The sequence below is a fragment of the Carcharodon carcharias genome (assembly GCF_017639515.1).
Source record: "Carcharodon carcharias isolate sCarCar2 chromosome 36 unlocalized genomic scaffold, sCarCar2.pri SUPER_36_unloc_2, whole genome shotgun sequence".
Lineage (NCBI taxonomy): Eukaryota > Metazoa > Chordata > Chondrichthyes > Lamniformes > Lamnidae > Carcharodon > Carcharodon carcharias.
In genome coordinates, this window is record NW_024470737.1 from 1,787,380 (window position 1) to 2,075,737 (window position 288,358).

Genomic DNA, 288,358 nt, shown 5'->3' on the forward strand with positions numbered 1-288,358 from the left:
AATTTGTACGTGAATCTGGCCGCCTGGCGAGACTGAGTGTATTGTCTGTGCTGTATAAAGCAGACACACCAAGCTTGCTCTGCTGGCTGCCGATGCAATCTTCTCATGCCAGTTTTGACTCCTGTCTCGTTGCAGATTTAGGAATGTGATTTTTGACATCGTGCAGAGGGAGGAAGCGGGAACCTTTGACGTGAAGGCCAGGTTCATGGGTGTGGACATGGAGAAGTTCCAGCTCCAGTACCAGGTGAGATCCGTACCCACCGCGTTCAGCGGGTGTTTCACAAGGTGGGAGGCCAGGCGAGAGTACCTTAGCAAAGGTTTGCACCTTCAGGGGAGAGAACTTTGGGGGGAGTCGACCTGAGGGTCTGCGTTGTGACAGGGGAACTTGCTGCTCTGAAAACTGCTGGAATCCACTTAATGCTAGACTCTGTCTGCACCGTGCTCCAGCACTCAGCGAGTTTGACGTCTGGCACGTCTCATTGCCTGCCCTCGCCTGCTGTCAGGCAGGAAGCTGCGCTGTGCGATTCCGGGCAATGTAGCCCCACGAGCTTGATCCATCATTCAGTGAGACCAGGGCTGACCTGTGGCCCCTAACTCCATCCACCCACCTTTGCCCCTTATCCCTTAATACCTTTGGATAACAAAAACCTATCAATCTTGGATTTAAAATTAACTGGTCACGCACCACTTGGTGTTTGTGGAAGAGAGTTCCAAACTTCTCCCACCCCCCTCATGTGTGCAAATGTTTCCTAATTTCACTCCTGACAGATCCGGCTGGAATTTTTTGACTTCCTGTCCTCCTAGTCCTAGACTCCTTGACCAGCAGAAATAGTTTCTCTCTCTCCCCCGACACCCTATCAGTCCCCACTAATATCCTGGAAACTTTGATCAAATCTCACCTCCTTAACCTCCTAACTTCTAGTTTGTGTAATCGCTCCTTGTGGTCGAACTCTTCAAGTCCAGGATGATTCCTGAAAATCTCAACTGCGCTTCCCACAAAGGCCAATATATCCTTCCTTAGGTACGGTGCCCAGAGTTCTCCAGGTGTGGCCAGCTTTTCGGCTGGCTGTTTGACTGGGGATAGCATCACAGTTGAACCTCCTCTCGTTACAATGTCCAAACGCATTTGCAGCTCCCACCAGAAATCACTGGATGGATGGTTGGTCAGGGGCTGGAACACGAGCTGACCTTTGCCTTTGTCTTTGACTCCCTGGTCCAGGGCTGCCCCGGTGCTGCTAATGGCCACCAGCCACCTCGGGGCGAGTCCGAGACCGATTCTGGGACCTTCCGGCCCTGGTTCACAGCGGCTGGTGCACGGACCCATCGCGCCATCAAGCGGGAGGCTGTCAGATCCTCGGTCGCGGTTCGCTACAACTGAGGGTCTCGCTCGGCCATTTCAGAGGGCATGGAAAAGAGTCAGCCCACGTGGCTGTGGGGTCTGGAGTCACGTCTAGGCCAGACCGGGTAAGGAGGGCAGATTTCCCTCCCTCGAGGGACATTAGGGAAGGAAAAAGGACTTGGTGTACTTTGACTTTTTTGCAGTGCGACCTCTGTGGCTTCCCTTTCCCGATTCCCATCGCTGCACCATTGGCGGCCGTGCCTTCAGCCGCCTGGGGGCCCTGAGCTCCGGCATTCTCGATTCCCTCCCTCAACCCCTCCGCCTCGCGCGCTGCTCCTTAAAACCGACCTCTTTGACCGAGCTTCAGGTCACCTGTCCTAATTTCTCCCCCCCCCCAGTGCTGAATTTTGTTTGCTAACTCGCTCCCATGAAGAGCCTCGGGACGTCTCACTGTGTTTAAACCCCACCCTGTGTGTAAAATGCAAGTAACGTCGATCTGGGATTTCTCTCCTCTTCGGCCCTGGCAGGATCTACTCCAGTTGCAGTACGAAGGAGTGGCTGTGATGAAAATGTTCGACAAAGCCAAGGTCAACGTCAATCTCCTGATCTTCCTGCTCAACAAAAAGTTCTTCAAGAAATGACAGAGGAAGGATCCCTCTCTCTCTCTCTCTCTCTCTCTCTCTCTCGCTCTGTGTCCCTCCCCCATGGCCGTAGTGGAATGCTGCTTTCTCCTTGCAAGTATGAAACTTGTGCTTCTGCTGTGCAGACACAATCAGCCACCGACACTGAGGTAGTAGAGTAGAGTACCTGCGGCACGTGTGCCAGTGCATTTATTTATATACGTTTTATGCTGCGAATCAACCCTGAGACTGGATTACTTAGGAATCTAACTCCTCGCTGACACTTAATTTCCCTTAAATTTCCCCCTAATCGGACTCTTTTACAGAAGATTGTGTGTTGGATCTGGTCATTCAGTGCCCACTGCCCTTGCAGGTGCACGGCGTGAAATTACCCAGGGACATCTCCGTGAGGCCCCGGGTCTCGGGTTGGCAAGGGCTCCGACAGAGGGCGCCTGCGCAGGACCAGGGACTCCCTGTCCCCACCACCCCAGGGGAGGGCCTCCCAGTCTGCACTCCGGGGCTTCTCCTGGGGTCTTGTCTAAACTGGGCTTGTGGGGGTGGGTGGGTTTGCAGAGTGAAAGGTGGCTCCCAGACCCCCTGAGCTACGGTAATCCAGCCCAGGCAGCTCTGTTCCATTTGCACTAGTTTCTCGTTTGCTGGGTTTTAAACTGTTTGCGGACAAATCCTAGCCAGAACGCCCCCCGGAGCTGTTGATAGCGGCGGCCTGTGGTCAACGCAGGGCTTAGAACTTTAGCTGTCGTCTTGATACTCCATGGTACCTGCCTCTGTGTGGCCAGAATTCGGAGAGTTTCCTCTCCCCACCCCCCACCCCTCCACCCAGCCCACTGCTGCTCTCCTGGAAACACTACAGCGCGATCTTCCTTTGCCACGTGTAATCAAACCTCAGTGAGCCTGGGTGTGACACCCCAGGGCAGCTGTCCCCAGACTCTCTCACCAGCAGTCCTCAGTTTTAAATGAGAGTTTTATTTTTAAAGAGTAAATTGCATCGATTTTCTTTTTTTTTTCTCCCCCCCCCCACCCCCCCATCTATCTCTGTTTAACCAATCGCCTTCCAGAGGACTTTGTGCCGAGCAAAGTTTTCTTGAAGTCGGTGTAGGCTCAACACCTTGCGCCGGCAGGTCGTTCCCCACAGAACCCAGTTTATTATGTAAGGGCCCTTGTATCGAGCCTCTCTATTTCACAGGGAGCTCCCTGGATCTCTTTAACGAGCAGGGCAAGAGATTATTGTGGCACCCCCCCCACACCCCCTGTAAACTTCTACACCTGCTGCCTGACACTGGAGGTCCCACAGACACTGGGGAAAGCTCAGTGCTGAGGAGCAGAAAGTTGCAGCAGTGATTGAGTTAATGCCAGCGATTAAAATATCCCAAAATTTTAAGTAAGTGCTGTTTGCAGGATCTCAGAACAGATGCAGAGCTTACAGTCTAGGCCAGTGATATCAAATTTCAAGTGAGATAAACACTATACTTAATGGTTTAGTTTTTAAGCACCAAGCTCACAAAGTGGGGGGTGGGGGGCAGGGTCTTTATTCCGATTGGTTGGGTTCTGATGAACGTCGCTGCTCTGCTGGGCCTGAAACGTTCTAGCGTCTTTCTCTAGCAGATGCTGTCCGACCCGTTCCTGAGTTTTTCCCCCTTTTGTTGTTGGTGCCAGTGAAAGGCGGAGAGGGCTCCTGGTGTCGGGCGGACTGTCAGGAACGAACTCATCTCTGCTGTCACTCGCCAAACACAGCGTCCAGCCGAGAGCCAGGGCAGGCAGATTGTCAGAGCCACCCGCTCGGGGCAATCTAATAATAACAGGCAACCATCTCCCCCCTGGCTCGGCTGGGTATAGGCACCAGCCGACTGAGTGAGACCAGGGGACCCGATTCCAGAGTGAACCTGCGGAGCTTAGACAGGGAAGCAAGGGAGCATTGTCCTGAGATGCGGAGTGGGAGATAAAGAGCCAGGGACTCGCATTTATATCATCAGTCAGGAAGAGCAATCTCGGGTCTTTAAACAGTGCCCACCGTTGGGCACTGCCCTTGTGTAGGTGACTGGTAGTGATGCGTCCCTACAGGCAGATAACTTGCGGCCAATCACTGCATGAGAAACAAATTTCAGAGACAAAGAAATGATTTTTTTTTTTAAAAACGGTACAGAAATCAAAACGGTTTCAGTGTGACTGAATTCTCTGTCATCTAGACACTTGCTGGAAACACTGAACTCCTGTAAATATTTATCTGTGATCCTCATCTTATCTCCTTTTCTGTTTCTGCCCGTTGCCCTATGTGCTGCCGTCTAATTTCCACACGCAGGCACTGAGAGGCTGCAGAGTGCACTTGGATTGCAAGCTTCGCTTCGGAGCATTCAGACGAGCTACCTGAATGGCTGTCAGTCAACCAGAGGCTCCCAAGCAATGTTGGCAGCCTGCTGATTGGGTGGTGAGTGAGGTTGTGGGGGGGTGGGTGGGGTGGGTGGAGTGCGAATTGGTTAGTGCATACCTGGGATGTGAGATGCAGTCCAAAGCACATCATCAGGATGAGAATCTCCCTTGTTGCTGCTGTGAAGGTTCACACTGAGCCTCTTAACCAGTGGGACCGGAGTTTTGGTGCGGAATTATCCATCTGTTAACACCAGTTTCAACACATTCAATCTCACTCTGAGAAGCCAAGAGGACAGCAGGTGTGAAAAACAGAAACAATCTGTCTCCACAGTATTTCTTGAAACAAGGACACAAGTATTCTGTATCTGACCCTGTGCTGTACCTGGCCTGGGAGTGTTTGATGGGGACAGAGTAGAGGGAGCTTTACTCTGTATCTAACACTGTGCTGTACCTGACCTGGGAGTGTTTGATAGTGTAGTTGTGGATGTAGACTGTAGAGAGGAGGGAGATTTCCTCTCTGGTTGTGTGTGGAAATAGCTGATCTGGGTTCTTCACGCGCGCTTTGCAGCTGAGGCAGGTGGGCAAGAGTTGAGGCCCCTGCCGGAGATTGCTGTCCACCGCTGCTTTCTGGAGAGGGCACATCTGGTGTGATCTGACTCTCAGCTACATCGAACTGCACCCAGGATATCAGGGTGGGAAAGCAGCTCCATAAGTACACCCGAGAGATGGGGGAGGAGGCGAGTAACTGCAAGGGGAGAGGTGGGGTGTGTGCAAGGCGGAGTCCTGCTGGAGGAGAATATTCTGAAGTCCGTGTTTTTGCCTCCGTTGGGGTGGGGGTGTGGAAATAAGGAAACGTGTGTCTTCTGTCAATCATCATTGCTTTCTGCTTAGAGAATCGAAAGATCAGTTGCCATGGTGACTGGGTAGCATACTGAAGACTGTACAGCAGCCCTGGTGCCCCAATGGCCTCTCTCCCTGTCAATTGTTTACATCCCATAAACCCAATTGCAGAAGAGAGGAGTTGAGCCTCAATTCCTTACAGGGAAAGTGCACTGCCTCAGAACAAAATGCAGAGGGAATCGGCTGCAAAACAGACCAGCAGAGGCCATGGGACGGTGGGGCGGGGGGGGGGGGGGGGGGGGGGGAGGGTGGGTACAGCCGGCAGAATGTGGTGCTCCGTAGCGTCCAGCGAGAGCTGTGATGTACATTCTATCAATGCCCTGTTTGTGTTCACCGTCTGCGTGCAGCTGTGAATCCTACCCACCTGGGTAAGTACATCAGTGCCTGTGGCCTGGATCCCCCCCACCCCCCAGAGAAGGGGGGAAGGAGTGTCGGAGGATAGGACAAACAGCAGTGTTGATATACTGGCGCTTGAGGGCTATGTTCTCTGGAGCCAGTCGATGCAGCCTTGGCAAATTCCATGGGTCTTGCCCGGTTTCTCTCCTTTCCCCTCGGGCACTTGGGTCAAAATCAAGCCCCGACGGAGTCAGTGCAGGTCTGCGCTCTGCTTGCTTTAACACGGGTCAGTCACTCAGGAGCAAGAGGTCGCGTGGACAGCTCGGGCACAGCCCATCTTCTCATCTCTTGGATGCTGTCAGCTGTGACTTCACTGATGGGGTGATCAGCAGGCTGCCAAACGCGTGGCGTCTAGGTCCATAGGTGAAGGTCTTGGAGGTGGGAGCGAGGGGTTTACCGGTTCCCTGGAATGGGACCCTGGCCTAAACCCGGTGGATCAGCAGCTTGTGATCAAAGAGCGCTCTGCAGCCTGAGGGGGCCTCGTTTCCAACAGTGCATCATGCCAAAAACAAATCGAATCTTGACTTCATTTTTTTTCATTTGCTTTCTAAATAAAGTATTTAAATTGTTTCCTGAATTGTCTCTCGTATCTGACACTCGCAGTGAGGCGCTCCTTGGTCTGGCTGTTTGTAATAACTTCCTGGGGCCCTTGGTGCACACAAGGGCAGGAAGCTGGTGCCAGAGGGCAGGGAGCTGGGTGAGCAGCGGCTGCCCCGAGTGATACATCAACACTGCTTCGGCTCCGCTGAGGAACTCTTGTGCTGGCTGCAGGCCAACCTTTTGCAATCTACTGTTTGTCTTTGTTGGTGCTCAATCCTGTCCCCTGAAGTAAATTTTCCGAAAGCTTTCCTTACAATTCCATCTGCTTCAAAACAAGGAAGGACGTAGAGAAGGTGTTTCCGCTTGTTGGGGGTCCAACATTAGGGACCATAGATAGTCACGAATGAAGAACGCAGAAATACCTTTCACCAGAAATTGTTGAGAATGTGGAACTCCTCAGATGTTCAAGCAGCCAGTACTTCCGTGTGTGGCAAGAAACATTCGCGCCACACAAGTGTCAGGCAATGACCATCTCCAACAAGACAGAACCTATCCATCTCCCCTTGATATTCAATGGCATTACTATCACTGAATCCCCCACTATCAACATCCTGGGGATTATCATTGACCAGAAACTGAACTGAACCAGCCATATAAATACACTGGCTACAAGAGCAGGTCAGAGGCCGGGAATTCTTCAACAAGTAAATCACCTCCTGACTCCCCAAAGCCTGTCCACCATCTACAAGGCACAAGTCAGGAGTGGGATGGAATACTCCCCACTTGCTTGGATGGGTGCAGCTCCCACAACACTCAAGAAGCTCAACACCATCCAGGACAAAGCAGCCCCGCTTGATTGGCACCACATCCACAAACATTCACTCCCTCCACCACTGACGTACAGTAGCAGCAGTGTGTGTACCATCTACAAGATGCACTGCAGCAACTCACCAAGGCTCCTTAGACAGCACCTTCCAACCCTCAACCGCTACCATCTAGAAGGACAAGGGCAGCAGACACATGGGGAACGCCACCACCTGGAAGTTCCCCTCCGAGCCACTCACCATCCTGACTTGGAAACATATCGGCCGTTCCTTCACTGTCGCCAGGTCCAAATCCTGGAACTCCCTCCCTAACAGCACGGTGGGTGTACCTACACCACAGTGGTTCAAGAAGGCAGCTCACCCCCACCTTCTCAAGGGGGCAATTAGGGATGGGCGATCAATGCTGGGCCCGACCAGTGGTGCTCACACCTCAGGATGGATGGGATTGTGATGAGCTGTGATGCCTGTCCGCAGCTGAATAGCTTGACGTTTTCTCATACCCACAAAGTCTCGATGCCGTCAGGCGAGGAGTTTTGGGAGGGTGGGGTGGGGGGAATAAAACCGCAGCAGCGTTCTTACAAACCCGAGCTCCTGTCAGTGGGTTCCGATCGTGCCTGCGCAGGAGGAGATTTTGTTTTAGTTGCACCTTGGGCCTTTTTTTTTTCCCCTCGTGTGCACAGCCGCACCCTTGGCCAGAGGAATATTGCAGAGCATCGCGACCAAGAATCACTCTTCATTCTTCAGTCAATTTGGCCATTTGGCTGCCTGTCCCTAACTGCCCAAGAAGGAGATGGACTTTCTTAACTAATCACTTGCACATCAGACGCGAAAGAGAGTCAACCCTCGTCATGTGGAACAAGAGTTACCTGTTGGCCCAGACAGGATAGCGGTGTCAGGTTCCCTTCTCGAAAGAGGGACATGGATCGAAGAGAATCGGGAAAAGGACCAGAGGGGGGAGATGAGGAGAATTTTTTTTTTTACACCGAGTTGTGATCCGGAGGGGCAGTGGAAGCAGATTCAATAGGAACTTTCAAAAGGGGGGGTGGAATCGGAGAAATACTTGAAGGGGAATAATTTGCAGGGCTATGGGGAGAAAGGGCGGTGGGGGGACGAATTGGAAAGCTCTTTCAAAGAGCCGGCACGGGCACGATGGGCTTAATGGCCTGCGACGTGAGTTTGTAAAACGTGGTGAGAGTTGAACACCTCCAGGAAAATGCTCAGCAGCTGGGAAGAGGACGGGCGAGCTATATTTTCAGCTCTGGGCCCCCACTTTGTCCTGACCGAACGGCTCAGCGGGTCGCTCGCTCATCTCTGAGTCAGGAAGCTGTGGGTCCGAGTCACCACTCCAGAAACGCGAGCCTACGAGGCAGGCTCAGAGAGTGCAGCACTGCCGGAGGTGTCATCTCTCCGACGGAGATGTTAAACCGAGGGCCCCCCACCCCGGTCTGCCCTCTCAGTTGAACATAACGATCCCACCACCACCGTTGGAAAAAGAGCCGGGGGGGAGTTCTCTCTGCTGTCCTTGAGCCATTACGTATCCCTCAACACTTGCTATCCTGCTGTTTGTGGGAGCTTGCTGTGCACAAATCGGCTGCTGCATTTCCTACATCACAACAGTGACCACACTTCAATAAAGGCACTTCACTGCTTGTGAAGTGTTTTGGGACACATCCTGAGATCATGAAAGGCACAATAGAAATGTTGGTGGGGGGCGGGGGGGGGTGGTGGGGGGGCGGTGGTTTCTGGCCTGCATTGCATTAGCAGGACTTTTTCTATTATCTCCCACCCCACATTAAATATTGAATTTCTTTGACAAAATCTATCCATCTCATTTTTGTAATTACGTCGGGTAAGGGGATTAAGGGTTACGGAAGCAAGGCAGGTGGATGGAAGTTAAGATGCAGATCGGCCGCGGTCTGACAGAACAGGCTCGAGGGGCCGAATGGCCTACTTGTGTTTCACCGTCTTCCAAGAGACAAGGAACGTCCCCGGGGTCTGTCAATAAAGAAAACCAGGCGAGGGGAAGCAAATTCACAGCAGGCCTAACAACCTGTTTAATTGCACCATACCTGAGGGCCACAATCCTAAACAGAAACAGAAATAGCTGGAAAAACTCAGCAGGTCTGGCAGCATCGGCGGAGAAGAGCAAAGTTGACTTTCGAGTCCTCATGACCCTTCAACAGAACTAAGAAATTTATACTATTTCTACTTCTGTTGAAGGGTCGTGAGGACTCGAAACATCAACTTTGCTCTTCTCCGCCGATGCTGCCAGACCTGCTGAGTTTTTCCAGCTATTTCTGTTTCTGTTTTTAATCCTAAACTGGGTGTGTCAATCGAACTGACAATAGGAATGACCAGGGGCACTGAATCAAAAGGGCTGCATCTTACTCAAGTGTTTTTAAGTTTGTGTTAACCAAACAGAGCAATGGGTTGGCCCCACACACACACACACACACACAATGGGGAAACCCACCTTTCCTTGTTCCTGGGAGGTTTTGTGCTTAAGGCAGTGAGTACAAGCCTCCTCAACTTGAGAATGTCAGCCTAAGAATAATAAAATTGCCTCAGCGACCAGACCACATAATGGATGCAAAGCACAGTCGACGCTTTTATCCATGCTCCCACAGTCAACAGTTTTATCCATGTTCCCATCCCATCTCTAACAGGAGCCCTCAAGGGTCTCTGAGTTACCATCTCCCTGCCTTAACTCCTCAGAAACTTCAACCCACATCCTCATTGGTGGACACTCCCATTGCTTCCCCCCTTCGTCTCTAAGATGATCTCCTTCCTGTGTTGGCTGGCATGCACCTCCTCCTCCTCTCACACTTTTTGCCTCGACGAGGTTCGGGTTGGAGAAGGTGGGCTTTGCTCGCCTTGCAGCAAAGGAGATTGAGGGGAGATTTGATAAGAGGTGTACAAGGTTAGAACAGGTGAACAAAAGATAAGATTTTTTTAAAAAAAACTTCCCATTGGCTGATGGTATGAGGGGTGGGGGTGGGGGGGGAAAGATTTAAGGTTTTGGGCTTTGCAGCAGGTGGGATGTGAGGAGGAACTTTTTTACCCAGGGAGTGAGAATGACCTGGGACACTCTGCCCACGAGGGGGGGAATGGGGGTGGAAGCAGAGACAACGAATGATTTCAAAAGGAAATTAGATGGGCACTTGCGGGAAATGGGAAATAAACTCACAGGCTGACGGGCATAGAGCGGGGGGATGGGACTGACTGGATTGCTGTACAGAGAGCCAGCATGGGCTGAATGGCTTCTTCCTGCGCAGCATTGACCCCATCACGTTGCGCTGCTACCCTCTCAGCTAGCCTGCCATGCTGTGTCTCTCCGCCCGCTTTCAAAAAGAGCAAAGCCCTTCTGTCCGCCAATGTCTGCGGTTCCCTGTCCCGCCCTCTCCTCCACCCACTGTTTTCCCCCCTTTCGCAGGGTCTTCGTTCTGCCCCGTTCCTCGGGGTGAACTGCACAGGCATCGCTGGCCGTGTTGAGCACCCGTGCAGTGGGTGAGCTGCGAGTTCCAAGTGTCGCCCTGCGTCCGAGCTTTCGAGAAGATACCAGGTCAAAATTGTAGAACAGTAAAGGTCAAAAGAAGGCCATTCAGCCCTCTGAGTCTGCACTGGCTCTTTCAAAGAACAATCCAGCTAGTTCCGCTCTCTCCACATTCCGGCCAGTATTTATCCGATTCCCCCCACCTTTTGAAAGTTCCTATTGAATCTGCTTCCACCGCCCTTTCAGGCAGCGCCTTCCAGATCACAACAACTCGCTGTGTAAATAGAAACAAATTCTCCTCATCTCCCCCTCTGGTTCCCTTCCCGATTCTCTTCAATCTGTGTCCCCTCTGGTTACTGACCCTCCTGCCCAGTGGAAACAGTTTCTCCTTATTTACTCTGTCCAAACCCCCTTCCTGATTTTGAACGCCTCGATTCAATCTCCCCCTTAACTTTCTCCGCTCTAAGGAGAACAATCCCAGCCTCTCCACGTCCCAGGTAACATTCAAAAAATCCCTCTGCACCCGCTCGAAGACTTTGACGTCCTTCCCAAAGTGTGGCGTCGAGAATCGGAGTTGGATTTCACCTTAAGCACCTGCTGGAGGGAATTGTTAAGCGATCTGAGATCTTTCTAGAGTATTGTTGCCAAGAGGAATTTATTTACGTGAGGGGGTGTGCGGGGCAGTGTGCGGTCGGGACGAGGGTTACCAGGACTCTCGCAAGGAGCCTGAACGGGTGGGTTTGTTAGTGATGCCCCGAATATGTCCTTATCTCTGCCTCTGGCTCCTTTGCCAATCACGGACCGAGGGTCCTCATGGAGTCCAGTTGGAAGGTCCGGGGTGGCAAACAGCGAATAGATTGTGGCCGGACATGTTGGCTCACCCAGGGGCTGCACGGAGAGGAATCCATCACCAAAACCCCGTGAGAATATCGGGGGGGGGGCGGTGGGGGAAGAAAAATATCCCACTTCAGGTGGAAACCCAACTCAGGAAGATTTAAAAAGAGAAGATCACTCGGATTGCATTGCCATGGCAACGGTCGCTCCGAGCAATCATCAACTTGCTTTGTCTTTGCTGCTCTGCTGGTGGAGTCAGTGCCAGGATTGAGGCATCTGGGTGGTTCGGGGAGGGGGGGGGGTGGTTCTCCAGCCTCTGAAGGAACTGGCTCCTCTTCTCAACAAGAGGCTCAGGGCAGCCAGGGATGGTGGGGCAGCTAAAGTCTTGCTGGGGTTGGTCAGGAGACCGGTGAGCCTCTCTGCTGACTGCTCTCACCGCTCGAGGGGAGGCAAGCCTACTGGACAACTCAGCAAAGGTAAGTGAGACATCGGGGCTGGACGTGGGCAAACCAAGACGAGCCATTTCATGTTTACCTCCTTACCTCACTTCATTGGAATGAGGACCAGTAAAACTACAGGAGGAAGGGGCCACTGTTGTAAACCTGGCAGAGCATTACCCTGCATCAGACCTGCCCTGGGAGTGTTTGATGGGGACAGTGTAGAGGGAGCTTTACTCTGTATCTAACCCCGTGCTGTACCTGTCCTGGGAGTGTTTGATGGGGACAGTGTAGAGGGAGCTTTACTCTGTATCTAACCCCATGCTGTACCTGTCCTGGGAGTGCTTGATGGGGACAGTGTAGAGGGAGTTTTACCCTGTATCTAACCCCGTGCTGTACCTGTCCTGGGAGTGTTTGATGGGGACAGTGTAGAGGGAGTTTTACTCTGTATCTAACCTTGTGCTGTACCTGTCCTGGGAGTGTTTGTTGGGGACAGTGTAGAGGGAGATTTACTCTGTATCTAACCCCGTGCTGTACCTGTCCTGGGAGTGTTTGATGGGGACAGTGTAGAGGGAGATTTACTCTGTATCTAACCCCGTGCTGTACCTGACCTGGGAGTGTTTGATGGGGACAGTGTAGAGGGAGTTTTACTCTGTATCTAACCTTGTGCTGTACCTGTCCTGGGAGTGTTTTTTGGGGACAGTGTAGAGGGAGATTTACTCTGTATCTAACCCCGTGCTGTACCTGTCCTGGGAGTGTTTGATGGGGACAGTGTAGAGGGAGATTTACTCTGTATCTAACCCCGTGCTGTACCTGACCTGGGAGTGTTTGATGGGGACAGTGTAGAGGGAGTTTTACTCTGTATCTAACCTTGTGCTGTACCTGTCCTGGGAGTGTTTGATGGGGACAGTGTAGAGGGAGATTTACTCTGTATCTAACCCCGTGCTGTACCTGTCCTGGGAGTGTTTGATGGGGACAGTGTAGAGGGAGCTTTACTCTGTATCTAACCCCGTGCTGTACCTGTCCTGGAGTGTTTGGTAGGACAGCATATATATTGTGTTGTGTGGCACAACCACCATGCCAAAAATGGGATAGATTTTGAACAGATCTCGCAATTTAAGACTGGGTATCCATGAGGTGCTGTGGGCCATCAGCAGCAGCAGAATTGTACTTGAACACAATCTGTAACCTCATGGCCCAGCATATCCCCCACTCTACCATTACCATCAAACCAGGGGATCAACCCTGGTTCAATGACGAGTGCATGCCAGGAGCAGCACCCGGCTTACCTAAATATTAAGTGTCAACCTGGTTAAGCTACAACACAGGACAACTTGTGTGACAAACAGCATAAGCAGCAAGTGATAGGCAGAGCTAAGTGATCCCACAACCAACAGATCAGATCTAAGCTCTGCAGTCCTGCCACATCCAGTTGTGAATGGTGGTGGACAATTAAACAACTCACAGGAGGAGGCTCCACAAATATCCCCATCCTCAATGATGGAGGAGCCCAGCACATCAGTGCAAAATATAAGGCTGAAGCATTTGCTACAATCTTCAGCCAGAAGTGTCGAGTGGATGATCCATCTCAGCCTCCTCCGGAGGTCCCCAGCATCACGGGTACCAGTCTCCGGCCAATTTAATTCACTCCACATGATATCAAGAAATGGCTGAAGGCACTGGATACTGCAAAGGCTATGGGCTCTGACAAGGTTCCAGCAATAGTACTGAAGACTTGTGCTCCAGAACTTGCTGCATCCCTAGCCAAGCTGTTCCAGTACAGCTACAACACTGGCATCTACCCAGCTATATGGAAAATTACCCAAGTATGTCCTGTATACACAAAGCAGGACAAATCCAACCCGGCCAATTACCCACCCCATTAGTCTACTTTTGATCATCAGTAAAGTGATGGAAGGGGTCATCAACAGAGCTATCAAGTGGCACTTGCTTAGCATTAACCTGTTCACTGACACTCAGTTTGGGTTCCATTAGTTTTTGACATCATTACAGCCTTGGTTCAAACATGGACAAAAGAGCTGAACTCCCGAGGTGAGGTGAGAGTGACTGCCCTTGACGTCAAGGCAGCATTTGACCGAGTGTGGCATCAAGGAGCCCCAGCAAAACTGGAGTCACTGGGCATCGGGGAAAACTCTCTGCTGGTTGGAGTCATACTGAGCACAAAGGAAGATGGTTGTGGTTGTTGGAGGTCAATAATCTCAGCTCCAGGACATCACTGCAGGAGTTCCTCAGGGTAGTGTTCTAGGCCCAACCATCTTCAGCTGCTTCATCAATGACCTTCCTTCCATCATAAGGTCAGAAGTGGGGATGTTCGCTGATGATTGCGCAATGTTCAGCACCATTCGCGACTCCTCAGATACCGAAGCAGTCCATGTCCAAATGCAGCAAGACCTGGACAATATCCAGGCTTGGGCTGACAAGTGGCAAGTAACATTCACACCACACAAGTGCCAGCCAATGACCATCTCCAGTGAGAGAGAATCTAACCATTGCCCCTTGATGTTCAATGGCATTACCATCGCTGAATCCCCCAATATCAACATCCTGGGGGTTACCATTGACCAGAAACTGAACTGGACCAGCCATATAAATACTCTGGCTACACGAGCAGGTCAGAGGCTGGGAATTTTACAGAGTGTAACTCACCTCCTGACTCCCCAAAGCCTGTCCACCATCTACAAGGCACAAGTCAGGAGTGTGAAGGAATAATCTCCAAATGCCTGGACGAATGCAGCTCCCACAACACTCAAGAAGCTCGACACCATCCAGGACAAAGCAGCCGCGCTTGATTGGCACCCCATCCACAAACATTCACTCCCTCCACCACCGACGCACAGCAGCAGTGTGTGTACCATCTACAAGATGCACTGCAGCAACTCACTAAGGCTCCTTAGACAGCACCTTCCAAACCCACGACCACTACCATCTAAAAGGACAAGGGCAGCAGACACATGGGGAACACCACCACCTGGAAGTTCCCCTCCAAGTCACTCACCATCCTGACTTGGGAAATATATCGGCCGATCCTTCACTGTCGCTGGGTCAAAATCCTGGAACTTCCTCCCTAACAGCACTGTGGGTGTACCTACCCCACAGGGACTGCAGCGGCTCGAGAAGGCAGCTCACCACCACTTTCTCAAGGGGCAATTAGGGATGGGCAATAAATGCTGGCCTGGCCAGTGAAGCCCACAACCCATGAAAGAATAGGTAAAAATGAACACCTAACTGGTTTAGTGATGTTGATCGAGGGATAAAATGTGCCCCAGATCACCGCAGAGAATTGACCCCTCCAACCCCCACCGCTCCTCTTCATGTAGTGTCTGTGAGATGTTTTCCATGCACCTGAGAGGGCAGATAGGGCCTATGTCCAGCATTTAAACTGACATAAGGCACCTTCGACAGTGTAGTACACCCTCAATACTCGCACAGGGCATGTCGGCCTGGATAATGGGGTCAAATCTCGCGAGTGAGGACTCAAATCCACAACCTTCTCACTCCAAGACGAGAGAGTGTTACTGTTGAGGTACCTCGTCATCAACCTCCTTCATCTTAATGAGTCTCAGAAAGTAAGCAAAGAACAAAATGGTATTACATTTTAAAAACCAGTGTGTATGGACATGATAGTCAGACGCTGCCTCAAGAGAGATTTTAAGGTGCGAGAAGGAGCAATGAAGAGCCACTGGGCATCACCACAAACTTGAAATTATCTGCTTCAATTAGCAAAGTGTTTGTTTTATGAGAGTGCATTTAAACAAAGGCTCAGTATACCAGGAGGTTGTGAAAGATCCCAGGGCCAGTCTTGGAAGAACTGGGGCAATGGTGGGATTTCTCTCCGAAATCCTGGCCAAATATTTAACATGAGTCACATCACCATATGTCTGTTTCGATCCCAAACTAATCCCACAGCCCCGCTCTCTCCTCATAGCCCTGTATCAATCCCAGACTAATCCCACTGTCCCACTCTCGCCCCATAGCCCTGTATCAATCCTTGACTAATCCCACTGCCCGGTTCTCGCCCCATAGCCCTGTATCAATCCTAGACTAATCCCACTGCCCCGCTCTCGCCCCACAGCCCTGTATCAATACCAGACTAATCCCACTGCCCCGCTCTCTCCCCATAGCCCTGTATCAATCCCCAAACTAATCCCAATGCCCCGCTCTCTCCCCATAGCCCTGTATCAATCCCAAACTAATCTCACTGCCTCGCTCTCTCCCCATAGTCCTGTATCAATCCCACGGCCCCACTCTCTCCCATAAGACCTTAAGACATAGGAGCAGAAATTAGGCCATTCGGCCCATCGAGTCTGCTCCACCATTCAATCATGACTGATAAGTTTCTCAACCCCATTCTCCCGCCTTCTCCCCGTAACCTTTGATCCCCTTACCAATCAAGAACCTATCTATCTCGGTCTTAAATACACTCAATGACCTGGCCTCCACAGCCTTCTGTGGCAATGAATTCCATAGATTCACCGCTCTCTGGCTAAAGAAGTTTCTCCTCATCTCTGTTCTAAAAGGTCTTCCCTTTACTCTGAGGCTGTGCCCTCGGGTCCCAGTCTCTCCTACTAATGGAAACATCTTCCCCAAGTCCACTCTATCCAGGCCTTTCAGTATTCTGTAAGTTTCAATTAGATCCCCCCTCATCCTTCTAAACTCCATCGAGTATAGACCCAGAGTCCTCAAACGTTCCTCATATGTTAAGCCTTTCATTCCTGGGATCATTCTCGTGAACCTCCTCTGGACTCTCTACAGGGCCAGCACATCCTTCCTGAGATACGGGGCCCAAAATTGCTCACAATATTCTAAATGTGGTCTGACCAGAGCCTTATAAAGCCTTAGCAGCACATCCCTGCTTTTATATTCTAGTCCTCTCCAAATAAATGCAAACATTGCATTTGCCTTCCTAACTACTGACTCAACCTGCAAGTTAACGTTAAGAGAATCCTGGACTAGGACTCCCAAGTCCCTTTGCACTCCAGATTTCTGAATTCTCTCCTCATTTAGAAAATAGTCCATGCCTCTATTCTTCCTACCAAAGTGCATGATGACCTCACACTTCCCCATGTTGTATTCCATCTGCCACTTCTTTGCCCATTCTCCTAACCTGTCCAAATCCTTCTGCAGCCTTCCCGCCTCCTCAATACTACCTGTCCCTCCACCTGTCTTTGTATCATCTGCAAACTTAGTCAGGATGCCCTCAGTTCCTTCATCTAGATCATTAATGTATAAAGTGAAAAGTTGTGGTCCCAACACTGACCCTTGCGGAACTCCACTGGTCACCAGCCGCCATCCTGAGAAGGACCCCCCTTATCCCCACTCTCTGCCTCCTGCCAGACAGCCAATCTTCTATCCATGCTAGTACCTCTAACACCATGGGCTCTTATCTTACTGAGCAGCCTCCTGTGCGGCACCTTGTCAAAGGCCTTCTGGAAGTCCAAGTAGATAACATCCATTGGCTCTCCTTTGTCTAACCTACTCGTTACCTCCTCAAAGAATTCTTACAGATTTGTCAGACATGACCTCCCCTTGACGAAACCATGCTGACTTTGCCCGATTTTACCATGCACTTCCAAGTATTCTGAAATCTCATCCTTAATAATGGACTCTAAAATCTTACCAACGACCAAGGTCAGGCTAATCGGCCTGTAATTTCCAGTCTTTTGCCTCGCTCCCTTCTTAAACAGGGGGGTTACATTAGCGATTTTCCAGTCCTCTGGGACCCTCCCTGACTCCAGTGATTCCTGAAAGATCACCACTAACACCTCCACTATCTCTTCAGCTATCTCCTTCAGAACTTTGGAGTGTAATCCATCTGGTCCAGGTGATTTATCCACCTTCAGACCTTTCAGTTTTTCTAGCACCTTCTCCTTGGTAAAAGCCACCATACTCACTTCTGCCCCCCAACTCTCTTGAACTTTGGGGATGTCACTCATGTCTTCCACCGTGAAGACTGACGCAAAGTACCTATTCAGTTCCTCCGCCATTTCTTTGTTCCCCACTACTACTTCTCCAGCGTCATTTTCCAGCAGCCCAATGTCCACTTTTGCCTCTCTCTTACCCTTTATATATCTAAAAAAACCCTTGCAATCTTCTTTTATATTACTGGCTAGTTTACCCTCATATTTAATCTTCTCCCTCCTTATTTCTTTTTTAGTTGTCCTCTGTTGGTCTTTGTAGGCTTCCCAATCCCCTGGTTTCCCACTGCTCTTTGCCGCATTGTATGCTTTCTCTTTAGCTTTTATGCTGTTCCTGACTTCCCTTGTCAGCCATGGTTGCCTCGTCCTCCCTTTAGTATGCTTCTTCTTCCTAGGGATGAATTTTTGCTGTGTCTCCCAAATTACTCCCAGAAACTCCTGCCATTGCTGTTCCACTGTCTTTCCTGCTAGGCTCATCTCCCAGTCAATTCTGGCCAGCTCCTCCCTCATGCCTCTGTAGTTGCCTTTACTCAACTGTAATATCGTTACATCTGATTCCAGCTTTTTCCTCTCAAATTGCACGGTAAATTCTATCATATTATGGTCACTTCCTCCTAAGGGTTCCCTCACCTTAAGCTCCCTTATCAAATCTGCCTCATTTCACGTCACTAAATCTAGAATTGCCTGTTCCCCAGTGGACTCCACCACAAGCTGCTCCAAAAAGCCATCTCGTAAACATTCCACAAATTCCTTTTCCTGGGATCCACTACCAACCTGATTTTCCCAGTCTACCTGCATATTGAAATCCCCCATGATCACTGTAACCTTGCCTTTCTTACACGCCTTTTCCATCTCCTGGTGTATCTTGTGCCCTACATCCTGACTACTGTTCGGAGGCCTGTACCTAACTCCCATTATGGTTTTTTTACCTTTGCGGTTCCTCAACTCTACCCACACAGATTCTGCATCATCTGACCCTACATCATTTCTTGCTATCGATTTAATTTCATTTCTTACTAACAAAGCAACCCCATGCCCTCTGCCAACCTGCCTATCTTTTCGATAGGATGTATATCCTTGGATATTTAGCTCCCAGTCCTGATCCCCTTGCAGCCATGTCTCCATGATGCCCACCACATCATACCTGCCAATTTCAATCTGCGCCACAAGCTCATTTACCTTATTTCGTATACTGCGTGCACTCAGATACAACACCTTCAGTCCTGTGTTTCCCAACCCCTTTCTCATTGTCGTCTCTTTATCTGATGTGCTTGAAGTTAGATTCCCAGCCCTTTCCAAACACTCTGTCCTATTTTGTGTTCTGGAGACTTTAATAGACTCTCCTGGGCTCTCCTTTCTTTTCAGTTTTTTCATAATTTTCCATGAAGTTGAATCCAACCCCACCCCCCACACACTAACCTGCTGCTTTGTTTCCCATTAGTCATACTTCTTGGAGTTTTACCCTCCTCACCCCCCCCAACTTTCTAGTTTAAGTCCTGTTGACCACCCTATTTACCCTTTTCACTAGAACATTGGTCCCAGATCGGTTCAGGTGGAGACCATCCCAACGGTGCAGATCCCTCCTGATCCAATACTGATGCCAGTGCCCCACGAAATGGAACCCCTCTTTCCCGCACCACTCCTTTAGCCACGTGTTTACTTCCCTTATTCTCACGTCCCTATGCCAATTTGCACGTGGCTCGGGTAGTAATCCGGAGATTATAACCCTTGAGGATCTGTTCTTTAATTTAGTTCCTAGTTCCTGATAATCCCCAAACAGGTCCTCCTTCCTAGTCTTACCTATATTATTTGTCCCAACGTGGACCACAACAACTGGATCCTCGCACTCCCTCTCCAATATCCTTTCAAGCCGGTGAGAGATGTCCCTCACCCTGGCACCCGGCAGGCAACATACCCTGCGGGACTCTCGATCCTGATTACAAAGGAAGCTATCAATTCCCCTAATTATAGAATCCCCTACAACTACCACTTGTCTTTTTGCTCCCCCCTCTTGAATGGCCTCCTTTGCCACGGTGCCGTGGTCAGCTGGCTCATCCTCCCTACAGCCCTCTTCCTCATCCACACAGGGAGCAAGTACCTCGTACCTGTTGGACAAGGTCAAGAGCTGAGGCTCCTCTGTTCCTGAACACAGGATCCCTCTACCTGCCTCACTTGCAGTCACCCTGCTGACCATGACCACTGACCAGACTTGAGGTACTTAATCTACCGGGTGTGACCGCCTCCTGAAACAAAGCGTCCAGGTAACTCTCCCCCTCCCGGATGTACCGCAGCGTCCGGAGCTCGGACTCCAGCTCATCAATTCTGAGCCGGAGTTTCTCCAGCAACCAACACTTGGTGCAGATGTGATCACTGCGGCTCGCAATGGGATCTGCCATCTCCCACATCCTACAGCTACAGCACATCACCTGCCCAGCCATCTCGACTTAGATAATTAGTTTATTAATTAGCTTTGCGGTGTTTTTTTTCCAATTTTGGTGCAGATTTCCTACCAACCAATCAGGTCACAGCTTTCCTGTGATGTCGCTTTTTCAGTTTTGGCTTCAGTTACTCTGTGTCCTGAGGTCACCGCTCCAGTGCTCCTCCCTCCGAATCTGCTACCTGAGACAAGGTCGCAAATCCTCGAGGTAAGCTAGATTTATACTCACCACTCCGGTTCTCCTCCCTCTGAGTCTGCTCCCAGGATTTACTCACCAATCAGCTGCTTTTTCTTTAAAATCCACTTTCAGAAGAGTGTCCCTCACAGGTCTGGTTCGCTCCTGAAGGCACTGCCTCTTCCTCTCATTTTTTTAGGTTTGAGGAGGAGGGTGGGATGGAAACGCTACAGCAATGTAATGTTTGGGGCTATTCCGTTCTTTGACAGCGGGTCCTCCTTGATTCCCTCCTGACTCGTGGTGGCTGCGATGACTTCTCCCAGAATGCTTCAGTCACTTCTCACTAGCGCCCTCTGTTGGATGCCCTTCCTCCTGTTGAGTGCAAGAGTCCTTCTCCTCGGTTCCCTCCTGAGTCGCGTTGGCTGCGATGACTTCTCCCAGAATGCTTCAGTCACTTCTCACCAGTGCCCTCTGTTGGACAGCTCTCCCCATTGCCCTGTATCAATCCGAAACTAATTTCAGTGCCCCGCTCTCCATCCATAGACCTGTATCAATCCCAAACTAATCTCAGTGCCCCGCTCTCCATCCATAGCCCTGTATCAATCCCAAACTAATCTCAGTGCCCCGCTCTCCACCCATAGCCCTGGATCAGTCACAAACTAATCCCACTGCCCCACTCTCTCCCCATATCCCTGTACCAATCCCAAACTAATCCCACTGCCCCGCTCTCTCCCGATAGCCCTGTACCAATCCCAAACTAATCCCAATGCCCCACTCTCTCCCCATCGCCCTGTATCAATTCCAAACTAATCCCACTGCCCCAATCTCTCCACGTAGTCCTGTATCAATCCCTAACTAATCCCACTGCCCCGTTCTCCCCCCATAGCCCTGTATCAAACTCAAACAAATCCCACTGCCCCACTGTCTCCTCATAGCCCAGTATCAATACCAGACTAATCCCACTACCTCGCTCTATCCCCAAAGCCCCGTATCAAGTCCAGACTAATCCCACTTCCCAGCTCTCTCCCCATAGCCCTGTATCAATCCCAGACTAATCCCACTGCCCCACTCACTCCCCATAGCCCTGCATCAATCCCAGGCTAATCCCACTGCCCCGCTTTCTCCCCATAGCCCAGTATCAATCCAAAATTAATCCCATTGCCCTGCGCTCTCCGAATAAACCTGTGTCAACCCCCAAACTCATCATACTGAGCAGCTCTGTAACCAATGCCCTGTATCAAACTGAAACTACTCCCAATTACACCTCGCTCACCCCACAGACCTGTATCAATCCCAAACTAATCCCACAGCCACGCTCTCTCCCCATAGCCCTGTATCAATCCCAAACTAATCCCACTGCCCCGCTCTCTCCCCATAGCCCTGTATCAATCCCAAACTAATCCCACTGCCCTGCTCTCTCCCCATAGCTCTGTATCAATCCCCAAACTAATCCCACTGCCCCGTTCTCTCACCATAGCCCTGTATCAATCCCAAACTAACCCACTGCCCTGCTCACATGCCATTGCCTTGTATCAAATCCAGAGTAATCCTACTGCCCTGCTCTCTCCCCATAGCCCAGTATCAAGCCCAGACTAATCCCACTGCCCCGCTCTCTCCCCATAGCCCTGGATAAATCCCAAACGAATCCCACTGCCTGGCTCTCAGCCCATAGCCCTGTGTCAAACACAAAGTAATCCCAGTGCCCCGCATTCTCCCCATAGCCCTGTATCAATCCCAAACTAATCTCACTGCACCGCTCTCCACCCAGAGCCCTGTGTCAATCCCAGACTAATCCCACTGTCCCGCTCTCTCCCCATAGCCCTGTATCAATCCCAAACTAATCCCACTGCCCCGCTCTCTCCCCCATTGTACTGTGTCAATCCCAAAGTAATCCCACAGCCCAGCTCTCTCCCTATAGCCCTGTCTGAGCCCCCAACCAATCCCACTGCCGCACGCTTTCTCCATAGCCCTGTTTCAAATTCAAATTAATCCCACTGCCCCATTCTCTGTGCAAAGCCCTGTGTCAATCCCAAACTAATCCCAATGCCCTGATCTCTTTCCATAGCCTTGTATCAATCTGAGACTCATCCCACTGCCCCACTCTCTCCCCATAGCCCTTTATCAAACCCCAAACTAATCCCACTGCACCGATCTCTCCCCATAGTCCTGTATCAATCCCAAACGATTCCCACTGCCATGCTCTCTCCCCATAGCCCTATCTGATCCCCAAACTAATCCTACTGCCCCACGCTTTCCCCATAGCCCTGTTTCAAACTCAAACTAATCCCACTGCCCCAGTCTCCACCCATAGCCCTTTATCAATCCCCAATCTATTCCCACTGCCCTGCTCTCTCCCCATAGCCCTGCATCAATCCCAGGCTAATCCCACTGCCCCACTCTCTCCCCATAGCCCTGTATCAATCCCAAACTAATCCCACTGCAGCGCTCTCTCCCCATAGCCCTGTGTCAATCCGAAACTAATCGCACTGCCCTGATCTCTTTCCATAGCCCTGTATCAATCCGAGACTCATCCCACTGCCCCACTCTCTCCCTGTAGCCCTGTATCAATCCGCAAACTAATCCCACTGTCCCAATCTCTCCCCATTGCCCTGTATCAATCCCACACTAATCTCAAAGCCCTCTCTCCACATAGCACTGTATCAATCCCAAACTAAACCCGCACTCCCTCTGTCCCCTCTTAGCACTGCATCAATCCCAAACAAATCCCACTGCCCCAATCTCCCCCCATAGCCCTGTATCAATCCCAGCCGAATCCCACTGCCCCGCTCTCTCCACATAACACTGTCTCAATCCCAAACTAATCCCACTGCCCTGCTCTCTCCACATAGCTCTGTATCAATCTCAAACTAAACCCACTGTCCCTCTGTCCCCTCATAGCCCTGTATCATTCCCAGACAAATCACACTGCCCCGCTCTCTTCCCATAGCCCTGTATCATTCCCAGCCGAATCCCACTGCCCCGCTCTCTCCCCATAGCTCTGTATCAATCCCAAACTAATCCTACTGCCCCGCTCTCTCCACATAGCACTGTATCAATCCCAAACTAATCCCATTGCCCCACTCACTCCCCATAGCCCTGAATAAATCACAAATGAATCCCACTGCCCCATTCTCTGCCAATAGCCCTACATCAAACCCAATCTAATCCCAATGCCATGCTCTCTCCCCATAACCCTGTATCAATCCCACACTAATCCCACTGCCCTGCTCTCTCCACATAGCACTATATCAATCCCAAACTAATCCCACAATCTCTCTCTCCCCCCATAGCCCTGGATCGATCCCAGACTAATCCCAATGCCGTGCTATCTCCCCATAGCCATGTATCAAACTCAAACTAATGCAATTGCCCCGCTCTCTCCTCATAGGCCTGTATCAATCCCCAAAGTAATCCCACTGCCCTGCTCTCCACCCACAACCCTGTATCAAACTCAAACTAATCCCACTGCCCCGCTCACTCCCCATAGCCTTGTATCAATCCCAAACGAATCCCATTGCCCCGCTCTCTCCCAAGAGCACTGTATCAATCCCAGCTAATCCCACTGCCCCGCTCTCTGCCCATAGCCCTGTATCAATCCCAAACTAAACCCACACTCCCTCTGTCCCCCCATAGCCCTGTATCAATCCCCGAAAAATCCCACTGCCCCACTCTCTCCCCATCGCCCTGTATCCCACACTAATCCCACTGCCCTGCTCTGTCCACATAGCACTGTATCAATCGCAAACTAAACCCACCGTCCCCCAGTCCCCCCGTAGGCCTGTATCAATCCCAGACGAATCCCACTGCCCTGCTCTCTCCACATAGCACTATATCAATCCCAAACTAATCCCACTGTCTCTCTATCCCGCCATAGCCCTGGATCGATCCCAGACTAATCCCAATGCTGCGTTATCTCCCCGTAGCCATGTATCAAACTCAAACTCATCCCAGTGCACGCTCTCTCCCCATAGCCCTGTATCAATCCTCAAAGTAATCCCACTGCCCCGTTCTCTCCCCATTGCCCTCTATCAATCCCAAACTATTCCCACTGCCCCGCTCTCTCCCCATAGCCCTGTATCTATCCCACAGTAATCCCACTGCCCCGCTCTCTCCCCATAGCCCTGTATCTATCCCACACTAATCCCATTGCTCCGCTCTCTCCCCATAGCCCTGTATCAATCTCAAACTAACCGCACTGCCCCGCTCTCTCCCCATAGCCCTGTATCAATCCCCAAAGTAATTTCACTGCCTCCTTCTCTCCCCATAACCCTGAATAAATCCCAAATGAATCCCACTGCCCTGCTCTCTGCCCATAGCCCCGTCTGATCCCCAAACTAATCCCAGTGCCCCACGCTTTCCCCATAGCCCTGTTTCAAACTCCAACTAATCCCACCTCCCCACTTTCTCCCCATAGTCCTGTATCAATCCAAAATTAATCGCATTGCCCCGTGCTCTCCGCATAGCCCTGTGTCAATCCCAAACTAATCCCACTGCCCCAATCTCTCCCCATAGCCCTGTATCAATCCCAAACTAAACCCACACTCCCTCTGTCCCCCCATAGCCCTGTATCAATCCCCGAAAAATCCCACTGCCCCACTCTCTCCCCATCGCCCTGTATCCCACACTAATCCTACTGCCCTGCTCTCTCCACATAGCCCTGTATCAATCCCACACTAATCCCACTGCCCTGCTCTGTCCACATAGCACTGTATCAATCGCAAACTAAACCCACCGTCCCCCAGTCCCCCCGTAGGCCTGTATCAATCCCAGACGAATCCCACTGCCCTGCTCTCTCCACATAGCACTATATCAATCCCAAACTAATCCCACTGTCTCTCTATCCCGCCATAGCCCTGGATCGATCCCAGACTAATCCCAATGCTGCGTTATCTCCCCGTAGCCATGTATCAAACTCAAACTCATCCCAGTGCACGCTCTCTCCCCATAGCTCTGTATCAATCCTCAAAGTAATCCCACTGCCCCGTTCTCTCCCCAGAGCCCTGTATCAATCGCAAGCTAATCTCAGTGCCCTGCTCTCCATCCAAAGCCCTGTATCAAACTCATACTAATCCCACTCCCCAGCTCTCCCTCCACAGCCCTGTATCAATCCCAGACAAATCTCACTACCCCGCGCTCTCCCCATAGCCCTGTATCAATCCCAGGCTAATCCCACTGTCCCCCTCTCTCCCCATTGCCCTCTATCAATCCCAAACTATTCCCACTGCCCCGGTCTCTCACCATAGCCCTGTATCAATCCCCAAACTAATCTCACTGCCCCACTCTCTCCCCCATAGCCCTGTCTGAACCCCCAACCATACCCACTGCCACACGCTTTCTCCATAGCCCTGTTTCAAATTCAAATTAATCCCACTGTCCCACTCTCTGCACATAGCTCTGTGTCAATCCCAAACTAATCCCACTGCCCCACTCTCTCCCCATAGCCGTTTATCAGTCCCCAAAGTAATCCCACTGCCCCGCTCTCCCCAAATTGCCCTGTGTCAATCTCAAACTATTCCCACTGCCCGCTCTCCCCATAGCCTTGCATCAATCCCAGGCTAATCCCACTGCCCCGCTCTCTCCCCATAGTCCTGTATCAATCCCCAAACTAATCCCACTGCCCCGCACTCACCCCATAGCCTGTATCAATCCCACACTAGTCGCACTGCCCCGCTCTCTCCCCATACCCCTGCATAAATCCCCAAACGAATCCCACTGCCCTGCTCTCTCCCCATAGCCCTGTTTCAAAGTCAAATTAATCCCACTGCACCCCTCGCACCACATAGCCCTGTATCAATCTCAAATTATTCCCACTGCCCCGCTCTCTACTCATAGCCCTGTTTCAAACTCAAACTAATCCCACTGACACGCTCTCTCCCATAGCCCTAAATCAATCCCCAAACTAATCCCACTGCCCTGCTCTCTCCACATAGCACTATATCAATCCCAAACTAATCCCACAATCTCTCTCTCCCCCCATAGCCCTGGATCGATCCCAGACTAATCCCAATGCCGCGCTATCTCCCCATAGCCATGTATCAAACTCAAACTAATCCCATTGCCCCGCTCTCTCCCCATAGGCCTGTATCAATCCCCAAAGTAATCCCACTGTCCCGCTCTCCACCCACAGCCCTGTATCAAACTCAAACTAATCCCACTGCCCCACTCTCTCCCCATAGCCCTGTATCAATCCCACACTAATCCCACTGCCCCACTCTCTCCCCATAGCCCAGTATCAATCCCCAAACTAATCCCACTTCCCTGCTCTCCACCCACAGCCCTGTATCAAACTCAAACTAATCCCACTGCCCTGTTCTCTCCCCATAGCCCTGTATCAATCCCAAACGAATCCCATTGCTCTGCTCTCTCCCAAGAGCCCTGTATCAATCCCAAACTAATCCCACTGCCACGCTTTCTCCCCATAGTCCTGTCTGATCCCCAAACTAATCCCACTGCCCCGTTCTCTCACCATAGCCCTGTATCAATCCCAAACTAACCCACTGCCCTGCTCACATGCCATTGCCTTGTATCAAATCCAGAGTAATCCTACTGCCCTGCTCTCTCCCCATAGCCCAGTATCAAGCCCAGACTAATCCCACTGCCCCGCTCTCTCCCCATAGCCCTGGATAAATCCCAAACGAATCCCACTGCCTGGCTCTCAGCCCATAGCCCTGTGTCAAACACAAAGTAATCCCAGTGCCCCGCATTCTCCCCATAGCCCTGTATCAATCCCAAACTAATCTCACTGCACCGCTCTCCACCCAGAGCCCTGTGTCAATCCCAGACTAATCCCACTGTCCCGCTCTCTCCCCATAGCCCTGTATCAATCCCAAACTAATCCCACTGCCCCGCTCTCTCCCCCATTGTACTGTGTCAATCCCAAAGTAATCCCACAGCCCAGCTCTCTCCCTATAGCCCTGTCTGAGCCCCCAACCAATCCCACTGCCGCACGCTTTCTCCATAGCCCTGTTTCAAATTCAAATTAATCCCACTGCCCCATTCTCTGTGCAAAGCCCTGTGTCAATCCCAAACTAATCCCAATGCCCTGATCTCTTTCCATAGCCTTGTATCAATCTGAGACTCATCCCACTGCCCCACTCTCTCCCCATAGCCCTTTATCAAACCCCAAACTAATCCCACTGCACCGATCTCTCCCCATAGTCCTGTATCAATCCCAAACGATTCCCACTGCCATGCTCTCTCCCCATAGCCCTATCTGATCCCCAAACTAATCCTACTGCCCCACGCTTTCCCCATAGCCCTGTTTCAAACTCAAACTAATCCCACTGCCCCAGTCTCCACCCATAGCCCTTTATCAATCCCCAATCTATTCCCACTGCCCTGCTCTCTCCCCATAGCCCTGCATCAATCCCAGGCTAATCCCACTGCCCCACTCTCTCCCCATAGCCCTGTATCAATCCCAAACTAATCCCACTGCAGCGCTCTCTCCCCATAGCCCTGTGTCAATCCGAAACTAATCGCACTGCCCTGATCTCTTTCCATAGCCCTGTATCAATCCGAGACTCATCCCACTGCCCCACTCTCTCCCTGTAGCCCTGTATCAATCCGCAAACTAATCCCACTGTCCCAATCTCTCCCCATTGCCCTGTATCAATCCCACACTAATCTCAAAGCCCTCTCTCCACATAGCACTGTATCAATCCCAAACTAAACCCGCACTCCCTCTGTCCCCTCTTAGCACTGCATCAATCCCAAACAAATCCCACTGCCCCAATCTCCCCCCATAGCCCTGTATCAATCCCAGCCGAATCCCACTGCCCCGCTCTCTCCACATAACACTGTCTCAATCCCAAACTAATCCCACTGCCCTGCTCTCTCCACATAGCTCTGTATCAATCTCAAACTAAACCCACTGTCCCTCTGTCCCCTCATAGCCCTGTATCATTCCCAGACAAATCACACTGCCCCGCTCTCTTCCCATAGCCCTGTATCATTCCCAGCCGAATCCCACTGCCCCGCTCTCTCCCCATAGCTCTGTATCAATCCCAAACTAATCCTACTGCCCCGCTCTCTCCACATAGCACTGTATCAATCCCAAACTAATCCCATTGCCCCACTCACTCCCCATAGCCCTGAATAAATCACAAATGAATCCCACTGCCCCATTCTCTGCCAATAGCCCTACATCAAACCCAATCTAATCCCAATGCCATGCTCTCTCCCCATAACCCTGTATCAATCCCACACTAATCCCACTGCCCTGCTCTCTCCACATAGCACTATATCAATCCCAAACTAATCCCACAATCTCTCTCTCCCCCCATAGCCCTGGATCGATCCCAGACTAATCCCAATGCCGTGCTATCTCCCCATAGCCATGTATCAAACTCAAACTAATGCAATTGCCCCGCTCTCTCCTCATAGGCCTGTATCAATCCCCAAAGTAATCCCACTGCCCTGCTCTCCACCCACAACCCTGTATCAAACTCAAACTAATCCCACTGCCCCGCTCACTCCCCATAGCCCTGTATCAATCCCAAACGAATCCCATTGCCCCGCTCTCTCCCAAGAGCACTGTATCAATCCCAGCTAATCCCACTGCCCCGCTCTCTGCCCATAGCCCTGTATCAATCCCAAACTAATCCCACTGCCACGCTCTCTCCCCATAGTCCTGTCTGATCCCCAAACTAATCTCACTGCCCCAAGCTTTCCCCATAGCCCTGTTTCAAATTCAAACTAATCCCATTGCCCCACTCTCTCCCCATAGCCCTGTATCAATCCCCAAACTAATCCCACGGCCCCGCTCTCCCCCCATAGCCCTGTATCATTCACAAACTACTCCCACTGCCTCGTTGTCTCCCCATAGCCCTTGGATAAATCCCAAATGAATCTCACTGCCCCGTTCTCTGCCCATAGCCCTGTATCAATCCCAAACTAATTCCACTGACACGCTCTCTCCCCATAGCCCTGTCTGATCCCCAAACTAGTTCCACTGCCCCACGCTTTCTCCATAACCCTGTTTCAAATTCAAATTAATTCCACTGCTCCAATCTATCCCCATAGTCCTGTATCAATGCAAAATTAATCCCATTGCCCCAGATCTCCGCATTGCCCTGTGTCAATCCCAATCTAATCCCACTGCCCTGATCTCTTTCCATGGCCATGTATCAATCTGAGACTCATCCCACTGCCCCGCTCTCTCGCCATAGCCCTGCAACAATCCCAGGCAAATCCCACTGCCCCACACTCTCCCCACAGTCATGTATCAAACCAAAATTAATCCCACTGCCCTGCTCTCTCCCCATAGCCGTGTGTGAATCCCAAATTAATCCCACTGCGCTGCTCTGTCCCATAACCCTGTATCAATCCCAAACTAAACCCACTCTCCCTCTGTCCCCCCGTAGGCCTGTATCCATCCCAGACTAATCGCAATGCCCCGCCCTCTTTCCATAGCCGTGTATCAATCCTTGACTCATCCCACTGCCCCGATCTCTCCCCATAGCCCTGTATCAATCCCACACTAATCCCACTGCCCTGCTCTCTCCACATAGCACTGTATCAATCCCAAAATAATCACACTGTTTCTCTCTCCCCCCATAACCCTAGATCAATCCCAGACTAATCTGAATGCCGCGCTCAATCCCCATGGCCCTGTATCAAACTCAAACTAATCCCATTGCCCGGCTCTCTCCCCAGAGCTGTATATCAGTCCCAAACTAATCCCACTGCCCCGCTTTCTCCCCTTTGTCCTGTGTCAATCTCCAAACCAATCCCACTGCCCCACTCTATCCCCATAGCCCTGTATCAATCCCACCATAATCCCACTGCCCCACTCTCTCCCCATAGCCCTGTATCTATCCTAGACTAATCCCACTGCCCCGCTCGCTCCCCATAGCCCTGTATCAATCCCACCATAATCACACTCCTCCACTCTCTCCCCATAGCCCTGTATCAATCCTAGACTAATCCCACTGCCCCGCTCGCTCCCCATAGCCCTGTATCAATCCCCAAATTAATCCCACTGGCCCATTCTCTCACCATAGCTCTGTATCATTTGCAAACTAATCCCATTGCCCCTCTCTCTCCCCATAGCCCTGAATAAATCCCAAATGAATCCCACGTCCTTGCTCTCTCCCCATAGCCCTGTATAAATCCCAGGCTAATCCCACTGCCCGACTCTCTCCCCATAGCCCTGCATCAATCCCAGGCTAATCCCACTGCCCCAAACTCTCCCCATAGCCCTGTGTCAATCCCAAACTAATCCCACTGCCCTGATCTCTTTACATAGCCCTGTATCAATCCGAGACTCATCCCACTGCCCCACTCTCTCCCCGTAGCCCTGTATCAATCCCCAAACTAATCCCACTGCCCAAATCTCTCCCCATGCCCTGTATCAGTCCCAAACTAATCCCACTGCCCTGCTCTTTCCACATAGCACTGTATCAATCCCAAACTAATCCCACTGCCCTGCTCTCTCCACATAGCACTGTATCAATCCCAAACTAAACCCACTGTCCCTCTGTCTCCCCATAGCCCTGTATCAATCCCAAACTAATCCCACTGCCCTGCTCTCTCCACAGAGCACTGTATCAATCCCAAACTAAACCCACACTCCCTCTGTCTCACCATAGCCCTGTATCAATCCCGAAAGTAATCTCACTGCCTCCTTCTCTCCACAGAGCCCTGTATGAATCCCAAATTAATCCCACTGGCCCATTTTCTCACCATGGCTCTGTATCATTTGCAAACTACTCCCATTGTCCCACTCTCTCCCCATAGCCCTGTATCTATCCCACAGTAATCCCACTGCCCCGCTCTCTCCCCATAGCCCTGTATCTATCCCACAGTAATCCCACTGCCCCGCTCTCTCCCCATAGCCCTGTATCTATCCCACACTAATCCCATTGCTCCGCTCTCTCCCCATAGCCCTGTATCAATCTCAAACTAACCGCACTGCCCCGCTCTCTCCCCATAGCCCTGTATCAATCCCCAAAGTAATTTCACTGCCTCCTTCTCTCCCCATAACCCTGAATAAATCCCAAATGAATCCCACTGCCCTGCTCTCTGCCCATAGCCCCGTCTGATCCCCAAACTAATCCCAGTGCCCCACGCTTTCCCCATAGCCCTGTTTCAAACTCCAACTAATCCCACCTCCCCACTTTCTCCCCATAGTCCTGTATCAATCCAAAATTAATCGCATTGCCCCGTGCTCTCCGCATAGCCCTGTGTCAATCCCAAACTAATCCCACTGCCCCAATCTCTCCCCATAGCCCTGTATCAATCCCAAACTAAACCCACACTCCCTCTGTCCCCCCATAGCCCTGTATCAATCCCCGAAAAATCCCACTGCCCCACTCTCTCCCCATCGCCCTGTATCCCACACTAATCCCACTGCCCTGCTCTGTCCACATAGCACTGTATCAATCGCAAACTAAACCCACCGTCCCCCAGTCCCCCCGTAGGCCTGTATCAATCCCAGACGAATCCCACTGCCCTGCTCTCTCCACATAGCACTATATCAATCCCAAACTAATCCCACTGTCTCTCTATCCCGCCATAGCCCTGGATCGATCCCAGACTAATCCCAATGCTGCGTTATCTCCCCGTAGCCATGTATCAAACTCAAACTCATCCCAGTGCACGCTCTCTCCCCATAGCCCTGTATCAATCCTCAAAGTAATCCCACTGCCCCGTTCTCTCCCCATTGCCCTCTATCAATCCCAAACTATTCCCACTGCCCCGCTCTCTCCCCATAGCCCTGTATCTATCCCACAGTAATCCCACTGCCCCGCTCTCTCCCCATAGCCCTGTATCTATCCCACACTAATCCCATTGCTCCGCTCTCTCCCCATAGCCCTGTATCAATCTCAAACTAACCGCACTGCCCCGCTCTCTCCCCATAGCCCTGTATCAATCCCCAAAGTAATTTCACTGCCTCCTTCTCTCCCCATAACCCTGAATAAATCCCAAATGAATCCCACTGCCCTGCTCTCTGCCCATAGCCCCGTCTGATCCCCAAACTAATCCCAGTGCCCCACGCTTTCCCCATAGCCCTGTTTCAAACTCCAACTAATCCCACCTCCCCACTTTCTCCCCATAGTCCTGTATCAATCCAAAATTAATCGCATTGCCCCGTGCTCTCCGCATAGCCCTGTGTCAATCCCAAACTAATCCCACTGCCCCAATCTCTCCCCATAGCCCTGTATCAATCCCAAACTAAACCCACACTCCCTCTGTCCCCCCATAGCCCTGTATCAATCCCCGAAAAATCCCACTGCCCCACTCTCTCCCCATCGCCCTGTATCCCACACTAATCCTACTGCCCTGCTCTCTCCACATAGCCCTGTATCAATCCCACACTAATCCCACTGCCCTGCTCTGTCCACATAGCACTGTATCAATCGCAAACTAAACCCACCGTCCCCCAGTCCCCCCGTAGGCCTGTATCAATCCCAGACGAATCCCACTGCCCTGCTCTCTCCACATAGCACTATATCAATCCCAAACTAATCCCACTGTCTCTCTATCCCGCCATAGCCCTGGATCGATCCCAGACTAATCCCAATGCTGCGTTATCTCCCCGTAGCCATGTATCAAACTCAAACTCATCCCAGTGCACGCTCTCTCCCCATAGCTCTGTATCAATCCTCAAAGTAATCCCACTGCCCCGTTCTCTCCCCAGAGCCCTGTATCAATCGCAAGCTAATCTCAGTGCCCTGCTCTCCATCCAAAGCCCTGTATCAAACTCATACTAATCCCACTCCCCAGCTCTCCCTCCACAGCCCTGTATCAATCCCAGACAAATCTCACTACCCCGCGCTCTCCCCATAGCCCTGTATCAATCCCAGGCTAATCCCACTGTCCCCCTCTCTCCCCATTGCCCTCTATCAATCCCAAACTATTCCCACTGCCCCGGTCTCTCACCATAGCCCTGTATCAATCCCCAAACTAATCTCACTGCCCCACTCTCTCCCCCATAGCCCTGTCTGAACCCCCAACCATACCCACTGCCACACGCTTTCTCCATAGCCCTGTTTCAAATTCAAATTAATCCCACTGTCCCACTCTCTGCACATAGCTCTGTGTCAATCCCAAACTAATCCCACTGCCCCACTCTCTCCCCATAGCCGTTTATCAGTCCCCAAAGTAATCCCACTGCCCCGCTCTCCCCAAATTGCCCTGTGTCAATCTCAAACTATTCCCACTGCCCGCTCTCCCCATAGCCTTGCATCAATCCCAGGCTAATCCCACTGCCCCGCTCTCTCCCCATAGTCCTGTATCAATCCCCAAACTAATCCCACTGCCCCGCACTCACCCCATAGCCTGTATCAATCCCACACTAGTCGCACTGCCCCGCTCTCTCCCCATACCCCTGCATAAATCCCCAAACGAATCCCACTGCCCTGCTCTCTCCCCATAGCCCTGTTTCAAAGTCAAATTAATCCCACTGCACCCCTCGCACCACATAGCCCTGTATCAATCTCAAATTATTCCCACTGCCCCGCTCTCTACTCATAGCCCTGTTTCAAACTCAAACTAATCCCACTGACACGCTCTCTCCCATAGCCCTAAATCAATCCCCAAACTAATCCCACTGCCCTGCTCTCTCCACATAGCACTATATCAATCCCAAACTAATCCCACAATCTCTCTCTCCCCCCATAGCCCTGGATCGATCCCAGACTAATCCCAATGCCGCGCTATCTCCCCATAGCCATGTATCAAACTCAAACTAATCCCATTGCCCCGCTCTCTCCCCATAGGCCTGTATCAATCCCCAAAGTAATCCCACTGTCCCGCTCTCCACCCACAGCCCTGTATCAAACTCAAACTAATCCCACTGCCCCACTCTCTCCCCATAGCCCTGTATCAATCCCACACTAATCCCACTGCCCCACTCTCTCCCCATAGCCCAGTATCAATCCCCAAACTAATCCCACTTCCCTGCTCTCCACCCACAGCCCTGTATCAAACTCAAACTAATCCCACTGCCCTGTTCTCTCCCCATAGCCCTGTATCAATCCCAAACGAATCCCATTGCTCTGCTCTCTCCCAAGAGCCCTGTATCAATCCCAAACTAATCCCACTGCCACGCTTTCTCCCCATAGTCCTGTCTGATCCCCAAACTAATCCCACTGCCCCACTCTCTCCCCATAGTCCTTTATCAATCCCCAAACTATTCCCACTGCCCCGCTCCCTCCCCATAGCTCTGTATCATTCACAAACTACTCCCACTGCCTCGCTGTCTCCCCATAGCCCTTGTATAAATCCCAAATGAATCTCACTGCCCCGTTCTCTGCCCATAGCCCAATATCAATCCCAAACTAATTCCACTGCCACGCTCTCTCCCCATAGCCCTGTCAGATCCCCAAACTAATTCCACTGCCCCACGCTTTCTCCATAACCCTGTTTCAAATTCAAATTAATCCCACTGCCCCACTCTCTCCCCATAGTCCTGTATCAATGCAAAATTAATCCCATTGCTCCAGATCTCCGCATTGCCCTGTGTCAATCCCAATCTAATCCCACTGCCCTGATCTCTTTCCATGGCCATGTATCAATCTGAGACTCATCCCACTGCCCCGCTCTCGCCATAGCCCTGCAACAATCCCAGGCTAATCCCACTGCCCCACACTCTCCCCATAGTCATGTATCAAACCAAAATTAATCCCACTGCCCTGCTCTCTCCCAATAGCTGTGTGTGAATCCCAAATTAATCCCACTGCGCTGCTCTGTCCCATAACCCTGTTTCAATCCCAAACTAAACCCACTGCCCCGCTCTCTCCCCATAGCCCTGTATCAGTCCCACCCTAATCTCACTGCTCTGTTCTCTCCCCACAGCCCTGTATCAAACCCCAAACTAATCCCACTGCCCCGTTCTCTACACAGAGCTCTGTATGAATCCCAAATTAATCCCACTGCCCTGCTCTCTCCAAATCGTACTTTTTCAATCCCAAACTAAACCCACTGTCCCTCAGTCCCCCAGTAGCCCTGTATCAATCCCAGACGAATCCCACTGCCCTGCTCTCTCCACATAGCACTGTATCAATTCCAAACTAATCCCACTGTCTCTCTCTCCCCCCATAGCCCTGGATCGATCCCAGACTAATCCCAATGCCGCGCTCTCTCCCCACAGTCATGTATCAAACTTAAACTAATCCCATTGCTCAGCTCTATCCTCATTGCCCTGTACAATCCCCAAAGTAATCCCACTGCCCCGTTCTCTCTCCAGAGCCCTGTATCAAACACAAACCAATCCCACTGCCCTGATCTCCACCCAAAGACCTGTATCAAACTCAAACTAATCCCACTGCCCCGTTCTCTCCCATAGCACTGTATCAATCCCACACTAATCCCACTGCCCTGCTCTCTTCACATAGCACTGTATCAATCCCACACTAATCCCACTGCCCTGCTCTCTTCACATAGCACTGTATCAAACCCATACTAATCCCACAGTCTCTCTCTCTCCCCCCATAGCCCCGGATCGATCCCAGACTAATCCCAATGCCGTGCCATCTCCCTATAGCACTGTATCAAACCCAAACTAATCCCACTGTCCCGCGCTCTCCCCAGAGCCCTGTATCAAACTCAAACTAATCCCCCTGCCCAGCACTCTCTCCCCATAGCCCTGTATCAATCCCAGACAAATCTCACTACCCCGCTCTCTCCCCATAGCCCTGTATCAATCCCAAACTAATCCCACTGCCCCACTCTCTCCCCATAGCCCTGTATCAATCCCAAACGAATCCCACTGCCCCACTCTCTCCCCATAGCCCTGTATCAATCCCAAACTGTTCCCACTGTCTCACTCTCTCCCCATAGTCCTGTATCAATCCCAAACTGTTCCCACTGTCCGACTCTCTCCCCATAGCCCTGTGTCAATCCCACACTAATCCCGCTGCCCTAATCTTTTTTCATCACCCCGTATCAATCTGAGACTCATCCCACTGCCCCACTCTCTCCCCATAGTCATGTATCAATCCAAAATTAATAACAACTGCCCCACGCTGTGCGCATGACCCTGTATCAATCTCAAACTAATCCCACTGCCCCGCACTCTCCCAATAGCTCTGTGTCAATCCCCAAACTAATCCCACTGACTCGCTCTCTCCCTACTGCCCTGTAACAATCCCACACTAATCTCACTGCCCTGCTCTCTCCACATAGCATTGTTTCAATCCCAAACTAAACCCACACTCCCTCTATCCCCCCATAGCCCTGTATCATTCCCAGATGAATCACACTGCCCCGCTCTCTCCCCACAGCCCTGTAACAATCCCACCGTAATCCCACTGCCCCGTTCACTCCCCATAGCCCTGTATCAATCCCAAACTAATCCCACTGCCCCGCTCACTCCCCATAGCCCTGTGTCAATCCCCAAACTAATCCCATTGCCCCGCTCTCTCCCCATAGCCCTGTATCAATCCCCAAACTAATCCCACTGCCTCACGCTTTCCCCATATCCCTGTTTCAAACTCAAACTAATCCCACTGCCTAACTCTCTCCCCATAGCCCTGTGTCAATCCCCAAACTAATCCCATTGCCCCGCTCTCTCCCCATAGCCCTGCATCAATCCCAGGCTAATCCCACTGCCCCAAACTCTCCCCATAGCCTTGTGTCAATCCCAAACTAATCCCACTGCCCTGATCTCTTTACATAGCCCTGTATCAATCCGAGACTCATCCCACTGCCCCACTCTCTCCCCGTAGCCCTGTATCAATCCCCAAACTAATCCCACTGCCCAAATCTCTCCCCATGCCCTGTATCAGTCCCAAACTAATCCCACTGCCCTGCTCTTTCCACATAGCACTGTATCAATCCCAAACTAATCCCACTGCCCTGCTCTCTCCACATAGCACTGTATCAATCCCAAACTAAACCCACTGTCCCTCTGTCTCCCCATAGCCCTGTATCAATCCCAAACTAATCCCACTGCCCTGCTCTCTCCACAGAGCACTGTATCAATCCCAAACTAAACCCACACTCCCTCTGTCTCACCATAGCCCTGTATCAATCCCGAAAGTAATCTCACTGCCTCCTTCTCTCCACAGAGCCCTGTATGAATCCCAAATTAATCCCACTGGCCCATTTTCTCACCATGGCTCTGTATCATTTGCAAACTACTCCCATTGTCCCACTCTCTCCCCATAGCCCTGTATCTATCCCACAGTAATCCCACTGCCCCGCTCTCTCCCCATAGCCCTGTATCTATCCCACAGTAATCCCACTGCCCCGCTCTCTCCCCATAGCCCTGTATCTATCCCACACTAATCCCATTGCTCCGCTCTCTCCCCATAGCCCTGTATCAATCTCAAACTAACCGCACTGCCCCGCTCTCTCCCCATAGCCCTGTATCAATCCCCAAAGTAATTTCACTGCCTCCTTCTCTCCCCATAACCCTGAATAAATCCCAAATGAATCCCACTGCCCTGCTCTCTGCCCATAGCCCCGTCTGATCCCCAAACTAATCCCAGTGCCCCACGCTTTCCCCATAGCCCTGTTTCAAACTCCAACTAATCCCACCTCCCCACTTTCTCCCCATAGTCCTGTATCAATCCAAAATTAATCGCATTGCCCCGTGCTCTCCGCATAGCCCTGTGTCAATCCCAAACTAATCCCACTGCCCCAATCTCTCCCCATAGCCCTGTATCAATCCCAAACTAAACCCACACTCCCTCTGTCCCCCCATAGCCCTGTATCAATCCCCGAAAAATCCCACTGCCCCACTCTCTCCCCATCGCCCTGTATCCCACACTAATCCTACTGCCCTGCTCTCTCCACATAGCCCTGTATCAATCCCACACTAATCCCACTGCCCTGCTCTGTCCACATAGCACTGTATCAATCGCAAACTAAACCCACCGTCCCCCAGTCCCCCCGTAGGCCTGTATCAATCCCAGACGAATCCCACTGCCCTGCTCTCTCCACATAGCACTATATCAATCCCAAACTAATCCCACTGTCTCTCTATCCCGCCATAGCCCTGGATCGATCCCAGACTAATCCCAATGCTGCGTTATCTCCCCGTAGCCATGTATCAAACTCAAACTCATCCCAGTGCACGCTCTCTCCCCATAGCTCTGTATCAATCCTCAAAGTAATCCCACTGCCCCGTTCTCTCCCCAGAGCCCTGTATCAATCGCAAGCTAATCTCAGTGCCCTGCTCTCCATCCAAAGCCCTGTATCAAACTCATACTAATCCCACTCCCCAGCTCTCCCTCCACAGCCCTGTATCAATCCCAGACAAATCTCACTACCCCGCGCTCTCCCCATAGCCCTGTATCAATCCCAGGCTAATCCCACTGTCCCCCTCTCTCCCCATTGCCCTCTATCAATCCCAAACTATTCCCACTGCCCCGGTCTCTCACCATAGCCCTGTATCAATCCCCAAACTAATCTCACTGCCCCACTCTCTCCCCCATAGCCCTGTCTGAACCCCCAACCATACCCACTGCCACACGCTTTCTCCATAGCCCTGTTTCAAATTCAAATTAATCCCACTGTCCCACTCTCTGCACATAGCTCTGTGTCAATCCCAAACTAATCCCACTGCCCCACTCTCTCCCCATAGCCGTTTATCAGTCCCCAAAGTAATCCCACTGCCCCGCTCTCCCCAAATTGCCCTGTGTCAATCTCAAACTATTCCCACTGCCCGCTCTCCCCATAGCCTTGCATCAATCCCAGGCTAATCCCACTGCCCCGCTCTCTCCCCATAGTCCTGTATCAATCCCCAAACTAATCCCACTGCCCCGCACTCACCCCATAGCCTGTATCAATCCCACACTAGTCGCACTGCCCCGCTCTCTCCCCATACCCCTGCATAAATCCCCAAACGAATCCCACTGCCCTGCTCTCTCCCCATAGCCCTGTTTCAAAGTCAAATTAATCCCACTGCACCCCTCGCACCACATAGCCCTGTATCAATCTCAAATTATTCCCACTGCCCCGCTCTCTACTCATAGCCCTGTTTCAAACTCAAACTAATCCCACTGACACGCTCTCTCCCATAGCCCTAAATCAATCCCCAAACTAATCCCACTGCCCTGCTCTCTCCACATAGCACTATATCAATCCCAAACTAATCCCACAATCTCTCTCTCCCCCCATAGCCCTGGATCGATCCCAGACTAATCCCAATGCCGCGCTATCTCCCCATAGCCATGTATCAAACTCAAACTAATCCCATTGCCCCGCTCTCTCCCCATAGGCCTGTATCAATCCCCAAAGTAATCCCACTGTCCCGCTCTCCACCCACAGCCCTGTATCAAACTCAAACTAATCCCACTGCCCCACTCTCTCCCCATAGCCCTGTATCAATCCCACACTAATCCCACTGCCCCACTCTCTCCCCATAGCCCAGTATCAATCCCCAAACTAATCCCACTTCCCTGCTCTCCACCCACAGCCCTGTATCAAACTCAAACTAATCCCACTGCCCTGTTCTCTCCCCATAGCCCTGTATCAATCCCAAACGAATCCCATTGCTCTGCTCTCTCCCAAGAGCCCTGTATCAATCCCAAACTAATCCCACTGCCCCACTCTCTCCCCATAGTCCTTTATCAATCCCCAAACTATTCCCACTGCCCCGCTCCCTCCCCATAGCTCTGTATCATTCACAAACTACTCCCACTGCCTCGCTGTCTCCCCATAGCCCTTGTATAAATCCCAAATGAATCTCACTGCCCCGTTCTCTGCCCATAGCCCAATATCAATCCCAAACTAATTCCACTGCCACGCTCTCTCCCCATAGCCCTGTCAGATCCCCAAACTAATTCCACTGCCCCACGCTTTCTCCATAACCCTGTTTCAAATTCAAATTAATCCCACTGCCCCACTCTCTCCCCATAGTCCTGTATCAATGCAAAATTAATCCCATTGCCCCAGATCTCCGCATTGCCCTGTGTCAATCCCAATCTAATCCCACTGCCCTGATCTCTTTCCATGGCCATGTATCAATCTGAGACTCATCCCACTGCCCCGCTCTCGCCATAGCCCTGCAACAATCCCAGGCTAATCCCACTGCCCCACACTCTCCCCATAGTCATGTATCAAACCAAAATTAATCCCACTGCCCTGCTCTCTCCCAATAGCTGTGTGTGAATCCCAAATTAATCCCACTGCGCTGCTCTGTCCCATAACCCTGTTTCAATCCCAAACTAAACCCACCGCCCCGCTCTCTCCCCATAGCCCTGTATCAGTCCCACCCTAATCTCACTGCTCTGTTCTCTCCCCACAGCCCTGTATCAAACCCCAAACTAATCCCACTGCCCCGTTCTCTACACAGAGCTCTGTATGAATCCCAAATTAATCCCACTGCCCTGCTCTCTCCAAATCGTACTTTTTCAATCCCAAACTAAACCCACTGTCCCTCAGTCCCCCAGTAGCCCTGTATCAATCCCAGACGAATCCCACTGCCCTGCTCTCTCCACATAGCACTGTATCAATTCCAAACTAATCCCACTGTCTCTCTCTCCCCCCATAGCCCTGTATCAATCCCACACTAATCCCACTGCCCTGCTCTCTTCACATAGCACTGTATCAAACCCATACTAATCCCACAGTCTCTCTCTCTCCCCCCATAGCCCCGGATCGATCCCAGACTAATCCCAATGCCGTGCCATCTCCCTATAGCACTGTATCAAACCCAAACTAATCCCACTGTCCCGCGCTCTCCCCAGAGCCCTGTATCAAACTCAAACTAATCCCCCTGCCCAGCACTCTCTCCCCATAGCCCTGTATCAATCCCAGACAAATCTCACTACCCCGCTCTCTCCCCATAGCCCTGTATCAATCCCAAACTAATCCCACTGCCCCACTCTCTCCCCATAGCCCTGTATCAATCCCAAACGAATCCCACTGCCCCACTCTCTCCCCATAGCCCTGTATCAATCCCAAACTGTTCCCACTGTCTCACTCTCTCCCCATAGTCCTGTATCAATCCCAAACTGTTCCCACTGTCCGACTCTCTCCCCATAGCCCTGTGTCAATCCCACACTAATCCCGCTGCCCTAATCTTTTTTCATCACCCCGTATCAATCTGAGACTCATCCCACTGCCCCACTCTCTCCCCATAGTCATGTATCAATCCAAAATTAATAACAACTGCCCCACGCTGTGCGCATGACCCTGTATCAATCTCAAACTAATCCCACTGCCCCGCACTCTCCCAATAGCTCTGTGTCAATCCCCAAACTAATCCCACTGACTCGCTCTCTCCCTACTGCCCTGTAACAATCCCACACTAATCTCACTGCCCTGCTCTCTCCACATAGCATTGTTTCAATCCCAAACTAAACCCACACTCCCTCTATCCCCCCATAGCCCTGTATCATTCCCAGATGAATCACACTGCCCCGCTCTCTCCCCACAGCCCTGTAACAATCCCACCGTAATCCCACTGCCCCGTTCACTCCCCATAGCCCTGTATCAATCCCAAACTAATCCCACTGCCCCGCTCACTCCCCATAGCCCTGTGTCAATCCCCAAACTAATCCCATTGCCCCGCTCTCTCCCCATAGCCCTGTATCAATCCCCAAACTAATCCCACTGCCTCACGCTTTCCCCATATCCCTGTTTCAAACTCAAACTAATCCCACTGCCTAACTCTCTCCCCATAGCCCTGTGTCAATCCCCAAACTAATCCCATTGCCCCGTTCTCTCCCCATAGCCCTGCATCAATCCCAGGCTAATCCCACTGCCCCAAACTCTCCCCATAGCCTTGTGTCAATCCCAAACTAATCCCACTGCCCTGATCTCTTTACATAGCCCTGTATCAATCCGAGACTCATCCCACTGCCCCACTCTCTCCCCGTAGCCCTGTATCAATCCCCAAACTAATCCCACTGCCCAAATCTCTCCCCATGCCCTGTATCAGTCCCAAACTAATCCCACTGCCCTGCTCTTTCCACATAGCACTGTATCAATCCCAAACTAATCCCACTGCCCTGCTCTCTCCACATAGCACTGTATCAATCCCAAACTAAACCCACTGTCCCTCTGTCTCCCCATAGCCCTGTATCAATCCCAAACTAATCCCACTGCCCTGCTCTCTCCACAGAGCACTGTATCAATCCCAAACTAAACCCACACTCCCTCTGTCTCACCATAGCCCTGTATCAATCCCGAAAGTAATCTCACTGCCTCCTTCTCTCCACAGAGCCCTGTATGAATCCCAAATTAATCCCACTGGCCCATTTTCTCACCATGGCTCTGTATCATTTGCAAACTACTCCCATTGTCCCACTCTCTCCCCATAGCCCTGTATCTATCCCACAGTAATCCCACTGCCCCGCTCTCTCCCCATAGCCCTGTATCTATCCCACAGTAATCCCACTGCCCCGCTCTCTCCCCATAGCCCTGTATCTATCCCACACTAATCCCATTGCTCCGCTCTCTCCCCATAGCCCTGTATCAATCTCAAACTAACCGCACTGCCCCGCTCTCTCCCCATAGCCCTGTATCAATCCCCAAAGTAATTTCACTGCCTCCTTCTCTCCCCATAACCCTGAATAAATCCCAAATGAATCCCACTGCCCTGCTCTCTGCCCATAGCCCCGTCTGATCCCCAAACTAATCCCAGTGCCCCACGCTTTCCCCATAGCCCTGTTTCAAACTCCAACTAATCCCACCTCCCCACTTTCTCCCCATAGTCCTGTATCAATCCAAAATTAATCGCATTGCCCCGTGCTCTCCGCATAGCCCTGTGTCAATCCCAAACTAATCCCACTGCCCCAATCTCTCCCCATAGCCCTGTATCAATCCCAAACTAAACCCACACTCCCTCTGTCCCCCCATAGCCCTGTATCAATCCCCGAAAAATCCCACTGCCCCACTCTCTCCCCATCGCCCTGTATCCCACACTAATCCTACTGCCCTGCTCTCTCCACATAGCCCTGTATCAATCCCACACTAATCCCACTGCCCTGCTCTGTCCACATAGCACTGTATCAATCGCAAACTAAACCCACCGTCCCCCAGTCCCCCCGTAGGCCTGTATCAATCCCAGACGAATCCCACTGCCCTGCTCTCTCCACATAGCACTATATCAATCCCAAACTAATCCCACTGTCTCTCTATCCCGCCATAGCCCTGGATCGATCCCAGACTAATCCCAATGCTGCGTTATCTCCCCGTAGCCATGTATCAAACTCAAACTCATCCCAGTGCACGCTCTCTCCCCATAGCTCTGTATCAATCCTCAAAGTAATCCCACTGCCCCGTTCTCTCCCCAGAGCCCTGTATCAATCGCAAGCTAATCTCAGTGCCCTGCTCTCCATCCAAAGCCCTGTATCAAACTCATACTAATCCCACTCCCCAGCTCTCCCTCCACAGCCCTGTATCAATCCCAGACAAATCTCACTACCCCGCGCTCTCCCCATAGCCCTGTATCAATCCCAGGCTAATCCCACTGTCCCCCTCTCTCCCCATTGCCCTCTATCAATCCCAAACTATTCCCACTGCCCCGGTCTCTCACCATAGCCCTGTATCAATCCCCAAACTAATCTCACTGCCCCACTCTCTCCCCCATAGCCCTGTCTGAACCCCCAACCATACCCACTGCCACACGCTTTCTCCATAGCCCTGTTTCAAATTCAAATTAATCCCACTGTCCCACTCTCTGCACATAGCTCTGTGTCAATCCCAAACTAATCCCACTGCCCCACTCTCTCCCCATAGCCGTTTATCAGTCCCCAAAGTAATCCCACTGCCCCGCTCTCCCCAAATTGCCCTGTGTCAATCTCAAACTATTCCCACTGCCCGCTCTCCCCATAGCCTTGCATCAATCCCAGGCTAATCCCACTGCCCCGCTCTCTCCCCATAGTCCTGTATCAATCCCCAAACTAATCCCACTGCCCCGCACTCACCCCATAGCCTGTATCAATCCCACACTAGTCGCACTGCCCCGCTCTCTCCCCATACCCCTGCATAAATCCCCAAACGAATCCCACTGCCCTGCTCTCTCCCCATAGCCCTGTTTCAAAGTCAAATTAATCCCACTGCACCCCTCGCACCACATAGCCCTGTATCAATCTCAAATTATTCCCACTGCCCCGCTCTCTACTCATAGCCCTGTTTCAAACTCAAACTAATCCCACTGACACGCTCTCTCCCATAGCCCTAAATCAATCCCCAAACTAATCCCACTGCCCTGCTCTCTCCACATAGCACTATATCAATCCCAAACTAATCCCACAATCTCTCTCTCCCCCCATAGCCCTGGATCGATCCCAGACTAATCCCAATGCCGCGCTATCTCCCCATAGCCATGTATCAAACTCAAACTAATCCCATTGCCCCGCTCTCTCCCCATAGGCCTGTATCAATCCCCAAAGTAATCCCACTGTCCCGCTCTCCACCCACAGCCCTGTATCAAACTCAAACTAATCCCACTGCCCCACTCTCTCCCCATAGCCCTGTATCAATCCCACACTAATCCCACTGCCCCACTCTCTCCCCATAGCCCAGTATCAATCCCCAAACTAATCCCACTTCCCTGCTCTCCACCCACAGCCCTGTATCAAACTCAAACTAATCCCACTGCCCTGTTCTCTCCCCATAGCCCTGTATCAATCCCAAACGAATCCCATTGCTCTGCTCTCTCCCAAGAGCCCTGTATCAATCCCAAACTAATCCCACTGCCCCACTCTCTCCCCATAGTCCTTTATCAATCCCCAAACTATTCCCACTGCCCCGCTCCCTCCCCATAGCTCTGTATCATTCACAAACTACTCCCACTGCCTCGCTGTCTCCCCATAGCCCTTGTATAAATCCCAAATGAATCTCACTGCCCCGTTCTCTGCCCATAGCCCAATATCAATCCCAAACTAATTCCACTGCCACGCTCTCTCCCCATAGCCCTGTCAGATCCCCAAACTAATTCCACTGCCCCACGCTTTCTCCATAACCCTGTTTCAAATTCAAATTAATCCCACTGCCCCACTCTCTCCCCATAGTCCTGTATCAATGCAAAATTAATCCCATTGCCCCAGATCTCCGCATTGCCCTGTGTCAATCCCAATCTAATCCCACTGCCCTGATCTCTTTCCATGGCCATGTATCAATCTGAGACTCATCCCACTGCCCCGCTCTCGCCATAGCCCTGCAACAATCCCAGGCTAATCCCACTGCCCCACACTCTCCCCATAGTCATGTATCAAACCAAAATTAATCCCACTGCCCTGCTCTCTCCCAATAGCTGTGTGTGAATCCCAAATTAATCCCACTGCGCTGCTCTGTCCCATAACCCTGTTTCAATCCCAAACTAAACCCACCGCCCCGCTCTCTCCCCATAGCCCTGTATCAGTCCCACCCTAATCTCACTGCTCTGTTCTCTCCCCACAGCCCTGTATCAAACCCCAAACTAATCCCACTGCCCCGTTCTCTACACAGAGCTCTGTATGAATCCCAAATTAATCCCACTGCCCTGCTCTCTCCAAATCGTACTTTTTCAATCCCAAACTAAACCCACTGTCCCTCAGTCCCCCAGTAGCCCTGTATCAATCCCAGACGAATCCCACTGCCCTGCTCTCTCCACATAGCACTGTATCAATACCAAACTAATCCCACTGTCTCTCTCTCCCCCCATAGCCCTGGATCGATCCCAGACTAATCCCAATGCCGCGCTCTCTCCCCACAGTCATGTATCAAACTTAAACTAATCCCATTGCTCAGCTCTATCCTCATTGCCCTGTACAATCCCCAAAGTAATCCCACTGCCCCGTTCTCTCTCCAGAGCCCTGTATCAAACACAAACCAATCCCACTGCCCTGATCTCCACCCAAAGACCTGTATCAAACTCAAACTAATCCCACTGCCCCGTTCTCTCCCATAGCACTGTATCAATCCCACACTAATCCCACTGCCCTGCTCTCTTCACATAGCACTGTATCAATCCCACACTAATCCCACTGCCCTGCTCTCTTCACATAGCACTGTATCAAACCCATACTAATCCCACAGTCTCTCTCTCCCCCCATAGCCCCGGATCGATCCCAGACTAATCCCAATGCCGTGCCATCTCCCTATAGCACTGTATCAAACCCAAACTAATCCCACTGTCCCGCGCTCTCCCCAGAGCCCTGTATCAAACTCAAACTAATCCCCCTGCCCAGCACTCTCTCCCCATAGCCCTGTATCAATCCCAGACAAATCTCACTACCCCGCTCTCTCCCCATAGCCCTGTATCAATCCCAAACTAATCCCACTGCCCCACTCTCTCCCCATAGCCCTGTATCAATCCCAAACGAATCCCACTGCCCCACTCTCTCCCCATAGCCCTGTATCAATCCCAAACTGTTCCCACTGTCTCACTCTCTCCCCATAGTCCTGTATCAATCCCAAACTGTTCCCACTGTCCGACTCTCTCCCCATAGCCCTGTGTCAATCCCACACTAATCCTGCTGCCCTAATCTTTTTTCATCACCCCGTATCAATCTGAGACTCATCCCACTGCCCCACTCTCTCCCCATAGTCATGTATCAATCCAAAATTAATAACAACTGCCCCACGCTGTGCGCATGACCCTGTATCAATCTCAAACTAATCCCACTGCTCCGCACTCTCCCAATAGCTCTGTGTCAATCCCCAAACTAATCCCACTGACTCGCTCTCTCCCTACTGCCCTGTAACAATCCCACACTAATCTCACTGCCCTGCTCTCTCCACATAGCATTGTTTCAATCCCAAACTAAACCCACACTCCCTCTATCCCCCCATAGCCCTGTATCATTCCCAGATGAATCACACTGCCCCGCTCTCTCCCCACAGCCCTGTAACAATCCTACCGTAATCCCACTGCCCCGTTCACTCCCCATAGCCCTGTGTCAATCCCCAAACTAATCCCATTGCCCCGCTCTCTCCCCATAGCCCTGTATCAATCCCCAAACTAATCCCACTGCCTCACGCTTTCCCCATAGCCCTGTTTCAAACTCAAACTAATCCCACTGCCTAACTCTCTCCCCATAGCCCTGTGTCAATCCCCAAACTAATCCCATTGCCCCGCTCTCTCCCCATAGCCCTGTATCAATCCCCAAACTAATCCCACTGCCTCACGCTTTCCCCATAGCCCTGTTTCAAACTCAAACTAATCCCACTGCCCAACTCTCTCCCCATAGCCCTGTGTCAATCCTCAAACTAAATCCTACTGCCTCGCTCTCTCCCCAGAGCCCTGCATCAATCCCAGGCTAATCCTACTGCCCCGCTCTCTCCACATTGCCCTGTATCAATCCCAAACTAATCCCACTGCCCTGCTTTCTCCCCATAGCCCTGTATCAATCCCAAACTAATCCCACTGCCCCGCTCACTCCCCATAGCCCTGTGTCAATCCCCAAACTAATCCCATTGCCCCGCTCTCTCCCCATAGCCCTGTATCAATCCCCAAACTAATCCCACTGCCCCGTTCTCTCCCCATTGCCCTGTAATAATCCCAAACTAAACCCACACTCCCTCTGTCCACCCATAGCCCTGTATCAATTCCAGACGAATCCCACTGCCCCGCTCTCCCCATCGCCCTGTATCCCACACTAATCCCACTGCCCTGCTCTCTCCCCATCGCCCTGTGTCCCACACTAATCCCACTGCCCCACTCTCTCCCCATAGACCTGTATCAATCCCCAAACTAATCCCACTGCCCCGCTCTCTCCCCATAGCCCTGTATCAACCCCCAAACTAATCCCACTGCCCCGCTCTCTCCCCATAGCCCTGTATCAATCCAAAACTAATCCCACTGCCCCGCTCTCTCCCCATAGCCCTGTATCAATCCCCACACTAATCCCACTGCCCCGCTCTCTCCCCATCGCCCTGTATCTCACACTAATCCCACTGCCCCGCTCTCTCCCCATAGCCCTGTATCAATCCCAGGCTAGTCACACGGCCCTACTCTCTCCCCATAGCCCTGTATCAATCCCAGGCTAGTCACACAGCCCTACTCTCTCCCCATAGCCCTGTATCAATCGCACACTAATCGCACGGCCCTAATCTCTTTCCATCGCCCTGTATCAATCTGAGACTCATCCCACTGCCCCACTCTCTCCCCATAGCCTTGCATCAAACCCAGGTTAATCCACTGCCCCGATTTCTACCCCTAGTCATGTATCAATCCAAAATTAATAACAATTGCCCCACGCTCTCCGCATAACCCTGTATCAATCCCAAACTAATCTCACTGCCCCGCGCTCTCCCAATAGCCCTGTGTCAATCACCAAACTAATCCCACTGCCCCGCACTCTCCCAATAGCCCTGTGTCAATACCCAAACTAATCCTACTGCCCCGCTCTCTCCCCATTGCCCTGTAACAATCCCAAACTAATCTCACTGCCCGGCTCTCTCCCCATAGCCCTGTATCAATCCCACACTTATCCCACTGCCCTAATCTCTTTCCATCGCCCTGTATCAATCTGAGACTCATCCCACTGCACCACTCTCTCTCCATAGCCTTGCATCAATCCCAGGTTAATCCACTGCCCCGCTCTCTCCCCCTAGTCATGTATCAATCCAAAATTAATAACAATTGCCCCATGCTCTCCGCATAACCCTGTATCAATCCCAAACTAATCCCACTGCCCCGCTCTCTCCCCATTGCCCTGTAACAATCCCAAACTAATCTCAGTGCCCTGCTCTCTACACATAGCCCTGTATCAATCCCAAACTAAACCCACGCTCCCACTATCCCCCCATAGCCCTGTATCATTCCCAGACTAATCCCACTGCCCCGCTCTCTCCCCATAGCCCTGTATCAATCCCACCGTAATCCCACTGCCCCGTTCACTCCCCATAGCCCTGTATCAATCCCCAAACTAATCCCACTGCCCTGCTCTCTCCCCATAGCCCTGTATCAATCCCCAAACTAATCCCACTGCCCCAATCTCTCCCCATTGCCCTGTATCAATCCCAAAGTAAACCCATACTCCCTCTGTCCACCCATAGCCCTGTATCAATTCCACTGCCTCGCTCTCTCCCCATAGCTGTGTATCATTCGCAAACTACTTACACTGCCTCGCTCTCTCCCCATAGCCCTGTATCTATCCCAAATGAATCCCACTGCCCCGATCTCTGCCCATAGCCCTGTATCAATCCCAAACTAATCCCACTGCCATGCTTTCTCTCCATAGCGCTGTTTGATATCCAAACTAATCCCACTGCCCCACGCTTTCCCCATAGCCCTGTTTCAAATTCAAACTAATCCCATTGCCCACTCTCTCCCCATAGCCCTTTATCAATCCCCAAACCAATGCCACTGCCCCGCTCTCCCCACATAGCCCTGTGTCAATCTCGAACTATTCCCACTGCCTCGCTCTCTCCCCATAGCCTTGTGTCAATCCCAGGCTAATCTCACTGTCACACTCTCTCCCACTAGCCCTGCATCAATCCCAGGCAAATCTCACTGCCCCGCTCTCTCCCCATAGTCCTGTATCAATCCAAAATTAATCCCATTGCCCCACGCTCTCGACACAGCCCTGTGTCAATCCCAAAATAATACCACTGCACCGCTCCCTCCCCATAGCCCTGTGTCAATCCCAAACTAATCCCACTGCCCTGATTTCTTTCCATAGCCCTGTATCAATCCGAGACTCATCCCACTGCCCCACTCTCTCCCCATAGCCCTTTATCAATCCCCAAACTATTCCCACTGCTCCGCACTCTCCCAATAGCCCTGTATCAATTGCAAACTAATCTCACTGCCCTGCTCTCCACCCATAGCCCTGTATCAAACTGCAACTAATTCCACTGCCCAACTCTGTCTCCATATCCCTGCATCAATCACAGACAAATCCCACTGCCCCATTCTCTCCCCATAGCCCTGTATCAATCCCAGACGAATCCCACTGCCCCATTCTCTCCCCATAGCCCTGTATCAATCCCAGACTAATCCCACTGCCACGCTCTTTCCCCATAGCCCTGTATCAAACCCAGACTAATCCCACTGCCCCACTCTCTCCCCATAGCCCTGTATCAATCCCAAACTAATCCCACCTCCCTGCTCTCTCCACATAGCATTGTTTCAATCCCAAACTAAACCCACACTCCCGCTATCCCCCCATAGCCCTGTATCATTCCCAGATGAATCACACTGCCCCGCTCTCTCCCCACAGCCCTGTAACAATCCCACCGTAATCCCACTGCCCCGTTCACTCCCCATAGCCCTGTTTCAATCGCAAACTAATCCCACTGCCTCGCTCTCTCCCCATAGCCCTGTATCAATCCCAAACCATTCCCATTGCCACGCTCTCTCCCCATAGCCCTGTATCAATCCCCAAACTAATCCCACTGCCTCACGCTTTCCCCATAGCCCTGTTTCAAACTCAAACTAATCCCACTGCCCAACTCTCTCCCCATAGCCCTGTGTCAATCCCCAAACTAATCCCACTACCCCGCTCTCTCCCCAGAGCCCTGCATCAATCCCAGGCTAATCCCACTGCCCCGCTCTCTCCACATTGCCCTGTATCAATCCCAAACTAATCCCACTGCCCTTCTCTCTCCCCATAGCCCTGTTTCAAACTCAAACTAATCCCACTGCCCAACTCTCTCCCCATAGCCCTGTGTCAATCCCCAAACTAATCCCATTGCCCCGCTCTCTCCCCATAGCCCTGTATCAATCCCCAAACTAATCCCACTGCCTCACGCTTTCCCCATAGCCCTGTTTCAAACTCAAACTAATCCCACTGCCCAACTCTCTCCCCATAGCCCTGTGTCAATCCCCAAACTAATCCCACTGCCTCGCTCTCTCCCCAGAGCCCTGCATCAATCCCAGGCTAATCCCACTGCCCCACTCTCTCCACATTGCCCTGTATCAATCCCAAACTAATCCCACTGCCCTGCTCTCTCCCCATAGCCCTGTATCAATCCCAAACTAATCCCACTGCCCCGCTCACTCCCCATAGCCCTGTGTCAATCCCCAAACTAATCCCATTGCCCCGCTCTCTCCCCATAGCCCTGTATCAATCCCCAAACTAATCCCACTGCCCCGTTCTCTCCCCATTGCCCTGTAATAATCCCAAACTAAACCCACACTCCCTCTGTCCACCCATAGCCCTGTATCAATTCCAGACGAATCCCACTGCCCCGCTCTCCCCATCGCCCTGTATCCCACACTAATCCCACTGCCCCGCTCTCTCCCCATAGCCCTGTATCAATCCCAAACTAATCCCACCTCCCTGCTCTCTCCACATAGCACTGTATCAATCCCAAACTAAACCCACTGTCCCTCTGTCCCCCCTGTAGGCCTGTATCCATCCCAGACCAATGGCAATGTCCCGCTCTCTTTCCATAGCCGTGTATCAATCCCAGACAAATCCAACTGCCCCGATCTCTCCCCATAGCCCTGTATCAATCGCACACTAATCCCACTGCCCTGCTCTCTCCACATCGTACTGTATCAATCCCAATTTAAATCCCCTGTCCCTCTCTCCCCCCATAGCCCTGTATCAATCCCAGACGAATCCCACTGCCTCACTCTCTCCCCATAGCCCTGTATCAATCCCAGACTAATCCCACTGCCACGCTCTTTCCCCATAGCCCTGTATCAATCCCAAACTAATCCCACTGCCCCACTCTCTCCCCATAGCCCTGTATCAATCCCAAACTAATCCCACTGCCACGCTCTTTCCCCATAGCCCTGTCTGATACCCAAACTAATCCCACTGCCCCACGCCTTCCCCATAGCCCTGGTTCAAATTCAAATTAATCCCACTGCCCCACTTTCGCCCCATAGCCCTGTATCAATACCAGGCTAATCCCACTGCCCCACTCTCTCCCCATAGTCATGTATCAATCCAAAATTAATCCCATTGCCTCAAGCTCTCCGCATAGCCCCGTGTCAATCCCAAACTAATCCCACTGCCCTAATCCCTTTCCATCGCCCTATATCAATCTGAGACTCATCCCACTGCCCCACTCTCTCCCCATAGCCTTGCATCAATCTCAGGCTAATCCCATTGCCCCGCTCTCTCCCCATAGTCACGTATCAATCCAAAATTAATCCCATTGCCCCACGCTCTCCGCATAACGCTGTGTCAATCCCCAAACTAATCCCACTGCCGCGACCTCTCCCCATTCCCGGTATCAATCCAACAGTAATCTCACTGCCCTGCTCTCTCCACATAGCACTGTATCGATCCCAAACTAAACCGACACTCCCTCTGTACCCCCATAGCCCTGTATCATTCCCAGACGAATCCCACTGCCCTGCTCTCTCCCCAAAACCCTGTGCCGATCACCAAACTAATCCCACCGCCCCATCTCTCCCCTTTGCCCTGTGTCAATCTCCAAGCTAATCCCACTGACCCGCTCTCTCCCCATAGCCCTGTATAAATACCAGACTAATCCCACTGCCCCGCTCTCTCCCCATAGCACTGTATCAATCCCAAAATAATCGCACTGCCCTGCTCTCTCCCCATAAACCTGCTTCAATCCCCAAACTAATCCCACTGCCCCACTCTCTCCCCATAGCCCTGTATCAATCCCGGGCTAATTCCACTGCCCCGCTCTCTCCCCATAGCCCTGTATCAATCCCAAAATAATCCCACTGCCCTGCTTTCTCCCCATAACCCTGCGTCAATCCCCAAACTAATCCCACTGCCCCAATCTCTCCCCATAGCCCTGTATCAATCGCAAACTAATCCCACTGCCCCGCGCTCTCCCAATTGCCCTGTGTCAATCCTCAACTAATCCCACTGCCCCGATCTCTCCCCATTGCCCTGTATCAATCCCATTCTTATCTCACTGCCCTGATCTCTCCACATAGCACTGTATCAATCCCAAACTAAACCCACACTCCCTCTATCCCCCCATACCCCTGTATCATTCCCAAACTAATCCCACTGCCCTGCTCTCTCCCCATAGCCCTGTATCAATCCCACCCTAATCACACTGCTCCGCTATCTCCCCATAGCCCTGTATCAATCCCAAACTAACCGCACTGCCCGGCTCTCTCCCCACAGCTCTGTATCAATCCCCAAAGTAATCTCACTGCACCCTTCTCTCCCCAGAGCCCTATATCATCCAAGACTAATCCCACTGCCCCACTCTCTCCCCATAGCCCTGTATCAATCCCAAACTACTCCCACTGCCCCGCTCTCTCCCCATTGCCCTGTATCTATCCCACACTAATCCTACTGCCCCGCTCTCTCCCCATAACCCTGTCTGATCCCCAAACTAATCCCGCTGCTCCGCTCTCTCCCCATAGTCCTGCATCAATCCCAGGCTAATCCCACTGCTCCACTCTCTCCCCTTAGTCCTGTATCAATCCAAAATTAATCCCATTGCCCGCGCTCTCCACAAAGCCCTGTATCAATCCCCAAACTAATCCCACTGCCCCAATCTCTCCTCATAGCCCTGTATCAATCCCAAACTAATCCCATTGCCACGCACTCTCCCCATAGCCCTGTATCAATCCCCAAACTAATCCCACTGTCCCACTCTATCCCCATTGCCCTGTATCAATCCCACTCTATTCCCACTGCCCTGCTCTCTCCACATAGCACTGTATCAATCCCAAACTAATCCCACAGTCTCTCTCTCCCCCCGTAGCCCTGGATCGATCCCAGACTAATCTCAATGCCGCGCTATCTCCCCATAGCTCTGTATCAATACCCAAAGTAATCCCACTGCCCCGTTCTCTCCCCAGAGCCCTGTCTCAATCGCAAACTAATCTCAGTGCCCTGCTCTCCAGCCAAAGCCCTGTATCAAACTCAAACTAATACCACTGCCCAGCAATCTCTCCATAGCCCTGTATCAATCCCAGACAAATCTCACTACCCCACTCTCTCCCCATAGCCCTGTATCAAACTCAAACTAATCCCACTGCCCTGCTCTCTCCCCATAGCCCTGTATCAATCCCAAACGAATCCCACTGCCCCACTCTCTCCCCATAGCCCTGTATCAATCCCAAACTAATCCCACTGCCCCGACCTCTCCCCATTGCCCTGTATCAATCCCACACTAACCTCACTGGCCTGCTCTCTCCACATAGCACTGTATCAATCCCAAACTAAACCAACACTCCCTCTATCCACCCATAGCTCTGTATCATTCCCAGACTAATCCCAGTGCCCTGCTCTCACCCCATAGCCCTGTATCAATCCCACCCTAATCACACTGCTCCGCTATCTCCCCATAGCCCTGTATCAATCCCAAACTAACCGCACTGCCCGGCTCTCTCCCCACAGCTCTATATCAATCCCCAAAGTAATCTCAGTGCCCCCTTCTCTCCCCAGAGCCCTGGATCATCCAAAACTAATCCCACTGCTCCACTCTCTCCCCATAGCCCTGTATCCATCCCAAACTACTCCCACGGCCCCGTTCTCTCCCCATAGCCCTGTATCTATCCCACACTAATCCGATTGCCACTCTCTCTCCACATAGCCCTGAATAAATCCCAAATGAATCCCACTGCCCCGCTCTCTGCCCATAGCCCTGTATCAACCCAAACTAATCCTATTGCCCCGCTCTCTCCCCATAACCCTGTCTGATCCCCAAACTAATCCTACTGCCCCGCTCTCTCCCCATAGCCCTGTATTAATCCCAAATGAATCCCACTGCCCCACTCTCCCCATAGCCCTGTGTCAATCCCTGGCTAATCCCACTGCCCCTCTCTCTCCCCATAGCCCTGTATCAATTCCAGGCTAATCCCACTGCCCCTCTCTCTCCCCATAGCCCTGTATCACACTCAAACTAATACCACTGCCCAGCAATCTCTCCATAGCCCTGTATCAATCCCAGACAAATCTCACTACCCCACTCTCTCCCCATAGCCCTGTATCAAACTCAAACTAATCCCACTGCCCTGCTCTCTCCCCATAGCCCTGTATCAATCCCAAATGAATCCCACTGCCCCACTCTCTCCCCATAGCCCTGTATCAATCCCAAACTAATCCCACTGCCCCGACCTCTCCCCATTGCCCTGTATCAATCCCACACTAACCTCACTGGCCTGCTCTCTCCACATAGCACTGTATCAATCCCAAACTAAACCAACACTCCCTCTATCCACCCATAGCTCTGTATCATTCCCAGACTAATCCCAGTGCCCTGCTCTCACCCCATAGCCCTGTATCAATCCCACCCTAATCACACTGCTCCGCTATCTCCCCATAGCCCTGTATCAATCCCAAACTAACCGCACTGCCCGGCTCTCTCCCCACAGCTCTATATCAATCCCCAAAGTAATCTCAGTGCCCCCTTCTCTCCCCAGAGCCCTGGATCATCCAAAACTAATCCCACTGCTCCACTCTCTCCCCATAGCCCTGTATCCATCCCAAACTACTCCCACGGCCCCGTTCTCTCCCCATAGCCCTGTATCTATCCCACACTAATCCGATTGCCACTCTCTCTCCACATAGCCCTGAATAAATCCCAAATGAATCCCACTGCCCCGCTCTCTGCCCATAGCCCTGTATCAACCCAAACTAATCCTATTGCCCCGCTCTCTCCCCATAACCCTGTCTGATCCCCAAACTAATCCTACTGCCCCGCTCTCTCCCCATAGCCCTGTATTAATCCCAAATGAATCCCACTGCCCCACTCTCCCCATAGCCCTGTGTCAATCCCTGGCTAATCCCACTGCCCCTCTCTCTCCCCATAGCCCTGTATCAATTCCAGGCTAATCCCACTGCCCCTCTCTCTCCCCATAGCCCTGTATCACACTCAAACTAATCCCACTGCCCCGCTCTCTCCCCATTGCCCTGTATCTATCCCACACTAATCGTACTGCACCGTTCTCTCCCCATAACCCTGTCTGATACCCAAACTAATCCCACTGCTCCGCTCTCTCCCCATAGTCCTGGATCAATCCCAGGCTAATCCCACTGCTCCACTCTCTCCCCTTAGTCCTGTATCAATCCAAAATTAATCCCATTGCCCCGCGCTCTCCGCAAAGCCCTGTATCAATCCACAAACTAATCCCACTGCCCCAATCTTTCCTCATAGCCCTGTATCAATCCCCAAACTAATCCCACTGTCTCACTCTATCCCCATTGCCCTGTATCAATCCCACTCTATTCCCACTGCCCTGCTCTCTCCACATAGCACTGTATCAATCCCAAACTAATCCCACAGTCTCTCTCTCCCCCCGTAGCCCTGGATCGATCCCAGACTAATCTCAATGCTGCGCTACTCCCCATTGCCCTGTATCAATACCCAAGTAATCCCACTGCCCCGTTCTCTCCCCAGAGCCCTGTCTCAATCGCAAACTAATCTCAGTGCCTTGCTCTCCAGCCAAAGCCCTGTATCAAACTCAAACTAATACCACTGCCCAGCAATCTCTCCATAGCCCTGTATCAATCCCAGACAAATCTCACTACCCCACTCTCTCCCCATAGCCCTGTATCAAACTCAAACTAATCCCACTGCCCTGCTCTCTCCCCATAGCCCTGTATCAATCCCAAATGAATCCCACTGCCCCACTCTCTCCCCATAGCCCTGTATCAATCCCAGGATAATCCCATTGCCCTGTTCTCTCCCCAAAGCCCTGTCTCAATCGCAAACTAATCTCAGTGCCCTGCTCTCTACCCAAAGCCCTGCATCAAACTTAAACTAATACCACTGCCCTGCAATCTCTCCATAGCCCAGTATCAATCCCAGACAAATCTCACTACCCCACTCTCTCCCCAAGCCCTGTATCAAACTCAAACTAATCCCACTGTCCCACTCTCTCCCCATAGCCCTGTGTCAATCCAAAACTAATCCCACTGCCCTGCTCTCTCCCCACAGCCCTGTATCAATCCCAAACGAATCCCACTGCCCCACTCTCTCCCCATAGCCCTGTATCAATCCCAGGATAATCCCACTGCCCCGCTCTCTCCCCATAGCCCTGTATCAATCGCAAACTAATCCCACTGCCCCGCACTCTCCCAATAGACCTGTGTCAATCCCCAAACTAATCCCAATGCCCCGATCTCTCCCCATTGCCCTGTATCAATCCCACACTAACCTCACTGGCCTGCTCGCTCCCCATAGCCCTGCATCAATCCCAAACGAATCCCACTGCCCCACTCTCTCCCCATAGCCCTGAATCAATCCCAAACTACTCCATCAGCCCCGCTCTCTCCCCAGAGCCCTGTATCAATCGCAAACTAATCTCAGTGCACAGCACTCTCTCCATAGCCCTGTATCAATTCCAGACAAATCTCACTACCCCACTCTCTCCCCATAGCCCTGTATCACACTCAAACTAATCCCACTGCCCCGCTCTCTCCCCATAGCCCTGTATCAATCCCAAACTAATCCCACTGCCCCGCACTCTCCCAATAGCCCTGTGTCAATCCCCAACAATCCCACTGCCCCGATCTCTCCCCAGTGCCCTGTATCAATCCCATTCTAATCTCACTGCCCTGCTCTCTCCACATAGCACTGTATCAATCCCAAACTAAACCCACAATCCCTCTATCCCCCCACAGCCCTGTATCATTCCCAGACTAATCCTACTGCCCCGATCCCTCCCCATAGCCCTTTGTCAATCCCCAAACTAATCCCACTGCCCCCATCTCTCCGCTTTGCCCTGTGCCAATCTCCAAGCTAATCCCACTGACCCGCACTCTCCCCATAGCCCTGTATCAATCCCACCCTAATCCCACTGCCCCATTCACTCCCCGTAGCCCTGTATCAATCCCAAACTAATCCCAAAGCCTAGCTCTCTCCCCATAGCCCTGTATCAATCCCAGACTAATCCCACTGCCCTGCTCTCTCCCCATAGCCTTGTATCGATCCCACCGTACTCCCAGTGCCCCATTCACTCCCCATAGCCTTGTATAAATCCCAGACTAATCCCACTGCCCTGCTCTCTCCCCATAGCCCTGTATCAATCCCACCCTAATAACACTGCTCCGCTCTCTCCCCATAGCCCTGTATCAATCCCACCCTAATCACACTGCTCCGCTCTCTCCCCATAGCCCTGTATCAATCCCAAACTAATCCCACTGCCCCACTCTTTCCCCATAGCCTTGTATGAATCCCAGGCTAATCCCACTGCCTCACTCTCTCCCCATAGCCCTGTATCAATCCCAAACTAATCCTACTGCCCCGCACTCTCCCAATAGCCCTGTGTCAATCCACAAACTAATCCCACTGCCCCACTCTCTCCCCATTGCCCTGTATCAATCCCACACTAATCTCACTGCCCTGCTCTTTCCACAGAGCACTGTATCAATGCCAAACTAAACCCACACTCCCTCTATCCCCCAACAGCCCTGTATCATTCCCAGACTAATCCCACTGCCCGCTCTCTCCCCATAGCCCTGTGTCAATCCCAAACTAACCGCACTGCCCCGCTCTCTCCCCACAGCTCTGAATCAATCCCCAAAGTAATCTAAATGCCCCCTTTCTCTCCCCAGAGCCTTGTATGAATCCCAAATTAATCCCACTGGCCCATTCTCTGACCATAGCTCTGTATCATTCGCAAACTACTTACACTGCCCCACTCTCTCCCATAGCCCTGTATCTATCCCAAACTAAACCCACTGACACGCTCTCTCCCCATAGCCCTGTCTGATCCCCAAACTAATCCACGCTTTCCCCATAGACCTGTTTCAAACTCAAACTAATCCCAATACCCCACTCTCTCCCTAGAGCCCTTTAACAATCCCCAAACTATTCCCACTGCCCTGCTCATTCCCCATAGTCCTGTATCAATCCAAAATTAATCCCATTGCCCTGCGCTCTGCGCATGTCCAGTCTCAATCTGAGACAGATCCCACTGCCTCACTCTCTCCCCGTAGCCCTGTATCAATCCCCAAACTAATCCCACTGACCCAATCTCTTCCCATAGCCCTGTATCAATCCTAAAATAATCCCACTGCCCCGCTATCTGCCCATAACCCTGTGTCAATCCCCAAACTAATCCCACTGCCCCACTCTCTCCCCATAGCCCTGTATGAATCCCAGGCTAATCCCACTGCCCTGCTCTCTCCCCATAGCCCTGTACCAATCCCAAACTAATCCCACTGCCCCGCTCACTCCCCATAGCCCTGTGTCAATCCCCAAACTAATCCCATTGCCCCGCTCTCTCCCCATAGCCCTGTATCAATCCCCAAACTAATCCCACTGCCCCGTTCTCTCCCCATTGCCCTGTAATAATCCCAAACTAAACCCAGACTCCCTCTGTCCACCCATAGCCCTGTATCAATTCCAGACAAATCCCACTGCCCCGCTCTCCCCATCGCCCTGTATCCCACACTAATCCCACTGCCCCGCTCTCTCCCCATCGCCCTGTGTCCCACACTAATCCCACTGCCCCGCTCTCTCCCCATAGACCTGTATCAATCCCCAAACTAATCCCACTGCCCCGCTCTCTCCCCATAGCCCTGTATCAATCCCCAAACTAATCCCACTGCCCCGCTCTCTCCCCTTAGCCCTGTATCAATCCAAAACTAATCCCACTGCCCCGCTCTCTCCCCATAGCCCTGTATCAATCCCCAAACTAATCCCACTGCCCCGCTCTCTCCTCATAGCCCTGTATCAATCCAAAACTAATCCCACTGCCCCGCTCTCTCCCCATAGCCCTGTATCAATCCCCAAACTAATCCCACTGCCTCACGCTTTCCCCATAGCCCTGTTTCAAACTCAAACTAATCCCACTGCCCAACTCTCTCCCCATAGCCCTGTGTCAATCCCCAAACTAATCCCACTGCCTCGCTCACTCCCCAGAGCCCTTTAACAATCCCCAAACTATTCCCACTGCCCTGCTCATTCCCCATAGACCTGTATCAATCCAAAATTAATACCATTACCCCGCGCTCTACGCATATCCCTGTATCAATCCGAGACACATCCCACTGCCGCAATCTCTCCCCATAGCCCTGTATCAATCCCAAACTAATCCCACTGCCCCACTCTCTCCCAGTAGCCCTGTATCACTCCCCAAACTAATCCCACTGCCCCAATCTCTCGCCATAGCCCTGTATCAATCCCCAAACTAATCCCATTGCTCCGCACTCTCTCCATAGCCTTGTATCAATCCCCAAACTAATCCCACTGTCCCACTCTATCCACATAGCCCTGTTTCAATCCCACTCTATTCCCACTGCCCTGCTCTCTCCACATAGCAGTGTATTAATCCCAAACTAATCCCACAGTCTCTCTCTCCCCCCATAGCCCTGGATCGATCCCAGACTAATCCCAATGCTGCGCCATCTCCCCATAGCACTGTATCAATCCCAAACTAATCCCACTGCCCCACTCTCTCCCCATAGCCCTGTATCAATTCCAGGCTAATCCCACTGCCCCGCTCTCTCCCCATAGCCCTGTATCAATCCCACATCAATCTCACTGCCCTGCTCTCTCCACATAGCACTGTATCAATCCCACCGTAATCCCACTGCCCCTTTCACTCCCCATAGCCCTGTATCAATCCCAAATTAATTCCACTGCCTCGCTCTCTCCCCATAGCTCTGCATCAATGCCAGACTAATCCCACTGCCCTGCTCTCTCCCCTTAGCCCTGTATCAATCCCAAACTAATCCCACTGCCACGCTCTCTCCCCATAGCCCTGTCTGATCCCCAAACTAATCCCACTGACCCATGCTTTCCCCATAGCCCTGTTTCAAACAAAAACTAATCCCACTGCCCCACTCTCTCCCTAGAGCCCCTTATCAATCCCCAAGCTATTTCCACTGCCCTGCTCATTCCCCATAGTCCTGTATCAATCCAAAATTAATCCCATTGCCCTGCGCTCTGCGCATGTCCAGTCTCAATCTGAGACAGATCCCACTGCCTCACTCTCTCCCCGTAGCCCTGTATCAATCCCCAAACTAATCCCACTGACCCAATCTCTTCCCATAGCCCTGTATCAAACTCAAACGAATCCCACTGCCCAACGAATCCCACTGCCCCACTCTCTCCCCATAGCCCTGTATCAATCCCAGGCTAATCCCACTGCCCCTCTCACTCCCCATAGCCCTGTATCAATCCTAAAATAATCCCACTGCCCCGCTATCTGCCCATAACCATGTGTCAATCCCCAAACTAATCCCACTGCCCCACTCTCTCCCCATAGCCCTGTATGAATCCCAGGCTAATCCCACTGCTTCGCTCTCTCCCCATTGCCCTGTACCAATCCCAAACTAATCCCACTGCCCCGATCTCTCCCCCTTGCCCTGTATCAATCCCACACTAATCTCACTGCCCTGCTCTCTCCACATAGCACTGTATCAATCCCAAACTAAACCCACACTCCCTCTATCCCCCCACAGCCCTGTAACATTCCCAGACTAATCCCACTGCCCTGCTCTCTCCCCATAGACCTGTATCAATCCCAAACTAACCACACTGCCCCGCTCTCTCCCCATAGCCCTGTATCAATCCCCAAACTAATCCCACTGCCCCAATCTCTCCCCATTGCCCTGTATCAATCCCAAACTAATCCCATTGCTCCGCACTCTCCCCATAGCCCTGTATCAATCCCCAAACTAATCCCACTGTCCCACTCTATCCACATAGCCCTGTATCAATCCCACTCTATTCCCACTGCCCTGCTCTCTCCACATAGCAGTGTATCAATCCCAAACTAATCCCACAGTCTCTCTCTCCCCCCATAGCCCTAGATCGATCCCAGACTAATCCCAATGCCGCGCCATCTCCCCATAGCACTGTGTCAATCCCAAACTAATCCCACTGCCCCCCTCTCTCCCCGTAGCCCTGTATCAATCCCAGGCTAATCCCACTGCCCCGCTCTCTCCCCAGAGCCGTGTATCAATCCCAAACTAATCCCACTACCCCGCACTCTCCCAATAGCCCGGTTTCAATCCCACACCAATCTCACTGCCCTGCTATCTCCACGTAGCACTGTATCAATCCCATACTAAACCCACACTCCCTCTATCCCCCCATAGCCCTGTATCACTCCCAGACTAATCCCACTGCCCCGCTCTCTCCCCATAGCCCTGTGTCAATCTCCAAGCTAATCCCACTGACCCCATCTCTCCTCATAGCCCTGTATCAATCCCACTGCCCTGTTCACTCCCCATAGCCCTGTATCAATCCCAAACTAATCCCACTGCCTGCTCTCTCCCCATAGCCCTGTATCAATCCCAAACTAATCCCACTGCTTCGCTCTCTCCCCATAGCCCTGCATCAATGCCAAACTAATCCCACTGCCCTGCTCATTCCCCATAGCCCTGTATCAATCCCACCCTAATCACACTGCTCCGCTCTCTCCCCGTAGCCCTGTATCAATCCCAACCTAACCGCACTGCCCTGCTCTCTCTCCACAGCTCTGAATCAATCCCCAAAGTAATCTAAATGCCCCTCTTCTCACCCCAGAGCCTTGTATGAATCCCAAATTAATCCCACTGGCCCATTCTCTCACCATAGCTCTGTATCATTCGCAAACTACTTAAACTGCCCCGCTCTCTCCCCATAGACCTGTATCTATCCCAAAGGAATCCGTCTGCCCCACTCTCTGCCCATAGCCCTGTATCAATCCCAAACTAATCCCACTGCCACGCTCTCTCCCCATAGCCCTGTCTGATCCCCAAACTAATCCCACTGACCCACGCTTTCCCCATAGCCCTGTTTCAAACTCAAACTAATCCCACTGCCCCACTCTCTCCCTAGAGCCCCTTATCAATCCCTAAACTATTCCCACTGCCCTGCTGATTCCCCATAGTCCTGTATCAATCCAAAATTAATCCCATTGCCCCGCGCTCTGCGCATATCCCTGTCTCAATCTGAGACACATCCCACTGCCGCAATCTCTCCCCATAGCCCTGTATCAGTCCCCAAACTAATCCCACTGTCCCACTCTCTCCCCAGAGGCCTGTATCAATCCCAGGCTAATCCCACTGCCCCACTCTCTCCCCAGAGGCTTGTATCAATCCCAGGCTAATCCCACTGCCCCTCTCTCTCCCCATAGCCCTGTATCACACTCAAACTAATCCCACTGCCCCGCTCTCTCCCCATAGCCCTGTATCAATTCCAAAATAATCCCACTGCCCCGCACTCTCCCCATAGCCCTGTGTCAATCCCCAAACTAATCCCACCACCCCACACTCTCCCCATAGCCCTGTATCAATCCCCAAACTAATCCCACTGCCCCGCTCTCTCCCCATAGCCCTGTATCAATCCCCAAACTAATCCCACTGCCCCACTCTCTGCCCATAGCCCTGTATCAATCCCAGGCTAATCCCACTGCCCCGCTCTCTTCCCATAGCCCTGTATCAATCCCAAACTAATCCCACTGCCCCGCACTCTCCCAATAGCCCTGTGTCAATCCCCAAAGTAATCCCACTGCCCCGATCTCTCCCCATTGCCCTGTATCAATCCCACACTAATCTCACTGCCCAGCTCTCTCCACATAGCAATGTATCAATCCCAAACTAAACCCATACTCCCTCTATCCCCCCATAGCCCTGTATCATTCCCAGACTAATCCCACTGCCCTGCTCTCTCCCCATAACCCTGTGTCAATTTCCAAGCTAATCCCACTGACCTGCTCTCTCCCGATAGCCCTGTATCAATCCCACCCTAATCACACTGCTCCGCTCTCTCCCCATAGCCCTGTATCAATCCCAAACTAACCGCACTGCCCCGCTCTCACCCCACAGCTCTGAATCAATCCCCAAAGTAATCTAAATGCCCCCCTTCTCTCCCCAGAGCCTTGTATGAATCCCAAATTAATCCCACTGGCCCATTCTCTCACCATAGCTCTGTATCATTCGCAAACTACTTACACTGCCCCGCTAAATCCCCATAGCCCTGTATCTATCCCAAATGAATCCCTCTGCCCCACTCTGTGCCCATAGCCCTGTATCAATCCCAAACTAATCCCACTGCCACGCTCTCTCCCCATAGCCCTGTCTGATCCCCAAACTAATCCCACTGACCCACGCTTTCCCCATAGCCCTGTTTCAAACTCAAACTAATCCCACTGCCCCACTGTCTCCCCAGAGCCCTTTAACAATCCCCAAACTATTCCCAATGCCATGCACATTCCCCATAGTCCTGTATCAATCCAAAATTAATCCCATTGCCCCGCGCTCTGCGCATTTCCCTGTATCAATCCGAGACACCTCCCACTGCCCCACTCTCTCCCCGTAGCCCTGTATCAATCCCAAACTAATCCCATTGCTCAGCACTCTCCCCATAGCCTCGTATCAATCCCCAAACTAATCCCACTGTCCCACTCTATCCACATAGCCCTGTATCAATCCTACTCTATTCCCACTGCCCTGCTCTCTCCACATAGCAGTGTATCAATCCAAAAATAATCCCACAGTCTCTCTCTCCCCCCTAAACCCTGGATCGATCCCAGACTAATCCCAATGCAGCGCCATCTCCCCATAACCCTGTATCAATCCCAAACTAATCCCAATGCCTCGCAATTTCCCAATAGACCTGTTTCAATTCCCAAACTAATCCCACTGCTCCGATCTCTCCCCATTGCCCTGTATCAATCCCACACCAATCTCACTGCCCTGCTCTCTCCACATAGCACTGTATCAATCCCAAACTAATCCTACTGCCGCACTCTCTCCCCGTAGCACTATATCAATCCCAGGCTAATCCCACTGCCCCGCACTCTCCCCATAGTCCAGTTTCAATCCCAAACTAATCCCACTGCCCTGTACTCTCCCAATAGACCTGTTTCAATCCCCAAACTAATCCCACTGCTCCGATCTCTCCCCATTGCCCTGTATCAATCCCACACCAACCTCACTGCGCTGCTCTCTCCACATAGCACTGTATAAATCCCAAACTAATCCCACTGCCTCATTCTCTCCCCGTAGCCCTGTATCAATCCCAGGCTAATCCCAATGCCCCGCTCTCTCCCCATAGCCCTGTATCAATCCCAAACTAATCCCACTGCCCCGCACTCTCCCAATAGCCCGGTTTCAATCCCCAAACTAATCACACTGCTCCGCTCTCTCCCCATAGCCCTGTATCAATCCCAAACTAACCGAACTGACCCGCTCTCTCCCCACAGCTCTGAATCAATCCCCAAAGTAATCTAAATGCCCCCCTTCTCTCCCCAGAGACTTGTATGAATCCCAAATTAATCCACTGGCTCATTCTCTGACCATAGCTCTGTATCATTCGCAAACTACTTACACTGCCCTGCTCTCTCCCTATAGCCCTGTATGATCCCCAAACTAATCCCACTGACCCACGCTTTCCCCATAGCCCTGTTTCAAACTCAAACTAATCCCACTGCCCCACACTCTCCCTAGAGCGCTTTATCAATCCCCAAACTATTCCCACTGCCCTGCTCATTCCCCACAGTCCTGTGTCAATCCAAAATTAATCCCATTGCCACGCGCTCTGCGCAAATCCCTGTATCAATCCGATAAACATCCCACTGCCCCACTCTCTCCCCGTAGCCCTGTATCAACCTCCAAGCTAATCCTACTGACCCCATCTCTCCCCATAGCACTGTATCAATCCCACCGTAATCCCACTGCCCCTTTCACTCCCCATAGCCCTGTATCAATCCCAAACTAATCCCACTGCCTCGCTCTCTCCCCATAGCTCTGCATTAATGCCAGACTAATCCCACTGCCCTGCTCTCTCCCCTTAGCCCTGTATCAATCCCAAACTAACCGCACTGCCCCGCTCTCTCCCCACAGCTCTGAATCAATCCCCAAAGTAAACTATATGCCCCCCTTCTCTCCCCAGAGCCTTGTATGAATCCCAAATTAACCCCACTGGACCATTCTCTCACCATAGCTCTGTATCATTCGCAAACTACTTACACTGCCCCGCTCTCTCCCCATAGCCCTGTATCTATCACAAAGGAATCCCTCTGCCCCACACTCTGCCCATAGCCCTGTATCAATCCCAAACTAATCCCACTGCCACGCTCTCTCCCCATAGCCCTGTCTGATCCCCAAACTAATCCCACTGACCCACGCTTTCCCCATAGACCTGTTTCAAACTCAAACTAATCCCACTGCCCCACTCTCTCCCTAGAGCCCCTTATCAATCCCCAAACTATTTCCACTGCCCTGCTCATTCCCCAAAGTCCTGTATCAATCCAAAATTAATCCCATTGCCCTGCGCTCTGCGCATATCCCTGTCTCAATCTGAGACAGATCCCACTGCCTCACTCTCTCCCCGTAGCCCTGTATCAATCCCCAAACTAATCCCACTGACCCAATCTCTTCCCATAGCCCTGTATCAAACTCAAACGAATCCCACTGCCCCACTCTCTCCCCATAGCCCTGTATCAATCCTAAAATAATCCCACTGCCCCGCTATCTCCCCATAACCCTGTGTCAATCCCCAAACTAATCCCACTGCCCCACTCTCCCCCCATAGCCCTGTACGAATCCCAGGCTAATCCCACTACTTCGCTCTCTCCCCATTGCCCTGTACCAATCCCAAACTAATCCCACTACCCCGCACTCTCCCAATAGCACTGTGTCAATCCCCAAACTAATCCCACTGCCCCGATCTCTCCCCATTGCCCTGTATCAATCCCACACTAATCTCACTGCCCTGCTCTCTCCACATAGCACTGTATCAATCCCAAACTAAACCCACACTCCCTCTATCCCACCACAGCCTTGTAACATTCCCAGACTAATCCCACTGCACTGCTCTCTCCCCATAGACCTGTATCAATCCCAAACTAACCGCACTGCCCCGCTCTCTCCCCACAGCTCTGAATCCTAAATGACCCATTCTCTCCCCAGAGCCTTGTATGAATCCCAAATTAATCCCACTGGCCCATTCTCTCACCATAGCTCTGTATCATTCGCAAACTGCTTACACTGCCCCGCTCTCTCTCCATAGCCCTGAATCTATCCCAAAGGAATCCCTCTGCCCCACTCTCTGCCCCAGGCCCTGTATCAATACCAAACTAATCCCACTGCCACGCTCTCTCCCCATAGCCCTGTCTGAACCCCAAACTAATCCCACTGACCCACGCTATCCCCATAGCCCTGTTTCAAACTCAAACTAATCCCACTGCCCCACTCTCTCCCTAGAGCCCTTTATCAATCCCCAAGCTATTCCCACTGCCCTGTTCATTCTCCACAGTCCTGTGTCAATCCAAAATTAATCCCATTGCCACGCGCTCTGCGCAAATCCCTGTATCAATCCGATAAACATCCCACTGCCCTACTCTCTCCCCGTAGCCCTGTATCAATCTCCAAGCTAATCCTACTGACCCCATCTCTCCCCATAGCACTGTATCAATCCCACCGTAATCCCACTGCCCCTTTCACTCCCCATAGCCCTGTATCAATCCCAAACTAATCCCACTGCCTCGCTCTCTCCCCATAGCTCTGCATTAATGCCAGACTAATCCCACTGCCCTGCTCTCTCCCCTTAGCCCTGTATCAATCCCAAACTAACCGCACTGCCCCGCTCTCTCCCCACAGCTCTGAATCAATCCCCAAAGTAATCTATATGCCCTCCTTCTCTCCCCAGAGCCTTGTATGAATCCCAAATTAACCCCACTGGACCATTCTCTCACCATAGCTCTGTATCATTCGCAAACTACTTACACTGCCCCGCTCTCTCCCCATAGCCCTGTATCTATCACAAAGGAATCCCTCTGCCCCACTCTCTGTCCCAAGCCCTGTATCAATACCAAACTAATCCCACTGCCACGCTCTCTCCCCATAGCCCTGTCTGAACCCCAAACTAATCCCACTGACCCACGCTATCCCCATAGCCCTGTTTCAAACTCAAACTAATCCCACTGCCCCACTCTCTCCCTAGAGCCCTTTATCAATCCCCAAACTATTCCCACAGCCCTGCTCATTCCCCATAGTCCTGTATCAATCCAAAATTAATCCCATTGCCCCGCGCACTGCGCATATCCCTGTATCAATCCGAGACACATCTCACTGCCCCACTCTCTCCCCGTAGCCCTGTATCAATCCCCAAACTAATCCCACTGCCCCAATCTCTCCCCATTGCCCTGTATCAATCCCAAACTAATCCCATTGCTCCGCACTCTCCCCATAGCCTTGTATCAATCCCCAAACTAATCCCACTGTCCCATTCTATCCACATAGCCCTGTTTCAATCCCACTCTAATCCCACTGCCCTGCTCTCTCCACATAACAGTGTATCAATCCCAAACTAATCCCACAGTTTCTCTCTCCCCCCATAGCCCTGGATCGATCCCAGACTAATACCAATACCGCGCCATCTCCCCATAGCAATGTATCAATCCCAAACTCATCCCACTGCCTCATTCTCTCCCCGTAGCCCTGTATCAATCCCAGGCTAATCCCACTGCCACGCTCTCTCCCCATAGCCCTGTAAAAATCCCAAACTAATCCCACTGCCCCACACTCTCCCAATAGCCCGGTTTCAATCCCACACCAATCTCACTGCCGTGCTATCTCCACATAGCACTGTATCAATCCCATACTAAAACCACACTCCCTCTATCCCCCCATAGCCCTGTATCATTCCCAGACTAATCCCACTGCCCCGCTCTCTCCCCATAGCCCTGTGTCAATCACCAAGCTAATCCCACTGACCCCATCTCTCCTCATAGCCCTGTATCAATCCCACTGCCCCATTCACTCCCCATAGCCCTGTATCAATCCCAAACTAATCCCACTGCTTCGCTCTCACCCCATAGCCCTGCATCAATGCCAAACTAATCCCACTGCCCTGCTCATTCCCCATAGCCCTGTATCAATCCCACCCTAATCACACTGCTCCGCTCTCACCCCATAGCCCTGTATCAATCCCAAACTAACCGCACTGCCCCGCTCTCTCCCCACAGCTCTGAATCAATCCCCAAAGTAATCTAAATGCCCCCCTTCTCTCCCTAGAGCCTTGTATGAATCCCAAATTAATCCACTGGCCCATTCTCTCACCATAGCTCTGTATCATTCGCAAACTACTTACACTGCCACGCTCTCTCCCCATAGCCCTGTCTGATCCCCAAACTATCCCACTGACCCACGCTTTCCCCATAGCCCTGTTTCAAACTCAAACTAATCCCACAGCCCCACTCTCTCCCTAGAGCCCTTTATCAATCCCCAAACTATTCCCACTGCCCTGCTCATTCCCCATAGTCCTGTATCAATCCAAAACGAATCCCATTGCCCCGCGCTCTGCGCATATCCCTGTATGAATCCGAGACACATCCCACGGCCCCACTCTCTCCCCATAGCAGTGTATCAATCCCAAACTAATCCCACAGTCTCTCTCTCCCCCCATAGCCCTGGATCGATCCCAGACTTATCCCAATGCTGCGCCATCTCCCCATAGCCCTGTATCAATCCCAAACTAATCCCACTGTCCCGCACTCTTCCAATAGACCTGTTTCAATCCCCAAACTAATCCCACTGCTCCGATCTCTCCCCATTGACCTGTATCAATCCCACACCAATATCACTGCCCTGCCCTCTCCACATAGCACTGTATCAATCCCAAACTAAACCCACACTCCCTCTATCCCCCCATAGCTCTGTATCATTCCCAGTCTAATCACACTGCCCCGCTCTCTACCTATAGCCCTGTGTCGATCTCCAAGCTAATCCCACTGACCCGCTCTCTCCCCATAACCCTGTACCAATCCCACCGTAATCCCACTGCCCCGTTCACGCCCCACAGCCCTGTATCAATCCCAAACTAATCCCACTGCCTCGCTCTCTCCCCATAACCCTGCATCAATCCCAGACTAATCCCACTGCCCTGCTCTCTCCCCACAGCCCTGTATCAATCCCAAACTAACCGCAGTGCCCCGCGCTCTAACCACAGCTCTGAATCAAGCCGCAAAGTAATCTAAATGCCCCCCTTCTCTCCCCAGAGCCTTGTATGAATCCCAAATTAATCCCACTGGACCATTCTCTCACCATAGCTCTGTATCATTCGCAAACTACTTGCACTGCCCCGCTCTCTCCCTATAGCCCTGTATCTATCCCAAAGGAATCCCTCTGCCCCACTCTCTGCCCATAGCCCTGTATCAATCTCAAACTAATCCCACTGCCACGCTCTCTCCCCATAGCCCTGTCTGATCCCCAAACTAATCCCACGGCCCCACTCTCTCCCCATAGCCCTTAATCAATCCCCAAACTATTCCCACTGCCCTGCTCATGCCCAATAGCCCTGTATCAATCCCAAAATAATCCCACTGTCCTGCTATCTCCCCATAGCCGTGTATCAATCCCAGGCTAATCATACTGCCCTGCTCTCTCCCCATAGCCCTGTATCAATCCCAAACTAATCCCACTGCCCCGCACTTTCCCATTAGCCCTGTGTCAATCCCCAAACTAATCCCACTGGCCCGATCTCTCCCCATTGCCCTGTATCAATCCCACACTAATCTCACTGCGCTGCTCTCTCCACATAGCACTGTATCAATCCTAAACTAAACCCATACTCCCTCTATCCCCCCATAGCCCTGTATCATTCCCAGACTGATCCTACTGCCCCGATCTCTCCCCATAGCCCTGTATCAATCCCAAACTAATCACACTGCCTCGCTCTCTCCCCATAGCCCTGCATCAATGCCAGACTAATCCCACTGCCCTGCTCTCTCCCCATAGCCCTGTATCAATCCCACCCTAATCACACTGCTCCGCTCTCTCCCCATAGCCCTGTATCAATCCCAAACTAACCGCACTGCCCCGCTCTCTCCCCATAGCCCTGTATCTATCCCAAAGGAATCCCTCTGCCCCACTCTCTGCCTATAGCCCTGTATCAATCCCAAACTAATCCCACTGCCACGCTCTCTCCCCATAGCCCTGTCTGATCCCCAAACTATCCCACTGACCCACGCTTTCCCCATAGCCCTGTTTCAAACTCAAACTAATCCCACTGCCCCACTCTCTCCCGAGAGCCCTTTATCAATCCCCAAACTATTCCCACTGCCCTGCTCATTCCCCATAGTCCTGTACCAATCCAAAATGAATCCCATTGCCCCGCGCTCTGCGCATATCCCTGTATGAATCCGAGACACATCCCACGGCCCCACTCTCTCCCCATAGCCCGGTTTCAATCCCCAAACTAAACCCACTGCTCCGATCTCTCCCCATTGCCCTGTATCAATCCCACACCAATATCACCGCCCTGCCCTCTCCACATAGCACTGTATCAATCCCAAACTAAACCCACACTCCCTCTATCCCCCCATAGCCCTGTATCATTCCCAGTCTAATCACACTGCCCCGCTCTCTCCCTATGGCCCTGTGTCGATCTCCAAGCTAATCCCACTGACCCGCTCTCTCCCCATAGCCCTATATCAATCCCACTGCCCCGTTCACTCCCCACAGCCCTGTATCAATCCCAAACTAATCACACTGCCTCGCTCTCTCCCCATAGCCCTGGATCAATGCCAGACTAATCCCACTGCCCTGCTCTCGCCCCATAGCCCTGTATCAATCCCACCCTAATCACACTGCTCCGCTCTCTACCCATAGCCCTGTATCAATCCCAAACTAACCGCACTGCCCCGCTCTCTCCCCACAGCTCTGAATCAATCCCCAAAGTAATCTATATGCCCTCCTTCTCTCCCCAGAGCCTTGTATGAATCCCAAATTAACCCCATTGGACCATTCTCTCACCATAGCTCTGTATCATTCGCAAACTACTTACACTGCCCCGCTCTCTCCCCATAGCCCTGTATCTATCACAAAGGAATCCCTCTGCCCCACTCTCTGTCCCAAGCCCTGTATCAATACCAAACTAATCCCACAGCCACGCTCTCTCCCCATAGCCCTGTCTGAACCCCAAACTAATCCCACTGACCCACGCTATCCCCATAGCCCTGTTTCAAACTCAAACTAATCCCACTGCCCCACTCTCTCCCTAGAGCCCTTTATCAATCCCCAAACTATTCCCACTGCCCTGCTCATTCCCCATAGTCCTGTATCAATCCAAAATTAATCCCATTGCCCCGCGCACTGCGCATATCCCTGTATCAATCCGAGACACATCTCACTGCCCCACTCTCTCCCCGTAGCCCTGTATCAATCCCCAAACTAATCCCACTGCCCCAATCTCTCCCCATTGCCCTGTATCAATCCCAAACTAATCCCATTGCTCCGCACTCTCCCCATAGCCTTGTATCAATCCCCAAACTAATCCCACTGTCCCATTCTATCCACATAGCCCTGTTTCAATCCCACTCTAATCCCACTGCCCTGCTCTCTCCACATAACAGTGTATCAATCCCAAACTAATCCCACAGTTTCTCTCTCCCCCCATAGCCCTGGACCGATCCCAGACTAATACCAATACCGCGCCATCTCCCCATAGCAATGTATCAATCCCAAACTAATCCCACTGCCTCATTCTCTCCCCGTAGCCCTGTATCAATCCCAGGCTAATCCCACTGCCACGCTCTCTCCCCATAGCCCTGTAAAAATCCCAAACTAATCCCACTGCCCCACACTCTCCCAATAGCCCGGTTTCAATCCCACACCAATCTCACTGCCCTGCTATCTCCACATAGCACTGTATCAATCCCATACTAAAACCACACTCCCTCTATCCCCCCATAGCCCTGTATCATTCCCAGACTAATCCCACTGCCCCGCTCTCTCCCCATAGCCCTGTGTCAATCACCAAGCTAATCCCACTGACCCCATCTCTCCTTATAGCCCTGTATCAATCCCACTGCCCCATTCACCCCCCATAGCCCTGTATCAATCCCAAACTAATCCCACTGCTTCGCTCTCACCCCATAGCCCTGCATCAATGCCAAACTAATCCCACTGCCCTGCTCATTCCCCATAGCCCTGTATCAATCCCACCCTAATCACACTGCTCCGCTCTCTCCCCATAGCCCTGTATCAATCCCAAACTAACCGCACTGCCCTGCTCTCTCCCCACAGCTCTGAATCAATCCCCAAAGTAATCTAAATGCCCCCCTTCTCTCCCTAGAGCCTTGTATGAATCCCAAATTAATCCACCGGCCCATTCTCTCACCATAGCTCTGTATCATTCGCAAACTACTTACACTGCCACGCTCTCTCCCCATAGCCCTGTCTGATCCCCAAACTATCCCACTGACCCACGCTTTCCCCATAGCCCTGTTTCAAACTCAAACTAATCCCACAGCCCCACTCTCTCCCTAGAGCCCTTTATCAATCCCCAAACTATTCCCACTGCCCTGCTCATTCCCCATAGTCCTGTATCAATCCAAAATGAATCCCATTGCCCCGCGCTCTGCGCATATCCCTGTATGAATCCGAGACACATCCCACGGCCCCACTCTCTCCCCATAGCAGTGCATCAATCCCAAACTAATCCCACAGTTTCTCTCTCCCCCCATAGCCCTGGATCGATCCCAGACTTATCCCAATGCTGCGCCATCTCCCCATAGCACTGTATCAATCCCAAACTTATCCCACTGCCCCACTCTCTCTCCGTAGCCCTATATCAATACCAGGCTAATCCCACTGCCCCGCTCCCTCCCCATAGCCCTGTATCAATCCCAAACTAATCCCACTGTCCCGCACTCTCCCAATAGACCTGTTTCAATCCCCAAACTAATCCCACTGCTCCGATCTCTCCCCATTGACCTGTATCAATCCCACACCAATATCACTGCCCTGCCCTCTCCACATAGCACTGTATCAATCCCAAACTAAACCCACACTCCCTCTATCCCCCCATAGCCCTGTATCATTCCCAGTCTAATCACACTGCCCCGCTCTCTACCTATAGCCCTGTGTCGATCTCCAAGCTAATCCCACTGACCCGCTCTCTCCCCATAACCCTGTACCAATCCCACCGTAATCCCACTGCCCCGTTCACGCCCCATAGCCCTGCATCAATCCCAGACTAATCCCACTGCCCTGCTCTCTCCCCACAGCCCTGTATCAATCCCAAACTAACCACAGTGCCCCGCGCTCTCCCCACAGCTCTGAATCAAGCCGCAAAGTAATCTAAATGCCCCCCTTCTCTCCCCAGAGCCTTGTATGAATCCCAAATTAATCCCACTGGACCATTCTCTCACCATAGCTCTGTATCATTCGCAAACTACTTGCACTGCCCCGCTCTCTCCCTATAGCCCTGTATCTATCCCAAAGGAATCCCTCTGCCCCACTCTCTGCCCATAGCCCTGTCTGATCCCCAAACTAATCCCACGGCCCCACTCTCTCCCCATAGCCCTTAATCAATCCCCAAACTATTCCCACTGCCCTGCTCATGCCCCATAGCCCTGTATCAATCCCAAAATAATCCCACTGTCCTGCTATCTCCCCATAGCCGTGTATCAATCCCAGGCTAATCCCACTGCCCCGCACTCTCCCATTAGCCCTGTGTCAATCCCCAAACTAACCCCACTGGCCTGATCTCTCCCCATTGCCCTGTATCAATCCCGCACTAATCTCACTGCCCTGCTCTCTCCACATAGCACTGTATCAATCCTAAACTAAACCCATACTCCCTCTATCCCCCCATAGCCCTGTATCATTCCCAGACTGATCCTACTGCCCCGCTCTCGCCCCATAGCCCTGTGTCAATCTCCAAGCTAATCCCACTGACCCCATCACTCCCCATAGCCCTGTATCAATCCCAAACTAATCACACTGCCTCGCTCTCTCCCCATAGCCCTGCATCAATGCCAGACTAATCCCAATGCCCTGCTCTCTCCCCATAGCCCTGTATCAATCCCAAAATAATCCCACTGCCCTGCTATCTCCCCATAGCCGTGTATCAATCCCAGGCTAATCCCACTGCCCTGCTCTCTCCCCATAGTCCTGTATCAATCCCAAACTAATCCCACTGCCCCGCACTTTCCCATTAGCCCTGTGTCAATCCCCAAACTAATCCCACTGGCCCGATCTCTCCCCATTGCCCTGTATCAATCCCGCACTAATCTCACTGCCCTGCTCTCTCCACATAGCACTGTATCAATCCTAAACTAAACCCATACTCCCTCTATCCCCCCATAGCCCTGTATCATTCCCAGACTGATCCTACTGCCCCGATCTCTCCCCATAGCCCTGTATCAATCCCAAACTAATCACACTGCCTCGCTCTCTCCCCATAGCCCTGCATCAATGCCAGACTAATCCCAATGCCCTGCTCTCTCCCCATAGCCCTGTATCAATCCCACCCTAATCACACTGCTCCGCTCTCTCCCCATAGCCCTGTATAAATCCCAAACTAACCGCACGGCCCCGCTCTCTCCCCACAGCTCTGAATCAATCTCCAAAGTAATCTAAATGCCCCCCTTCTCTCCCCAGAGCCTTGTATGAATCCCAAATTAATCCACTGGCCCATTCTCTCACCATAGCTCTGTATCATTCGCAAACTACTTACACTGCTCCGCTCTCTCCCCATAGCCCTGTATCTATCCCAAAGGAATCCCTCTGCCCCACTCTCTGCCCATAGCCCTGTATCAATCCCAAACTAATCCCACTGCCACGCTCTCTCCCCATAGCCCTTTCTGATCCCCATACTAATCCCACGGCCCCACTCTCTCCCCATAGCCCTTAATCAATCCCCAAACTATTCCCACTGCCCTGCTCATGCCCCATAGTCCTGTATCAATCCAAAATTAATCCCATTGCCCCGCGCTCTGCGCAAAACCCTGTATCAATCCGAGACACATCCCACTGCCCCACTCTCTCCCCGTAGCCCTGTATCAATCCCCAAGCTAATCCCACTGCCCCAATCTCTCCCCATAGCCCTGTATCAATCCCAGGCTAATCCCACTGCCCCTCTCTCTCCCCATAGCCCTGTATCAATCCCAAAATAATCCCACTGCCCTGCTATCTCCCCATAGCCGTGTATCAATCCCCGGCTAATCCCACTGCCCTGCTCTCTCCCCATAGCCCTGTATGAATCCCAAACTAATCCCACTGCCCCGCACTCTCCCATTAGCCCTGTGTCAATCCCCAAACTAATCCCACTGGCCCGATCTCTCCCCATTGCCCTGTATCAATCCCGCACTAATCTTACTGCCCTGCTCTCTCCACATAGCACTGTATCAATCCTAAACTAAACCCACACTCCCTCTATCCCCCCATAGCCCTGTATCATTCCCAGACTAATCCTACTGCCCCGCTCTCGCCCCATAGCCCTGTGTCAATCTCCAAGCTAATCCCACTGACCCCATCTCTCCCCAGAGCCCTGTATCAATCCCACTGCCCCGTTCACTCCCCATAGCCCTGTATCAATCCCAAACTAATCACACTGCCTCGCTCTCTCCCCATAGCCCTGCATCAATGCCAGACTAATCCCACTGCCCTGCTCTCTCCCCATAGCCCTGTATCAATCCCACCCTAATCACACTGCTCCGCTCTCTCCCCATAGCCCTGTATCAATCCCAAACTAACCGCACTGCCCCGCTCTCACCCCACAGCTCTGAATCAATCCCCAAAGTAATCTAAATGCCCCCCTTCTCTCCCCAGAGCCTTGTATGAATCCCAAATTAATCCACTGGCCCATTCTCTCACCATAGCTCTGTATCATTCGCAAACTACTTACAGTGCCCCGCTCTCTCCCCATAGCCCTGTATCTATCCCAAAGGAATCCCTCTGCCCCACTCTCTGCCCATAGCCCTGTATCAATCCCAAACTAATCCCACTGCCACGCTCTCTCCCCATAGCCCTGTCTGATCCCCAAACTATCCCACTGACCCACGCTTTCCCCATAGCCCTGTTTCAAACTCAAACTAATCCCACTGCCCCACTCTCTCCCGAGAGCCCTTTGTCAATCCCCAAACTATTCCCACTGCCCTGCTCATTCCCCATAGTCCTGTACCAATCCAAAATGAATCCCATTGCCCCGCGCTCTGCGCATATCCCTGTATGAATCCGAGACACATCCCACGGCCCCACTCTCTCCCCATAGCCCGGTTTCAATCCCCAAACTAAACCCACTGCTCCGATCTCTCCCCATTGCCCTGTATCAATCCCACACCAATATCACTGCCCTGCCCTCTCCACATAGCACTGTATCAATCCCAAACTAAACCCACACTCCCTCTATCCCCCCATAGCCCTGTATCATTCCCAGTCTAATCACACTGCCCCGCTCTCTCCCTATGGCCCTGTGTCGATCTCCAAGCTAATCCCACTGACCCGCTCTCTCCCCATAGCCCTATATCAATCCCACTGCCCCGTTCACTCCCCACAGCCCTGTATCAATCCCAAACTAATCACACTGCCTCGCTCTCTCCCCATAGCCCTGGATCAATGCCAGACTAATCCCACTGCTCTGCTCTCGCCCCATAGCCCTGTATCAATCCCACCCTAATCACACTGCTCCGCTCTCTACCCATAGCCCTGTATCAATCCCAAACTAACCGCACTGCCCCGCTCTCTCCCCACAGCTCTGAATCAATCCCCAAAGTAATCTAAATGCCCCCCTTCTCCCCCCAGAGCCTTGTATGAATCCCAAATTAATCCCACTGGCCAATTCTCTCACCATAGCTCTGTATCATTCGCAAACTACTTACACTGCCCCGCTCTCTCCCCATAGCCCTGTATCTATCCCAAAGGAATCCCTCTGCCCCACACTCTGCCCATAGCCCTGTATCAATCCCAAACTAATCCTACTGCCATGCTCTCTCCCCATAGCCCTGTCTGATCCCCAAACTATCCCACTGACCCACTCTTTCCCCATAGCCCTGTTTCAAACTCAAACTAATCCCACAGCCCCACTCTCTCTCTAGAGCCCTTTATCAATCCCCAAACTATTCCCACTGCCCTGCTCATTCCCCATAGTCCTGTATCAATCCAAAATGAATCCCATTGCCCTGCGCTCTGCGCATATCCCTGTATGAATCCGAGACACATCCCATGGCCCCACTCTCTCCCCATAGCCCTGTATCAATCCCAAACTAATCCCATTGCTCCGCACTCTCCCCATAGCCTTGTATCAATCCCCAAACTAATCCCACTGGCCCGATCTCTCCCCATTGCCCTGTATCAATCCCGCACTAATCTCACTGCCCTGCTCTCTCCACATAGCACTGTACCAATCCTAAACTAAACCCATACTCCCTCTATCCCCCCATAGCCCTGTATCATTCCCAGACTGATCCTACTGCCCCGATCTCTCCCCATAGCCCTGTATCAATCCCAAACTAATCACACTGCCTCGCTCTCTCCCCATAGCCCTGCATCAATGCCAGACTAATCCCAATGCCCTGCTCTCTCCCCATAGCCCTGTATCAATCCCAAAATAATCCCACTGCCCTGCTATCTCCCCATAGCCGTGTATCAATCCCAGGCTAATCCCACTGCCCTGCTCTCTCCCCATAGTCCTGTATCAATCCCAAACTAATCCCACTGCCCCGCACTTTCCCATTAGCCCTGTGTCAATCCCCAAACTAATCCCACTGGCCCGATCTCTCCCCATTGCCCTGTATCAATCCCGCACTAATCTCACTGCCCTGCTCTCTCCACATAGCACTGTATCAATCCTAAACTAAACCCATACTCCCTCTATCCCCCCATAGCCCTGTATCATTCCCAGACTGATCCTACTGCCCCGATCTCTCCCCATAGCCCTGTATCAATCCCAAACTAATCACACTGCCTCGCTCTCTCCCCATAGCCCTGCATCAATGCCAGACTAATCCCAATGCCCTGCTCTCTCCCCATAGCCCTGTATCAATCCCACCCTAATCACACTGCTCCGCTCTCTCCCCATAGCCCTGTATAAATCCCAAACTAACCGCACGGCCCCGCTCTCTCCCCACAGCTCTGAATCAATCTCCAAAGTAATCTAAATGCCCCCCTTCTCTCCCCAGAGCCTTGTATGAATCCCAAATTAATCCACTGGCCCATTCTCTCACCATAGCTCTGTATCATTCGCAAACTACTTACACTGCTCCGCTCTCTCCCCATAGCCCTGTATCTATCCCAAAGGAATCCCTCTGCCCCACTCTCTGCCCATAGCCCTGTATCAATCCCAAACTAATCCCACTGCCACGCTCTCTCCCCATAGCCCTTTCTGATCCCCATACTAATCCCACGGCCCCACTCTCTCCCCATAGCCCTTAATCAATCCCCAAACTATTCCCACTGCCCTGCTCATGCCCCATAGTCCTGTATCAATCCAAAATTAATCCCATTGCCCCGCGCTCTGCGCAAAACCCTGTATCAATCCGAGACACATCCCACTGCCCCACTCTCTCCCCGTAGCCCTGTATCAATCCCCAAGCTAATCCCACTGCCCCAATCTCTCCCCATAGCCCTGTATCAATCCCAGGCTAATCCCACTGCCCCTCTCTCTCCCCATAGCCCTGTATCAATCCCAAAATAATCCCACTGCCCTGCTATCTCCCCATAGCCGTGTATCAATCCCCGGCTAATCCCACTGCCCTGCTCTCTCCCCATAGCCCTGTATGAATCCCAAACTAATCCCACTGCCCCGCACTCTCCCATTAGCCCTGTGTCAATCCCCAAACTAATCCCACTGGCCCGATCTCTCCCCATTGCCCTGTATCAATCCCGCACTAATCTTACTGCCCTGCTCTCTCCACATAGCACTGTATCAATCCTAAACTAAACCCACACTCCCTCTATCCCCCAATAGCCCTGTATCATTCCCAGACTAATCCTACTGCCCCGCTCTCGCCCCATAGCCCTGTCAATCTCCAAGCTAATCCCACTGACCCCATCTCTCCCCAGAGCCCTGTATCAATCCCACTGCCCCGTTCACTCCCCATAGCCCTGTATCAATCCCAAACTAATCACACTGCCTCGCTCTCTCCCCATAGCCCTGCATCAATGCCAGACTAATCCCACTGCCCTGCTCTCTCCCCATAGCCCTGTATCAATCCCACCCTAATCACACTGCTCCGCTCTCTCCCCATAGCCCTGTATCAATCCCAAACTAACCGCACTGCCCCGCTCTCACCCCACAGCTCTGAATCAATCCCCAAAGTAATCTAAATGCCCCCCTTCTCTCCCCAGAGCCTTGTATGAATCCCAAATTAATCCACTGGCCCATTCTCTCACCATAGCTCTGTATCATTCGCAAACTACTTACAGTGCCCCGCTCTCTCCCCATAGCCCTGTATCTATCCCAAAGGAATCCCTCTGCCCCACTCTCTGCCCATAGCCCTGTATCAATCCCAAACTAATCCCACTGCCACGCTCTCTCCCCATAGCCCTGTCTGATCCCCAAACTATCCCACTGACCCACGCTTTCCCCATAGCCCTGTTTCAAACTCAAACTAATCCCACTGCCCCACTCTCTCCCGAGAGCCCTTTGTCAATCCCCAAACTATTCCCACTGCCCTGCTCATTCCCCATAGTCCTGTACCAATCCAAAATGAATCCCATTGCCCCGCGCTCTGCGCATATCCCTGTATGAATCCGAGACACATCCCACGGCCCCACTCTCTCCCCATAGCCCGGTTTCAATCCCCAAACTAAACCCACTGCTCCGATCTCTCCCCATTGCCCTGTATCAATCCCACACCAATATCACTGCCCTGCCCTCTCCACATAGCACTGTATCAATCCCAAACTAAACCCACACTCCCTCTATCCCCCCATAGCCCTGTATCATTCCCAGTCTAATCACACTGCCCCGCTCTCTCCCTATGGCCCTGTGTCGATCTCCAAGCTAATCCCACTGACCCGCTCTCTCCCCATAGCCCTATATCAATCCCACTGCCCCGTTCACTCCCCACAGCCCTGTATCAATCCCAAACTAATCACACTGCCTCGCTCTCTCCCCATAGCCCTGGATCAATGCCAGACTAATCCCACTGCTCTGCTCTCGCCCCATAGCCCTGTATCAATCCCACCCTAATCACACTGCTCCGCTCTCTACCCATAGCCCTGTATCAATCCCAAACTAACCGCACTGCCCCGCTCTCTCCCCACAGCTCTGAATCAATCCCCAAAGTAATCTAAATGCCCCCCTTCTCCCCCCAGAGCCTTGTATGAATCCCAAATTAATCCCACTGGCCAATTCTCTCACCATAGCTCTGTATCATTCGCAAACTACTTACACTGCCCCGCTCTCTCCCCATAGCCCTGTATCTATCCCAAAGGAATCCCACTGCCCCACACTCTGCCCATAGCCCTGTATCAATCCCAAACTAATCCTACTGCCATGCTCTCTCCCCATAGCCCTGTCTGATCCCCAAACTATCCCACTGACCCACTCTTTCCCCATAGCCCTGTTTCAAACTCAAACTAATCCCACAGCCCCACTCTCTCTCTAGAGCCCTTTATCAATCCCCAAACTATTCCCACTGCCCTGCTCATTCCCCATAGTCCTGTATCAATCCAAAATGAATCCCATTGCCCTGCGCTCTGCGCATATCCCTGTATGAATCCGAGACACATCCCATGGCCCCACTCTCTCCCCATAGCCCTGTATCAATCCCAAACTAATCCCATTGCTCCGCACTCTCCCCATAGCCTTGTATCAATCCCCAAACTAATCCCACTGGCCCGATCTCTCCCCATTGCCCTGTATCAATCCCGCACTAATCTCACTGCTCTGCTCTCTCCACATAGCACTGTACCAATCCTAAACTAAACCCATACTCCCTCTATCCCCCCATAGCCCTGTATCATTCCCAGACTGATCCTACTGCCCCGATCTCTCCCCATAGCCCTGTATCAATCCCAAACTAATCACACTGCCTCGCTCTCTCCCCATAGCCCTGCATCAATGCCAGACTAATCCCAATGCCCTGCTCTCTCCCCATAGCCCTGTATCAATCCCACCCTAATCACACTGCTCCGCTCTCTCCCCATAGCCCTGTATAAATCCCAAACTAACCGCACGGCCCCGCTCTCTCCCCACAGCTCTGAATCAATCCCCAAAGTAATCTAAATGCCCCCCTTCTCTCCCCAGAGCCTTGTATGAATCCCAAATTAATCCACTGGCCCATTCTCTCACAATAGCTCTGTATCATTCGCAAACTACTTACACTGCTCCGCTCTCTCCCCATAGCCCTGTATCTATCCCAAAGGAATCCCTCTGCCCCACTCTCTGCCCATAGCCCTGTATCAATCCCAAACTAATCCCACTGCCACGCTCTCTCCCCATAGCCCTTTCTGATCCCCATACTAATCCCACGGCCCCACTCTCTCCCCATAGCCCTTAATCAATCCCCAAACTATTCCCACTGCCCTGCTCATGCCCCATAGTCCTGTATCAATCCAAAATTAATCCCATTGCCCCGCGCTCTGCGCAAAACCCTGTATCAATCCGAGACACATCCCACTGCCCCACTCTCTCCCCGTAGCCCTGTATCAATCCCCAAGCTAATCCCACTGCCCCAATCTCTCCCCATAGCCCTGTATCAATCCCAGGCTAATCCCACTGCCCCTCTCTCTCCCCATAGCCCTGTATCAATCCCAAAATAATCCCACTGCCCTGCTATCTCCCCATAGCCGTGTATCAATCCCCGGCTAATCCCACTGCCCTGCTCTCTCCCCATAGCCCTGTATGAATCCCAAACTAATCCCACTGCCCCGCACTCTCCCATTAGCCCTGTGTCAATCCCCAAACTAATCCCACTGGCCCGATCTCTCCCCATTGCCCTGTATCAATCCCGCACTAATCTTACTGCCCTGCTCTCTCCACATAGCACTGTATCAATCCTAAACTAAACCCACACTCCCTCTATCCCCCCATAGCCCTGTATCATTCCCAGACTAATCCTACTGCCCCGCTCTCGCCCCATAGCCCTGTGTCAATCTCCAAGCTAATCCCACTGACCCCATCTCTCCCCAGAGCCCTGTATCAATCCCACTGCCCCGTTCACTCCCCATAGCCCTGTATCAATCCCAAACTAATCACACTGCCTCGCTCTCTCCCCATAGCCCTGCATCAATGCCAGACTAATCCCACTGCCCTGCTCTCTCCCCATAGCCCTGTATCAATCCCACCCTAATCACACTGCTCCGCTCTCTCCCCATAGCCCTGTATCAATCCCAAACTAACCGCACTGCCCCGCTCTCACCCCACAGCTCTGAATCAATCCCCAAAGTAATCTAAATGCCCCCCTTCTCTCCCCAGAGCCTTGTATGAATCCCAAATTAATCCACTGGCCCATTTTCTCACCATAGCTCTGTATCATTCGCAAACTACTTACAGTGCCCCGCTCTCTCCCCATAGCCCTGTATCTATCCCAAAGGAATCCCTCTGCCCCACTCTCTGCCCATAGCCCTGTATCAATCCCAAACTAATCCCACTGCCACGCTCTCTCCCCATAGCCCTGTCTGATCCCCAAACTATCCCACTGACCCACGCTTTCCCCATAGCCCTGTTTCAAACTCAAACTAATCCCACTGCCCCACTCTCTCCCGAGAGCCCTTTGTCAATCCCCAAACTATTCCCACTGCCCTGCTCATTCCCCATAGTCCTGTACCAATCCAAAATGAATCCCATTGCCCCGCGCTCTGCGCATATCCCTGTATGAATCCGAGACACATCCCACGGCCCCACTCTCTCCCCATAGCCCGGTTTCAATCCCCAAACTAAACCCACTGCTCCGATCTCTCCCCATTGCCCTGTATCAATCCCACACCAATATCACTGCCCTGCCCTCTCCACATAGCACTGTATCAATCCCAAACTAAACCCACACTCCCTCTATCCCCCCATAGCCCTGTATCATTCCCAGTCTAATCACACTGCCCCGCTCTCTCCCTATGGCCCTGTGTCGATCTCCAAGCTAATCCCACTGACCCGCTCTCTCCCCATAGCCCTATATCAATCCCACTGCCCCGTTCACTCCACACAGCCCTTTATCAATCCCAAACTAATCACACTGCCTCGCTCTCTCCCCATAGCCCTGGATCAATGCCAGACTAATCCCACTGCTCTGCTCTCGCCCCATAGCCCTGTATCAATCCCACCCTAATCACACTGCTCCGCTCTCTACCCATAGCCCTGTGTCAATCCCAAACTAACCGCACTGCCCCGCTCTCTCCCCACAGCTCTGAATCAATCCCCAAAGTAATCTAAATGCCCCCCTTCTCCCCCCAGAGCCTTGTATGAATCCCAAATTAATCCCACTGGCCAATTCTCTCACCATAGCTCTGTATCATTTGCAAACTACTTACACTGCCCCGCTCTCTCCCCATAGCCCTGTATCTATCCCAAAGGAATCCCTCTGCCCCACACTCTGCCCATAGCCCTGTATCAATCCCAAACTAATCCTACTGCCACGCTCTCTCCCCATAGCCCTGTCTGATCCCCAAACTATCCCACTGACCCACTCTTTCCCCATAGCCCTGTTTCAAACTCAAACTAATCCCACAGCCCCACTCTCTCTCTAGAGCCCTTTATCAATCCCCAAACTATTCCCACTGCCCTGCTCATTCCCCATAGTCCTGTATCAATCCAAAATGAATCCCATTGCCCCGCGCTCTGCGCATATCCCTGTATGAATCCAAGACACATCCCACGGCCCCACTCTCTCCCCATAGCCCTGTATCAATCCCAAACTAATCCCATTGCTCTGCACTCTCCCCATAGCCTTGTATCAATCCCCAAACTAATCCCACTGGCCCGATCTCTCCCCATTGCCCTGTATCAATCCCGCACTAATCTCACTGCCCTGCTCTCTCCACATAGCACTGTATCAATCCTAAACTAAACCCATACTCCCTCTATCCCCCCATAGCCCTGTATCATTCCCAGACTGATCCTACTGCCCCGATCTCTCCCCATAGCCCTGTATCAATCCCAAACTAATCACACTGCCTCGCTCTCTCCCCATAGCCCTGCATCAATGCCAGACTAATCCCAATGCCCTGCTCTCTCCCCATAGCCCTGTATCAATCCCACCCTAATCACACTGCTCCGCTCTCTCCCCATAGCCCTGTATAAATCCCAAACTAACCGCACGGCCCCGCTCTCTCCCCACAGCTCTGAATCAATCCCCAAAGTAATCTAAATGCCCCCCTTCTCTCCCCAGAGCCTTGTATGAATCCCAAATTAATCCACTGGCCCATTCTCTCACCATAGCTCTGTATCATTCGCAAACTACTTACACTGCTCCGCTCTCTCCCCATAGCCCTGTATCTATCCCAAAGGAATTCCTCTGCCCCACTCTCTGCCCATAGCCCTGTATCAATCCCAAACTAATCCCACTGCCACGCTCTCTCCCCATAGCCCTTTCTGATCCCCATACTAATCCCACGGCCCCACTCTCTCCCCATAGCCCTTAATCAATCCCCAAACTATTCCCACTGCCCTGCTCATGCCCCATAGTCCTGGATCAATCCAAAATTAATCCCATTGCCCCGCGCTCTGCGCAAAACCCTGTATCAATCCGAGACACATCCCACTGCCCCACTCTCTCCCCGTAGCCCTGTATCAATCCCCAAGCTAATCCCACTGCCCCAATCTCTCCCCATAGCCCTGTATCAATCCCAGGCTAATCCCACTGCCCCTCTCTCTCCCCATAGCCCTGTATCAATCCCAAAATTATCCCACTGCCCTGCTATCTCCCCATAGCCGTGTATCAATCCCCGGCTAATCCCACTGCCCTGCTCTCTCCCCATAGCCCTGTATGAATCCCAAACTAATCCCACTGCCCCGCACTCTCCCATTAGCCCTGTGTCAATCCCCAAACTAATCCCACTGGCCCGATCTCTCCCCATTGCCCTGTATCAATCCCGCACTAATCTTACTGCCCTGCTCTCTCCACATAGCACTGTATCAATCCTAAACTAAACCCACACTCCCTCTATCCCCCCATAGCCCTGTATCATTCCCAGACTAATCCTACTGCCCCGCTCTCGCCCCATAGCCCTGTGTCAATCTCCAAGCTAATCCCACTGACCCCATCTCTCCCCAGAGCCCTGTATCAATCCCACTGCCCCGTTCACTCCCCCTAGCCCTGTATCAATCCCAAACTAATCACACTGCCTCGCTCTCTCCCCATAGCCCTGCATCAATGCCAGACTAATCCCACTGCCCTGCTCTCTCCCCATAGCCCTGTATCAATCCCACCCTAATCACACTGCTCCGCTCTCTCCCCATAGCCCTGTATCAATCCCAAACTAACCGCACTGCCTTGCTCTCACCCCACAGCTCTGAATCAATCCCCAAAGTAATCTAAATGCCCCCCTTCTCTCCCCAGAGCCTTGTATGAATCCCAAATTAATCCACTGGCCCATTCTCTCACCATAGCTCTGTATCATTCGCAAACTACTTACAGTGCCCCGCTCTCTCCCCATAGCCCTGTATCTATCCCAAAGGAATCCCTCTGCCCCACTCTCTGCCCATAGCCCTGTATCATTCCCAAACTAATCCCACAGTCTCTCTCTTCCCCCATAGCCCTGGATCGATCCCAGACTAATCCCAATGCTGCGCCATCTCCCCATAGCACTGTATCAATCCCAAACTAATCCCACTGCCCCACTCTCTCTCCGTAGCCCTATATCAATACTAGGCTAATCCCACTGCCCCGCTCTCCCCATAGCCCTGTATCAATCCCAAACTAATCCCACTGCCCCGCACTCTCCCAATAGACCTGTTTCAATCCCCAAACTAATCCCACTGCTCCGATCTCTCCTCATTGCCCTGTATCAATCCCACACCAATATCACTGCCCTGCCCTCTCCACATAGCACTGTATCAATCCCAAACTAAACCCACACTCCCTCTATCCCCTCATAGCCCTGTATCATTCCCAGTCTAATCACACTGCCCCGCTCTCTCCCTATGGCCCTGTGTCGATCTCCAAGCTAATCCCACTGACCCGCTCTCTCCCTGTATCAATCCCACCGTAATCCCACTGCCCCGTTCACGCACCATAGCCCTGTATCAATCCCAAACTACTCCCACTGCCTCGCTCTCTCCCCATAGCCCTGCATCAATCCCAGACTAATCCCACTGCCCTGCTCTCTCCCCATAGCCCTGTAACAATCCCACACTAATCTCACTGCTCCGCTCTCTCCCCACAGCCCTGTATCAATCCCAAACTAACCGCAGTGCCCCGCACTCTCCCCACAGCTCTGAATCAAGCCGCAAAGTAATCTAAATGCCCCCCTTCTCTCCCCAGAGCCTTGTATGAATCCCAAATTAATCCCACTGGACCATTCTCTCACCATAGCTCTGTATCATTCACAAACTACTTGCACGGCCCCGCTCTCTCCCCATAGCCCTGTATCTATCCCAAAGGAATCCCTCTGCCCCACTCTCTGCCCATAGCTCTGTATCAATCCCAAACTAATCCCACTGCCACGCTCTCTCCCCATAGCCCTGTCTGATCCCCAAACTAATCCCACGGCCCCACTCTCTCCCCATAGCCCTTAATCAATCCCCAAACTATTCCCACTGCCCTGCTCATGCCCCATAGTCCTGTATCAATCCAAAATTAATCCCATTGCCCCGCGCTCTGCGCAAAACCCTGTATCAATCCGGGACACATCCCACTGCCCCACTCTCTCCCCGTAGTCCTGTATCAATCCCCAAGCTAATCCCACTGCCCCAATCTCTCCCCATAGCCCTGTATCAAACTCAAACTAATCCCACTGCCCCGCTCTCTCCCCATAGCCCTGTATCAATCCCAGGCTAATCCCACTGCCCCTCTCTCTCCCCGTAGCCCTGTATCAATCCCAAAATAATCCCACTGCCCTGCTATCTCCCCATAGCCGTGTATCAATCCCAGGCTAATCCCACTGCCCTGCTCTCTGCCCATAGCCCTGTATCAATCCCAAACTAATCCCACTGGCCTGCACTCTCCCATTAGCCCTGTGTTAATCCCCAAACTAATCCCACTGGCCCGATCTCTCCCCATTGCCCTGTATCAATCCCGCACTAATCTCACTGCCCTGCTCTCTCCATATAGCACTGTATCAATCCTAAACTAAACCCACACTCCCTCTATCCCCCCATAGCCCTGTATCATTCCCAGACTAATCCTACTGCCCCGCTCTCGCCCCATAGCCCTGTGTCAATCTCCAAGCTAATCCCACTGACCCCATCTCTCCCCATAGCCCTGTATCAATCCCACTGCCCCATTCACTCCCCATAGCCCTGCATCAATGCCAGACTAATCCCAATGCCCTGCTCTCTCCCCATAGCCCTGTATCAATCCCACCCTAATCACACTGCTCCACTCTCTCCCCATAGCCCTGTATAAATCCCAAACTAACTGCACTGCCCCGCTCTCTCCCCACACCTCTGAATCAATCCCCAAAGTAGTCTAAATGCCCCCCTTCTCTCCCCAGAGCCTTGTATGAATCCCAAATTAATCCACTGGCCCATTCTCTCACCATTGCTCTGTATCATTCGCAAACTACTTACACTGCCCCGCGCTCTCCCCATAGCCCTGTATCCATCCCAAACGAATCCCTCTGCCCCACTCTCTGCCCATAGCCCTGTATCAATCCCAAACTAATCCCACTGCCATGCTCTCTCCCCATAGCCCTGTCTGATCCCCAAACTATCCCACTGACCCACGCTTTCCGCATAGCCCTGTTTCAAACTCAAACTAATCCCACTGCCCCATACTCTCCCTAGAGCCCTTTATCAATCCCCAAACTATTCCCACTGCCCTGCTCATTCCCCATAGTCCTGTATCAATCCAAAATGAATCCCATTGCCCCGCGCTCTGCGCATATCCCTGTATCATTCCGAGACACATCCCACTGCCCCACTCTCTCCCCGTCGCCCTGTATCTATCCCCAAACTAATCCCACTGCCCCAATCTCTCCCCATAGCCCTGTATCAATCCCAAACTAATCCCATTGTTCCGCACTCTCCCCATAGCCTTGTATCAATCCCCAAACTAATCCCACTGTCCCACTCTATCCACATAGCCCTGTATCAATCCCACTCTATTCCCACTGCCCTGCTCTCTCCACATAGCAGTGTATCAATCCCCAACTAATCCCACAGTCTCTCTCTCCCCCCACAGCCCTGGATCGATCCCAGACTAATCCCAATGCCGCGCCATCTCCCCATAGCACTGTATCAATCCAAACTAATCCCACTGCCCCATTCTCTCCCCGTAGCCCTGTATCAATACCAGGCTAATCCCACTGCCCCGCTCTCTCCCCATAGCCCTGTATCAATCCCAAACTAATCCCACTGCCCCGCACTCTCACAATAGCCCGGTTTCAATCCCCAAACTAATCCCACTGCTCCGATCTCTCCCCATTGCCCTGTATCAATCCCACACCAATCTGACTGCCCTGCTCTCTCCACATAGCACTGTATCAATCCCTAACTAAAACCACACTCCCTCTATGCCCCATAGCCCTGTATCATTCCCAGACTAATCCCACTGCCCCGTTCACTCCCCATAGCCCTGGATCAATCCCAAACTAATCCCACTGGCTCGCTCTCTCCCCATAGCCCTGCATCAATGCCAGACTAATCCCACTGCCCTGCTCTCTCCCCATAACCCTGTATCAATCCCACCCTAATCACACTGCTCCGGTCTCTCCCCATCGCCCTGTATCAATCCCAAACTAACCGCACTACCCCGCTCTCTCCCCACAGCTCTGAATCAATCCCCAAAGTAATCTAAATGCCCCCCTTCTCTCCCCAGAGCCTTGTATGAATCCCAAATTAATCCCACTGGCCCATTCTCTCACCATAGCTCTGTAGCATTCGCAAACTACTTACACTGCCCCACTCTCTCCCCAAAGCCCTGTATCTATCCCAAACGAATCCCTCTGCCCCACTCTCTGCCCATAGCCCTGTATCAATCCCAAACTAATCCCACTGCCACGCTCTCTCCCCATAGCCCTGTCTGATCCCCAAACTAATCCCACTGACCCACGCCTTCCCCATAGCCCTGCTTCAAACTCAAACTAATCCCACAGACCTGCTTTCTCCCCATAGCCCTGTTTCAAACTCAAACTAATCCCACTGCCCCACTCTCTCCCTAGAGCCCCTTATTAATCCCCAAACTATTCCCAGTGCCCTGCTCATTCCCCATAATCCTGTATCAATCCAAAATTAATCCCATTGCCCCGCGCTCTGCGCATATCCCTGTCTCAATCCGAGACACATCCCACTGCCCCACTCTCTCCCCGTAGCCGTGTATCAATCCCCAAACTAATCCCACTGCCCCAATCTTTCCCCATAGCCCTGTATCAAACACAAACTAATCCCACTGCCCCACTCTCTCCCCATAGCCCTGTGTCAATCCCTGGCCAATCCTACTGCTCCTCTCTCTCCCCATAGCCCTGTATCAATTCCAGGTTAATCCCACTGCCCCTCTCTCTCCCCATAGCCCTGTATCAATCCCAAACGAATCCCACTGCCCCACTCTCTCCCCATAGCCCTGTATCAATCCCAGCCTAATCCCACTGCCCCTCTCTCTCCCCATAGCCCTGTATCAATCCCAAAATAATCCCACTGCCCCGCTCTCTCCCCATAGCCCTGTGTCAACCCCCAAACTAATCCCACTGCCCCACTCTCTCCCCATAGCCCTGTATCAATCTCCAAACTAATCCCACTGCCCCGCTCTCTCCCCATAGCCCTGTATCAATCCCCAAACTAATCCCACTGCCCCACTCTCTCCCCATAGCCCTGCATCAATCCCAAAATAATCCCACTGCCCCGCTCTCTTCCCATAGCCCTGTATCAATCCCAAACTAATCCCACTGCCCCGCACTGTCCCAATAGCCCTGTGTCAATCCCCAAAGTAATCCCACTGCCCCGATCTCTCCCCATTGCCCTGTATCAATCCCACACTAATCTCACTGCCCTGCTCTCTCCACATAGCACTGTATCCATTCCAAACTAAACCCACACTCCATCTATCCCCCCATAGCCCTGTATCATTCCCAGACTAATCCTACTGCCCCGCTCTCTCCCCACAGCCCTGTATCAATCTCCAAAGTAATCTCACTACCCGTTCTCTCCCCAGAGCCCTGTACGAATCCCAAATTAATACCACTGGCCCGCTCTCTCCCCATAGCTCTGTATCATCCGCAAACTACTCCCACTGCCTCCCTCAGTCCCTATAGCCCTGTATCTGTCCCACACTAATCCCATTGCCCTCTCTCTCCCCATAGTCCTGGATAAATCCCAAATGAATCCCACTGCCATGCTCTCTGCCCATAGCCCTGTATCAATCCCAAATGAATCCCACTGCCACGCTCTCTCCCCAAAGCCCTGTCTGATACCCAAACTAATCCCATTGCCCTACGCTTTCCCCATTGCCCTGTTTCAAATTCAAACTAATCCCACTGCCACACTCTCTCCCCATAGCCCTTTATCAATCCCCAAACCAATCCCACTGCCCCGCTCTCCCCACATAGCCCTGTGTCAATCTCAAACTATTGCCACTGCCCCACTCTCTCCCCATAGCCCTGCATCAATCCCAGGCCATTCCCACTGCCCCGCTCTCTCCCCATAGCCCTTTATCAACCCCCAAACTAATCCCACTGCCCCGCTCTTTCCCCATAGCCCTGCGTCAATCGCAGGCTAATCCCACTGCCCCGCTCTCTCCCCATAGCCCGGTATCAATCCCCAAACTAATCCCACTGCCCCACTCTCTCCCCATAGTCATGTTTCAATCCGAAATTAATCCCATTGCCCCACACTCTCGACATAGCCCTGTGTCAATCCCAAACTAATCCTACTTTCCTGGTCTCTTTTCATTGCCCTGTATCAATTTTAGACTCATCCCACTGACCTGCTCTCTCCCCATAGCCCTTTAACAATTCCCAAACTAATCCCACTGCCCTGCACTCTCCCCATAGTCCTGTATCAATCCCACACTAATCCCACTGTTCTGCTCTCTCCACATAGCACTGTATCAATCCCAAACTAAACCCACTGTCCCCCCCATAGCCCTGTGTCGATCCCCAAACTAATCCCACTGCCCTGATCTCTCCCCTTTGCTCTGTGTCCATCCCAAACTAATCCCACTGCCACGCTCTCTCCCCATAGCCCTGTCTGATCCCCAAACTAATCCTACTGCCCCACGCTTTCCCCATAGCCCTGTTTCAAACTCAAACTAATCCCACTGCCCCACTCTCTCCCCATAGCCCTGTGTGAATCCCCAAACTAATCCCACTGCCCCCATCTCTCCCCTTTGCCCTGTGTCAATCTCCAAGCTAATCCCACTGACCCGCTCTCTCCCCATAGCCCTGTATCAATCCCACCGTAATCCCACTGCCCCGTTCACTCCCCATAGCCCTGTGTCAATCCCAAACTAATCCCACTGCCTCGCTCTCTCCCCATAGCCCTGTATCAATCCCAGACTAATCCTACTGCCCTGCTCTCTCCCCATAGCCCTGTATCCATCCCACCCTAATCACACTGCTCCGCTCTCCCCCCATAACCCTGTATCAATCCCCAAACTAACCGCACTGCCCCGCTGTCTCCCCACAGCTCTGAATCAATCCCCAAAGTAACCTAAATGCCCCCCTTCTCTCCCCAGAGCCTTGTAAGAATCCCAAATTAATCCCACTGCCCCATTCTCTCCCCACAGTCCTGTATCAATCCCCAAAGTTATCTCACTGCCCCGCTCTCTCCCCACAGCCCTGTATCAATCTCCAAACTAATCTCACTGCCCCCTTTTCTCCCCAGAGCCATGTATGAATTCCAAATTAATCCCACCGCCCATTCTCTCACCATAGCTCTGTATCATTCGCAAACTACTCCAACTGCCTCGCTCTCTCACCATAGCCCTGTATCTATCCCACACTAATCCCATTGCCCCTCTCTCTCCCCATAGCCCTGAATAAATCCCAAATGAATCCCACTGCCCCGCTCTCTGCCCATAGCCCTGTATCATTCCCAAACTAATCCCACTGACACACACTCTCCCCATAACCCTGTCTGATCCCCAAACTAATCCCACTGCTCCACTCTCTCGCCATAGTCCTATATCAATCCAAAACTAATCCCATTGCCCCGCGCTCTCCGCAAAGCCCTGTATCAATCCGAGACACATCCCACTGCCCCGCACTCTCCCCATAGCCCAGTATCAATCCCGAAACTAATCCCACTGCCCTGCTCTCCCCATAACCTTGTATCAATCCCAAATGAATCCCACTGCCCCACGCTCTCCCCATAGCCCTGTATCAATCCCAAACTGTTCCCACTGCCCCACTCTCATCCCATAGCCCTGTATCAATCCCAGGCTAATCCCACTGCCCCGCTCTCTTGCCATAGCCCTGTATCAATCCCAGGCTAATCCCACTGCCCCGCACTCTCTCAATAGCCCTGTGTCAATCCCCAAACTAATCCCACTGCCCCGCTCTCTCCCCATTTCACTGTATCAATCCCACACTAATCTCACTGCCCTGCTCTCTCCACATAGCACTGTATCAATCCCAAACTAAACCCACACTCCCTCTGTCCCCCATAGCCCTGTGTCATTCCCAGACTAATCCCACTGCCCCGCTCTCTCCCCATAGCCCTGTGTCAATCCCCAAACTAATCCCACTGCCCCGATCTCTCCCCTTTGCCCTGTCTGATCCCCAAACTAATCCCACTGCCCCACGCTTTCCCCAGAGCCCTGTATGAATCCCAAATTAATACCACTGGCCCACTCTCTCCCCATAGTCCTGTATCATCCGCAAGCTACTCCCACTGCCTCGCTCACTCCCTATAGCCCTGTATCTGTCCCACACTAATCCCATTGCCCTCTCTCTCCCCATAGTCCTGGATAAATCCCAAATAAATCCCACTGCCACGCTCTCTGCCCATAGCCCTGTATCAATCCCAAATGAATCCCACTGCCACACTCTCTCCCCAAAGCCCTGTCTGATACCCAAACTAATCCCATTGCCCCACGCTTTCGCCATAGCCCTGTTTCAAATTCAAACTAATCCCACTGCCCCACTCTCTCCCCATAGCCCTTTATCAAACCCAAACCAATCCCACTGCCTCGCTCTCCCCACATAGCCCTGTGTCAATCTCAAACTATTCCCACTGCCCCACTCTCTCCCTATAGCCCTGTATCAATCCCGAAACCAATCCCACTGCCCCGCTCTCCCCACATAGCCCTGTGTCAATCTCAAACTATTCCCACTGCCCCACTCTCTCCCCATAGCCCTGTATCAATCCCAGGCCATTCCCACTGCCCCGCTCTCTCCCCATAGCCCTGCATCAATCGCAGGCTAATCCCACTGCCCCGCTCTCTCCCCATAGCCCGGTATCAATCCCCAAACTAACCCCACTGCCCCACTCTCTCCCCATAGTCATGTTTCAATCCGAAATTAATCCCATTGCCCCACACTCTCGACATAGCCCTGTGTCAATCCCAAACTAATCCTACTGTCCTGATCTCTTTCCATAGCCCTGTATCAACCTTAGACTCATCCCACTGCCCTGCACTCTCCCCATAGCCCTGTATCAATCCCACACTAATCCCACTGCTCTGCTCTCTCCACATCGCACTGTATCAATCCCAAACTAAACCCACTGTCCCTCTGTCCCCCCATAGCCCTGTATCAATCCCAGACGAATCACATTGCCCCGCTTTCTCCCCATAGCGCTGTATCAATCCCAGACTAATCGCACTGCCCCGCTCTCTCCCCATAGCCCTTTATATCAATTGCAAACTAATCTCACTGCCCTGCTCTCCACCCATAGCCCTGTATCAAACTGAAACTAATCCCACTGCCCAGCTCTCTCTCCATATCCCTGTATCAATCCCAGACAAATCTCATTGCCCCACTCTCTCCCCATAGCCATATATCAGTCCCAAACTAATCCCACTGCCCTGCTCTCCCCACATAGCCCTGTATCAATCCCAAACTAATCCCACTGCCCTGCTCTCTCCACATAGCACTCTATCAATCCCAAACTAAACCCACTGTCCCTCTGTCCCCCCGTAGGCCTGTATGAATCCTACACTAATCTCACAGCCCTGCTCTCTCCACAGAGCACTGTATCAATCCCAAACTAAACCCACTGTCCCTCTGTCCCCCCATAGCCCTGTATCAATCCCAGATGAATCACATTGCCCTGCTCTCTCTCCATATCCCTGTATCAATCCCAGACAAATCCCACTGCCCCGCTCTCTCCCCATAGCTGTATATCAGTCCTAAACTAATCTCACTGCCCTACTCTCCCCACATAGCACTGTATCAATCCCAAACTAAACCCACTGTCCCTCTGTCCCCCGTAGGCCTGTATCCATCCCAGACTAATCGCAATGTCCCGCTCTCTTTCCATAGCCGTGTATCAATCCCACAATAATCCTACTGCCCTGCTCTCACCCCACAGCCCTGTATCAATCCACAAAGTAATCTCACTGTCCCGTCCTCTCCCCAGAGCCCTGTATGAATCCCAAATTAATCCCACTGGCCCATTCTCTCCTCAAAGCTCTGTATCATTTGCAAACTACTCCCATTGCCCCGCTCTCTCCCCATAGCCCTGGATAAATCCCAAATGAATCTCAATGCCCCTCTCTCTGCCCATAGCGCTGTATCAATCCCTAACTAATCCCACTGCCCCACACTTTCCCCATAGACCTGGTTCAAGTTCAAATTAATCCCACTGCCCTCTCTCTCCCCTTAGCCCTGTATCAATTCCAGGCTAATCCCACTGCCCCACTCTCTCCCCATAGTCATGCATCAATCCAAAATTAATCCCATTGCCTCAAGCTCTCCGCATAGCCCCGTGTCAATCCCAAACTAATCCCACTGCCCTTATATCTTTCCATCTCCCTGTATCAAGCTGAGACACATCCCACTGCCCCACTCTCTGCACATAGCCTTGCATCAATCCCAGGCTAATCCCACTGCCCTGCTCTCTCCCCATAGCGCTGTATCAATCCCACACTAATCACACTGCTCCGCTCTCTCCCCATAGCGCTGTATCAATCCCAGATTAATCATACTGATCCGCTCTCTCCCCATAGCCCTGTATCAATCCCCAAACTAATCCCACTGCCCCGCTCTCTCCCCATAGCACTGTATCAATCCCAGACTAATCACACTGATCCGCTCTCTCCCCATAGCCCTGTATCAATCCCACACTAATCACACTGCTCCGCTCTCTCCCCATAGCCCTGTTTCAATCCCAAACTAACCGCACTGCCCCACTCTCTCCCCACAGCTCTGTATCAATCCCCAAAATAATCTCACTGCCCCCTTCTCTCCCCAGAGCCATGTATGAATCCCAACTTAATCCCACTGGCCAATTCTCTCACCATAGCTCTGTATCATTCGCAAACTACTTACACTGCCCCGCTCTCTCCCCATAGCCCTGTATCTATCCCAAAGGAATCCCACTGCCCTGCTCTCTCCCTATAGCCCTGTATCAATCCCCAAACTAATCCCACTGCCCTGCTCTTTCCCCATAGCCCTGGATAAATCCCAAATGAATCTCACTGCACCGCTCTCTGCCCATAGCCCTGTATCAATCCCAAACTAATCCCACTGCCACGCTCTCTCCCCATAGGCCTGTCTGATACCCAAACTAATTCCACTGCCCCACGCTTTCCCCATAGCCCTGCATCAATCCCAGGCTAATCGCACTGCCCCGATCTGTCCCCATTGCCCTGTATCAATCCCACACTAATCTCATTGCCCTGCTCTCTCCACATAGCACTATATCAATCCCAAACTATTCCCACACTCCCTTTGTCCCCCCATAGCCCTGTATCAATTCCACACTAATCACACTGCCCCGCTCTCTCCCAATAGCCCTGTGTCAATCCCCAAACTATTCCCACTGCCCCACTCTCTCCCCATAGTCCTGTATCAATCCCAGACTAATCCCACTGCCCTGCTCTCTCCCCAAAGCCCTGTATCAATTCCACCGTAATCCCACTGCCCTGCTCTCTCCCTATAGCCTTGTATCAATCCCAGACAAATCTCATTGCACCGCTCTCTCCCCAAAGCCATATATCAGTCCCAAACTAATCCCACTGCACTGCTCTCTCCCCAAAGCCCTGTATCAACCCACCGTAATCCCACAGCCCCGTTCACTCCCCATAGTACTGTGTCAATCCCAAACTAATCCCACTGACCCGCTGTCTCCCCATAGCCCTGTATCAATCCCAGACTAATCCCATTGCCCTGCTCGCTCCCCATAGCCCTGTATCAATCCCAGACTAATCCCATTGCCCTGCTCTCTCCCCATAGCCCTGTATCAATCCCACCCTAATCACACTGATCCGCTCTCTCCCCATAGCCCTGTTTTAACCACAAACTAACCGCACTGCCCCGCTCTCTCCCCACAGCTCTGTATCAATCCCCAAAATAATTTCACTGCCCCCTTCTCTCCCCAGAGCCATGTATGAATCCCAAATTAATCCCACTGGCCAATTCTCTCATCATAGCTCTGTATCATTCGCAAACTACTTACACTGCCCTGCTCTCTCCCCATAGCCCTGTATCTATCCCAAAGGAATCACACTGCCCCCTCTCTGCCCATAGCCCTGTATCAATCCCAAACTAATCCCACTGCCACGCTCTCTCCCCATAGCCCTGTCTGATCCCCAAACTAATCCCACTGCCCCACGCTTTCACCATAGCCCTTTATCAATCCCCAATCTATTCCCACTGCCCCACTCTCTCCCCTTTGTCCTGTATCAATCCCAGACTAATCCCACTGCCCTGCTCTCTCCCCAAAGCCCTGTATCAATTCCACCGTAATCCCACTGCCCTGCTCTCTCCCTATAGCCTTGTATCAATCCCAGACAAATCTCATTGCACCGCTCTCTCCCCAAAGCCATATATCAGTCCCAAACTAATCCCACTGCCCCGCTCTCTCCCCATAGCCTTGTATCAATCCCACACTAATCCCACTGCACTGCTCTCTCCACATAGCACTGTATCAATCCCAAACTAAACCCACTGTCCCTCTGTCCCTCCGTAGGCCTGTATCCATCCCAGACTAATCGCAATGTCCCGCTCTCTTTCCATAGCCCTGTATCAATCCCACCCTAAACACACTGCTCCGTTCTCTCCCCACAGCCCTGTATCAATCCCACCGTATTCCTACTGCCCCGCTCATTCCCCATAGCCCTGTATCAATCCCACCCTAATCACACTGCTCCACTCTCACCCATAGCCCTATATCAAAGCAAAATTAATCCCATTGCCCCGCACTCTCCCCATAGCTGTGTCAATCCCAAACTAATCCCACTGCCCCACTCTCTCCCCACAGCCCTGTATCCATCCCAGACTAATCGCACTGCCCCGCTCTTTCCAAAGCCCTGTATCAATGCCCAAACTAATCACACTGCCCCCCTCTATCCCCACAGGCCTATATCCATCCCAGACTAATCCCACTGCCCAGCTCTCTTCCCATAGCCACGTATCAAACTCAAACTAATCCCATTGCCCTGCTTTCTCCCCATACCCCTGTATCAATCCCCAAACTAATCCCACTGCCCCATTCTCTCTCCAGAGCCCTGTATCAATTGCGAACTAATCTCACTGCCCCGCTCTCTCCCCATAGCCCTGTATCAAACCCACCGTAATCCCACTGCCCCGCTCACTCCCCATAGCCCTGTATCAATCCCAGACTAATCACACTTCTACGCTCTCTCCCTATAGCCCTGCATCAATCCCAAACTAACCGCACTGCCCTGCTCTCTCCCCACAGCCCTGTATCAATCCCCAAAGTAATCGCACTGCCCCGCTCGCTCCCAATAGCCCTGTATCAATCCCCAAACTATTCCCACTGCCCCGCTCTCTCCCCATAGCCCTGTATCAATCCCAAACTAATCCCACTGCTTCGATCTCTCCCCGTAGCCCTGTATCAATCCCACCCTAATCACACTGCTCCACTCTCACCCATAGCCCTGTATCAAAGCAAAATTAATCCCATTGCCCCGCGCTCTCCCCATAGCTGTGTCAATCCCAAACTAATCCCACTGCCCCACTCTCTCCCCACAGCCCTGTATCCATCCCAGACTAATTGCATTGCACAGCTCTCTTCCCATAGTCCTGTATCAATCCCCAAACTAATCACACTGCCCCCCTCTATCCCCACAGGCCTGTATCCATCCCAGACTAATCCCACTGCACAGCTCTCTTCCCATAGCCCTGTATCATTCCCAGACTAATCCCACTGCTCCGCTCCCTCCCCATAGCCATGTATCAAACTCAAACTAATCCCATTGCCCCGTTCTCTCCCAATAGCCCTGTATCAATCCCCAAACTAATCCCACTGCCCCGTTCTCTCCCAATAGCCCTGTATCAATCCCCAAACTAATCCCATTGCCCCGCTCTCTCCCCATAGCCCTGTACCAATCCCCAACTAATCCCACTGCCCCACTCTCTCCCCACAGCCCTGTGCCAAACCCCAAAGTAATCCCACTGCCCTGCTCTCCACCCATAGCCCTGTATCAATCCCCAAACTATTCCCACTGCCCCGCTCTCTCCCCATAGCCCTGTATCAATCCCAGACAAATCCCATTGCCCCGCTCTTTCCCCATAGCCCTGGATAAATCCCAAATGAATCTCACTGCACCGCTCTCTGCCCATAGCCCTGTATCAATCCCAAACTAATCCCACTGCCACGCTCTCTCCCCATAGCGCTGTATCAATCCCAGACTAATCACACTGATCCGCTCTCTCCCCATAGCCCTGTATCAATCCCCAAACTAATCCCACTGCCCCGCTCTCTCCCCATAGCGCTGTATCAATCCCAGACTAATCACACTGATCCGCTCTCTCCCCATAGCCCTGTATCAATCCCACACTAATCACACTGCTCCGCTCTCTCCCCATAGCCCTGTTTCAATCCCAAACTAACCGCACTGCCCCACTCTCACCCCACAGCTCTGTATCAATCCCCAAAATAATCTCACTGCCCCCTTCTCTCCCCAGAGCCATGTATGAATCCCAAATTAATCCCACTGGCCAATTCTCTCACCATAGCTCTGTATCATTCGCAAACTACTTACACTGCCCCGCTCTCTCCCCATAGCCCTGTATCTATCCCAAAGGAATCCCACTGCCCTGCTCTCTCCCTATAGCCCTGTATCAATCCCCAAACTAATCCCACTGCCCTGCTCTCTCCCTATAGCCTTGTATCAATCCCAGACTAATCACAATTTCCTGCTCTCTTTCCATAGCCGTGTATCAATCCCTGACTCATCCCACTACCCGATCTCTCCCCATAGCCCTGTATCAATCCAACACTAATCCCACTGCCCTGCTCTCTCCACATAGTACTGTATCAATCCCAATTTAAACCCCCTTTCCATCTCTCTCCCCACAGCCCTGTATCAATCTCCAAAGTAATCTCACTGCCCCGTTCTCTACCCAGAGCCCTGTATCAATCCCAGACAAATCCCATTGCCCCGCTCTTTCCCCATAGCCCTGGATAAATCCCAAATGAATCTCACTGCACCACTCTCTGCCCATAGCCTTGTATCAATCCCAAACTAATCCCACTGCCACGCTCTCTCCCCATAGGCCTGTCTGATACCCAAACTAATTCCACTGCCCCACGCTTTCCCCATAGCCCTGTGCCAATCTCAAACTATTCCCACTGCCCCGCTCTTTCCCCATAGCCCTGCATCAATCCCAGGCTAATCGCACTGCCCCGATCTGTCCCCATTGCCCTGTATCAATCCCACACTAATCTCATTGCCCTGCTCTCTCCACATAGCACTATATCAATCCCAAACTAAACCCACACTCCCTTTGTCCCCCCCATAGCCCTGTATCAATTCCACACTAATCACACTGCCCCGCTCTCTCCCAATAGCCCTGTGTCAATCCCTAAACTATTCCCACTGCCCCACTCTCTCCCCATAGTCCTGTATCAATCCCAGACTAATCCCACTGCCCTGCTCTCTCCCCAAAGCCTTGTATCAATCCCAGACAAATCTCATTGCACCGCTCTCTCCCCAAAGCCATATATCAGTCCCAAACTAATCCCACTGCACTGCTCTCTCCCCAAAGCCTTGTATCAACCCACTGTAATCCCACAGCCCCGTTCACTCCCCATAGTACTGTGTCAATCCCAAACTAATCCCACTGACCCGCTGTCTCCCCATAGCCCTGTATCAATCCCAGACTAATCCCATTGCCCTGCTCTCTCCCCATAGCCCTGTATCAATCCCACCCTAATCACACTGATCCGCTCTCTCCCCATAGCCCTGTTTTAACCACAAACTAACCGCACTGCCCCGCTCTCTCCCCACAGCTCTGTATCAATCCCCAAAATAATTTCACTGCCCCCTTCTCTCCCCAGAGCCATGTATGAATCCCAAATTAATCCCACTGGCCAATTCTCTCATCATAGCTCTGTATCATTCGCAAACTACTTACACTGCCCTGCTCTCTCCCCATAGCCCTGTATCTATCCCAAAGGAATCACACTGCCCCCTCTCTGCCCATAGCCCTGTATCAATCCCAAACTAATCCCACTGCCACGCTCTCTCCCCATAGCCCTGTCTGATCCCCAAACTAATCCCACTGCCCCACGCTTTCACCATAGCCCTTCATCAATCCCCAATCTATTCCCACTGCCTCACTCTCTTCCCTTTGTCCTGTATCAATCCCAGACTAATCCCACTGCCCCGCTCTCTCCCCATAGCCTTGTATCAATCCCACACTAATCCCACTGCACTGCTCTCTCCACATAGCACTGTATCAATCCCAAACTAAACCCACTGTCCCTCTGTCCCTCAGTAGGCCTGTATCCATCCCAGACTAACCGCAATGTCCCGCTCTCTTTCCATAGCCCTGTATCAATCCCACCCTAAACACACTGCTCCGTTCTCTCCCCACAGCCCTGTATCAATCCCACCGTATTCCTACTGCCCCGCTCATTCCCCATAGCCCTGTATCAATCCCAGACTAATCCCACTGCCCCGCTCTCTCCCCAAAGCCCTGTATCAATCCCAAACTAACCACACTTCCCCGTTCTCTCCCCACAGCCCTGTTTCAATCCCCAAAGTAATCCCACTGCCCCGTTCTCTCTCCAGAGCCCTGTATCAATTGCAAACTAATCCCACTGCCCCGCTCTCTCCCCATAGCCCTGTATCAAACCCACCGTAATCCCACTGCCCCGCTCACTCCCCATAGCCCTGTATCAATCCCAGACTAATCACACTTCTACGCTCTCTCCCTATAGCCCTGCATCAATCCCAAACTAACCGCACTGCCCTGCTCTCTCCCCACAGCCCTGTATCAATCCCCAAAGTAATCTCACAGCCCCCCTCTCTCCCAATAGCCCTGTATCAATGCCCAAACTATTCCCAATGCCCCGTGCTCTCCCCATAGCCCTGTATCAATCCCAGGCTAATCCCACTGTCCCACTCTCTCCCCATAGCCCTGTATCAAAGCAAAATTAATCACATTGCCCCGCGCTCTCCCCATAGCTGTGTCAATCCCAAACTAATCCACTGCCCCACTCTCTCCCCATAGCCCTGTATCCACCCCAGACTAATCGCACTGCCCCGCTCTTTCCATAGCCCTGTATCAATCCCCAAACTAATCCCACTGCCCCGCTCTCTCCCCATAGCCCTGTATCAATCCCAAACTAATCCCACTGCCCCGCTCTCTCCCCATAGCCCTGTATCAATCCCAAACTAATCACACTGCCTCCCTTTATCCCCACAGGCCTGTATCCATCCCAGACTAATCCCACTGCTCCGCTCTCTCCCCATAGCCCTGTATCAATCCCAAACTAATCCCACCGCCCCGCTCCCTCCTCATATCCCTGGATAAATCCCAAATGAATCCCACTGCCCCGCTCTCTCCCCATGGTCCTGTATCAATCCCAGACTAATCCCACTGTCCTGCACTCTCCCCATTGCCCTGTATCAATCCCACATTAATCCCACTGCCCTGCTCTCTCCACATAGCACTGTATCGATCCCAAACTAATCCCATTGTCCGATTGTCCCCCCATAGCCCTGGATCGATCCCAGACTAATCCCAATAACGTACTATCTCCCCATAGCCATGTATCAAACTCAAACTAATCCCATTGCCCCGCTCTCTCCCCACAGCCCTGTATCAATCCCCAAACTAATCCCACTGCCCCGTTCTCTCCCAATAGCCCTGTATCAATCCCCAACTAATCCCATTGCCCCGCTCTCTCCCCATAGCCCTGTATCAATCCCCAAACTAATCCCACTGCCCCACTCTCTCCACACAGCCCTGTGTCAAACCCCAAAGTAATCCCACTGCCCTGCTCTCCACCCATAGCCCTGTATCAAACTCAAACTAATCCCACTGCCCTACTCTCTCCCCATAGCCCACTATCAATCCCCAAACTAATCCCACAGCCCAGCTCTCCCCACATAGCACTGTGTCAATCCCAGGCTAATCCCACTGTCCCGCTCTCTCCCCATAGCCCTTTATCAATCCCAGGTTAGTCCCACTGCCCCACTCTCTCCCCATAGCCCTCTATCAATCCCAAACTAATCCCACTGCCCCACTCTGTCTCCATAGCCCTGTATCAATCCCCAAACTAATCCCACCGCCCCGTTCTCTCCCAATAGCCCTGTATCAATCCCCAAACTAATCCCACTGCCCCGGCGCTCTGCCCATAGCCCTGTATCAATCCCAGACTAGTCCCACTGCCCTACTCTCTCCCCATAGCCCTGTATCAATCCCAAACTAATCCCACTGCCGCAGTCTCACCCCATAGCCCTGTATCAATCACCAAACTAATCCCACTGTCCCAATCTCTCCCCATATCCCTGTATCAATCCCAGGCTGGTCCCACAGCCCTACTCTCTCCCCATAGCCCTGTATCAATCATCAAACTAATCCCACTGTCCCACTCTCTCCCCATAGCCCTGTATCAATCCCAGGCTGGTCCCACAGCCCCGCTCTCTCCCCATAGCACTGTATCAATCCCCAAACTAATCCCACTGCCCCACTCTCTCCCCATAGCCCTGTATCAATGCAAGATTTATCCCATTGCCCCGCGCTCTCCGCATATCTGTGTCAATCCCAAACTAATACTGCCCCACTCTCTCCCCACAGCCCTGTCTACATCGCAGACTAATCGCACTGCCCCGCTCTCTTTCCATAGCCCTGTATGAATCCCAGACTAATCCCACTGCCCCGATCTCTCCCCATAGCTCTGTATCAATCCAACACTAATCGAATTGCCCCTCTCTCTCACAATAGCCGTGTATCAATCCCTGTCTCATCCCACTGCCCCGATCTCTCCCCATCGCCCTGTATCAATCCCACTGCCCTGCTCTCTCCACATAGCACTGTATCAATCCCAATTTAAACCCCCTGTCCCTCTGTCCGCCCATAGCCCTGTATCAATCCCAGACGAATCCCACTGACCCTTTCTCTCTCCATAGCCCTTTATCAATCCCAGACTAATACAACTGGCCCGATCTCTCCCCATAGCCCTGTATCAATCCCACACTAATCCCACTGCCCTACTCTTTCCACAAAGCACTGTATCAATCCTAAACTAATCCCACTGACCCTCTCTCCCCCCATAGCCCTGTATCAATCCCAGACTAATGCCACTGCTCCGCTCTCTCCTCATATCAATCCCAAACTAATCTCACTGTACCGCTCTGCACCCATAGCCCTGTATCAAACTCAAACTAATCCCACTGCCCCGCTCTCTCTCCACAGTCCTGTATCAATCCCCAAAGTTATCCCACTGCCCCGTTCTCTCCCCAGTGCCCTGTATCAATTGCAAACGAATCTCACTGCTCTGCTCTCCACCCATAGCCCTGTATCAAACTCATACTAATCCCACTGCCCCGCTCTCTCCCCATAGCCCTGTATCAATCCCAAATTATTCCCACAGCCCCGTGCTCTCCCCATTGCCCTGTATCAATACCAGGCTAATCCCACTGTCCCACTCTCTCCCCATAGCCCTATATCAATGCAAAATTTATCCCATTGCCCCGCGCTCTCCGCATAGCTCTGTGTCAATCCCAAACTAATCATACTGCCCCACTCTCTCCCCACAGCCCTGTATACGTCCCAGACTAATCGCACTGCCCCGGTCTCTTTCCATAGCCCTGTATGAATCCCCGACTCATCCCACTGCCCCAATCTCTCCCCATAGGCCTGTATCAATCCCACACTAATCGCACTGCCCCGCTCTCTCACAATAGCCGTGTATCAATCCCAGACTCATCCCACTGCTCCGCTCTCTCCTCATATCAATCCCAAACTAATCTCACTGTACCGCTCTGCACCCATAGCCCTGAATCAAACTCAAACTAATCCCACTGCCCCACTCTCTCTCCACAGTCCTGTATCAATCTCCAAAGTTATCCCACTGCCCCGTTCTCTCCCCAGAGCCCTGTGTCAATCGCAAACGAATCTCACTGCCCTGCTCTCCACCCATTTCCCTGTATCAAACTGAAACTAATCCCACTGCCCCGCTCTCTCCCCATAGCCCTGTATCAATCCCAAACTATTCCCACTGCTCCACTCTCCCCACATAGTCCTCTACCAATCCCAAACTAATCACACTGCCCCGCTCTCTCCCCTTAGCCCTGTATCAATCCCAAACTAATCACACTGCCCCCCTCTATCTCCACAGCCCTGTATCCATCCCAGACTAATCCCACTGCCCAGCTCTCTTCCCATAGCCCTGTATCAATCCCAAACTACTGCCACTGCCCCGCTCTCTCCCACAAGACCCAGCCATATGAGGGTGCACATCTCGTAGTTCTCGATTCTGAGATTTATGAAGGATTCATGGAGGCTGAACATGCACAGTTTATGTCTGGATTGGGATAGTTTTCGTGGAATCAGCACCTCACCCAGAAATATTTAATGTGCTGCTATTTTGAAATTGTTTTGCCCGCATTTTGAACCGCAGCTGTGGAAGTGGAAAATAACTTATTCAAAAGAATCGTCAGTATTTTGACTAGCGAAATGGAATCGTTGTTATTGGTTGTGAACCTTAATACATCGTTAGTTAGCTGTCAGCAAATTCCGGGCCCCACGCTTTTGGAAGGATGTCAAGGCCTTGGAGAGGGTGCGGAGGGAGATTGACCCCGAATGGGACCAGGGATGAGGGACTTCAGTTCATGTGGAGAGACTGGAGAAGCTGGGATTGTTCTCCTTAGAGCGGAGAAGGTTAAGGGGGAGATTGAATCGAGACGTTCAAAATCAGGAAGGGGGTTCGGACAGAGTAAATAAGGAGAAACTGTTCCCACTGGGCAGGAGGGTCGGTAACCGGAGGGGACACAGATTGAAGAGAATCGGGAAGGGAACCAGAGGGGGAGATGAGGAGAATTTGTTTTTATTTACACAGCGAGTTGTTGTGATCTGGAAGGCGCTGCCTGAAAGGGCGGTGGAAGCAGATTCAATAGGAACTTTCAAAAGGGGGGAATTGGATAAGTATTTGAAGGGGAAACATTTGCAGGGATATGGGGGGAAAGAGCAGAGGGGTGGAAGGCGTGTGGGACTAATTGGATAGATCTTTCAAAGAGCCAGCACAGGCACGATGGGCTGAATGTTCTCCTCCTGTGCTGCAGGAATCTATAATTCCAGGTCCTAGAACAGAGTTTGAGGCCAGTCCCTTCCTTTTGTGCAGGGTTCGGGGAAGAGGGACTGAAAATAACATAAAATATTCCAGAATTCTGATTCCTGTACCAATCTACCCTCCAGAGTGATCTCAGACCTGTGTGGGATCACAGATTCCAATCTTAGACCGGGTTTCAACTCATTGCACACGGAGGGCCCCTGGTTCCAGGCGAGATTTTACAATCACAGAATTGTTACAGTGCAAAAGGAGGCCATTCGTCCCATCATGTCTGCTCTAGCTCTCTGTAGGGGGCAACTCACCTAGTGCCCCTCCCCCGCCTTCTCCCCGTAACCCTGCACATTCTCCCTTTTCCGATAATTCTCCAATTCCCTATCGAGAGCCTCGATTGAACCTGCCTCCCCCACGCTCTCGGGCAGCGCATTCCAGACCCCAACCACTCGCTGCGTGAAAAAGTTTCTCCTCGTGTCTCCATCGCTTCTATCACCAATCCCCTTAAAGCTGGGTCCCTCTGCTTCTCGATCCTTCCCCCCGATGGGAACAGTTTCTCCCCGTCGACTCGGTCCTAGACCCCTCATAATTTTGAACACCTCCATCAAATCTCCTCTCAGCCTTCTCTTCTCCAAGGAAAACAGTCCCAACTTCTCCCATCTGTCCACGTAACTGAAGTTCCTCGTCCCTGGGAACCGTTCTCGTGAATCTTTTCTGCACTCTCTCCAATGCCTTCACATCCTTCCTGAAGTGCGATGCCCAGGAGTGGTGGGGCCATACCCCAGCTGGGGCTGAATCAGTGTTCTGTACAAGTTTAACAGGAGCTCCTCTCTTTTGTACTTTACATGGACGGACAGGGGGAAGTGACAACATAGGAACAGGAGGAATAAAAACAGAAAACGCTGGAAAAGCTCAGCGGGTCTGGCAGCCTCTGTGGAGAGAGAAACAGAGTTAACGTTTCGAGTCCGTACGACTCTTCTTATTCAGAGCTAAAGAGAAGTAGAGATGTGAGGATCTATCAATCTCCGATCTAAAATGACGAAGTGAGCCGGTGTCTGCAACTTTCCTCGTGAGACAGTCCTTCACTTCTAGCACCCTTTGTGCGTTAGAAGCGTCTCATCACTTCTCTCTCTCTCTCTCTCTTGAGGGCCCTGGCACTGAGTTTGGTTGGAAGCAACGATTTCTGTCAGTGAGCATCCACACTTGGTAAATACCCTGGGGAACCGCAGGCAGTTTGGTGTGGTCAGCCCTCGCCAATTTGCCTCTGGGCTCTCCGGCATGGGTTATTGAGATTCCACTCTCACGAGAGAGAAGAAAAGAGCAAGGCATGTGCAATTTGGACTCCATAGATAGAGGCATCGAGTACAAAAGCAGGGAGGTTATGCTGAATCTTTATAAAGCTCTGGTTAGGCCCCGAGCAGGGTGCAGTGTCCAGTTCTGGTCACCACCCTTCAGGTAGGATGTGAGGGTCCGTGAGAGGGTGAGGAGGGGGATTTACCAGAACGGGTCCAGGGATGAAGCTGGACAGGGTTCGGTAGGAGAAGCTGGGATTGTTCCCCTTGGGGCGAAGGAGATCGAGGGGGAGATTTGATCGAGGTGTGAACAAGATGGTGACAGGTTTGGATAAGGGAGAGGAAGGAAAGCTATTCCCATTGGCTGATGGTACAAGGACTGGGAGGGGAGGGGGGCACGGATTTAAGGTTTTGGATGGGGGGACGGTGGGATGTGAGGTAGAAGTTTTTTACCCAGCGAGAGGTGACGACCTGGAACTCGCTGCCCACGAGGTGGGGGTGGTGGGGGGGGGGTGTGTCGGAGGGGAGAGTGGAGACGACAGACGATTTTAAAAGGAAGTTGGGGCAGGTGCTTGAGGGAAGTAAACTCGCAGGGGCGATGGGGAGAGAGCAGGGGATGGGGGCTGAATGGATTGCTTTGCGAAGAGCCAACATGGCCTGATGGCCTCCTCCTGTGCGGTAATGACTCTGTGGCCTGCTTTTCTCTAGCGCCTTACGCCACCTCAGGACATCCCAGAGTAGGTCACGGCCACTTTTTGAAGTGTAGTCACCGTAGTCAATGCCGGAAACGCGGCAGCCAACTCGCGCACAGCAAGCCCCCACGAACAGCAATGAGGTAAATGACCCAGGTCATCTGTTTTTACTGATGTTGGTTGAGGGGTAAATATTGAACGGGACACTGGGGAGAACTCCCTCACCTGCTCTTCTTCCATAGTGGACCCGGGATCTTTGGCATCCAGCCGAGACCAACATCTCACGTAAAAGACGGCACCTCCGACAGTCCGGCATTCCTTCAGTACTGGCACCGGGGCAGGGCATGTGAGCCTAGATTATGGGCTTGAGTCTCTGCAGTGGGAGCTTTTACCCACGATATTCTGCCCCAGGGATTGGAGTGCAGCCTGACACCAAGGAGCTACAGGAAGCCCACGGTTGTGGGTTCCTAAGCGACCTGCATTGGAGACCTCACACTTTTTTTCATGGATGTGGCTGGGGGGAGCAGTTATAGGTCGATGTGGAGTCTGGCAGTCCAAGCAGCGGCTTCAGCTGACACAGTGTGAAAGGCTGTGATGCCACCAAGAACGGACTTCTCGGGCCAGGAGTTCAGTATGTGAGCTGACTGGTCTGACTTGGATGACGACAGTCACAATTTGAGCTGTTCCTGGTGTTCCACGTGTGGAGCAAGTGGCCAAGTCTTTCCTGGCCCGCCCTCACGCGGGTAAGGGTTGTCTCGGTTTTCCCCGGAAGGGTGAAACTTGGGACTTCGCCCCCTCGGGTCAGTTGCCGGGTTGCGGTTGGTGATGGTCGCAGTCAACCAAGAGGTGCGTCACCTAGAGGCGGGGCTATCCTCAGCCTGTAGCTTGTGTCCAGCAGAAGACCAAGGGATTTCAGATGAGTCCATGGGTGTTTTTTCGAGGTCATGTGTGGGGACACAGTTTAAGACTAAGGGGGTCCTCCTTTTAAGACGGAGGTGAGCAGAAATTTTGTTCTCTCAGAGGGTCATTCGTCTGTGGAATTTCCCTTCCCCAGAGAGCACTGGAGGCTGGGTCATTGATTATATTCAAGGCTGAGCTGGACAGATTTCCGATCGACAAGGGAGTCAAGGGTTATGGGAGGCAGACAGGAAAACGGAGTTGAGACCACAGCCAGATCAGCCATGGTCCCGTCGAATGGTGGAGCAAGACCGAGGGGCTGAGCGGCCGACTCCCACTCCAATTCCTTACGTTCCTGTGGTCCCAGTGGAAGCCGGTGGTGTTCTTTCAGGAGGAGGTTCTCCACGTGGGCCGTCAGGGAGCTGCAACACCCCGCTCACGCCGGGAAGCCACCGGAGGTGTGGTTGACCTCAGCGCCGCCACCCCCACCTCTCCGAGAAGCGAGCAGAGCGCTGCCGCTCATCCTGGCTCAGCTGGGAAGCGCGGTCGCTGTCCGGACAGCCACGCAGCTGAGATGTGAAGGATTGGTGACTTCTCACCGCCGCGCCGTTGGACCCGCCATGATACACAAAGTTAGCCAGGGCCCTGAGGAGGGGGGGGCGGGGGTGGTGGGCGGCACTGTCAAAACAAGATGGCCGACATAACAACGGTCAGCGTGCCACCGGTTGGCTGGGTGCAGGAGGCACCCCGATGCTGCCAATATAAAGATAGAGATGGAGAGTAACACTTGAATGGGGTAAATCACTAAGATTTCAGTTCTTTTGGGTCCATTCCTCCTGGCCTCATTTTTTGGCATTGTCCTGAGGCCTAGCACCAGAGTGAGCAGGAACTCCCAGCTGTCAATCATCCTCCTATTTCCCCGCCAAGCTCAAGGTGGGGGCGGGGACAAAGGGAGAAGGCCCTTATTTCCCTCCCCACCAATCAGGCCAGAAGTCCGACTGCCAATCATGTGCCATTCTCCAACCAGGAGAGGCGATGGCAGCACCCTGTGGGTTGATTGGGCTGGCACGATGCCAATCACCTCGGACGGCCCCATTCAGCGGGGGGGGGGGGGTTCTGCGTCGGAACCCGTGATGCCATTGGCGTAGAGCCACGCCAATCATTGGTACGGACCTATCATGCGAGCCGGAGTTTCCCCCGCCCCACAATCTATTGAACTGATTGGATAAGAGGTACGTCAATCACTAATATGGACCAATAGAATAGAGCGGTGTTTTCTCCCTCCCCCTCCCCGGAGCCTATGAAGATGGTTGGACGGGAGGTATGCCAATCGTTCGCCCGGACCAATCCTCTCAGAGGCGAGATTCTTCGCCGGAGATTCCTAAAATGATTGGACAGTAGGCACGTCCATCATTTGCGCAGACCAATAAGGCAAGAGACCGGCCCTCCTCGGAATATGTGATGATGATTGGTTCTATGGTGCGTCGATCAACACGGTTGTCCAATGGTTTGAGAGGCGGGGTTTGTTGGCGAAGTCCTTTTAGTTTATTGGGTAAGCGGTACGTCAATCACTGATCCAGACCATTCCGCCCCTAAACGAAGGTGGCGAGCCGATTGGTTCCGAGCAACGTCAATCACTGGCGCAGTCGAATCAAGCGAGAGGCGGGTTTTCAACCCCGGGAGGCCCGTGAGCCGACTGGGCCGCGGGGCCGTCAATCAGATAGGTTGGACCAATGGAGATCTGATAAGCCTTCGGGGAGGGGAGGGGAGTGGGTTGGGTTGGGGGGGGGGTGGGGGGTGTGGTGGGCTTTGGTGCCGGGCGGGACGGGGCCAATCGGCGCGGTTGTTTGGGTGGGCGGGGCTGAGCGGCGCCGGTTGTGTTGGAAACGGGCGGCGGAGCCCGGGGAGCGGCGGCGGCGGAGGAGGAGGAGGAGGCGGATAATAAGGCGGGTGAGTGAGTGAAGGAGGAGGGGAGACCCTCCCTGCCTCTCCCGGCGGGAGCTGGTGGGGGGGTTGGGGGGGGGGAGAGTCTGCTGGGGGGGTGGTGGTGGGAACAGACAGAGGCCCCCCCCCCACCCCGGGCTGTGATTGGGGGGGGGGGGGGGGGGATGAAGGCGAGGAAAGAAATGGGGGTTAACCCCCCCTCCGGACAGGCCCGAAGCCTCGGGCTGGAGTAGCAGAGCGACCCGGGTGAGAAGAGGGGGGGTCTGGGGGTGGGTCGGGGGGGTGGGTGGTGTAGCCTGGCACCTGAGAACCACCCCCCTCCATAAACCAGCATTAACGTCCATCACCTCTAAATACCCCAATAAATAAAATGCAAACCAGCAGAGAGAAAAAATAAATAAATTTACAGATGAACGTGAAAATTAAACCAGAAATGCTCCTAATTTTTGCATTGACAAATTACAGCACTGAATCTGCAACAGCTATCTGGTTACCCATTACAGTTAAATTTTCAATGTTGAGGTGATTGGACAAGATGCACGTCAATGTTGAACATTTTTAGCACAATATTCCAAAAAAATTCAAGACTGTGATTCCTGATTCTGTATTCACTATTCTGAAAATTCAAGACTGTGATTCCAGATTCTGTATTCACTATTCTGAAAATTCAAGACTGTGATTCCAGATTCTGTATTCACTATTCTGAAAATTCAAGACTGTGATTCCAGATTCTGTATTCACTATTCTGAAAATTCAAGACTGTGATTTCAGATTCTGTATTCAATATTCCAAAAAAATTCAAGACTGATTCCAGATTCTATATTCAATATTCCAAAAATTCAAGACTGTGATTCCAGATTCTATATTCACTATTCCAAAAATTCAAGACTGTGATTCCTGATTCTATATTCAATATTCTGAAAATTCAAGACTGTGATTCCTGATTCTATACTCATTATTCTGAAAATTCAAGACTGTGATTCCAGATTCTATATTCAATATTCCAAAAAATTCAAGACTGTGATTCCAGATTCTATATTCAATATTCCAAAAATTCAAGACTGTGATTCCGGATTCTATATTCACTATTCCAAAAATTCAAGACTGTGATTCCTGATTCTATATTCACTATTCCAAAAATTCAAGACTGTGATTCCTGATCCTATATTCAATATTCTGAAAATTCAAGACTGTGATTCCTGATTCTATACTCATTATTCTGAAAATTCAAGACTGTGATTCCAGACTCTATATTCAATATTCCAAAAAATTCAAGATTGTGATTCCAGATTCTATATTCAATATTCCAAAAATTCAAGATTGTGATTCCAGATTCTATATTCACTATTCCAAAAATTCAAGACTGTGATTCCTGATTCTATATTCAATATTCTGAAAATTCAAGACTGTGATTCCAGATTCTGTATTCAATGTTCCAAAAATTCAGGACTGTGATTCCTCATTCTATATTCAATATTCCAAAATTCAATATTGTGATTCTAGAGTATAGAATCGGAAAACCACAGTATGGAATTTTTGAAATATTATTAACAATTACAGTTAAATTTTCAATATTGAGATGATTGGACAAGAAGCACGTCAATGTTGAAAATTTTTAACACAATATTCCAAAAAATCAAGACTGTGATTCCTGATTCTATATTCAAAATTCAAAAATTCAGTGCTGTGATTTCTGATTCTACATTCAAAATTCAAAAATTCAAGACTCTGATTCCTGATTCTATATTCAATATTCAAAAATTCAGTACTGTGATTTCTGATTCTATATTCAATATTAAAAAATTCAATTCTGTGATTCTAGAATATAGAATCAGAAAACCACAGTATTGCATTTTTGGAATATTATTAACAATTACAGTTAAATTTTCAATATTGAGATGATTGGACAAGAAGCAGATCAATGTTGAAATTTTTTAAGACAATATTCCAAAAATTCAAGACTGTGATTTCTGATTCTATATTCAATATTCAAAATTTCAATACTGTGATTTCTGATTCTATATTCAATATTCAAAATTTCAATACTGTGATTCTAGAGTATAGAATTGGAAAACCACAGTATTGAATGTTTGGAATATTATTAAAAACTGCAATTTTTTTCAATGTTGATCATATTTGACACTGAAAATCACTTGAATTTTCAATATGTTTTAGTAAAAATTAGTTAGATTTTGCAAATATTGCAATTGTTTGCTGTTGGCAATCATTTGAATTTTCAGTGTTTTATTAAATATTAGTTAAATTTTCAATATTGCAAATATTTCATAATAAAAATCACTTGAATATTTAATCAAAAATTAGTTAAATTTTCAGTTGCAAATATTTGATATGAAATTACAGTTGAATTTTCAGCAAATCTTAAATTAGTTAAATTTTAAATGTTTTTATTAAATATAAAAATTTAAGCAATATTCAAAATTAATGTATTATGGATTATTTTCAAATATGCTATAATTAATGTCTAAATGTTAGATTTTTAAAATTTGCAGTATATTTATATTTGACTGTTTCACCTATTAGATATTTAAAATCTCCAGTTTGATATTAATGAAATATTTAAAAATAAACAGCGTTTCATTAACACCAATGTTATCAATATAAATATTGCATGCCAATAATATATCTGTGCTTTTAAAATGTTGGAATTTTTTTTCTGAATATTGAGTATTTATAGCAATACTTAAAGTGAATTCTTGGCAAATATGAATTATTTTAGTCTGTAACTGGAGCACAATCAGTTTCTAAATGTTGTAATGGTGGATGGTAACATCAAAGCTAAACATTAATCTTCAGCATATGAACAATTTTTTTTTAAGTAAACGGATAATTAATATTGTCTCTGATTATTTAACTCGTGTGTGGCTTCGACTGTTCTTGCAGTTAGTTTTAATTTTTCTCTTGTGTAATTCACCAAATATCTCCTCATCATGTAGAAGAACCTGGGTCTTAAAAGAGGTGGCTAATCAGGTAGTAGATGCACTGGTGTTAATTTTTTAAAGTTCCCTAGATTGTGAAAAAGTTCCATCAGACTGGAAAGTAGCAAATATAGCCCCCCCTATTCAAGAAAGCAGGGAGGCAGAAAACAGGAAACCATACGCCAGTTAGCTTGACGTCTGTCATGGGAAAGGTCTTAGATTCGATCATTAAGGAGGTTATGGCTGGGCACTTTAGAGAATCTCAAGGTAATCGGGAAGAGTCAGCCTGAATTTGTGAAAGGGCAATCATGTTTAACCAATTTATTGCAGTTATTTGAAGGAGTAATCTGCGCTGTGGATAAAGGGGAACCTGTAGACGTGCTGTAATTGGATTTCCAGAAGGCATTTGATAAGGTTATTGTGGAAAACAAAAACTCGTGTTGTAGGGGGTAACATATTAGAGTGGATAGAGGATTGGCTGGCTGGCAGGAAACAGAGAGTATGCATAAATTTGGCAAATTGGATCCAGAATTGGCTGAGTGGCAGGAAGCAGAGGGTGATGGTCGAGGGGTGTTTTTGCGACTGGATGCCTGTGTCCATTGGGGTTCCACAGGGATCGGTGTTGGGTCCTTGCTGTTTGTGGTATATATAAACAATTTAGACTTGAATGTGGGAGGGTTGATCAGTAAGTTTGCAGATGACATGGAAATTGGTGGGGTGGCAAATAGTGAGGAGGATAGCCTTAGATTACAGGAGGATATAGACGGGCTGGTCAGATGGGCTGATCAGTGGCAAATGGAATTTAATCCGGATAAGTGTGAGGTGATGCATTTGGGCAGGACAAACAAGGCACGGGAATACACGATGAATGGTAGGACCCTGGGAAGTACTGAGGATCAGAGGGACCTTGGTGTGCATGTCCACCAGCCCCTTAAGGTAGCAGGACAAGTAGATAAGGTGGTTAGGAAGGCATATGGGATACTTGCCTTTATTAGCTGAGGCATAGAATATAAGAGCAGGGAGGTTATGCTGGAACTGTATAAAACACTGGTTAGGCCACAGCTAGAGTATTGTGTGCAGTTCTGGAATCCGCATTATAGGAAGGATGTGATTGCACTAGAGAGAGTGCAGAGGAGATTTACCAGGATGTTGCCTGGGCTGGAGAGTTTGAATTATGAGGAGAGATTGGATAGACTGGGGTTATTTTCCCTGGAGCAGAGGAGATTGAGGGGGTGATTGAGGTGTATAAAATTATGAGAGGCATAGATAGGGTAGACAGGAAGGAACTTTTCCCCTTGGCGGAGGGATCAATAACCAGGGGGCAGAGATTTAAGGTTAAGTGGCAGGAGGTTTAGAGGGGATGTGGGGAAGAATTTTTTCACCCAGAGGGTGGTGGGAATCTGGAACTCACTGCCTGAAAGGGTGGTAGAGGCAGAAACCCTCATAACGTTTAAGAAGTATTTGGATGTGCACTGGCGATGATGCCCTGGCATACAAGGCTATGGGCCTAGTGCTGGAAAATGGGATTAGAATAGTTAGGTACTTGTTTGACCGGCGCAGACTTGATGGGCCGAAGAGCCTTTTTCTGTGCTGTAGACTTCGATGACTATGACTAAATGGGTATTTTTCGGATTGGCAGGATGTGACGAGTTGAGTCCCACAGGGGGTCTGTGTTGGGGCCTCAACTTTTTACCATTTACATCAATGACTTAGATGAGGGGAGTGAAGACATGGTAGCTAAATTTGCGGATGACACAAAGAGAGGTAGGAAAGTAGACTTGAGGTTGCAGACGGATATAGATAGGTTGAGTGAGTGGGGAAAACAAGGCACGGGACTGGGGGCTGTTGATGTAAGATAGTCACGAGCTAATCCAGTCGGGAAATTGAGGAGATGGAGTTTAATGTGGGAAAATGTGAAGTTGTTCACTTTGGCAGGAAGAATAAAAAAGGAGAGTATTACTTAAATGGAGAACAGCTGCCGAACTCTGAGGTGCGGAGGGATCTAGGTGTTCTAGTACGTGAGTCACAAAAAGTTAGTATGCCGGTGCAGCGGGTAATTAAGAAGACTGATGGGATGCTATACTTTAATACGAGAGGAATTGAACGTAAAAGTAAGGATAAAAGCAAAATACTGTGGATGCTGGAAATCTGCAACATAACCAGAAAATGCTGGAAATACTCAGCAGCTCTGGCAGCATCTGTGGAGAGAGAAACCGAGTTAACGTTTGGAGTGCGTGTGGCCCTTCTTCAGCTCGGAGGATGGGAATGCGGAAATCGAAACGCCAGAAGATCAGCCGTGATCTTACTGAATGGCGGAGCAGGCTCGAGGGGCCGAATGGCCTCTGCCCTTTGTCGTATGTAAAAAAAAAGATTCACAAGAATGACACCGGAACCGAGAGGGAATATGAAACAAACTGGGCTCTTTTCTGCAGAAAAGAGAAGGCTAAGAGTTACCTGAAGATTGCACAAGAGGTCTGATAGGGTCGGCATAGAGAGGAAGCGGGGAGAGACCGGGACTGGGGGCTGTTGATGTAAGATAGTCACGAGCTAATCCAGTCGGGAAATTGAGGAGAAATTTCTGTTGAGGTTTCGAATTCTCTTCCACAAATGATAATTGATGCTGCCTTTGAAATCTGATATTGAGAGATTTTTGCTTTCCGAAGGTATTAAGGGATCAAGGGTGAAGGCGGGTGGATGGAGTTAGGTCACAGATCAGCCATGGTCTCACTGAATGATAGAACAGGCCCGAGGGGCTGAATGGCCTCCACCTTTTCCTAACTTGAGGCAGGACCTCGGGTAGTCAGGAATAAATCCGATGGGGAACTCAGGAGAAATTTCTTCACCCAGAGAGCGGGGAGAAGGTGGGACTCGCTCCCACGGGGAGTGGGGAGAATGTGGGACTCGCACCCACGGGGGAGCGGGGAGAATGTGGGACTCGTTCCCGCAGGGAGCGGGGATAATGTGGGACTCGCTCCCGCAGGGAGCGGGGAGAATGTGGGACTCGCTCCCGCGGGGAGAATGTGGGACTCGCTTCCGCGGGGAGAAGGTGGGACTCCCTCCCACTGGGAGAATATGGGACTCGCTCCCACGGGGAGTGGGGAGAAGGCCGGACTCGCTCCCACGGGGAGTGGTCGAGGTGAGTCGCAGAGATGGATTGAAGAGGGGGGAAGCTGGATAAACACATGAGGGAGAGAGGAATAGAAGGATATGTCGATGGGGGTGAGAAGGAGAGGGGGTGGGAGGAGGCTCATGTGGGGCAGAAACACTAGCACGGAGCCGAGGGGCCGAACGGCCTGTTTCTGTGCTCCATGTTTTACCAATTTGTAGATCTTGTTCATTGTGAGATTTATCTTTGGTTTTTGAAAGCGGGACTGTTTCAGTGAATGCAGGGATAGAGTGGACGTGGGGAAGATGTTTCCATTAGTAGGAGAGACTAGGACCCGAGGGCACAGCCTCAGAGTAAAGGGAAGACCTTTTAGAACAGAGATGAGGAGAAACTTCTTTAGCCAGAGAGTGGTGAATCTATGGAATTCATTGCCACAGAAGGCTGTGGAGGCCGGGTCATTGAGTATATTTAAGACCGAGATAGGTTCTTGATTGGTAAGGGGATCAAAGGTTATGGGGAGAAGGCGCGAGAATGGGGTTGAGAAGCTTATTGGCCATGATTGAATGGCGGAGCAGACGCGATGGGCCGAATGGCCTAACTTCTGCTCCCATGTCTTATGGGAGCTGATGTTTTAAGGCCTTCACCAGGCTGTGATTTGAGCATTTGCAGTGACTGTTGCCCTTTAATTCTGAATCGGGGATCATTTGCCCTCTTGCCTGTGAGGTTCCCCCTGCCTGAATGGGGGCAGGGCGACGACAGGCGTGGTGCGCTTTGCAGCCCCCCCGCTTTGGCACGCGAATGTAGTTTTGCCAAGTGGAAGGGGCTGGTAAGTTCCGGAAGCTGCGGCCAAGTTATGCGTGTTGAAAGCGGTGGCTGAGGGGCTCCCCTTGACAGGGGACATGTGGGAAGACCCCTGAGCTGGTTAGGGTGGCCCCCCTCACTGCCTAGACTCGTGGGAAGCATCGACAGTATCCGGGGGGCAAGGGGAGGGTGATGGGATGGGAAGTGGGGGGGGGGGCAGAAAATTTTCCTGTTTTTTTTTGTAGCGTGTGTGATTCATCTGACAAAACTTTTTATTTTGCCTTACTGTCCTGGATGAATTTGCACCCATTTTGCATGTTGCGGCAGGCTGGGCAGGTCTGTGAAGCGTTGAATCGGTTGGAAATTTGATAATTACAATGCTGGAGGATATTAATTAAAGAAGATGGTGGTTGCTGCAAGTGCTTTTCAAGATGCAGTCTCTAACCCCACCCTTCCCTGCCCCTGCCCTGTGTGAGATCTGATCCGGGTGGCAACCTCCTTTCTCTGATCTTTGACATCCAGCCGTGGTTTAACATCTCATACTGAACAACGGCTCCCCTGACAGTGCAGCACTCCCTCATTACTGCCCCCCTGACAGTGCGGCACTCCCTCAGTACTGACCCCCTGACAGTGCGGCGCTCCCTCAGTACTGACCCTCCGACAGTGCGGTGCTCCCTCAGTACTGACCCTCCAACAGTGCGGCACTCCCTCAGTACTGACCCTCCGACAGTGCAGCACTCCCTCAGTACAGACCCGTCGACAGTGCAGTGCTCCCTCAGTACTGACCCTCCGACAGTGCGGCGCTCCCTCAGTACTGATCCTCCGACAGTGCAGCACTCCCTCAGTACTGACCCTCCGACAGTGCGGCACTCCCTCAGTACAGACCCGCCAACAGTGCGGCACTCCCTCAGTACTGACCCTCCGACAGTGCGGCGCTCCCTCAGTATTGACCCCCTGACAGTGCGGTGCTCCTTCAGTACTGACCCTCCGACAGTGCGGCGCTGCCTCAGTGCTGACCCTCCGACAGTGCGGCGCTGCCTCAGTCCTGACCCTCCAACAGTGTGGTGCTCCCTCAGTACTGATCCTCCGACAGTGCGGAGCTCCCTCAGTACTGACCCTCCGACAGTGCGGCACTCCGTCAGTACTGACCCCCCGACAGTGCGGCGCTTCCTCAGTACTGACCCTCTGATTGTGCGGTGCTCCCTCAGTACTGACCCCCCAACAGTGTGGCGCTCCCTCAGTACTGACCTTCCGACAGTGCGGCGCTCCCTCAGTACTGACCCTCCAACAGTGCGGCACTCCCTCAGTACTGACCCTCCGACAGTGCAGCACTCCCTCAGTACAGACCCGCCGACAGTGCAGTGCTCCCTCAGTACTGACCCTCCGACAGTGCGGCGCTCCCTCAGTACTGACCCTCCGACAGTGCAGCACTCCCTCAGTACTGACCTGCCGACAGTGCGGCACTCCCTCAGTACAGACCCGCCGACAGTGCGGCACTCCCTCAGTACTGACCCTCCGACAGTGCGGCGCTCCCTCAGTATTGACCCCCTGACAGTGCGGTGCTCCTTCAGTACTGACCCTCCGACAGTGCGGCGCTGCTTCAGTGCTGACCCTCCGACAGTGCGGCGCTGCCTCAGTCCTGACCCTCCGACAGTGTGGTGCTCCCTCAGTACTGACCCTCCAACAGTGTGGAGCTCCATCAGTACTGACCCTCCGACAGTGCGGCACTCCGTCAGTACTGACCCCCCGACAGTGCGGCGCTTCCTCAGTACTGACCCTCTGACAGTGCAGTGCTCCCTCAGTACTGATCCCCCAACAGTGTGGCGCTCCCTCAGTACTGACCCCCTGACAGTGCGGTACTCCCTCAGTACTGACCCTCCGACAGTGCGGCACTCCTTCAGTACTGACCCTCCGACAGTGCGGCGCTCCCTCAGTACTGACCCTCTGACAGTGTGGCGCTGCCTCAGTACTGACCCTCTGACAGTGTGGCGCTGCCTCAGTACTGACCCTCCGACAGTGCAGCGCTGCCTCTGTACTGACCCTCCGACAGTGCGGCGCTGCCTCTGTACTGACCCTCCGACAGTGCGGCGCTCCCTCAGTACTGAGCCCCCGACAGTGCGGCGCACCCTCAGTGCTGACCCCCCAACAATGCGGCGCTCCCTCAGTACTGACCCTCCGACAGTGCGGCACTCCCTCAGTACTGACGTTCTGACAGTGCAGTGCTCCCTCAGTATTGACCCTCTGACCATGCGGCGCTCCCTCAGTACTGGCCCTCCGACAGTGCGACGCTCCCTCAGTACTGGCCCTCCGACAGGGCGGTGCTCCCTCAGTACTGACCCTCCGACAGTGCGGCGCTCCCTCAGCACTGAACTCCCTGACAATGTGGTGCTCATGCAGTACTGACCCTCCGACAGCACAGCACTCCGTCAGTGCTGACCCTCCGACAGTGCAGTGGTCCCTCAGTACTGACCCTCCGACAGTGCGGTGCTCCCTCAGTATTGATCCTCCGACAGTGCGGCGCTCCCTCAGTATTGACCCTCCGACAGTGCGGCACTCCCTCAGTACTGACCCTCCGACAGTGCGGCGCTCCCTCAGCACTGAACTCCCTGACAATGTGGTGCTCATGCAGTACTGACCCTCCGACAGCACAGCACTCCGTCAGTGCTGACCCTCCGACAGTGCAGTGGTCCCTCAGTACTGACCCTCCGACAGTGCGGTGCTCCCTCAGTATTGATCCTCTGACAGTGCGGCGCTCCCTCAGTATTGACCGTCCGACAGTGCGGCACTCCCTCAGTACTGACCCTCCGACAGTGCGGCGCTCCCTCAGTACTGACCCTCCGACAGTGCGGCGCTCCCTCAGTACTGACCCTCCGACAGTGCGGCGCTCCCTCAGTACTGACCCCCCGACAGTGCGGCACACCCTCGGTACTGACCCCCCAACAATGCGGCGCTTCCTCAGTACTGACCCTCCGACAGTGCGGCGCTCCCTCAGTATTGACCCTCTGACAGTGCGGTGCTCCCTCAGTACTGACCCTCCGACAGTGCGGCGCTCCCTCAGTACTGACCCTCCGACAGTGCGGCACTCCCTCAGTACTGACCCTCCGACAGTGCGGCGCTCCCTCAGTACTGACCCTCCGACAGTGCGGCGCTCCCTCGGTACTGACCCTCCGACAGTGCGGCGCTCCCTCAGTACTGACCCTCCGATAGTGTGGCGCTACCTCAGTGCTGACCCTCTGACGGTGCGGCACTCCCTAAGTGCCAACCTCAGTACCAGCGCTGGGAGTGTCAGCCTAGGCTGTAGTGCCCATTGTGGCGAGAGTGCTGCACACTGAGCCTTGGCTGGCACTTGGTTCAGTGAGTGTCGGGTGGAGTGTGCATTTGCTTTTGGATTGATCATCAAGTGGGATCTGAGAAATAGGAGCCGGGGCAGGCCATCTGGCCCATTGAGCCTGACCTTCACTGCGAACGTGGCTGATAGAATCCTAGAACAGTTACAGCACAGAAGGAGGCCATTCAGCCCTTTACCTCAACTCTATTTTCTGCCCCATCCCTTAATTCCTTCAGTGTCCAAACACCTCTCAACCTCAGTCTTGAATCTACTGAACGATGGAGCACCCACCACTCTCTGGGGTGGAGAATTCTAAAGAGTTGCTATCCTCTGAGTGAAGACATTTCTCCTCACCTCAGTCCTAAGTGTCTGTCGGCTTATCCTGAGACTGTGACCCCGGCGTTCCCAATTGGGGGTGGTGGTGGGACTCTGCCTCTCGGCATCTACACTGTCAAACCCTTTTACTTTTCAATGAGATCACCTATCGTTCTTCTAAACTCCCGGGAATAAAAGCCCAGTCTTACTCAATCTCTCCGCCGAACACCATCCCCTCGTCCCCGGATGCAGTGTAGCGGACCTCCGTTGCACTCCCTCTCAGGTAAGTGTATCTTACCTGAGGTGAGGAGATTGACAGCTGTGCCTCTCCAACCCTGTACGTCTTCAAATCAATTTCTGAGATGGGAAGAAATGTCTCCCCTCAGAGGCTTGTGAGTCTTTGGAATTCTCTGCCCCAGTGGGTGATGAATCTTTGGAATTCTCTGCCCCAGTGGGTGGTGAATCTTTGGAATTCTCTACCCCAGTGGGTGGTGAACCTTTGGAATTCTCTACCCCAGTGGGTGGTGAATCTTTGGAATTCTCTACCCCAGTGGGTGGTGAATCTTCGGAATTCTCTACCCCATTGGGTGGTGAACCTTTGGAATTCTCTATCCCAGTGGGTTGTGAACCTTTGGAATTCTCTATCCCAGTGGGTTGTGAACCTTTGGAATTCTCTATCCCAGTGGGTTGTGAATCTTTGGAATTCTCTATCCCAGTGGGTTGTGAATCTTTGGAATTCTCTATCCCAGTGGGTTGTGAATCTTTGGAATTCTCTATCCCAGTGGGTGGTGAATCTTTGGAATTCTCTATCCCAGTGGGTTGTGAATCTTTGGAATTCTCTATCCTAGTGGGTTGTGAATCTTTGGAATTCTCTATCCCAGTGGGTTTTAAATCTTTGGAATTCTCTATCCCAGTGGATTGTGAATCTTTGGAATTCTCTACCCCAGTGGGTTGTGAACCTTTGGAATTCTCTATCCCAGTGGGTTGTGAATCTTTGGAATTCTCTATCCCAGTGGGTTTTGAATCTTTGGAATTCTCTATCCCAGTGGGTTGTGAATCTTTGGAATTCTCTATCCCAGTGGGTGGTGAACCTTTGGAATTCTCTATCCCAGTGGGTTTTAATCTTTGGAATTCTCTACCCCAGTGGGTTGTGTATCTTTGTAATTCTCTACCCCAGTGGGTTGTGAATGCTTCATCATCGAATACATTTGAGGCTGAGTTAGACAGATTTTTAATCAATGAAGGGGTCAAAGGTTATGGAGGGGACAGGCAGGTAAGTGGAGTTAAGGCCACCATCAGATCAGCCATGATCCTATTGAGTGGAGTAGGCTTGAGGGGCTGAATGGCCTCCTCCTCTTACGATCTTGCATTGACCATTCTTTGCCTGGTTTGCCTCTCACTGCCTGGTTGGAACTGGTTTTAACCCAGAATGATGAACTCAACTTGGGATCTCCTGGCTCGGATATATCACCCCACCAGACGTATTACTTGACTAAAACGTGTCACCATGAGAACCTTATTGAAAAACAGTCACCGAATGTTAAAATTAGCATTTTTGTGTGCTGTTTATTTTCGATGTTGATGCCTGTTGTGACCTCATCTGGCTGAGGGGAATTGGTAAGGCCAAGTGTGAGGAGGCTGGATTGTCGCTGAGAGAGATACACCTCCCCAGGGATGAGTCAGCAGCAGCTGTGTGTTTTCATTCAGCTCCCTCCACCTCAAACCGTCAGGCTCCATAACCCAGTCGGGCCACTTGCTTATGTGTAACAGCAACCTGCCTTCATATAGCACCTTTGTGTGGTAAAACCGCCCAGGGAGCTTCAGGGAAGCATAGGTCAAATAGAATTTGACATCGAGCAGCGCAAGGAGCTTTTACGACAGGAAAGAGGTCGTTTTAAGAAGCATCTTAAAGGAGGGGGCAGCGAGAGTTGGAGAGGTTTAGGGAGGCGCTTGTAGAGCTTAGGGCCCCAGGGTAGCTGAAGGCACGGCCGCCAATGGTGCAGCGATGGGAATCGGGTGATGCTCAAGGAGCTGGAATTGGAGGAGCGCAGAGATCTCGGAGAGTTTTAGGAGCTGGCGGAGGTAACAGAGCTAGGGAGGGGTGAAGGGGCTGGAGGAAGTTACAGAGATAGGGAGGGGTGTAGGGGCTGGAGGAGGTTACAGAGATAGGGAGGGGTGTAGGGGCTGGAGGAGGTTACAGAGATAGGGAGGGGTGTAGGGGCTGGAGGAGGTTACAGAGATAGGGAGGGGTGTAGGGTCTGGAGGAGATTACAGAGATAGGGAGGGGTGTAGGGTCTGGAGGAGGTTACAGAGATAGGGAGGGGTGTAGGGGCTGGAGGAGGTTACAGAGATAGGGAGGGGTGTAGGGGCTGGAGGAGGTTACAGAGATAGGGAGGGTTGTAGGGGCTGGAGAAGGTTACAGAGATAGGGAGGGTTATAAGAGCTGGAATAGGTTACAGAGATAGAGAGGGTTATAAGAGCTGGAGGAGGTTCAGAGATAGGGAGGGATTTGAAAACATTGGATGACAAATGGAGGTATTGCCAGAACAGAAACTGAGGAGTCGACAATTGGCCTCAGTGCCCTTTGCTAGCGATTTGAAAATTATCTGACGTGCACATTCTCGGTTGTTGTCCAATGCTCCCTGACCAGGAAGAAATGAAAGGATTTGAATTTATAAAGCTCCTTTCTCAACCTCAGAATGCCCCAGTGCATCAGGGCTTGGGTTGAGAAAGGTGATATATAAATGCAACTCTTTGTCTCTTCTTTACAGCTGATCAAGGCATTTTCTTGAAGTGTAATAACTGCTGTCAAGTGAGTAACACGGTGTCCAAACTGGGCACAAAAAGATCCCACAAATGAAATATTTCACTATCATCTGTACAAGATGTTAGTTGAGGGATAAATATTGACCCCCAGGATACCGAGGAGAACTCTCCTCAGCTCTTATAGCCCTCCCTATCTCTGTAACCTATTCCAGCTCTTATAACCCTCCCTATCTCTGTAACCTTCCCCCACCACCCCCCGGCCAACCCTCCCACCCTTCCTGTGGCAAATATGGAAACGTTTGCATCCATCCGAGAGGCTGCAACTGCAGCACTCAGTTTAATTCATCTGACAGTGCGGCACTCCCTCAGTACTGACCCTCCGACAGTGCGGCACTCCCTCTGTACTGACACTCCGACAGTGCAGCGCTCCCTCAGTACTGACCCTCCGACAGTGCGGCTCTCCCTCAGCACTGACCCTCCGACAGTGCGGCTCCCTCAGTACTGACCCTCCGACAGTGCGGCACTCCATCAGTACTGGCCCTCCAACAGTGCGGCACTCCCTCAGTACTGACCCTCCGACAGTGCGGCACTCCCTCAGTACTGACCCTCCGACAGTGCAGCACTCCCTCAGTACTGACCCTCCAACAGTGCGGCACTCCCTCAGTACTGACCCTCCGACAGTGCGGCACTCCCTCAGTACTGACCCTCCGACAGTGCGGCACTCCCTCAGTACTGACCCTCCGACAGTGCGGCACTCCCTCAGTACTGACCCTCCGACAGTGCAGTATTTCCTCAGTCCCCGCATGATTTTATGCTCAAATCTCTGGAGTGGGGACTTGAACCCTCGACCTTCCGAATCCGAGGCGAGTATAATTTCACCCTTCCAAAAGGGCACTGCCAAGACAGCGAAGCTCCATTTTAATATTCTGATCCTTATGTTCCAATCCCTCCAAGGTCCTCGCCCCCTCCCTCGGTCTGTAACCCCCTCCAGTTCTCCCCTCTCCAAAATTTCTGGACTCCTCTACTTCAGGCCTCTTGAGCATCCCCCGATTCCCATCGCTCCAATATAGGCGGCTGTTCCTTCAGCTGCCTGGGGCCCTAAGCTCTGGAATTCTCTCCCTAAACCTCTCTCCCCCTGTCTCTCTCTCCTTCTTTAAGACTTTCCTTAAAACCGACCTCTTTGACTGAGTTTTTAGTCACCTCTCCCTAATATCTCCTTATGTGGCTCGGGATCAGATTTTGTCTGCTGTCGCATGTGTGCAGCAGCTTGGGCTGTTTTATGATGTTAAAGGTGCCATAGAAATGAAGCTTGTTGGTTCTACAGCTTGTCTTGTGTGTAGGCCTGTGACCGGCAGTCCTTTGTGTTGAACCCTGTGTCACCGTACACTGTCTGCCTATAATCAGGGTTTTGTGCAATTAAATTCTTCATTGGAACTCTGTTCCTCAGAGAGTGGTGGAGGCAGTGTCAGTGAATTTGTTTCAGGCAGAGGTGGATAGATTCTTGACTGACAAGGGAGTCAAAGGTTGTCCGGGGGTGTGGGGGGGGGGTGGTGTAGGCAGGAATGTGGAATCGAGGTCACAATCAGATTAGCCATGATCCTATCGAATGGCAGAGCAGGCTCGAGGGGCCGAATGGCCTACTCCTACTCCTACTCCTAATTTGCACGTTTGTATTAACCCGAGGCTTGTTACTGTCATTTGGGGGCAGGGTATTAGGGCAGGAGAGGGTATGCTCCCAGGAAAATATTCTGGCCTGTGTCTCCCTACCACATAAAATGTAGTTTCCATTCGCTTCCGTCAATGGGAGCTAGTTGCTTCTTCCCTTGTCAGGTAGGAAGTGTGGAGTGAAATGTGTACCCCTTTCTGTTTGAGGAATCCAGTACGTAGCACCGAATATCTCATGGAGCACAGGCACAAGCAAGTGTCCTCTTATTCGCTCAGGGCACACGAGCATCGCTGGTCGGGCCCAGCGTTTATTGCCCATCCCTAATTGCCCCCTTGAGAAGGTGGTGGTGAGCCGCCGCTGCAGTCCCTGTGGCGTGGGTACACCCACTGTGCTGTAGGGAGGGTTTCGACCCAGCGACAATGAAGGAAGGGGGTGACATATTTCCAAGTTGGGATGGTGAGTGGAGGGGAGGGCCTGAGTGGGCGGTTTCCGTGGCGCTGGACTCGATGTCATGCGTATCTGAAGTGTGCCTCGTGTCAGCCTGAGCTGGACTGAGCGGACGGCACTCTCTCTCCCTTCCTGTGCCGGATGACCGTGAGTCCAAACCCGACTCCCAGACTCGAGCACTCGGTGGGTGGGGTGAGAAGGCGCTGCCTTTTGAATGCGGTGTTAACCCGTTTCGGGTGAGTGGAAAGGATCACTAGTGGAAGAAACCAGTGAAAGGAATGCTCAGATAATCTGGTTTTTTTTTTGAAGATGTTGGTTGAGGGAGTAATGTTGCCCCGGTAACCAGGAGCTCTCCTGGGTTTTCCAGTAATATCATCAGATCTTTTCCTCCCACGGAGAGCAGCTTGGCTCTGCTTTTAAGATGCCCAACATTCCCCCCCCCCCAGAGGGAATTAGCCTCCCTGTTAGGAGGGCAAATACATGCACGTTGGGCAGGCAGGGACTGATGAACGTGACAGTGCCCGACAGTGCAGCGCTCCCTCAGGTAGGGCTTGAGGCTGAATAAGTATTAGCCGGTCCTCCACGGGCAGCAATGGGACGGAATTAACAGATGCGTTTTGGAGCACTGTCCCTCCTGAGCGCTGGGATTGACCCGTGACGCACCTCCTGTGCCCACGTGAACTGGAGAAAGCATCACCCCCACAGGGCGGCCTGAAGTGAAGCAAATAAAACAAAAAAAAACCAGGTTACCAGGCCAGTGACGGAGGTGAGCTTTGGCAGGGCATGCTCGAGTGTCTGTGCTCTGATTTGTGTGGTCCGGGGACGCGGTAGAGCAAAGAACGTTTCTGACTTGCCTTTTGTCCCGTCTCAGGACCCCCCCCCAGCAACAGAGCGCCTCTTGGCCTCCAAATCTCTTTCGAAGGATAGTCACTATTGCCATGTAGGAAAAGCAGTACAGCAAGATCCCCCCCGCCTCCACAAACAACAGTGCGACCCGTGACACCAATAAACTGTTTAGCTGTGGAGGGCTACATGTTGGGCAGGGCTTTGAGGAGAGTTCTCCTGTTGTCCTTGGCATGTGTGTGTGTGTGTGTGTGTGTGTGTGTGTGTGTGTGTGTGTGTAGGGTTGTGTGTAGGGTTGTGTGTAGGGTTGTGTGTAGGGGTGTGTGTGTGTGTGTGTGTGTCTGCGTGTGTCTGTGTGTGTCGGCCAGGATTGTGAGGCTCAAACTTAGGATCTTCCGATTGAGGCGGGGAGTGCTGCCTGCAGAGCACCGGCAGCAAGTAAATATAACCCCATGTTCTACAGTCAGCACACCTTGACAAAAGAAATGTGTATGTCCTTGTGGATGTGTGCAGTGTTGCCACAGCAGTCTGAGGGTATTCAGCCCCACGGTGTGGCATTGGAGTGCCATTTAAACCAGCCAGGGCTGGCAGCTTCCCTAAGCCGGAAGGTGGTAATCGACCGGGTGTGGGCTTTTCTCTTAGAACAACCCCACAGCTTTCAGGAGCGTTATCCTCCTCTGGTGCCAGCCGATGAATGAATTGACATCAATTTCCACACTTGCAATGGCGGCGTCTCTCTTAATGTTCAGCGTTTGCATGTCAAAGGTGCGGTTGACATTTGCTGCCTCTCCCTGGTTGCCCCAAGAAGGTGGCAGTGGGCTGATGGAAGGTCATTGAACCGGAGGAAGATAGAATCCTGTCTTCATTGAATGTCTCCCAGGGACATTCTAAAAGAGCTTCAAGTTCAGTCAATTGCTTTGAAGTGCAGCCAGCAGGATGCAAATAAACGTTTGGTAGCTCGTTCTCCCTCGCCTCTGGGTCAGAAGGTTGTGGGTTCGAGTCCCCACTCCAGGGGCCTGAGGCCACAACCCAGGCCGACACTTCCAGTGCCAGGACTGAGGGAGCATCGCACGGTCAGAGAGTCAGTGCTGAGGGAGTGCTGCACGGTCAGAGAGTCAGTACTGAGCGAGTGTTGCACTGTCGGAGGGTCAGTGCTGAGGGAGCGCCGCACTCTCAGAGGGCCAGCACTGAGGGAGTCTTGCACTGTTGGAGGGTCAGTACTGAGGGAGTGCCGCATTGCTGGAGGTACTGTCTTTCAGATGAGACATTAAACTGAGGCCCCCATTTGCCCTCTCAGGGGACATATAAAATCCCAGGACCACAATTGGTTGAAGAGCAGAGGGTTCATGGGTGGGTTTTCCTGTGTCCTGGGGCCGATATTTATTCTTCAAACAACATTTGGTCATGTATCACTTGGGTGTTTGTGGGACCTTGCTGTGCAATTTGCACAGCCAATTTGTACCCTGCAAGTGCCCAAACAGCCATGAGGAGCCTGGCCAATGCTGGGTAGGAGAAGTATGTTTTCCAGGGTACTGGGAGCACCGCCTGCTCTCCTCCTGAATGCCACAGGATCTTTCGCCCCACCAACTGTTCAGCACTGCCCTGGTGTGTCCACGGATAATCAGACAGGCTCAGCTATTTCCCTTCCCACTCCGAGGCGAGGGCACCACCAACTGAGCCCCCGTTAACACAGGCATAGGAGCAGGCCATTCAGCCCTTCGAGTTGTGTTCCACCATTCAGTGAGATCATGGCTGATCTGCATCTGAATTCCATCCACCTGCCTTATCACCATATCCCTTTTTTACCCTTGTTCGGCAACAGCCTACTGCTATCGGATTTAAAATGATGAATTGAGCTAGTGTCTGCTGCTTTTTGTGGGAGAGGGTTAGCACAGGCCTACCATCCTGAAGGTGTCGACTGTTGCTAGCTTCCAGCTCTTTGGTAGCCTGGGGTAACCACTGGAACCTGTAGGTCTGACTATTCCTTCTGCACAAGCAGAGAACCGTGAGGGTCAGAGACATATCTGCCTGCTCAAAAGATGGAAGACAACATTGGAGTTGAGCTGGGCTCTGTCCTCTTACGGCACCCACACTCGCACACTTTTTGGCAGGGTTAGAGACCAAGGGCACCTGTTGAATTTAAATCCTCACTATACCCAGGGAACATGCATGCCTTAGTCCCTGTCTTATTTGAGTCTCGCTGGCTCCACGCTGGTTACAGTCTTAACACGTCCCTTAGTTTAAAAAAAAACAACCGTGAGTTAACTTTCTACATGTCTGGGGTGAAGTGTGGCCATGTGTTCATTCGATTCAAGCTTGTTCCACACCTGTCCCTTTCAGACACTCCCAGGACAGGTACAGCACGGGGTTAGATACAGAGTAAAGCTCCCTCTACACTGTCCCCATCAAATCCTCCCAGGACAGGTACCACACGGGGTTAGATACAGAGTAAAGCTCCCTCTACACTGTCCCCATCAAACACTCCCAGGACAGGTACAGCACGGGGTTAGATACAGAGTAAAGCTCCCTCTACACTGTCCCCATCAAACACTCCCAGGACAGGTACAGCACGGGGTTAGATATAGAGTAAAGCTCCCTTTACACTGTCCCCTTCAAACACTCCCAGGGCAGGAACAGCATGTGATTGCCTTGGAGTAAAACTCAAACATTGTTCCTCTATGTCAACCTCAAAAATGCCACTCGCAGCTCGGCTGTGGCAATTTTTTGATTTTGCTGGGGTCACCCAAAAGCTTATCTGATTGAGATTGGCAATTAACCCCAAACACCAAGCTGGAGTGGAATTGTCCTAGGTTTCAGCATGGAGCACTCTTGCAGCCAGCAGAGCTTGGAGCAAGTTTTCTGACAAAGCTGTATTGCCTCTCATAAGCTACTATGATGCGACATTAAAGCGCAGTCCACCCATCTCCATAAATGTAACTGGGACCAGTGGTTTAGGTCTAATAGAAGCTTCACTGAATCTTGCTCTCGTCTCTTGAGTGTTTTGTCTTGATGCCCCAGGCGACTGTATCACATTTGAGCTTGTGACCAGAGACCCAAGGTCTTGTGATCTGAGCTTTTCTTTAAAAACAACCTTAATTTATGTTTTGCAGAGAATGTAGCATCTGGAGGCCACTGGTGCCATTTCCCCCTCTGGAGCTCCCTTTCGGTCATTGCATTCTCACCCAGGATGACGTGGCTCGCCGTGTGAACCCAGACACCTTTGCTCTTTGTCCCTCTGAATGGTTCAGGAGACTCGGGCAGGTAAGGAGAAATTCCTACTCCATCCGTCGGGAGGCAGACTGCTTCATGGCGCTACCAAAGGTGCTGCTGTCGAGTGGCAGAGCAGGTGTGTGGAGGAAGGCGGGCAGCCGCTTTATGGGAGGTTTGACGCTGGTGCTTTCCTTCCCTTCCCCCTGTAGAGCTGCACACAACACGTTCCAGAACCCATCTCCAGACAGGGAGGCGCCAGTTATCATTGTCAAACGCTTTGATATGTTTCCCTTGTCAAACAGCACCCCCCCACCCCCATACCTCTCTCGCCCGCTCCTGGGCCTGGAGTAAGGGAGCGACCCACTGTGCCAGCTGGCGTACCCTGACTGTGAAGCCCCGTGGTACTGAGTCCCAGCCGGCACTGAGCCTAGATGCCAGCCCGCACTAACCGAGCGCTGCGCTGTCAGAACTGCCGACCTTTGGATGCCTTGTGAAGCAGCGGGCCTGCCCAGCTGTGGAGGGCAAAGCTCAGGCTGCGATGGGGAGGTGGTGGTGGTGGGGTTGGCGTGCTGACGGGATGAGCTGGTCACTTGCCGGGGTGACCGGCAGGAGTCGGGACGGGCTAGCGTCAGCTTTGCCTGCCCAGGCACTCCCCTCACTGAACGTGTTGATGCTTTCGCGTGCTGTGCTGAAGGTTTGACGCAGCAGAAGTTGTTGTTTGTCCATGTCGTGCTGGTGGGCACATTTGTCTGTGAGGTGGAGCCTGTTGTGTCTGGTCTAGTGCCGCTCAAATGTTGGAGCTGCCCCAGCCTACCTGCCTCTAAGGATGAATATGTTTCTGTGTTACTCTCTGCAATGCATTTGTGTTTTGTGTTCTCCCTTCAATTTTCCCATTGCCCTCCAGGAGGCGCTGGCGGCCCTTCAGCACCTCGCCCCCACAGCGCCCACTCTTTTTAATTCACTCCCAGGATGTGGGTGCCGCTAAGATCTGTTGCCCTCTGGGGATGTAGCTGAGTGGCTTGCTGGGCTGTTTCAGGGGGCAGGTAAGATTGCTGTCGACCTGGAGTCACTTGTTGGCCAGCCTGGCGTGAGGATGACAGATTCCCTTCTCTAAAGAGGCAGATGGGTTTTTGCGGCAATCGATGGTAGTTTCAAGGTCACTGTTACCCACCCCCATTGCTAGGATTAAAAAAAAAGCTGAATTTGAGCGTCTACTCGGGGAACAATCCAACAAGATCCGCCGTCTCCTTTTCCCACAGGGCCTCGAGGACATTACAGTGTGGAACTGCCTGGTGGACTTGTGGGCAAACATAAGCAATAGCAGCAGGAGTAGACCTGTTCGAGCCTGCTCCGCCATTCAGTACGATCATGGCCGATCTTGGGCTTCAACTCCATTTACCCGCCCGCTCCCCATACCCCTTAAATTCCCTGAGACCAAAAATCTGTCTGTCCCAACCTTAAATATATTCCAACGATGGAGCATCCACAACTCTCTGGGGCAGAGAATTCCAAAGATTCACAACCCTTTGGGTGATGTAATTTCTCCTCCATCTCAGTCCTCAATGATCGGCCCCTTGTCCTGAGACTGGGAACCCCCCCCAACCCACCCCAGTATTTTAGATTCCTCCGACCAGCGGAGGCAACCTCTGTGTCCACCCCGACAAGCTCCTTTTCTCTGCGTAAGCTTTCCCTGCCTGGGTAGTGTGGCACTGCCCAAGTGACTGGAGCATTCCACTGCAGTGTGGCCTGACCCCTCCCTGGCAAGTAGAGCCTCAGCACATCGTGGCATTTGGTGTCTGTGCCCTGAGAGCCTGCACACAACTGGATGCAGCTGCTCGCATAGCCTGGCCATCAGGATGAGGCCGATGTTGTATCCTCCCTGTTCCGTTTGGCTGAGGCTAATCTCTAGCCTGCTCACCGTTGCTCCGTTTTGAGGCCTCTTCACAAAGCGTCAACAGGGCTCCAAAGGCAGGCGCTTTCTGCTCTGTATGGCTTCGTACTTGCACCACACAGCGCGCGGTCCTAATGGGCAAGGAATTTGAAGCAATGCACAGAAGGAGGCCATGCGGCCCGTCACGTCTGCACCGGCTCTCCAGATGAGCGTTATGACCTGGGGCCATTCTCCTGCCTTTTCCCCGTAACCCCTCCACGTTTTTTCCATTCAAGTAATCATCTCATGCCCCCCCCCCCTCGAGGGCCTCGATTGAACCTGCCTCCGCCGCACTTCCAAGCAGCGCGTTCCGGCCCCGAACCATTCGCTGGGTGAAAAAGTTTTTTTTTTATCTCACGTCACCCTTGCTTCTTTTGCAAAGTGACGAGGTTCGACAGCGGTGAGCGAAACTGTGAGCAGATCAGATATTGGGACATCGGGAAAGGTTGGGCCAAAATAGCGAGGCTCCGCTTTTAGAAATCCTGGACACGTCTGCACTTTGAAATCTGAATGGATCCGCTCGCCGCGGCACTGGGGATATTGCAGCCATCGGAAGGATGGGGAAGAGGGGAAGCAGAATGCTTTCCCTGGAAAAGAGAAGGTTGAGAGGTGACGGGGTGGCTGAGCTTAGGATTGAAAGGGACTGGATAACCACGGAGAGCTGTTTTCACCTTGTCCGGAGCCAGAGGACACAGCCCGTGCTGGAGGGAGGTACATTTAAAACTAATCTGTACAAAGAGTCTGAATGCAAGTTGTTGCTGCTGGATTGGAGAGGGAAAAAAATATCAGAATCGGCCTGATCACTATCTAAGCAAAGAGTGCTCGTGTCGGGTTTGGGTTAAGTGAGGATCAGCCTGTTTAGCCACTGGCTCAGTTCGCACTGGACACCTGGGCACAGTACCCAGGAGGCGCTGACCATATCCGTGGCACTCCAGGGACGATCAGCACTTGGAGAGAGGCGGGGTGGAAAAGGAAAACGGCTGCCAGGGATTGGAGTCCACGTCCTGTTGTCACACTGCTGCCTAGCAGGTATTCTGTTTTTTTTTAAAAACATTACGCAGTCTTTAAATATTTCCTTCAGAATCGCCAGCCTGAATCTGGGCACTTGTGGGCTTTGAGCCTGCCTGCTTCACTGCGCAGTGATGCGACTCGCTGGTGCTGACGCTCAGGAAACAAACGCAAGGAATGTGCGTTTTCGTAGTGCCTTGTAATGTTGACACTGAGCCGCAGAACTCCTTAGTCAAAGAGGTGTGGTTGGGGCGGGGTGAGGGGAGGGAGAGAGAGGGGCAGAGCAGTTTAGTTAAGGAATCAAGAGCTTGGGGCCTCAGCTGCCAGTGGTGGAAAGAAGGGAGTGTGTGGGCCTGAGTGTGTGTGGGTGGGCATGCGGGCAGGTGGGTGTGTGTGTCTGTGTGTGTCTGTGTGTGTCTGTGTGTGTCTGTGTGTGCGTGTGTGTGCGTGTGCGTGCGTGTGCGTACGTGTGCGTGTGTGTGTGTCTGCCTGCGTGTGTGTGTGTCTGCCTGCGTGTGTGTGTGTCTGCCTGCGTGTGTGTGTGTGTGTCTGCGTGCGTGTGTGTGTGTGCGTCTGCATCTGCATGCGTGTGTGCGTGTGTGTGTGTCTGTGTTCACCAGAGGCCAGCATTTGAGCAATGCAGCATTCTCTGATCATAGGAGGGTTGTACATTGACATGGTGAGCTGGCACTCTGATGTGCCCCAGTACACAAATATTACACAGGGTGGCATGGAATGGTTGGGCAGGCACGGGTTCTTACCAGTTAGTTTCCCTTGTGTGGGAGTGTGGGGTGGATCATTAGGCTGAGGGTGTTTGGAAGGAGCTGTGCTAATTTGAACTCCTGGCTGGCTCCTGTTACTTGTACTCATTAATAAAAGCAGATTCCTTGCCTCTGGTCAACTGAAGCATAACTCCACACGTGTAGCGGTTATCCGCATGCTCACCTCCGGGCTAATACACCAGTTTATACTAGGATTGCCCACTTGTATGCTCCTGGCCTCTTGCTATAGATAGATACACTCCACTGACAGACCATTAACGTTAGCCTGAGCTGATAAGCTTGCGAGAAGAAACTTTACAAAATCTCAAGCGTAAGTTTGCAGAATGATTCAATTCTGAACACAACCCCCATTCATTCTGAGCTCTAAGCACCATTTGAACTGCCTCATTGCTTAAAGCATAACAGCACTAATGACGGCCTTCCATTTTCCCATTCACAACTTCCCCCTATCTCACGCCACCCTCTCCCCACTCAGTTCAGGACAGTTTATCTCCCATTCACCTCCCACAGGTGATGGTCGAACAGCTATGGCACAAAAGGTGGCCTGTGCTGGCTGCCTGAGCAGCCTGGCTAGCCCTGCTCCCCTTGCGCCTTTCCCGTGGCCCTGCCACATCCCCCTCCCCTCATTTGGGTGCCTATCCAGGATATACTCGCCATAGAAGGGAGTGCAACGAAGATTCACTAGGCTGGTACCGGGGATGGCAGGACTGTCGTATGAGGAGAGATTGGGCTGACTAGGCCTGTATTCACTGGAGTTTAGAAGAACGAGAGGGGATCTGATTGAAACGTACAAAATTCTGGCGGGGGATGGACAGACTGGATGCAGGGAGGATGTTTCCCCTGGTTGTTGGGGGGGGGGGGGGGTCTAGAACCAGGGGTCACGGTCTCAGGTTACGGGGCAGGTCATTTAGGACTGAGATGAGGAGAAATTTCTTCATCAACCTGTGGAATTTTCTACCACAAAAGGCTGTGGAGACCGGGTCACTGAGTACATTCAAGGAAGAAATTGATAATGTTTTGGATATTAGGGGCGTCAAGGGGTATGGAGAGAAAGTGGGAATGTGGCGCTGAGATAGAGGATCAGCCACGATCACGTTGAATGACAAGGGTAGGCTCGAAGGGCCGAATGGCCTACTCCTGGTTTTTAATGTTTCAATTCCCTCTTGGAAGCCACAGTTTGAATCTGCCTCCATCGCGCTCATGGGCAGCACATTCCAGATCCAAGCCAATCACTGGGTCTTTTAAAAAGCCCCCCCCCCCCGCCGACCGTTGCCGTTGCTGTTTGGATGTTGTGTTAAGTTGAAAGCACCTCTGACCTCTTCGGAAATGCCCCACAGCATTTCGCAGCTAATGGTTCCTTTTTGAGGCTTTTTGTGCAAAAGGCAACTTGCGCACAGCAAGATCCCACAGAGAGCGGTGAGCGGGTCATCTGTTTGGAGTGAGGTGGGTTGAAGGATGAACACTGGGAAGCAGACGCCCCTACCCTTGTTTATATCCACCCGGCAGGGTAGGCTGAGCCTCTGCTTAATGAATCATCCCAAAGACTTGCCAGACTCCCTGGGAGTGACAGCCTGGATTATGTGCTCAAATCCATGGCGTGGGACTTGAACTCGCAGCGTTCTGACTCAGAGGTGAGAATGCTGCTCACTGAGTCGCAGGTGACACCACATGAAAAGCGACACTCTCAGCATGACCGGGTGGCTGGCACCACCTCTCCTGGCCTTACGTAACCGATTCGTGGCTCGATGAGGTACAGTTGGGCTGGTAAACCTCTGCTGGTGAGCGTTTCAGTGCCAGCTTAAAGTTTACCTGGTCGGGAAGAGGCCCCGGATGTTTCTCCCTGGATCAGTGTGAGGTGGTGACTCTTTTTAGGTTTTATTTTTGAGGGGGTGTCAGTGGTGGCTTTGGCCTTTCAACCTGTAGGCATTGAAACTCTCCCCGTGCTGGTGGTAGTTTCCCTCTTGGATCGGGCCTTGGTGTCTGCCCTGTGAAGACCTTTAAGGGAGGGCTGCAACTGACAACTGAGCTCCAAGCTAGGGGCCGTGTAGCACTGGCGAAGGAGTCTTTGTTAAGTGAGTCCTGTTCAAATGCTGTGGATTTGAAGTCACGGACAGCTGCCCGCAGGATTTCCCCAGCAGCGGGTACTTTGTTGTGATGTTGCAAAACATCAGCGGATCCATGAGATTCCTGAAAGTTTTTGAGCAGTGAAGAAAGCCAGGCGGAGCCATCGGTAGAACCGCTCTTGTTGGGGCGGTGACTCTCCGTCTCTGCAATCCCCACGTTCCCGACGTGGAAGTGCTCAAGTTTTCTTGTGAGGCGCGTAGAAAAGGCTGGGAGTAGCACTGAAGTCCAAGGACCCAGGCAGGATCCGCACCAACAAAATGGCAGGTCCAGGTGGCGGGTGAAGGAACCACCCTCTCTCCAACTTCGCTACTGGGGGACATTGGGGCTAGCTCGTCGACAGGAGAGGGGGGAGGGCCGTTCCAGAGTTTGTCACGGCTGTGACATTTCTAGCCTGGTGAGCCGGAAGGCCAGCGGACAAAGGACTGCAAGCAGACTTAAGCGCTGCAACCTGTGTGGTGGGGCTGGCCGCCTCTCCAAGACCTGCCCAAAATGCTGCCTCAGTTACACACAGGGCTAGAACCAAGGTGGGGGTGGCACACGAAAGGAATGGCCAACCTAGTTGCTGCGAAGGAAACAGGCAATCTTCCCCCTGCAGTGCGGAAAAACAGGCCAAGGAAGGACATGGAGAGGAGCAAGGAGAAGGAAAGGGTGCAGGGGAAAGACTGCCAAACACCAATAGTACCCCCAGAACCACCTTCACAGCAAGACAGCATTAATGGAAGATGAGCCAGTTTAGCAACAGCCGGGTGAGTGGCAAGTGATTCTGAGGAACACTGCAAAGAAGACCACCCAAAAAAAAAGGGACCCAGTCACCAGCCAGTCCAGTGGCACTATCTGAACTACAGCGGCTGCTCCTCATTGGACGACGAGAGGCAAGGAGGAGGACACCTGCAAAAGAAACGGCAAAACGCTGAGGAGCTAGAGGGGAAGATTTTCCCAACTCTGGGACACTAGAGGCACTGAAGGGCCCAGACTACAGCGCGACGGCCAACACACCCGGCTCCGGGAAGCCTGGAGCGGTGAAGTGCCCGACACACCCGGCTTCTGCTTCAGTTTTGCCAGAGCTAACCAGACCATTTAATTGTGTTTATTGAAGGGTTCAGATAAAGGAGTCTCTGGGGAATCTGTGCCATCAATATTGTCATGAACCCAGCTAAGGAGGTTCTACAAGAATTTGCTGTTTGGTGATGACTGTCTCTGGGGGCCTTTGCTGCCTATGACCTAACTTATACCATTCACCCATGATCCCGTGTACTTGTTGACCTACACTGGCTCCCAGTCAAGCCACTTATTAAAATTCTTTTCCTTATTTCCAAATAATTCCATGGCCTCACCTCCTCCCTATCTGTCTAACCTTTTCTAGCCCCTTGCAACGCTCCGGGATTTCTTCACTCCTCCAATTCTGACCTTACCATTGCTCCACCATTGGTGGCTGCCTGGGCCCTAAGTCCTGGAATTTCCCCCCCTAAACTTTTGTACCTCGCTTTCTTCCATTAAGACATTCCTTATTTGGCCAAACTTTTGGTCATCTGACCTAATATCTCCTTGGTGTCTTACTTTCTTTTATAATGTTCCTGTCTAAGCCCCTTGGGTCGGTTCATTGTGTTAAAGGTGCTATATAAATATAATCTGTTGTTGAGACAAAGGCGACCTGGATACACACTGCTGTAAACATTCCAGTAGCATGACCACTGCTTTATTTGGTATATATTAATGACCTAAACTCAGGTGCGCAGGGCACAATTTCAAAATTAGCAGGTGGCACCAGAATTGAAAGTGTTGCCAAATGTGAGGAGATCAGCGATAGACTTCAGGAGGACGTAGACAGGCTGGTGGAACGGGTGAGGATGTAGCAGATGAAGTTTAATGTAGAGAAGCGTGAAGTGATATTTATTTGGTTGGAAGAATGGGGAGAGGCAATATAACATAAAGGGTACAATTCTAAAGAGGGTGCAGGAGCAGAGGGACCTGGGTGTATTTGTGTACAAATCATTGAGGGTGACAGGACAGATTGAGCATGCAGTTAATAAAGTAAATGGGATTCTGGGCTTTATAAGTAGAGACATAGAGTAAAAAAGCAAGGAATTTATGATGAACCTGTATAAAACACTGGTTCAGCCTCAACTGGAGTATTGTGTCCATTTCCAGGCACCGCTGTTTAGGAAGGATGTGAAGGCTTTGGAGAGAGTGCAGAATAGGTTTACAAGAATTGTTCCAGGGACGAGGGGTTTAAGTTCCATGGATAGATTAGAGAAGTTGGGACTGTTCTGTTTGGAGAAGAGAAGGTTGAGAAGTGATTTGACTGAGGTGTTCAAGATCATGAGGGGCCTGGAGAGTGTAGATAGGGAGGAACTGTTCCCGTTGGTGGAAGGATTGAGAACCAGAGGGACTACAGATTTAAGGTGATAGGCAAAAGGCGACATGAGGAGAAGCATTTTTTTTAATACCTAACAAGTGGTTAGGATCTGGAATGCACTGCCTGAGAGTGTGGTGGAGGCAGGCTCAGTCAGGCTTTCAGAAGGGAATTGGATCATTATCTGACGAGAGAGAATTTTCGGGGCTATGGGGAAAGGGAGTGGGAGTCGGACTAGCTAAGCGGCTCTTGCAGAGAGCTGGCGCAGACGTGACGTGCTGAATGGTCGCCCCCCCCTTGTAATGCAGATATCAAAAAGCAGGAAAGCACTTGCATTGATGAAGCACTGCTCACACTGCACTGCCATTGAAACAGTGCTGCACTGTGGGAGGTGCTGTCTTTGAGATGGGGAGTTAAACCAAACGGCTCCATCTTCCAGACGGGTGGGTGTAAAAGGGGAGTTCTCCCGGTGTCCTGACCAACATACACCTCTCGTGGTTCACACTGACACGGTTCCTAAAATCATAGAAAGCTCTGCGGCACAGAAGGAGGCCACTCGGCCCATCGAAGTAGAGCCGTCCAGCCTAATCCCACTTCCCAGCTTTTGACCCTTAGCCTCCTAGGTTACGGCAGTCTAAATCTCATCCAAGTATTTTTTACTATGTGATGAGGGTTTCTACTTCTCCCCTCCTTTCAGGCAGAGTGTTCCAGACGCCACCCCTCCCACCCCCAAGTCCCTCCTAATCCTCTACCCATTACTTCAAATCTATGCCCCTCGGATGTTGACTAATGGAAACGGGGCCTTCCTAGCTCTGATTTTCCCCTCCCAGTTCATGCTAAGGCTGTTTTCTGAATTTATTCTCCCCCCCCCCCGCCAGGTAACATTGTTATCTTATCCCTGCGCACTCCCCCCCACAACCGCCTGCTTGGAAGTGAGTACCATGCTCCTTTTTTCTCTGTAGGAATTGAAAATTCCCTGCAAGCTGTCAGTAGTAGTTACAATAGTCCGTGACTAACCGCTCGACACTTCTCTCCTCCTTTTAAGGCACTTCAGAAAGCAACCTCTTCTGGTTACCTGTCCTCCTATCTCCTTACATGGCTCGGCCTCTGATTTTGGCTGATAATGCTCCTGTGAAGGATTAACTTTTTCTTAAAGTCGGTTAAGGGCACTATATAAATGGCAGCTTATCCTGCAGAATGTACAGCAGGTTGCGCGTTTCTGGAGCCAGGCATCGGGGTGGGGAGGGGTGGGGTGCAAATTGCGGGGGGCGGGGGGGTACTTCTGTGATTTCTCTTTAAGAATCTGTAAACACAGACGTCTGGGAAATGCAGACGGCTGCAACGTGTTGCAGAACAGCGGGTCTTAATGCCACAGTGGCTGAGAAATCTCTGCCAATATTTATTAAATTATTGATCAGGGACTCTGCAAGAGCTGTGAAGCCTAGAAATTGCCCTCGATAATGAAACATTTGGTATGTGCCAATGGTGAAATATTATCGGTAAGTTCATATGACTCAGGCGGGTCTTTTTGAGTGAGCAAGGGCTGCCTGTAATCAGCACAGGTTGGAAACCTTGACATTAACGCAGTAGGTAATTGGTAAAAGAATGGGCTGTGAAATTAGGATTTTTTTTAACACAGCGAGTTGTAGTGATCTGGAAGGCGCTGCCTGAAAGGGCGGTGGAAGCAGATTCAACAGGAACTTTCAAAAGGGGGGTGCGCAATCGGATTAATACTCGAAGGGGGAAACATTTGCAGGGCTGTGGGAGAAAGAGCCAGGGGGTTAGTGGGATTAAGTGGATAGATCTTTCAGAGAGCCAGCACGGGCAGGATGGGCCGAATAGCCCCCTCCTGTGCTGCGTCATTCTGTGGTAATGGTTACAGTACAGAATCGCACAGTGCAGAAGAGGCCCTTCGGCCCATCCAGTCTGCACCGACACGTGAGAAACACCTGACCTACCTCCCTAATCCCATTGACCAGCAATTGGCCCCATAGACTTGAATGTTATGAGGTGCCAAGTGCTCATCCAGGTACTTTTTAAAGGATGTGAGGCTAACCCACCTCCACCACCCTCCCAGGCAGCGCATTCCAGACCCTCACCACCCTCTGGGTGAAAAAGGTTTTTCCTCACATCCCCCCTAAACCTCCTGCCCCTCACCTTGAACTTGTGTCCCCTCATGACTGACCTTCAACTAAGGGGAACAGCTGCTCCCTATCCACCCTGTCCATGCCCCTCATAATCTTGTACACCTCAATCAGGTCGCCCCTCAGTCTTCTCTGCTCCAACAAAAACAACCCAAGTCTATCCAACCTCTCCTCGTAACTTAAACGTTTCATCCCAGGCAACATCCTGGTGAATCTGCTCTGCCCCCCCACCCCTCTCCAGTCCAGTCACAGGAGGCGGACTTTCGGCCCATCGTGCCTGTGCTGGAGAGCAACTCGCTCCCTCCTGCCTCAGCCCCACTGTCAGCGCCTGCCTGTTTTAGAGCCGGACGTTTCCAGCAGTGGCGGAGAGTTTTAGTATTCGAACTGAATCCGGCTGGGCAGGAGGGCGCTTGCTATCAGCGGCGGGAGGAGGTGCAGAGTTCCGTCAGTGGAACTGGGCTTGCACGGGGCTCTGGTTGCCCAGCGCCTTGCGTCAGCCCGAATGCAGGGACGAAAGCCGTTGGGACAGACTCCAGATGGCAGCGGTGCCGCTCAGCTGCCTTTTCCGTGCCCGGCGCCGGCCCCACAGCGCCCAGTGTTTTATTTGGACAGTGTGCGTAGTGGGAGGTGGGGGAAGCAGCCCCGTCTCTGCAGCAAGTGTTTAAGCAAATAGCCACAATTCCCCTTTTAGGGAGGGTTCGGGATCAACCGCAGTTCAGCAGAAAAGTACAACGATGCATTGAAAGGATAGCCCAGGGTGTCTCTGTACAGTGCATTGAATGCAGCATGTGGGGATGGAGTTCACTTACTGACTGGCTGTGACCCAAGGCTGTGCTGTGAGATCTGAAAAGTCCCATTCAGATTTTCTGGCTTCACTGGGTTGCAATGAGCCTGTTTTAATGCTGTAACTCCAACAATATGATCTTAATCAGGTCCCAGCTTGGATTTCAATTCCCAGCCCTGTCCAAAGGCAGGCGGGCATTCCTGCACGTGCACAGATTGGTTTAATGACCATTGGGGTGAGCAGTAATTCAGTGAAGACAGCTTGAGTGGCGTTTAATGGCTTTCCAGTCCGAGTGTAACTCTGTCGAGTTCTCCCTCTGTCCTTTTCACCCTCTGCCTTTTTCACTGCCTCACCCACCCCCCTCTCCCCGACCCACCCGCCCCGCCCTCTCCCCGACCCACCCGCCCCGCCCTCTCCCCGACACACCCGCCCCGCCCTCTCCCCAACCCACCCCCCTCTCCCCGACCCACCCACCCTCTCCCCGACCCACCCCCCCTCTCCCCGACCCACCCCCCCTCTCCCCGACACACCCGCCCCGCCCTCTCCCCGACCCACCCCCCTCTCCCCGACCCACCCCCCCTCTCCCCGACCCGCCCCGCCCTCTCCCCAACACACCCGCCCCGCCCTCTCCCCGACACACCCGCCCCGCCCTCTCCCCGACCCACCCCCCGCACCTCTCCCCGACCCACCCCCCCTCTCCCCGACACACCCACCCTGCCCTCTCCCCAACCCACCCCCCCCCCTCTCCCCGACCCACCCGCCCCGCCCTCTCCCCGACCCACCCCCCCCCCCGACACACCCGCCCCGCCCTCTCCCCGACCCACCCCCCTCTCCCCGACCCAACCCCCCCTCTCCCGTTCACACCCGCCCCGCCCTCTCCCCGACCCACCCCCCTCTCCCCGACCCACCCCCCTCTCCCCGACACACCCGCCCCGCCCTCTCCCCGACCCACCCCCCTCTCCCCGACACACCCGCCCCGCCCTCTCCCCGACCCACCCACCCTCTCCCCGATACACCCGCCCCGCCCTCTCCCCAACCCACCCACCCCGCCCTCTCCCCAACCCACCCGCCCTCTCCCCGACCCACCCGCCCCGCCCTCTCCCCGACCCACCCCCCTCTCCCCGACCCACCCCCCTCTCCCCGACCCACCCCCCTCTCCCCGACACACCCGCCCCGCCCTTTCCCCGACCCACCCCCCCCTCTCCCCGACACACCCGCCCCGCCCTCTCCCCGACCCACCCCCCTCTCCCCGACACACCCGCCCCGCCCTCTCCCCGACCCACCCCCCTCTCCCCGACACACCCGCCCCGCCCTCTCCCCGACCCACCCACCCTCTCCCCGATACACCCGCCCCGCCCTCTCCCCAACCCACCCACCCCGCCCTCTCCCCAACCCACCCACCCTTTCCCCGACACACCCGCCCCGCCCTCTCCCCGACCCACCCCCCCTCTCCCCGACCCACCCCCCCTCTCCCCGACACACCCCCCTCTCCCCGACACACCCCCCCTCTCCCCGACACACCCACCCCGCCCTCTCCCCGACCCACCCCCCCTCTCCCCGACACACCCCCCTCTCCCCGACCCCCCCCCCGCTCTCTCCCCGTTCCCCCCGCGCTCTCACCGACCCCCCCCCGTTCTCTCCCCGACCCACCCCCCACTCTCTCCCTGACACACCCCTCCTCTCCCTGACCCACCCCTCCACTCTCTCCCTGACCCATCCCCCCACCCCCGACCCACCCGCCCCCACTCTCTCCCCGACCCCCCCCGCTCTCTCCCCGACCATCCCCCCCCCACCCACACTCTCTCCTTTGAGGGACACTGGACTCTTCTCTTGAGCAATGCACACATGTGTGACACATGTGAATTGAGCTGTTGTTGTTGAATGCTGTTGGCTTGTAATCATAATGCTGTACTCTTAGATTCTTGTCCAAAACTCTCTTCCTGTATCCCAACTTGCATCCAACCCTGTTTCACCCATCACCCTGGTGCTTGCCGAGTTGGTCCCCAGTTCAGTAATGCCTCAAACTCTCGTGAGGGACCGAGGAGTGAAAGGATGTGTTGGTGGGGTGGGATGTAATTGAAGGGGAAGCGGCTCATGTGGAGCATAAAAACCAGCACAGGCCCGTTGGGCCGAATGACCTGTTTCTGTGCTCGAGATTCTATCTAATTCATTCTCCCCCCCCAGCCCAAATCTCACCCGCTTCCTATCTCTGTAACCTCTGAGATCTCTGTATTCCTCCAGTTTTTCCCTTTCAAGTATTTATCCGATTTCCCCCCCCTTTTGAAAGTTCCTATTGAATCTGCTTCCACCGCCCTTTTAGGCAGCGCCTTCCAGATCACAACAACTCGCTGTGTAAATAAAAGCAAATTCTCCTCATCTCCCCCTCTGGTTCCTCTCCCGATTCTCTTCAATCTGTGTCCCCTCTGGTTACCGACCCTCCTGCCCAGTGGGAACAGTTTCTCCTTATTTATTCTGTCCGAACCCCCTTCCTGATTTTGAACACCTCGATTCAATCTCCCCCTTAACCTTCTCCGCTCTAAGGAGAACAATCCCGGCTTCTCCAGCCTCTCCACTCGAACTGTTGCCCGTTTCCAGTATTTTCGTTTCCATTTTGGGTTTTCTGTGACCCCCTTCTGTGTTCAGTCGCTGACAGAGGCTGTAACAGCTTTCCCTGAATGCACACTCTGGGACCGGGGTGGGTTGAGGTTTGGCACTGAAGCCCGTCTTTGGCCCCTGTCCAGTTGAAGTCAGTGGAGAGCCAAATGGAAGGGGGTTTTAAAATGGTGGGTTTGGGGTGGGGTGGGGGGGGAGGGGGTGAGTGGGCAAAGTCAACCCTAACCCAGAAACCCCATTGGTTTAAACATTGGTGGATGTTTTACCCTTTGTCACTGTTTGAGAACGAGAGGTCACCCTTTTAGGACCAAGATGAGAATTTTTGCCCTCGAGTGTCATTCACCTGTGGAATTCTCTTCCCCAGAGAGCAGTGGAGGCTGGGTCATTGAATATATTCAAGTCTGAGTTCGATGTTTTTGATTGACAAGGGGGGTTATGGGGTGGGTGCAGACAGGCAAGTGGAGTTGAGACCACAGTACAGATCATCTTATTGAATGGCGCAGTAGGCTGGAAGGGCTGAATGGCCTCCCCCTGTTTCTGAGTCCTGTGTTCCTATGTTTAACCTTTAGATCGCCCTGTGACCCTGCCCAGATTGTGGCGTCTCGATCCTCAAAGTGAGTGGGCTTGGCTGAAGATTAGATGGAGGCTGTTTAAAACTGTCAGGAGAAACCGAATGTGAGTTAGTGATAGGGGATGTTTCATAATTCGTTTCTAAGTAAAGCCCATTAATCAGATTGATATGGCGTGTTAACTTGCTGCATGGGTTCACCCGACACCACTCGTAACTCCGAGCCGAAAGGGTGTGGGCTTGAGCCTTATCTCTTTGTGTGTGTGTGAGCCTCCAGTGCAATGCTGAAGGGGAGGGTGAGTGCGAGTGCCACACTCCGTCTGCCTGCCTTGTGCTTGTCCAACCCCTTTTGCGCCTTTAAGGCGTCCCAAAGTGCTTCGCGGCCAATGAAGCGTTTTGTTTTTGTTTTGAAGCGCCTGTCATCTTCGAAGCGTAGGGGATGCGGCAGCCAGTGTGTGTGTGTGTGTGTGTGTGTGTGTGTGTCTGTGTGTGTGTGTGTGTGTGTGTGTGTGTGTGTGTGTGTGTGTGTGTGTGTGTGTGTGCACAGAAAGATCTCATATGAGGGCCGACAGCAGTATGGTCCGGTTTATTCAGATCGCGGCTTGTTGGAGCTGTGGAAAGAAGCTTGGCTTGTTCTTCACCCTCCCAGCCTCCACCTCGGTGAGCTGGAGGTATTGGCTGCCTGGAGCAAAGGGCGGTGGGCACGCCAGCACTGCCCCTTTAAGACTCTCTGCAGGGCCCCTGAGCAGCAGCACATATGGTCCTCCCCAGCCGGGCTGTGTAAGGTGCCGGGGTGTATTATCACACCTTTTTTTGTTCTCTCCAGCATCGAGGCTGAGCTCGTGGGACGAGGCAAAAGCAAGTGTGTCAGGAGGAAAGAACTCTCATTTATATTGTGCCCTTCACCACCTTGGGGGCTGGAGAAGTGCTTTTTTGAAATGCAGCCGCTGCTGTGAGCTGGGAAGCGAGGCAGCCAGTTTGCACACAGCATGATCCCACACGCGGCAGCGTGATAATAGCCAGACAACCCCTCTCGCTGGCGTCGGCTGAGGGACAAATAATGAGACAGCAGCGGGGAGAGCTCCCCTGCTCCTCTTGCAAAATGGCGGCTGTGAGATCATTTAGGTCCACCTGAGGGGGTAGGCGGGGGCCTCAGTTTAACCCCTCGTCTAAAAACTGGCACCTCCCACAGTGTAGCATGCCCTTGGTGCTGGCACTGGGAGTGAGTCGGCCTGGATTACGCACGTCTCTGGAGTGAGAGCCGAGCGCTCGACCTCCTGTCTCGGAGGGATACCGACTGGCCCTTAGGTCGACATTGTTCCTTCAACCAGTGCTGTACAGGAACAACCGGCGATAATTGTTTGTGGATGTGACTGCTGTGCATGTGGGAGCTGCTTTTCACAAAGGAATGTTTTCCCACACTGCAGTCACAACTTTTCAAAAAGAAAGTTGTGCGAAGTTTGTTGAAGTTTCCCTCAGGCACTCTAACTATGGTGATGGGCAACAACAACAACAACAACTTGCATTTGTGTAGTGACTTTGTCGTAGCAGAACACCCTGAGGCACTTCACAGCAGCTTTGTTCAATAAAATTTGACTCTGAGCCGCACAAGGAGATATAAGGGACAACTGGTCAAAAGCGCGGCCGAAGAGGTCGGTTTTAAAGAGCGGCTTAGAGAGGGGGGCTGGGGAGGTGGCGGGAGGTGGCGGAGAGGTTTAGGGTGGGAATTCCCGAGCTTAGGGCCCCTAGCAGCTGAAGGCCGCCAATGGAGCGATGGAAATTGGGGGATGTGCGAGAGGCCAGAATTAGGAGTGCAGAGATCTTGGAGGATTGTAGGGGCTGGAGGAGGTTACAGAGATAGGGAGGGGTGTAGGGGCGGGAGGAGGTTACAGAGATAGGGAGGGGTGTAGGGGCTGGAGGAGGTTACAGAGATAGGGAGGGGTGTAGGGGCTGGAGGATGTTACAGAGATAGGGAGGGGTGTAGGGGCTGGAGGAGGTTACAGAGATAGGGAGGGGTGTAGGGGCTGGAGGATGTTACAGAGATAGGGAGGGGTGTAGGGGCTGGAGGAGGTTACAGAGATAGGGAGGGGTGTAGAGGCAGGAGGCAGTTACAGAGATAGGGAGGGGTGTAGAGGCAGGAGGCAGTTACAGAGATAGGGAGGGTTGTAGGGGCTGTAGGAAGTTAGAGAGATAGGGAGGGGTGTAGGGGCTGGAGGAGGTTACAGAGATAGGGAGGGGTGTAGGGGCTGGAGGTGGTTACAGAGATGGGGAGGGGTGTTGGGGCTGGAGGAGGTTGCAGAGATAGGGAGGGGTGTAGGGGCTGGAGGAGGTTACAGAGATAGAGAGGGGTGTAGGGGCTGGAGGAGGTTACAGAGATAGGGAGGGGTGTAGGGGCTGGAGGAGGTTACAGAGATAGGGGTGTAGGTGATGGAGGAGGTTACAGAGATGGGGGGGGTGTAGGGGCTGGAGGAGGTTACAGAGATAGGGCGTGGTGTAGGGGCTGGAGGAGGTTAGAGAGATAGGGAGGGGTGTAGGGGCTGGAGGAGGTTACAGAGATAGGGAGGGGTGTAGGGGCTGGAGGAGGTTACAGAGGTAGGGAGGGGTGTAGGGGCTAGAGGAGGTTACAGAGATAGGGAGGGGTGTAGAGGCTGGAGGAGGTTACAGAGATGAGGGGTGTAGGGGCTGTAGGATGTTACAGAGATAGGGAGGGGTGTAGGGGCTGGAGGAGGTTACAGAGATAGGGAGGGGTGTAGGGGCTGGAGGAGGTTACAGAGATAGGGAGGGGTGTAGGGTCTGGAGGAGGTTACAGAGATAGGGAGGGGTGTAGGGGCTGGAGGAGGTTACAGAGATAGGGAGGGGTGTAGGGGCTGGAGGAGGTTACAGAGATAGGGAGGGGTGTAGGGGCTGGAGGAGGTTACAGAGATAGGGAGGGGTGTAGGGGCTGGAGGAGGTTACAGAGATAGGGAGGGGTGTAGGGGCTGGAGGAGGTTACAGAGATAGGGAGGGGTGTAGGGGCTGGAGGAGGTTACAGAGATAGGGAGGGGTGTAGGGGCTGGAGGAGGTTACAGAGATAGGGAGGGGTGTAGGGGCTGGAGGAGGTTACAGAGTTTGGTGTGGGTGTGATGGTGCAAAGCCAAGGAGGGATTTGAAATCAGGAGAATTTTTTAATTGAGATATTACTGGACTGGGAGCCAATGTTGGTCAGTGAGCACAGGGGGAAGAAAACCTAATATCTTCCCTCTCTCCCTTTGTTTTCACACTTGCATCACCCTTTGTAGCATGAAGAGCTACGCCAGGAATACACTAAGGGTAGCAATGTCACCAACAGCAGTGAGGAGAAGGACAATTAGTTTCCTTTGTGCTGGTGTTGCCTGAGGGGGAGGAATGTTGTCCAGGAACCCAGACAAACTATGCCCTGCTCCTTGGATGGGGGTATGTGAATTTATGAAGTACCACTGCAGCTGATTTGATTGAGAGTTGAGCAACTCCCCGGCCATGTGTACTATCTGTTGTTCAAGCGAATTGGAAAGCGATTGCCACTATTCAGCCTCCATCTCTGAGCTAGCCTTGGTGATGGGCGGACTTGCAAGCACTGCCCCTTTAAGACTTTGCTGCTGCTCAGACACTCTGCAAACATATGGTCTTTCCCAGCCGGGCTGAGTAAGAAGCTGCGTGGTGTTATCACACCTCCGTCCTTGCCAGCATCAAGGCTGAGTTCATAAAATAGGGCAGAAAACAAGAAGTGTATCAGGAGGAAAGAACTCTCATTTTTGCAGCATCTTCCATAATGTCTGGATACCCCCAACACATTGCACAGCCAAGTATAGATGCTGTTGTGGTGTGAGGTACAGCATGAATTTAGGAAGGCAAATGGTTTGTGGGCCTTTATTGCAGGGGATTGCAGTGCAAGAGTAAAGAAGCCTTGCTCCAGTTGTACAGGGTGTTGGTGAGACCACATCTGGAATACTGTGTGCGGTTTTGGTCTCCACATTTAAGGAAGGATATACTTATATTGGAGGCGGTACAGCGAAGGTTCACTAGATTGGTCCCTGAGATGAAGGGGATGTCCTACGATGAGGGGCTGAGTAAAATGGGTTTATATTCTCTGGAGTTTAGAAGAATGAGAGACGATCTCTGCAAGATTCTGAAGGGGTTCGACAGGGCGGACACTGAGAGACTATTCCGCTGGCTGGGGAATCATGTACATGGGGGCACAGCCTCAGGATAAGGGGTCAGCCATTTCAGTCTGAAAAAAAGCAAAAGTCTTTTCACTCAAAGGGCCGTGAATCTTTGGAATTCTCCACCCAGAGAGCTGTGGATGCTCAATGGCTGAGTAGATTCAAAAATAAATTTTTGGGCACAAGGAGAATCAAGGGAGATGGGGATAGCGAGGGAAAGGAGTTAAGCTAACCTCGTTGTCAAATCCCTTTCAGAATCTTGTAGTTTTCAGGGTAGGAGCTGAGAGATTGTTTCCACTGGTCGGGGAGCCTAAAACACGGGGGTCCAGTCTCAGGATAAGGGGCTGATCATTTAGAACTGAGATGAGGAGAAATTTCTTCATCCAAAGGTTTGTGAATCTTTGGAATTCTCGACCCCAGAGGGTTGTGGATGCTCTGTTGTTGAATATATTTACGGCTGGGATAGACAGATCTCTCTGAATCGAGGGATATGGGGAGCGGGTGGGGAAATGGAGTTGAAGCCCAAGATCAGCCATGATCGTACTGAATGGGGGAGCAGGCTCAATGGGCTGAATGGCCTACTTCTGCTCCTATTTCTTTGTTCTTGTGAAAGGCAGCAGCCGGTTCCAATCTCACACAAGCAGCAATGTGATAACAACCATTCATGGGATCTTTTACACCCGACAGAGAGGACAGGCAGGGGCCTTGGTTTAACGTCTCAACCAGAAGACAGTACCTCTGACAGAACAGCCCTCCCTCAGCACTGGCCCTCCCTCAGCACTGGCCCTCCCTCAGCGCTGGCCCTCCCTCAGCGCTGGCCCTCCCTCAGTGCTGGCCCTCCCTCAGCGCTGGCCCTCCGACAGAGCGACACCCCGACAGAGCGGCCCCTCCCTCAGCGCTGGCCCCTCCCTCAGCGCTGGCCCCTCCCTCAGCGCTGGCCCCTCCCTCAGCGCTGGCCCCTCCCTCAGCGCTGGCCCTCCCTCAGCGTGGCCCTCCCTCAGCACTGGCCCTCCGACAGTGTGGTCTGGTTTATGGGCTGAAGTCCTGGGGTGGGGCACGAACCCACAACCAGCTTAAAGAATCAAGATGGCCAAACCGAAGCCATGTAACCTGACCTCCCTCCTCACCTTTTCACCCTCAATACACTGAGGCCTTGGTGAACATTTGGACCTCGGTCTTTCTGATAGAGTTGGAAAACCTTCATCTGATCAGTGGAGCATTTTACGAGGGTGTGCATAAACAGCATACGAATTAGGAGCTGGAGTAGGCCACTCGGCCCCTCGAGCCTGCTGCTCCTCTCTATAAGATCATGGCTGATCCGATTTTAACCTCATTCCTATCTACCCCCGATAACCTTTCACCCCTTTGCTTATCAAGAACCTATCTACCTCTGCCTTCAAGGTATCCAAGGAACCTGCCTCGATCACCTTTTGAGAAAGAGAATTCCAAAGCGCTGGCCCTCAGAGAAAAAATAGGTTTCCTCACCTCTGTCCGAAATGGGCGACCCCTTGTTTTGAAACAGTGACCCCCCCCCCCCACCCCCCGAGCCCTTGATTCTCCTAGTGCGGGCTGGTTCAATCGGTTGCCTCAGAAGGTGGTGAAGAGAAGCCTTTGCACGTTCCCCACTGAGGCAGCAGCGCAAGTGGAAAGCACCACAGCCGTTGCTGGTTGCTTACGAGGGGCTAGGACCGGGCGCTGTCTGTGATCCTAGCTGGGGCAGCTGAGAGCTGTGATACTACAGAAGGTAGCGATTCAAGGTAGATTTAAAAGGTTAATATCAGAACTGAGAGGTTGTCAGTTCGTGAAGAAAGTGGACAGGCCGGGGTCTTTTGTCCAGCAAAGAGAAGGCTGACCTTGTCGAGGCCTTTATGATTCTGAAAGGGGTTCAATAGGCAAGAGGTAGCAAAGATGTTTCCACGTGGGGGGAGATCAGAACAAGGGGGCCATCGATATCAGACAGTCCCTAATAAATCCAATGGGGAATTCAGGAGAAACTTCTTTACCCAGATAGCAAGGGAGGCTGTGGGACTTGCTCTCACAGGGAGCGGGGAGAATGTGGGACTCGCTCCCGCGGGGAGCGGGGAGAATGTGGGACTCGCTCCCGCGGGGAGAATGTGGGACTCGCTCCCGCGGGGAGAATGTGGGACTCGCTCCCGCGGGGAGAATGTGGGACTCGCTCCCGCGGGGAGAATGTGGGACTCGCTCCCGCGGGGAGCGGGGAGAATGTGGGACTCGCTCCAGCGGGGAGCGGGGAGAATGTGGGACTCGCTCCCGCGGGGAGCGGGGAGAATGTGGGACTCGCTCCCACGGGGAGCGGGGAGGATGTGGGACTCGCTCCCACTGGGAGTGGTCGAGGTGAATCGCAGAGATGGATTGAGGGGGGGGGGGGGAAGCTGGATAAACACATGAGGGAGAGAGAAATAGAAGGATATGTTGATGGGGTGAGAGGGAGAGGGGGCGGGAGGAGATTCGTGTGGAGCAGGAATGCCAGCACGGAGCAGAAGGGCCAAATGGCCTGATCCTCAAGGCTGTAAGTTCTATTTAATTGTGTACAATAGAAGTTGTAGCATGGAAACAGGCCATTCGGCCCAACCAGTCTGTGCTGGCACCACAGCCCTCTGCCTAGGGAGGGCAAAGAAAATTCAGAGCGGTTCCCACCACTTGTTGCTGATTGAATAGTCCTTGCTAAATGTTGGGTATGGGGTAGAGAATAAACATGCTGAGGAATGAATGTCTTTAGCTGTGTTAGAACATTCCACTCCTGTAGCCCACTCTGTTAGTTCCCATCGGTGAATGACCTCGAGGGTGGCAGGAATGAGGGGGGACAAACAAAGCTGCAGGAAAGGATCACCTGCTTATGTTTCTCTATGTATTGTCCATCTTGTGAAGCTGTTGATGATTCCGGCCTGTTCTTTGCTTTTAAAAAGCCTTTGGCGCTGCAAACCTATTAGGAGGCAGGAGGGACCACAAGTTAAGGCGCATCAGCCAACTTTAAGACTGCTAATTGGTGGACCTAGATGGATAGAAAGCATTTGGCAGGTGGGGGCTGGGTCAGGTAGTGCAGGCATGAACCATCCCTGTCATCACGTGAATCCTAGGACCTGGCGCCTCTCAGGAAGAATGAACAGAAAGGTACTCAGCAGCGTCGCACATCTCTTGACCTGGTGAAGAATGGTGTCAGCTGGTGGAGTGGGTAGCTGTCTCACCTGTCATTAGTCCGAAGTCCCACTCGATGACTTCAGCACAGAAGTCCACGCTGACGCTCCAGTGCAGCACTGAGGGAGAGCTGCACCGTCCGCTGAGCCATCTTTCAGACGAGACATTAAACCGAGGCCCCCTGTCTGCCCCCTCGGGCGGATGTAAAAGACCACATTGGCCACTATCCCGAAGAAGGAGGGAAGCTCTCCCCGGAATCCTAACGCCAATATTTATTCCTCAACATCTCAAAAACAGATGACCTGGGCCATTTTCACATTGCTGTAAGCGGGAGCTTGCTGTGTGCAAATTGACTGCAGAGTTTTCCACGTTACTGTGGGTAACATATTGGCATGGATAGAAGATTGGCTAGCCAACGGGAAGCAGAGAGTAGGCATAAATGGGTCTGTTTCTGGTTGGCAGGATGTGATGTGTGGTGTGCCACAGGGATCAGTGCTGGGGCCTCAACTGCTTAGAATTTATATCAATGACTTGGATGAAGGGACCGAAGGAATGTTTGCTAAATTTGCTGATGACACAAAGGTAGGTAGGAAAGTGAATTGTGAAGAGGAGGTAAGGAGGCGACTTGGTGACATAGATAGGTTAAGTGAGTGAGCAAAGGTCTGGCAAATGGAGTATAAAGTGGGCAAATGTGAAATCGTTCTTTTTGGCAGGAAGAATCAAAAAGAAGCATATTACCTAAATGGTGAGAGATTGCAGAGCTCTGAGATGCAGAGGGATCTGGGTGTCCTAGCGCATGAATCACAAAAGGTTAGCATGCAGGTACAGTGAGTCATTAGGAAGGCTAATAGAATGTTGTTGCTTATTGTGAGGGGAATTAAATACAGAAGTAGGGAGGTTATGCTTCAGTTGTGCAGGACACTGGTGAGACCACATCTGGAGTATTGGGTACAGTATTGGTCTCCTTATTTAAAGAAAGATGTGAATGTGTTAGAAACAGCTCAGAGAAGGTTTACTAGACAGGAATGTGTGAGTTGTCTCATGACAAAAGGCTGGACAGGCTAGGCATGTATCCACTGGAATGTAGAAGACTAAGAGGTGACTTAATTGAAACCTTTAAGATCTTGAGGGGTATTGACAGGGTGGATTTGGAGAGGATGTTTCCTCTTGTGGGAGAATCTAGAACTAGGGGGTCACTGTTTAAAAATAAGGGGGTCGCTCATTTAAGGCAGAGATGAGAATTTTTTTTTCTCTTGGAGAGCTGAGAGTCTTAGGAACTCTCTTCCTCAAAAGGCGGTGGAAGCAGTCTTTGTATATTTTAAGGCAGAGCAAGATAGATTCTTGATAAGCAAGGGGCGAAAGGTTATCGGGCGTAGGCAAGAATGTGGGGTTGAGGTTACATTCAGATCAGTCACGATCTTATTGGATGGTGGAGCAGGCTCGAGGAGCAGAGTGACTACACTTCTTTAAAAAAAAAGGATTTCATTGGCCGTGAAGTGCTTTGTAAAGAGCGTGATACAAATGTCAATCTTTCTTTCTCATCTCAACAGGAAGGTCAAGCCCTTCTGTAGAGACTGCAGCCCGTAATCCAGTCCAACACTCCCGGCGTAGTGCTGAGGGAGTGCTGCGCTGTCGGAGGTGTTGTCCGGTGAGTGAGCTGTTAAACTGAGGCCCCTTAAAGATCCCATGGCCCCGATTGGAAGAAGGCAGGGGAGCTCCCCCTGGCCTCCTAGGCAACTTTTGTCCATCAACCAACATCAGACCGAGTACCTGGCCATTGACTTATGTGCTGTTCGTGGGAGTTAGTTGTGTACAAGTTGGCTGCCGATGTAACAAAAGGGGACTGTATTTTTAGAAAGAGCTTCGGGACATCTGGAGGACATTAAAAGGTGTTGTATAAATGCCTGTTCTCGGGTTTGTCCACTGTTAACCAGTTAACTGAATCGACCTCCTCCTGAACGAGCCATTTACCAGAATGATTACCAGCCATGAGGCAATACGTACAGAGGACAGTGGCCCTAAAAATAGCAACCAAACTTAAACTTGCTCTGCGAGAGGAAGGATGTGGTGACTCTGCGATTCCCAGAATCACATGAAGGTGAGGCATAAACTAGACTTGGGATTTTTATGACTGGAGGAGATGGTGGCATAGTGGCCAAGTCACTGAAGGTAATCCGCAAGTCAAGGCCCCTGGGGACATGGGTTCAAATCCCACCACGGCAGAAGGTGGAATTTAAATTCAGTTAATTAATCTAGAATGTAAAGCGAGTCTCAGTTAATGTTTGTTGTAAAAAGCACATCTGGCTCGCTAATGTCCCTTTAAGGAAGGAAATCTGCTGTCCTTACCCGGTCTGGCCTACATGTGACTCCAGACCCCCAGCAATGTGGTTGACTCTTAAATGCCCCCCCTGAAATGGCCGAGTGAGACACTCAGTTCCATGGGCAGTTAGGGGTGGGCAACAAGTGCTGGCCCCGCATCCCATGAAAGAATGAAGTAAATCGCCACTGCAAGCTTGGTAACTCCCCGTGGGAAGCAGGAAACTTGAGGTCTCGTGAAATCACGAAAGGTGGCTTGGAACTTCCGAAGAAGAATTTCTAAGTTGGAGAGACTGGTCTGGAGGGACTCCCCTGCCCCATCATGGTTTGGAATATTGGTGGGTGACATGAAAATGGAATTCTCTGCTGAGGATGGGCTGGAGGGCCGCCATGATCTGGGGAACCTGATTGCGCAAGAGATGGGAGCAGCTTGCATTCCACTGGGATGTATTCACCATCCTGTGACTAATGATAGCACAGCGTCCAACTTTCCACAAGAAGCTTTGGTCATTTTCCCATGACATTTCCAAGGTGTCTGTAATTGAGACAAGCGCTGACTTGAACCGCACTTAAAAAATGGGTCGGATCAGACCTTTCATCCGTACGAACAAATTTTGATTGGATCAATGTTTTCACGCTTATTTGGAGGAACTGATAGGGCAGATAGACAGAAACTATTGCTGCCGCTTAGGGAGTCTAGGACGAGGGGGCAGAGTCTAAACCTTCGAGCCAGACCTTTCAGGAGTGAAATTAAGAAACACTTCAAAACACAGAGGGAGGGAGAAGCTTGGAACTCTTTTCCGCAAATGGCGATCGATGCTGGATCAATTAATTTGAAACCGGAGATTGAGAGATCCAAAGGTACTAAGGGATATGGGGCAAAGGTTGGTAGATGGAGTTAGGTCACAGATCAGCCATGGTCTCACTGAAAGGCAGGACAAGCACGGGGGGCTGCATAGCCTCCTTCTGTCTCTATGTTCCTTGGATCCCAATTGTCTGTTGGTTGGTTCCCAGTTCTAGTGCTGGCTTGTCTGACCTGCAGAATAAAGTTTGGACTGAGGTGGGTACATGTGCTGCACAGTTTTGCTTGGACCTTTTTGTTTAAACTTGACATTTATTGCTTTTCTCCTTTCACGGGATGTGGGTGTTGTTGGCTGGGCCCAGCATTTATTGCTCATCCTTAACTGTCCTTGAGAAGGTGGTGGTGAGCTGCCTTCTTGAACTGCTGTAGGTGTAGGTGCACCCACCGTGCTGTTAGGGAGGGAGCTCCAGGGTTTGGACCCAGCGACAGTGAAGGAAAGGCCGATATATTTCCAAGTCAGGATGGTGAGTGACTTGGAGGGGAACTTCCAGGTGGTGGTGTTCCCCATGTGTCTGCTGCCCTTGTTCTTCTAGATGGTAGCGGTTGTGGCTTTGGAAGGTGCTGTCTTAAGATCCTTGGTGAATTCCTGCAGTGCATCTTGTAGATGGTACACACACTGCTGCCGCTCTGCGTCGGTGGTGGAGGGAGTGAATGCTGCTTTGTCCTGGATGGTGTTGAGCTTCTTGAGTGTTGTGGGAGCTGCACTCATCCAGGCAAGTGGGGAGTATTCCATCACACTCCTGACTTGTGCCTTGTAGATGGTGGACATCCACTGTGGGCCCCATTGTGGTTCACCCTCAGTGAGTGTTGGAATGAGTTCCGCTAGTACATGGGAGCCCAGAAGAACATTTTGTGGAAGTGTCACTCCCCTGTACATACTGTAATGCTGTTGTAGTTTATAAGATGTCATTCGGCCCATCTGCCTGTGCCAGCGCTACTGCAACTATTTACTCCTCTCATTTCCTGACCCTTTTTCGTCAATGCTTTAATGTTCTTTCCTGTGATGACACAGTCTCTGCTTCTAAAACACTTTGAGGGTGTTGAAGGCGCTATGGAAATGCAAGACTTTCTTCAAAAGCCCTCCCGTGCAAAAAAAAAAAGGTACTTTTCCCCCAAGCTCTGTGTTTGTTCTTCGAATAATTGCGAGTTGGGGCTTTCTCGTTAATGATTCATCAACCAGTGAAAATCATCTATCATCAACCCTAAGAAACCTCCTCTTCGTTCTATCCTTAATCCTTTGAGTGGAAAAAGCCACAGTTTTCAGACCTTCCTTTGTAAACATGAATCTTCTCACTGGCGACTTTAACACATTCACCAGATACCGTTTCCGTGGCTTTAATATCCCGTCATCCCCCCCGCTTCCCAGAGCTGCACATGTTATGCCACGCTTTGAGGATGAGCCCTTAAACCGAGGCCCACATTTGCCCCCTCAGATTCCGTGGCTGCTAATGGAAATGGTGGGGGGGAAGGGGAGGGAGTTCTCTCAGTGTCCTAGGGTTGGCCAGAAAGATGGGGGCAGTCAGTATTTATTCCCCAACAGATTAACTGGGTTATTATCCATGTGGCAGTTTGTGGCATCTTTCTGTGTGCAAATTGGCTGCCCATGTCACCCCCTTTCAAAAGTACTTAATTGGTTGTAAAGCGCTTTGGGATGTTATATCTCCACGAAAGGGCGCCATAGGAATGAAAGTCTGTCTTTTCGGTAGCTTTCCGGGAGAGCAGTGTGCATTCTCCAGGATGCCGGGGAGAGCCCCTGTGTACTGGACCATCCCCCCCCATCCTCCCCATACTCTTCTTCCGACAGTGATCTGGGGAACTTATACATCTACCTTAGCGGGGCAGATAGGCGCCTCGGTTTAGGAAGCTCCATCTGTGCTGGACTGGGAGTGTCGGTCTGGATTTGGTGCATAAATCTCTGTAGTCTGACTGGAAGCTGTGACCTTCTGACTCAGAGGTGAAAGAGAGAGAGAGAGAGAGATACACCCACTGAGGAGACGGGGAGAAAGATTTGGGCTGAGTGAGTCAGACCTGGGTTGGACTTGCCAAAATGTTGCTTTCCCTTCCTGAAACCCATTGCCCAAAGGAAATTGGAACAGAACTGCTCTTGTGGTTGGGCAAGGTAGTGAACAGGCTTCAGAGGATCCAGGAAGCGGATCAGGGAACCGAGGAGGAATGCCTTCAGGTCACAGTTTAGACGCGCAGAGAGAAAGAGAGAGAGAGAGGCATTTTGTTTCTCAGGTTTCCTGGGCCAGTTTCAGAGTGAGGTGAGCTATACCACAAAATCTCAGCCAGACCCTGTCTCCACCACGCCAGTCGCAGGGCACAGCACTCGAATTGCCCCGGTCTGGCCCCATCCCGAAGTGGAAATTCTGTTTCCGTTTTCCCCTAACCGATGGCAGCTCTCTCGGGCGGCGGGGGTGGTGGGGGGGTGGGGAGGGGGGGTGGTGGTTTTGCTCTAATCCGGATACCGATTGAATTCGGGGACTTTGGAAAGTGGACCCACAGAGCCACTCGGTGGCTACGCTGATGAGAATGTGGAACTCGCTGCTGCGGGGAGTGTTGATACTTTGAAAAGTTGGGGGGGGGGGAAGCTGGCTAAACACATGAGGGGGAAAGGAATGGGAGGATAAGTTGATGGCGTGAGATGAAGAGGTGGTAGAGGTGTCTCGGGGTGGAGTGGGGGTGTGGGGAGGAGGTGGTTGCCGGTGGTGGGGGAGAGCAGAAACACTAGACAGGGCTGTCGGGCTGAACAGCCTGTTAATGCGCTGTGAAATCTGTCACATTCGGTGACTGTTGACACGACAAAGCCTAATGTGGTATGTTGGGACAGCAATTTACAATGAGGCCAATTGCCAGGAAAAAAATAAGGCAGCCAAAACCTGTGACAGTCAGAAGTAAGGTCTGTGGACAGGAAATGCATGATTTGAATGTCGGCTGCTCCCATGGTGTGTACCTATTTTGGCACAATTCCTTTTGGTTTCTTATTTGCAGCCTATCCCTGACGATCCAGACTCTTTCCTTTTCCTTAGTAACTGCCCCCTTCCTCCCACCCGCCCCCCTCCCTCCCACCCCAGCCACAAACCCCCTCCCCCAAGAGCTGGACAAGAGATTGAGTTTTGGGACTCAGTGCTTCTGCTCTGAGTTTGGCTGCTCTTGTGTGCCTCCTACTGGCCAGTGTCCTTCACGGTGGTTTGCTCCCTCAGCGAGGGCAATGGTTTGCCCGCTTCGCTGGCTGCACTGGGACAGATCAGGGCCTGCAATTCGCAGGGGGTGGGGGGGAAAAAAAAGACTTAAGTTTACATTGCACCTTTTGCGACCGCTGGAGTACTTTTTGAAGTTTGGTCACTGTTGTAGGTGACGCGGCAGCTCACTTGACCAGGACACCAGGGAGAACCCCCCACACCACCGCCCCCCCGCTCTTCCTCGAGATAGTGCCCTGGGGGATCTCTCACATCCCCCTCCCGGGCAGGCAGATGGGGCCTTGGTTTCACACCTTATCCGGAAGATGAGTGAGACTTGAATCCCCAGAACCTTGTGATTCGGGGGCAAGAGCTCTGAGCCAAGGCTGTGCTGATTGAGAACAATTAGCTCCAATTACTCAGCCTTGTTGCATATATCCCCAGCACCTCATCCGACAAAAATCTATCCACCTCCGTTTGGAAATTTCCGATTGACCCCCTCCCGCAGCCTCGACAGCTTCATTGGGGGCGGGGGAGGCGAGAGAGTTCCAGATTCCCGCTCCCCTGTGTGTGTGTGTGTGTGTGTGTGTGTGTGTGTGAGAGAGTGTGTGTGTGAGAGTGTGTGGTGTGTGTGTGTGTCTGTGTGTGTGAGAGTGTGTGTGTGATTACGTGTGTGATTACGTGTGTGATTACGTGTGTGTGTGTGTGTGTGTGTGTGTGTGTGTGTGAGAGAGTGAGTGTGAGAGTGTGAGAGTGTGAGAGTGTGAGAGTGTGAGAGTGTGAGAGTGTGAGAGTGTGAGTGTGTGTATATGTGAGTGTGAGTGTGAGAGTGTGTGGCGTGTGTGTGAGAGTGTGTGTGTGTGAGAGTGTGTGTGAGAGTGTGTGTGAGAGTGTGTGTGAGAGTGTGTGTGTGAGAGTGTGTGTGTGAGAGTGTGTGTGTGAGTGTGTGTGTGTGTGTGTGTGTGTGATTACGTGTGTGTGTGTGATTACGTGTGTGTGTGTGATTACGTGTGTGTGTGTGATTACGTGTGTGTGTGTGTGTGAGTGTGTGTGTGTGTGTCTGTGTGTGTGAGTGTGTGTGTGTGATTACGTGTGTGATTACGTGTGTGTGTGTGTGTGAGTGTGTATGTGTGATTGTGAGTGTGTGTGTGAGTGTGAGAGTGTGTGTGTGTGTGTATATGTGAGTGTGAGAGTGTGTGGTGTGTGTGTGAGTGTGTGTGTGATTACGTGTGTGATTATGTGTGTGTGTGTGATTACGTGTGTGTGTGTGAGAGTGTGTGTGTGTGTGATTACGTGTGTGTCTGTGTGTGTTTGTGTGTGTGTGTGTGTGTCTGTGTGTGTCTGTGTGTGTGTGTGTGTGTGTGTGTGTGTGTGTGTGTGTGTGTGTGTGTGTGTGTGTGTGTGTGAAGTGCTTCCTGACATCACCCCTGAACGGGCCTGGCTCCAATTTGAAGCTTCTGCCCCCCCCCCCAACTCCTTGTTCTGAACTCCCCACCCCCACCAGAGGAAACAGTTTCTCTCTATTGACCCCATCGAATCCTTTAATCATCTTAAACCCCTTGTTTACATCACTCCCAAATCCCCTACATTCGGGGGAATACAGGCCGGGTCTGTGTGTGACCAGTCCTCGGAATTTAACCCCTTCAGCTCCAGGATCATTCTGGTGACCACCTCCTCAGTCCCCGCCTCCAACTCAGTCCCCGCCTCCTCCTCCTCAGTCCCCGCCTCCTCCTCCTTCTCAGTCCCCTCCTCCTCCTCAGTCTCCGCCTCCTCCTCAGTCCCCGCCTCCTCCTCCTCCTCAGTCCCCCCCTCCTCCTCAGTCCCCGCCTCCTCCTCCTCCTCAGTCCCCGCCTCCTCCTCCTCAGTCTCCGCCTCCTCCTCAGTCTCCGCCTCCTCCTCAGTCCCCGCCTCCTCCTCCTCCTCAGTCTCCGCCTCCTCCTCAGTCCCCGCCTCCTCCTCCTCCTCAGTCTCCGCCTCCTCCTCAGTCCTCACCTCTGCCTCCACCTCAGTCCCTGCCATCGACACCTTATCTCCCCCTATCCCCCCTCTCCCAGCTTGGTTGCCCCTCCACGTTCTCCCCCTCGACTGCCCCTCCCCCTCCTCCTAAACCTCATATCCCTCTCTGCACAACCGCACCACCCTATCCTTAACCTTGGATACCCCTCCTCCTCCTTTATATCCTCCTCCCCCTCGATTACTCCCCTTCTTCCTGCCCCCGGCTCTTCCTGCTCCTTAGACCCCCACCCCCCTGTCTCCTCGTCACCCACCCACCCCCTCGGCCTCGGCCGCCCCTCCCCCTCCACCCCCCTCGGCCGCCCCTCCCCCTCCACCCCCTCGGCCGCCCCTCCCCCTCCAACCCCTCAGCCGCCTCTCCTCCTCCATCCCCTCGGCCCCCCCTCCCCCTCCACCCCCCCTCGGCCGCCCCTCCCCCTCCACCCCCATCGGCCGCCCCTCCCCCTCCACCCCCATCGGCCGCCCCTCCCCCTCCACCCCCATCGGCCGCCCCTCCCCTTCGGCCTCCCCTCCCCCTCCACCCCCTCGGCCACCCCTCCCCCTCCACCCCCCCTTGGCCGCTCCTCCTAAACCTCACATCCCTCTCACCACAACAGCATTACCCTATCCTTAACCTCGGATACCTCCTCCTACTCGATTACTCTTTCCGCTTTCCGCTCCTCGGCTCTTCCTGCTCTTCAGTTTCCCCCCCCCCCCCCCTTGGTCCCCCACCCACTCCCTTCCCCCTCGGACCCCCACCCCATCACCCCCTTCTCGGACCCCCACCCCCTCCCTCCTCCTCGGACCCTCTTCCTACTCCTCCTTACATACCCCGCACCTCCCCCTCACTCTCTTCCTCCTAAACCTCATATCCCTCACAAACAGTGGGATCTGCCTGTGCTGCCCTAGTGATCAGGAACGACATGAGTATTGCCTCAAAATCTCTTGAAAGCTTTACAGTGAGTCAGTAGCATCCTCTAGTAAACCACTGGGTAGACCACGGCACCAGACGACAGAGTCAGGGTGTGAGGAAAGTGTGGTGAACCTCCTGAGGGAGCACAAGAACAGCACTTTGTACAGTGACACTGCTTTGCCACCTATGTTAGCCAGGCAGCTCGGGTTCCACTTCCGCCTTCCCCCTCAATCATTTAATCAGTCCCCAAGGAGGCAATGGATTATGCGATGGAGGAGGGGTGGGGGAATATGAGGTGGAGGAGGAGGATAGGTGGGGGAATACGAGGTGGAGGGGGAGGAGGGGTGGGGGAATATGAAGTGGAGGAGGAGGGGATGGGAAGTATGAGGTGGAGGAGGAGGGGATGGGGGAATGGGAGGTGGAGGAGGAGGCGATGGGAAAATGAGGAGGTGGCGATGGGGAATGTGAGGGGGGAGGAGGAGGGGATGGGGGAATATGAGGTAGAGGAGGAGGCAAAGGGGAAAATGAGGGGGAGGAAGAGGCGATGGGGAATGACAGGTGGAGGGGAGGGGAGGATGACGGGGAGGGGAGTACGGGGTAGAGGGGGAGGGGAGTACGGGGTGGAGGGGGAAGGGAGTACGGGGTGGAGGGGGAGGGGAGTACGAGGTGGAGGGGAGGGGAGTACGAGGTGGAGGGGAGGGGAGTACGAGGTGGAGGGGAGTACGAGGTGGAGGGGAGGGGAGTACGAGGTGGAGGGGAGGGGAGTACGAGGTGGAGGTGGAGGGGATGGGGAGTACGAGGTGGAGGTGGAGGGGATGGGGAGTATGAGGTGGAGAGGAGGGGAGTACGAGGTGGAGGGGGAGGGGATGGGGATTTTGAGGTGGAGGAGGAGGGGATGGGGGAATGAGGTGGAGGAGGAGGGGATGGGGATTTTGAAGAGGAGGAGTAGGAGGGGATGGGGAAACATGTGGAGGGGGAGGGGATGGGGTATTTTGAGGTGGAGGGGGTGGGGGAATATGAGGTGGAGGAGGGGGAGGAGGAGGGGATGGTGGATTTTGAGGTGGAGGGGGAGGGGATGGGGGAACATGAGGGGGAGGGGATGGGGGAACATGAGGGGGAGGGGATGGGGGAACATGAGGGGGAGGGGATGGGGGAACATGAGGGGGAGGGGCTGGGGGAACATGAGGGGGAGGGACTGGGGGAACATGAGGGGGAGGGGATGGGGGAACATGAGGGGGAGGGGATGGGGGAACATGAGGGGGAGGGGCTGGGGGAACATGAGGGGGAGGGGCTGGGGGAACATGAGATGGAGGAGGGGGAGGGGATGGGGGAACAGGAGGTGGAGGGGCTGGGGAACAGGAGGTGGAGGGGCTGGGGAACAGGAGGGGGAGGGGCTGGGGGAACATGAGGTGGAGGAGGGGGAGGGGCTGGGGAACGAGGTGGAGGGGCTGGGGAACATGAGGTGGAGGAGGGGGAGGGGCTGGGGAACATGAGGTGGAGGGGGGGAGGGGCTGGGGGAACATGAGGAGGGGAGGGGATGGGGGAATATGAGGTGGAGGAGGGGGGATGGGGGATTGTGAGTTGGAGAAGGGGGAGGGGCTGGGGGATTTTGAGGAGGAGGGGGAGGGGCTGGGAAACATGAGGTGGAGGGGCTGGGGGAACATGAGGTGGAGGAGGGGGAGGGGCTGGGGAACGTGAGGTGGAGTGGGGAGGGGCTGGGGGAACATGAGGAGGGGAGGGGATGGGGGAATATGAGGTGGAGGAGGGGGGGATGGGGGGATTGTGAGGTGGAGAAGGGGGAGGGGCTGGGGGATTTTGAGGAGGAGGGGGAGGGAATGGGGGAACATGAGGTGGAGGAGGAGGGGATGGGGAACTTGAGGTGGAGGAGGAGGAGATGGGGGATTTTGAGGTGGAGGAGGGGCTGGGGGAACATGAGGAGGGCGAGGGAATGGGGGACATGAGGAGGGGGAGGGAATGGGGGAACATGAGGAGGAGGAGGGGAGGGGCTGGGGGATTTTGAGGAGGAGGGGGAGGGGATGGAGGGACATGAGGTGGAGGAGGAGGGGCTGGGGGAACATGAGGTGGAGGAGGAGGAGTGGATGGGGGAACATGAGGTGGAGGAGTCTGTTAGAATTTGAGGTGGAGATGATGATGATTGGGCAGTGAAAGGGTTAACCCCCATTCCGCTTTTCCTTTAGTTCTGGAGTAGATGGGATCCAGTCGGTGAATGTGAGCGTTTTTCCCAGTTAATTTCCCAAGGGCTGCCAAAAAGAGGAGTTGTGGGGGCGTGGGGTGGTGGGGGTGGCGAGTGGTGAAGAAGAGAAAACTTTTTTTTTGAAGAGATTACTGTCGGCCTGAGGTTAAGACCGGCTGGAACCGGTTCCTTACCTCCGAGTGCATGGCCGCAAGGCACTGTGGGGTAGCACGGACCCCTCCATGTACTGTAAACATAGCACTTGGCAAGGTGCGCCCGCTTGCAAGGGCTCTGGCAGTCCCGAGAGGGATGGCACAGAATGTGGGGCTGCCCAGTCACTGTAGAGAGGGCTGTACTGAATCCCCTCTTTCATTCTTCAAACAGCTGTAGCGAGCAGCAGTACGGGAGAGGGGAGGAGCCTGACCTGTGAGTACCAAGAAAGATTTGTGCGTGTATTTTTTTTTAAACTGCCGTGTGGCATGTAGAGAGGCGTGTGTGTGTGTGAGGATCCTTTTTATTAATTTCTCTCTCTCTCTCTTTCTCTCTCTTCCCCTGTGTGAAATTCCTTTGTCTGAGGGCCCCCGTCGCCCTTTCTCCCACTCAATCTCACACAAATGTCCACACACACGCAACACTTACACACGCACGCGTACAAACACAGACACATGCACACAGAGACGCGCGTGCACACAGACAGGCAGGCAGACACACGCAGACACACTCGCATAGACGCTCACACAGACACACACACACTAACACACACTCACATAGACATACACACACACTGACACACACACACTGACACACACACACTGACACACACACACTGACACACACACACTGACACACACACACTGACACACACACACTGACACACACACACAGACTCACGTACAGAGACACATACACACACTCAGACACACTCACACAGACAAGCTCACATGGACACGCATTCACACACACACTGACACACACTGACACGTACACACTGACATGCACACACATACACACACACACTGTCACAGAGACACACACACACTGTCACAGAGACACACACATACTGTCACAGAGACACACACACACTGTCACAGACACACACACACACACAAAAGACACGTGCACACACCCGCAGATGCGCGCGCACACACACACACACACACACACAGGCAGACGCACACACACGGGCAGACACACACACACACACAAGGCCAGACACACACACATACAGACAGACTTACCGGCCAGCCAGCCCCTGCAAATTCCTCCTCAGCCCAGCTCTTGGGAGTTGGGAGCTTGCTGTGTGGCTTGGCCACTTGCCAAGAGAGCCTTGCTGTCGCAGACGGCAAAAAGAGAAACGGGGTGGTCTGCAGTCTAGAGAAATTACAGGGCCATTAAACAAGGAAGTGTGCCTGTGCTTTGCAGGAAGCCCCAGCATTTTGTGCGTGCGTGAAACAGTGAGAGGCAGCTGAAGGGAGAGCAGTGAAACCCCTTCACTTCTCCCCACCACCCCCCCACCCCTGCCCCCCCCCCACCCTCCGCGCGCGCGCCGCCCCCCCCCCCAAACATTGTTCCCTGCAGCCATTCCGATCGGTGCGATGCCCAGACTTCTGCTCCCGCCGCTGTTTAATTCCCTCTAAATATTTATGCAGATTCCCAGGGATTTGCCTGCATCTCAGCTGCACTTCCCAGCCCTACAGACCCCAAGCTCCGATCAGCCAGTCGTGTGAATGCTGCTCATTCATTCAGTCGGCTTCTCTGCACACCACTCCACAAGCATTGCATGCCGTACACTGCCGGGTTCAAAAGGCTCAGCTGTTTTTGGAGCTGCTTGCAGCCAGAGCCCTGCGCGCGCCCTGTGGTCAAGGCCCCTGTCCCACCCTTGCGACTGTTCTTAGGTGCCGCCCGCCAGTGCCAAATGAATCGCTTTGTTCCATGCGAGTGCCCCTTGTCCCCCACACAGGTTTCCCAGTGAGTGAACTGCATGCATTCGACTGTCAGTCTCCGTATCAGTTTACAGCACAGACCAGCCTCCTGCCCATTCAGTTATTTAACACTACATCAGCTACGGCCTCCTGCATTAGCCTGTGGTTTCACGCTGCCCCCACAAGCTTCCCGAACCTCTCTGGCAAGGTGCGAGCGGCTCGTCGGGGGGCAATTCCAACTTGCCCCAAGAAAAGGGGAATTCCTCACATCAGCCAGCGCAATGAGTTGTCAGCCTATTTGACTGTGGGAGTCGCCGTGCTCTGCCCTTTCCCGGGTTTGGTTGGGGACGTTGGGGGGGTGGGGTGTTGTGTCCACCAGAAAGTTACTGGGAGCACAAACCCTGGCTCTTCTGCCCAGCCTCCCCCGACCAAGGGGCAAGAAGGTAATTCAGTATCCCAATCTTTAGCACCAACACCCCCCCACCCCCCTCCTCCACCACCACCACCACACCATATACTTGTCTTCTGTGCAGAAATTTACCAGAATGGGACCAGGGATGAGGGACTTCAGTTCATGTGGAGAGGCTGGAGAAGCTGGGATTGTTCTCCTTAGAGCGGAGAAGGTCAAGGGGGAGATTGAATCGAGGCGTTCAAAATCAGGAAGGGGGTTCGGACAGAGTAAATAAGGAGAATCTGCTCCCACTGGGCAGGAGGGTCGATAACCAGAGGGGACACAGATTGAAGAGAATCGGGAAGAGAACCAGAGGAGGAGATGAGGAGAATTTGTTTTTATTTACACAGCGAGTTGTTGTGATCTGGAAGGCGCTGCCTGAAAGGGCGGTGGAAGCAGATTCAATAGGAAGTTTCAAAAGGGGGGGAATCGGATAAATACTGGAAGGGAAAACATTAGCAGGGATATGAGGAGGGGGGAAAGAGCGGGTGGGGGGGAAGTGGGGACTAATTGGATAGATCTTCCAAAGAGCCGACATTGACACGATGGGTCGAATGGCCTCCTGTGCCGCATCATTCTAAGATTGGACGTGCAGGATCTTTGGATTAGGCCGATTCACGTCACTGGGGGAATCTTGAGGCTGCTTCCCCTTTCACTCAGCTTAATTGCATGCTGCTCGGCACGATGGGGTCCTCTCATTTGTGTCTTGTGATTCCATGTGCCCCTGCCTGAGGCCTGAGCGTCCTCACCCTCAGGAAGCTGCAAGACTAGGCTCGCAAGCACTATCCCCTCCCTAAACAGAAGTAAACAATTGTCACACGGGGCTCAGAAATACAGCATAAAGGGCAAATGTTGCTGGAAACTGAGAGAACACCCTTCCTCTTCAGGTGCCAGCTCACAGGCTGACGCTTTTGCCTCCGAGTCAGAAGACCATGGGTTCGAGCCTCACGCCAGCGATCACAGGGAATGGTGTAGAATTTCTGGCATGGAAATAGGCCATTCGGCCCCTCTGCTCCGTGCTGGTGTTTCTGCTCCACATGCGCCTCCTCTCAACCCCTTCTTCATCTCACCCTGTCAACAACATGTCCTTCTATTCCTTTCTCCTTTGTGTTTATCCATCTCCCCCCCCCACCACAAACCCATCTCCGCTATACGCCTCGACTGCTCCCTGTGGGAGTGAGTCCCACATTCTCCCCACTCTGTGTGAAGAAGTTTCTCCTGAATTCCCCATTGGATTTATTAGTGACTGTCTTATAGTTGAGCTCTTAATCCCAGGCCAACACTCCCAGTGCCAGTGCTGAGGGAGCGCTGCACTGTCGGAGGGTCAGTACTGAGGGAGCGCCGCACTGTTGGAGGGTCAGTACTGATGGAGCGCCGCACTGTCGGAGGGTCAGCACTGAGGGAGCGCCGCACTGTCGGAGGGTCAGTACTGAGGGAGTGCCGCACTGTCGGAGGGTCAGTACTGAGGGAGCGCCGCACTGTCAGAGGGTCAGTACAGAGGGAGTGCCGCACTGTCGGAGGGTCAGTACTGAGGGAGCGCCGCACTGTCGGAGGGTCAGTACTGAGGGAGCGCCGCACTGTCAGAGGTGGCGTCTTTCTGATGAGACTCGAAACTGAGGCCCTCCCCATCTGCCCCCTCAGAAAGACCCCATGGTTCCCAGCACAGATCTGTCTGACCCAGAGGAGAGACTGCTGCTCACTGAACCACATCTGACACCCTGTACATATGTACCAGCAGTGTGGGGCCGATTGGCAGTGAGAAATGGGAGTGAGAGTACAGAAGAAGGGGTAATGCTGAGTGCTGCAGGTTTGTGAGAAGTGGAGCTGCCTCCGCTGCCCCTGGCCTGCGATCCAACACCGAGTGGAAGCCTGGCACCTTTTTTTAAACCGTGTCAGATCTGTCTCTGTTCCCCTGTCGGGGTGTTGCACCCATCCAGCACAAGAACGAGGAGCAGGAGTGGGCAATTCAGCCCCTCGAGCCTGCCCCGCCATTCAATACGATCGTGGCTGATCTCATTTCGGCCTCAACTCCAATTTCCCGCCCTCTCCCCATTACCTTTCAACCCGTTACTAATTAAAAATCTGCCTGTCTCCCCCTTAAATTTATTCAGCGTCTCGGCATCCACTGCCCTCTGAGGTAGTGTATTCCACAGATTCACGACCCTTTGTGAAAAGTAATTCCTTCTCATCTCTGAGTTAAATCTACCACCCCTTAGCCTAAAAACATGGCCTCTCGTTCTAGAATACCCCACAGGGGGAAACATCCGCTCCACGTCAACTTTGTCCATTCCCTTTAGCATCTTATATACCTCAACCTTCTAAACTCGAGCAAGTATAGGCCTAAACTGCTCAATCTCTCCTCGTAAGACAAGCCCCTGCATCTCCGGAATCAATCTAGTGATGTACGGGGTGTGGCAGGACGGTTACAGACTGCGTCGCGCGCAGGTTAAACATGGGAAAGCAGCCAATGTCCCAATCACCAGCCATCGGCCTTTTGCCCTCCCTGCTCAGTATGAAATCTGTCCACTCTAATCATCTGCCAACCTGTGGCCCCTGCCCCCATCCCTTCACCAACCCTTTCTCTCACTTGACTTGCCTCAGCTCACCTTGTCTTGTAGTCTGTTCCTTCAGCTGGATCACACACTGTTGGGCCCTGAGTGGCTTTGTAGGTTATTATCAGCCGCACTGCCAGTTTCCTCGCTAGCGATAGGGGGCATAATTTCATAATGAGGGGAGAACGCCTGTTTAAGGCCGAGGTGAGGAGGAATTTCTTCCCCTGTGCTGGTGGGGGAGGTCGTGAATCCTTGGGAGTCTCACCGCCCCCACCGCCCCCCACCAAGGAAGCAGCGGAGCCACGTCAATAAATACATTCAAGGCTGAGTCAGATGGATTTTTGATCGACAAGGGAGTCCAGGGTTATGGGGGACAGGCAGCAAAGTGGGAGGGCAAGATCAGATCAGCCACCGTCACGCTAATGGCGGAGCGGGCTCAAGGGGCCCCATGACCGACTCCCATTGCTTTGTGTAGCTGCGGGTGGGGTGGGGCTGTGGTGTGGACAGTGGTTTCAGCAGAGCATTTCTGTGGCAGTTTTGCCCATCTTCACCTCAAGGCCCTGACTGCTGCTGGGAAGTGGGGACTGGGTGGCGTTCCATTGCACCGTTCTGTTTTTTCCAGATGCTGGAGGTGGGGAGTGGGGTGGGGAGTGAGCGTTGGCTAGCTATTCCACCACATGGGGCATCACAGATCAGCCCTTTCTGCCCTTCACCACTTTAGATCAGCCAGGGAGGTCAGTGATCAGGCCCAAAGACAGGAGAGGGGACAGCCAGGTTTGAAAGCGACTCCTGAGGAATCTTAATTCAGAACGTGCGCCATGTTTGGAACCAGCCCCACAGCCCAGCAGCAAACTTGCTACGGTGCCACCGACTTCCAGCAGACTCGATATCTGCCCAAGAACAATTTCAAATTGACAGGGTCAGCTTTGTTCAGCACGTTCGAGGGGAAGTTAGGAAGCACTTTACAATGTACAGGGTAATGACACTTCCAATTCTCTCGCAAAAGCACCTGTGGATACTGGCCGTCAGTTGGAACTTCCAATACTCTGCCTGTCCTGGGAGTGTTTGATGGGGACAGTGTAAAGGGAGCTTTACTCTGTATCTAACCTCGTGCTGTACCTGTCCTGGGAGTGTTTGATGGGGACAGTGTAGAGAGAGCTTTACTCTGTATTTAACCCCGTGCTGTACCTGTCCTGGGAGTGTTTGATGGGGACAGCGTAGAGGGAGCTTTACTCTGTATCTAACCCTGTGCTGTACCTGTCCTGGGCGTGTTTGATGGGGACAGGAGAGAGGGAGCTTTACTCTGTATCTAACCCTGTGCTGTACCTGCCCTGGGAGTGTTGGATGAGGACAGTGTCAAGTGAGCTTTACTCTGTATCTAACACGGTGCCAAACCTGTTCTGGGAGTGTTTGATGGGGACAGTGTAGAGGGGGATGTACTCTGTATCTAACGCCGTGCTGTACCTGTCTTGGGAGCGTTTGATGGGCACAGTGTAGAAGAAGCTTTACTCTGTATCTAACCCCATGCGGTACCTGTCCTGGGAGTGTTTGATGGGGACAGTGGAGAGGGGGAGTAACTTTGTATCTAACGCCGTGCTGTACCTGTCTTGGGAGTGTTTGATTCGGAGAGTGTAGAAGAAGCTTTACTCTATATCTAACCCCGTGCTGTACCTGCCCTGGGAGTGTTTGATGGGGACAGTGTAGAGGGAACTTTACTCAGTATCTAACCCCATGCTGTACCTGTCCTGGGAGCGTTTGATGGGGACAGCTTAGAAGGAGCTTTACTCTGTATCTAACCTTGTGTTGTACCTGTCCTGGGAATGTTTGATGGTGGCAGTGTAGAGGGAGATTTACTCTGTTTCTAACCCCGTGCTGTACTTGTCCTGGGAGTGTTTGATTGGGACAGTGTAGAGGGAGATTTACTCTGTATCTAACCCTGTGCTGTACCTCTCCTGGGAGTGTTAGATAGGGACAGTGTAGAGGAAGCTTTGCTCTGTATCTAACCCCGTGCTGTACCTGCCCTGGGAGTGTTTGATGTGGTCAGTGTAGAGGGAGCTTTACTCTGTATCAAACCCCGGGCTGTCCCTGTCCTGGGAGTGTTTGATGGGGACAATGTAGAGGGAGCTTTACTCTGTATCTAACCCCGTGCTGTACCTGTCCTGGGAGTGTTAGATGGGGACAGTTTAGAAGGAGCTTTACTCTGTATCTAACCCCGTGCTGTACCTGTCCTGGGAGTATTTGATGGGGATAGTTTAGAAGGAGCTTTACTGTATACCTAACCCCATGCTGTACCTGTCCTGGGAGTGTTTGATGGGGACAGTGTAGAGGGAGCTTTACTCTGCATCTAACCCCATGCAGTACCTGTCCGGGGAGTGTTTGATGGGGACAGTGTAGAGTGAGCTTTACTCTATATCTATCCCCGTGCTGTATCTGTGCTGGGAGTGTTGGATAGGGACAGTTTAGAAGGAGCTTTACTCTGCATCTAACCCTGTGTTGTACCTGTCCTGGGAGTGTTTGATGGGGGCAGTGTAGAGGGAGATTTACTCTGTATCTAACCCCGTGCTGTACCTGTCCTGGGAGTGTTTGATGGGGACAGTGTAGAGTGAGCTTTACTCTATATCTAACCCTGTGCTGTACCTGTTCTGGGAGTGTTTGATGAGGACATTGTAGAGGGAGCTTTACTCTGTATCTAACCCCATGCTATACCTGCCCTGGGAGTGTTTGAAGGGGACAGTGTAGAGGCAGCTTTACTCTGTATCATACACTGTGCCAAACCTGTTCTGGGAGTATTTGTTGGGGACGGTGTAGAGGGGGATGTACTCTGTATCTAACGCCGTGCTGTACCTGTCGTGGGAGTGTTTGATGGGGACAGTGTAGAAGAAGCTTTACTCTGTATCTCACCCCGTGCTGTACCTGTCCTGGGAGTATTTGATGGGGACAGTGTAGAGGGTGCTTTCCTCTGTATCTAACTCCGTGCTGTTGCTGCCCTGGGAGTGTTTGATGGGGACAGTGTAGAGGGTGCTTTACTCTGTATCTAACCCCGTGCAGTACCTGTCCTGGGAGTGTTTGATGGGGACAGTGTAGAGGGAGCTTTACTCTATATCTAACCCCGTACTGTATCTGTTCTGGGAGTGTTTGATGGGGACAGTTTAGAAGGAGCTTTACTCTGTACCTAACCCCATGTTGTACCTGTCCTGGGAGTGTTTGATGGGGACAGTGTCGAGGGAGCTTTAGTGTGTATCTAACCCCGTGCTGTACCTATCCTGGGAGTGTTTTATGGCGACAGAGTAGAGGGAGATTTACTCTTTATCTAACCCCGTGCTGTACCTGTCCTGGGAGTGTTTGATGGGGAAAGTGTGGAGGGAGCTTTACTCTGTGTCTAACCCTGTGCTATACCTGTCCTGGGAGTATTTGATGGGGAGAGTGTAGAGGGAGCTTTACTCTGTATCTAACCCTGTGCTGGCCCTGTCCGGGGAGTGTTTGATGGCGCTAGTGTAGAGTAAGCTTTACTTTGTACCTAAACCCATGCTGTACCTGTCCTGGGATTGTTTGATGGGGACAGTTAGAGGGTGCTTTCCTCTGTATCTAACTCCGTGCTGTACCTGCCCTGGGAATGTTTGATGGGGACAGTGTAGAGGGAGCTTTACTCTGTATCTAACCCCGTGCTGTACCTGTCCTGGGAGTGTTTGATGGGGACAGTTTAGATGGAGCTTTACTCTGTACCTAACCCCGTGCTGTACCTGTCCTGGGAGTGTTTGATGGGGACAGTGTAGAAGGAGCTTTACTCTGTATCTAACCCCGTGCTGTACCTGTCCTGGGAGTGTTTGATGGGGACAGTGTAGAGGGTGCTTTCCTCTGTATCTAACTCCGTGCTGTACCTGTCCTGGGAGTGTTTGATGGGGACAGTGTAGAGGGAGCTTTACTGTGTATCTAACCCCGTGCTGTACCTATCCTGGGAGTGTTTGATGGCGACAGTGTAGAGGGAGATTTACTCTTTATCTAACCCTGTGCTGTACCTGTCCAGGGATTGTTCGATGGGGACAGTGTAGAGGGAGCTTTACTCTGTATATAACGCGGTGCCAAACCTGTTCTGGGATTGGTTGATGGGGACAGTGTAGAGTGAGCTTTACTCTGCATCTAACCCCATGCTGTACCTGTCCTGGGAGTGTTTGATGGGGACAGAGTAGAGGGAGCTTTACTCTGTATCTAACCCTGTGCTGTACCTGCCCTTGGAGTGTTTGATGGGGACAGTAAAGAAGGACCTTTACTCTGTACCTAACCCCGTGCTGTACCTGTCCTGGGAGTGTTTGTTGGAGACTGTATAGAGGGCGCTTTACTCTATCTCTAACCCCGTGCTGTACCGGCCTAGGGAGTGTTTGAAGGGGACAGTGTAGAGGGAGCTTTACTCTGTATCTAACCCTGTGCTGTACCTGTCCTGAGAGTGTTTGATGGGGACAGTGTCGAGGGAGCTTTACTCTGTATCTAACCCTGTGCTGTACCTGTCCTGGGAGTGTTTGATGGGGACAGTGTCGAGGGAGCTTTAGTGTGTATCTAACCCCGTGCTGTACCTATCCTGGGAGTGTTTTATGGTGACAGAGTAGAGGGAGATTTACTCTTTATCTAACCCTGTGCTGTACCTGCCCTGGGATTGTTTGATGGGGACAGTGTAGAGGGAGCTTTACTCTGTATCTAACGCGGTGCCAAACCTGTTCTGGGAGTGGTTAATGGGGACAGTGTAGAGGGAGCTTTACTCTGTATCTAACCACATGCTGTACCTGTCCTGGGAGTGTTTGATGGGGACATTGTAGAGGGAGCTTTACTCTGTATCTAACCCCGTGGTGTACCTGTCCTGGGAGTGTTTGATGGGGACTGTGTAGAAGGCCATTTACTCTGTATCTAACCCCGTGCTGTACCTGCCGTGGGAGTGTTTGATGGGGTTGGTGTATATGTAGCTTTACTCTGTATCTAACCGTGTGCTGTACCTGCCCTGGCAGTGTTTGTAGGGGACAGTGAAGAAGGACCTTTTCTCTGTACCTAACCCCGTGCTGTACCTGTCCTGGGAGCGTTTGATAGGGACAGTGAAGAGGGAGCTTTACTCTGTATCTAACCCTGTGCTGTACCTGCCCTGGGAGTGTTTGATGGGGACAGTGTGCAGGTAGCTTTACTCTGTATCTAACCGCATGCTGTCCGTGTCCTGGGAGTGTTTGATGGGGACAGTGTAGAGGGAGCTTTACTCTGTTTGTAACCCCGTTCTGTACCTGTCCTGGGAGTGTTTGATTGGGACAGTGTAGAGGGAGCTTTACTCTGTATCAAACACCGTGCTGTTCCTGTCCTGGGAGTGTTTGATGGGAACAGTGTACAGGTAGCTTTACTCCGTATCTAACCGCGTGCTGTCCGTGTCCTGGGAGTGTTTGATGGGGACAGTGTAGAGGGAGCTTTACTCTGTTTCTAACCCCGTTCTGTACCTGTCCTTGGAGTGTTTGATTGGGACAGTGTAGAGGGAGCTTTACTCTGTATCATACACCGTGCTGTCCTTGTCCTGGGAGTGTTTGATGGGGACAGTGTTGAGGGAGCTTTACTCTGTATCTAACCCCGTGTTGTCCGTGTACTGGGAGTGTTTGATTGGGACAGTGTAGAGGGAGCTTTACTCTGTATCTAACCCCGTGCTGTACCTGCCCTGAGAGTGTTTGATGGAGACAGTGTAGAGGGGGCTTTACTCTCTATCTAACCCCGTGTTGTACCTGTCCTGGGAGTATTTGATGGGGACAGTGTAGAGGGAGCTTTCCTCTCTATCTAACAGCGTGCTATACCTGCCCTGGGAGTGTTTGATGGGGACAGTTTAGAAGGAGCTTTACTCTGCACCTAACCCTGTGCTGTACCTGTCCTGGGAGTTTTTGATGGGGACAGTGTTGAGGGAGATTTTCTCTGTATCGAACCCTGTGCTGTAGCTGCCCTGGGAGTGTTTGATGGGGACAGTGAAGAAGGACCTTTACTCTGTACTTAACCCTGTGCTGTACCTGTCCTGGGAGCGTTTGACAGGGACAGTGTAGTTTTACTGTTTGTAGTATACATAAATGATTTGGAGGAAAATGTAACTGGGCTAATTAGTAAGTTTGCAGACGCCACTAAGGTTGGAGAAGTTGCAGATGGTGAAGAGGAATGTCAAAGGATACAGCGGGATATAGATCGTTTGGAGACTTGGGCGGAGAAATGGCAGGTGGAGTTTAATCCGGACCAGTGTGAGGTAATGCATTTTGGAAAGTCTAATACTGGCATCTATTATGCAGTAAATGGCAGAACCCTTAAGTGCATCGATGGGCAGTGGGATCTGGGTGCACAGGTCCACAGGTCACTGTAAGTGGCCACGCAGGTGGATAGGGTAGTCAGGAAGGCATGTGGCATGCTTGCCTTCATTGGCAGGGGTATTGAGTATAAAAGCTGGGAAGTCATGCTGCAGCTGTATAGAACCTTGGTTAGTCCACAGTTGGAATATTACGTGCAATTCTGGTCGCCACATTACCAGAAGGATATGGAGGCGTTGGAGAGGGTGCAGAGGAGGTTTACCAGGATTCTGCCTGGTCTGGATGTTATTAGCTATGAGGAGAGGTTGGAGAAACTCAGATTGTTCTCACGAGAGCAACGGAGATTGAAGGGCGACTTGATATAAGTTTACAAAATTATGAGTGGCATTGACAGAGTAGATAGTCAGAAGCTTTTTCCCAGGGTGGAAGAGTCAATTACTAGGGGACTTAGATTTAAGGTGAGAGGAGTAAACTTTGGAGGAGATGTGTGGGGCAAGTTTTTATGCAGAGGGTAGTGAGTGTCTGGAATTCGCTGCCAGAGGAGTTGGTGGAAGCAGGTACGATAGTGGTGTTTAAGAGGCAGCTTGACAAATACATGAATAGGATGGGAATAGAGGGATACGGACCCCGGAAGTGCAAAATGTTTTAGTTGACGGGCAATATGATCAGCGTATGCTTGGAAGGCCGAAGGGCCTGTTCCTGTGCTGTACTTTTCTTTGTTCTTTGTGCTCTGTATCTAACCCCGTGTTGTACCTGTCCTGGGAGTGTTTGATGGGGACAGTGTAGAGGGAGCTTTCCTCTCTATCTAACAGCGTGCTGTACCTGCCCTGGGAGTGTTTGATGGGGACAGTTTAGAAGGAGCTTTACTCTGCACCTAACCCTGTGCTGTACCTGTCCTGGGAGTTTTTGATGGGGACAGTGTTGAGGGAGATTTACTCTGTATCGAACCCTGTGCTGTTGCTGCCCTGGGAGTGTTTGATGGGGACAGTGAAGAAGGACCTTTACTCTGTACTTAACCCTGTGCTGTATCTGTCCTGGGAGCGTTTGACAGGGACAGTGTAGTTTTACTGTTTGTAGTATACATAAATGATTTGGAGGAAAATGTAACTGGGCTAATTAGTAAGTTTGCAGACGCCACTAAGGTTGGAGGAGTTGCAGATGGTGAAGAGGATTGTCAAAGGATACAGCGGGATATAGATCGTTTGGAGACTTGGGCGGAGAAATGGCAGATGGAGTTTAATCCGGACCAATGTGAGGTAATGCATTTTGGAAAGTCTAATACTGGCATCTATTATGCAGTAAATGGCAGAACCCTTAAGTGCATCGATGGGCAGAGGGATCTGGGTGTACAGGTCCACAGGTCACTGTAAGTGGCCACGCAGGTGGATAAGGTAGTCAGGAAGGCATGTGGCATGCTTGCCTTCATTGGCAGGGGTATTGAGTATAAAAGCTGGGAAGTCATGCTGCAGCTGTATAGAACCTTGGTTAGTCCACAGTTGGAATATTACGTGCAATTCTGGTCGCCACATTACCAGAAGGATATGGAGGCGTTGGAGAGGGTGCAGAGGAGGTTTACCAGGATGCTGCCTGGTCTGGAGGTTATTAGCTATGAGGAGAGGTTGGAGAAACTCAGATTGTTCTCACGAGAGCAACGGAGATTGAAGGGCGACTTGATACAAGTTTACAAAATTATGAGTGGCATTGACAGAGTAGATAGTCAGAAGCTTTTTCCCAAGGTGGAAAAGTGAATTACTAGGGGACATAGATTTAAGGTGAGAGGAGAAAACTTTGGAGGAGATGTGCGGTGCAAGTTTTTTACGCAGAGGGTAGTGAGTGTCTGGAATTCGCTGCCAGAGGAGGTGGTGGAAGCAGGTACAATAATGGTGTTTAAGAGGCAGCTTGACAAATACATGAATAGGATGGGAATAGAGGGATATGGACCTCGGAAGTGCAAAATGTTTTAGTTGACGGGCAATATGATCGGTGTATGCTTGGAGGGCCGAAGGCCTGTTCCTGTGCTGTACTTTTCTTTGTTCTTTGTGCTCTGTATCTAACCCCGTGTTGTACCTGTCCTGGGAGTGTTTGATGGAGACAGTGTAGAGGGAGCTTTACGCTCTATCTAACAGCGTGCTGTACCTGCCCTGGGAGTGTTTGATGGGGACAGTTTAGAAGGAGCTTTACTCTGTAAATAACCCCGCGCTGTACCTGTCGTGGGAGTGTTTGATGGGGACAGTGTAGAGGGAGTTTACTCTGTATCTAACCCCGCGCTGTACCTGTCCTGGGAGTGTTTGATGGGGACAGTGTAGAGGGAGCTTTACTCTGTATCTCACCCTGTGTTGTACCTGTCCTGGGGGTGTTTGATGGGGACAGTGTTGAGGGAGCTTTACTCTGTATCTAACCCCATGCTGTACCTGTCCTGGGAGTGTTTGATGGGGACAGTGTAGAGGGAGCTTTACTCTGTATCTAACCCTGTGCTGTACCTGCCGTGGGAGTGTTTGATGGGGACAGTGAAGAAGGACCTTTACCCTGTACCTAACCCCGTGCTGTACCTGTCCTCGGAGCGTTTGATCGGGACAGTGTAGAGGGAGCTTTACTTGGTATCTAACCCCGTGCTGTACCTGCCCTGGGAGTGTTTGATGGAGACAGTGTAGAGGGAACTGTACTCTGTATCTAACTCCGTGCTGTACCTGTCCTGGGAGTGTTTAATGGGGAAAGTGTAGAGGGAGCTTCATTCTATTTCTAACCCCGTGCTGTACCGGTCCTGGGAGTGTTTGAAGGGGACAGTGTAGAGGGAGCTTTAGTCTGTACCTAACATGGTGCCAAACCTGTTCTGGGAGTGTTTGATGGGGACAGTGTAGAGGGAGCTTTACTCTGTATGTAGCCCCGTGCTGTACCGGTCCTGGGAGTGTTTGATGGGGACAGTGTAGAAGGAGGTTTACTCTGTATCTAACCCCGTGCTGTACCTGCCGTGGGAGTGTTTGATGGGGATGGTGTTTATGTAGCTTTACTCTGTATCTAACCACGTGCTGTACCTGCCCTGGGAGTGTTTGATGGGGACAGTGAAGAAGGACCTTTACTCTGTACCTAACCCCATGCTGTACCTGTCCTGGGAGCGTTTGATAGGGACAGTGTAGAGGGAGCTTTTCTCTGTATCAAACCCTGTGCTGTGCCTGCCTCGGGAGTGTTTGATGGGGACAGTGTAGAGGGAGCTTTACTTTGTATCTAACACCGTGCTGTACCTGTCCTGGGAGTGTTTGATGGGGACAGTGTAGAGGTAGCTTTACTCTGTATCTAACCCCGTGCTGTCCCTGTCCTGGGAGTGTTTGATTTGGACAGTGTAGAGTGACCTTTACTCTGTAGCTAACCCCATGCTGTCCCTGCCCTGGGAATGTTTAGTGGGGACAGTGTAGAGTGAGCTTTACTTTGTATCTAACCCCGTGCTGTACCTGTCCTGGGAGTGTTTGATGGGGACAGTGTAGAGGGAGATCTACTCTCTATCTAACCCTGTGCTGTACTTGCCCTGGGAGTGTTTGATGGGGACTGAAGAACGACCTTTTCTCTGTGTCTAACCCCATGCTGTACCTGTCCTGGGTGTCTTTGATCAGGACAGTATAGAGGGAGATATACTCTGTACCTAACCCCGTGCTGTCCCTGTCCTGGGAGTGTTTGATGGGGACAGTGTAAAGGGAGCTTTACTCTGTATCTAACCCTGTGCTTTCCCTGTGTTGGGAGTGTTTGATGGGGACAGTGTAAAGGGAGTTTTACTCTGTTGTCTAACCCCGTGTTGTACCTGTCCTGGGAATGTTTGATGGGGACAGTGTAGATGGAGCTTTACTCTGTATCTAACCCTGTGTTGTACCTGTCCTGGGAGTGTTTGATGGGGACAGTGTAGAGCGAACTTTTCTTTGTATCTAACCCCGTGCTGCACCTGTCCTGGGAGTGTTTGATGGGGGCAGTGTAGAGGGAGCTTTAGTCTGTATCTAACACGGTGCCAAACCTGTTCTGGGAGTGTTTGATGGGGTCAGTGTAGAGGGAGCTTTACTCTGTATGTAGCCCCGTGCTGTACCTGTCCTGGGAGCGTTTGACAGGGACAGTGTAGTTTTACTGTTTGTAGTATACATATTTGATTTGGAAGGAAATGTTACTGGGCTAAGTAGTAAGTTTGCAGACGACACTAAAGTTGGAGGAGTTGCAGATATTGAAAAGGATTGTCAAAGGATACAGCGGGATATTGATCGGTTGGAGACTTGGGCGGAGAAATGGCAGATGGAGTTTAATCTGGACCAATGTGAGGTAATGCATTTTGGAAAGTCTAATGCAGGCAGCTATTATGCAGTAGATGGCAGAACCTTTAAGTGCATCGATGGGCAGAGGGATCTGGGTGTACGTGTCCACAGGTCACTGAAAGTGGCCACGCAGGTGGATAAGGTAGTTAGGAAGGCATGTGGCATGCTTGCCTTCATTGGCAATAGTATTGAGTATAAAAGCTGGGAAGTCATGCTGCAGCTGTATAGAACCTTGGTTAGGCCACACTTGGAATATTTCGTGCAATTCTGGTCGCCACATTACCGGAAGGATATGGAGGTGTTGGAGAGGGTGCAGAGGAGGTTTATCAGGATACTGCATGGTCTGGAGGTTATTAGCTATGTGGAGAGGTTGGAGAAACCCAGATTGTTCTCACTAGAGCGACGGAGATTGAGGGGCGACATGATAGAAGTTTACAAAATTATGAGTGGCATGGACAGTGTAGATAGTCAAAAGCCTTTTCCCAGGGTGGAAGAGTCAATTACTAGGGGACATAGATTTCAGGTGAGAGGATAAAACTTTGGAGGAGATGTGCAGGGCATGTTTTTTACGCAGAGGGTAGTGAGTGTCTGGAAGTCTCTGCCAGAGGAGGTGGTGGAAGCAGGTACGATAGTGGTGTTTAAGAGGCAGCTTGACAAATACATGAATAGGATGGGAATAGAGGGATATGGACCCCGTAAGTGCAAATTGTTTTAGTTGACGGGCAACATGATCGGCGTATGTTTGGAGGGCCGAAGGGCCTGTTCCTGTGCTATACTTTTCTTTGTTCTTTGTGCTCTGTATCAAACCCCGTGTTGTACCTGTCCTGGGCATGTTTGATGGGGACAGTTTCGAAGGAGCTTTACTCTGTACCTAACCCCGTGCTGTCCCTGTCCTGGCAGTGTTTGATGGGGACAGTGTAGATGGAGCTTTACTCTGTATCTAACCCTGTGTTGTACCTGTCCTGGGAGTGTTTGATGGGGACAGTGTAGAGCGAACTTTTCTCTGTATCTAACCCCGTGCTGCACCTGTCCTGGGAGTGTTTGATGGGGGCAGTGTAGAGGGAGCTTTAGTCTGTATCTAACACGGTGCCAAACCTGTTCTGGGAGTGTTTGATGGGGTCAGTGTAGAGGGAGCTTTACTCTGTATGTAGCCCCGTGCTGTACCTGTCCTGGGAGCGTTTGACAGGGACAGTGTAGTTTTACTGTTTGTAGTTTACATATTTGATTTGGAGGAAAATGTTACTGGGCTAATTAGTAAGTTTGCAGACGACACTAAAGTTGGAGGAGTTGCAGATATTGAAAAGGATTGTCAAAGGATACAGCGGAATATTGATTGGTTGGAGACTTGGGCGGAGAAATGGCAGATGGAGTTTAATCCGGACCAATGTGAGGTAATGCATTTTGGAAAGTCTAATGCAGGCAGCTATTATGCAGTAGATGGCAGAACCTTTAAGTGCATCGATGGGCAGAGGGATCTGGGTGTACGTGTCCACAGGTCACTGAAAGTGGCCACGCAGGTGGATAAGGTAGTTAGGAAGGCATGTGGCATGCTTGCCTTCATTGGCAGGGGTATTGAGTATAAAAGCTGGGAAGTCATGCTGCAGCTGTATAGAACCTTGGTTAGGCCACACTTGGAATATTTCGTGCAATTCTGGTCGCCACATTACCGGAAGGACATGGAGGCGTTGAAGAGGGTGCAGAGGAGGTTTACCAGGATACTGCATGGTCTGGAGGTTTTTAGCTATGTGGAGAGGTTGGAGAAACTCATATTGTTCTCACTAGAGCGACGGAGATTGAGGGGCAACATGATAGAAGTTTACAAAATTATAAGTGGCATGGACAGAGTAGATAGTCAAAAGCCTTTTCCTAGGGTGGAAGAGTCAATTACTAGGGGACATAGATTTAAGGTGAGAGGATAAAACTTTGGAGGAGATGTGCGGGGCATGTTTTTTACGCAGAGGGTAGTGAGTGTCTGGAATTCGCTGCCAGAGGAGGTGGTGAAAGCAGGTACGATAGTGGTGTTTAAGAGGCAGCTTGACAAATACATGAATAGGATGCGAATAGAGGGATACGGACCCCGTAAGTGCAAATTGTTTTAGTTGACGGGCAACATGATCGGCGTATGTTTGGAGGGCCGAAGGGTCTGTTCCTGTGCTATACTTTTCTTTGTTCTTTGTGCTCTGTATCAAACCCCGTGTTGTACCTGTCCTGGGCATGTTTGATGGGGACAGTTTCGAAGGAGCTTTACTCTGTACCTAACCCCGTGCTGTCCCTGTCCTGGCAGTTTTTGATGGGGACAGTGTAGAGGGAGCTTTACTCTGTATCTAACCCTGTGCTGTAACTGTCCTGGGAGTGTTTGATGGGGACAGTGTAAAGGGAGCTTTACTCTGTATCTAACCCCGTGCTTTCCCTGTGTTGGGAGTGTTTGATGGGGACAGTGTAGAGGGAGTTTTACTCTGTTGTCTAACCCCGAGTTGTACCTGTCCTGGGAGTGTTTGATGGGGACAGTGTAGAGGGAGCTTTACTCTGTATCTAACCCTGTGTTGTACCTGTCCTGGGAGTGTTTGATGGGGACAGTGTAGAGCGAACTTTTCTCTGTATCTAACCCCGTGCTGCACCTGTCCTGGGAGTGTTTGATGGGGGCAGTGTAGAGGGAGCTTTAGTCTGTATCTGACACGGTGCCAAACCTGTTCTGGGAGTGTTTGATGGGGTCAGTGTAGAGGGAGCTTTACTCTGTATGTAGCCCCGTGCTCTACCTGTCCTGGGAGCGTTTGACAGGGACAGTGTAGTTTTTCTGTTGGTAATATACATATTTGATTTGGAGGAAAATGTTACTGGGCTAATTAGTAAGTTTGCAGACGACACTAAAGTTGGAGGAGTTGCAGATATTGAAAATGATTGTCAAAGGATACAGCAGGATATTGATCGGTTGGAGACTTGGGCGGAGAAATGGCAGGTGGAGTTTAATCCGCACCAATGTGAGGTAATGCATTTTGGAAAGTCTAATGCAGGCAGCTATTATGCAGTAGATGGCAGAACCTTTAAGTGCATCGATGGGCAGAGGGATCTGGGTGTACGTGTCCACAGGTCACTGAAAGTGGCCACGCAGGTGGATAAGGTAGTTAGGAAGGCATGTGGCATGCTTGCCTTCATTGGCAATAGTATTGAGTATAAAAGCTGGGAAGTCATGCTGCAGCTGTATAGAACCTTGGTTAGGCCACACTTGGAATATTTCGTGCAATTCTGGTCGCCACATTACCGGAAGGATATGGAGGTGTTGGAGAGGGTGCAGAGGAGGTTTACCAGGATACTGCATGGTCTGGAGGTTATTAGCTATGTGGAGAGGTTGGAGAAACTCAGATTGTTCTCACTAGAGCGACGGAGATTGAGGGGCGACATGATAGAAGTTTACAAAATTATGAGTGGCATGGACAGTGTAGATAGTCAAAAGCCTTTTCCCAGGGTGGAAGAGTCAATTACTAGGGGACATAGATTTAAGGTGAGGGGATAAAACTTTGGAGGAGATGTGCGGGGCATGTTTTTTACGCAGAGGGTAGTGAGTGTCTGGAATTCGCTGCCAGAGGAGGTGGTGGAAGCAGGTACGATAGTGGTGTTTAAGAGGCAGCTTGACAAATACATGAATAGGATGGGAATAGAGGGATATGGACCCCGTAAGTGCAAATTGTTTTAGTTGACGGGCAACATGATTGGCGTATGTTTGGAGGGCCGAAGGGCCTGTTCCTGTGCTATACTTTTCTTTGTTCTTTGTGCTCTGTACCAAACCCCGTGTTGTACCTGTCCTGGGCATGTTTGATGGGGACAGTTTCGAAGGAGCTTTACTCTGTACCTAACCCCGTGCTGTCCCTGTCCTGGGAGTGTTTGATGGGGACAGTGTAGATGGAGCTTTACTCTGTATCTAACCCTGTGCTGTACCTGTCCTGGGAGTGTTTGATGGGGACAGTGTAGAAGGAGCTTTACTCTGTATCTAACCCCGTGTTGTACCTGTCCTGGGAGTGTTTGATGGGGACAGTGTAGAGGGAGCTTTACTCTGTATCTAACCCCGTGTTGTACCTGTCCTGGGAGTGTTTGATGGGGACAGTGTAGAGGGAGCTTTACTCTGTATCTAACCCGTTTCTGTACCTGTCCTTGTTGTGTTTAATGGGGACAGTGTAGAGGGAGCTTTACTCTATATCTAACCCCTTGCTGTATCTGTCCTGGGAGTGTTTGATGGGGACAGTGTAGACGGAGCTTTACTCTATATCTAACCCCGTGCTGTACCTGTCCTGGGAGTGTTTGATGGGGACAGTGTAGAAGGAGCTTTACTCTGTATCTAACCCCGTGCTGTACCTGTCTTGGGAGTGTTTGATGGGGACAGTGTAGAGGGAGTTTTACTCTGTATCTAACCTCGTGCTGTACCTGGTCTGGGAGTGTTTGATGGGGACAGTGTAGAGGGAACTTTACTCTGTATTTAACCCTGTGCTGTACCTGTCCTGGGAGTGTTTGATGGGGACAGTGTAGAACGAGCTTTATGTTCACACCATGCTGAGTCAGACAGTCTGCCTTCGGCAAGGCAGACGGGGAAGACCGGATCTGGGGATATCTCTTTAGGCTGCGTTGATGTGCTTTCCAGCTGCAACTTCAGCGCTGGCATTGATTGCCTGGCAGCAGCCTGCCCTACCAGCTGCCACAGGGCACACGATCAGCTGCGGAGTAGCTGGAATACTAGCCCATGTCAAAGTCCCCGTGCTCTAACACATTCTGTGTGCCATTGTGTCCATGGCTGTACCAACCACCTCAGAATGGAGCGCATTGACCCTTCCCCTGTGCTCAATGGGATGTAACAGACAACAGTGTGCTTGTTTTATTCTGAATGGGAAAATGGAGTTACTGCACACAGCTGGTCTCCATTTTCCATAAAGGATATCAAGGCACTTACAGAGGTACAGGGCTTGGCCTAAATAGCCAAGTGGTTATGGTAGTGGGTTTGTAACCCCAAGATCAAGAGTTCAAATCTCACAATAGCAAACTATGAAACAATGTAACTTCATCTGGAAACAGATGGAAACGGGTTTGTACTCGAACGAGTTACAGAGGTACAGGGAGATTCACAACGATAATACTAGACTTGAGAGATCTTGATTGTCAGGAAACGACCAAGGCTCTTTTCCCTAGAGAGGAGGTGCCAGAGTCGAAGCCTTTAAATTTATGAAAGAATAGGTGTAGAGACTTGACTCGGGGGTTGTTGGGGGAGACTGGAACTAGAGGGCAGTCACTGATAAACCCAATGGAGAGTTGAGGAGAAACTTCTTTACCCAGAGAGTGGGGAGAATGTGGGACTCACTCCCACATGGAGTGGTCGAGGTGAATCGCAGAGATGCAGTGAAGGGGGAAATATGGATAAACACATGAGGGAGAAAGGAATAGAAGGATATGTTGATGGGGTGAGACAAAGAGGGGGTGGGAGGAGACTCGTGTGGGGTAGAAACACTAGCGAGGAGCAGAGGGGCCGAATGACCTGTTTCTGTGCTGGGAATACCATGTAAAAAGCACGACTTTTCCACCTCACATTTCTCTAGCACCTTGCACAACCTCGGGACATCCCAGAGCGTGTTGCAGCCAATGTACAATTACTGTTGTCATGGTAGAAAGTGTTCCTGTTTATTGTCCATCCCTAAGAACCTCAGCTTGCTGAGCTATTTCAGCAGGCAGTTAGCATAAGAACATTAAAAATAGGAGCAGGGATAGGCCATTCAGCCCTTCGAGCCTGCTCCGCCATTCAATAAGATCATAGCTGATCTATTTCAACACCACTTTCCCCGTATCCCCTGATGTTTTTAATGTGTAGAAGCTGATCGATCTCTGTCTTGAACAGACTCAATGACTGAGCTTCCACTGCCCTCTGGGGTAGAGAATTCCAAAAATTCACCCCCCTCTGAGTGAAGAAATTCCTCCTCACCTCACTCCGAAATGACCTGCCCCTTATTCTGAGACTGTGTCCCCAGGTTCTAGAATTTTTTGTCCACTCACTTTGCGTCTCCATATCCCCTTGAAGTGTATTTGTATCCTCCTCACAACTCTCACTTCCACCAAGTATTGTGTCATCTCCCAAGCTGAAAATATTACTTTTAATTCCCACATCTAAATCATTAATATAGATTGTGATTTTTTTTAAATTCATTCATGGGATGTGGACTTCGCTGGCCAGGCCCAGCATTTATTGCCTATCCCTAGTTGCCCTTGAGAAGGTGGCGGTGAGCTGCCTTCTTGAACCACTGAGTCCCTCAGGTGTAGGAACACCCACAGTGCTGATAGGGAGGGAGTTCCAGGATTTGGACCCAGCGACAGTGAAGGAACGGCCGATATATTTCCAAGTCAGGATGGTGAGTGACTTGGAGGGGAACTTCCAGATGGTGGCGTTCCCATCTATTTGCTACCCTTGTCCTTCTAGATGGCAGTGGTTGTTGGTTTGGAAGGTGCTGTCGAAGGAGCCTTGATGAATTCCTGCAGTACATCTTGTAGATGGTACACACACTGCTGCTACTGTGCGTCGGTGGTGGAGGAAGTGAATGTTTGTGGATGGGGTGCCGATCAAGCGGGGCTGCTTTGTCATAGATGGTGTCGAGCTTCTTGAGTGTTGTGGGAGCTGCACTCATCCAGGCAAATGGGGAGTATTCCATCCCACTCCTGACTTGTGCCTTGTAGATGGTGGACAGACTTTGGGGAGTCAGGAGGTGAGTCACCCATCACAGGATTCCCAGCCTCTGACCTGTTCTTGTAGCCAGAGTACTTATTTGGCTGGTCCAGTTCAGTTTCTGGTCAATGGTAACCCCCAGGATGTGGATAATGGGTGATTCAGTGATGGTAATACCATTGAACGTCAAGGGGTCATGTTTATTGTCCAGGCCTTGCTGCATCTGCACACGGACTGCTTCAGTATTAGAGAGGTCACGAATGGTGCTGAACAATGTGCAATCGTCAGCGAACATCCCCGTTTCTGACCTCATGTTGGAGGGAAGGTAATTGATAAAGCAGCTGAAGATGGTTGGGCCGAGGACACTACCCTGAGGAATAGCTGGGGCCCAAGCATTGATCCTTGCCGTATCCCACTAGTCACAGCCTGCCTTCCTGAGAATGATCGATTTATTCCTACTCTGTTTTCTGCCTGTTAACCAATCCTCAATCCATGTCAGTATATGATCTCAATCCCATGTGCTCTAATTTTGTTTACCAACCACTTGCGTGGGATCTTATCAAAAGCTTTCTAAAAATCTAAATATACCACATCCACCAATTCTCCCTTTTCTATTCTGCTAGTTGCATCCTCAAAAACTCCAGGTTTGTTAAACATGATTTCCCATTCATAAATCCATGGTGACCCTGCCCAATCCTCCCATTATTTTCTAAATATCCTGTTGTCACATCCTTTGTTTATTATATATCCTAGCATTTTCCCTACTACTGATGTTAAGCTAATAGGTCTGCAGTTCCCTGTTTTCTCTCTCTCTCTCTTAAATACTGGGGTTATATTTGCAACCCTCCAGTCTGCAGGAACCATTCCAGGGTTTATAGATTTTTCAAAGACGACCGCCAGTGTATCCACTATCTCTACAGCCACCTCTTTCAACACTCTTGGATCGATCATTCAGGTCCAGGGGGTTTATCAGTCTTCAGTCCCATTACTTCCACAAGTACTATTTTTTATTAATATCTTGCAGTTCCTCATTTACACTAGTCCCTTGGTTCTCTAGTATTTCTGGGAAGTTTTTAGTATTTACCTCTGTGAAGACAGACACACAGGATTTGTTTAGTTTCCCTGCCATTTCCTTATTCCCCATTATAAATTCTCCTCTCTCCACTTGTACTGGACCCACATTTGTCTTTGCTGATCTTTCCCTTTTTAGATACCTGGAGAAGCTTTTGCAGTCTGTTTTTATATTTCTCACTAGCTTACTCTCATATTCTACTTTCCCTTTCTTAATCTTTTTCTTGGTGCTCCTTTGCAGAATTCTAAACTGTTCCTAATTCTCAGGCTTACCGTTTTTTTGGCAACTTTAGATCAAAGGAAGAGGCATGTAATGCAATCCTTGATTTCTTTCGCTAGCCCCACTCCCACCTTCTCGATCCCCTTACCTGCCTCACTTGTAGTCACACTGTCCTGTCCCTGATCACTGACCAAATCAGATGACCCTAACCTAAAAGGGGCTGTGACTGCCTTCTGGAACAAAGCATCCAGGTAACAGTCCCCCACCCTGATGCACCACAATGTCTGCAGCTCGGCCTCCAACTCACCAACTCTGAGCCAAAGCTTTTCAAGCTGCAGGGACTTACGACAGATGTGGTGACCATGGATCGCAGTGGCATCCAGGAGTTCCCACGTGCTGCAGCCGTGATACGTCACCCGCCCTGTCATCCTTATTGTGTTAATTACATTTATTTTTCTTAATTTATAGTTCACCTCTTCACCAAAATTCCCTCAATCACCAAACTGCCAGCTTCTCGCGCACTGTGCACTCAAACAGCACTCGGTGAGAGTCAACCACTTTGGTGTGGGGCTGGAGTCACGTGTAAGCCAGGGACTGAACAAGGACAGTGGATTCCTGTCCTTCAGGGGAACACAGTTGGATTTATCTAATAATTGTGACCGCTATCATGGTCGTTTTTACTGACACCAGACTTGGCGAACTGAATTCAAATTCTCCGACTGCACTTGCTAGGGGGAATTGATCTCCCATTCTCCGCATTAGTAGTTCAGGGACAGAGGCACAGTACCACCACGCTACACCAGCGTATGTGCAAAGTATGATCACCCTATCTGAATTAGGCAAAGGTGCTTGGATTAGTTTTGAGAAAGGATGGGGCCTAGGATGAGGGACTTCAGCGGAGAGACTGGAGAAACTTGGGACTGTTACCCTTACAGCAGAGAAGGTGAAGGGGAGATTTAATCATGAAGGGTTCTGACAGTGCGGGCGATTCTATGATTGTAAGCAGAAGGAGCTTGCGTTTATATAGTGCCTATCAATTTAAGCATGAGACTTTCTCCAAGACGATCCACTCCCCCCCCCCCCCCCGCCCCCCCACCTCCCCCCCCCCCCCCCCCCCCGCAAACCCCCAAAAACCAGACCAGCTGAATGGCCTCACCATTTGCTACTCTGCTCGAGATCTTTTCCGCATGTTTTGAGTGCAGGCATGAGAGGGAGAGCGCTGCAGAGTGAGCTTGCGGCAGAAGGGAAGCTAGGGTCAGAGTGCTTCATTCCGGCAAGCAGGTTGGTCAGCGAAAACCAGCCCCAGGGTTGGGGGGGGTGGTGGCGGAGTGGAATGTGGTGCTTTCGGCTGCAGCTCCTGCCCCTGGTGACAACCTCTGTGGACCCGCCCCGGGGCCTGAGTCAGCCCAGTCCCCGCACCCCCACCTCCTCACCACACAACGTGGAAAACTGAAGGGTGCGCATCATTCCTCAGCCTTTTCGTCTCCCCCCCTCCCCCCCCACTTTTTGCCAGGCTCTGCAGAAGGAAATCCATTTGAAATATCCATTTTGGTTTTTTTTTCCTTTTGGAAAAAAGAACAAAAGCACAACATTTCCATGTGCAGGGACACAGGCCATCGAATAAATATGTTTAACCCTCTCATTTGCATAAAAGATCCCCGCCATACCTTCCTCACGAGGCTGCTGTTGCTAAGCAACATCCCGACATCTAATATGGAACGATCACACCACATTAGCTCATTGCTGTCTGCACTCAAAGCTCTCACAAGCCCACCGCACCCCCCCCCCCTTGTTCTCGACACCAATTACCTCATATCACATTTGTCATCTTTTTCCGATTCCCTTCCTCCTTTCAGTGACAGCATTTCGATAGCGCCCTCCTTGACCTCAGGCTGTCCCAAAACCCTTCACAGCCACCGAAGGAATTTTGAAGTGTTGCCATTTTTAATGTGGTCGACAGCCAATTTGCGCACAGCAAGCTCTCACAACCGGCATAGCGATAATGACCCTGATCATCCATTTATTGTGATGGTGGTTGAGGGATTAGCCCCAGGAGAACACCCTTACCCCTACTCTTCTCCCAGTAGCGTCCCTGGAATCATTTCTGCCCGCTTGAGAGTTTAACGTCTCGCCCTGAAAGACAGCCAGTGCGGCACTCCCTCTACCGGCACCGGGAGTGTTGGCCTGGACTATGGGGCTCAAGCCTCTGGAGTGGGGTTTGAACCTACGACTCCCTGACTCAGAGGTGAGAGTGCCACCCATTGAACCACAGACGGCATTTTAAACCTACCCTCCCATTGGCCAAAATCTCCCTTTAGTCATGTTTATAGGTGAACATAGTGTCACTAAGAGCCATTAGTGGGGTTTACTGAGATATGACTAGCTAACCAGCTCACTGCATCCTATGTAGCAGACAGAATGTACACCTCGGAGCACAGTTCAGTGTATAAACCCTCGACATGTTTATTAAACTGAGTTCAATAGTGCATTGAATTTACAGAACAGAAGCAGGCCATTCGGCCCAACTGGTCTACTACCCATGTGCTTATGCTGCACTCAAGCCACCTCCACTCTTACTTCATCTCACGACGAGACGTCTTCTCTACATGCACCCTGTTTCATAACCTTAAAGCCCCTGAGATAAGGTCACCTGTCAGCCTTCTGTTTTCTGGAGAAGGGAGATCTCAGCCTGTTCAGCCTTTCCTGATTGCTGCCGTACTGCCCTTGTGAATCTTCTTCTGCCCCTCGCTCCAGTGCCTGTATGTCCTATCGTCTTTTTTAAAAAAAAAAGTGACAGGCACAATACATAAAGCAGTCAACGAGCTATTAATCTGCTGTAAGCGATGAAGACATTTCTCCTGCACTAACACACAAATACAGAGTTAGTCGCTGAATGGTGTTCTCTTTATTGTACAATGGAGTTCCACTGTGAAGCTACAGACTGCTTGCTGCTGGGTTGACATCGACCGCAAGTAGACCAGTCATCAAGATTGTTGGAGTGTTTTTCTTTGTTGTTTTGGGTGCTTTTCAAGTTTTATATTTAAACTTCATAAACGGAGAGCAAATCGGTTGGTGGGGGTGGGGTGCTGGTGGTGGAGGATGGGGAATGTGGTGAATCAGAGAAAAGAAGCAACCATCAGTTTTTATTAGGAACAGCAGTTGAAAGCGAAAACAAGCAGGGACCGGTGGGGGGGGGGCGGTGGGAGGGGAGGTGGGGAGGGGAGGGAGTGGGGGGGTGAGAAAAAAAAGGCAGCTGCTAAACCAAACAGTGATCCAGGATTATTCAGCGATCGTAGGCAGAAAGAGGATGTCGGCTGTGAGAGAGAGAAATCTTTATACCGTGTGTGTGTCTGTGTCTGTCTGTGTGTGTGTGAGAGAGAGAGAGAGAGAAAGGATATGGAGTGTGTGTTTGTGTGATTGAGAGAGGGGAAATGTCGGTAGGTGTGAGAGAATATATTCTGCCAGTTTAGCCTCTCCGATGTAAAGGAGGGCCCACTGCCCCCTTCGGTTGCCTGAATCAGTCACGCTAAGACCATGCAGAGATGTGTGAAGTGACTCATTTTGGCAGGAGGAACAGGGAGAGACAATATAAAAATAAAAGCTACAATTCTAAAGTGGGCGCAGGAGCAGAGGGTCCTGGGTGTGTATGTGCATAAATCATTGCAGGTGGCAGGACAGGTTGAGAGAGCGGTTAATAAACTATATACAGGATCCTGGGCTTTATGAATAGGGGCATAGAGTGCAAAATCAAGGAAGTTGAGCTGAGCCTGTATCAAATACTGATGCAGCCTCAGCTGGAGTATTGTGTCCAGTTCTGGGCACCACACTTTAGGAAGGATGTGAAGGCATTGGAGAGAATGCAGAAAAGATTCACGAGAATGGTTCCAGAGGTGAGGAACTTCAGTTACATGTACAGATTGGAGAAGTTGGGACTGTTCTCCTTGGAGAAAAGGAGGCTGAGAGGAGATTTGACAGAGGTGTTCAAAATCCTGAGGGGTCTGGACAGAGTCGATGGGGAACAACTGTTCCCATTAGTGGAAGGATCGAGAATGAGATGGGGACAGATTTAAAGTCATGGGCAAAAGAGGCGATGGAGACGTGAAAGATTATATGATGCAGCAAGCGGTTAGGATCTGGAATGCACTGCCTGAGAGTGTGGCGGAGGCTGGTTCAGTCAAGGCTTTCAAAAGGGTATTTGATAATTATCTGAAGGGAAAAATTTGCAGGCCTGAGGGGAAAAGGTGGGGGAATGGCACGAGGTGAGTTCCTCCTGCAGAGAGACAGTACAGACACTCCATGATTCCAACAGCAGAACGATTTGTCTAGGCAAATAGTCAGCTTCAGCCGGCAGCATCTGCTATCAATGTAAGGTATCACTCCTGGCAGCTGTTACATCTTTCAGGTGTGTTGTTGGGGTGCTCCGACTGAGGTCCTGCTTGCTATCTGCTGTCAAAGTTAATGGTGCCTAATCTATAAGTACGCAGCACTTAAAACTTCCAGAGCTCCGTGTGGGAAGCAGTGAACCTGAGTTACAGCTCAAGGGTGTTCCTTCTCCCCTGCTTTCCCCCCCCCCGCCACTGCCCTCTCCTTTTTATTTTAGCCTCATTTTAATTGACTTTGCACCCGTCTTGAGTCTCCGTGTAGTTATGTATCCTGCAGCTGATCGACTTTACTGAGCCCTTTATTCCTTGGGGGCTCAGCTGTGGCTCAGTGGCTCACACACTTTTGCTTCTGAGTCAGGAGATCGTGGATTAAAGTCTCACTCGGCGGATTTGAGCCCCAGAATCCAGGCCAATGCAGCCAGTGCTGGTATGGAGAGAGTGCTGCCCTGTCGGAGGAGACATTAAACCAAGGCCTTGGAGGTGGATATAAAAGATCTCGTGGTGCTATTGAAAGAAGAGCAGGAGGGTGGCAAGGAGTTCTCCCTGTGTCCTGGGCCCGATATTTATCCCTTAACCCACATCACTAAAACATTACCTTGTCATTTACCATATTGCTGGTCGTGGGTGCTTGCTGTGCACAAATTGGTTGCATTTCCCACATTAGAACAGTGACAACATTTCAGAAATACGCCAGTGGCTATAAAGCGCTTTAAAGCATCCTGAGGTGGCAAAAGGTGATATAGCAATGCAAGTCTTTCTTGCTCTTCACGATCCACCCAAGCAACTCATTCCCCATTCTAATTTAAGCTGAGTATATTTATTTATGGATTATAAGGGAATGGCATCAAGTCTGGATGTAGGAAGTGTGGAGAGACCTACCGTCTGCCCGATGTTGTGTCCCTCTCACTAATCACTTATTTTCCAGGAACTTCATAAATCAAAGTATTGAGTATAGGAGTTGGGATGTTATGGTGAGGTTGTATAAGACATTGGTGAGGCCAACTTTGGAGTATTGTGTGCAGTTCTGGTCGCCTAACTACAGGAAGGATATCAGTAAGATTGAGAGAGTGCAGAGAAGATTTACTAGGATGTTGCCGGGTCTTAAGGAGTTGAGTTACAGGGAAAGATTAAACAGGTTAGGACTTTATTCCTTGCAGTGTAGAAGGATGAGGGGAGATTTGATAGAAGTTTGCAAAATTATGAGGGGTATTGACAGAGTAAATGCGAGTAGGCTCTTTCCACTTAGATTAGGAGAGATAAACACGAGAGGACATGGCTTTAGGGTGAAAGGGGAACATTAAGGGGAACTTCTTCACTCAGAGAGCGGTGAGAGTGTGGAACGAGCTACCATCTGACGTGGTAAATGCGGGCTCACTCTTAAGTTTTAAGAATAAATTGGATAGATACATGGATGGGAGAGGTCTGGAGGGTTATGGACTAGGTGCAGGTCAATGGGATTAGCGGAATAATATTTTGGCACACACTAGAAGGGCTGAATGGCCTGTTTTTCTGTGCTGTGGTGTTCTATGGTTCTATTCTATAACTTTCCGCTGTCCCTTCTACACCAGCCAGCTTGGATTAATGGCGACTGCTGTGCCCATTGTGTTCACTGACACCAGGCATGCGACACATGTGCAGCACCAGTCCCCCACTTTTGATTTTGATTTGCATTTCTGTAACGCCTTTCATAACCTCAGGACCGTCTAAAGAGCTTTATAGCCAGTGAGGTGACTTCTAAAGTGTAGTCACCTCCTGTCGTGTAGGAAACGCTTCAACCCATTTGCGCACAACAAGCTCCCACAAATAGCAATGGGATAAATGACCAGGTAATATATTTTTTTAAGTTATGTTGGTTGAGGGATAAATATTGGACCAAGCCCTGGGGAGAATTCATCTGCTGTTTGAATAGCAGCCATGGGATGTTTTACACCCATCTGAGAGGGAAGACAAGGCCACGGTTTAATGTCTCATCCAAAAGCCAGCACCTCTGACAGTGCAGCACTCCCTCGGTACTGACACAGCCACCCATTGAGACCCATTGTCATAAGTTTACTAGATTAGCAGTTGCATGCGGGTGATCTGTCTGCCATTTTGCAGTAAGACGTGAGGCTTGTCTGAGGCACTTGAACAGGCTGAGACTGAAATAGGAGCTGTCAGGCAGTGATGGCTAGGAAAGGGTCTGTGACGTGTCGCAGATATTCTGTATGGCTCTATTCTGTGTGTTCTGTGTGGCTTGAAAGGCACACTCTGAGTTCACCGTTAACCCATGCTGGCTCGCAAGCCGAAATACCTTCACACAGCCAGCCTGCCCCGCCGTGAGGCGGAGAGTTCAGGGCCATCCCCGATGTCATGCCAGTGGCTTGTGTGCCTCACAGGTCAAAGACATCAATTTACATCAGATTATTAATTTATCTATCACCTCAAATGATGCAGATCATAAAATTACACACAATTTGCAGCTGGCCAATCCACTGTGTGCCAATGTTTCTGCCCCACACGAGCCCCCTCCCACCCCCTTCTCCCCTCATCGACATATCCTTCTATTCCTCTCTCCTTCGTGTGTTTATCCAGCTTCCCCCCCCCTTCAACCCATCTCTACAATTCACTTCGACCACTCCCTGTGAGGGCTAGTCCCCACTCTTCCTGGGTAAAGAAGTTTCTCCTCGATTCCCCATTGGATTTATTAGTGACTGTCTGATATTGATGGCCCCCCCACTAGTGGAAACACCTCCTCCATGTCTACCCTATCGAACCCCTTTGAGGATTTGAAACGAATATGGCCGACTGTCCCAGAAGGCAGACCAGCGGATTCGGGCATGGCTCAGTAATTCACTGAGTCCGAGTACAGCCCCTTTCTCTACAAGCTATTTTTAATTAAAATGACAGAGCACTGTTCCTTGTAATTAAATGCTACTTTGAGGTAATTACATTCAATAGCAACAATGTGGGCCTTGTGTGGGATCGAGGAGACTTTTGTTGATGTACTGAAGTTAATAGCTTTATAGTGATAGAATTACACAGGCTGTGCAGCACTGAAACAGGCCATTCGGCCCATCTGCTCCACACAAGCCTCTTCCCACCCATCTCACCCCATCAGCATATCCTTCTATTCCTCTCCCCCTTGTGTGTTTATCCAGCTCCTCCCCACCCCCCCGCCCCTTTCAATCCATCTCTGCGACTCACCTCGACCACTCCCTGTGGCAGCGAGTCCCACGTTCTCCCCGCTCCCCGGGTGAAGCAGTTTCTCCTCAATTCCCCATCGGATTTATTAGTGACTGTCTGATATCGATGGCCCCCTAGTCCTGGCCTCCCCCCACAAGTGGAAACATCTCTACATCGACCCTATTGAACCTGTTTTTTTCCCATCTTAAAAGCCCCTACCAGACTTCTCTTTTCTAGAGAAAAGAGCCCCAGCCTTTTTGATGGTCATAACCTCTCCGATCTAGTGTCAGCAGCTTTTGCTGAGCCCCGGCATCCTTCCGGTAATGTTGGGGGCAGAACTGTTGTACGCATGACCGTCTAACCTCCCTGCTCTAACTCGTAGGCAAAGTTTGGATTGTGTTTGGCTCAGCGTTGTGCCCGAGTCCGTTTTCGGTGGATTTGAGGCCGGGTGACAGAAATCGGAAGCCTCAAAGGCACTTCAGCCCCACTGGGGGTGAACGTTCGAAGGTTCTGTTCCTCACAGTTTTCAGTCAGGCACTTGTAACTGGGGACTAACACCGAGCTGACGTTTTAAATGCTGCAGAAAGCGCGAGGAAGGGGAGACTGAATGAGGGGTGGGGGTGGCAGAGGCTCGGAGATTCTGGGAAGAGGGCTTCAGATTCAGACGGTGCCGGGAGTCCCTCATTCCGCACACCAGGATTTGTCCTGAAGTCAACATTTGTCCGTCGACCGCTATCACTGAAACAGATTCTTATCATTTGTCTCATTGGGATATTGCTTTGTACAAAGCGGATTCCGTGGTTACCTCTGGTACAAACTGAGACTGCACTTCAAAATTAAAAATCAAGTTATATATTTCCAAGTCAGGATGGTGAGTGGCTTGGAGGGGATCTTCCAGGTGGTGGTGTTCCCCATGTGTCTGTTGCCCTTGTCCTTCGAAATGGTAGTGGTCGTGGGTTTGGAAGGTGCTGTCGAAGGAGCCTTGGTGAGTTGCTGCAGTGCATCTTGTAGATGGTACACACACCGCTGCTACTGTGTGTCAGTGGTGGAGGGAGTGAATGTTTATGGATAGGGTGCCAATCAAGCGGGGCTGCTTTGTCCTGGATAGTGTCAAACTTCTTGAGTGTTGTGGGAGCTGCACTCATCCAGTCAAGCGGGGTGTATTCCATCACATTCCTGACTTGTGCCTTGTAGATGGTGGACAGGCTTTGGGGAATCAGGAGCTCAGTTACTGGCTGCAGGATTCCCAGCCTCTGATCTGCTCTTGTAGCCACAGAAGACCTGAGCTTAGTCCCCCTGTCTGAACTTGTACGACGTCCCTTTTACCCATCACTCTGTGCTTGCTAATGTACATGGGCTATCAAGTTAAGCATTAACTTGGTTTTAAAATTCTCATCCTCCTTTTCCAGTCGCTCCTTGGCTTTGCCCATCCTGTGTCTGTAACCTCTTCCAGCCCCTACAACCCTCCCTATCTCTGTAACCTCCTCCAGCCCCTACATCCCTCCCTATCTCTGTAACCTCCTCCAGCCCCTCCAACCCTCCCTATTTCTGTAAAACTCTTCCAGCCCCTACACCCCTCCCTATCTCTGTAAACTCTTCCAGCCCCTACAACCCTCCCTATCTCTGTGAACTGTTCCTGCCCCTACAATCCTCCCCATCTCTGTAAACTGTTCCTGCCCCTACAATCCTCCATATCTCTCTAAACTCTTCCAGCCCCTACAACCCTCCCCATTTCTGTAACCTCCTCCAGCCCCTATACCCTTCCCTATCTCTGTAATCTCCTCCAGCCCCTACACCCTTCCCTATCTCTGTAACCTCCTCCCTATCTCTGTAACCTCCTCCAGCCCCTCCACCCCTCCCTATCTCTGTAACCTCCTCCAGCCCCAACAGCCCTCCCTACCTCTGTAACCTCCTCCAGCCCCTACACCCCTCCCTATCTCTGTAACCTCCTCCAGCCCCTACACCCCTATCTCTGTAACCTCCTCTAGCCCCTCCACCCCTTCCTATCTCTGTAACCTCCTCCAGCCCCTACACCCTTCCCTATCTCTGTAACCTCCTCCAGCCCTTACACCCCTCCCTATCTCTGTAACCTCCTCCAGCCCCTACACCCCTCCCTATCTCTGTAACTTCCTCTAGCCCCTACACCCCTCACTATCTCTGTAACCTCCTCCAGCCCCTACACCCCTCCCTATCTCTAACCTCCTCCAACCCCTACACCCCTCCCTATCTCTGTAACCTCCTCTAGCCCCTACACCCCTCCCTATCTCTGTAACCTCCTCCAACCCCTACAACCCTCCGAGATCTCTGTGCTCCTCCAATTCCAGCCTCTCGGGCATCCCCCGATTCCCATCGCTCCACCATTGGCGGCCGTGCCTTCAGCTGCCTAGGGGGCCCTAAGCTCTGGAATCCCCTCCCTAAACCCCCCACCTCTCTCTCGCTCTCTCTCTCTCCTCCTCCTCCTCTGTTGCGGTTTGGGCTCAGATTTTGCTTTATAATGCTGCTGTGAAACTGTTTGGGATGTCAAAGTTGCTAAACAAATGCAGTTTTCCTTCTGGGGCCGGGAAACAACTAACCTCTGTGCCGTTGTTTCTATCCACAGCAGCAGGATGGACAGAATGACGGACGATGCCCTGAGGCTCCATCTGCTGAAGCGAGGACTGGACCGGGCTGAGGAGCGGGATGACATGGTGGCCAAGAGGCTGAAGATGGAAGGGCACGAGGCCATGGAGCGGCTAAAGATGCTGGCCTTGCTGAAGAGGAAGGACCTGGCCGGCCCCGAGATGCCCCAGGACCTGGTGGTCAAATCCGAGCACCAGAAGGCGGGCGAGGAGAAGATGAATGGCAGCCTGAAGCCTCGGCCGGAAATCCGCAATGTGGTCAAAGCGGGCAAGGAGAACATGGGGGACGAACCCGTTGACATGAGTGCGCACAAGAGGTGAAAGCAGGGCTGCGGAGGGAAATTGTGTGTGTGTGTGTGTGTGTGTGTGTGTGTGTGTGTGTGTGTGTCTGTCTGTCTGTCTGTGTCCACTTCCCTATCTCTCCGTGTCCATTCTCTATCACTCCTTAACCCCACTTTCCTTCAGTGACCCCTAATGAATAGTTAAATCAGCTCTGTCCCCATTCCTTCCCTCTCCTTCACCATTCTCACTCACCACTCCTTCCCTCTCTCTCTCCTTTCCATTCTCACTCTCTCTCCTTCCCACTCTCTCTCCCTTCTTCCCTCTCTCTCTCTCTCCCACTCTCCTTCCCACTCTCTCTCTCCCACTCTCCTTCCCACTCTCTCTCTCTCTCCTTCCCTCTCTCTCTCCCTCTCTCCTTCCCTCTCTCTCTCCTTCTCTCCTTCCCACTCTCTCTCTCTGTCCTTCCCTCTCTCTCTCCCTCTCTCCTTCCCTCTCTCTCTCTCCCTCTCTCCTTCCCTCTCTCTCTCCCCCCTCTCCTTCCCTACTCTCCTTTTCTCTGTCTCTCCGACACGCCCGCTGCCCTCTGCCGCACAGCCACGCCACCCACCCACGCTGAGCGCCCCATTCCTACTCCCTGCCCGCGCTCTGCCCCCCTCCCCCTGCCCCCTTTCCCCTTGTTGCACTAACATTGGTGTTCCAGAGGATGTAGTAATACAGCAAGTACTGTCCCAAGAGCGGTAACGGACATGCTGTCCTATAATTCAGATAATATGTGGTGTCCATCAGTTCCAAAAGTTTATAAATAACATGGAAGCCATGTGGTCATGTGTTGATGGAGAGAATGAAGTGGGTCAGAAGTCATATGGTGATTGAAATATTATCATTGGAGGTCAGAGTACTATAGAAATATGGATGTGGACTAGTTAACGGCACGCGGGGCCCAGATATTATTTTGTTATTCGACAAGGTGCGAAAGATGAGAGAAACTCTCTCTTTGAGGGCCTATGTGGTATGCCAGCTCTTCAACTGCAGGGGGCATCGCAGGCACACCTGACTCTCTCCTGGCCTGTTGCCTTCATCCAGCTGCACCTCCCCCCACTCCAGAGTGGTCACGAGCATGAATTCTGGATGACCTAAACCGCGCCTCCGAGATTCTCCCCCTCATTAGCCGAGGTGCCCCTGACTTTACCCCACCTGCAGGCGACCAGTTCAATATCGATGAAAGTAGTTAGACTCGTGTTCCAGTAGTGCCGGTCACGGCTTCAGGACACTCCCATGAAACCAGTGAAGTATTTTTGAAGTGTTGTCACTGCTGTAATGCAGGAATTGCGGCAGTCAATTTGTGCACAGTTCGACCCCACAAACGCTAACGTGGTAATGAGCAGACTTGTTTCTTTCTCGTGAAGTTGGTTGACGAGTGAGTCCCCACCCCCTCCAGCTCTTTTCCCATTAGCAGCCGCTGGATTTCCTGCCAAAGAAGTTTCATCTTGAAAGATGGCAGCGACACCTCGGCAGTGCAGCGCTTCCCCTAGTACTGGCGCTGGGAGTATCGGCCTGTATTATGGAGCTCGGGTCGCTGGACTAGGGTCTCGAGCTCACGACCTCCTGACTCCGAGGCGAGAGAGAGCGAGAGAGAGAGCGACCCACAGAGCCACAGGCGAAATGGCCGGTGTTTGTGGTCAGCCGCCTGGTGTAGGATTACCTGAAGAGCTCCTGGTATAACTTTAGAAAGAAGACCCGTTGGACAACAGGGGGTGTGTCATTATATCAAGTGTTTATGCATCAAGTGTTTTACGTTGCTGTATAAGAGGAGAAACCTGATAACTTCGGTAGGAATCGGCAACCTTGTGAGTCTCACTTCCCTGCCCGATGCTCCAACTGACTCCTAACTTCTTTCAGATAAGATGTTAAACCGAGGCCCTGTCTGCCCTCTCAGGCGGATGCATAAGATCCTATGGCTGCTACCTGAAGAAGAGAGCGTCAGGGGGAGTTCCCCTGGTGCCCTGGGCGCACTGTTTATCCCTTACGCAAATTGGCTGCTCTCTTTCCGTCTCGACAGTGACCATACTTCAGAAGCGATTCCGCTGGCTGTGAAGCTCTTTGCGATGTCCTGAGGTGGGGAAAGGTGCTATCGAAAGCCTCTTCCTTCCCTAAAATCCACTCGGTGTGGATCTGGAGATGGCCTCTGTCGCACGTCGGTGATACCCAGTTCCTAAACTGCACAGCCTGTTGACGGTGCTGTCACTGTTCTTAAATGAGTGAAGGTGGCAGCCAAACGGTGCCAGGCAAGATCCCACCTAGAGCAAATGAGATCTCTGGTTAGCTGAATGGTTCTTTTGATGTGGGTTTTGGCTTGTTATAATAAAGCTAGCTAGCTGGCAAAGGATAGAACTGGAGCCAATATTTACACACTTTTATAAGCATTTATTTAGAGTTGCACGTTACAGACCACCTCCTAACCCAGCAACCACAGTTTCAGTCAGCTCAAGTGAATCCCCAGTTAATGTCCACCAACTACATACAATTCATATGCAATTAGCAGTAAAGTGCCATTGCTTTTGGTGCATGCGTGCAAGTGCAAGCAAAGGGAGAGGGGTATCCCGTATGTGGGGAGTGATGTGTGTGTTGTTCGGTCCCTTGTAGTGACGTGGACAGAGAGCGGAGCACCCCCTCACCAGACATCATCGTGCTGTCAGACAACGAGGCCTCCAGCCCTCGAGCCAACGGCAGGTTCGAGGACCGGATCAAGGTGGCAAACTTGGAGATTTTCAAGGTAAGCGGCACTCCTGGGCGCGGCCTGGCCGCATCTTCGGGCTCCCCCTGCCTTTCTCTGTGCGTGTTCTGTCCCAGGCACCGACCCACCGCACACACTCCCCCTCCCTCCACTGGCAGACCCTGTGAACCTCACCCTGAGCCTGGACTGCGAGTGCCAGCCTGATTTGACACTGGGTTGCGCGACTGTACTTCCCAAAGATCGGGAGTGGTGGGGGGCGTTGTGGGGGACCTTGGTTAAATTCTACCCCCGCCTCCCTCCCTCCCTCCATCGTGAACCTACGGGTGCCCAGGCCAGTGTGGACAGGCTGTTCAGTCCATGATCAGGTGACCTGCCACTGGAGGTTGAACGTGAGTCTTTCCAGTTGAACTGGGCAGCACCCTGTACCCGCCGCACCATTACCGAGAGTACCTCCCTGCTCCCTATATTCCTCAATGTGCGAGATGTTACGGGTCCTGATTTTAACTGAACCAACCAAGACAGGAGCCGATACAGAAAGCCCACCCTATTTCACCCCGGGAGTCAGAAGCCCCTTTCGCTCCGGGGTTCAAGCACCAGGCGCTCGTGTTAACCCCTTTTTTGATCTTATCCCCGAGTTCAGGGGTCAGATTCCTGTTTTTAAATCCCCTAACTGATTATGATGCAGGGTTCAGGGGTCAGAAGCCCGCTTTAGCTCCTCTGTTGGCCTCATTGGAGAGTGTCACCAGTCCAGCCTGCAAAACAGTTCCCATTCCATTGCAACTGGCTGGTTTGGGTTGAAATCAGGCCTTGCATAGTTCTTAGGTCCTGGAGGATTGTTGCTCACTGTCGGCACTCGTTGCCTACCTCTCTCCTGGTTGGCGTGAGCTGTGAACTAATAATAATAAAAGATGCCGATGAGTGAGATAATCCCATCCCTCCTTTGCCCCAGCAGCTTTGACTGATAAGTGTCAAAGAGTGTGTGTCTGTAAAACACCTTGTACTCCCTCAGAGCAACCTACACTTTCACAACCAAGGAATGATTTCTGATGTACAATGCATGCTGTTTTGTAAGCGCTGATTGTCAGATCTCTTGAGACGGTTAGAACTTTTCTTCCAGGGGTGGACCCGTTCTCCTTGCTGCCAGGATTTCACTCGGCTGTGTTTATGTACGTGTGCGTGTGTCGGTGCACGCCAGTGTAAGAGTGTGTGCGGGCGGGTGCAAGAGAGGGCACAAGGGGGCCCACTCTCTCACCCTCTCTCGCACCGCCGTGCACCGACAAGCACGTGTGCATTGACACACGTGGGAGGGGCGCGAGTAAGAGGGAGGGAGAGCGTGTGTGTGTGGGTGCAAGAGAGAGAGGGGTCGTGTGGGTATGCACGTGCGCGTGTGTGTGTGTTAAAGTCTGGCTTTCCCCTCAGTGGCAGAAGTTTCTGGCTGGTTGGTAGTGGAAGAAAGAAAAGCTTGTATTTCTGTAGCACCTTTCACAACAACTGGATGTCCCAAAACATGTGGTCACTGTTGTTACGTAGGAAACTCAGCAGCCAATCTGCGCACAGCAAGCTCCCACAAACAGCAACATGATAATGAACCAGATCACCCTGTTTTCGGTGATGTTGGTTGAATGATAAATATTGTGCCCCAGGACACCAGGGAGAACTCTCCCACCTCACCCCCCCACCCACTCTTCTTCCAATAGCGGCTGTGGGATCTTTGAGAGGGCAGACAAGGGCCTCGATTTAACATCGCATCCGAAAGACTGCACCTCCAACAGTGCAGCACACCCTTACTGGCAGCGGCAGCCAAGATTCAGTGCTGAAGTCCTGAAGTGGGTCTTGAACCTTCCATCGTGAGAGTGCTACTGACACTGAGCCACAGCTGACACACAATGTCAACCTCTCTCCGCTCCCGGCCCCTGTGACCAACTTGAATCTGCAGTGGGAAACGCAAAGCACGGGCACTTACAGAATGTAGGAACATCGAGCCATCGTGCTTGTGCTGGCTCTTTAAAAGATCTGTCCAATTACTCCTACTTCCCCCACCCCAGCTCCTTCCCCCATATCCCTGCAAATGTTTCCCCCTTCAAGTATTTATCCGATTCCCCCCACTTTTGAAAGTTCCTATTGAATCTGCTTCCACCGCCCTTTCAGGCAGCGCCTTCCAGATCACAACAACTCGCTGTGTAAATAAAAACAAATTCTCCTCATCTCCCCCTCTGGTTCTCTTCCCGATTCTCTTCAATCTGTGTCCCTCTGGTTACCGACCCTCCTGCCCAGTCGATCAGTACTGGCACACAGTATCCCTCGTTGTGTACACTGATGCACTTCCATATAGCTCAGGGTAGTCGTGCTATCAGATAAAAAAATATTATAGGATCTAATAGCTGAACAAATCACCCACTCTAGTCATGGGCCCCAACACTCAGGACTTTTTAGTGTTGTTTGGATCTCTATTTGTCACAAAAAGGCTTTAATTGATTGTAAAGTGCTTCAGGATATCTTGTATGGGCATGAGAGGGATTAAATAGATGCAGGCTCCTTTCGTTCATGTGCAAATTGCAATCAATCCATTGCCCTGTGTGTAAAAGGGTCTGTGATTCAGAGCTCAGCATCGCCACAGTCGCGCTCTGCCCCCCCCACCATTGGGGGGCATCAGGCGCCAGTGCAGCTCACAAGGTTGGGTCCAGATGAGGAAGGCTTCAGCCAAAGCCTAGACCCAAGATGGAATGAAAGCATCCTTCTGCCTCGCGAAGGCCCAGCCTGGCCCGCCTGAAACCTGCTCCCGCGACGCTCCCCGATGTGCTGAGCGCCCCCAGGGGTTGGGCCCGGCAACCCCGTCCTGACTTGTGTCGTGTGGCCCAGGCTGGACCCAGGCCCGCTTTGCCTGGGACCGTTCAGCTCAGACGAATTTTTCTACAATCTGAAAAGTTTAGAGGGAAAACGTTCCTTGATCATTCCCGACAGGAGTTAAGCGAGAAGGCAAACTCTTGCATGTGTTGGATTTTCTGGATTTGGAGGCATTGCCAGGAGCTGTGTAGGTGCTGCATAAAAGTCGTTTTGTTTCCCTTTCTTCCTCACTCGGTGATTTGTTACTTCCGGTGGTTAAATGGGAACACAGGGACAGCAGGAGGCCATTCAGCCCCTCGAGCCTGATGCACCATTCAACAGGATCGTGGCTGATCTGTGACCCACCTCCACCTACCTGCCTCTGCCCCGTATGCCCTAACACCTTTGGTTAATGCTCTGGGATGGTATAATTAATTCAATGCTAGGACGTCAAATGCATTCATTCGCAGAACGTTCTTTAAAAATTCATGCTGGGGATTTGCGCGTCGCTGGCTTTGTTGCCCATCCCTAATTGCCCCTTGAGAAGGTGGGTGATGAGCTGCCTTCTTGAGCCGCTGCAGTCCCTGTGGTGTAGGTACACCCACAGTGATGTTAGGGAGGGAGTTCCAGGATTTGGACCCAGCAACAGTGAAGGAACGGCCAATATATTTCCAAGTCAGGATGGTGAGGGGCTCGGAGGGGAAGTTCCAGTGGTGGTGTTCCCCATGTGCCTGCTGCCCTTCTCCATCTAGATGGTCGGGGTGGCGGGTTTGGAAGGGGCTGTGGTGAGTTGGGGCTCCGAGACCTTTCATGCCTTTTCTCTCTCCGCAGGGCAAGGGCCCCGAGGAGCGGCAGATGATTATCAAGCAGCTTCGGGATGAGCTGCGGCTAGAGGAGGCCAGGCTGGTGCTGCTGAAGAAACTCCGCCAGAGCCAGATACAGAAAGAGAACGTGGTGCAGAAGGTGAGTCCAAGCTTGTTGGAGTGCAGCTAGGCGGTATCAAGGTGCGTTGACTTGACCACCTCCTGTGCCAGTGCACAAAATTGATGAGGTCCATCAGTAAGGAGACTTGCACTGCATCAGCAGTCACCCAGCCAGTTGTCAACTCCTTCCTGAGGCTCCCGACCCTCTGGGAGTGACTAACGTTACAGTAATCCCATAACATGCTGACCGGCAGGGTGCCGAAAGGTATTCTTGCGGGAAGATGAGGCACTGTTCCTCAAGCTTCCGCATGAGCCTCATTCTAGCAGGCCAAGGGCGGAGAGGTGGGAGCGGGAGCAAAGTGGAGAATTAAAATAGGTGACCCAAATCTTGGGGCTCTGGCTGAACGGACTGAATGGAGGCGTTCCTCAAGGTGGTGACCCAGTCTGCATTTGGTCTCCCTAATGGCAGCTCTGGTGAAGGGCCCCCATCAACCGGAAGCGTTAGCTCTGCTTTTCTCCGCGGGGGCTGCCTGACTTGCGGAGCACTTCCAGCACTTCCCAGCTTTTGTTTCGGATTTCCAGCATCTGCGGTGTTTTGCTTTTTCAGAAAGATGTCTCGCATCTTGAACCTGATTGTAGGATTGTGAATTTTGCGCTGTCGTCTTGCAGAATTAATTTCCATTTTGTCTGGGTGCCCCCCCCCCCCCCCCCCCCCCCAGTCCAGACCAGCATTTGTTGCCCACCCCTAATTGCCTTTGAGAAGGTGGGCGGTGAGCTGCTTCCTTGAACCGCTGTAGCCCGTACGATGCAAGTACATCCACAACGCTGTTAGGGTTGGAGTTCCGCGATACGGCCCGAGTGACAGTGAAGGAACAGCGATATATTTCCAGGTCAGGGTGGTGAGTGACTCGATGGTGAGCTTGTAGCTGGTGGCGTTCCCATGTCCCTCCAGGCGGTAGAGAGGTCGCGGGTTCGGAAGGTGCTGCTGAATGAGCCTTGGTGAGTTGCTGCAATTCATCCTTGAATGTGAGGGTATATTATGGCATCTTCTACACATGTAACAGGCGGCGCCCGTGAGCCTAGACTTTGTGTTTTGGGAGGGCCACTTAGCCAAACCCAATTATTCTGCACCAACAGCTCATGGAACTGGATAACAATCAGAGCTGGCAACTGGAGCGGAGATATAACTTCCCCCGTCCCCTTGCCCGCTGCTTGAGGGCCAGTTGTCATAATTTGACTGTCAAGCTCAAATTCTAAGGTCCCACTGAGATTGGATAGCTTGATGTCAACTGGAAGTGAAACCTGGAATGTTCTGGAATTTTACAGCTCAGCATCCATTGTGTGTTCAGAATATTTTAAATGAAGATTGATTAAAGCGTGAAGGGATCACTGAGCAGGACCCTGGGGAAGGTGTTGGGGGTGCTAACGGAAGTCCTGAGGACCCTTTTAATGTTGAGGCTGGACCTTTTATATAAAACACTGGTTCGGCCTCAGCCAGAGTATCGTGTCCAGTTCTGGGTGCCGCACTTCAGGAAGGATGGGAAGGCATTGGAGAGAGTGCAGAGAAGATTCACCAGAATGGTTCCAAGGATGAGGAACTTCAGCAACATAGATTGGAGAAGGCGGGACTGTTTAGAGAAGGTTCAGAGGAGATTTGATAGAGGTGTTGAAAATCATGAGGGATCTGGACAGAGCGGATAGGGAGAAGCTGTTCCCATTGGCAGAAAGATTGAGAACGAGAGGCTCACAGTTTTAAGGATGATCGGCAGAAGAAGCAGTGGCGACATGAGGAAAACCCTGTTGGCAGTGAGTGGTTAGGATCTGGAATGCGCTACCTGAGAGTGTGGTGGAGGCAGGTTCAGTCGTGGCTTTCGAAAGGGAATTGGATCACTATCTGAAGAGAAAACAATTTGGATGTTAAGGGAGCCAGGGCTAGCTGGGTTGCTCTTGCAGAGAGCCAGCACAGACTGAACGGGCCGAATGGCCTCCCCCTGTGCTGTAACCATTCCTTCGAAGCTGGCCGGAGAGCACTCGGAGGTTATTGCAGAGTTCTGGATTGATGATTGAGAGTTCTGTCACCAACGATGTGGTTCGGAAAGGGGGCGTGGAACCAGAGCGAGAATAACAAAGGATATTGAGCTGGTCAGGTTGCAGAGTTCGGGAGAAGTGAAGGGATTTGAAGACGAGGAGACGAATGCTTCCATTACCTGAAACACGTGATCTCCACCTGTAACTCTTGTAGTAATTGTGCGCTTTCTGTGTTTTTGATTTGCAAGGTTCCTGTTGTGCAGAACGCACCATCAGTCGTCCAGCCCTCGCTGGCTCAAGGCAGTCAGCAGGTGCTGTCCAAACCACCATCCCGGCCCATCTCTCAGGTATTGGACCCTCAGAACCTGCGAGGAGCTCAGGTCAGTGCGAGTCAGAGTGCTGCAGCATCATCTGTACCCCCATCGCAAGGTGGTGTGTACAAGTGAGATCGTAGCCGCCCCCCCCCCCCCCCCCCCAACCCATCGACAGGGTTTAGGGTTTGCCATTGGTTGTGCAGTTCTCCGTGTGAGGATGGGGTTTGGCGGGGGTGGGTTGCATGGTGCTGAAGAGTTGCACTGTGTTTCCTCCTGGTAACTCCAACCTCATGTTCTGAGTGGGTTTCACCGCTGTGCTCCCTCTCCTGAATGTTCTCCACTTGCATAGAATGATGCAGCACAGAAACAGGCCATTCGACCTATCTGCTCTGTGCTGGTATAGGAACATGGGAGCAGGAGTAGGCCATTCAGCCCATCGAGCCTGCTCCTCCTTTCAAACAGATCATGGCTGATCGTCTGCCTCTGTGCCACTGCCCCTTGATGTCATTAGCCTCCAGAATCTGTTGATTTCTGTTTGGAGCATGCTCAATGATTGAGCTTCCTCAGCCCTCTGAGGTAGAGAATTCTAAAGATTCACCACCCTCTGAGTTACGAAATTCCTCCACATCTCAGTCCTAAATGGCTGCCCCTTATTCTGAGACTGCATCCCCTGGTTCTAGACTCCCCCAGCCAGGGGAAACATCAACATCTACCCTGTCACGTCCTGTAAGAATTTTTTAAGTTCCAATGAGATCACCTCTCATTCTTCTAAACCCTAGAGAATACAGGCCCAGTCTCCTCACTCTCTCCTCATGAGACAATCCTGCCATGCTGGGGATTAATCCGGTGAACCTCCGTTGTACTCCCTCTATGGCAAGTACATCCTTAGATAAGGAGACCAAAACTGCCCACACTACTCCAGGTACAGTCTCACCAAGGCTCAATACCATTGCAGCAAGGCCTCTTTACCCCTGTACTCAAATCCCCTTGTAATGAAGCCAACATCTCATTTGCCTTCCTAATTGTTTGCTGCCCCTGTGTGCTCACTTTTAGTGACTCATGAACAAGGACACTCAGGTCCCCTTGGACACCAACACTTCCTAACCTCTCAGCATTTAAGAAATATTCTGCCTTTCTGTTTTTTCTACCAAAGTGGATAACTTCACATTTATTCACATTATATTCCACTTGCCATTCACTTAGCCTGCCCAATTCCCCTCGAAGCCTCCTTCCATCCTCCTCACAACTCACATTCCCACCTAGTTTTGTGTCATCAGCAAATTTTGAAATACTATATTTGGTCCCCGCATCCAAGTCATTGATATAGATCGTGAACATCTCTAGCCCCAGCACTGATCCTTGCGGTACCCCCTAAGAATGGCCATCCTGAGAATGGCCTGTTTATTCCTACTCTGTCTTCTGTCTGTTAACCAATCCTCCAGTCCATGCAACGATATTACCCCCAATCCCATGCACTCTAATTTTGTTTCCTAACCTCCCATGTGTGGGACCTTATCGAAAGCCTTCTGGAGATCCAAATGCAGCACATCCACTGGTCCTCCTTTATCACTGCTCCAAGTAACATCCTCACAAAACCCCAACAGGTTTGTCAAACATGACTTCCCTTTCGTAAGTACATGTTGACTCTGCCCAGTCATATCAAATATATTATTTTCTAAGTCAACAGTTATCACATCCTTTATTACAGATTCTAACATTTTCCCTACTACTGATGTCAAGCTAACAGGTCTGTAGTTGCCAGTTTTCTCTCTTCCTCTTTTCTGAAATAGTGGGGTTAAATTTGCTACTTTCCAGTCTGCCTGAACCTTTCCAGAGTCTATAGAATTTTGGAAGACCACCAACCCATCCACCATCTCTATAGCCACTTCCTTCAACACTCTGGGATGAAGCTCATCTGGCCCAGGGGATTTATCTACCTTCAACCAGTTAATTTTTCGGGTACTGCCTCTTTATTAATACTAATTTTTTTTCAGTTCCTCATTTTCGCAAGTCCCTTGGTCGCCTAGAATTTCTGGAAGATTTTCTGTATCTCCCTCCGTGAAGATAGACACAAAGTAATTGCTTAGTTTCTCCACTATTGCCCCTTTCTCCATTATAAATTTGTCCTGGCTAATCTTTTCCTTTTCACACACCTGGAGGAGCTTTTGCAGTCTGCCTTTGTTTCCCGCTAGCTTACATCTGTATTCCATTTCCCTTTTCTTTATCACTTTCTTGGTCCTCCTTTGCTGGATTCTAAATTGCTCCCAATCCTCAGGTTTACTGCCTTTGCTGGCAAGCTTGTAAGCCACTGCCTTTGATCTAATGCAATCTTTAACTTCCTTTGTTAGCTACAGTTGATTCACCTTTCCTGTTGGGTTTTTGTGTCTTAGAGGAATGTATATTTGTTGTAGACCATGTAATACTTCTATAAATTGCCTGTCTACTGTCAAATCTTTTAATGTGTTTTTGCTTTCCACAATAGCTACCTTGTCCCTCATCCCTTCACAATTTCCTTTGTTCAGGTTTAAGACCCTGGTTTAAGAATGAACTAGATCACTTTCGAACTTAATGTAAAATTATCATGTTATGGTCGCTATTCCCTAAAGGCTCCTTTATGGCAAGGTTATTAATTGGCCCTTTCTCATCACATAATAAATCTAAAATAACCCTATCCCTAGTCGGTTCTTCAACTTACTGCTCCAGAAACCCACCTCATACACATTCCAGACATTCACCTTCCACAGCATTAGTGCTAATTATGTCCATGTAAGTTGAAGTCACTCATTAATACTGTATTACCCATGTTACATGCATATCTAATTTACTGATTTATACCAAACATTGCCACTACAGTTTGTTGGCTTATAAACAACTCCCACCAATGTTTTTTTGCCCCTTGCTGTTTCTTAACTCCACCCAAACTGATTCTACAACTTAACCCTTCGATCCAAGTTCCTCTCTCACTAATGTACTGATCTCGTCCCTTATTAACAGTGCTACCCTGCCTCCCTTTTCTTTTTGCCTATCCTTCCTAAATGGCGAATATCCTTGAATTTTCAGCCCCCCCGTCTTGGTCACCCTCTAACCACATCTTGTCATGGCAATTAAATCATACCCATTCACCTCTATTTGTGCCTTCAAATACCTTGTTGAGAATTCTGTGTACATTCAGATAGAGTGCCCTTAACTTTATCTTTTTAACATTATTCCGCATTCTGACCCTATTTAATGCTTGCCTTTGCTTCGTTTGCCTTCTAACTTTGCTTACTATTTCCTACTCCTGGCTACCAGATTTGCTTTCCTTCAATCTGAGCTCCCTCTCAGGTCCCCATCCTTCTGCTAATCTAATTTAAAGCCTCCCCAATAGCATTAGCAAGTCTCCCTGTGAGGATGTTAGTCCCAGTCCTGCTAAGGTGCGACCCATCCACCTGCCCCAGAACCTGTCCCAGTCCCATTGCCTCAGAAACCTGATGCCCTCACTCCTACATCTATTCTCCAGCCATGTGTTCAGGCCTCCTATTTCTAAGCTCACTAACTCGAGGCACTGGGAGTAATCCTGAGGTCCTGCTTTTTAATTTATTTTCCTAACTCCCTGAGGACCTAACTCCTCAAGACCTCGTCCCTCTTTCTAACTATGTTATTGGTACCAATGTGAACCAGAACCTCTGGCTGTCCACCCTCCCTCAGAAGAATGTCCTGCAGCCACTCTGTGACACCCTTAACCCTAACTCTATCTGAATGTACACAGAATTCTCAACAAGGTATTTGAAGGCACAAATAGAGGTGAATGGGTATGATTTAATTGCCATGACAAGATGTGGTTAGAGGGTGACCAAGACGGGGAACTGAATATTCAAGGATATTCGTCACTTAGGAAGGATAGGCAAAAAGAAAAAGGAGGTGGGGTAGCACTGTTAATAAGGGACGAGTTCGGTACATTAATGAGAGAGGAACTTGGATCAAAGGATCAAGATGTAGAATCAATTTGGGTGGAGTTAAGAAACATCCTGGAATCTCCTGTTATGGCCATGGAAACGCCTGTCTGTTCCCCTAACTAATGAATCCCCTATCACCATTGCTGTTCTATGCTTCTTTCTGCCCTCCTGTGGAGCTGAGCCACCCATAGTGCCACGGACGTGGCTCCTGCTGCACTCCTGAGGAACCATTGCCCTCACCAGTATCCAAAATCGAAAACTGATTAGCAAGTGAGATCGACTCAGGGGACTCCTGCGCTACTTGCTTGGTTCTTTTAGACTGCCTGGCAGTTAGCCATTCCCTCTCTGCCTGCATGCTCTTAACCTGTGATGTGACCACCTCCCTAAGTGTGCTATCCACGTAGTTCTCTGCCTCGTAGATGCACCACAGTGACTCCAGCCGGCGCTCGAGTTCCGAAACTCAGAGCTCAAGCATCTGCAGCCGGTGACACTCCCTGTTTGTCTAGGACACATGGTGTGTCCATGACTTTCCACATGCCAAAGAATGTACATTCCAGTTGGCCAAGCTGTCCTGCCATACCTTAAATTTACGATCTAATTATAAATAGAACAATTTACCAGTTACTCACCAGTCAGCTTCTTCCCTTGTACTGAAGTAGGAACCAAATAATGGACGCTGAGAAAGGTAGACAAAGAAAGGAGCACCTCCTTCCCCTCTTCACCGAACTCCTTCCCTCACCAAACTCCCAGCTTCTCACTCTGTCAAGCTGTACTCAGCCCAAGGCAGGCAGGAGGAACAGCACCTCTTCATCCAGCCTTTTGCAGCCCTCTGGACTCAGCATGAGCTCTGCCTCCCCATTTGAATTTTTTCCCCCAAGTGCCAGTCTGTATCTGGTCCTCATGTTTTCGCTTTTAGACAGCGCCGACCTTAAAAACCCATCACCCTCCTGCCTCCCTCCAGTTCCGAAGAAGAGTCATATCGGACTGGAAACATTAGCTCTGCTTCTCTCTCCGCAGATGCTGTCAGACCTCCTGTGTTTTTCCAGCATTTTCTGGTTTCCTTTCAGTGCAAGTAGCCCTGTGACCCCTGTATTTCTACAACCTGAGATTCAGCGAAGAGTCAGCTCTGCTGCAGCTACAGAAACCATGTTAAACTAGTTACCTAATTAACTAGATACCTAATTAATTACAGCTGCTCTCCAATGGCGAGCTTGTTTATCCTTGCTTAAGACCGGAAGAAACTTAGATTAACTTAAACAATAAATTTTGGTTAAATGCTAAATGCAGACATGAGTAAATTTTAGAAGGAGATTAACCCTTAAGATTCCCTCACTAACCAAGCTCCCAGCTTCTCACTTTGTACAAGCCTGTTTCCATGTAAGCTGCCTCTCCTTCATCTCAACATATCCTTTTATTCCTTTTCCCCCTCGTGTGTTTATCCAGCTTCCCTTTACTGGAGAACAGTCCCCCCCAGAACCCCTCCTGTACTCACCTCAACACCCTACCCCAAAAGGACCGTTCTTCATGCGTCAGTGTAGGTGACGGGAACTAACAGGCTATTGACCCACAGGAGGCATCACAGCCAAGACTGCTCTGATATTTCCTGGCAGGAATCCTGGCGGGATCTCTTGTCTGTTTCTTTTCCCCTTACTCCCAGGGGGCGCTGAGGCCAATGCGCAACAAGGGAAGCAATTCGGCCCATTCTGGCCTGTCCATTGAGTGCCCTCATTGCACAGTCTTTAAAGCCCTCTTTCTCTGGGAGACTGTTCTGTGAAGAAGAGCTTGCCTTGTCTCCCCTCACAGTTGAACTGAAGATAATATTCTAGCTCGCCCTCTTCCCATGCCAATTAACCACCTTGTACCCCCTCTAGAAGATCGCCTCTTTGATGCCTCTTTACGAGGCTGCACGTCCCATCACATTGTCATTCAGACCTCTGACACTGGCGAATCAGTGGCCCCCAACTGCTCTGAGACCAGCTAATTGGAATCATCATATCGCGTAGGCGGTGGTCATTTAGCCCATCGTGCCTGCGCTGGCTCTTTGAAAGAGCTATCCAGTTAGTTTCACTTTTGTTGAATACATTTAAGGCCGGGACAGACAGATTTTTGCTCTTGGGGAATCGAGGGATTTGGGGAGTGGGAAGGAAAGTGGAGTTGAAGCCCAAGATCAGCCATGATTGTGTTGAATGTCGGAGCAGGCTCGATAGGTCATGTGGCCTACTCCTGCTCCTATTTCATACGTTCACTCTCCCTTGCGCTTTTTCACCCATGTTTTTCCCCTCAAGCGTTTTATCCAGTTCCCCCTTCTGAAAGTTCCTATTGAATCTGCTTCCACCGCACTTTCAGGCAGCGCCTTCCAGATCACAACAACTCGCTGTGTAAATAAAAACAAATTCTCCTCATCTCCCCCTCTGGTTCCCTTCCCGATTCTCTTCAATCTGTGTCCCCTCTGGTTACCGACCCTCCTGCCCAGTGGAAACAGTTTCTCCTTATTTACTCTGTCCGAACCCCCCTTCCTGATTTTGAACGTCTCGATTCAATCTCCCTCTTAACCTTCTTCGCTCTAAGGAGAACAATCCCAGCTTCTCCAGCCTCTCCACATGAACTGAAGTCCCTCATCCCTGGTCCCATTCTGGGTAAAGCTCCCTCCGCTCCCTCTCCAAGGTCTTCGATATCCTTCCTAAAGTGTGGGGCTAGGAATTTGGACACAATAATCGAGCTGGGGCTAACCTGCATTTATAAATGTTTAGCATTACTTCCTTACATTTCTATATTATGTCTCTATTTAGGAAGCGCAGGGCCCCTGTTTTATCAGCCTTTTCTTCTTATCCTGCTACCTTCTAAGGTTTGAGTACATGAACAGTTTGAGAATGGAAAGACAGACAGTGCTGACCAGTGTTTGTTTCTGTTTTTAGATACGATTTACAGGGAACGCAGGTTCCTGTTCTGAGTTGATTTGAGCTCCACTATTCCCTTTCTCCTCCTGTCCTCCTTCACCAATCCTGACTCCTGGGCTACCCGACGCTGGCAACGCCAACAAAGCGGGCAGAGCCCAATGTTACTACTGACCCCCTCTCTACAAAGGAGGGCGTCACTGGCTGATAATTGTGTCACTACCTCCAGGAACATTCAGTGCTCCGTCTCAGGGTACCCCAGCTCCACAGTATAACACAGCTTGGCTAATTAGATAACTCCACTCTCGCACCTCCCCCCACCGTCCCACCCCACCCCTCCCTCCCTTCCCAGTCGCCACCCTCCCTCTCCACCCACTCCCTCCCCCCTGCTCCCTCCCTCCCCTCACCCTCACCCTGCCCCCTCGCCAACTCTTCCGATCACTCCCTCTTCCCTCACCCTCCCCGTGAAGTTACCGATTTGGTGGGCTTGGTTTTGCGAGGCAGGCACTTAGCCAGTTCTGCGTTGCCTCCCCAACATACAGACCGTGCCAGATGGGTAGAGGCCGCAGTTGCGAATATCCTTACCCACCTGTCCAGGGGCTGGGGTGAGGGGAGTAGGAATAGATGCCTGGATTCACACCTTTCTGCTTCAATCCCGGCCAGTCAATTTGCATTGCTCCAGCATCTCTTGTGTCTTGTCTTCTCGAGCAGGGTCACCCGGTTATCAGGTCGGTTCCCAGCAGCACCTTGCCGCAGCTGCTCATGTCCCAGCGAGTGATCGCACCGAGCCCGGCTCAGATGCAGAACATGAGGCTCGCCAAACCAGGTCTCATCCACAGCCCGCTGTCTAGTCAGAATCCAGCCAATTCCTACCAGAAGGTTAGTGATAACTGCCTATGTGTCTGCCCGCCTGTGTGTCTGCCTGCGCTCCCTTGGCACTGACCCCCCCCCCACCCCCCCAGCGGTGTGGCGCTCCCTCAGCGCTGACCCTCCGACGGTGCGGCGCTCCTCCTAGCTTATGGGCCCAAGTCCCTGGAGTGAGAATCGAACCCACGATCCCCTGAATCATGTCCGTTGACTGCCACCCACTGCTGGCAGTGTGTAATACTTAGAGCTGTGGCTTAGTGGGTAGCACTTCCACGTATGAGTCAGAATGTCGTGGCTACAAGCCCCAGTCCAGGGACTGTGTAAGGAACGGACACCCTTTTGCAACGGGTCTGTCATTATCATATCGAGGGGGTGGAATGGACCAATTATCGAGTCAATGGGGGGGGCTGATTTTGCCTGGGATTCAGAAGAATGATAGGCGATCTAATTGAAACGTATGCACTTCTTTAAGGGGCTTGACAGGGTTGGTGCTGAAAGATAAAAACAAAAAAACTGCGGATGCTGGAAATCCAAAACAAAAACAGAATTACCTGGAAAAACTCAGCAGGTCTGGCAGCATCGGCGGAGAAGAAAAGAGTTGACGTTTCGAGTCCTCATGAACCTTCGACAGAACTTGAGTCTCTCAAGTTCTGTCGAAGGGTCAAGAGGACTCGAAACGTCAACTCTTTTCTTCTCCGCCGATGCTGCCCGACCTGCTGAGTTTTTCCAGGTAATTCTGTTTTTGTTTTGGTGCTGAAAGAGTTGTTTCCCCCTCCCCAACATGGGTGGAGAGTCTGGAACACGAGAGGTTGGGGGGGGGTGGTCACAGGATAAGGGGTCGACCATTTTGGACTGAGATGAGGAGAGATTTCTTCACTCAGAGGGTTGTGAATCTTTGGAATTTACCTACTCCAGAAAGCAGTGGATGCTCAGTCATTGAGTATATCGGAGGTAGAGATCGATAGACTTTTTTTTGGACACTGTTCGGGGGTCGTAGGTTTGGGCAGTAAGCGGAGATGAAGATTAGCCACGCTCGAATCGAACGATGGAGCCAGCTCGAGGGGCCACACGGACTCTCCCCGCTGCTGTTTCTCGTCCTTGTGTACAGTCGGGGGCTGTTGGATGCTTCTGCTAACACCCTCTCTCTCTCTCTCTCTCTCTCTCTCTCTCTCTCCAGCAGGCCAGCTCGTCCATCCCGTCACCCCGGACCACTCCGTCCACCATCTACATGAACGTCTCGCCCCATGTGCAGTCCAGCATGACCACAGCGGCGGGGGCGGGGCCCAGCCCAGGCCTGTCCAGCCCCGGCAGCCTGAGCGACCCAGCCAGCAGCCAAGCCGCCGCCAAGCTGGCCCTGCGCAAGCAGCTGGAGAAGACGCTGCTGGAGATCCCACCGCCCAAGCCCTCGCCCCCGCTGCTCAACTTCCTGCCCAGCGCGGCCAACAACGAGTTCATCTACATGCTGGGCCTGGAGGAGGTGGTGCAGAGCGTCATCGAGAGCCAAGGTGAGGAGGGCCTTGCCTGGTCGCCAGTCACGTTGCTGCCTCCTAGCACAGGCCCATTCCGACTCTCAGAACCAGTGAACCCCGCTTCCCCTTCTCCCCTGCAGCCCTGCATTTCCGTTCAAATATTTCACAGAAAGAGGCCATTCAGCCCATCAATAATGCTCATGCGAATTCCTCGATCGAGCTATCCAGTTAGTCTCCTCTTCCACCCCCTGACAGTATAACTGATGTTCTCGGCTAAGCTCTGTTCCATCCCTTTAACTATCTCGAGGACATTATCTCTTCGATGTCTCCTCCTAATTCTATGCAACCCAAGCTTCTCCACTTGTCCCTCCCGAGTTTTCACAGCTCTGACACTGGAGAATCACCTCTTCTCCTTCTAAACTCGTAGGAGTAAAAGCCAAACGTGGTCTCAGTTTAACCCTTTATAAAGTCCTGGTATTATTTTGGTGAATATGTGCTGAACCCTTGAAAGACCAAAATATCTTTCCTGTGGATCAGTGTGCAGAATAATATTTCAGATGGGGAGAATCTGTGGCACCCAACTCCTCCCTTGGAACTGAGATCGGATCACCGGAATCACACAGCACAGGAGGAGGCTATTCAGTCCATCTTACCGATTAGTCCCACTCCCACTCTCCCTCACCCTTTCTCCCCCACCCCCAACTTTTCCCCATATCCCTGCAAATATTTCCCCTTCAAGTATTTATCCGATTTCCCTCCCTTTTTGAAAGCTCCTATTGAATCTGCTTCCACCGCCCTTTCAGGCAGCGCCTTCCAGATCACAACAACTCGCTAAGTAAATGAAAAACAAATTCTCCTCATCTCCCCCTCTGGTTCCCTTCCCGATTCTCTTCAATCTGTGTCCTCTCTGGTTACCGACCCTCCTGCCCAGTGGGAACAGTTTCTCCTTATTTACTCTGTCCGAACCCCCTTCCTGATTTTGAACGTCTCGATTCAATCTCCCCCTTAACCTTCTCCGCTCTAAGGAGAACAATCCCAGCTTCTCCAGCCTCTCCACACGGACTGAAGCCCCTCGTCCCTGCTCCCATTCTGGGTAAATCTCCCTCTGCACCCTCTCCAAGGCCCTTGACATCCTTCCCAAAGTGCGGGGGCCAGGAATCGAACACTTCACTCCAGCTGGGGCCTAACCAGTGTTTTATTCAGGTCTGGTGTAATCTCCTTTTGTACTGTAGGCCTCTATTTATGGTCCAGAATCCCATATGCTTTATTAATAGTCTTATCAAGTTGATTAGCTCTGACGATGTCTGGACTCATATTACCATGTGTCTCTGTTCCTGCACCCCATTTAAAACTACTGACATTGCCTCTCCTTGTTCTGTCTTCCATCGCTGGCGACTTTCTCCCCGCCTCACTTCCCCTGACAGCTTCAGCTCCTGGACTGGTTAGATTCCCACGGACGTTTGACTTCCCCCAAGTCAGCCTGCCTGAGAGTACCAAATGGTTATTTAACTAAGGAGGGCATCGCCTCCCCTTCCTTTCCTCCATTGTGGGCGTGAAGCTGCTGCAGGTGATGTTCCAGCCAGCAGACAGCAGAAGCTCCACACTAAGTCAGAGACGCGATATTTATGAAGAGATTCTTCAAGGGGGATGAAGGAGCTAATGTTTTTTTTTTCTCTCTCTCTCTCTCTCTCTCTCTCTCTCTTCTCTCGCCCTCCCTCGCTCCAGGGAAGGGGCGCTTCCGGCTGTCGCAGATCGACCCGTTTGTGTGTTCGCAGTGTCGGACGGACTTCACCCCTCACTGGAAGCAGGAGAAGAACGGCAGCATCCTGTGTGAGCAGTGCGTGACCTCCAACCAGAAGAAGGCGCTGAAAGCTGAGCACACCAACCGGCTGAAGACGGCGTTCGTCAAAGCTTTGCAGCAGGAACAGGTGCCGCACCCCACGCTGCGCTACTTGTCCACGTGTACTCGCCCCCCTCCGCCGCTCTCCCCCCCCCTCCCCCCCCTCCCCCCTCCTGAGTCTTTTCGCACGGGGATGAGCCTAAATGCTGGGGGGGTCGGTCAGACTGTGGCGGATGTCAGGCATCAGCTAACCGTGTCCACCTCCGTATTATAACGGCGTGGTGGCTACTGTTAAAGCCCTATTAAAATCTGGAATTAAAAAGCTGGCCCCAGTGACCGTGGAGGTGTTGTTAAAAACCCAACCCGTTCGCCTCATGTCTCTTCAGAAAGGATATTTTACCTGGTATGGGTCTGTCCAGTGCCTCACCAACATGGTGGAGTCTTCACTGCCCTCCGACATGGCCCGAGAGAGTCCCTCATTGTATCAGGCTCGCTACCGCTGCTTCTGGAGGCAGCCAGGGATGGGCCACCTCTGCACAGACCAGGGATATCCTGATCGCAAGAGACAGCCATTCTCTCTCTCTCCACACCCCCCCCCACCGAGCCTCAGATAATTCCCGAGCTGTATCTTAACTCCATCTACCTATTATTGGTTCTGTAACCCTTAATCCCCTTCCCCGACAAAAACCTACCCTGCTCTGTTTTGACATCTCGAATTGACCACGCTCCCTACCTCGAGAGCCTTTTTGCCGGGGGGGGTCGGGGAGAGAGTTCCAGATTCCCTGTGTGCGACAAAGTGCTTCCTGACATCACCCCTGAACGGCCTGGTTCGAATTTTAAGGGTCTTGCGCCTGCCCCGTGTCCCATGTCCCACACCCACCCCACCGGCCGGCTGGTTCAGTCTCAGATTTTGCCCTTTAAGAGCCTTGGGACCACAAAGGTGCTACCTCAGTGTAAGTTGTTCTGGCCCCCCTCCGAGTGCACTGACAGCCCGATAACCTTGACCCACTTTGGTTCCTGCAGGAAATTGAGCAGCGGATACAGCAGCAAGCGGCGACAGTGTCGGCACCCCCTACGTCCGCCTCAGGCGTGCCGATGAACAAACCTGAACCCGTGATCAGGCACCACCCTCTCCGGCAGGTAAGTGCCTCACTCGCTGGCCTGGAGTGGTGGGTGGGTGGGTGGGGGGAGTGGGGGGGGTGGTGGTGGTGGTTGGGGGGAGCCACCAGCTCCCCCATGACCAGCAGGCAGAGGCCCCGGAAGCCACAGGGAGTGGGACCTGGCCCCTCTGGATCCTCCCGGCTGGAACGATGCACTCCGACCTGGGAGGCGAGAATAGACACCCTGGTCCGTGTGGACTGACACACACACACACACACACACACACACACACACACACACACACACACACACACACACACACACACACACACACACACCGTCTGTATCACAGTACAAGCACTTTGCGGAAACCACCTGACCTCCTTCGGCAAGTGGGAGAACCTGTTTAAATCCCAACTTCTTTCCTAGGCCCAGCAAAAACCTGGAGAGTTGCTCTTTGACCCCCTTTAAGTCGCTGAAACGAGCCCGGGAGATGGCGCTGCCCAGATATGTCTACGCTGCACCTCTCTGATGAATGTTGTACCGTACCCCCACCTCTTGCTCAGCCAAAAGCAGGCTGAACCCTTGCCGGTAGGAATTCAGTGAGCTGGTGTCCTGACCTCGAGCCCAGCTGGAGCTGAGAATTGTGCAGCTCCTGGCTCTCCCTCACCCATAGGATTCAAACTCCATGTGTGCACAAACTCAGCCTGTTCCCTTCATTGACCCGTAAACCTTGATTGGATCGCCCTCGAGTCTATCCTAAAGATTGGAGTCTGCGCTCCGTTAGCCTGTCTTGTTAACTATACTCCTCCAAACTGAGAATCAGCACAGTGACCCTGCTCTGTATCTTCCCTCAGAATCACCCAGCCTAGGAGGAAAGCAAGACTGGAGACGCTATTCTAATTGGCCAAGGTCCATAGAGTCAACACAGCACAGGCGGAGGCCATTCTGCCCGTCGAGCCCATGCCGATTCTCTGTAGAGCAATCCAGTCAGCCCCCCATTCCCTCCCCGCTCTGTCCCCCATCGCCATGCGAGTTTATTTCCCTCAAGTACCATTCCAATTCCCTTTTCAAATCATTCATCGTCTCTGCTTCCACCACCCGAGTGCGCAGCGAGTTCCAGGTCATTCCCACTCGCTGTGTGAAATACTTCTACCTCACATCCCCTCTTCACGCATCCTTAAATCTGTGCCCACCGCCTCCCCCGACCCTCGACTCTTTGTACAATCAGCTAATGGGAAGCGTTTTGCTTTGTCCACCTTATATAATCCTGCCATCATCTTGTACACCTCCATCAAATCTCCCCTCAACTGCTCGACTCCAAGGAGAACAATCACAGCTCCTCCAACCGAACCTTGTAGCTAAAACCTCCTCATCGCTTGGTCTTATACAAGGTCAGAGTGCTAGCCTTTGTCTTGTAGTCAGTGCTCTAATAATGCATCCCAACTTCAGCTATTGCTTCACAGCATTGTTCACAAACCTTTAGAGATTGCTACACCAAACTCGCCATATCTTTTTCTTTCTCTCTCTCTCTCTCTCCCCCACCCCTCTGCCTCTCTCTTTGTCTCTCTCTCTCTCTCTCTCTCTCTCCTTCTGTCTCTCTCTCTCCCTCTCCTGTCCCACTCCCTCCCCGCCTTTCTCTCCGCCTGCTCCCTTCTGCCCGCATCCTGTCCCCCTCCCCTCCTCCGCCCACCTCCCTCTCTCTCTCTCTCTCTGCCTCTCTCTGTCTCTCTGCCTCTCTCTCTCTGCCTCTCTCTCTCTCTCTGCCTCTCTCTCTCTCTCTGCCTCTCTCTCTCTCTCTGCCTCTCTCTCTCTCTCTCTGCCTCTCTCTCTCTCTGCCTCTCTCTCTCTCTCTGCCTCTCTCTCTCTCTGCCTCTCTCTCTCTGTCTCTCTGTCTCTTTCTCTCTCTGCCTCTTTCTCTCTCTGCCTCTCTCTCTCTGCCTCTCTCTCTCTGCCTCTCTCTCTCTGCCTCTCTCTCTCTCTCTGCCTCTCTCTCTCTCTCTCTGCCTCTCTCTCTCTCTCTGCCTCTCTCTGCCTCTCTCTCTCTCTCTCTGCCTCTCTCTTTCTCTCTCTGCCTCTCTCTCTCTCTCTCTGCCTCTCTCTCTCTGCCTCATCTCTCTCTGCCTCTCTCTCTCTCTCTCTCTCTCTCTGCCTCTCTCTCTCTCTCTCTGCCTCTCTCTCTCTCTCTCTCTCTACGGGGTTAGATACAGAGTAATGCTCCCTCTCCACTGTCCCCATCAAACAGGCCCAGGTTAGTCAGCAGAGAGAGCAGATGTGGTACGAGACAGGTTGAACCCGGGTCCTGGAGATGCTGGAACAGGGTCTCAGTTGTTTTGCTGCTCACCCACCCGCCCCTCCCCAGCCAGCTGATCGCATTGCTGACCTCCTAATGCCTCTCTGCTCTTACTCCCTGCAGCAACCGCCTCAGTCACAGTCGTCACTCCAGCGAGGCCTCCACACCTCCGCCCGTAGCGTGCTCTCCAACTTTGCCCAGGGCCCCCAGCTGCACGTGGCCAGCGGTCTCTTAGGCATGCCAGGTAAGCATGCAGTGCGGAGCGGAGCCCCGAGCCGAGGACGAAGGCCGTACTTCACCAGTTCAGGTAGACATAAAACCCTCTGTATGACCGAACGGCGCACAAACCTCCTTCGAGTTTTTCTTCTCTTGACTTCCAGACGCTTCTCAAGACAGTGAAACCTGTAAATTCCGGACCCCTCTCTATCTCCACCTTGGCGTTCTTACAGGCGTCGTTTTGCAAGTCACGCCGCGGAATAGGCGGGGAGGAGGATCTTGACCCAGCACCGGGGCAGAGATACCACCCCGTTCCCTGGGGAAGAGCCACAAGCGAGTCTTTGACACCCCCCCCCACAACCTGAGATAGGGCACTTTCTCAACCACAGTGCACACTGGGTAAAAGAGCTCGCCATTCCCCCAAAGCAGGCGCTCACACAAACCCGTGTTGCCCTGCCCGTCCCTTGTAAACAGGGCTTGGCGTGTTAAAGACTGTCCGCTGTTCTTAATCTCAGTCTTGCCAGTGCCTCTTGTGATGTCTGGGCCTCTCAATCTGTAGGGGGTATTTTTTTCTCCTGACAGGGGTCCGTTGGTACATGTTTCACTGTTTATAAGTTCCTATGCGGCCAGCGTTAAAGGGTTCGTAGTTTTAATTCAGCACCTTCCCGGCTTGCTGAGACACAGCGGGAGCAGCAGGTCGCAGCTTAAAATTGCTGATGGTCCTTCACTGGTGGCTGGGTGGTGGGGGGGGAGCAGGGTGTGGGTGGTGGGGGGGCGTGGGTGGTGGGGGGTGCGGGTGGTGGGGGGGGGGAGCGGGGTGTGGGTGGTGGGGAGGTGAAGGTGGTTGGGAGGGCGGCGGGTGGGGGGTGTGTGGGTGGTGGGGGGGGTGTGGGTGGTGGGGGCATGGGTGGTGGGGGCACAGGTGGTGGGGGGCGCAGCGGGTGGTGGGGAGGTGGGGCGGCGGGTGGTGGGGGCACAGGTGGGGGCACAGGTGGTGGCAGCGGGTGGTGGGGAGAGTGGGGGGCGACGGGTGGTGGGGAGGTGGGGGTGGTGGGGGGCGTGGCGGGTGGTGGGGAGATGGGGGTGCGGGTGGTGGTGGGCGAGGGCCAGGTATCGGGGGGGGTGAGGGCCGGCTATTGGGGGGCGAGGGTGTGGGTATTGGGGGGCGAGGGTTTGGGTATTGGGGGCGAGGGTGTGGGGTTGCAGTGGTAAGGAAGCTCGCGCCTGGGCACCAGGGTGATGGGGAAACTCAGCCGCGATGCCATTAGGGTCGAGCAGCCTGCAGGCCAGGCTCACTCCAGGAGTACTGGTCACAGGACCAGGATTCCTCTACATCCTTGTCCGAGCCAGAAGCACGAGGGCCAACCAGGTTTAAATAGCTCCAGCCTTCTGGAAAACTGTTTACAGAGCCCCAAATAACTTTACCTTCAATAAAAGAAACACTGACAGTCATCCCCACATATTATGCTGAACCCTGCGTCAAAATGTCAGCTCAGCTCAGCTCTGTGAATTTTGTTCAAATTCATGATGGTACAGTAGGTGCAAGGTAAAGGGAGCTTTACTCTGTATCTAACCCCGTGCTGTACCTGTCCTGGGAGTGTTTGATGGGGACAGTGTAGAGGGAGCTTTACTCTGTATCTAACCCTGTGCTGTACCTGTCCTGGGAGTGTTTGATGGGGACAGTGTAGAGGGAGCTTTACTGTGTATCTAACCGCGTGCTGTACCTGCCCTGGGAATATTTAATAGGGACAGTGTAGAGGGAGCTTTACTCTGTATCTAACCCCGTGCTGTTCCTGTCCTGGGAGTGTTTGATGGGGTCAGTGTAGAGGGAGCTTTACTCTGTATCTAACCCCGTGCTGTACCTGTCCTGCGAGAGTTTGATTGGGACAGTGTAGAGGGTTCTTTACTCTGTATCTAACCCCGTGCTGTACCTGTCCTGGGAGTGTTTGATGGGGACAGTGTAGAGGGAGATTTACTCTGTATCTAACCCCATGCTGTACATGTCCTGGGAGTGTTTGATGGGGACAGTGTAGAAGGAACTTTACTCTGTATCTAACCCCATGCTGTATCTATCCTGGGAGTGTTTGATGGGGACAGTGTAGAGGGAGCTTTTCTCTGTATCTAACCCTGTGCTGTACCTGTCCTGGGAGTGTTTGATGGGGACAGTGTAGAAGGAGGTTTACTCTGTATCTAACCCTGTGCTATACCTGTCCTGGGAATGTTTGATGGGGACAGTGTAGAAGGAGCTTTACTCTGTATCTAACCCCGTGCTGTACCTGTCCTGGGAGTGTTTGATGGGGACAGTGTAAAGGGAGATTTACTCTTCTTAATCCCAGTTTTTGTGTAATAATTTTATTCCCTCAATGCCCAGGTTAATGTGAACTGCCTTCTCACTGCATCCTTTTGTAAAACTATAACGCGGGATACAAAACATCATCTCCCCACAAAACATCACTTACTAAACTTCAGAATGAGTGAATTGATTGGAAAGTGCACTGGGGAACTCCTGAGCATGTGAAGGACGCTATGCAAATGCAGCCCATCATTGCTGGTGAGGCCCCAGGCTCTAGGCCCAGGCTCTAGGCCCAGTGTCTCGTCGTGTTGTTACTCCAGCATGCCTGGTTTAGGATGGGGAAAATGCCGTTGTGGTCCCTGCTTCTGACTGGGAGCCGGTGCGTCTTGCTGGGAATTAGCTGGGTGAGTTTGTGAACACCAGGGCCAACTCTCACCGGCTGGACTGGGATAGCCAGTGGGGACTGAGGCGAGGCTGGACTGGGATAGCCAGTGTGGACTGAGGCGAGGCTGGACTGTGATAGTCAGTGGGGACAGAGACGAGGCTGGACTGGGATAGCCAGTGGGGACTGAGGCGAGGCTGGACTGGGATAGCCAGTGGGGACTGAGGCGAGGCTGGACTGGGATAGCCAGTGGGGACAGAGGTGAGGCTGGACTGGGATAGCCAGTGGGGACTGAGGTGAGGCTAGACTCACCAGCTGGACTGGGGTAGCCAGTGGGGACAGAGACGAGGCTGCACTGGGATAGCCAGTGGGGACAGAGACGAGGCTGGACTGGGATAGCCAGTGGGGACAGAGACGAGGCTGCACTGGGATAGCCAGTGGGGACAGAGACGAGGCTGGACTGGGATAGCCAGTGGGGACTGAGACGTAGGCTGGACTGGGATAGCCAGTGGGGACTGAGACGTAGGCTGGACTGGGATAGCCAGTGGGGACTGAGATGAGGTCCCAGAGGGCTTCCTAGTACCAACGAAGTTGTACCTCAGTGAAGGGTAAAACACCGCTTGAACTGAAATATAATCAGGCACCCATGCTCGACAGACACATGCACTCGACTGGTTAGGGATACCCAACAGGCAGGAAGCACAGAGGGTGCAAGGCCTGTCCTATCATTTAATTACAGTCCTCTGGGCATCATGTCACCTGGGCTCCTGTCTCTTCCCCCCCGCCCCAGCCTCCGACCACCTTATTATCCCCAGCTTTTAACCCATCCCGTGTGACCCTGCCTCCACCTCTCCCACTCCATGGAGGTTTCACGGAGGCCAGTTGCCGGAGGAAGAGAAACGCCGGGCGTGCTGCGGACCAGCTCACTGATCCCATAGCCAGGGCATCGAAGGGTAGCAGCTCCTCGGAGGTGCGGGGCAAGACTGGGCCCTTCAGCGATGGGGAGGGAGCGGGGTGGGGAGGCGGGGTTGAGGGTGCATTCCCCACCTTCACTTTTCCAGCTACATGTGGGCTGGAATCGGCCCCCTCGTCCTCGTGGATTGGCTGGCCCCACCCCCACTTCGGGGTGCAGCTTCCGGCCGCGCCCACCCGAGGGGCCGGGCGGCACCTCCGACGACCCACCCGCCACCAGCGGACAACGCAGTAGCTCAGGGCAGGACGAGGCCTGGCTCCGAGGCACAGGAGAAACCACGAGGCACGCCTGCTGGGATTGATTCTCCCACTCTTCCCTATTCAATGATATGTGGCCAGCCCCCTGATCAGCACCCCCAGGGTAGCGTTCACAGTTGGGAGAGCTATCCAGGGGGGCCGTGTAACACCACCCCACCCCCCCCCGCCCGAACCTTGGTGGGGAACTATATCAGCCAGTGTTCCCCAGTTTCCTGAACCCTGGCGGAGGATGACAGACTCTGGTGAGAGGCATATCCTGGCGGAAGAGCCAACCGCAGTCGGGGTGGGCACTCGGTCAGGTACGGGAGGGTAATGTGGAACTGCACTCCATTGGAGCCTGGCACCTTGGGGAGGAAATGTGGGGTACACTGGATGCCAGTGCAAGGTGGCAGTGAGCACAGGATCTCCTGGTGTACGCTCTGATTGGGTTACGGCCCCAAATCAATCTCTCTTTCCCCCCCCCCCGCCCCCACAAAACGCCGCGCCCCGTCCCTTTCTAACTCAGAGCGTGGCACTCAGACGCTATTTTTTTTTCCCTTTTGCAGGGGTCAACATGTCTTACATGAACGCTGGAGTCGGAGGTCAGAAGGGGTCGACTCTGGCGGATCGTCAGCGCGAGTACCTGCTGGACATGATCCCACCCAGGCCCATCTCGCAGTCCGTCAGCACGCAGAAGTGAAGAGCTGCCCCCGTCGCATGCAGTGCCTGTACTGGTGCCTAGTTACTTAACCCATCGCTTTGGGGAGCCAACGCTCCACCCCTCCCCCCCCCAACCCTCTCCCCTCCTCTCCCCTCCCCAATATTATTGTACTTTGTGTCTATTGCTAACTTTGTTGTCAGGATGGCGAGATGGGCTTCTCTGGCCCGCTTCAGCTCACACAAGGCCGCAAAGCAAGTGTCAGATTTCAGAAACGTGGAGGTGTGTGTGTACGTGTCTGCCTGTGAGTGTGTGTGTGTGTACGTGTCTGCCTGTGCGTGTCTGCCTGTGTGTGTGCGTGTCTGCCTGTGTGTGTGTGTGTGTGCGTGTCTGCCTGTGTGTGTGCGTGTCTGCCTGTGTGTGTGCGTGTCTGCCTGTGTGTGTGCGTGCGCGTGTCTGCCTGTGAGTGTACGTGTGCGTCTGCCTGTGAGTGTGTGTGCGTGTCCACCTGAATGTGTGCGCCATCTGCCTGTGAGTGTGTGTGTGCGTGTCCGCCTGTGAGTGTGTGTGCTGTCTGCCTGTGAGTGTGTGTGTGCGTGTCTGCCTGTGAGTGTGTGTGTGCCGTCTGCCTGTGAGTGTGTGTGTGCGGGTCCACCTGTGTGTGTGTGTGTGTGTGCGCTCGTCTGCCTGTGAGTGTCTGGGCTTCCCCATCCGCTCCTCCCACGGGTACAGATTTGACCTTTGGAAACCTCTGGCCAGGCGTGCCGATAATGCTAACTGCTCTGCTGATAGCACAGGGGCCAGCTAAGGGTCAGTGAGGGGATTTTAACTCCATACCACCGCCTGCCCCCTACCCCCTACCCCCCTCCCCCCCGAAGCACGCCCTTTCACCCCAGGCCCTCAGTCACGTCGGAGACATTGTGAGGTGGCCGTCCAGTGAGCCATTTTGGGGTTTGGGAGAGTGGGGTGGGGCGGGGGATGTTTGAAACGTTTGGGAGCTCTCAACCCTATCTGTTTGAGGCCAGTTGCGCCTCTCTCCACCACCACCACCACCACCACCACCACCCCCCCCCCCCCCCCCCCCCCCCCCCCCCGGCGCGGAGACTTGTATTTGCTGTTCAGAAAGAAAATGTTGCAGTACTGAGGTGCCACCACTAGGTGTCGCTGGAGTGTGTGTACGAGAGCCACCTAGTGGTTGTGAGAGGGTATTACGGCCTCCCTCCCCCCCCACCCCCCACCTCAGATCCTCTACTTTGCTGAACCCCATCCTACTCACATCCCTGAATTGTTTTTGTACAGACAAGACCCGCGTCCACCCTGAACCCTCCAAACTGGAGCCCGTCTTCCCCCCTCGATCCGCCGTTAGCCTGACTGGCCGCAGCGACTCCCTGTGTGAGCCTAACCCCCCGCCCCCGCCCCTCCCACACTCCACCCTCCCCCCCCCACAGCCCACCACAGCTTCAGAAGGGACCAGTTCTCCCCAACCAATCACTGAAGGAGGGAGGGGGGCGGCCAGGGTAATGTAAAAGCACAACTCCGTTAATTTAAGAAGCCCCAGTTATTATCGCAGACCCTCGGAGCAGGCTTGTGTCCGTTCAAATGGCTTTTCTTATCTTTTTCAAACCATCAGCAGGCTGCAAGTCAGCCCCCATTCTGCGGAAAGCAGTGACGATGGGGTCTTTTTAGCATGTAGGGTGACAGGGTAGGGGTGGGGAGGTTGTTGGGGGGGGCGGGGGAGGAGTGACAGGGTAGGGGTGGGGAGGTTGTGGGGCGGGTGGAGTGACAGGGTAGGGTTGGGGAGGTTGTTGGGTGGAGTGACAGGGTAGGGGTGGGGAGGTTGTGGGGGTGGTGGAGTAATAGGGGAGGGGTGACAGGGGAGGGGCGGGGAGGTTGTTGGGGTGGTGGAGTGACGGGGAGGGGTGACAGGGGAGGGGTGGGGAGGTTGTTGGGGTGGTGGAGTGACAGGGGAGGGGTGACAGGGTAGGGGTGGGGAGGTTGTTGGGGTGGTGGAGTGACGGGGTAGGGGTGGGGAGGTTGCAGGGGGTTGGGGAGGTTGTGGGGGTGGTTGGGTGACAGGGGAGGGGTGGGAAGGTTGCAGGGGGTTGGGGAGGTTGTGGGGGTGGTTGGGTGACAGGGGAGGGGTGGGAAAGTTGCAGGGGGTTGGGGAGGTTGTGGGAGTGGTTGGGTGACAGGGGAGGGGTGGCAGGGGAGTGCTCAGATCTGGATTCCCCGTCAGCCTGTTAAAGGGACTGCATAGTGGCACCGAGCTCCCTCACCAGGTTTAAAATGCAGGAAGGTACGGGTTCCAGCCCCTCTCCACACCAGCTCAGCTGCCATTGGAGAGGGATGGGGGTTCTTGAAATCGGCCTCAGTGTGTCCAGAGACGCAGACAGGGTGGAGGTCCCGTCCACCCAGAGACCCAGCGCCCCAGGAGCGCACACACCCAAAGGAAGGATCAAGCTGGGCTGTGACTCTGCCACCCCCCTCCACGGTCGAATAGCTCACCGAGACTGACTGGGTGGGTTATTGTAAAGGGGGTGGGTTGGGTTTTGGGGGCTGGCTGCTGTGGGCGAGTGGGTACCCCTGAGGGGGTGAAGGGGGGCAGGGGAGCTAAGAGCTGTAGAAACCCTACAGTCACTCAGCAGGAGGGGCCCAAGGGGTTACTTGAATCTACAGCCTCCCTTTTTATGAGGAGGGAATTATTTTTCTTATTTATTGCCTGTGTGGGTGAGACCCACCATCACGAGAATCCCCCCCAGCGCAGCCGGGAGCCATTCAGCCCATCGTGTCTGTGCTGGCTCTTTGAAAGAGAGATCCAATTAGATCCTTTGACCTCCCCCCCCACCCCCACCCGCCAAACTCTTCTCTCTCCCCCCCGCCCCCCACACAGCCGTGTAAAGACTGTCGGAAAGGTTGTTTTCCCCCGGAATATGCTGCAAGGGTTGAGATTGAAGGGAGATGCCGGGAATGGGAGGAATCGGGACAACCGGACTGAGCGGGGGTCCCGCACCTCGAGCAGTTCACCCGTTTGCCCCATGACCCGGCCGACTGGGGCGTTCGCAACTCGCTTCCCATTCGGAGGAGGGGTTGACCACACGGGTGGTTTTGGGAGGGCTGGATTTGTTTGGGGGGGACGGTGGGGTTCGTAACTGCAAAGCAGATTCCCACGTGGAGCGGTGAGCGGTGGGAAGGAGGGAAGCGGCAGGAGAGAGAGAGTCGGGGTGGGGGGGTGGGGGGGAGGAGTGAGGGGCTGGGGGGAATGGTGGGCTGCAGAAGGGTTAATGCGGGCTGGGGAGAGACCGAGGGGATGAGAAGGCCCCCCTCAGCATTGTGGCCGTTTGGCACGAGGAGCTCCTGTGTTTGCCTGTGCGCGTGTGTGTGTGTGTGTGTGTGTGTGTGTGTGTGTCTGTGTGTGGGGGGGGGGGAGCTGGAGCTGTAGTTGTGCCCTCCCGCCAGACAGTGGCGACATTCCGCTTTGTAAACTGAGTGAGTTTTATAAGCTGTGCTCTCCGGCTCCCCATCCCCCAGTCTATTTACCCCTTTAATAATAGAGAGGGCTGAGAACTCTCGTGATTTTTTTGTACTTACGGAGACTTTTTTTTTAATGCCGATCTTGTCCCTGGCTTTGCCTCCCTCTCCAGGCCAAAGCTGTAACATAGGAAGAGGAAGAGACCATGCTTGAGCCATTCAGTCCAGATCACGGCTGATCTGTGTTGTACCCACCTTGGTCCCCTCACCCGTAACCCTCCTGACCCAACAAAGCAATGCCCACCTCCGTTTGGAAGTTTCCAGTGGAACACCGGCCCCCCCCCCCACCACCTCACCCACCCCAGCCTGGACAGCTTTTTTGGGAGGGGGAGAGAGTTCCAGATTCCCACTCCCCTGTGTGTGTGTGTATGTGTGTGTGTGTGTGTGTGTGTGTGTGAAGTGCTTCCTGACATCACCCCTGAACGGGCCTGGCTCCAATTTTAAGATCAATGGGATTAGCCTCTCCCTGAAGCAGCCGAAATAATCCAAACTCTGTTTCCAGCATTTAAACAGTGAGGTTATTCCCGATGGGAATATTGTCCACTGGGAGGTGTCGGGGAGGCAAAGAGGCTGCCAAGTCCTGTACCTCAGCCCACAACCCTACAGCAGAGGATGAGGCCATTCAGCCCATCGTGGCTGTGCCGGCTCTTTGAAAGACCTATCCAATTAGTCCCACTCTCCCCACCCCCTCACTCTTTCCCCCCCCATATCCCTGCTAATGTTTCCCCTTCAAGTATTTATCCGATTCCCCCCCTTTTGAAAGTTCCTACTGAATCTGCTTCCACCGCCCTTTCAGGCAGCGCCTTCCAGATCACAACAACTCGCTGTGTAAATAAAAACAAATTCTCCTCATCTCCCCCTCTGGTTCCCTTCCCGATTCTCTTCAATCTGTGTCCCCTCTGGTTACCGACCCTCCTGCCCAGTGGGAACAGTTTCTCCTTATTTACTCTGTCCGAACCCCCTTCCTGATTCCGAACGCCTCGATTCAATCTCCCCCTTAACCTTCTCTGCTCTAAGGAGAACAATCCCAGCTTCTTCCAGTCTCTCCACACAAAGCGAAGTCCCTCATCCCTGGTCCCATTCGGGGTAAGTCTCTCTCCGCACCCTCTCCGAGGCCCGTGACATCCCTTAAGTTGTGGGGCTCAGAATTGGACACAGTACTCCAGGGCTGCAACGCTGTCAATATAGACATACCTGTGCGCTCAAAAAAAGTGTCACTCCTGTCACACTCAATGTCAGGATGGGGGGGGTTGTGGGGAAGGGCATTTGAAAGGCCCCCTGTACACTCTTTGAGTGTGTGCGTCTCCTCTCCCTGCACCCTATCCCTTCCCAGTTTCCTCTTTCCCCATCCCCTTTACCTCACGGCCTTACGCTTTCAGGTTTTATCTAAAGCCGGCTGTGGGGTGAAGTTATCCCAACGTTTGGGTAAATGAAGATGTGCTATAAACTTGAACGTATCGGGGTTTTGACTGGGCCCAACCATGGGTCCAGCGTATGGGACATAGTCACTCGCGGGCGAGTTCTCTCTCTTCCCCCCCCCGTCCCCATTGGCTCAAGCGAGATACTTGGAGCCGTGGTCTTGGAGCAGTTACTGATTCTGAGATGCATCCTGGCTTTGGTTTGGACAGTCCCGTGAGCTCCTTTCTAGATGATGTGTAACTGTGGGTGGGTAGGCATTTATTGTATATTGAAAATTCTAGTTACTCTACAAGAGAATCGTCGACAAGCCTCTGACCGTCTGTCACACAAGGTGCTGGCATCACCTCCCAAGTCCAAAGGCTGTGTGGGTTCGATCCCCACCTCCAGCACCTTGAGCCCTGTAATCCCAGGCCAACACTCCCAGTGCCAGTACTGAGGAAGCGCCGCACTGTCAGAGGGTCAGTGCTGAGGGAGCGCCGCACTGTCGGAGGGTCAGTACTGAGGGAGTGCCGCACTGTCGGAGGCTCAGTACTGAGGGAGCGCCGCACTGTCAGAGGGTCAGTAGTGAGGGAGTGCCGCACTGTCGGAGGGTCAGTACTGAGGGAGCGCCGCACTGTCGGAGGGTCAGTACTGAGGGAGTGCCGCACTGTCGGAGGGTCAGTACTGAGGGAGTGCCGCACTGTCGGAGGGTCAGTACTGAGGGAGCGCTGCACTGTCGGAGGGTCGGTACTGAGGGAGTGCCGCACTGTCGGAGGTGCCGTCTTTCGGATGAGACGTTAAACCGAGGCCCCTGTCTGCCCTCTCGGGCGGACGTTAAAGACCCCTATTGTAAAGATGATGAGGAGTTTGTGGGGGGGAGGGGGAGAGTTTACCCCGATACCATAACCTGGCTGGCTGCTGTGTTTGACCAGCTGTCCGTGCACACAGCTGCGTCTCGAAAAGCCATCTGTCAACGGAGGCAGCAGAGAATAAGCGAACCTGGCCTTTCACACGAGCCCGAAGCTTTCTCAGCCACCCAGTCAAGCGATGATTCCATCTTAACCTTGCGTTTAATGCGCAGTTGTTTTGGGTTCTTTAAGCTGTAACTCTCCGTGTCTTACTGCCATGTGGTGCTCCCTCCCACAGCGAGTTTGCCCAGCGGGACCTTGTTCAGTTGGGGGTCTTACAAGTGGGGAGGAGAGCCACGTTTCAGGCGATGTGAAGCCGATGCCCCTTGAACCAAGGATTGGGGGGGGTGGGTCCTCTGAGTTGCTGAGCCAAGGTATTGCTGAGTTACCCATCCTGAGATCAGCATGATGGGGGGGGGAGTGAAATTGTGGTCCCGTAGGCTTGTGGTGGGGGGGTGGGGAGTGGGGTGGTGGCGTTTAACAAATTGGTGGCCACGGATTCAGGCGGGGCGCGGGCCTTGTCTGGCTGGGTGAGCTTCGTGCCACCAAAGGGGCATTGCCCTGGGTTCAGACCTCGGGCTGGGGGCAGAGCTGTTCCTAACCTTGGCAGGGCTGCGGCTCTATACGCCCCGGAGCGTACCAGCCAGAGAAACCGTCAGCTCCCCCCGTCACCGCCCTGCAGACCTCCTGCTGGCTAGCGCGCGTTTGGGGTCTCTGGGTGACGTCGTCGTCTGGTGGGGCTGTGAGACCCCCACCCCCCCCTCCCTCTGGTTCGGTTGCGTATCACCCCTCTCCCCTCCCCCCTCCCCCCCTCCCCCCCTTGCAATCGGGCATCCAGGAAGGGTCGAACGTGGCCCAGTTATTGCAGTGGACCTAAATCCCCACCCCAAGGGGAAGCTTGTACACTAGATTGAGGACATGACTACCACGTGGGACATCCACTCGGTGCAAGTTGCTCTCGCGCGGTTACAGCACACTGACCGGTGCAGAGCGTGAATCATGTGGGTAGAACTAGAAGGGGTGGGGAAGATGAAACCCTCCCCTCCTTCCTCCTCCTCCTCCCCCTCCCCCCCCCCCCCACCACAACCCCCAACGAGAACTCCCTCTCCGAATCTCCTTTGCGTTTCTGTCTCAAAAGCTAATTTGTGCAACTGAAGCCATGTTGACATAAAATGCACCTGATCTGCTCGTTGCCTGATACTCTGTACAGCCTTTCTGTATCTGAACGCGGTGAATCAGGTTCTTAATTGGTTTTGTTGTGTGTTTACAGTTTAACTGGACATGAACAGTCCGACATCTTTCCTACTCCAGTAACACTGGGTCAATCCCCCCCCCCCCCCCCCCCCCCTCCCCAACCCTCCTCCCCCTCACTCTCTCTCTCTCTCTCACTCCCTCCCTCACTCCCTCCCCCCCGCCTCCCTCCCTCTCTCGTTCTTTCTTTCTGTTTTTATTTTTAAATTTTTAATTTAGACAAATTTTTCTTCCGTTCTTTTTTTTAAAAAAAAACACATTTCTGTAGGTTGTCGAAATTGCTAAAGGCTTGTTTTATCATTTCGTATTGTGCTGGATTTGTGTACTCTGCAGTGTATTACGAATGTTATATACCCCAATGGGAATAGAAGCTGCCATGAGTCATCTAATGACTGAAAAAAAATAAGCAAGTTTTTCAAAAAACCTTTGTAATATTTATTACTTATAGGTTGTGTTTAATAAGGAACAAGTTGAATCTCCTCAGTGAGATGATGTATGTGCTAATAAAACTATCAGGTGATTATATCTGACTCGGGGGCCCTCGCACTCCTTCATTCACCTCCTGGTGCCAGGGCTTTGGGATGGGGGAAGGAGTCGAGGGTTTCCCTCCGTTTTGAATTTCCCCTGCCGCGATCCCATGGGGGACCCTTTCGGTGAGTTCGGGATTGGCTCTGCGCTTGTACCCCTGCCCGAGCTGGGACCAGATTGAGACTGCCCCAAGCTCGTTTCGTATCGGAGGGAACCACCCAGGGAAGACGGATTTTTTTCTCCCCCCCCCCCCCACCACCCCCCCTCCAAAAAATGTACTCCATTCACAAAATTTTTGAAGGTGTGTCCCCAAACCAGTTCGACCTGAATGTGGCAGAGTGCAGTGGAATCGAACTCTTCTCCTCGCAGCACGCTGCACTCTAACATGCTTCGACACAGTCGCAATTACCTGCAGAATCGTTTCAGCACAGGAAGAGGCCATTCGACCCGTTGTGCCTGCGCCGGCTCTCTCATTCACCTCGTGTTCCTCCCCGTAACCCTGCACACTCCCCCTTTTCAGGTGACAATCCAATTCCCTTTTCAACGCTTCAGTTCAACCTGCCTCCCCCACATGCTCGGGCAGACCCTAACCACTCGCCGTGTGAGAAAGTTTCTCCTCTTGTCGCCATCGCTCCTTTTGCCAATTGCTTCAGATCTGGGCCCCGCCTCGTTCTCAATCCTTCCCCCAATGGGAACAGTTTCTCCCCATCCACTCTGTCCAGACCCCTCGTGATTCCGAACACCTGGATCAAATCTCCTCTCAGCCTTCTGTTCTCCAAGGAAAACTTCTCCAATCTGTACACATAACTGAAGTTCCTCATCCCTGGAACCATTCTCATGAATCTTTCCTGCACTCTCTCCAACCCCTTCACATCCTTCTGAAAGTGCAGCACCTAGAAATGGACACGATACTCCAGCTGAGGCTGAACTGGTGACTTATACAAATTCAACATAACCTCCTTGCTCTTGTACTCTATGCCCCTATTAATAAAGCCCAGGATGCTGTGTGCTTTATTAACCGCTCTCCCAATCTGTCCTGCCACCTTCAATGACTTATGCACATATACGCCCAGGTCCCTCTGCTTCTGTACCCCGTCCAGAATTGTACCCTTTATTTCATATTGTCTCTTGTGTTCTTTCTATTAAAATGAATCACTTCACATCTCTCCATATTGAACTTCATCTGCCACTTGTCTGCCCATTCTGCCAATTTGTCTATGTCCTTTTGAAGTTCTACATTGTCCTCCTCACAGTTCACAATATATCATCCCCAAACTTTGAAACCATGCCCTGTACGCCAAGCTCTAGATCATTAATACATATCGGGAAAAGCAAGAGTCCCAACACTGATGCCTGGGGAAGTCCACTACAAACCCTCCTCCAGCCTGTACAGCATCCCTTAACCCACTACCCTCTCTTTCCTGTCATCAGTCAATGTTATTTTTATTCATTCACAGGATGCGTGGGTGTAGCATTCATTGCCCGTCCCTAATTGCCCCTTGAGAAGGTGGTGGGTGAGCCGCCTTCTTGAACTGCTGCAGCCCCTGTGGTGTAGGTACACCCACTGTGCTGTTAGGGAGGGAGCTCCAGGATTTTGACCCAGCGCCGGTGAAGGAACGGCCGATATATTTCCAAAGCAGAATACAATTTTGTATCCATGTTGCTATTGTCCCTTTTATCCCATGATCTGTAAAGTGTGGCACTGTATCAGATGCCTTTTGGAAGTCCATGTACTCCACATCAACTGCATTGCCCTCATCGACCCTCTCTGCTACCTCTTCAAAAATAAAAAACCCCAACAAGCTAATTAAACATGATTTTCCCTTAAGAAATCCGTGCTGGCTTTTCTTAATCAACCTGCATTTGTCCATCTGACTATTAACTTTGTCCCAAAGTGTTGTTTCCAGAGGTTTCCTCACCACCAGCATTAAACTGAGCAGCCTGTAACTGCTGGCAGTCTTGATATTTACGCTGTACCTTCCATGTCAGTCCTCTAGAGCCCAAGGGCAAAACGTTTCCAATTGAACATTACAGAAAGTGCAACAGACTTTTCTCCACACTGCATGTTCCACTCTTGAGGTACTTAAATACAATTGCAATGCTCTTGATGTTTACAATATACGTTCTGTGTCAGGCATACAGCCCGAGTGGTTCCAGTTCCTCGGTTTGCTATGTCTGGAAGGAGTATAGCCCCTCCAGACCTCTACAACCCTCCCTATCTCTGTAACCTCCTCCAGCCCCTACACCCCTCCCTATCTCTGTAACCTCCTCCAGCCCCTACACACCTCCCTATCTCTGTAACCCCCTCCAGCTCCTACACCCCTCCCTAACTCTGTAACTCCTCCAGCCCCTACAACCCTCCGAGATCTCTGTGCTCCTCCAATTCCAGCCTCTCGAGCATCCCCCAGTTCCCATCGCTACACCATTGGCGGCCGTGCCTTCAGCTGCCTGGGGGTCCTAAGCTCTGGAATTCCCTCCCTTAACCTCTCCACCTTCTCTTTCTCCGATATACTCCTTCAATGCACTTTCTCTGAAGCATACCTTATTTTTGTGTTCCATACCTCTATTCATAAAGCCTAGGATCCTGTCTGCTTTTTGTAACAATCTTCTCAGTCAATTTATTTGACCCAGTTTGTTAGTCTAAATCTACCAACATCAAACATATTGTAGCTTTCGGAATGTTCTTAAAAACACAATTTCTCTTTCTCTTTGCTAAATTGCCAGAGTCTGGTTAATGGAGCAGGTAATTTAAAATTTCCTAGAAGCATTCTGCTGCTATAGTGACTCATCTCGCTGCAGATTCCTTCATCCATTCCTCTCCCACCATTTTGGAGTCTGCCACACAATGTCATTGATAGAACAAATCCTCTTTCTCTCAGCTGTGTCTCTAGTGCGTCGCTTTCTCTCGCCTTGGAGTCAGAAGGTCGTGGGCTCAAGTCCCGTAATCCAGGCTGACATTCCCAGTGCCGGCATGAAGGGGGTGCCACACTGTGGTAGGGTCAGTACTGAGGGAGTGCCGCACTGTTGGAGAGTCAGTACTGAGGGAGCGCTGCACTGTGGTAGGGTCAGTACTGAGGGAGCGCCGCACCGTCGGAGGGTTAGTACTGAGGGAGCGCCGCACCATCGGAGGGGCAATACTGAGGGAGCACTGCACTGTCGGAGGGGCAATACTGAGGGAGCACTGCACTGTCGGAGGGTCAGTACTGAGGGAGCGCCGCACCATCGGAGGGGCAATACTGAGGGAGCACTGCACTGTCGGAGGGTCAGTACTGAGGGAGCGCCGCACTATTGGAGGGTCAGTACTGAGGGAGCGCCGCACTGTCGGAGGGTCAGTACTGAGGGAGTGCCGCACTGTTGGAGGGTCAGTACTGAGGGAGCGCCGCACTGTCGGAGGGTCAGTACTGAGGGAGTGCCGCACTGTCGGAGGGTCAGTACTGAGGGAGCGCCGCACTGTCGGAGGGTCAGTACTGAGGGAGTGCCGCTCTGTCGGAGAGTCTGTACTGTGGGGGCGCCGCGCTGTCGGAGGGTCAGTACTGAGGGAGCGCCGCACTGTTGGAGGATCAGTACTGAGGGAGCGCCGCACTGTCGGAGGGTCAGTACTGAGGGAGAGCCGCACTGTCGGAGGGTCAGTACTGAGGGAGAGCCGCACTGTCGGAGGGTCAGTACTGAGGGAGAGCCGCACTGTCGGAGGGTCAGTACTGAGGGAGCGCCGCACTGTCGGAGGGTCAGTACTGAGGGAGCGCCGCACTGTCGGAGGGTCAATACTGAGGGAGCGCCGCACTGTCGGAGGGTCAGTACTGAGACAGCGCCGCACTGTCGGAGGGTCAGTACTGAGGGAGCGCCGGACTGTCGGAGGGTCAGTACTGAGGGAGTGCTGCACTGTCGGAGGGTCAGTACTGAGGGAGTGCCGCACTGTCAGAGGGTCAGTACTGAGAGAGCGCCGCACTGTCGGAGGGGCAATACTGAGGGAGCACTGCACTGTCGGAGGGTCAGTGCTGAGGCAGCGCCGCACTGTCGGAGGGTCAGTGCTGAGGGAGTGCCGCACTGTCGGAGGGTCAGTACTGAGGGAGCGCCGTACTGTCGGAGAGTCTGTACTGAGGGAGCGCCGCTCTGTCAGAAAGTCTGTACTGTGGGGGCGCCGCACTGTCGGAGGGTCAGTACTGAGGGAGAGCCGCACTGTCGGAGGGTCAGTACTGAGAGAGCGCCGCACTGTCGGAGGGTCAGTACTGAGGGAGCGCCGCACTGTCGGAGGGTCAGTACTGAGGGAGCGCCGCACTGTTGGAGGGTCAGTACTGAGGGAGTGCCGCACTGTCGGAGGGTCAGTACTGAGGGAGAGCCGCACTGTCGGAGGGTCAGTGCTGAGGCAGCGCCGCACTGTCGGAGGGTCAGTGCTGAGGCAGCACCGCACTGTCGGAGGGTCAGTACTGAGGGAGTGCTGCACTGTCGGAGGGTCAGTGCTGAGGGAGCGCCGCACTGTCGGAGGGTCAGTACTGAGGGAGTGCCGCACTGTCGGAGGGTCAGTGCTGAGGGAGCGCCGCACTGTCGGAGGGTCAGTACTGAGGGAGTGCCGCACTGTTGGAGGGTCAGTGCTGAGGGAGCGCCGCACTTCGGAGGGTCAGTACTGAGGGAGGGCCGCACTGTCGGAGGGTCAGTACTAAGGGAGTGCCGCACTGTCGGAGGGTCAGTACTGAGGGAGTGCCGCACTGTTGGAGGGGCCGTCTTTCAGGATGAGACGTTAAACTGAGACCCCGTCTGCCCCCTCAGGTGGATGTTAAAGATGCCACGGCCGCTATTGGAAAAAGAGCGGGAGGGGGGAGTTCTCCTCGGTGTCCCAATATTTGTCCCTCAACCAACATCAGTAAAGAATATGATCTGGGCTGTTATCACGTTGCTGTTTGTGGGAGCTTGCTGTGCACAAAATGGCTGCTGTGTTTCTGACGTTGCAGGATTATACTTGTAAAATAAATTCGTTACGAAACACTTTGGGATGTTCTGAGGCTGTGAAAGGCACTAGAGAAATGCAACTGTCTCTTCGATTAAAAGCAGGGGGACAGGGTTGGGGCAAGGGAAGGGCTTGCGGACTCGTGAGATGTCTGATTCTAGTGCTCTTGCTTGGGGAACAGCAGTCTGTTTCTCTGGTGAGACAGCACAGGCTAGGATTGATCAGGAAACCCTTTGCTGTTTATCATCAGCATGAGTTACAGCTTTTATAGTATCAGGTACAGGCAGGAGGCAGGGAAGGGTAGCAGGGGGAGTGTGTGGAATCAGCGGACAGCGCATGTGAGACGAACCAGGTTCTGGAGCAGCTCGGCCAAGAGGCTCTGAGTTATTGGAGAGTTTCCCCTTGTTCAGTGTGGCGCCTGAACCCAGAGTTAGAGAGACACTTACTGAGGTGAGACTCCTTTTCAACTTTACCCTGATTCTCACAGGACTGTCCCAGCCTCAAAACTGCAGCCTCTCTCACCCCACCTCTCCAATTCCATTCTCCACCCCTCTCTCATTTCTCTCTCTCTCCTCGTTCCCTCTCTCCCCCTCTGTCTCTCCTTCTCTCTCCTCTCTCTCATATTTCTCAGTCTCCCTCTCTCCTTCTCTCCCTCTCTCTCCCTTTCATATTTAGCTGTCTCTCTCTCTCACCTATCACCTCACACACTGTATTGCAATCTAACTGCTTTTCTCTTCCTCCTTCATATTTCTGTCATTAGATTCCATGTTCTCTTCTGACCGAGCTATATTTTGTTCCTTCTCTCCCTCTTTCACTCTGTCTCCCTGCCCTTTGCTCTCTATCTGTATCTCTATTTCTCCTATCTTTACCTGCCTCTCTCCACCTCCCCCTTGTCCCTGCATCTCCATCTCTCTCTCTCTTTCCTTCTCTCTGTCTCTCCCTGCCTCTTTATCTCTTGTATCACTCTGTCTCTCCATCTCTGATTGTCTTTTTCCCTCTCCACCTCTCTCTTGGCCTCACCTTGGCCTCCCTGTCTCTCCCTCTGACTCTGTCTCTTTCCATCTCCTTGCCAGTTTCTATCTCGCCATCACTCTCTCTGACTTTTTCACTCTATCTCTCTCTGCCTCTCTCTTTCCATCTCTTTGCCTGTTTCTGTCTCTCTATCTCCCTCCCTCTCTCTGACTTTTTGTCTCCCTCTATCTCTCTGCCTCTGTCTCTTTCCACCTCTTTTTGTCTTGTTTCTGCCTGTCTCTCTCTCCCTCTGTCTTCCTCTGCCTTTCACTCTCTATGTCTCTGTCTCAACCTCTTGCTACCTAACTATATTCCCACCTGCCATTCCCACTGTCCATGTTCCTCAGTCTTGCCGATCTATTGCCATTTCTATCTGCTACCTGCAGTTATGGGAATAGCTGATCAGCTCAATCATTCTCATAATACATTGTAATGTTTTAAGGATGGGCAGTGAATACTTGCCTCGCCCAGATTCTGTGAACAAATGCATTTTAAGAGAGCCTCGTCTCTGGATGCTCTTGATTGGTTCTGGCTGTGCCTTTGAGATTGTGGCTTATACTGAGGGTGTAACTCACGTCAGAAAGCAGCTTTTGTGTTCATGTATCAGATGTAAACTCCAAATCAGGTGGAGTTAAGATTCAAACTCATTACTTAATCTGTCTGCCTTTCATGCTAACAGATTATTCGAATGCACCTAATGCGCCCCTAGCCAAGCTGCAACACTGGCATCTACCCGGCTACTCTCCATCATCAGTAAAGTGCTGGAAGGGGTCATCAACAGTGCTATCAAGCGGCACTTGCTTAACAATAACCTGCTCACTGATGCCCAGTTTGGGTTCTGCCAGGACCACTCAGCTCCTGACCCCATTACAGCCTTGGTTCAAACATGGACAAAAGGGCTGAACTCCTGAGGTGAGGTGAGAGTGACTGCCCTTGACATCGAGGCAGCATTTGACCGAGTGTGGCATCAAGGAGCCCCAGCAAAACTGGAGTCAATGGGAGTCAGGGGGTAAACTCTCCGCTGGTTGGAGTCATACCCAGCACAAAGGAAGATGGTTGTGGTTGTTGGAGGTCAGTCATCTCAGCTCCAGGACATCACTGCAGGAGTTCCTCAGGATAGTGTCCTCGGCCCAACCATCTTCAGCTGCTTCATCAATGACCTTCCTTCCATCATAAGGTCAGAAGTGGGGATGTTCGCTGATGATTGCACAATGTTCAGCACCATTCACCACTCCTCAGATACTGAAGCAGTCCATGTCCAAATGCAGCAAGACCTGGACAATATCCAGGCTTAGGCTGACAAGTGGCAAGTAACATTCACACCACACAAGTGCCAGGCAATGACCATCTCCAACAAGAGAGAATCCAACCATCGCCCCTTGACATTCAATGACATTACCATCACTGAATCCCCCACTATCAACATCCTGAGGGTTACCATTGACCAGAAACTGAACTGGACCAGCCATGTAAATACTGTGGCTACAAGAGCAGGTCAGAGGCTGGGAATCCTGTGACGACTAACTCACCTCCTGACTCCCCAAAGCCTGTCCACCATCTACAAGGCACAAGCCTGGGTGAATGCAGCTCCCACAACACTCAAGAAGCTCGACACCATCCAGGCCAAAGCAGCCTTGCTTGATTGGCACCACTTCCCCAAACATTCACTCCCTCCACCACCGACGGACAGTAGCAGCAGTGTGTGTACCATCTACAAGATGCACTGCAGCAACTCACCAAGGCTCCTTCGACAGCGCCTCCCAACCCACGACCGCTACCATCTAGAAGGACAAGGGCAGCAGACACATGGGGAACACCACCACCTGGAAGTTCCCCTCCAAGTCACTCACCTTCCTGACTTGGAAATATATCGGCCATTCCTTCACTGTCGCTGGGTCCAAATCCTGGAACTCCCTCCCTAACAGCACGGTGGGTGTACCTACACCACAGGGACTGCAGCGGGTCAAGAAGGCAGCTCACCACCACCTTCTCAAGGGGCAATTAGGGAAGGGCAATAAATGCTGGGCCCAGTCAGCGTCGCTCACATCCCATAAATGAAAAAGAGCCTCTTGAATCTCAAGTCGCATGGGCACTGCCCATCCCTTTGTGCACTGAGTAAAAGCCGGCTGTTCGACCATGAGTGCAACACAATGTCCTGGGTGACCAGACTGGTGGCTACTTCTCACCAATGGTCAGTGAGCGGCTCTATTAGTTGCTCTTTGAACCCCCGGCCCTTCTGTTGGTGAGCCGGTTCAAAAGAGTTCCCTATGCACACAGCAAGATCCCACGAAAAGCCCTTCTGTGATTAGAAACGTAGAAACATAGAAAATAGGAGCAGGAGTAGGCCCTTCGGCCCTCCGAGCCTGCTGCACCATTCAATATGGTCACAGCTGATCCTCTATCTCAATGCCGTACTCTTGCTCTCTCTCCCCATACCCCTTGATGTCTTTAGAGTCCAGAAATCTATCTATTGCCATCTTAAATATATTCAGTGACTTGGCCCCCACAGCCTCTGTGGTAGAGAATCCCACAGGTTCACCAACCTCCGAGTGAAGAAGTTTCTCCTCATCTCAGTCCTAAATGGTCCACCTCGTATCCTGAGACTGTGACCCCTTGTTCTAGACCCTACCCCAGCCAGAGGAAACATCATCCCTGCATCCAGTCTGTCCATCCCTGTCAGAATTTTATATGTTTCAATCAGATCCCCTCTCATTCTTCTAAACTCCAGTGAACACAGGCCTAGTCAGCCCAATCTCTCCTCACACGACAATCCTGCCATCCCAGCAATCAGTCTGGTGAACCTTCACTACACTCCCTCTATGGTAACTATATCTTTTCTTGGGTATGGTGACTAAAACTGCACACAATACTCCAGGTGTGGTCTCACCAAGGCCCTGTACAGCTGCAGTACGACATCCTCGCTCCTGTACTCAAGTCCTCTCACAATGAAGGCCAACATACCATTTACCTTCTTAACCGCTTGCTGCACCTGCATGTTTGCTTTCAGTGACTGGTGTACAAGGACACCCAGGTCCCTTTGCATATCAACATTTCCCAGTCTATCACCTTTTAAATAATACTCTGCCATTCTGTTTTTCCTATCAAAGTGGATAACTTCACACTTATCCATGTTATACTGCATCTGCCCACTCACTCAACCTGTCTAAATCGTCTTGAAGTCTCTTAACCCCCTCCTCACCGCTCACATTCCCACCTCGTTTTGTGTCATCAGCAAACTTGGAAATATTACATTTGGTTCCCTCATCCAAATCATTGATATATATTGTGAATAGCTGGGGCCCAAGCACTGATCCCTGCGGTACCCCACTAGTCACCACCTGCCACTCTGAAAAAGGTCCATTTATTCCTACTCTCTGTTTCCTGTCTGCAAACCAATTCTCAATCCATGGCAGTATATTGGCATCGCTTGCGAGATAAACATCACTGTGGCCAGCCTCACAATCTCGAAACATTCCCGAAAACGATTTACAGCCAATGAAGTGCTTTTGAAATGTAACATAGAGCAACTCAGCATCCAAGTGGTACACAGCAAGATCCCACAATGTGATTAAATGGTCAGGTCCTCCCTGTTTTTACCTGATATTGGTTTGAGGGATCAATATTGGCTCCAGGACAAGGGGGATCTCCCTCCCCTGCCAAACACCGCCCCCCCCCCCCCTTGCTCTTCTTCCAATAGCGGCCATGGGATTTTTTACTGTGAGGTTGGGGAGGGGCCTCAGGTACCTAAGACGGCACCTCCAACCGTGCAGCACTCCCTCGGTATGGGACAGTTGGCCTGTGCTGAAGGCCTGGGGCTCGAACATACCACCAGCTGAGAGGGAAACTGAACTTCAAGGGAACCTGTGAGTCACATGCTGCAGCCAAGTCTCCATTTTGCTTTTTGACATGTCAGAGGGACTGAAGGTGACTCAGTGTCAGGGTTGGTAAAAATGGCATAAGGGAGGAACAGGGAGGAGGTCCTGCTGAAGGAGTGTCAGGAGTTGGGCTCTAAAGTAAAGAGAGAATCTAATCATCGCCCCTTGACATTCAATGGCATCACCATCACTGAATCCCCCACTATCAACATGCTAGGGATTACCATTGACCAGAAACTGAACTGGACCAACCATATAAATACTGTGGCTACAAGAGCAGGTCAGAGGCTGGGAATCCTGCGGTGAGTAACTCAACTCCTGGCTCCCCAAAGCCTGTCCACCATCTACAAGGCACAAGTCAGGAGTGGGATGGAATACTCCCCACTTGCCTGGATGAGTGCAGCTCCCACAACACTCAAGAAGCTCGACACCATCCAGGACAAAGCAGCCCCACTTGATTGGCACCCCATCCACAAACATTCACTCCCTCCACCACCGACGCACAGTAGCAGCAGTGTGTGTACCATCTACAAGATGCACTGCAGCAACTCACCAAGGCTCCTTAGACAGCACCTTCCAAACCCACGACCACTACCATCCAGAAGGACAAGGGCAGCAGACACATGGGGAACACCACCACCTGGAAGTTCCCCTCCGAGCCCCTCCCCATCCTGACTTGGAAATATATCGGCCGTTCCTTCACTGTCGCTGAGTCCAAATCCTGGAACTCCCTCCCTAACAGCACTGTGGGTGTACCTACACCACACGGGGACTGCAGCGGCTCAAGAAGGCAGCTCACCACCACCTTCTCAAGGGGGCAATTAGGGATGGGCAATAAATGTTGGGCCCAGCCAGCGACACCCACATTCCATGAATCTCGAGTCACATGGGCACTGCCCATCCCTTTGTGCACTGAGTTTTCGACCACGAGTGCAGCACAATGTCCTGGGTGACCAGGCTGGCGGCTACTTCGCACCAATGGTCAGTGAGAGGCTCTATTGGTTGCTCTTTGAACGCCCCCCCCCCCCCCACCACCCCAGGCCCTTCTGTTGCTGAGGCAGTTCAAAGAGTTCCCCACGCGCACAGCAAGATCCCACAAAAAGCCCTTGTGTGATTAGAAACATAGAAATGGATGGGACCCATGCCTTGGTAAAGCGGGTAACTAGGGAGGTGGCAAAGGCTTTGAACTAGTAAGGTGAGGGGGAAGGGGTCTACAGGAAGGGTAAGCAGCCTACAGGTAAACCGAACAGGACAGGAAAATGTAGGAAAGAACCAAATGATAACATCGATGGCAAGGGAATAGAACGGGAGCCTAAAAAAGATGATTAAACATAAAATAAGCAGAAACCCCATAAAAAATGAGTTAAAATGTCTGTACAACAATGCTCACTGTGCCTGTAAGAACCAGACATAGGAAATAAGAGTAGGCCATTCAGCCCCTCAAGCCTGTTCTACCACTTAACTAGATCATACCTCAATGCCATTTTCCACACTGTCCCCGCGTGCCTTGATGTTTTTAATATGTAGGAATCTACCTCGAACAGGCTCAGTGACTGAGCCTCCAAAGAGGATTTCAAAGATTCACCACCCTCTGAGTGAAGAAATTCCTCTTCATCCCATGGCCGACCCCTTATTCTAATATAGTGTCCCCTGGTTCTAGACCCTCCCACCCCAGCCAGAGGGAAACACTCTATTTACAAATCCCCTGTCGAGCCCTGTAAGAATCTTGTATAAAAGCAAAATACTATGGATGCTGGAAATCTAGAACACAAGCAAAAATACATGGAAAAACTCAGCAGGTCTGACAGCAATTGCGGAGAGGGGTACAGTTAAGAATCGTTTATGTTTGAATGAGATCGCCTCTCATTCTTCTAAACTCTAGAGAATACAGGCCCAGTTTCCTCAATCTCTCTTCGTAAGACAATCCCGCCATCCTAAGGATCAGCTTGGTGAACCTCTGCTGCACTCCCCGTATGTAAAATATACTACATAAATATACATTTCATAGTAGAGATTACTGAGACATGACTACAGCAAAATCAGGGCTGGGAATTAAATGTTGCAGGGTATAATCATATATAGAATGGGATAAAAATGACTCGCCTAGTTTACCATCCAGGCCTGACCATAACAGGTCTTTAGTAAGGGTGAAGGTATTTATTTAATGTCTCTGCTTAACAGTTCACATGTTGATTGCAAAGAAACCAGTCTGGCAGGCTTTCTTGAGTTTAAAACACAAAGAGGTTAGTTTTTATTGAGTTAAAAACACACCCAGGTAGAGATATGCAAATATTTAAAAGATTTAAAATCTGCTTTTGACCTTTGCAATACACACACACATGCACGCACACACACACACACACACACACGTGCACACACACGTGCACACACACACACACACACACACACACATGCACGCACGCACATGCGCACTCGCGCACACACATGCACGCACACACGCACATGCGCACTCACACACATGCACACACACGCGCATACACATGCACGCACACATGCACACTCGCGCGCGCACACATGCACACACACACACACATGCATGCGCACACACACATGCACACACGCACACACGTGCACACACACACATGCACGCACACACATACGCGCACACACATATGCATGTGCACACATGCATGCATACACATATATGCAGATACATGCACACTCGCAGGCACATACACACCCAGGAACATGCACATGTACACAAGCACATGCGTACACACACAAACGCACAAGTTATATAGTACACAGTTACTTTCCTAGCCAAATTGAAGTTCAATACAAAAAGGAAAAAAAATAGAGTTCACTGTTAATGAGTCCTTTGCTGGTATCTGTGGCTACAGCAGATTTTTCTCTACGGTGATCTTAAAAATCCAGGAGTTGAAGCCCATGTAAACTGCAATTCCTGGAGACAGTCTCTTTTATTTTTAAACATAATCCATCCTTTCCAGAAGTTTGCACCAGAGGTTCCTGTCATTTGAAAGTTTCTATCTCTGTGCTGGATTTCAAACTTTAATAGAGTTAGGGCCTCCAACTTGAGAGAGAAGGGTAGAGGGTGAGTTTTACTGCCTCATTAGCAGGTTCCTTCCAGGCTACTGCATTTCAGCTTGTGTGCTGCATTAGAAGAGATTCAGGGATGGTAATTCTAGTCATGTGACCTCTCTCCCCATGATGATTTCAGAAGGTAATTGAGTGGTTCACATTCAGTCAGTGTCTACTGTCCCATGGTCTGGGTGATTAGATTATGTAATGTCCCAGCCATTGACTCCTGAATGATTCATTATCCATCTTAATGAGATAAGAAGAACACCTTTCCATATAGCCATTGTCCGGCTAGACTTCCTGCCTTTTCTTGAGAGGTAACCTTATAGAAATGCAAATAGTGAGGTCCAGAACAGTTTCAGTAAATCTTTTGAAGTAGTTCTTAACAGCAGGTGCAGAATTCCATGAAGGTTTCTGGGCATGTCTTAATTGTATTCCACCTTGGATCCTTCCAGAACACTGGTCAACTTGTAATACCAGGTATCGGGTGACTTGTGGCAGCCATCTTAAGTCGATGTCTTTTCTTGCTTTTTAAGAGTCCTTTTTAAACAGTTTGATATAGGTTCGAATAGCTGATGGAATTAAAGATTGATATCGCTTCTGCATAAGTCATATCATATTGACCATATGGAGAAGGGGGAGGTGGAGTAGCTGCACTTATTTGGGATAACATAATGGCAGTAGAATAAAGGAACACAGCCATCAGCCATCATACTGCTAGAGATAAAATATAACAAAGGATCTGTTGCATTAATAGATGTGGCCTACAGACTACCAATACTGGAGGAAAAGTGGAGGAAGAAATATGCAGACAAGTTAGGTAATTGAGTAAAAAACATGGAATAATCATCACGAGGGATTTCAACCACCTTGATATTAATTGACCAGAAGAGGTGGGTAAATGGGACAAAGAAATGGAGCTTCTGCAAAGTGTACAGGACTCCAATATGACCCAATATGAAAAGCCTAACAAGGGAAGATTCACTGTTGAACCTAGCAATGGGGAGCGAGCCAGAGCAGGTAAGAGAAATGAAAGTATGGGAACATCTAGGTAATAGTGATCATAATGAATATGCTTTAAGATGCTGACAGAGGAGGACATAAGTACGATGAAAATCAAGTTAACAGATTGGAGAATAGCTCGTTTCGAGGGGCTGAGAACGCAACTTTGGAAAACAAAGCAGCCAAACCGTGATGGAGGAGAGCGGTGGGCAGCATTTAAAATGGTGGCCAACCGAGCATGGGGAAAACATCTTCTGTTGAAAGGAAATAACTAACCACTAGTTTAGTGTCTAAACAGAAGTAAAGGCATTGGCGGACAATTGAGGGGGTTTGAACAGTTGAACGGTGAGATGAGTAATAAGATTTCAAATTAAAACGGGAAGTTTTGAATAAACTAAACCAACTCAGAGAGGATAAAACCCCTGGTCTGGATGGATGCATCCACATATTTTAAAAGAATTTAGAGATAGTGAAGGCATTGAATAATTTGTTAGGAAAAGGCATAGTGTCAAAGGGGTGTCGGAGAGCTAGTGTTAATTCCCATATCTAAGAAGGGGGTCGGAACATATCCAGGGAATTGTACTGGGCTTGTTCCCACTGGAGTTTAGAAGAGTGAGGGGTGATTTGATTGAAGTTTACAAGATCCTGAACGGCCTTGACAAGGTGGATGTAGAAAGGATGTTTCCTCTTGTGGGTGAGTCCAGAACTAGGGGGGTGGGGGGGGGGTCACTGTTTTAAAATTAGGGGTGGCCCTTTTAGGACAGAGATGAGAAATATTTAATTCTCTCAGAGGGTTGTGAGACTTTGGAACTCTCTGCCTCAGGAGGTGGTGGAGTTGGGATTATTAAATATTTTGAAGGCAGAGGTAGGTAGATTCTTGTTAGGCAAGGGAATCGAAGGTTACCGGGGTTAGATGGGAATGTGGAAACAAACACAAACAGATCAGCCATGATCTTAATGAATGGCGGAGCAGGCTCGAAGGGCTGAATGGCCTCCTCCTGTTCCTATTTCCTATGTTCTTGTGAACCTTGGTTAGACAACGCTTGGACTGCTGTGCACAGTTCCGGTCACCGCATTATAAAAAAGATATCGAGGCACTGGAAAAGGTGTAGAGAAGATTGACAAGGATGATCCCATGCGTAGGGATACATATCAGGAAAGGATTGACAGTCTGGGGCTCTTCTCTCAATTGAAAATGGAAGGCTGAGTGGGTGACCTAATCGAGGTCCTTAAAATTATGGAAGGTTTTGATCAAATGGATACAGATAGAATGTTTCCTCTTGTGAGGGGGGAGCAGCAGAATGAGGGGGGCCATCGAAATAAGATAGCCCCAAGAAATCCAATGGGGGAATTCAGGAGAAACGTCTTGACCCAGGGATTGGGGAGAATGTAGGACTCACTCCCACGGGGAGCGGGGAGAATGTGGGACTCACTCCCACGGGGAGTGGGGAGAATGTGGGACTCGCTCCCACGGGGAGTGGGGAGAATGTGGGACTCGCTCCCACAGGGAGAATGTGGGACTCGCTCCCACGGGGAGCAGGGAGAATGTGGGACTCGCTTCCGCGGGGGGTGGGGAGAATGTGGGACTCGCTTCCACAGGGAGTGGGGAGAATGTGGGACTCGGTCCCACGGGGAGCGGGGAGAATGTGGGACTCACTCCCACGGGGAATGGGGAGAATGTGGGACTCGCTCCCACGGGGAGTGGGGAGAATGTGGGACTCACTCCCAAGGGGAGTGGGGAGAATGTGGGACTCGCTCCCACGGGGAGTGGGGAGAATGTGGGACTCGCTCCCACGGGGAGCAGGGAGAATGTGGGACTCGCTTCCGCGGGGAGTGGGGAGAATGTGGGACTCGCTCCCAAGGGGAGTGGGGAGAATGTGGGACTCGGTCCCACGGGGAGCGGGGAGAATGTGGGACTCACTCCCACGGGGAATGGGGAGAATGTGGGACTCGCTCCCACGGGGAGTGGGGAGAATGTGGGACTCACTCCCAAGGGGAGAATGTGGGACTCGCTCCCACGGGGAGTGGGGAGAATGTGGGACTCACTCCCACGGGGAATGGGGAGAATGTGGGACTCGCTCCCACGGGGAGTGGGGAGAATGTGGGACTCGCTCCCACGGGGAGTGGGGAGAATGTGGGACTCACTCCCAAGGGGAGTGGGGAGAATGTGGGACTCGGTCCCACGGGGAGCGGGGAGAATGTGGGACTCGCTTCCGCGGGGAGTGGGGAGAATGTGGGACTCGCTCCCAAGGGGAGTGGGGAGAATGTGGGACTCAGTCCCACGGGGAGCGGGGAGAATGTGGGACTCACTCCCACGGGGAGAATGTGGGACTGGCTCCCACGGGGAGTGGTCGAGGTGAATCACGGAGATGGATTGAAGGGGAGGGGGAAGCTGGATAAACACATGAGGGAGAGAGGAATAGAAGGATATGTTGATGGGGTGAGAGGGAGAGAGGGTGGGAGGAGGCTCGTGTGGGGCAGAAACACCAGCACGGAGCAGAGGGGCCGAATGGCCTGTTTCTGTGCTGTGTAATTTATAAACCGGGCTCTTTCTCTCTCTCTCTCTCCTGAAGATTCTCCTTAAAACTGGCTTTGTTGAGCTAACATTTGGTCAACGATCTTAATATCTCTTTAACGTGGCCCAGTGTCAAATTTACGTCCCTGTGAAGCATCCTGTTCAAGGTGCTATATAAATGCAATTTGTTGGTGTGCTCTGAGCTGAGGGAGTACAATGGGCATGGCAGGTACAATGTAGGTCATCGATTGGCCAAGCGTCAAGTGGCCCTGGATGCAGCATATTCCAAAAGTGCGTTATTGGAAGAAGTTTCTAGTGTATGCACAGGATGAGCCATTAGCTGTGGTCTTAAATACAGAGAGATATCTCCCCAACAGCAGCCCCGGGTCTAACACTACAAACAACCACATGCAGACTGCACGAGACCATCCTTCAGCAGCTGAGACCAGGGACACCTCTGGGAGTTAAACATTGGAATGTATTAATTGGAAAACTTGATTCAGAATCTGATGTGACTGACTCACTGAATAGTCAGGCATTTGCTCTTGACTGGAGGAACTCACGATTAATCCCCTCACCCCACTCAGTCACTCTCTGCTTCTCGCTATTTCTCAGTCTATTCGCTCCATCTGTCCTTCTCCCTCTCGTTCTCTCCCAATCTCAGTGTCTCGACCCTTCTCCACCCACCTCTCTACCTGTCTCTCCCTCATGCTCAATCACTCTCTCTCCCTTAATCCCCACCTCTGTAACCCTCTCCACAGCCCTTTATTTCTGTCTCTCCTTCCCTCTCTCTGTCTCTCCTTCCCTCTCTCTGTCTCCCCTTCCCTCTCTCTGTCTCCCCTTCCCTCTCTCTGTCTCTCCTTCCCTCTCTCTAGCTCTCCTTCCCTCTCTGTCTCTCCTTTCCTCTCTCTGTCTCTCCTTTCCTCTCTCTGTCTCTCCTTCCCTCTCTCTAGCTCTCCTTCCCTCTCTGTCTCTCCTTTCCTCTCTCTGTCTCTCCTTTCCTCTCTCTGTCTCTCCTTCCCTCTCTCTAGCTCTCCTTCCCTCTCTGTCTCTCCTTCCCTCTCTCTGTCTCCCCTTCCCTCTCTCTGTCTCTCCTTCCCTCTCTCTGTCTCTCCTTCCCTCTCTCTGTCTCTCCTTCTCTCTCTCTGTCTCTCCTTCTCTCTCTCTGTTTCTCCTCTCTCTCTGTCTCTCCTTCCCTCTCTCTGTCTCTCCTTCCCTCTCTCTGTCTCTCTTTCCCTCTCTCTGTCTCTCTTTCCCTCTCTCTGTCTCTCCTTCCCTCTCACTGTCTCTCCTTCCCTCTCACTGTCTCTCCTTCCCTCTCTCTGTCTCTCCCTCTCTGTCTCTCCTTCCCTCTCTCTGTCTCCCCTTCCCTGTCTCTGTCTCTTCCTCTCTGTCTCCCCTTCCCTCTCTCTGTCTCTTCCTCTCTGTCTCCCCTTCCCTCTCTCTGTCTCTCCTTCCCTCTCTCTGTCTCCCCTTCCCTCTCTCTGTCTCTCCTTCCCTCTCTCTAGCTCTCCTTCCCTCTCTGTCTCTTCTTCCCTCTCTCTGTCTCCCCTTCCCTCTCTCTGTCACTCCTTCCCACTCTCTGTCTCTCCTCTCTCTCTGTCTCTCCCTCTCTGTCTCTCTTTCCCTCTCTCTGTCTCTCCTTCCCTCTCTCTGTCCCGACTTCCCTCTCGCTGTCCCTCCTTCCCTCTCTCTGTCTCTCCTTCCCTCTCTCTGTCCCGACTTCCCTCTCGCTGTCCCTCCCTCCCTCTCTCTGTCTCTCCTTCCCTCTCACCGTCTCTCCTTCCCTCTCTCTGTCTCCCCTTCCCTCTCACCGTCTCCCCTTCCCTCTCACCGTCTCTCCTTCCCTCTCACTGTCTCTCCTTCCCTCTCTCTGTCTCTCCCTCTCTGTCTCTCCTTCCCTCTCTCTGTCCCTCCTTCCCTCTCCGTCTCCCCTTCCCTCTCTCTGTCTCTCCATCTCTGTCTCTCCTTACCCCCTCTCTCTCCATCCATGATCTCTGTACCATTGTCCCTCTCTCAGCCCTGTGAGTTTTTTTTCCTCTCTCTGTCTGTCTCTCTTTATCTCTCCGACTATTAACGATTCCCTCTCCTCCTGTGTCGCTGCTGCTCACTTTGTTTCCTGCCACTATCTGATGTTCTTGTGCTGCCTTTCACTATCTCTGTCTCTGTGCGCCTGCTAGTTTCCCACTACCACTGTCTCCCTCACTCACTCTGTCTCAGTTTCTGTCCCGCTCTCCTTCCCTCACTGACTCACAGGAACACAAGAATTAGGAGCAAGAGTAGACCCTTCGGCCCATCGAGCCTGTTCCACCATTCAGTACGATCATGGCTGATCTTGGGCTTGAACCCCACTTTCCCACCCATTCCCCATACCCGTCGATTCAGAGAGATCTGTCTATCCCAGCCGTAAATATATTCAACAATGGAGCATCCACAACCCTCTGGGGTCGAGAATTCCAAAGATTCACAACCCTTTAGGTGAAGAAATTTCTCCTCATCTCAGTCCTAAATGATCAGCCCCTTATCCTGAGACTGGACCCCCGTGTTTTAGATTCTCCGACCAGTGGAAACTATCTCTCAGTGCCCACCCTGTCAAACACCTTCAGGATCTTGTAGGTTTCAATCAGATCATCTCTCATTCTTCTAAACTCCAGAGAATATAAATCCAATTTACTCAGCCCCTCGTCGTAGGACATCCCCCTCATCCCAGGGACCAATCTAGTGACCCTTCACTGTACCACCTCCAATACAAGTATATCCTTCCTTAAATGTGGAGCCCAAAACCTCACACAGTATTCCAGATGTGGTCTCACCAACACCCTGTACAAGTGGAGCAAGGCTTCTTTCTTCTTGTACCCCAGCCCCCGTAATAAAGGCCCACATACCATTTACCTTCCTAACAGCTTACTGCACCCACACACTAACTTCCTGTGTTCCTTGTACAAACGCACCCGAGTCTCTCTGAACATCAACACTTACAGGTTTCACACCTGTTAAATAATATTCTGGTTTTCTATTCTTATGAACAAAGTGAATAACTTCACAAAGCCCGACATTATACTCCACCTGCCATCTTGTTACCATTCACCTAACCTATCTATATCTCTTTGCAGCCTCTCTGTGTCTTACCCACAGCTTACCTTCCATCTAGCGCTGTATCGTCAGCCTCTCTGTGTCTTCCTCACAGCTTACCTTCCATCTCGCTTTGTATCGTCAGCCTCTCTGTGTCCTCCTCACAGCTTACCTTCCATCTAGCTCGGTATCGTCAGCCTCTCTGTGTCCTCCGCACAGCTTAACTTCCATCTCGCTTTGTATCGTCAGCCTCTCTGTGTCCTCCTCACAACTTGCCTTCGATCTAGCTATGTATCGTCAGCCTCTCTGTGTCCTCCTCACAACTTGCCTTCGATCTAGCTATGTATCGTCAGCCTCTCTGTGTCTTCCTCACAGCTTACCTTCCATCTAGCTGTGTATCGTCAGCCTCTCTGTGTCCTCCCCACAGCTTACCTTCCATGTAGCTTTGTATTGTCAGACACTCTGTGTGCTGTTCACAGATTACCTTCCATCTAGCTTCGTATCGTCAGCCTCCCTGTGTCCTCCTCACAGCTTACCTTCCATCTCGCTTTGTATCGTCAGCCTCTCTGTGTCCTCCTCACAGCTTACCTTCCATCTAGCTTCGTATCGTCAGCCTCTCTGTGTCCTCCTCACAACTTGCCTTCCATCTAGCTTTGTATCGTCAGCCTCTCTGTGTCTCCCTCACAGCTTATCTTCCATCTAGCTTTGTATCATCAGCCTCTCTGTGTCTTCCCCACAGCTTACCTTCCAACTAACTTTTGTATCATCAGCCTCTCTGGGTCCTCCCTCAGCTTACCTTCCATCTAGCTGTGTATCGTCAGCCTCTCTGTGTCCTCCCCACAGCTTACCTTCCATCCAGCTTTGTATTGTCAGACACTCTGTGTGCTGCTCACAGATTACCTTCCATCTAGCTTTGTATCGTCAGCCTACCTGTGTCCTCCTCACAGCTTACCTTCCATCTAGCTCTGTATCGTCAGCATCTCCGTGCCCTCCTTTCAGCTTACCTTCCATCTAGCTTTGTATCGTCAGCCTCTATGTGTCCTCCTCACAGCTTACCTTCCATCTAGCTTTGTATCGTCAGCTTCTCTGTGTCCCCTTACAGCTTACCTTCCATTTAGCTCTGTATCGTCAGCCTCTCTGTGTCCTCCTCTACAGCTTATCTTTCATCTACCTATGTATCGTCAGCCTCTCTGTGTCCTCCTTTCAGCTCACCTTCCATCTATCTCTGTATCGTCAGCCTCTCTGTTTCCTCTCACAGTTTACCTTCCATCTAGCTTTGTATCGTCAGCCATTCTGTGTCCTCCTCACAGCTTAACTTCCATCTAGCTTTGTATCGTCAGCCTCTCTGTGTCCTCCTCAAAGTTTAACTTCCATCTAGCTTTGTATCGTCAGCATCGCTGTGTCCTCACAGCTTACCTTCCATCTAGCTTTGTATCGTCAGCTTCTATCTGTCCTCCTCACAGCTTACCTTCCATCTAGCTTTGTATCATCAGCATCTCTGTGTCCTCCCCACAGCTTACCTTCCATCTAGCTCTGTATCGTAAGTCTCTCTGTATATTCCCCACAGCTTACCTTATATCTAGCTTTGTATCGTCAGCCTCTCTGTGTCCACCCCACAGCTTACCTTCCATCTAGCTTTGTATCGTCAGCCTCTCTGTGTCCACACCACAGCTTACCTTCTATCTAGCTTTGTATCGTCAGCCTCTCTGTGTCCACCCCACAGCTTACCTTCCATCTAGCTTTATATCGTCAGCTTCACTGTGTCCTCCTCACAGCGTACCTTCCATCTAGCTTTGTATCATCAGCCTCTCTGAGTAATCCTCACAGATTACCTTCCATCAAGCTTTGTATTGTCAGCCTATCTGTGTCAGCCTCACAGCTAACCTTCCATGTTGCTTTGTATCGTCAGCTTCTCTGTGTCCTCCCCACAGCTTACCTTCCATCTTGCTTTGTATCGTCAGCTTCTCTGTGTCCTCCCCACAGCTTACCTTCCATCTAGCTTTCAATAGTCAGCCTCTCTGTGTCCTCCTCACAGCTTACCTTCCATCTATCTTTGTATCGTCAGCCTCTCTGTGACCTCCCCGCAGCTTGCCTTCCATCTATCTTTGTATCGTCAGCCTCTCTGTGACCTCCCCGCAGCTTGCCTTCCATCTAGCTTTGTATCATCAGCCTCTCTGTGTCCTCACCACAGCTTAACTTCCATCTAGCTTTGAATAGTCAGCCACTCTTTGTCCTCCCCACAGCTTACCTTCCATCTAGCTATGTATCTTCAGCCTCTCTGTGTCCTCCTTTCACCTTACCTTCCATCTTGCTTTGTATTGCCAGCTTCTTTCTGTCCTCCCCACAGCTTACCTTCATTCTAGCTTTGTATCGTCAGCCTCTCTGTGTCCTCCCCACAGCTTACCTTCCATCTAGATTTGTATCGTCAGCCTCTCTATGTCCTCCCCACAGCTTACCTTCCATCTTGCTTTGTATTGTCAGACTCTCTGTGTCCTCCTCACAGCGTACCTTCCATCTAGCTTTGTATCGTCAGACTCTCTGTGTCCTCCCCACAGCTTACCTTCCATCTAGCTTTGTATCGTCAGCTTCTCTGTGTCCTCCTCACAGCTTACCTTGCATCTAGCTTTGTATCGTCAGCATCTCTGTGTCCTCGTCGCAGCTTGCCTTCCATCTAGCTTTGTATCGTCAGCTTCTCTGTGTCCTCCTCACAGCTTACCTTGCATCTAGCTTTCTATCGTCAGCCTCTCTGTGTCCTCCTCACAGCTTACCTTCCATCTTGCTTTGTATCGGCATCCTCTCTGTGTACTCCTCATAGCTTACTTTTCATCTAGCTCTGTATCGTCAGCCTCTCTGTGTCCTCCCCGCAGCTTACGTTCCATCTAGCTTTGTATCGTCAGCCTCTCTGTGTCCTCCTCAAAGTTTAACTTCCATCTAGCTTTGTATCGTCAGCCTCGCTGTGTCCTCCTCACAGCTTACCTTCCATCTTGCTTTGTATCGGCATCCTCTCTGTGTACTCCTCATAGCTTACTTTTCATCTAGCTCTGTATCGTCAGCCTCTATGTGTCCTCCTCACAGCTTACCTTCCATCTAGCTTTGTATCGTCAGCTTCTCTGTGTCCCCTTACAGCTTACCTTCCATTTAGCTCTGTATCGTCAGCCTCTCTGTGTCCTCCTCTACAGCTTATCTTTCATCTACCTATGTATCGTCAGCCTCTCTGTGTCCTCCTTTCAGCTCACCTTCCATCTATCTCTGTATCGTCAGCCTCTCTGTTTCCTCTCACAGTTTACCTTCCATCTAGCTTTGTATCGTCAGCCATTCTGTGTCCTCCTCACAGCTTAACTTCCATCTAGCTTTGTATCGTCAGCCTCTCTGTGTCCTCCTCAAAGTTTAACTTCCATCTAGCTTTGTATCGTCAGCATCGCTGTGTCCTCACAGCTTACCTTCCATCTAGCTTTGTATCGTCAGCTTCTATCTGTCCTCCTCACAGCTTACCTTCCATCTAGCTTTGTATCATCAGCATCTCTGTGTCCTCCCCACAGCTTACCTTCCATCTAGCTCTGTATCGTAAGTCTCTCTGTATATTCCCCACAGCTTACCTTATATCTAGCTTTGTATCGTCAGCCTCTCTGTGTCCACCCCACAGCTTACCTTCCATCTAGCTTTGTATCGTCAGCCTCTCTGTGTCCACACCACAGCTTACCTTCTATCTAGCTTTGTATCGTCAGCCTCTCTGTGTCCACCCCACAGCTTACCTTCCATCTAGCTTTATATCGTCAGCTTCACTGTGTCCTCCTCACAGCGTACCTTCCATCTAGCTTTGTATCATCAGCCTCTCTGAGTAATCCTCACAGATTACCTTCCATCAAGCTTTGTATTGTCAGCCTATCTGTGTCAGCCTCACAGCTAACCTTCCATGTTGCTTTGTATCGTCAGCTTCTCTGTGTCCTCCCCACAGCTTACCTTCCATCTTGCTTTGTATCGTCAGCTTCTCTGTGTCCTCCCCACAGCTTACCTTCCATCTAGCTTTCAATAGTCAGCCTCTCTGTGTCCTCCTCACAGCTTACCTTCCATCTATCTTTGTATCGTCAGCCTCTCTGTGACCTCCCCGCAGCTTGCCTTCCATCTATCTTTGTATCGTCAGCCTCTCTGTGACCTCCCCGCAGCTTGCCTTCCATCTAGCTTTGTATCATCAGCCTCTCTGTGTCCTCACCACAGCTTAACTTCCATCTAGCTTTGAATAGTCAGCCACTCTTTGTCCTCCCCACAGCTTACCTTCCATCTAGCTATGTATCTTCAGCCTCTCTGTGTCCTCCTTTCACCTTACCTTCCATCTTGCTTTGTATTGCCAGCTTCTTTCTGTCCTCCCCACAGCTTACCTTCATTCTAGCTTTGTATCGTCAGCCTCTCTGTGTCCTCCCCACAGCTTACCTTCCATCTAGATTTGTATCGTCAGCCTCTCTATGTCCTCCCCACAGCTTACCTTCCATCTTGCTTTGTATTGTCAGACTCTCTGTGTCCTCCTCACAGCGTACCTTCCATCTAGCTTTGTATCGTCAGACTCTCTGTGTCCTCCCCACAGCTTACCTTCCATCTAGCTTTGTATCGTCAGCTTCTCTGTGTCCTCCTCACAGCTTACCTTGCATCTAGCTTTGTATCGTCAGCATCTCTGTGTCCTCGTCGCAGCTTGCCTTCCATCTAGCTTTGTATCGTCAGCTTCTCTGTGTCCTCCTCACAGCTTACCTTGCATCTAGCTTTCTATCGTCAGCCTCTCTGTGTCCTCCTCACAGCTTACCTTCCATCTTGCTTTGTATCGGCATCCTCTCTGTGTACTCCTCATAGCTTACTTTTCATCTAGCTCTGTATCGTCAGCCTCTCTGTGTCCTCCCCGCAGCTTACGTTCCATCTAGCTTTGTATCGTCAGCCTCTCTGTGTCCTCCTCAAAGTTTAACTTCCATCTAGCTTTGTATCGTCAGCCTCGCTGTGTCCTCCTCACAGCTTACCTTCCATCTTGCTTTGTATCGGCATCCTCTCTGTGTACTCCTCATAGCTTACTTTTCATCTAGCTCTGTATCGTCAGCCTCTCTGTGTCCTCCCCGCAGCTTACGTTCCATCTAGCTTTGTATCGTCAGCTTCTATGTGTCCTCCTCTTCGCTTACCTTTCATCTAGCTCTGTATCGTCAGCCTCTCTGTGTCCTCCCCGCAGCTTACGTTCCATCTAGCTTTGTATCGTCAGCCTCTCTGTGTCCTTCTCACAGCTTACCTTCCATCTAGCCGTGTATCGTCAGCCTCTCTGTTTCTTCCCCACAGATTACCTTCCATCTAGCTCTGTATCGTCAATCACTCTAGGTCAGCCTCACAGCTTATCTACTATCTAGCTTTGTATCGTCAGCCTCTCTGTGTCCTCCCCACAGCTTACCTTCCATCTAGCTTTGTATCGTAAGTATCTCTGTATCTTCCCCACAGCTTACCTTCCATCTAGCTTTGTATCGTCAGCCTCTCTGTTTCCTCCCCACAGCTTACCTTCCTTATCGCTCTGTTACATAATTCTCTCTGTGTCGTCCCCAAATCTTACCTTCCATCTAGCTTTGTATCGTCAGCATCTCTGTGTCCTCCCCACACCTACCTTCCATATAGCTCTGTTACATAAGTCTCTCTGTGTCATCCCCACATCTTACCTTCCATCTAGCTTTGTACTCTCAGCCTCTCTGTGTCCTCCCCACAGCTTTCCTTCCATCTAGCGTTGTATCTTCAGCCTCTCTGTGTCCTCCCTCAGCTTACCTTCCATCTAGCATTGTATCTTCAGCCTCTCTGTGTCCTCCCTCAGCTTTCCTTCCATCTATCTTTGTATCGTCAGCCTCTCTATGTCGTCACCACAGCTTACCTTCCATCTAGCTTTGTATCGTCCGCCTCTCTGTGTCCACACCACAGCTTACCTTCCATCTAGTTTTGTATCGTCAGCCTATCTTTGTCCTATCCACACCTTACCTTCCATCTAGTTCTTTATCATCAGCTTCTCTGTGTCCTCCTCACAGCTTACCTTACATATATCTTTGTATCGTCAGCCTCTCTGTGACCTCCCCGCAGCTTGCCTTCCATTTAGCTTTGTATCATCAGCCTCTCTGTGTCCTCACCACAGCTTAACTTCCATCTAGCTTTGAATAGTCAGCCTCTCTGTGACCTCCTCACAACCTACGTTCCAACTAGCTTTGTATCATCATCCTTTCTGTGTCCTCCTTACAGCTTACCTTCCAACCTACTTTGTATCGTCACCCTCTCTGTGTCATCCCCACAGCTTACCTTCCATCTAGCTTTGTATAGTCAGCCTCTCTGTGTCCTCCTGACAGCTTACCTTCCTTCTTGCTTTGCTTCGTCAGCCTCTCTATGTCCTCCCCACAGCTTACCTTCCATCTAGCTTTGTATCGTCAGCCTCTCTGTGTCCTCCTCACAGCATACCTTCCATCTTGCTTTGTATCGTCAGACTCTCTGTGTCCTCCCCGCAGCTTAACTTGCATCTTGATCTGTATCGTAAGTCTCTCTATGTCTTCCCCACAGCTTACCTTCCATCTAGCTTTGCATCGTCAGCCTCTTTGTGACCTCCTCACAACTTATGTTTCATCTAGCTTTGTATCACCATCCTATCTGTGTCCTCGTTACAGCTTACCTTCCATCCTACTTTGTATCGTCAGCCTCTCTGTGTCCTCCCCACAGCTTACCTTCCATCTAGCTTTGTATCGTCAGCCTCTCTGTGTCCTCCTCACAGCGTACCTTCCCTCTAGCTTTGTATCGTCAGCCTCTCTGTGTCCTCCTCACAGCGTACCTTCCCTCTAGCTTTGTATCGTCAGACTCTCTGTGTCCTCCCCGCAGCTTACGTTCCATCTAGCTTTGTATCGTCAGCCTCTCTGTGTCCTTCTCACAGCTTACCTTCCATCTAGTCGTGTATCGTCAGCCTCTCTGTTTCTTCCCCACAGATTACCTTCCATCTAGCTCTGTATCGTCAATCACTCTGGGTCAGCCTCACAGCTTATCTACTATCTAGCTTTGTATCGTCAGCCTCTCTGTGTCCTCCCCACAGCTTACCTTCCATCTAGCTTTGTATCGTAAGTATCTCTGTATCTTCCCCACAGCTTACCTTCCATCTAGCTTTGTATCGTCAGACTCTCTGTGTCCTCCCCGCAGCTTACGTTCCATCTAGCTTTGTATCGTCAGCCTCTCTGTGTCCTTCTCACAGCTTACCTTCCATCTAGTCGTGTATCGTCAGCCTCTCTGTTTCTTCCCCACAGATTACCTTCCATCTAGCTCTGTATCGTCAATCACTCTGGGTCAGCCTCACAGCTTATCTACTATCTAGCTTTGTATCGTCAGCCTCTCTGTGTCCTCCCCACAGCTTACCTTCCATCTAGCTTTGTATCGTAAGTATCTCTGTATCTTCCCCACAGCTTACCTTCCATCTAGCTTTGTATCGTCAGCCTCTCTGTTTCCTCCCCACAGCTTACCTTCCTTATCGCTATGTTACATAATACTCTCTGTGTCGTCCCCAAATCTTACCTTCCATCTAGCTTTGTATCGTCAGCATCTCTGTGTCCTCCCCACACCTACCTTCCATATAGCTCTGTTACATAAGTCTCTCTGTGTCATCCCCACATCTTACCTTCCATCTAGCTTTGTACTCTCAGCCTCTCTGTGTCCTCCCCACAGCTTTCCTTCCATCTAGCGTTGTATCTTCAGCCTCTCTGTGTCCTCCCTCAGCTTACCTTCCATCTAGCATTGTATCTTCAGCCTCTCTGTGTCCTCCCTCAGCTTTCCTTCCATCTATCTTTGTATCGTCAGCCTCTCTATGTCATCACCACAGCTTACCTTCCATCTAGCTTTGTATCGTCCGCCTCTCTGTGTCCACACCACAGCTTACCTTCCATCTAGTTTTGTATCATCAGCCTATCTTTGTCCTATCCACACCTTACCTTCCATCTAGTTCTTTATCGTCAGCTTCTCTGTGTCCTCCTCACAGCTTACCTTACATATATCTTTGTATCGTCAGCCTCTCTGTGACCTCCCCGCAGCTTGCCTTCCATCTAGCTTTGTATCATCAGCCTCTCTGTGTCCTCACCACAGCTTAACTTCCATCTAGCTTTGAATAGTCAGCCTCTCTGTGACCTCCTCACAACCTACGTTCCAACTAGCTTTGTATCATCATCCTTTCTGTGTCCTCCTTACAGCTTACCTTCCAACCTACTTTGTATCGTCACCCTCTCTGTGTCATCCCCACAGCTTACCTTCCATCTAGCTTTGTATAGTCAGCCTCTCTGTGTCCTCCTGACAGCTTACCTTCCTTCTTGCTTTGCTTCGTCAGCCTCTCTATGTCCTCCCCACAGCTTACCTTCCTTCTTGCTTTGCTTCTTCAGCCTCTCTGTGTCCTCCCCACAGCTTACCTTCCATCTTGCTTTGTATCGTCAGACTCTCTGTGTCCTCCCCGCAGCTTAACTTCCATCTTGATCTGTATCGTAAGTCTCTCTGTGTCTTCCCCACAGCTTACCTTCCATCTAGCTTTGCATCGTCAGCCTCTTTGTGACCTCCTCACAACTTATGTTTCATCTAGCTTTGTATCACCATCCTATCTGTGTCCTCGTTACAGCTTACCTTCCATCCTACTTTGTATCGTCAGCCTCTCTGTGTCCTCCCCACAGCTTACCTTCCATCTAGCTTTGTATCGTCAGCCTCTCTGTGTCCTCCTCACAGCGTACCTTCCCTCTAGCTTTGTATCGTCAGCCTCTCTGTGTCCTCCTCACAGCGTACCTTCCCTCTAGCTTTGTATCGTCAGACTCTCTGTGTGCTCCTCACAGCTTACCTTCCATCTATCTTTGTATCATCAGCCTCTCTGTGTCCTCCCCACAGCTTACCTTCCATCTAGCTCTGTATCGTAAGTCTCTCTGTATATTCCCCTCAGCTTACCTTCCAACCAGCTTTGTATCATCAGCCTCTCTGTGTCCTCCCCACAGCTTACCTTCCATCTAGCTTTGTATCGTCAGCTTCTCTGTGTCCTCCCCACAGCTTACCTTCCATCTTGCTTTGTATCGTCAGCTTCTCTGTGTCCTCCCCACAGCTTACCTTCCATCTAGCTTTCAATAGTCAGCCTCTCTGTGTCCTCCTCACAGCTTACCTTCCATCTATCTTTGTATCGTCAGCCTCTCTGTGTCCTCACCACAGCTTAACTTCCATCTAGCTTTGAATAGTCAGCCACTCTTTGTCCTCCCAACAGCTTACCTTCCATCTAGCTATGTATCTTCAGCTTCTCTGTGTCCTCCTTTCACCTTACCTTCCATCTTGCTTTGTATCGCCAGCTTCTTTCTGTCCTCCCCACAGCTTACCTTCAATCTAGCTTTGTATCGTCCGCCTCTCTGTGTCCTCACCACAGCTTACCTTCCAGCGAGCTTTGTATCGTCAGCCTCTCTGTGTCCTCCCCACAGCTTACATTCCATCAAGTTTTGTATCATCAGCCTCTCTCTGTCCTCCCCACAGCTTACCTTCCATCTAGCTTTGTATCGTCAGCCTCTCTGTGTCCTCCCCGCAGCTTACGTTCCATCTAGTTTTGTATCGTCAGCCTCTCTGTGTCCTTCTCACAGCTTACCTTCCATCTAGCCATGTATCGTCAGCCTCTCTGTTTCTTCCCCACAGATTACCTTCCATCTAGCTCTGTATCGTCAATCACTCTGGGTCAGCCTCACAGCTTATCTACTATCTAGCTTTGTATCGTCAGCCTCTCTGTGTCCTCCCCACAGCTTACCTTCCATCTAGCTTTTTATCGTAAGTATCTCTCTATCTTCCCCACAGCTTACCTTCCATCTAGCTTTGTATCGTCAGCCTCTCTGTTTCCTCCCCACAGCTTACCTTCCTTATCGCTCTGTTACATAATTCTCTCTGTGTCGTCCCCAAATCTTACCTTCCATCTAGCTTTGTATCGTCAGCATCTCTGTGTCCTCCCCACAGCTTACCTTCCATATAGCTCTGTTACATAGGTCTCTCTGTGTCATCCCCACATCTTACCTTCCATCTAGCTTTGTACTCTCAGCCTCTCTGTGTCCTCCCCACAGCTTTCCTTCTATCTAGCGTTGTATCTTCAGCCTCTCTGTGTCCTCCCTCAGCTTACCTTCCATCTAGCGTTGTATCTTCAGCCTCTCTGTGTCCTCCCTCAGCTTTTCTTCCATCTATCTTTGTATCGTCAGCCTCTCTATGTCGTCACCACAGCTTACCTTCCATCTTGCTTTGTATCGTCCGCCTCTTTGTGTCCACACCGCAGCTTACCTTCCATCTAGCTTTGTATCGTCAGCCTATCTTTGTCCTTTCCACAGCTTACCTTCCATCTAGCTTTGTATCGTCAGCCTCTCTGTGTCCACGCCACAGCTTTCCTTCCATCTAGTTCTGTATCGTCAGCTTCTCTGTGTCCTCCTCACAGCTTACCTTACATATATCTTTTTATCGTCAGCCTCTCTGTGTCCTCCAAACAGCTTACCTTCCATGTAGCTCTGTATCGTCAGCTTCTCTGTGTCCTCCTCACAGCTTACCTTTCTTTAGCTTTGTATCGTCAGCCTCTCTGTGACCTCCTCACAACTTACGTACCAACTAACTTTGTATCATCCTCCTTTCTGTGTCCTCCTTACAGCTTACCTTCCAACCTACTTTGTATCGTCACACTCTCTATGTCCTCCCCACAGCTTACCTTCCATCTAGCTTTGTATAGTCAGCCTCTCTGTGTCCTCCTGACAGCTTACGTTCCTTCTTGCTTTGCTTCGTCAGCCTCTCTGTGTCCTCCTCACAGCTTACCTTCCATCTATCTTTGTATCATCAGCCTCTCTGTGTCCTCCCCACAGCTTACCTTCCATCTAACTTCGTATCGTCAGCCTCTCTGTGTCCTCCTCACAGCGTACCTTCCCTCTAGCTTTGTATCGTCAGACTCTCTGTGTGCTCCTCACAGCTTACCTTCCATCTATCTTTGTATCATCAGCCTCTCTGTGTCCTCCCCACAGCTTACCTTCCATCTAGCTTTGTATCGTCAGCTTCTCTGTGTCCTCCTCACAGCTTACCTTGCATCTAGCTCTGTATCGTCAGCATCTCTGAGCCTCCTCGCATCTTGCCTTCCATCTAGCTTTCTATCGTCAGCCTCTCTGTGTCCTCCCCGCAGCTTGCCTTCCATCTAGCTTTGTATCATCATCCTCTCTGTGTCCTCACCACAGCTTAACTTCCATCTAGCTTTGAATAGTCAGCCACTCTTTGTCCTCCCAACAGCTTACCTTCCATCTAGCTATGTATCTTCAGCTTCTCTGTGTCCTCCTTTCACCTTACCTTCCATCTTGCTTTATATCGCCAGCTTCTTTCTGTCCTCCCCACAGCTTACCTTCAATCTAGCTTTGTATCGTCCGCCTCTCTGTGTTCTCACTACAGCTTACCTTCCAGCTAGCTTTGTATCATCAGCCTCTCTGTGTCCTGCCCAAAGCTTACCTTCCATCAAGCTTTGTATCATCAGCCTCTCTGTGTACTCCCCACAGCTTACCTTCAATCTAGCTTTGTATCGTCCGCCTCTCTGTGTCCTCCCCACAGCTTACCTTACATCTAGCTCTGTATGGTAAGTCTCTCTGTGTCCTCCCCACAGCTTACCTTCCATCAAGCTCTGTATCGTCAGCTTCTCTGTGTCATTCCTCACAGCTTACCTTCCATCTAGCTTTGTATCGTCAGCTTCTCTGTGTCCTCCTCACAGCTTACCTTCCATCTAGCTTTGTACTCTCAGCCTCTCTGTGTCCTCCCCACAGCTTTCCTTCCATCTAGCGTTGTATCTTCAGCCTCTCTGTGTCCTCCCTCAGCTTACCTTCCATCTAGCATTGTATCTTCAGCCTCTCTGTGTCCTCCCTCAGCTTTCCTTCCATCTATCTTTGTATCGTCAGCCTCTCTATGTCGTCACCACAGCTTACCTTCCATCTAGCTTTGTATCGTCCGCCTCTCTGTGTCCACACCACAGCTTACCTTCCATCTAGTTTTGTATCGTCAGCCTATCTTTGTCCTATCCACACCTTACCTTCCATCTAGTTCTTTATCATCAGCTTCTCTGTGTCCTCCTCACAGCTTACCTTACATATATCTTTGTATCGTCAGCCTCTCTGTGACCTCCCCGCAGCTTGCCTTCCATTTAGCTTTGTATCATCAGCCTCTCTGTGTCCTCACCACAGCTTAACTTCCATCTAGCTTTGAATAGTCAGCCTCTCTGTGACCTCCTCACAACCTACGTTCCAACTAGCTTTGTATCATCATCCTTTCTGTGTCCTCCTTACAGCTTACCTTCCAACCTACTTTGTATCGTCACCCTCTCTGTGTCATCCCCACAGCTTACCTTCCATCTAGCTTTGTATAGTCAGCCTCTCTGTGTCCTCCTGACAGCTTACCTTCCTTCTTGCTTTGCTTCGTCAGCCTCTCTATGTCCTCCCCACAGCTTACCTTCCATCTAGCTTTGTATCGTCAGCCTCTCTGTGTCCTCCTCACAGCATACCTTCCATCTTGCTTTGTATCGTCAGACTCTCTGTGTCCTCCCCGCAGCTTAACTTGCATCTTGATCTGTATCGTAAGTCTCTCTATGTCTTCCCCACAGCTTACCTTCCATCTAGCTTTGCATCGTCAGCCTCTTTGTGACCTCCTCACAACTTATGTTTCATCTAGCTTTGTATCACCATCCTATCTGTGTCCTCGTTACAGCTTACCTTCCATCCTACTTTGTATCGTCAGCCTCTCTGTGTCCTCCCCACAGCTTACCTTCCATCTAGCTTTGTATCGTCAGCCTCTCTGTGTCCTCCTCACAGCGTACCTTCCCTCTAGCTTTGTATCGTCAGCCTCTCTGTGTCCTCCTCACAGCGTACCTTCCCTCTAGCTTTGTATCGTCAGACTCTCTGTGTCCTCCCCGCAGCTTACGTTCCATCTAGCTTTGTATCGTCAGCCTCTCTGTGTCCTTCTCACAGCTTACCTTCCATCTAGTCGTGTATCGTCAGCCTCTCTGTTTCTTCCCCACAGATTACCTTCCATCTAGCTCTGTATCGTCAATCACTCTGGGTCAGCCTCACAGCTTATCTACTATCTAGCTTTGTATCGTCAGCCTCTCTGTGTCCTCCCCACAGCTTACCTTCCATCTAGCTTTGTATCGTAAGTATCTCTGTATCTTCCCCACAGCTTACCTTCCATCTAGCTTTGTATCGTCAGACTCTCTGTGTCCTCCCCGCAGCTTACGTTCCATCTAGCTTTGTATCGTCAGCCTCTCTGTGTCCTTCTCACAGCTTACCTTCCATCTAGTCGTGTATCGTCAGCCTCTCTGTTTCTTCCCCACAGATTACCTTCCATCTAGCTCTGTATCGTCAATCACTCTGGGTCAGCCTCACAGCTTATCTACTATCTAGCTTTGTATCGTCAGCCTCTCTGTGTCCTCCCCACAGCTTACCTTCCATCTAGCTTTGTATCGTAAGTATCTCTGTATCTTCCCCACAGCTTACCTTCCATCTAGCTTTGTATCGTCAGCCTCTCTGTTTCCTCCCCACAGCTTACCTTCCTTATCGCTCTGTTACATAATTCTCTCTGTGTCGTCCCCAAATCTTACCTTCCATCTAGCTTTGTATCGTCAGCATCTCTGTGTCCTCCCCACACCTACCTTCCATATAGCTCTGTTACATAAGTCTCTCTGTGTCATCCCCACATCTTACCTTCCATCTAGCTTTGTACTCTCAGCCTCTCTGTGTCCTCCCCACAGCTTTCCTTCCATCTAGCGTTGTATCTTCAGCCTCTCTGTGTCCTCCCTCAGCTTACCTTCCATCTAGCATTGTATCTTCAGCCTCTCTGTGTCCTCCCTCAGCTTTCCTTCCATCTATCTTTGTATCGTCAGCCTCTCTATGTCGTCACCACAGCTTACCTTCCATCTAGCTTTGTATCGTCCGCCTCTCTGTGTCCACACCACAGCTTACCTTCCATCTAGTTTTGTATCGTCAGCCTATCTTTGTCCTATCCACACCTTACCTTCCATCTAGTTCTTTATCGTCAGCTTCTCTGTGTCCTCCTCACAGCTTACCTTACATATATCTTTGTATTGTCAGCCTCTCTGTGACCTCCCCGCAGCTTGCCTTCCATCTAGCTTTGTATCATCAGCCTCTCTGTGTCCTCACCACAGCTTAACTTCCATCTAGCTTTGAATAGTCAGCCTCTCTGTGACCTCCTCACAACCTACGTTCCAACTAGCTTTGTATCATCATCCTTTCTGTGTCCTCCTTACAGCTTACCTTCAAACCTACTTTGTATCGTCACCCTCTCTGTGTCATCCCCACAGCTTACCTTCCATCTAGCTTTGTATAGTCAGCCTCTCTGTGTCCTCCTGACAGCTTACCTTCCTTCTTGCTTTGCTTCGTCAGCCTCTCTATGTCCTCCCCACAGCTTACCTTCCATCTAGCTTTGTATCGTCAGCCTCTCTGTGTCCTCCTCACATCATACCTTCCATCTTGCTTTGTATCGTCAGACTCTCTGTGTCCTCCCCGCAGCTTAACTTCCATCTTGATCTGTATCGTAAGTCTCTCTGTGTCTTCCCCACAGCTTACCTTCCATCTAGCTTTGCATCGTCAGCCTCTTTGTGACCTCCTCACAACTTATGTTTCATCTAGCTTTGTATCACCATCCTATCTGTGTCCTCGTTACAGCTTACCTTCCATCCTACTTTGTATCGTCAGCCTCTCTGTGTCCTCCCCACAGCTTACCTTCCATCTAGCTTTGTATCGTCAGCCTCTCTGTGTCCTCCTCACAGCGTACCTTCCCTCTAGCTTTGTATCGTCAGCCTCTCTGTGTCCTCCTCACAGCGTACCTTCCCTCTAGCTTTGTATCGTCAGACTCTCTGTGTGCTCCTCACAGCTTACCTTCCATCTATCTTTGTATCATCAGCCTCTCTGTGTCCTCCCCACAGCTTACCTTCCATCTAGCTCTGTATCGTAAGTCTCTCTGTATATTCCCCTCAGCTTACCTTCCAACCAGCTTTGTATCATCAGCCTCTCTGTGTCCTCCCCACAGCTTACCTTCCATCTAGCTTTGTATCGTCAGCTTCTCTGTGTCCTCCCCACAGCTTACCTTCCATCTTGCTTTGTATCGTCAGCTTCTCTGTGTCCTCCCCACAGCTTACCTTCCATCTAGCTTTCAATAGTCAGCCTCTCTGTGTCCTCCTCACAGCTTACCTTCCATCTATCTTTGTATCGTCAGCCTCTCTGTGTCCTCACCACAGCTTAACTTCCATCTAGCTTTGAATAGTCAGCCACTCTTTGTCCTCCCAACAGCTTACCTTCCATCTAGCTATGTATCTTCAGCTTCTCTGTGTCCTCCTTTCACCTTACCTTCCATCTTGCTTTGTATCGCCAGCTTCTTTCTGTCCTCCCCACAGCTTACCTTCAATCTAGCTTTGTATCGTCCGCCTCTCTGTGTCCTCACCACAGCTTACCTTCCAGCGAGCTTTGTATCGTCAGCCTCTCTGTGTCCTCCCCACAGCTTACATTCCATCAAGTTTTGTATCATCAGCCTCTCTCTGTCCTCCCCACAGCTTACCTTCCATCTAGCTTTGTATCGTCAGCCTCTCTGTGTCCTCCCCGCAGCTTACGTTCCATCTAGTTTTGTATCGTCAGCCTCTCTGTGTCCTTCTCACAGCTTACCTTCCATCTAGCCATGTATCGTCAGCCTCTCTGTTTCTTCCCCACAGATTACCTTCCATCTAGCTCTGTATCGTCAATCACTCTGGGTCAGCCTCACAGCTTATCTACTATCTAGCTTTGTATCGTCAGCCTCTCTGTGTCCTCCACACAGCTTACCTTCCATCTAGCTTTTTATCGTAAGTATCTCTGTATCTTCCCCACAGCTTACCTTCCATCTAGCTTTGTATCGTCAGCCTCTCTGTTTCCTCACCACAGCTTACCTTCCTTATCGCTCTGTTACATAATTCTCTCTGTGTCGTCCCCAAATCTTACCTTCCATCTAGCTTTGTATCGTCAGCATCTCTGTGTCCTCCCCACAGCTTACCTTCCATATAGCTCTGTTACATAGGTCTCTCTGTGTCATCCCCACATCTTACCTTCCATCTAGCTTTGTACTCTCAGCCTCTCTGTGTCCTCCCCACAGCTTTCCTTCTATCTAGCGTTGTATCTTCAGCCTCTCTGTGTCCTCCCTCAGCTTACCTTCCATCTAGCGTTGTATCTTCAGCCTCTCTGTGTCCTCCCTCAGCTTTTCTTCCATCTATCTTTGTATCGTCAGCCTCTCTATGTCGTCACCACAGCTTACCTTCCATCTAGCTTTGTATCGTCCGCCTCTTTGTGTCCACACCACAGCTTACCTTCCATCTAGCTTTGTATCGTCAGCCTATCTTTGTCCTTTCCACAGCTTACCTTCCATCTAGCTTTGTATCGTCAGCCTCTCTGTGTCCACGCCACAGCTTTCCTTCCATCTAGTTCTGTATCGTCAGCTTCTCTGTGTCCTCCTCACAGCTTACCTTACATATATCTTTTTATCGTCAGCCTCTCTGTGTCCTCCAAACAGCTTACCTTCCATGTAGCTCTGTATCGTCAGCTTCTCTGTGTCCTCCTCACAGCTTACCTTTCTTTAGCTTTGTATCGTCAGCCTCTCTGTGACCTCCTCACAACTTACGTTCCAACTAGCTTTGTATCATCATCCTTTCTGTGTCCTCCTTACAGCTTACCTTCCAACCTACTTTGTATCGTCACACTCTCTATGTCCTGCCCACAGCTTACCTTCCATCTAGCTTTGTATAGTCAGCCTCTCTGTGTCCTCCTGACAGCTTACATTCCTTCTTGCTTTGCTTCGTCAGCCTCTCTGTGTCCTCCTCACAGCTTACCTTCCATCTATCTTTGTATCGTCAGCCTCTCTGTGTCCTCCCCACAGCTTACCTTCCATCTAACTTCGTATCGTCAGCCTCTCTGTGTCCTCCTCACAGCGTACCTTCCCTCTAGCTTTGTATCGTCAGACTCTCTGTGTGCTCCTCACAGCTTACCTTCCATCTATCTTTGTATCATCAGCCTCTCTGTGTCCTCCCCACAGCTTACCTTCCATCTAGCTTTGTATCGTCAGCTTCTCTGTGTCCTCCTCACAGCTTACCTTGCATCTAGCTCTGTATCGTCAGCATCTCTGAGCCTCCTCGCATCTTGCCTTCCATCTAGCTTTCTATCGTCAGCCTCTCTGTGTCCTCCCCACAGCTTACCTTCCATCTAGCTTTGTATCGTCATCCTCTCTGTGTCCTCACCACAGCTTAACTTCCATCTAGCTTTGAATAGTCAGCCACTCTTTGTCCTCCCAACAGCTTACCTTCCATCTAGCTATGTATCTTCAGCTTCTCTGTGTCCTCCTTTCACCTTACCTTCCATCTTGCTTTATATCGCCAGCTTCTTTCTGTCCTCCCCACAGCTTACCTTCAATCTAGCTTTGTATCGTCCGCCTCTCTGTGTTCTCACTACAGCTTACCTTCCAGCTAGCTTTGTATCATCAGCCTCTCTGTGTCCTGCCCAAAGCTTACCTTCCATCAAGCTTTGTATCATCAGCCTCTCTGTGTACTCCCCACAGCTTACCTTCAATCTAGCTTTGTATCGTCCGCCTCTCTGTGTCCTCCCCACAGCTTACCTTACATCTAGCTCTGTATGGTAAGTCTCTCTGTGTCCTCCCCACAGCTTACCTTCCATCAAGCTCTGTATCGTCAGCTTCTCTGTGTCATTCCTCACAGCTTACCTTCCATCTAGCTTTGTATCGTCAGCTTCTCTGTGTCCTCCTCACAGCTTACCTTCCATCTAACTTTGTATCGTCAGCCTCTCTGTGTGCTCCTCACAGCATACCTTCCATCTAGCTTTGTATCGTAAGTCTCTCTGTGTCTTTCCCACAGCTTACCATCCATCTAGCTTTGTATCATCAGCCTCTCTGTGTCCTCCCCACAGCTTACCTTCCATCTAGCTTTGTATCGTCAGCCTCTCTGTGTCCTCCCCGCAACTTACGTTCCATCTAGCTTTGTATCGTCAGCCTCTCTGTGTCCTTCTCACAGCTTACCTTCCATCTAGCCGTGTATCGTCAGCCTCTCTGTTTCTTCCCCACAGGTTACCTTCCATCTAGCTCTGTATCGTCAATCACTCTGGGTCAGCCTCACAGCTTATCTACTATCTAGCTTTGTATCGTCAGCCTCTCTGTGTCCTCCTCAAAGTTTAACTTCCATCTAGCTTTGTATCGTCAGCATTGCTGTATCCTCACAGCTTACCTTCCATCTAGCTTTGTATCCTCAGCTTCTATGTGTCCTCCTCACAGCTTACCTTCCATCTAGCTTTGTATCATCAGCATCTCTGTGTCCTCCCCACAGCTTACCTTCCATCTAGCTCTGTATTGTAAGTCTCTCTGTATATTCCCCACAGCTTACCTTCCATCTAGCTTTGTATCGTCAGCCTCTCTGTGTCCACCCCACAGCTTACCTTCCATCTAGCTATATATCGTCAGCTTCACTGTGTCCTCCTCACAGCGTACCTTCCATCTAGCTTTGTATCGTCAGCCTCTCTGAGTAATCCTCACAGATTACCTTCCATCAAACTTTGTATCGTCAGCCTATCTGTGTCAGCCTCACAGCTAACCTTCCATCTTGCTTTGTATCGTCAGCTTCTCTGTGTCCTCCCCACAGCTTACCTTCCATCTAGATTTCAATAGTCAGCCTCTCTGTGACCTCCCCACAGCTTACATGCCATCTTGCTTTGTATCGTCAGCCTCTCTGTGTCCTCACCACAGCTTAACTTCCATCTAGCTTTGAATAGTCAGCCACTCTTTGTCCTCCTCACAGCTTACCTTCCATCGAGCTATGTATCTTCAGCCTCTCTGTGTCCTCCTTTCACCTTACCTTCCATCTTGCTTTCTATCGCCAGCCTCTTTCTGTCCTCCCCACAGCTTAGCTTCAATCTAGCTTTGCATAATCCGCCTCTCTGTGTCCTCACCACAGCTTACCTTCCATCTAGCTTTGTATCGTCAGCCTCTCTGTGTTCTCCTCACAGCTTACCTTCCATCTAGCTCTGTATCGTCAGCCTCTCTGTGTCCTCCCCACCGCTTACCTTCCATCTAGCTTTGTATCGTAGCGTCTCTATGTCCTCCCAACAGCTTCACTTCCGCATAGCTCTGTATCGTACGTCTCTCTGTGTCTTCCCCACAGCTTACCTTCCATCTAGCTTTGTATCGTACGTCTCTCTGTGTCTTCCCCACAGCTTACCTTCCATCTAGCTTTGTATCGTCAGCCTCTCTGTGTCCTCCCCACAGCTTACCTTCCATCTAGCTTTGTATCGTCAGCCTCTCTGTTTCCTCCCCACAGCTTACCTTCCACCTGGCTTTGTATCTTCAGCCTCTCTGTGTCCTCCCCACAGCTTAGCTTCCATCTAGCTCTGTATTGTAACTATCTCTGTATCTTCCCCACAGCTTACCTTCCATCTAGCTTTGTATCGTCAGCCTCTCTGTTTCCTCCCCACAGCTTACCTTCATTATCGCTCTGTTACATAATTCTTTCTGTGTCTTCCCCACATCTTACCTTCCATCTAGCTTTGTACTGTCAGCCTCTCTGTGTCCTCCTCACAGCTTTCCTTCCATCTATCTTTGTATCATCAGCCTCTCTGTTTCCTCCCTCAGCTTACCTTCCATCTAGCGTTGTATCATCAGCATCTCTTTGTCCTCCCCACAGCTTACCTTCCATCTAGCTTTGTATCGAAAGCTTCTCTGTGTCCTCCCCACAGCTTAGCTTCCATCTAGCTTTGAATAGTCAGCCTCACTGTGTCAGCCTCACAGCTTGCCTTCCATCTAGCTTTGTATCGTCAGTCTCTCTCTGTCTTCCCCACAGCTTACCTTCCATCTAGCTTTGAATCGTCAACCTCTCTGTTTCCTCCCCACAGCTTAACTCCAATCTAGCTTTGAATAGTCAGCCACTCTGTGTCCTCCCCACAGATTCCCATCCATCGAGCTATGTATCTTCAGGCTCTCTGTGTCCTCCTTTCACCTTACGTTCCATCTTGCTTTGTATCGTCAGCCTCTCTGTGTCCTCCCAACAGCTTACCTTCCTTCTAGCTCTGTTTCGTCAGCCTCTCTGTGTCCTCCCCACAGCTTACCTTCCATCTAGCTCTGTATCGTCAGCCTCTCTGTGTCCTCCCCAAAGCTTACATTCCATCTAGCTTTGTATCGTCAGCCTCTCTATGTCGTCACCACAGCTTACATTCCACCTAGCTTTGTATCGACAGCCTCTCTATGTCGTCACCACAGCTTACCTTCCATCTAGCTTTGTATCGTCCGCCTCTCTGTGTCCACACCACAGCTTACCTTCCATCTAGCTTTGTATCGTCAGCCTCTCTTTGTCCTATCCACAGCTTACCTTCCATCTAGCTTTGTATCGTCAGCCTCTCTGTGTCCTCCCCACAGCTTAACTTCTATCTAGCTGTGTATGGTAAGTCTCTATGTGTCCACCCCACAGCTTTCCTTCCATCTAGTTCTGTATCGACAGCTTCTCTGTGTCCTCCTCACAGCTTACCTTCCATCTAGCTTTGTATCGTCAGCCTCTCTGTGACCTCCTCACAACTGAAGTTACATCTAGCTTTGTATCATCATCCTATCTGTGTCCTCCTTACAGCTTAACTTCCATCCTACTTTGTATCGTCAGTCTCTCTGTGTCCTCCCCACAGCTTACCTTCCATCTGGCTTTGTATAGTCAGCCTCTCTGTGTCCTCCTGACAGCTTACATTCATTCTTGCTTTGCATCGTCAGCCTCTCTATGTCCTCCCCACAGCTTACCTTCCATCTTGCTTTGTATCGTCAGACTCTCTGTGTCCTCCTCACAGCGTACCTTCCATCTAGCTTTGTATCGTCAGACTCTCTGTGTCCTCCCCACAGCTTACCTTCCATCTAGCTTTGTATCGTCAGCTTCTCTGTGTCCTCCTCACAGCTTACCTTGCATCTCGCTTTGTATCGTTAGCATCTCTGAGTCCTCGTCGCAGCTTGCCTTCCATCTAGCTTTGTATCGTCAGCTTCTCTGTGTCCTCCTCACAGCTTACCTTGCATCTAGCTTTCTATCGTCAGCCTCTCTGTGTCCTCCTCACAGCTTACCTTCCATCTTGCTTTGTATCGTCATCCTCTCTGTGTACTCCTCATAGCTTACCTTTCATCTAGCTCTGTATCGTCAGCCTCTCTGTGTCCTCCCTGCAGCTGACGTTCCATCTAGCTTTGTATCGTCAGCCTCTCTGTGTCCACCTCAAAGTTTAACTTCCATCTAGCTTTGTATCGTCAGCCTCGCTGTGTCCTCCTCACAGCTTACCTTCCATCTAGCTTTGTATCGTCAGCTTCTATGTGTCCTCCTCATCGCTAACCTTTCATCTAGCTCTGTATCGTCAGCCTCTCTGTGTCCTCCCCGCAGCTTACGTTCCATCTAGCTTTGTATCGTCAGCCTCTCTGTGTCATTCTCACAGCTTACCTTCCATCTAGCCGTGTATCGTCAGCCTCTCTGTTTCTTCCCCACAGATTACCTTCCATCTAGCTCTGTATCGTCAATCACTCTGGGTCAGCCTCACAGCTTATCTACTATCTAGCTTTGTATCGTCAGCCTCTCTGTGTCCTCCCCACAGCTTACCTTCCATCTAGCTTTGTATCGTAAGTATCTCTGTATCTTCCCCACAGCTTACCTTCCATCTAGCTTTGTATCGTCAGCCTCTCTGTTTCCTCCCCACAGCTTACCTTCCTTATCGCTCTGTTACATAATTCTCTCTGTGTCGTCCCCAAATCTTACCTTCCATCTAGCTTTGTATCGTCAGCATCTCTGTGTCCTCCCCACACCTACCTTCCATATAGCACTGTTACATAAGTCTCTCTGTGTCATCCCCACATCTTACCTTCCATCTAGCTTTGTACTCTCAGCCTCTCTGTGTCCTCCCCACAGCTTTGCTTCCATCTAGCGTTATATCTTCAGCCTCTCTGTGTCCTCCCTCAGCTTACCTTCCATCTAGCATTGTATCTTCAGCCTCTCTGTGTCCTCCCTCAGCTTTCCTTCCATCTATCTTTGTATCGTCAGCCTCTCTATGTCGTCACCACAGCTTACCTTCCATCTAGCTTTGTATCGTCCGCCTCTCTGTGTCCACACCCCAGCTTATCTTCCATCTAGCTTTGTATCGTCAGCCTATCTTTGTCCTATCCACAGCTTACCTTCCATCTAGCTTTGTATCGTCAGCCTCTCTGTGTCCACGCCACAGCTTTCCTTCCATCTAGTTCTGTATCGTCAGCTTCTCTGTGTCCTCCTCACAGCTTACCTTACATATATCTTTGTATCGTCAGCCTCTCTGTGTCCTCCAAACAGCTTACCTTCCATCTAGCTCTGTATCGTCAGCTTCTCTGTGTCCTCCTCACAGCTTACCTTTCTTTAGCTTTGTATCGTCAGCCTCTCTGTGACCTCCTCACAACTTACGTTCCAACTAGCTTTGTATCATCATCGTTTCTGTGTCCTCCTTACAGCTTACCTTCCAACCTACTTTGTATCGTCACACTCTCTATGTCCTCCCCACAGCTTACCTTCCATCTAGCTTTGTATAGTCAGCCTCTCTGTGTCCTCCTGACAGCTTACATTCCTTCTTGCTTTGCTTCGTCAGCCTCTCTATGTCCTCCCCACAGCTTACCTTCCATCTAGCTTTGTATCGTCAGCCTCTCTGTGTCCTCCTCACAGAATACCTTCCATCTTGCTTTGTATCGTCAGACTCTCTGTGTCCTCCCCGCAGCTTAACTTCCATCTTGATCTGTATCGTAAGTCTCTCTGTGTCTTCCCCACAGCTTACCTTCCATCTAGCTTTGCATCGTCAGCCTCTTTGTGACCTCCTCACAACTTATGTTTCATCTAGCTTTGTATCACCATCCTATCTGTGTCCTCGTTACAGCTTACCTTCCATCCTACTTTGTATCGTCAGCCTCTCTGTGTCCTCCCCACAGCTTAACTTCCATCTAGCTTTGTATCGTCAGCCTCTCTGTGTCCTCCTCACAGCTTACCTTCCATCTACCTTTGTATCGTCAGCCTCTCTGTGTCCTCCTCACAGCGTACCTTCCCTCTAGCTTTGTATCGTCAGACTCTCTGTGTGCTCCTCACAGCTTACCTTCCATCTATCTTTGTATCATCAGCCTCTCTGTGTCCTCCCCACAGCTTACCTTCCATCTAGCTCTGTATCGTAAGTCTTTCTGTATATTCCCCACAGCTTACCTTCCAACTAGCTTTGTATCGACAGCCTCTCTATGTCCTCCCCACAGCTTACCTTCCATCTAGCTTTGTATCGTCAGCTTCTCTGTGTCTTCCCCACAGCTTACCTTCCATCTAGCTTTGTATCGTCAACCTCTCTGTGTCCTCCTCACAGAATACCTTCCATCTTGCTTTGTATCATCAGACTCTCTGTGTCCTCCCCGCAGCTTAACTTCCATCTTGATCTGTATCGTAAGTCTCTCTGTGTCTTCCCCACAGCTTACCTTCCATCTAGCTTTGCATCGTCAGCCTCTTTGTGACCTCCTCACAACTTATGTTTCATCTAGCTTTGTATCACCATCCTATCTGTGTCCTCGTTACAGCTTACCTTCCATCCTACTTTGTATCGTCAGCCTCTCTGTGTCCTCCCCACAGCTTACCTTCCATCTAGCTTTGTATCGTCAGCCTCTCTGTGTCCTCCTCACAGCTTACCTTCCATCTACCTTTGTATCGTCAGCCTCTCTGTGTCCTCCTCACAGCGTACCTTCCATCTAGCTTTGTATCGTCAGACTCTCTGTGTGCTCCTCACACCTTACCTTCCATCTATCTTTGTATCATCAGCCTCTCTGTGTCCTCCCCACAGCTTACCTTCCATCTAGCTTTGTATCGTCAGCCTCTCTGTTTCCTCCCCACAGCTTACCTTCCACCTGGCTTTGTATCTTCAGCCTCTCTGTGTCCTCCCCACAGCTTAGCTTCCATCTAGCTCTGTATTGTAACTATCTCTGTATCTTCCCCACAGCTTACCTTCCATCTAGCTTTGTATCGTCAGCCTCTCTGTTTCCTCCCCACAGCTTACTTTCATTATCGCTCTGTTACATAATTCTTTCTGTGTCTTCCCCACATCTTACCTTCCATCTAGCTTTGTACTGTCAGCCTCTCTGTGTCCTCCTCACAGCTTTCCTTCCATCTATCTTTGTATCATCAGCCTCTCTGTTTCCTCCCTCAGCTTACCTTCCATCTAGCGTTGTATCATCAGCATCTCTTTGTCCTCCCCACAGCTTACCTTCCATCTAGCTTTGTATCGAAAGCTTCTCTGTGTCCTCCCCACAGCTTAGCTTCCATCTAGCTTTGAATAGTCAGCCTCACTGTGTCAGCCTCACAGCTTGCCTTCCATCTAGCTTTGTATCGTCAGTCTCTCTCTGTCTTCCCCACAGCTTACCTTCCATCTAGCTTTGAATCGTCAACCTCTCTGTTTCCTCCCCACAGCTTAACTCCAATCTAGCTTTGAATAGTCAGCCACTCTGTGTCCTCCCCACAGATTCCCATCCATCGAGCTATGTATCTTCAGGCTCTCTGTGTCCTCCTTTCACCTTACGTTCCATCTTGCTTTGTATCGTCAGCCTCTCTGTGTCCTCCCAACAGCTTACCTTCCTTCTAGCTCTGTTTCGTCAGCCTCTCTGTGTCCTCCCCACAGCTTACCTTCCATCTAGCTCTGTATCGTCAGCCTCTCTGTGTCCTCCCCAAAGCTTACATTCCATCTAGCTTTGTATCGTCAGCCTCTCTATGTCGTCACCACAGCTTACATTCCACCTAGCTTTGTATCGACAGCCTCTCTATGTCGTCACCACAGCTTACCTTCCATCTAGCTTTGTATCGTCGGCCTCTCTGTGTCCACACCACAGCTTACCTTCCATCTAGCTTTGTATCGTCAGCCTCTCTTTGTCCTATCCACAGCTTACCTTCCATCTAGCTTTGTATCGTCAGCCTCTCTGTGTCCTCCCCACAGCTTAACTTCTATCTAGCTGTGTATCGTCAGACTCTCTGTGTCCTCCTCACAGCGTACCTTCCATCTAGCTTTGTATCGTCAGACTCTCTGTGTCCTCCCCACAGCTTACCTTCCATCTAGCTTTGTATCGTCAGCTTCTCTGTGTCCTCCTCACAGCTTACCTTGCATCTCGCTTTGTATCGTTAACATCTCTGAGTCCTCGTCGCAGCTTGCCTTCCATCTAGCTTTGTATCGTCAGCTTCTCTGTGTCCTCCTCACAGCTTACCTTGCATCTAGCTTTCTATCGTCAGCCTCTCTGTGTCCTCCTCACAGCTTACCTTCCATCTTGCTTTGTATCGTCATCCTCTCTGTGTACTCCTCATAGCTTACCTTTCATCTAGCTCTGTATCGTCAGCCTCTCTGTGTCCTCCCTGCAGCTGACGTTCCATCTAGCTTTGTATCGTCAGCCTCTCTGTGTCCACCTCAAAGTTTAACTTCCATCTAGCTTTGTATCGTCAGCCTCACTGTGTCCTCCTCACAGCTTACCTTCCATCTAGCTTTGTATCGTCAGCTTCTATGTGTCCTCCTCATCGTTAACCTTTCATCTAGCTCTGTATCGTCAGCCTCTCTGTGTCCTCCCCGCAGCTTACGTTCCATCTAGCTTTGTATCGTCAGCCTCTCTGTGTCATTCTCACAGCTTACCTTCCATCTAGCCGTGTATCGTCAGCCTCTCTGTTTCTTCCCCACAGATTACCTTCCATCTAGCTCTGTATCGTCAATCACTCTGGGTCAGCCTCACAGCTTATCTACTATCTAGCTTTGTATCGTCAGCCTCTCTGTGTCCTCCCCACAGCTTACCTTCCATCTAGCTTTGTATCGTAAGTATCTCTGTATCTTCCCCACAGCTTACCTTCCATCTAGCTTTGTATCGTCAGCCTCTCTGTTTCCTCCCCACAGCTTACCTTCCTTATCGCTCTGTTACATAATTCTCTCTGTGTCGTCCCCAAATCTTACCTTCCATCTAGCTTTGTATCGTCAGCATCTCTGTGTCCTCCCCACACCTACCTTCCATATAGCACTGTTACATAAGTCTCTCTGTGTCATCCCCACATCTTACCTTCCATCTAGCTTTGTACTCTCAGCCTCTCTGTGTCCTCCCCACAGCTTTGCTTCCATCTAGCGTTATATCTTCAGCCTCTCTGTGTCCTCCCTCAGCTTACCTTCCATCTAGCATTGTATCTTCAGCCTCTCTGTGTCCTCCCTCAGATTTCCTTCCATCTATCTTTGTATCGTCAGCCTCTCTATGTCGTCACCACAGCTTACCTTCCATCTAGCTTTGTATCGTCCGCCTCTCTGTGTCCACACCCCAGCTTATCTTCCATCTAGCTTTGTATCGTCAGCCTATCTTTGTCCTATCCACAGCTTACCTTCCATCTAGCTTTGTATCGTCAGCCTCTCTGTGTCCACGCCACAGCTTTCCTTCCATCTAGTTCTGTATCGTCAGCTTCTCTGTGTCCTCCTCACAGCTTACCTTACATATATCTTTGTATCGTCAGCCTCTCTGTGTCCTCCAAACAGCTTACCTTCCATCTAGCTCTGTATCGTCAGCTTCTCTGTGTCCTCCTCACAGCTTACCTTTCTTTAGCTTTGTATCGTCAGCCTCTCTGTGACCTCCTCACAACTTACGTTCCAACTAGCTTTGTATCATCATCGTTTCTGTGTCCTCCTTACAGCTTACCTTCCAACCTACTTTGTATCGTCACACTCTCTATGTCCTCCCCACAGCTTACCTTCCATCTAGCTTTGTATAGTCAGCCTCTCTGTGTCCTCCTGACAGCTTACATTCCTTCTTGCTTTGCTTCGTCAGCCTCTCTATGTCCTCCCCACAGCTTACCTTCCATCTAGCTTTGTATCGTCAGCCTCTCTGTGTCCTCCTCACAGAATACCTTCCATCTTGCTTTGTATCGTCAGACTCTCTGTGTCCTCCCCGCAGCTTAACTTCCATCTTGATCTGTATCGTAAGTCTCTCTGTGTCTTCCCCACAGCTTACCTTCCATCTAGCTTTGCATCGTCAGCCTCTTTGTGACCTCCTCACAACTTATGTTTCATCTAGCTTTGTATCACCATCCTATCTGTGTCCTCGTTACAGCTTACCTTCCATCCTACTTTGTATCGTCAGCCTCTCTGTGTCCTCCCCACAGCTTACCTTCCATCTAGCTTTGTATCGTCAGCCTCTCTGTGTCCTCCTCACAGCGTACCTTCCATCTACCTTTGTATCGTCAGCCTCTCTGTGTCCTCCTCACAGCGTACCTTCCCTCTAGCTTTGTATCGTCAGACTCTCTGTGTGCTCCTCACAGCTTACCTTCCATCTATCTTTGTATCATCAGCCTCTCTGTGTCCTCCCCACAGCTTACCTTCCATCTAGCTCTGTATCGTAAGTCTTTCTGTATATTCCCCACAGCTTACCTTCCAACTAGCTTTGTATCGACAGCCTCTCTATGTCCTCCCCACAGCTTACCTTCCATCTAGCTTTGTATCGTCAGCTTCTCTGTGTCTTCCCCACAGCTTACCTTCCATCTAGCTTTGTATCGTCAACCTCTCTGTGTCCTCCTCACAGAATACCTTCCATCTTGCTTTGTATCATCAGACTCTCTGTGTCCTCCCCGCAGCTTAACTTCCATCTTGATCTGTATCGTAAGTCTCTCTGTGTCTTCCCCACAGCTTACCTTCCATCTAGCTTTGCATCGTCAGCCTCTTTGTGACCTCCTCACAACTTATGTTTCATCTAGCTTTGTATCACCATCCTATCTGTGTCCTCGTTACAGCTTACCTTCCATCCTACTTTGTATCGTCAGCCTCTCTGTGTCCTCCCCACAGCTTACCTTCCATCTAGCTTTGTATCGTCAGCCTCTCTGTGTCCTCCTCACAGCTTACCTTCCATCTACCTTTGTATCGTCAGCCTCTCTGTGTCCTCCTCAAAGCGTACCTTCCATCTAGCTTTGTATCGTCAGACTCTCTGTGTGCTCCTCACACCTTACCTTCCATCTATCTTTGTATCATCAGCCTCTCTGTGTCCTCCCCACAGCTTACCTTCCATCTAGCTCTGTATCGTAAGTCTCTCTGTATATTCGCCACAGCTTGCCTTCCAACTAGCTTTGTATCGACAGCCTCTCTATGTCCTCCCCACAGCTTACCTTCCATCTAGCTTTGTATCGTCAGCTTCTCTGTGTCCTCCTCACAGCTTACCTTGCATCTAGCTTTGTATCGTCAGCATCTCTGAGTCCTCCTCGCAGCTTGCCTTCCATCTAGCTTTCTATCGTCAGCCTCTGTGTGTCCTCCCCACAGCTTACCTTCCATCTAGCTTTGTATCGTCAGCTTCTCTGTGTCCTCCCCACAGCTTACCTTCCATCTAGCTTTGTATCGTCAGCTTCTCTGTGTCTTCCCCACAGCTTACCTTCCATCTAGCTTTCAATAGTCAGCCTCTCTGTGTCCTCCTCACAGCTTACCTTCCATCTATCTTTGTATCGTCAGCCTCTCTGTGTCCTCCCCGCAGCTTGCCTTCCATCTAGCTTTGTATCATCATCCTCTCTTTGTCCTCACCACAGCTTAACTTCCATCTAGCTTTGAATAGTCAGCCACTCTTTGTCCTCCCAACAGCTTACCTTCCATCGAGCTATGTATCTTCAGCTTCTCTGTGTCCTCCTTTCACCTTACCTTCCATCTTGCTTTGTATCGCCAGCTTCTTTCTGTCCTCCCCACAGCTTACCTTCAATCTAGCTTTGTATCGTCCGCCTCTCTGTGTTTTCACCACAGCTTACCTTCCATCTAGCCTTGTATCGTCAGCCTCTCTGTGTCCTCCTCACAGCATACCTTCCAGCTAGCTTTGTATCGTCAGCCTCTCTGTGTCCTGCCCACAGCTTACCTTCCATCAAGCTTTGTATCATCAGCCTCTGTGTCCTCCCCACAGCTTACCTTCAATCTAGCTTTGTATCGTCCGCCTCTCTGTGTCCTCCCCACAGCTTACCTTACATCTAGCTCTGTATGGTAAGTCTCTCTGTGTCCTCCCCACAGCTTACCTTCCATCAAGCTCTGTATCGTCAGCTTCTCTGTGTCATTCCTCACAGCTTACCTTCCATCTAGCTTTGTATCGTCAGCTTCTCTGTGTCCTCCTCACAGCTTACCTTCCATCTAACTTTGTATCGTCAGCTTCTCTGTGTCCTCCTCACAGCATACCTTCCATCTAGCTTTGTATCGTAAGTCTCTCTGTGTCTTTCCCACAGCTTACGTTCCATCTAGCTTTGCATCATCAGCCTCTCTGTGTCCTCCCCACAGCTTACCTTCCATCTAGCTTTGTATCGTCAGCCTCTCTGTGTCCTCCCCACAGCTTACCTTCCATCTAGCTTTGTATCGTCAGCCTCTCTGTGTCCTCCCCGCAGCTTACCTTCCATCTATCTTTTTATCATCAGCCTCTCTGTGTCCTCCCCACAGCTTACCTTCCATCTAGCTCTGTATCGTAAGTCTCTCTGTATATTCCCCACAGCTTACCTTCCAACTAGCTTTGTATCGACAGCCTCTCTATGTCCTCCCCACAGCTTACCTTCCATCTAGCTTTGTATCGTCAGCTTCTCTGTGTCCTCCTCACAGCTTACCTTGCATCTAGCTTTGTATCGTCAGCATCTCTGAGTCCTCCTCGCAGCTTGCCTTCCATCTAGCTTTCTATCGTCAGCCTCTGTGTGTCCTCCCCACAGCTTACCTTCCATCTAGCTTTGTATTGTCAGCCTCTCTGTGTCCTCCCCACAGCTTACCTTCCATCTAGCTTTGTATCGTCAGCTTCTCTGTGTCTTCCCCACAGCTTACCTTCCATCCAGCTTTCAATAGTCAGCCTCTCTGTGTCCTCCTCACAGCTTACCTTCCATCTATCTTTGTATCGTCAGCCTCTCTGTGTCCTCCCCGCAGCTTGCCTTCCATCTAGCTTTGTATCATCATCCTCTCTTTGTCCTCACCACAGCTTAACTTCCATCCAGCTTTGAATAGTCAGCCACTCTTTGTCCTCCCAACAGCTTACCTTCCATCGAGCTATGTATCTTCAGCCTCTCTGTGTCCTCCTCACAGCTTACCTTCCATCTATCTTTGTATCGTCAGCCTCTCTGTGTCCTTCCCACAGCTTACCTTCCATCTAGCCGTGTATCGTCAGCCTCTCTGTTTCTTCCCCACAGATTACCTTCCATCTAGCTCTGTATCGTCAATCACTCTGGGTCAGCCTCACAGCTTATCTACTATCTAGCTTTGTATCGTCAGCCTCTCTGTGTCCTCCCCAAAGCTTACCTTCCATCTAGCTTTGTATCGTAAGTATCTCTGTATCTTCCCCACAGCTTACCTTCCATCTAGCTTTGTATCGTCAGCCTCTCTGTTTCCTGCCCACAGCTTACCTTCCTTATCGCTCTGTTACATAATTCTCTCTGTGTCATCCCCAAATCGTACCTTCCATCTAGCTTTGTATCGTCAGCCTCTCTGTGTCCTCCCCACAGCTTACCTTCCATCTAGCTTTGTATCGTAAATATCTCTGTATCTTCCCCACAGCTTACCTTCCATCAAGCTTTGTATCATCAGCCTCTGTGTCCTCCCCACAGCTTACCTTCAATCTAGCTTTGTATCGTCCGCCTCTCTGTGTCCTCCCCACAGCTTACCTTACATCTAGCTCTGTATGCTAAGTCTCTCTGTGTCCTCCCCACAGCTTACCTTCCTTCAAGCTCTGTATCGTCAGCTTCTCTGTGTCATTCCTCACAGCTTACCTTCCATCTAGCTTTGTATCGTCAGCTTCTCTGTGTCCTCCTCACAGCTTACCTTCCATCTAACTTTGTATCGTCAGCTTCTCTGTGTCCTCCTCACAGCATACCTTCCATCTAGCTTTGTATCGTAAGTCTCTCTGTGTCTTTCCCACAGCTTACGTTCCATCTAGCTTTGTATCATCAGCCTCTCTGTGTCCTCCCCACAGCTTACCTTCCATCTAGCTTTGTATCGTCAGCCTCTCTGTGTCCTCCCCGCAGCTTACGTTCCATCTAGCTTTGTATCGTCAGCCTCTCTGTGTCCTTCCCACAGCTTACCTTCCATCTAGCCGTGTATCGTCAGCTTCTCTGTGTCTTCCCCACAGCTTACCTTCCATCTAGCTTTCAATAGTCAGCCTCTCTGTGTCCTCCTCACAGCTTACCTTCCATCTATCTTTGTATCGTCAGCCTCTCTGTGTCCTCCCCACAGCTTACCTTCCATCTAGCTTTGTATCGTAAGTATCTCTGTATCTTCCCCACAGCTTACCTTCCATCTAGCTTTGTATCGTCAGCCTCTCTGTTTCCTCCCCACAGCTTACCTTCCTTATCGCTCTGTTACATAATTCTCTCTGTGTCGTCCCCAAATCTTACCTTCCATCTAGCTTTGTATCGTCAGCATCTCTGTGTCCTCCCCACAGCTTACCTTCCATATAGCTCTGTTACATAAGTCTCTCTGTGTCATCCCCACATCTTACCTTCCATCTAGCTTTGTACTCTCAGCCTCTCTGTGTCCTCCCCACAGCTTTGCTTCCATCTAGCGTTGTATCTTCAGCCTCTCTGTGTCCTCCCTCATCTTACCTTCCATCTAGCGTTGTATCTTCAGCCTCTCTGTGTCCTCCGTCAGCTTTTCTTCCATCTATCTTTGTATCGTCAGCCTCTCTATGTCGTCACCACAGTTTACCTTCCATCTAGCTTTGTATCGTCCGCCTCTCTGTGTCCACACCACAGCTTATCTTCCATCTAGCTTTGTATCGTCAGCCTATCTTTGTCCTATCCACAGCTTACCTTCCATCTAGCTTTGTATCGTCAGCCTCTCTGTGTCCACGCCACAGCTTTCCTTCCATCTAGTTCTGTATCGTCAGCTTCTCTGTGTCCTCCTCACAGCTTACCTTACATATATCTTTGTATCGTCAGCCTCTCTGTGTCCTCCAAACAGCTTACCTTCCATCTAGCTCTGTATCGTCAGCTTCTCTGTGTCCTCCTCACAGCTTACCTTTCTTTAGCTTTGTATCGTCAGCCTCTCTGTGACCTCCTCACAACTTACGTTCCAACTAGCTTTGTATCATCATCGTTTCTGTGTCCTCCTTACAGCTTACCTTCCAACCTACTTTGTATCGTCACACTCTCTATGTCCTCCCCACAGCTTACCTTCCATCTAGCTTTGTATAGTCAGCCTCTCTGTGTCCTCCTGACAGCTTACATTCCTTCTTGCTTTGCTTCGTCAGCCTCTCTATGTCCTCCCCACAGCTTACCTTCCATCTAGCTTTGTATCGTCAGCCTCTCTGTGTCCTCCTCACAGCGTACCTTCCATCTTGCTTTGTATCGTCAGCTTCTCTATGTCCTCCCCACAGCTTACCTTCCATCTAGCTTTGTATCATCAGCCTCTCTGTGTCCTCCTCACAGCATACCTTCCATCTTGCTTTGTATCGTCAGACTCTCTGTGTCCTCCCCGCAGCTTAACTTCCATCTTGATCTGTATCGTAAGTCTCTCTGTGTCTTCCCCACAGCTTACCTTCCATCTAGCTTTGCATCGTCAGCCTCTTTGTGACCTCCTCACAACTTATGTTTCATCAAGCTTTGTATCACCATCCTATCTGTGTCCTCGTTACAGCTTACCTTCCATCCTACTTTGTATCGTCAGCCTCTCTGTGTCCTCCCCACAGCTTACCTTGCATCTAGCTTTGTATCGTCAGCCTCTCTGTGTCCTCCTCACAGCTTACCTTCCATCTACCTTTGTATCGTCAGCCTCCCTGTGTCCTCCTCACAGCGTACCTTCCCTCTAGCTTTGTATCGTCAGACTCTCTGTGTCCTCCCCACCGCTTACCTTCCATCTAGCTTTGTATGTTAAGTCTCTCTGTGTCCTCCCCACAGCTTACCTTCCTTCAAGCTCTGTATCGTCAGCTTCTCTGTGTCATTCCTCACAGCTTACCTTCCATCTAGCTTTGTATCGTCAGCTTCTCTGTGTCCTCCTCACAGCTTACCTTCCATCTAACTTTGTATCGTCAGCTTCTCTGTGTCCTCCTCACAGCATACCTTCCATCTAGCTTTGTATCGTAAGTCTCTCTGTGTCTTTCCCACAGCTTACGTTCCATCTAGCTTTGTATCATCAGCCTCTCTGTGTCCTCCCCACAGCTTACCTTCCATCTAGCTTTGTATCGTCAGCCTCTCTGTGTCCTCCCCGCAGCTTACGTTCCATCTAGCTTTGTATCGTCAGCCTCTCTGTGTCCTTCCCACAGCTTACCTTCCATCTAGCCGTGTATCGTCAGCTTCTCTGTGTCTTCCCCACAGCTTACCTTCCATCTAGCTTTGTATCGTACGTCTCTCTGTGTCTTCCCCACAGCTTACCTTCCATCTAGCTTTGTATCGTCAGCCTCTCTGTGTCCTCCCCACAGCTTACCTTCCATCTAGCTTTGTATCGTCAGCCTCTCTGTTTCCTCCCCACAGCTTACCTTCCACCTGGCTTTGTATCTTCAGCCTCTCTGTGTCCTCCCCACAGCTTAGCTTCCATCTAGCTCTGTATTGTAACTATCTCTGTATCTTCCCCACAGCTTACCTTCCATCTAGCTTTGTATCGTCAGCCTCTCTGTTTCCTCCCCACAGCTTACCTTCATTATCGCTCTGTTACATAATTCTTTCTGTGTCTTCCCCACATCTTACCTTCCATCTAGCTTTGTACTGTCAGCCTCTCTGTGTCCTCCTCACAGCTTTCCTTCCATCTATCTTTGTATCATCAGCCTCTCTGTTTCCTCCCTCAGCTTACCTTCCATCTAGCGTTGTATCATCAGCATCTCTTTGTCCTCCCCACAGCTTACCTTCCATCTAGCTTTGTATCGAAAGCTTCTCTGTGTCCTCCTCACAGCTTAGCTTCCATCTAGCTTTGAATAGTCAGCCACTCTGTGTCCTCCCCACAGATTCCCATCCATCGAGCTATGTATCTTCAGGCTCTCTGTGTCCTCCTTTCACCTTACGTTCCATCTTGCTTTGTATCGTCAGCCTCTCTGTGTCCTCCCAACAGCTTACCTTCCTTCTAGCTCTGTTTCGTCAGCCTCTCTGTGTCCTCCCCACAGCTTACCTTCCATCTAGCTCTGTATCGTCAGCCTCTCTGTGTCCTCCCCAAAGCTTACATTCCATCTAGCTTTGTATCGTCAGCCTCTCTATGTCGTCACCACAGCTTACATTCCACCTAGCTTTGTATCGACAGCCTCTCTATGTCGTCACCACAGCTTACCTTCCATCTAGCTTTGTATCGTCCGCCTCTCTGTGTCCACACCACAGCTTACCTTCCATCTAGCTTTGTATCGTCAGCCTCTCTTTGTCCTATCCACAGCTTACCTTCCATCTAGCTTTGTATCGTCAGCCTCTCTGTGTCCTCCCCACAGCTTAACTTCTATCTAGCTGTGTATGGTAAGTCTCTATGTGTCCACCCCACAGCTTTCCTTCCATCTAGTTCTGTATCGACAGCTTCTCTGTGTCCTCCTCACAGCTTACCTTCCATCTAGCTTTGTATCGTCAGCCTCTCTGTGACCTCCTCACAACTGAAGTTACATCTAGCTTTGTATCATCATCCTATCTGTGTCCTCCTTACAGCTTAACTTCCATCCTACTTTGTATCGTCAGTCTCTCTGTGTCCTCCCCACAGCTTACCTTCCAACTGGCTTTGTATAGTCAGCCTCTCTGTGTCCTCCTGACAGCTTACATTCATTCTTGCTTTGCATCGTCAGCCTCTCTATGTCCTCCCCACAGCTTACCTTCCATCTTGCTTTGTATCGTCAGACTCTCTGTGTCCTCCTCACAGCGTACCTTCCATCTAGCTTTGTATCGTCAGACTCTCTGTGTCCTCCCCACAGCTTACCTTCCATCTAGCTTTGTATCGTCAGCTTCTCTGTGTCCTCCTCACAGCTTACCTTGCATCTCGCTTTGTATCGTTAGCATCTCTGAGTCCTCGTCGCAGCTTGCCTTCCATCTAGCTTTGTATCGTCAGCTTCTCTGTGTCCTCCTCACAGCTTACCTTGCATCTAGCTTTCTATCGTCAGCCTCTCTGTGTCCTCCTCACAGCTTACCTTCCATCTTGCTTTGTATCGTCATCCTCTCTGTGTACTCCTCATAGCTTACCTTTCATCTAGCTCTGTATCGTCAGCCTCTCTGTGTCCTCCCTGCAGCTGACGTTCCATCTAGCTTTGTATCGTCAGCCTCTCTGTGTCCACCTCAAAGTTTAACTTCCATCTAGCTTTGTATCGTCAGCCTCGCTGTGTCCTCCTCACAGCTTACCTTCCATCTAGCTTTGTATCGTCAGCTTCTATGTGTCCTCCTCATCGCTAACCTTTCATCTAGCTCTGTATCGTCAGCCTCTCTGTGTCCTCCCCGCAGCTTACGTTCCATCTAGCTTTGTATCGTCAGCCTCTCTGTGTCATTCTCACAGCTTACCTTCCATCTAGCCGTGTATCGTCAGCCTCTCTGTTTCTTCCCCACAGATTACCTTCCATCTAGCTCTGTAT

General features: G+C 51.4%; 2 protein-coding genes across 5 annotated transcripts in view; both read left to right on the forward strand.

The window, feature by feature from the left end:
* Nucleotides 1-2,932, forward strand: part of iqgap3 (IQ motif containing GTPase activating protein 3) — a 144,636-nt gene extending 141,704 nt beyond the window's left edge. The window contains exons 37-38 of the mRNA XM_041181762.1: nucleotides 136-244; nucleotides 1,867-2,932. Coding sequence (XP_041037696.1) covers nucleotides 136-244; nucleotides 1,867-1,980 — 223 coding nt within the window. The 3' untranslated portion in view covers nucleotides 1,981-2,932. The remainder of the gene's footprint in view (nucleotides 1-135; nucleotides 245-1,866) is intronic.
* A 108,289-nt stretch (nucleotides 2,933-111,221) lies between these two features.
* On the forward strand, nucleotides 111,222-226,112 carry gatad2b (GATA zinc finger domain containing 2B). 4 transcript variants are annotated; one of them, XM_041181769.1, is made up of 12 exons: nucleotides 111,222-111,283; nucleotides 130,596-130,746; nucleotides 197,430-197,765; nucleotides 200,374-200,503; nucleotides 204,119-204,250; nucleotides 206,487-206,618; nucleotides 214,093-214,260; nucleotides 215,426-215,753; nucleotides 217,443-217,645; nucleotides 218,581-218,697; nucleotides 221,075-221,258; nucleotides 225,618-226,112. In XM_041181769.1, exons 3-12 carry the CDS (start codon nucleotides 197,437-197,439, stop codon nucleotides 225,749-225,751), a joined length of 1,857 nt encoding a protein of 618 aa, XP_041037703.1. In that variant the 5' UTR covers nucleotides 111,222-111,283; nucleotides 130,596-130,746; nucleotides 197,430-197,436; the 3' UTR covers nucleotides 225,752-226,112. The 4 variants fall into 4 exon arrangements, with proteins under 4 accessions (XP_041037703.1, XP_041037701.1, XP_041037702.1 ...); XM_041181767.1 differs by lacking the exons at nucleotides 111,222-111,283; nucleotides 130,596-130,746 and adding an exon at nucleotides 164,006-164,217 and having other exon boundaries at nucleotides 206,487-206,585; XM_041181768.1 differs by lacking the exons at nucleotides 111,222-111,283; nucleotides 130,596-130,746 and adding an exon at nucleotides 164,007-164,217 and having other exon boundaries at nucleotides 221,075-221,195.
* Nucleotides 226,113-288,358: the final 62,246 nt, after the last annotated feature.

What these genes read in the sequence shown, in the direction of transcription:
- gatad2b (XM_041181766.1), top strand. Translation starts at nt 164,111, where the DNA reads ATGTGGGGCTGCCCAGTCACTGTAGAGAGGGCTGTACTGAATCCCCTC. An exon ending in GACATGAGTGCGCACAAGAG is followed by an intron (nt 197,766 to 200,373) that starts GTGAAAGCAGGG and finishes GGTCCCTTGTAG; the next exon opens with TGACGTGGACAGAGAGCGGA. An exon ending in CAAACTTGGAGATTTTCAAG is followed by an intron (nt 200,504 to 204,118) that starts GTAAGCGGCACT and finishes CTCTCTCCGCAG; the next exon opens with GGCAAGGGCCCCGAGGAGCG.